This window comes from Python bivittatus, unplaced genomic scaffold (genome assembly GCF_059951505.1).
Source record: "Python bivittatus isolate LINGU-HERP-01145 unplaced genomic scaffold, Pbiv_v1 ctg000610_np1212, whole genome shotgun sequence".
In the NCBI taxonomy this organism is placed as follows: domain Eukaryota; kingdom Metazoa; phylum Chordata; class Lepidosauria; order Squamata; family Pythonidae; genus Python; species Python bivittatus.
In genome coordinates, this window is record NW_028277088.1 from 23,781,249 (window position 1) to 23,993,433 (window position 212,185).

At 38.4% G+C, this 212,185-nt stretch overlaps 3 protein-coding genes and 1 long non-coding RNA gene across 5 annotated transcripts; 3 read left to right on the top strand and 1 right to left on the bottom strand.

Moving 5' to 3' along the window:
• Positions 1-4,446: 4,446 nt before the first annotated feature.
• Positions 4,447-6,987, top strand: LOC112540292 (uncharacterized). The gene is made up of 3 exons (XR_003084350.1): positions 4,447-4,465; positions 4,627-4,717; positions 6,558-6,987. It is a non-coding gene; the product is annotated as an uncharacterized LOC112540292 (long non-coding RNA).
• A 6,572-nt stretch (positions 6,988-13,559) lies between these two features.
• On the top strand, positions 13,560-138,051 carry PPP1R9A (protein phosphatase 1 regulatory subunit 9A). 2 transcript variants are annotated; one of them, XM_025164700.2, is made up of 20 exons: positions 13,560-14,060; positions 16,271-17,914; positions 77,940-78,072; positions 80,508-80,628; positions 86,311-86,415; positions 94,187-94,322; positions 98,095-98,250; positions 100,709-100,762; positions 102,042-102,271; positions 103,101-103,197; positions 103,464-103,635; positions 104,746-104,784; positions 109,532-109,689; positions 110,118-110,409; positions 116,179-116,266; positions 116,414-116,491; positions 121,852-122,050; positions 127,932-128,051; positions 129,450-129,632; positions 130,968-138,051. In XM_025164700.2, exons 2-20 carry the CDS (start codon positions 16,484-16,486, stop codon positions 131,178-131,180), a joined length of 4,005 nt encoding a protein of 1,334 aa, XP_025020468.2. In that variant the 5' UTR covers positions 13,560-14,060; positions 16,271-16,483; the 3' UTR covers positions 131,181-138,051. The 2 variants fall into 2 exon arrangements, with proteins under 2 accessions (XP_025020468.2, XP_007425172.2); XM_007425110.4 differs by lacking the exons at positions 104,746-104,784; positions 110,118-110,409; positions 116,179-116,266; positions 116,414-116,491; positions 121,852-122,050 and having other exon boundaries at positions 13,575-14,060.
• Positions 138,052-138,703: 652 nt separating this feature from the next.
• On the bottom strand, positions 138,704-169,873 carry LOC103052672 (serum paraoxonase/arylesterase 2). The gene is made up of 9 exons (XM_007425109.4): positions 169,665-169,873; positions 158,930-159,000; positions 154,945-155,000; positions 151,916-152,081; positions 150,835-150,961; positions 148,801-149,001; positions 147,881-147,962; positions 145,199-145,327; positions 138,704-142,886 (listed from the first exon to the last, which is right to left on the bottom strand). Exons 1-9 carry the CDS (start codon positions 169,739-169,741, stop codon positions 142,728-142,730), a joined length of 1,068 nt encoding a protein of 355 aa, XP_007425171.1. The 5' UTR covers positions 169,742-169,873; the 3' UTR covers positions 138,704-142,727.
• An 11,830-nt stretch (positions 169,874-181,703) lies between these two features.
• ASB4 (ankyrin repeat and SOCS box containing 4) lies at positions 181,704-194,272 on the top strand. The gene is made up of 5 exons (XM_025164706.2): positions 181,704-182,034; positions 184,961-185,260; positions 189,839-190,329; positions 191,727-191,840; positions 192,848-194,272. The coding sequence occupies exons 1-5, from the start codon at positions 181,833-181,835 to the stop codon at positions 193,034-193,036; spliced, it is 1,296 nt and encodes a 431-aa protein (XP_025020474.1). The 5' UTR covers positions 181,704-181,832; the 3' UTR covers positions 193,037-194,272.
• Positions 194,273-212,185: the final 17,913 nt, after the last annotated feature.

Here is a 212,185-nt window from a genome sequence, read left to right on the forward strand (position 1 = left end):
AGGAGGTTTATCTTTCTTTTACTGACTACAGCAAGGCCTTTAATTGTGTAAATCATTCCAGAATGTGGAATATATTTAAGGCTAATGCATATATCAGAACATCTGATTCTTCTTTGGCAGAACCTTTAAGTGAACAAGCTAATGTAAGAACTGAGTGCTTCAGAATAGAGAAAGGAATGAGACAACAAACCATATTGTCCAGATATCTGGTTATCTTATAATAATTCAATTTCCTTCCCTATTTTCACCTCCTGTAATTTCCCTGTGACAATTTGGCATCAATATAAGCTTTATGAAAGCCTTATTGTTCTGCTTATCCTATTCCTTCCCCAGACATGACCTTCTAAACATTGATTTTCCTCAAATGCAGCCATAGACTTTTAGAAACATCTCTATCACTAATAGAAACCTAACTTTTCTGCTCAGGACGGCCAGTGTTGAGGATGAATGTCCACATGTTGGATGGGGAACACCTCTGGTCCTGAGCTAGATGTTTCTCCCCCTTGCTTTATGACCCTTCGGGGATGATGTATATAAGGTCCAAGATATTTTAGACTTGATATGCTTAAAATTTGGGGAATTAGTGAAGGTATTTGAAAAAGAAAAGCATTAAAAATATACAAATGAATGTCAAATTCTCATGGTTAGGAATTTCATTTCAGTATTTTACTTCATAATATGTTTCTTTTCTATGCGCACCTTTAACTTTATGGCTATTATGTATGTCTATATAATTGATAATTAGACATCTCAGACTTTTTTTAACAGTAATAGTGAGAAAATGTAAATATCTTGAAAGATTGCTCCCTCAGCCCTCTGGCAACTTCAGTCTCATTAAAATTGTTGACATTTTACTTCTACAAATGACACTGGATACAGTTTCCATGGAAACTAAAGATTCAGCCAAAAGCATTCTCAAAACAGGCAAATATGAATATCTGTTTTCTTACTACTGATCAAACACTGAATGTCACTCACATTTACTAGAAAGCCTTAGAGCAGTGTTTCTCAACCTTGGCAACTTTAAGACATGTGGATTTCAACTCCCAGAATTCCCCAGCCAGAACTCCCACATCCTAGACACTAATTTGTAAACTGCAAACATAGAAAACGCTGAAATGGTACAGTACAGCAGCAGGCAGAATCTACAGCAGTTATGTCTGTTAAGAAAGAAAAAAAAACTCTTATGTGGGAACCTTAAATAATAAAAAAAGGACTAAGCTATTCATCTCTAAATATGTAACTAGATATACTGTATATGTTAGCAAAAGCGTCTTTCAAATCAAACATGATTCCTGGTGGCTACAAGGAAATAGCCAATGAACTTTTCTTGGCAACACTATGGTCATGGTTTACCATTGCATTTTTCCAGGATGTTTTTTCAACTTTACGGTCTAGCCTATAACACTCTGGTGGTCTCACCTCTAAGTACTCTCTGACCCTGCTTGCCTTCCAAGCCCAGACAGAGTTGGCCAACAGCTGCTACCTGCTGAATAAGAATAAATTGTATGTAAATGTACAACTTCTGTTGAAGATGAATTTTCTCTCCCCCACCCAGAAATACGTAAATGGACATACAAGTAAAACAGAAACAGACAAAAGAAGAGTAATACATGTATTTGTGAAAGATGTTGGTGATGCTCACAATCCATTACTTCTTAAAGCTTCACATCTAACAGAACGTAAAACTTGCTAACTGGGGAATTCTGGGAGCTGAAGTCCACACATCTTAAAGTTCCCAAGGTTGAGAAACACTGACCTAGGATTACTCATAACACTAGAACTAATTTTCATACAGAATGAAGCAGTAAATCAACTCCTAAGAAGAAGAAAGGAAAGCTCATTAAACGCTTTATTTCTGTAATTAAGATAGTAATACTTAATTCTATTTATAATCATTACAATGAGCAATGGTTATAATTTCACCATCAGACTCTATCTTGCTCATATGTGGAAAAGAAATGTGAGGACATCAGACATTCTTCATTCCAGCTTCCAGTAGGTGATATGAAATATTGTATCACCATAAAAATCCCCATTCCATTTGCAGGAGAAAGAGAATTAGATGCAAGATTTCCTGAAATAATTATGTTTCTGATGCAAGTATTGATGTCATAATGAGTTCAGAAATATACTTTTATGTTATCACTCCACAATAAGTAATGACATCTAATCATGTAGATGGGAAAAAACAAGCTTGGATGTCCAAAGGTAAGAAATTAAGATATTTTGTGCCCACCACGGCACATCTTTATTATATTTTGCATGCTATTTCCATACTTTCTTTTACTTTTTGATGCAAAGTATTTGTTTTCTGTCTTAAAACAGCATATTTATAACTGTACTGAAATGTTTATATGTTTATATGAAGCAAAATCATAGATACCAAATAACTTGAAGTACTCATACTTCAAGGCATTGAAAATAAATACTTTGAAAAGGCGTTAAAATACTTTATTTGAAGTGCAAGCCATATATTCATTTTAAAAATAGCAAAGTAGGTTAGATCTAACCTAAGGAAGTTGCATTTAGGTTCCATTAAAATGAGATTGAAAAGTGAGTGAAAGATTAAAGTGAGATTGAAGTTAGTCATTAAATTATTTCCTATTGATTTCAATAGAACCAAAGTGCACATATTTAAATTGAACAGTGCCATATAAGTTGGAGAAAATATTACATTACAGCTTTCTGCTATATAAGAATCATAGATCTAGAATACTGTATAAATAACTCAAGCATGATATTAAAAGAAATTCAGTAAGTAAACAGCTGTTCCTTTCCAACAATTAAATGTTATAAAGTTCTCTTGATAACAGAATACTGATGTTGTCTTTTACTGTATGTATTGCATGGTATGGCACGTTTTGTACACTGCTCTGCACTGTACTTTACTTTGATATATACTGACTGTGATTTTAACTTAAACAAGTAATTATGCTCATGTGATTGCACCGTACATCACTTTATAGCTTACTAGCTTCGCTATAACTTTCTAGCTTTGGTATAACAGGAGTCAGCAAACTTACATATATTGCAATTGTAAACAGGTATTCAGTAAGTAAGACCTAGACTGGAAGGTGAAAACAGGGCTGGCATTTCTCACCAAAAACGTTCCAGACAATATACTGCCTGATGTGAAGGACAAGATGATTCTTTCTCCTCTGTTCAGTCTACAACTGGTGAGTAGTTGGCTGGTTGAATTGGCTTCAGTACTGGCTACAGGGTAGAATCCCACATCATACTTGAGGCCTTGGCCAGGGGGTCACAATAGGCTACATTTTAACAGAAAGGATATACTAGGGAGAAATAGCAGACAATTTTCCCTGCTATCTCCCAGCATCTATCCTTAAGGCAGCTGGGCTATTCTCGCCTCCTCAAACACACACACACATGCGCACGGACACATGTTCACAGTCCATTTCCTGAGTTACCAATTAACTCCATCTTCATTTCAGCTTTCTTTACCAAAACAGGAAATATACACTTAATTGCTCCTTGCTATGAAATAGGATTATATATTTATCTTTCTTCATGCAGTTAAGATTTCAGCAAAGTTGCACAACTAACGAACTTGGCTTTTGAACCATTAATGGTCCTTTGCCTAAAAATATATAAAACAAAGAACATGGGACAAACTGATTACATTTAAGCCATGCTTAATCGTCGTTAAGTGAATGCCCTGGTCATTAGGTGAGGCAACTTCCTGCCAGCTTCCCACAAGCAAGTCAGTGGGGAAGCTGGCAGGAAGTTGCAAGCCCCAGGTGCTGCCGGGTGAAGGAGGGAGTGAGGGGGTGCCTGGGAGGGTCAGGTCGGGTGCATGGGGGTGCGGTGCTTCATGCTGAAATCCAAGCAGGATTTCGGCATGGGGCATTTAGTGCCCAGAGCTTTGGGGGTTGCCTGAAAATACCCTGCTTGGATTTTGGCACGGAGCTTTTTCAGCCAGTTATCAGAGACGAGAGTGAGTCCTCTCAGCAGGCAGCAGTGGCTTGCGACCTTCCCTGCCAGCCTCCCCATTAACTTTCCCGGTAGGCAGAAGGAAAAATTGCAAAGGGCGATCACATGATTGGAGGGTGCTTAGCAACCAGCCATAAGGGTGAACCAATTGCCAAGGGCCCAGATCGCTGTAACTTCAGGTACAGATCATAAGTCCCTTTATTCAAAGTCGTCGTAACTTTGAATGGTCACCTAACAAATGGACGTTAAGTGGGGACTACCTGTAGTGGTATCATTTACCAGTTAGACATCTTCCTTATGTGAAGTGCCTGTTTTATCCTTTTGCCTTTAGTCTGTGCTATTGTACAACTGGTCTTTTACTAAAAGCTAGCTTCACCTATTGCAACATACAAAGTCAATAGTAGTTACACATAATTCAGAACAGAAAAAGTAAAGTGAAAAGACTCTGGCTACTTAGTCATGTTAAATAATGAGGGTTGTAGTCCAATATTCCAGGAAGCCACTGGATTGGGTAGGTAATCATGTGGTATTTCACTGAGAGTTGTGTTGGTCTGAACTAGATGGGTCTCTCCTACATTATAAATTTATTTACAAAATTGTTTGGACACAAGGTGGGAAACTGTTTTTTCTCTGGATTATGTTATGGAACTGGACTTGAATTGCCTTTTACAGGAAGAAAAAAGAACCCTGTGTCAGAAAATTCCAGGACAGTTGGCAGACAGTTGGCCAGGACAAGAGACATAAGGGGCAGGATGGAAAACAGGTGAGTTTAAGAAAACACATAAATTAAACAAAGTGTATTATTCTATCCGTAATCAAGACCTAGCCAACCTTGAGGCTCAACTTTTGAGCCTAATCTCAAAAAGTTAAGCAGAGGTGTATCTGGTTAATCCTTGGATGGGAGACTACCAGTTAATTCCAGGTTTGTAGTCTAGACTGGGAGACTGAAAACATCCTGAAAAAAGTCATTAGCAAAACATTTCTATATAGCTGACAAGAAAACTGCAAGGATATGTCCATGCGATTCCTGGTGTTCAAACTCAGCTTTATCTTTCAAGAATACCAGTTGTCACCCTAGTCAGTGGAAGCTTAACTACTAACTTCAAAATTGAACATAGGTTTGTACAATATATCCTGGACAGTCCTATAATTAGACAGAGTGAGGGAGGCACCTCAGTTGACAAGTGGTATGGGATGGAAGTGGAGAGCAGACGTGAGATGTTGGAGGACATATGTCTTTTGCAGCACTTCGTAAGTCAGGGATTCTGAACTTTTTCTGGGCCAGGGATATTCCGTGGTCTTTTCTGTGATATCCAAGGACCATGCCTGTGAATAACAAAAACTAAATTGGGTTTGGTTTACATTTAAAGATCATTGTAATTCAATGCAATTTGGCCATCACCATAGAATGTGGAAGAGATTGGGGCCTCATTACATCTTTTTATCCCACAGTCAATCATAAGTCAAAGCAGATACAGGGAGACTCATGTTATCAACCAACAATATTTGAACAGAAATGGAAAATTAAATATAGTTAATGTAATTATTCTTCAAACATACTGTATATTTAATATTTTCCCTTTTTGTCATGTTAAAAATTAAATGTAGTAACAATTTTTGGAGGCCTCTGCTGGATGCCCGGGACTCAGGAACATGAGGTCATGTACTTCTGTGCTGCCCTCAGGTGGCTGGAAGACAATGTTTTGTTGCCATCACTGAAATGAGATTCAGTTGTCAATCCAGTCAGCTGTGAAATTGGGGAGGGAAGCAGAATATCATTTTGTCCTTGTCTGAGGCATCAAAATCTTATGAGCATGTCCTGAAGCATTTGCAGACAAAGAACAAGAACATGCAGTTGTGGTAAAGTGGTGACATTTTACTGGCCAAATAGGCTGGTTTACATTATTTCAAAGTTCAAGGTATTACAGGTTTTTCAGTAGATGTTCTAACATTGCTGTGTATCAAGTGCTAATATATACAGATGGCATTTGATTCATGATCTCTTTTCAATGTGGAGGTAATGGCTTGTGACTGTGGATGCTAATAACAACCCCTGAAAATGCTTAGGGGCACTCTGTTAATCCTTTAGCACTGGCATTAAAAACTTCTAGCATTAAACCCTACTAACCTTGTCTGAAATTCAAAGCCTGCAGGACTTTGAACCATTTTATACAGCTGTATAGAATTAAAGACTTTTTTCCTCAGGAAAGCACAAAAGAAGCTTCCTTCCTTCCTGAACTCTGCAGGAACCAAAGAATGTAAAAAGGGGTAAGGGAAAAGAAAGAGAGAGAGAGAGCAAGAGAGAGTGAGAAAGAGAAAGAAAGAGAAAGAGAAAGAAAAAGAGAGATGTCTCACTCTATTCTCTTCTACTCCAGGGATTAGCTCATTATTTTTCTTTGAAAAAACTATGCAATTTGTCAGCTTTTCCTAGCCCCTCTACACTTCCCTGTCCCCTCTACACTTATTTTTCAATATAAAATTAATCTTGCCAGCTATGCAGTAGTATAGCTGCCAATTTTAGGCATTCTTCCAAAGCTGACAAAGAGTTACTTCTTAAGGAACCAACATGCGAAGGTAAATTAACTTCCATTTTATTTTTGCAGGCTGGAAGATAAAAACAAAACAAAATGATCCTCAACCCTTTGTACACTCAGAACATGTCCAGGCAGCTTTATTTTGAGGAGTCACTATGCTGCTTCTACAAATCTAATCCTTACAGTACAACAGGAGTCAGCAACACACAGGCTCCAGTGGCCCCTCCAAAACAGCTCCTATAACCCCTACATTATATTACAATTAAAATAACCATTAAATAATTTACAAGCAACAATTTATTTTAAAAATTAAGAAATTACACAAATCTCACCAGATCACTAAATATACAGTATCAGTTGGATGCAACCTCTGAGTCCATATAAGTTAGAAGAATCAATAAGGACATCTTGCTTTCCATTGTGAGCATTCAGGATACTGGAGAAATAGTGGGAAGCTGTCATTCCCAAAGACTTTCCATAGTATTTGTGTCTACAACAAAAGCAGGTTGCTTGCTGGAAATACTAATTTCGCTGTAAAATAAAATGGAAAATTGGTTATGAACTAAGTGAGGAGTCTCATCTAAATACTTCTTATTCTACACTGATATTGTAGAATGTTCATTCCTCTTAAAAGAATTTCAGCCAACCTGGTGTCCTGCAAATGTCGAACTGAGTATGCTGCCTGGGACTTCTGGGAGTGGCAGTCTTTACACATGTGTAGGACCCCCGAGTTTGAAAAAGCTAATTTATTTTAAGATTTGAGGTTTAGTCCAGTTCTTTTAGCAGTAGAAATTTGTTATTTTATATTGTATTGCTTGACTCTGCTCTACCATTTCTAAATCCACCTGATCTCAGATCTGTTGAAAAGTCTTAGGCCATCTCCACACTAACCATGCTGGCAATAGCATTTGGATTTGCCTTCAACTTGTCCCCAGTCCATGAATGAAACAGGCTAAAGTTGTCCTTTGTTTGTTTGTTTGTTTGTTTATTTAATTTGTATGCCGTCCATCTCCCCCAATGGGTGACTCAATGGGCGGCATACATTAATTAATATTAAAGTAGCATCTTCCCTCTTACTCCACAGTGTTCAAAAGACAGACTCCATGCATATAAAATATGTTAGTCTGTCACCCATTATCTAGGAGGGAAGTTGGATGCCAGCAGGAACTGGAAACAGAAGTAGTAAAGCAGGATAGGGACTGGCAATGGGGATGGTAAACTTCATGCTGATATAGGATGGGTGATCACATTGTGATCACTGGGACATTGGGAGGCAGCTATGAGGTGCCAGAAGGTGCAGGTTACACAGCTGGACCTTCTCCCTTCAAGCACTGTGCCAGAAAAAAGAGCAGAAGACAGATTCAGATGCTCTACTGTTCAGCTTTTGTATAGGGGATCTGAGGGGGGTTGAGCCTTTTTATAAACCAACTAACAAACAAAGCAAAGGGAACTCCATGGAGCATGACAGAAAATTAAAACACAAGACTCAGCCTAAAATACCAAAGAAAATGAAATCCCTCCTGAGCATACGTCTTCACTGGCTGTGGAAACATACAGAAGATAAGATTTTCTAACAGGAAATAAATTTTAGAAACCAAGTCTTCAAAGTTTTTCCTAAGATGATTTACAAGATAAAAATATGATATTGAAGCAACAATATTTTGTAGAATAAAGCATAAAAACAACAAATCTAGATTAGATTAGAATAAATCTAATGCCTGAAATAAATCTTGGCAAAAATGCCGACGAGAATAACACTAATATTAAGGTTGGCACACAAAAAAACCCCTTCCCTTAACTGAGAATTCCAAGAAGAAATATTCAGATCGATAGCCCCTTTCAAAACAGAATGCTACAGGTTGCACTAGCACAATTACTATGGTAATGTATGAATTTATCAGTTTCACAACAGCTGCAGATAAGTGCAGATAAGGAATCTGCAGATAAGTGCCACCAAATTCTGTAAAGGCATCTGACAAAAAAACAAAAAGCAACCCTTTGAACAGTAACCTATGAAATTGTGTGTGGAGAAGCTAACTTGGCACAGTATCATGAATTTTTAATGCTTGGCACACTCTAAATAGAAAGCTAGCTAAGTTTCAGCTAACAGGAATGCAAGGTTGGTCACCAGGGCAAAGTGTGTCAGGCTGCAGTCTTGCATCCATTTGTCGAGACTTAGCCCCCAATGGAATTTACTTCAGCCTGTATATCAGGGAAATACAACTTTCACTGAACTGGGGGCTTTTAAATGACATGTTAGGAAAGTAAAATCAAATCCACAAGTGGGTGCAAAAAAGGCAATTTTTTAGGCAACGTTAATAGTATAACAATCATAGAATTGTGAAGTTGGAAGGGACCACAAGGATAATTTACTCCACCCCTCAGCAATATGCAGGAAAACCAATTAAACCACCCGTGGGAGGTGGTTGTCCAATCTTTTTTAAAACTTCCAGGGATGAGAAATCCATAACCTCCACAAGTAGCTTTTCCACTCCTGTGCAAATCTTACCACCAGGAAGTTTTCATTTCAACAAAACTTGGGTAACTGCAATTTACACCCATGTTTTCTGGTCCTAGTTTCTGTGGCAATGGAAAATAGTTCTTGGCTATCTTCCCTATATTGTACCACCCCTTTAGGTACCTGAAAGGCAAACCAGCTTTCTTTGAAGTCAGAGCTAACTCTGGACTCAGAATCATGCTGTCCTTCCAAAAACAGAAAGAACAGCACAGGATTAATGGCATTGCTAAAGTATTAATAATCAAGAAGATTCCTTTATGTACAGTTTAGGGCTATATGCGAAAGCCCAGATAGCGTGGTAGGAAAACTGTTAGCTGTTTTAGTTTATGTTCCCACTGTGGCTTTTAAATTGCTGTATTATTTTCTATGCTATAATTTCAGCTTACAGTACACATTGAAGATTTTTTTATGCATATAATAACTGTAGCTTCACTCTATAGTAATGACATTGTGCTAGTTGTTACGATGTGGTGCACTTATAAGCGTAGCATATAGGTGCTGGGAATAGACAGCTGTGGTCTCCCAGCAACCACACCTGCAGGAAAAGCAAGTTTTCAATTACTCTTTGCTTTCATGTATCATGCTGCATAAAATGCCTATCCATTTTTCACAATAGGGAAATTTAGCAGTGAAGGTGACCATTGCTTATAGCTAGATATAATGTGACATAGCAGCAAGGAGAGGGGATAAAAACGCAGCCCACTCTACATTACAAAACTTTATTCCCAGTTATAATTTATTGTATCCTTTCATCATTCTCAGCTGCTATAAGGCTTCCTTTCTTTTGAGCAGAAAATCATAGCTGAGTGTTCACAGCACAGAGAATTCCAGTATTCAGTGTCTTGCATTTTTGATTACATCTGAACTAGACCTATGCAATTATGTAAGAGTACAATAAAATCCTCTTCCTCCTCCTCCTCCTGCAATGATATCTTTAACACCATCAAACAACATCTGCCTATCCCAAGTCCTTGGGAAGGACTCGATAGGTGGATAAAAATGTCAAATCCAGTCTAAACGTGGCTGACTGTGCGACCAACAACAATAATAATAATAATTTGATTTATATGGCTGCCCATCTCATCTAAGCAACTCTGGCTCACAACAAGTAAAAACAACAATTCAATAAAAAGTTTAAAACCCCAATATACAAACATAAAAAAACCCCATTAATAATCATTTTAAAACAAAAATAATCACAATCAGCGGCAGAATCCATCCTTGGGTCAAGCTCAACAAAGCCATTGTAAAAGCTCCCCACCATTGCCAGACCCCCAGGTGGCAGAGCCATGTCTTCAGGGCCTTCCTAAAGGCTGGGAGGGTTGGGCCAATCTAGGTATGGGGTGGATGATATCCACAGGGTGGGCACCATGGCAGAAAAGGCTGTCTTCCTGGGTTCCACCAGATGACACTCCTTCATATACAGGACCCATAACACACCTCTCCTGCCAGTCCTGATGGAATAGGTAGATGTAACCAGGGATAGGTAGCCCCTCAAATAACCTGGCCCCATGCCATATAGGGCTTAATAGGTCATTACCAGCACCTTGAATTGCACCTGGAAGCATACTGGCAACCAATGCAGGTTGCAGAGCAGAGGTGTAACATGCACTGATGGAGTTGCTCACATAATTTCCAGCGCCACCACATTCTGCACCAGCTGCAGCTTTCAGATGCTCTTCAAGGGCAGCCCCATGCAAGTCTGGAAAGCGTGTCAGAGTTTCTCTCTGCCCCGTCTTTCACCAAACAGAATGAAGTCAGAGTTATTTTGGGGGTTTTTCTCATGCTTTTGGCTTTCCCAGGACTGAGTTGCTGTTTTTCCTCCCTTAATTAAAAAATTAACAAAAAGTATTCACCATGTTAAAAAAGGAACTATGCCAACCAATATGGAAAGAAAAATTGACATACCGATTATAGCTGTTTCTTGAAGTTTCAACTTTAAGATAATTTGGCGAGTAGTGATAAACTTCAGTCATTGATGTTTATATAATATGATCTGAAAATCCTTCTGTTATTAATTAAAGATAAACTTTCATGAAGAAATGTTGCAAGATCCCCATTTGTTCTACGACAGTTCTCAGTAGCTCGCCAAATATTGGTTTGATTTTCATTTTTGAAAAGGTGTTGATTATACAGACTTGTTACTGCTGTCACTCATGTGGGGGCAAGCATTTTCTCATACTGCTTCCAACTTGCCAAGCTAGTTACTTTTTCCTAAGTAAATTGAAGGCAATATCTGAAATATGATTTTTTTAAACTAAGCTGTTATGTTTAGAACTGTGAATTATATGTAATGAGCCCATAAAATATATTAGAAATAAAACGGGCAAATCACCAAGTGTTGCTTTCGTAGGTGATCTGCCTATTTCTGTGGAGAAAAAAGGGAGCTAAAATGGAAGTAGATGTGGTTTATTTTCTGTGGTGAGGTCCTTACAACACATTTATCTTAGCTTAACACTTGTCTGTTTACTCAATTAATTCAGACCAAGAACTAACCATATGGCTGTGTTCATACAACACATTAACCCTAAAGATTAGGCTAAATATGTGGTTTGCTAATTTGTAGTTCAAAGTGTTTCTTGAGTATAGCATGTGAGAAAAGCAAAGTTTAAAGCCCCACAAAAATAAATAAAACATATGACATAGAGGAATAGGTAATTACTCGCTTTTAATAGAAGATTAATAGATAAGCTGTATAGAAGTTTGCAAAGAAATAAGTACCATTATGTAGAAATGTGCTTATTCCTTAGGACAAGAATGGTAAAACTCAGGTCCATGGCTTGAATTTAGATTGCCAGGTTAAATCCTGCAGCTGTTGGAGGTGAACTTTGCTGCCTTTCAGCTGGGGCTTTGTCCATCACTCACAGATGATGGGAAGACAGAGGGAACAGCAAAGCTGCCTCATCCTTCTCAGGACTAGCCTATGGAGTAATCTAGTTGTTGAGCCAGATTGTGTTCCCTATCCTTACCATAATATGTTTAGGGTTCAACTGAAGTAAAAAATCTACTGGCTAGACAATGTATGGTGAGATATAATTACTATTAGTTTGTTACTTCTGCATTGCATTTTTACTTTAGAAAAAAAATGGACATACTGTATGTTGCAATTTATATATTTAATCAAATTTACTAGCTTAATGTATTTCCAGCATTTATTAAGAACCGAGGATGTTGCAATAGATGATCCTGATAAGCTCAAGTAATATAAAGAGGATTTTTAAAACTCTAGTTAATCATTTATCTGATTTTCTTTGTGCTATGTTGCCTGAGTTCTAAATTCCAACTTAACCGGAAGAATTTCTCACATTAATTGCAGAATAGGAGCATCCAGAGTTGTCTTAAACTGCATGGGGGATTTATGATTGGTTGAACAGTGGTAGCACGTGCATCTGAAAATGCAACAGGAAAAAGTTGAACTTTAAGAAAGAAAAGGATTTTCTTTAAAAAAAATTGGGACATTAAAATATAAAGTGGATTTCTAAGTATAGCTTCATTGCTCCCTCTCTGCCAACAAAGCTGTAACTTATTTTAGGAATGGACACCTGCATACCCAAACATAAGTTACTACAGAAATACAAGTGATTCTCGAAAGTTTTAAAACTTAAAAAAAACCAACAAGAAGACATACTTTTATAGCTGAATTGTAATTCCAGAGGTTATACGTTTTGGAGGAATGTAGTTTTAACATTTAAAATGAGATTCGCTACATTTATTTCTGATAATTGTGTTGGTACCATGCTAGAGTTCTCACACTGATTTTGGTGCAAAGAGAATAGCATTTTAAAAATAATCTGGAAGATTAAATACAATTCACAAATATTTTGCCCTTGAAAAAGCGAAATGGTATTGCTGAGGACAAGATGAACAGTGCTGAAATATCTGTTCAGAGGCATCGTTACTGTGTTTTTAAAGCACTTAGAAATCCACCAGGTCCCAGGGCGTAAAATTTACCTCATCATAAGAATGCAAAGACAGACAGAGACGACCTTTTGTATGACAGTTTGTCACACAGTTATTTTTACGAATGGTTACTAGCCTGCTGGCTTATTGCTATATTCTCAATCAGAAACACTACGTGCCAATAGCTGAGGCTTATACCATATGCATACATTGCATATGTAAGATATTGGATGTATTATTATACAGTATCCAATATTAGCGTTCAGAAACACTACGTGCCCACAGCGTTAGAAACACGTGCCAATAGCTGGGGGTTGCAAGCAGAGGGAGCCTCCATCTTACGTTTGCGGGTGGGTTTTCCTGAGGCGGCAGATGATAAGCCACTGCGAGATAAACCTTGAAAAGCAGCGAGCTGGAGAGAATTCCAGCCTCGAGGCACTTCTAGGACAGCAGCCCTTACATTGCCCCTCACTGCTCGCAGGGCTCCAAGCAGCGGCTTCGCAGTTGGGCTTGGCTGCGAGAGCGCGCGGGTCTCCGCAGCCGCTCAGAGCGCACGTGCGTGCGTGGGACAGAGTGGGAGAGGGGGCGGGCTGGACCGGAGCCAGAAGCTCCTAAGAGGCCACGCGGGAGCGTCGGGGTGGCTCAGCGCCCGCCGCGTTCGTGGTTTCCCGCTCGCTCCAGTGAAGTCCACTGGTGTCGCCGGGCTCTTGCAGCAGCGACGGTGGCAGCAGCAGCAGCAGCAGCGTGGCTTCGGTGCCTTCCCTCCTCTGCCCGTGGAGCAAACCATTGCAGCGCGCCGGGGAGGTGAAGCACCTGTCAGGCATTCTTGGCTCCGGTGGAGGACAGTAGCCCGGGCTCCTCGGAGGTTTGTCAGCGCGCCCTCCTGTGGACCCTCCGTCCGCCCGGACGTCCCCTCGAGGCTGAGCGGGCAGCGGGAACCAGGGCTGGAATCCAGCGCGGGAACCTGCCTCCCCCACCACCGATGCCTGCAATGGCGTTGCGGAGCCGAGTCGGAGGCTGCAGCCGGGCAGACGGCAGTGATTGTAACGGCGGTGCCGGGAGCTAATGGAACGGGACGGCGGCTGGAGCTGCTGCAACAGCCATCGGGTAGAAGAGAGGGGGAAAGCGGCTGATTTGCAACGCTCACACTCCGGGTAAGGCGGCGTGCAACGAGCGGGCGCGCTGTTTGTAATCTCCCCCCCCAAAAAAAAGTGTACGGAGGGGGAGAGGTCCGTGCTGCGGGAGTCGCTTTTGTTTCGGGATCCCCCAAAGCAGACGGGCTGGCGCGACGGCTCTAGAACCGCGGCACCTTGCTCTCTTCCCTCGCACGGTTCCCTGCAATGCTAATCCGGGGGTGCTGCTGCTCCGTCTCCTGTTGCAAGGTGCTGCCTCGCTCGGCGTTTTCCGCCGCGGGGCTTCAGCCTTTTACCCCACTTTTATCGCGCGGGAGGGGTGGGGAGAGCGCGAGAGGCGGAGAAGGGAAAATGAGCGTGATTTTTTTCATTGCCACATGGTTCCTAGCGAGCTCCTAATCCCCCCCCCACCCCCGGCAAGACTTCCTCCTTAGCGGGTTTCTTTCTTGCGCAAGCGACGCCGAAGCGGCGAGGTGATTTTCGCTGCCTTGAGACTGAGAGATTTTCTCCGCCTTCTCATTATTTGCAGCCAGCCCTCCACCCTGTGGATTTCTCTTCCTCCTTTTCGTCCTTCTCCCTACCTGCCCGCCCTCCTTTAAATTAATGTCCCTTCACGAGCGGGAATAGACGAAGGCGGTGTGGGAGCAGGGAAGGTGTCGTATTCCCAGAAGGGGCTTAGGAACGCGAGCAGCCACGTCCGAACGTTGCTCTGGAGCAAAGGACCGAATCGTCAAGCCTGGACGCAATATGGGCGCGAGTTCTTGCAACCTTTCTCAGCCCCTGCAGCTCTGAAAGGCTCCCCCACTTCCGAGGGAGCTCCAGCCAAGCGAGTCTACATGTGCGCCTACTCTTGGGGGGACCGCAGATGTTGACGAAGTTGTAACCGCGGAGGAGGCGGAAACAGGCACTAATGAGAGATTTTGGTCTCTTTATTATTGGTCATGTGCTGCTGCTCTTCTGCATTTCTTCGGGGCTGCTCACTAAGGCTGGAAGCAAACATCCATTTCCTCCTCTTGCCCATTCACCACGCCAAAGGACTCTGCCAACTGGCTGCCCTTTACGGGGGATCAGGATTCTCAATATTTGTGGAAATGCAATTGACCTCCTAATATTATTGAGACCCAAACTGGGAAATTGAGCTTATTTTGTCTGCATCTCATTCTTTCTTCTTCATGCCATTTCTATGCACCTTTCTTGGTTCTTTGTCATGCTGAATAGACCACAAAGGGAACAGGCAAGTCTCTCTCATATCAAATTATTTTTTCTCTGCAAATTCTGGGTTGCGTGGCATGTGATTCTTGCTCTCATCCCCAGATTTCTTGAAGCCAGTGTTTAATTTGTACATTTGCTGATGCATTTGTTGGTATTCTAAAAAGGAAAGCACATCACTGCTGTGTGCTGGTATTTCAAAGAATCCTGTCATTGATGGCTGCATTTCACCATTTCTGTGATAGAAAAATGAAGGTATCTGATTATTTGTCACCACTTGGTGAATCTGTAGTATAGGAATATATAGCCACAAAACAATACATTGTACAGTTTAAAACTTGCATGTTGTGTGTATATAATACAAAATAATGAAGATAAGATGCTGCATAAAATAAATAGGTAAGCAATATCAGTGGCAGAATGTGTGTCACCAACTTTTCATGTGCTGGTAATTGTTGGATTTTTCCCAGAGACTGATTCCATGGTGTTATGTGATATGGTAATGGACCTATTCACAGGATATCAAATGACTAGTAGGGGAAAAAGAGGGTTTTAAACTTAATCTTCCATAGAATCTCTGCTCCTTAATCTTAGTTATGGGATAGGGTGTAATTATTCGTTTGTGACAGAAATACACTTAAATTCTTTTGTTCTTAATTCGAATGTTCCAGCTCTATCAGTGGAGTTCAAAAGAGACTGAGTCCTGACTTAGTCTTGTCTTAAAATAAGCCCTGAGGATATAATACTTATCGCTGTCATTAAAGCTTAAAAAGTCCCTGTATTCTCTTTGAATTTTGCCTTTCCTCCAAGGAGCTAAGTGCCAGTGGGGGTTCTCAGGAAGGTCTCCTTGGCCTGCCAAGCTGAAATGGGCTTATTTCAAGAGGTAGAATTACATCAGGTGCAGCATTTGTATAACTATTTCACCTTGTATTGCCAAGATTGTTACAAAATAAATGTATAAATCACATAAATGGAAGCTACAAACCCATGGTATAAATCAAAATCCTATTTTTGTGTTGCAGGTTACACCAACTTTTTCTTTTGAAAGTCATCTGGTTTCCCATCTGGTTTTTTTTTTCTGTTGTTATTACAGCCCATATCTGGAAGATTATCTGCTGCCTATGAGTATGGCCTGGACAGAGTCTAATTTCTTTTAAGTGCATCCACAGTCCTAACCAGAATTGGTTGGGTATAGTAGCCATTATGTATGTTGGTGTAACGTTCTGAAAATAAACATGATGAAGACAGAGTGTTCAGGGGAAAGATCAACCCTCCGAAGTGCCTCTCCTCACAGAAATGCATATAGGACTGAGTTCCAAGCACTGAAAAGCACCTTTGATAAACCCAAACCTGATGGAGAACAAAAAAAAGAAGAAGGAGTGAGTTCTCAGCAAAGCAGAGGGAGGAAATATGGATCTAATGTCAACAGGATTAAAAAGTTATTCATGCAAATGGGCATGGAGCCTAGTGAAAATGCTGGTGGAATGACAAAGATCAGAGGTAAAAGTGGCCCACTATCTCCTCAAAGAAGAAGTAGGCCTAAGGAGTTTGTGGAGAAGGGTGATGGATCAGTTGTAAAGTTAGAATCTTCTGTCTCAGAAAGGATTAGTAGATTTGATGCTATGCATGATGGCCCTTCGTACTCCAAATTTACTGAAACCAGGAAGTTGTTTGAACGAAATATTCATGAAACAGGGCCTTCTAATCGCTACTCCCCAAAGAAAGAGAGACCAGTGTCTGCTAATGAACTTCAAGATGAATTGTGTATCTCTAAGTCTAACAGAGGAAGTACAGATTCACTGGACAGTTTTAGTTCAAGAACAGAGGCTGTTTCTCCCACAGTGAGTCAACTTAGTGCAGTGTTTGAAAACACTGATTCACAAAAAAATGTAATCATTTTAGAAAAAGCAGAAAACAGTGAAGAGTACTCTGTAACTGGTCACTACCCTCTAAACCTTGCTGCAGTCAACAAAGATTTGTCTTCCACAGTTGGAAATCTTGATGGCTTTAGTCCCATAAAAGATGCCAGTGCTTGGCCTCCATCAAAACAAAATACCACTTCATCTGTTGAGAACTCTCTGCATACCTCTACCAGAGTTAATGAAACAGTTAATGAAAAGTCTAAAAGCACTTTGCCTGTCTTAAAAACAAGTGGAATACAAGTTAAGAGTGCCTGTTACTCCTCTTTTGGACCTTCTGAAGCACTTAAACAAGAGTCAGTAGATGGACTTGACAAACAGGATTTTGGTGAGACCTGTACTAGGAATAAGGGAGAAACAGAGTTTGAAGCATCATCTTTGCAAAAAAATATATTTGATGGAGCTGAGAGTACAGAAATACCAGAAAACTCAACAGTTACTGATGACATTGTTTTCGACGTAGCTTCACATTTTTTTGAAGAAAGAAATGCAAGGGAAGTACAAAAAGAGCAAAATGATTTCCAGAGTTCTCATGTGTATATGCATGCCGATTACAATGTCTACAGGATACGATCAAGATATAATTCTGACTGGGGAGAGACAGGAACTGAACAGGATGATCAAGAAGACAGTGATGATAACTATTGTTATGAACCTGACATAGAATATTCTGAAATTAGTGGATTGCCAGAAGAAGATGAAATCCCAGCAAACAGAAAAATTAAGTTTAGTAATGCTCCAATTAAGGTAGGTTTCAGTAGCATATCTCCTGTATGTACAAACAGATTGTTCGTTCCAAGTTGGTATTGTTTCATGGTTGATTTTGTTTTGCTAATGAATGTTGTTAATGGGAGATTTTGTCTAATTCCATTGGGTACTGAATATGCTGCTTTAGAAGACATCTTTGGTTCTGACTAGAAAGTATTAATTTAGGTTAGACAAGTTATGTGCTTTGATGTCCTTTGTTATATGTTATTTTATGGAACATTGAAGCTAGTGTTCAAAATATTTACATGTTTGTTTTAATTATTACATGCATGGTCTGCAGTTTATTCAGGTTAAGTTCAAGTCTATCAAGCCAATTTCTCTATATAATTTTTGTTGTTGTTGCTATTAGTCTTTTGGGCCAGATGGGTCAGTCTTCTTTCTCACTAGTCAGGAATGAAGAAGGCTGAAGGATAAAATAACATGTATGAAAAACTGTAGCAGCATAGAATCCTTTAGGAGCTCTCCAAAGAGTTGGGGTCCTGGAGAGAATTAAGTATGAGGCAGCCATTGATACTACACTGTTCTTAGATCTCAGCTAGCTATTAAGCTTTATGAGAAAGGCAGTTGGGAACAATGTTAGGATGATTGGCCTGGACTTACCCTTCTGTCCAAAGTGCCAGGATAGTGAGAACTGGTGGTGCAGATGATAGAATTCCATATAGTTTTTGATGGAGACAGAAATAATTTTTTGCTGGGATGTAATGGAATGTGAGAATGACCTTGGAAGAATGGTGGGGGGGAAGGAGAAGATGCTGCCTAGGGAATGATCAGATAAAAGGGAAAGGAGCTTGCAACTGAGTAATGGGCAGAGAAAGAAGCTTAGAAAGGACCTGCCCCAACTGATCAAGCGGTGAATAGGTATGGTGGGAAATTATACTTTCAGACTTGCAAGATTCTGTTAATGTAGCCTATCAGTAAAGTAGAAATAGCTCATCTGGTCATGTTTCCTGTCTGGTTTACCTGGGATGGCTGACATGGGGGTACTGCACATTTGTTTTTAATCTCTATTTAATAGCCAAAAGGTTCAAGGGAAATGACATTGATATGATGATACAGTGACATTACTGGAGATGCAAAGGACAGGGTCAATGTGTTCAGCCTTCTTCTCCCTCTTCTCTGCCAATTTTGGGGAATTTGTTTTATATAAAAAGATTGAGGCTAGAGGAGGTTTGGCACATCTATTTTACAGATAACCAGCAGAAAAGTATGTTGCCATTATTTGCCATTTTTGTTGATGAATTTCAATTGCAAGGATACAGCCATTTGGAGGACTATAAAAAAGAGGGTAGGAGTCCATGGCTTGTCTATCCCTATTTTAGAGGATACGTAGAAAGGCTGTTTTTCTCCTATCTGTTACAAATTCACAGTGAACTGGTTATGTACAAGGATAACACTCTTTTACCTATTGTATTTTGACTGCAGTCTGGGGTAACTGGGCTTTATAACAACATTCTTGTAAAGCCTACAGAGGCATCTGTAGCAGGGGTCAACAATGTCAAAATGACAGGCATGACTGGATGAGTGAAGCCCCATTGCTTTTTACATGCATCTCTAACCAGCAGAAATGAAATAAAATCTTGATTGACCCTGTGTGGTTTCTTAGAGATTTTTGTTTCAGAAAAGTTGGATTAAAGGGATAATGTGACGCTTGTTTCCAGACAGTAAATCTCCAACCTCTGATTTATACACAGTGGGTAAATTCAGTTGGGTCTTGCTTTCAGATTTGAAAGCAAGAAGGTGCTCTGTGAGATTGCATGGAGAGCAAGACTTTTGGTCTTGGGAAAAGCTACATTAAGGAATTGCAGACAGGTGCTTTGTGAGTGCCTTTGTATTTATTTATTAACTTTTTTATTAAGCAAATTTATATAGCCGCCCATCTCACCAAAAGCGACTCTAGGAGATGTACAACAATCAGATAAAAACAACAAAAAATATAAAAACCACATTAATATCATATTACATACATTCACCTTGTATGCTGTGAAGCATCTCTTTGCCTCTGAATCTGAAGCATTACAACAGGCATATTAAGGGGAGGGAGTGCCTAGTTTTAAATAAAGAGGACAGATTCTTTCAGGCAATCAGAATTAGTTGCTATTTTGCCTACTGTAAATTGCATATAAAAGTGCTCCACAAGATATTTCTACCCTTCAGATCTCCTTTGCTTTTTATATTCTATCATTTGGATAAGCCAAACTGAGCTAGTGCTAAGAATCAAGACTCAAACATGAATAAAGATCACCTCCCATTCAAAGTTTGTTTCTGCTGTGATCTTGCTGGGTAACTTCAGGGTAGTTTGGAAAGAGAGCTTGGAGCCCGTCTTTGCAGTACTATTGGCAGACATCCTAAAGAGCAGTCCAAATGCCAATTCAATAGCTTATTGCTTCCTTCTTCCCATGCTTATTGTGGGTTGTCTCTTTTCTTAAAGTGTCATGTATATATTGTCCTATTCCCTGACTTCTTAAAGATTTAAATTTGAAGCATTCAGCTAAAAACTTCCATCAAAAATGAGGGAGATATGGATTAATGACTTCCTCATTCTTACCTAATCAGTGCAATGACTAGCATTTTGGGAGTTCTCCTGAGGTTTATCTGTGGAATCCATTTGAAATCATTTTAAGTGGCCATATGGTGAATTGAATTATCAAGTCTAATAGCTATACATTTTCATTAAAATATTTTAAACTGAGACCAGTTACATAAAACGGTTCTTTCATATATGAGAAATACCTCATTCAACATGGCTGCGGTATCAGTGGTTGTACTGGATAACTGATAATTGATATCTTAGATGAAAGAAAGTGCACATGCAAAGTGCAATATAAATGTAATAAATATGAGAAGCAATGACCCTTCAATCATATCAATATCAAATCAGTATCAATATGGGTAGGCTGGCCAGTAATATTGGATTTTTGCAAGTTTAACTAATAAATGCTGTTTGGATAGGTTTTTAGCTGGGTCTGGTACAATTTATTCATGTTTTTCTTGATATATTGAATTACTGTTAAGGAGAACCAACATTCGAAAGTGTGGAGAACCCAATCTAATTTGTTGCAGCTGTAATAATCACTTATCTACTAAGAAATAATTGAAACGCATCTGACACATGGTAAAAAGTTAAATGAGAGCTGATGGAAAGGATAATTAGAAATAAGGAAAACAAATCTTAAACAATTGAAGCTTTATTCAGTAGTGCAAATTTGTGTACTATTGAAGCTGGTTTTTCATCTTGTGATAAATTTATTGTTTGTATGTTAAATTGTATGTATCCAGCACATCTGGAGAATTTAGTAGCTGTTACTTTAAAAAAAGCCACTAAAACCATTTAGGGAGGGACCAGAATGTCCAGAATTTATAGAATAAGACGCAAAATAAATAAATAAATAAAAGTCATGCCACTGCAAATAGCAGTGTACGTTAAACTTTTTCAGATCAGCTAATTATCAAGTCTTTCATCTGAAATGGTAGCTATGAGCTGGGTCTATAAAAACTCTATTTTCAAAAGTTTGTTTTAATGTTGATTTATTTATTTAAATTTATAGCCTGTCTTTCTTCCAGGAGCTCACGATGGTGTAGATAGCATTCCCTGCGCTGCTTTCTTTTAGTATAACAATAACCCCGTGTGGTACATTGAGCTGAGCTTCCGTTGCTGAATGTGAACTTGAACTTGGGACCCCATTCTCTTTGACCCTTCCTGTTATTTTTAGTGAGGACTGAAATGAGATGGTGTATCAACCTTTAAAACTTTTTATTCTAGAATTTAAGCACACATGGCAGTTGTTACTGGAAAATTCTGTGCTGCTAAGCTACTTTCACTTAAAATAAATTGATGTTAAGTATTTTAGTCTCATACTTTCCTATACTTAACAGCTGTGATGAAAAGTTATATTGGAAAAAAATAGCTTGTAATTCATATGCAGTCTAATTATTTTTTTAAAAGACAAATATACCAGAGGAAGAGAAGGAACTGTGTGGGGGAAAATGCTGAAGAATAACAATACTGTTTCTTTTTTTCTTGGCATTGATACTTGTACATATCCTGTTATTTCTCCTCAGTAGCTTGGAGTCAGCTTTGCCAGTTTACTTCCCTGATGACTCTGGAATGATCAGAATGACTATTTTATTTATATGTTTATTTTTTTAAATGTTGTAAATACTTGCAGCCACACAAAGCTGGTTTCCATGTTGTAAAAAACAACCCCATATATTATTAATTCAGATATATAGTACTATTTAGAGCAGTGCTTTTCAAACTTGGCAACTTTAAGACATGTGGGCTTCAACTCCCAGAATTCCCCAGCTAGCATGCTATAACACTACTAGAATCTTTGTTTTCAGAGTTTCTGATAATTTAGAAATCTAAGTTTAGAAGCATTAAGTCAGGTGTATAGATGCAAACTGATTTTGATTTGTTGTCTGAAACATTGACATCAGAAATGATTAAGCTAATAACTCTTCTCCAATCACTGTATAATGTATAATAAATGATTCTCAATTTATTCCTGGAACCACCTACCTAAAACTGCTAGTCAGTCTATCCTCTCCACAAAGAATTCTGTGCATACTTATTGTTCATATGCCCTTTGTTTTTGGATTTGTTTATCTGGATACAAATAGTCCTTAGGACACATTCTTTATTGAAGAAAGATTTTGAAAAGGTGTTGCTTGGATTGCTGTGCATGAGAATAGAACCAGATTTAAGTACAGGTGGTCCTCGTTTAACGACCATTCTTCAGCCACCATTCAAACTTATGATGGCGCTGAACAAGTGTTACGACAAGTACTTGACGTTCTGGCTGATGCACTGCCCCCACAATCACGTGATTGTGATCCAGGTGCTCAATAACCAGCCTGGATTTCTGACTTTCATAGTGCTCTGCAGTCACATGATTGCGAATTGCAACCTTCCCTGCCAGCTTCCTACAAGCAAAGTCTATGCAAAGTCAAATGGGGAACCAAAGTCAATGCGGAAGCCAACAGTAAGCTATGGTCATGTGAAAGCCTCACTTAACAACGGTAACTGGGGATTGCCGGAACTGCTGTCACTAAGCAGCGCGGTCACATGATGTTGTGCTTTATGACCATATTGCATAGCAACAGAAATTCCAGTCCCAGTTACTGCTGTTAAGTGAGGACTACCTGTGGATTTTTAAAAGATTTTTCAGTTGATAATAAACATTTAATGCTTTAGTGGCATTGACTGTTCGTGAACCATTTAGATATAAAACTTCAGAAAAAGATAAAAACTGAGTAACTAATGCAGCATTTGCGGTGGATCACTTAGTTGAAGGATTGTGTATTTGTATGTTCTGAGTTAGTTTGCATGTTCTGAGTTAGTTTGCTTTGAACTGGGATGCTATATGGAATATTAAGATTAATCTCAATAAAGGAAAGCAACCACTATTTGGGTATGGAATAATTTCAAGATCAAAGGAGCTAATAGAAAATGTGTTAGCTATTAAATACATAATAAGTGGTACTATGGCCCCAGAAGGTGAGTTCATCTTCTAGGTCACCTGGAGATGAACTGTTTAGAACCTTCATGTCATATTTTATGGCCATGAGAGTTAAGCTGTAGTCCTCTATAGTTACATGTTTATCTTTAGACTGGCAAAGATTGAGTTGAAGCAGCTTGTCGAAATAACACAAGGGAGCCTTAAAATATAAAAGGAGAGCTTCGTTGTCAGGACCACGCCTGGCATTGAAACCCCCAACTAAAATCAAGGACTAGTGTGGGAAATGTAAAATCAAGTCTGATAATCCTCTAATGCATCCCAAGAAACATTCGTCTGGAGGATTAGCCAATGAAGGGGAATATATACATTAACCAAGAGCAAGCTTATGGTTAATGTTAAAAGAGGCAGAAAAAAAGCAGGGTAGCTTTGATGGAAATAAAAAGTTATTTGGGATGTGAGTGAAGACAGCTAAACACGGAGTCCCTGGAGACCAAATGTACTTAAAAATGGTGAAATGGTTCGGGTTGAAAATGAAAGGAGGGAATGCTGAAAAAGTATTTTAGAGGATTGCGTAGGAATAATAGTAATATGTCAGAGTGGGATTGAATTGAATGCTATAAAGGTTAGCATCCAATAAAAAATTAATTACAAGGAAATTATAAATGGTGTGAGAATGTTGAAAGGTGGTAAAGCTGCAAATGGAAATGGAGCAATGTTAAAATACAGATGTGGTTTGGAGGGCCTGTATGGCTTGTTTAATGTGTGTTTGAAGGCTGCATCTGTGCCTGACGATTGGAATAATGCTGTTATTTTTCCCCCATATAAAGGGAAAGATAGCAAAAATACATGCAAAATCTACTGGGCAATTGATTTAAGTGTGCCTGGGAATGTGTTTGGCAGAATTCTGATTGGATGGGTATGAGAAGTGAAAACAAGGAGTTCAGTGCGGCTTTATGCCAGGCACTGGGTGTTAAAGCCCATTCTTTTCCTCTTCAGCAACTCACTGAAAATACATAAATGAGTGAGAGAAACCTTATTGTATGTTTGTTGATTTAAAGAAAGCATTTGATAAAGTTAATAGATTTGAATTATGGAATGTTCTGTGTGAGTATGAAGTTAAAGGTTGGTTGCAGAATGTAGTAACAGCATTCATGAGAATGCATAAAATTGTGAGTAAATGGTTCAGCATTGAGCAGGGAGTAAGACAAAAATATGTGGTATCCCCTTGGTTTAATGTATGTGTGGATAAATGTGTAAGGAATTTTCATGTGAGCTGTAGAGGTGTATTGGTTGGGGACGCAGATGTATGTATGTTTTTATTTGCAGACAATATATGTTGGGGGAGAACTGGAAAAAACTGCAGCAATTACATAGATTTTATGAATAGTATGCATCTAAAGCAATGAATCAAAGACCAAGGTAGATGTGTGTTACAAGGAAGTGAATGTTTGTGAATTTCATATAAATGGTAAAAAATCAAACCAAGTAAAACAATGTGTGTACTTTGCTTGATAGAATGTTTACTAAAGATGTGAAAATGAATGGGGAAACATTGAGAGGTGCAAATGCTGTTAGAAAGGTAGTGGGATAATTTGAGGTCTCTTGTGAGGAATGAACATCAAAAATAACTAAAATTGCTGTGTTATTTGGGAATGAGAGTCGGGTATGTTAGGGGAAAAAAAGCTATGTAGATATGATAGCAAATAAGCAAATGCATGTCTTCATGTTGCTTTCTTCTGTGAACAGCAGTTAAGAGCCATTCATTTTTGTTCCAGTTTATGCCTCCTTCCTAATATTGTAGCCAGTATATTTTCACTGTGGAATTAATAGCCCCAGAAGAGGATTCTGCCATGGTACAAACTATCCCATTATTGCTTTTATCAGAATAAAAAGATTTGAAGATATGGCATGAGACATGTGGATGCATATACAGATAGTCCTCAACTTAGGGCCACAATAGGGACTGGAAAATTCATAATTAAGCGGTGTCATTAAGCAAGACATCATGTGACTGTGACTTGCAGTCTTCCCTGCCAGCTTCCCCATTGACTTTGCTTGTCGGAAGCTGGCTGGGAAGGCTGCAAATGGTGTTCATGTGACTGCAGGATACTGCAACTGTTGTAAATGCGCGATGCTTGCAAGTGCCCAAATCAGTCATGTGACCGCAGAGACGATGCGATGGTCGTAAGTGTGAGGGCTGCTCATAAGGCACTTTTTTCAGTGTTCAGTAACTTCGAACGGTTGCTAGGAAATTTATTCAGAATAGAATATAATCTATTAAAAAGTTAGTTAAAACCAAATTAGTTACATAGCTTGATGTTTGAAAATGATGATGGTAAACAAAATGTGACAGAGGCATATGCATTTTAAAAGAATAAATGTGTTGATAAGGGATATTGCTATTTTCATTAATGCTGAAAAATGATTTGATAATGTGAAAAAAATACATATATAGATAGTTCTCAAATTATGATTGCAATTGGGACTGGGGTTGTTGTCGCTAAGTGATGTGGTCATAAAGTGTGATGTTGCTTAGCAACGGTAATCCAGGCAGCTCCAGTCTAACCCAAGACGCGCGGGTCATTAAGCAGGAAGCAGAGGGAGTCCCAGGTAGGTAAGGACTGCAGGGGTGCTGCAGAGGGGTGGGGAGGCCCTGGGAGGCTTGGTGCAGGCCATGCACAAGTCAGGGGCAGTGGTGCTCGGTGTGGCACAAGCTCAGAAAGGTCAGGGAATGAGGGCATGGGGTGCATGCGATATTAGGGAGGCCATGGAAAGAGGGTATAGGGTGTGTGTGTGTGTGTGATTTCAGGGAGGCCGAGGAAAGAGGGCGCAGGGTGCATGTGATCACAGGGAGGCTGTGGAAAGAGGGCGTGGGGGTACATGTGTGTGAATGTAGGGAGGCCGAGGAAAGAGGGTGTGGGGTGCATGTGTGTGTGTGTGCGATCTCAGGAAGGATGGGGAAGGAGGGTGAGGGTTGTGTGTGAGTGAAGGAGGAAGGAGGGTGCGGTGCATGCATGTGTGCGGTCACAGGGAGGCCATGGAAAGAGGGCATGGGAGTGTGTGTGTGTGAACGTAGGGAGGCCAAGGAAAGAGGGTGCAGGGTGCATGCAATCACAGGGAGGCTGTGGAAAGGGTGCAGGATGCATGCGTATGTACGCGCAAGTGCAGGAAGGCTGGGGAAAGAGGGCATGGGGTGTGTGTGAGTGAAGGGGGAAAGGAGAGTGCGGTGTGTGCAAGCAAAGAAGGACTGGGGTGGGGACCGAGACTTACTCCAGCGACTTGCGACCTTACTTGCTGGCTTCCCATTGACGTTGCTGGTTGTAAGTGTGAGCTGGTTGCCAGGCACCTGAATTTTGTTCACGTGACTGTGGGGGCACTGCAACGGTTGAAACTTTGAGGACTGGTTGTAAGTCCTTTCGTTCAGCACGGTTGTAACTTTGAATGGTCGCTGAATGAATGGTCATAACTCCAGGACTATCTTATTTCCCTATGTTACTTGCTCTATTTTTTTTAAAAAAGGCTAGCACATTATTTTGACTCCCTCTCGCCATGTTATTAGCATTTTTAAATTTTTTATGTATTGGGTCCTTAAATATTAGGAAACACAAATGCTTTTAATTACAGGAAAAAGAAAAGCCAATTTAAATCTCTTAAAGAGTTTAAAAGCATTTAATAATTCACTTGAGATTATTAATAGGTTACAGGTATTTGACTTGCACTTAGCTAAAAGGATTAAAATAGACAAGGGATGTAAAAGAGGAAAAAGATGTTCTTTGGAAGTGAAAGCTAACAGTATACAGTGGTAAAAATAGCTCTGTTGTGACTGCTCTTGTAACAGGACTAAATCATGCCCTTTTCAATTCCCTGTTATTAAGTGCTTCATTTGAGAGCTGACTTACCATATGAATTCTCCAAATATGCTTAGATACAGGGTTCTTCATCATGCTTAATTACTGCATTTGATGCATACAGAATCATGTCTTTTATCCTCTAGCAACAAGATTCTGTACATACAGTAACCAAAATGCCAGTTGCTTGGTTGGATTTTAATTCTTGCCCATGTATATGCATAAAACAATAAGCCAGTATCCTAGAGAATACTAGTATATTGTTCAAGAATATTCCCCTGGTGCATTATATCCAATTCCTCACATTTAGTTTCTCACAGCAGTGTGAGCAGATACATTAATTAGGAATTTACCAAGAGGAAAAAGCTTAACACTATGAACAGATTAAGGTTTTTTTTTTTAATTTGTCACACCCTAAAAAGTCAGATTATGCAGCTAGTATTTGCACTCTTAGTGAGAGGAGCCTTCTGGTTGTTGTGGCTTTTTCCAAAATGCTAATTTCAGTGACTGCAAGTTCACTGAATATAAAGAGGCTAGGAGAGAAATAACTAGCAAGCTGTTTATAAGACAGGGTTGGGTTCTGAATCCTAAAACACTGTGTGTTTTTTTCCACATTGTTTTTGGAATCCAACTTTCTCCTCCAACTGAACTCTCAGTTCACAGAAGAAAACGTATTTCTGTCAAATTATCCTGTTTTCCAGTTTCTATTTGCCAGAGAAACCCACGCTGAAATTAGAGACACAGGAAAAAAGCTTGGTTGCGCTAAGCCTTAAAGTGGTTTGTTTAGCTATGTTGTGTGAATCCAGCCAGTGTAAGTGGTAAATGATGGGTTTCTGGCTTAGCATGTTGATTCTAGTCAGTTATGGTTTATGCAGTAAAACATGGTTAAGCAAAGAGTAGCTTAGCTCACTGTATCAACCTGTTTATAAACATACTGTAGTTTATAATCACTTTCAACTTCAGGTCCTATCACTTCCAATATCTTCCTCTTTTCTGGTCCCCAGCAAGAGGACTGGTAAAAGAAAAAGCTGGGTGCTTCTATTAATCCATCTTCAACTATTGATAGTCATGCTAAACTATTGACTAGTAATATGCTGAATGAAAGCTGAGAGAAGACACAGCTACTTTGTCCTTTTTTTTTTTTTTTTGCTGTAATCTGAGAAGTTGTAGAAGTGCTATTCTAGGGATGCGACCTGTGATCTTCCAAATCTTGCTGAGCAACAAATTCCAGTATCTCATGCTATGGGTTGTGATGGCCAAGCTTGCTGAGAGTTGAAGTTTGGCATCATCTGGAGAATGATAGGTTGCTAATCTCTGTTGTAATGTAATTGAAATTGCAATTCTGTGCACCCAATACTTACAAATCTTGTTGAAAACAGTGGGACTTACTTCTGAGTAAATGTGCATACACATCCATATGTTTTCAACATGAAGTTCCAATATAAGATTCTATCCTAATTAAACAATATGGCTCTGTGAAAATTTAATTTGTTTCAGTTGAACCACTCCTTTGAATTAAATCTTGAAAACAAATTGTGATTGAGTTGATGCTTCGAATTGATTTGGGTGTCTGTTAATTCAGTGAATGAGTCTATTTTTATATGTATATACCCACTTTTTCCTAAATGAGCAATTTAAACTGATTCCTTTATTCAATTATTCTGATTGAATTCACATTTTCATCAAATCTTGAGTGACTGGCACCTCTCCTCTAATTCAGTGTGGAGATTTAGTCTAGGTACCCTTTGTTAGATTTAGCTTTCAGTGTTCACTGCACTTTGGTGTTGAGCCTGGGCTATGCCAGCTTCTGAAATATTCAGCACTTCTGCTGATTTGTGAGGCAGAAGACTGGGACATACTTGAAAATACTGTTTGATATTGGAGACATGATCTGTATAAATGTGCACGAGTGTGGAATTTCTAGCTCAAGGGCTGCATGACTTACAGAGATGTACCATTGGAAATATTCAAATTTCGTGTTGGAACTTGTTTTCACATTCTTTTTTGGTGGATCTTTAAAAGAATTACCTGTTACTTAAAACATCTTCAAATTATTAGATATATATTAATTGTCACAGTATTTAAGTGTATCAGACATTCTATTTCCAATGATACACCCTAACTGTTCCTTCAGCTAATATTTTTACTGTTTTTTTGTTAGGGTTTTATAGCATGCCATGTTTTGTATCTTATTTAATAAAAGTCTTTGTTTCAATATTGAAAAAAAATATTTGTAGATTTATACATAGACTGGGTTGTTTGCTGATGACAGTTTCAGAAGTATAAATGGTCAATATGCAATCAGTTCATTTTACAATCTCTGTTATGCCAATAGCACAGCCTGATCATATGTTTTTGATACCAAATGTTGATTTTTAACCTTTGGTGGTATCCTTTTTTTAGGAGAGGTAAAATTCTTCAGCTGATAATTAATCGATTCTCCCCCTTGACTAGCTATAGTATATTCAATCTGGTAGAAAATAATCAATTTAAGTTATTTGCTACTCATGAACACAATGCTGTGTTGACTTTTGCTCTGTGGAGGTATTCACATGGACCTTAGTAAATTTAATATGTGGGATGGGGCGGAGGACTTGTCCACATCTCTGCCTGAAGAGTCCTTTCATTCTAGCTCTTTTAAAGATTGTCATGAATTTAAGGGAAAGAAAGGATAAAATCTCTTTATCTAAACCTGCTTTAAAGCCATATTATATTTAGCATCTGTCTTATCACAGTTACTAATGGTAAATTGATCTATAAGTGGATCCAACTTAATATACTGCTTCATATAGATCTTCTTACTGAGTTGGAAAGATCTTAGGAATCTGCTGGGCATGCAGGAATTTTTATTAGATTTGCATTTGTGCATGCTTCTACATACAGTTTAAACTTACTCATATGGAAGAAGATACCTGCATTGAACTTTGAACTTCAATTGTCTCATATTGGAAATCGGTTTTAGTCATTAATTAGTCAAACAAATGTCAGCAGTCAGTTCAAATATGTCAGGGAGTGTATAGGTAGTTCTTAGTTAATGATGGTAATTGGGACCGGAATTTCTGTCAGTAAACAATGCGGTTGTAAAGTGCAATGTCACATGACTGCGCTGCTTAGTGGGAGCAGTTCCAGCACTTCCAGTTGCCATCATTAAGTGAATCCTGCACCGTTGTTAAGTGTGTTATCACACAGTCTCCATTTGTGACCTGCTGGCTTCCCCATTGATTTTGCTTGTTGGAAGCTGGCAGTGAAGGTCGCAAACGGTGATCATGTGACACTGCAAAGTTGTAATTGCAAGCGGATAGCCAAGTGCCTGGATTGTGATCACATGACTGCGAGGATGCTTCAACAGCCGGAACCTTGAGGACCTGTTTCAAATACCACTCATTCAGTGCCATTGTAAGTTCGAACGGTTGCTGAATGAGTGGTCATTAAGCGAGGACCACTGTCAATTCTTTTATATTCAGATTTCAGAATTGTTGGATTTTATTAATCTATCTTGCATAGAGAGGATCAGTAAATGAAAGTTACCCAATCTCAGAGGTTTGCCCTAAACATGAAGAGAACTAGGAATAGATTCATACTGTTATCCGAAAAGGAAAAATTAATAGAACAAAGCACTGCTAAAGGAAAGGGAAGGGTACTTTCTTGTGACATTTAGCTCAGATATCTAGTTTAGTCTTCCCCAGCCTTGTGACCTCCATGACTAGTCAACTGAAGCTATTTTTCATTACTCTTTTTCTCCCCTCATGTTTTCTTTGTAAATCTGAGTGGGGAGAGTAACTAATCTTAAGATCTTTTCCCTGTTACATACTGCCACTGCAATGTTGTCTAGCAGTATTTAGACACAACTGGAATTAAACAAATACGGAAAAATTTAAATAATGGGAATTAGTTCCAAAGATAATTACATATGCTTTTTTTTTAAAAAAAAGAGTCAAATCACAGACATTAGGGGCAGTTGGCTGATCCAGTGAAAATTAACTAAGTAAATTGAATATTTACTGTTGTGTCTACCCACTCATATCTCCTTTTCCTATGTTATTGTTTCTTTCTTTGATGCTGGAATTACAGATCTTCACTGTGTAACCATATAAGGTCCCCTGTATGCTGGTGCTATACAAATGATAATAAAAATATATTAATTTTAATTGTGGTTAAAGGAGGGGATTTTTATGGCTCCTTACGAAGTAACTAAAGTTTAAGAATGTGTATGGTCATTCTAGAGCATGTAAAACTTTAGTTTGATTTGCAGTTCAGCCAAAATAGTCTATGTTGCATTATTGGTGAAGAATCATACAGTTGAAACACTAAAATAATCTTCAGGGCTACAGTTCTTCATTTTGTTTTGCAGGCAAAGTTGTGATTTTTTAAAAAGGCACAGTTAATATAATCCATTGACTATTACAATATTATACTATTCTGAACAAAAATATGCTACTGCTAAAATATTATGAAACGTAGCAAAAATTGGTATCTGTGTATATATAAAGCTGTGAAGAAATGCACTGTTTTGTGAAGCGTATCTAGTAATAATCTAGTATAGCTATGCCTGTGTCTCAATTTTTGCCAATATCTGCAGTAGAGAAAATAAATGTTGACTTATGAAAGCTCCTTAAAGCTTAACATTTACTTTCTAGGATGAAAATACGTAATGTATTCTTTCAATCAGGGAAGCACAATATGAGACTTCTGAGTCACATGTTCCCCCCAAATCCATAGATACGGCTTTCAGAGTCTCCGAAATCTGCAGCTGATTTGCATTTGAATCAAATTTAGCTTTTGTCCTGATTCTACTTCTTTTGGGAGTTTAGCCCATAGCATGCCACCTGTGCGCTCGAGCAACCATACATTTATTTATTGATTTATATTTAAAATTTGTGACCACCCATCCCATTGCAGAGCTCCAACTCTAGGTGGTATATTTTTTAAACCTTTGTTACTTCATGAAGAGCCATAAAGGTGCTGGTCTGGAAACCAGGAGGCTTCTATCTAGAACGTGAAAGCCAGCTGGGTGACTTTGGGACAGTCATTCTGTCTCAGCCCGACCAATCTCAGGATTGTTGTTGTGGGGGAAACAGGAGGCAGGAGTATTAGGTATGTTTGCCACCTTGAGTTATGTATTAAAAAAAAAAGGACTTTTAAAAAATCTCAGCTGAAAAATGCTGCACATCCATTTAGAACAGTTGTTTTATATTTAAAATGGGAACCTAGGGTTGGTTGGATGTTTAAAGAGATCCCTGAGATTTGCCCTTTTGTAAGCCTCCAGTCATGGGCATCTTGGTAGTAGAGGAGGTCATCAGTCCCTAGTTTTAGGTTTTCTTCAGTATCCTTGACATAGCATCACTTTCTGGCATTGTGGGGAAGGCAAAACTAGTCAATTGGCTAAGCACCAAGGGGGTAAATTTCAAATTTTCCAATAAGTCAGATGCTGACATCAGTCATACGGAAACTTGTACAGAAACAAGTTGTCTTCTGTCCACCACTTTTCCCGTATAGTAGATGCTACTTTAGGAAAAAGAATGGCAGCAGTTGAAGATTAGTCATTCGACTGTTAAGTGCAGTATTTTTTGTCATATGTGTTGCAACAGAACTAATATATACATCAGCTATGATACATCATGAATGAAGTGTAAAACATTCTGCTGCAGAATCTGCACAAGGCATTGTGCAGTTTAATTGCTTAAATTTCTGTACTGCAACTTGCATTTCTGTAACCAGATTGCATTCCTGAAAGAAACATTGTATGGGAAAAGGCTGTATAAACTGAATTGCATTTCAGTGAGATTTCCTCACTGAGTAGTTACACTTTTGTGAGCTGTAATTTTCTTATTTATTATTTAATTTCCAGTCTATCCTCATTTTGTAAGATGGCTTACAAATTTGTTTTTAAAATGCAGATAATGCAAAACAATTGATGCAATTAAAACAAAAATGGAAAGTAAAGTCAATAATAAAACAGTTACAAACTTAGCAAAGAAATCATGTTTTTGTCATCTCCCTTTATGAGCTCATTCTGTGGCTTGGGAACCACAGAGAGCATGGTCTTCAAATGTAACCCAAGGGGAAGTTGATTCCAGAGAGTAGGAACTAAGCCCTAACAAGTGAGGTAGCAATTTTAATATGAGGAAAAATGGATTGGCCTTGATTGCATTATCAAGCTGAGTTCAAAGCAGCATGAATTGTAGGCAAGTTTTTCAAATAATATGATCCTATATATGCACAGTCTGGAAGGTCAGCATCAGCAATTTAAACTGATAATGCTCCCTAACCTAACCAATATAGGGACTGATGATTGATGAAAAGAGGTAGGATAAATTGGGAGAGATCCAGGATTAATTAGTTTTTAAGGAAGACTAATTATAACCTTAAATTATTTATGTATGTATTTAGTTTTATTGTATTTTATACTATTTTTATTGTATTTTAATTAATATTTATTTGTTGTTTTTATTGTAAACTGCCCAGAGTCACTTCCTTGTGAGATGGGCGGTGTCCAAATTTGAAATATAAATAAGTAAATTTATCCTACTGCCAACAACAACAACATCCTAAAAGTTTTCCTGGCAAGCAATCTCTATCATAACACAAATGTAAAATTACTACTACTGTTTTAGTACAGGTAGTCTTCGTCTTACAACCATTTGTTTAGTGACCATTCGAAGTTACGATGGTGCTGAAAAAAGTGACTTACAATCAGTCCTCATGCTTACAACTGTAGCAATATCCCTACAGTCACGTGATCAGAATTTGGGCACTTGGCAACTAGTGTGTATTTACGACAGTTGTAGCTTCCCAGGGTCACGTGATCGCCATTTGTGACCTTCCCAGCCAGCTTCCGACAAGCAAAATCAATGGGGAGCCATAATGATTTGCTTAACGACTGCCGCAAAAAATCTCTTAAAATTTTGTGCGGTCACATGCTGCCTCACTTAATGATGAGTTTTCTGGCCCCTATTGTGGTTTTCAGTTGAGGACTACCTGTACTACTACTAACTGCCCAGAGTTGCTGGGAGTTGGGCAGCATACAAATTTAATAAATTGATGTTGTTGTTATTATTGATAAAAAGTCACATAGCCATCCCATTAAATTTAACAATAGACCTCAAGGAAACCTAAACCTAACTATATTTATTCTTAACTCAAATAGAAATCTTTTATCATAATAGTTTGCCTACCAAGCACTATTATTGTAACATGAATAAAAGATTACTACTTACCATAAAAACTCACCCCAATTCTTACCCTCACATTAAATCTAACCACAGACTAACCTTAATTCTAACTTCACCTTAATGCCAATACAGACTTTTTACCCTAAAAGGTACCCTGAGAGTCCATAACAGAAATGTGAATGTAAGATTGTCGCTAATGATAACAACTCAGTAGAAATTTAAGCCCTCTGTGATATTTAACCATAGCTTAACCCTGACCCTGCCTTCGCTGTTCTGTTAATAAAATATTTTTAGCCTAAAACGACAAATGGTGCCTGTGTAACATTAATCTAAGGCTACAACTAACAATAAAAATTCACCCTAAAGCTAATCCTCACTCCACATTGATCCAAATACTTCAAGGAAGTCTAACCTTAATTGTACCTTCACTCTTATGCCAATAGAAATTGTTTACACTAAAAGCTACTAACAAATGTAATTACTGTGTTGATCTTTCTCTAATCAAACAAGTTTATTTTGCCACCTCTTCTAGTTCTGTCATCTTCACCAACTAATCCTACGATGTGGGTATTTCAGAGTCTTTCCATTTTTGTGCATATAATAGTCTCACAGCAGTAATCATATATAAAAATAATCTTCGATGGCTTTTTTCTAGTAGCTTGTCCATTAATCCCAGCAAGAAAAGTTCTGTATCAGTTGAATGTTGATCTTTAAAAATTTTTATATCTTTATATGTATTTGAACCCAAAAATTTCTAGCTTTTTTACAAATCCACCAGGCATGATAAAATGATTCTTCACATTGTCCCCATTTCCAACATAAATTTGAAGTACATGTATACGTTCTAGACAATTTTTCTTGGAGTCATATACCAACAGTACATCATTTTATAAAAATTCTTTAAGTTATAATGTAAATTTAAATCCTTTTAACATAACCACTGTTTCATCAATATGTTACATCCAAAGTTCTTAGCCCATTTCAAATTTCAATAAAAGTTTATTCATTTCAGCATAGTTCAACTTCAAATTCTGTCTTCAGCCGCTCAATTACAAATGCCCTATTGTCTACCTTAAATCTTTCTCTTAACTGTGCATATGAAAACAATTGAAAACTAAATCCCACTGCAGCCAAATCCCTCTATATGCCAAAAGGAATTTTTTATCCTAACAGTTCCCATAGCAAATAACCTGTACTTGTAACATGAACATAAGACTACCAGTAATCCTAAAAACTAATCCTCATTAGCTAACCTAATTTCAACTTACTGCCAGTAGAAGCCTAACCTAACCCTAACTTCACCTTACTGCCAATGAAAAATTTATTAAAGCAAATTCAGTTTAACAATGTCTATAATCTGGCGGGGGGGGGAGTTCCTGCTACATCTTCTTGTTTCTTCTATAATTTCTATAAATTCTTCAACCCTGATTATTTTGCAGAACATCATGTTCTGGAAATACATGACAGCTGCAATCTATTTAAATATGAAGTTATCCTAAAGTGATTTTAGTTGCATTACTTATTCTCTGTCTCTCACTAAAACTGACATGACATAAATCATGTTACTTTAAAGATGATCCCATAAATGTTACAAATTGCTTTAAAGATTATTTTAGAAAGTATTACAATAAATTTCCACTAATTAGGTAGTAGACTAAAGTGTATGCAAAAGCATACTTGAATGTAGATTTTTCTGACCTTAAGTATATATGCTAAGAAATTGAATTTCTTGCTTCATTTTTCTTAGAGAATTACAATTACATATTTTAACTAAGACAGGGAAATCCCTCCTTACTTGATAATAACATTCAGTATAGGGAAGCTTTCTCTAACTGTGTTCCTGTCAGAATGCAAGAATGGCATTTGAGAACTTGCTTTTTTTGAGGTAAAATAAATAGATTTCACTCATTTCCTGGAAGTTAATTGTCTGCCGTTACACAGTGATAAAAAAATAACTTTGCAACCAATGCCTGCATTTACAACCTTCACAGCATCTCTCTCTCTGTCACATGTTCACCATTACAGTCAGTTGGTACATATTGCCCTGTGTAAAATCATAAGCATAGTTGTAGTCATGTGATTTTTCACTTAGTGGCCATTTCACTTAATGACCAAGTTGCTGGTCCCAACTGAGGACACTAAATGAGGACTACCTGAACTTCATTGAGATAGGCTACAATAACAGAATTTTTCAAGTCTGATTGTCCTATCCCCCCCCTCTCCTTATACCCCAGTGAAGCAGGGAGGCATTTGTCTGAGTTGCTTCCAAATATTATCTCACTTCCCATAATTTAAAGACTGTTTCAGCCCTCTTTGCCTAAGTAATGGTTCTTGCATATTTTTGTTAAGGTCATCTCTAATATTCTCAATACCACTTCCCCCGTTACTTTCAATTCCCTCTCCCATGTGTACAGTACAGAAAACTCCAGGTCAGAGTCATGGGAACAAACTGTTGATTCACTGCTCTCTTCTGCCAGTAGCTCCCTGGGATCCCTAGGCAAGTCCTGTAACACAGCTCTACAAGGAGTGGGCACTTCTCCTCTCCCCCTTTCTGCTGTTCTCTACATCCTACCTTACTAGTCTTGCAGCCCAGAAGTAGATGGAGCCAGAAAATCTTCCCCCTCCCCATGTTGTGCCCCATTCTTTTCTGTGAAAGCCCCATGCTGGGAAGCTCAAGAATCTTGTTCATCCTGGAATGTACAAGCATCTTGTAAAGGTGGCAGATTACGTAGATGGGATTTCCCTGGGAATAGCATGAAACTGGCATACAGGTTTTAGGGCATGTACATCTGTTGTGTTCTCTCATTGTCTCTCTGACTCTGGATAGCCATTCCAATGAATCAGGTACTCCAGATGTTTCCATTGCATGTGGAGTCCAGAATAGCCTCCACTTCATACTTTTCCTCCCCATCCACCAGGATAGAAGGGAGGGGGAGCTGTGTTAGTCTGTAAGTTGCAGGGGGGTGCACTGCAACACTGGCCTTGCTTGTAGCATCTGCCCGTTTGTTGTCTTGACCATCATTGGCTTTTTGAGAGTCTGGGTGGGTAAATTTAACTCTTGTACTGTGATCTGATCTATGAAATTAGCAATTGCTCCTGAGTCTATAACAGCAAAGAGTTGTGCTTTCTGGCCTGAGTCTAAACAAAGAGTAACAGGAACAATAATGTATGCTTGCCTGCTGTTGGTTATCTGATCTCTCCTTAGTTGTCTGAGGGTCCCTTTTTGGAACTCTTAGGAGAGGGGCCTGTGAAGTTTCCCAGCGTTGCAGCCTTGAAGCGAGTTGTGCATTTGCTTGCTACATAGCCTGTAGATTCACAGGTGTGGCATTTCATAGTTGAGTCAGAAGCATGAATTTCAGCTGTGCAGGATCTGGTTATATGCCCAAGGGCTCTATAGTAACAGCATAAACCTAGATCTCTCCTTCTGTGTTTCTCTCCTGGTAACAGAGAACTTTTAACTGCTTCAATTTGCATGGGTTCTGATGGGGCCATGGTGTAAAACTTTTCCCCTTGCCATTTCTCCCATCTCAATTCTTCCATTGCCATCTATTATCAGACAATGTTAGAACAGCTCTTCCAAATTATATGGGGTGTTTTGTCTCACAATACAGCTCTCAGCTTGTCAGCAACTCCTTCTCTAAATTGGTCAGTCAGAGCAAGATCATTCCCACATCTCTGGAAAATAATTTAAAACCCAGTATGTACACCTACACTCTATGCTGACCTTGTTTGAATTTGCAGATTTCATGTTGGTGGTCGTTCATCTCCCAGAAACATCAAAGGAACCTATAGATCTTTGTGTGAAATTTTGATAATTGTCCAGCATGGGTTCTTTGCCTCAAATATGGGTATGGCCCATTTGGCTACCCCTTCTTTCAGCAAACTCAGGCCGCTTTGGTGCGATCTGTGGGAAACTTCATTGGCCAAGCCACTATAAACAGTTCAGACTGAGTCATGAAAATCAGGAATTAATCTTGGTCTCCTCCAAATTTCTCTGATGAAGTTCCATGAGTATGCAGCAATATCGGCTGTGCTACAAGCCCCTGTGCTGCTGCTGGCTGAGGTAAATTCTGTCCCACCTGTTGCGTTAGTTGCGTCACGACATTCTGCAAGTTATTTATAAATCCATCTGTTGCTGGAGTTGCAACAAAGCTGCAGCAAGGTACTCTATGGACAGTGGCGTTCCCTGAGGTTTGGAGGCCATCTCTCTTAACAAAGACGACAACTTCAGCTTTCTTGAAAGAGAGTGGGAGGCTTGCAAGACGGATGCCAGCCCCACTAGGTATACCAGACCAGAAAACCAAATCCACAGAAAAACTAGAAGTACTTTATAGAGATAAGCTGTAATAGCAGAATCGTGAAAATCTGATTGTGCTGTTCTCCTTCTTATACCCCGGTGGATCAGGGAGGGTTTGCCAAAGCTGCTTCTGAATATTATCTCACTTCTCTGGATTTAAATGTTTTGGCCCTCTTTGCCTAGGTAACCTTTTTGCATTTTTATCTTAAGCTCACGCCCATTATTCCCTGCACTATACTTCTATGGTTGCAGCTTTTCTTTTCCCATTTTCTCACTTTGCTTTTTTCTTCATCTCTGCCTTTGATTCTACTCTTTATTATCACAGATACCAAGTTGGAAATTTCCAGTCCAGTCAAACTATTATTCACTTTTGGGAATATTTTTAAACAGCTAATATCACAGTTTTATTCGGGAATTGGTTACAGAGCACGTGCTCTGCATGTGGAGTTTCCCAGATAAATTCCCACATCTCTAAGTAGAAGGAACCGGTATCACATGGGGATTTACAGTATATTGGATGATCAATCTAGAAAGTGATCATCAATCACAGCACACATTGGCTAGATATTAAAAAGGCTTTGTGTAAAGCAGCATCTAATGGACCTACTTCCCTAAGTCTTGACTTGTCATTTACTTTCCATCCTTTCCCCCTCTTCAGGTGAATCTGGATTGCTTTCATAATTGAATCTTCTAAGTAAATATAAAACAAGCATGGGGAACTTACCTCCTTCCAGATGTTGTTGAACTACAACCCAAAGCAATTGCAGCCAGTGGAGTTAATATGGAAGGATCTTTGGAGAGTGGCCAGCTTTCTATCGCTGTTCTAAATGCTTCTAGAATATTTAATTAGCAGAAAATGTTTAAAGTACTTCTGTTTCGGAGGTTTTGGTTTCTTGTTTTGAAACAGAAGCTCAAGAAAAGCAAGCACAAATGAAAGTGGGTTCTTGCTCAATAAGACTGACAACCTAGATGTGAACTTTCAACTTCCTCTTCATAGATTCTTTGGTTTAGATGTCAGATCAAGTCACATCACATGAACATTTTCTGAGCAACCCCAAACATGCTGACTCAAAACATTACTCAGAAGCTCTTACGTAAGTGTGGGTATAGAAACATGAGCCATCACTTCACTATGTTAATGCGACTGAGCAGAAATACCCAGTTTCAATATATCACTGACTATATTAGAAAACAAATTAAATGTAATTTATAAGTTAAAAATAAACCAACGATTGACAAAACCAAATAAATCAGTAGATATCCTAGTAGATGCTTTCATGGATCCCCCCCCCCTTTTCAAATTTTAATTTAAGCATTAATACTGCAGACTTGGAGCAGAGAATGTGGACAGTTTGGACCATGGTAGTCAAACCTAGAAGAAAATGGAGTGGTTGGCATTCAGAGAAAGAGTGTGATGCCATGTGATATGGCATCATCTTCTGAGGTTATAGTTTAGGTTTTAGCATTTCCCGTCCTGTCAGCCTTTCATGGTAGGCCAAGTTAGGAAACACACTGCAAGGATTACAGGAATGCTACTTTATTGTTGTAGAGAGTATAATAACAGAATCAAGAAAGTCTGCCAGAGTTTCCCTCTTCCCCCTCTTATACCAAACAGAATGAAGTGGGGGGCAGTTATTTTGAGTTTCCTTCTCACCCTTTCCCAGGACTGAGTTATTGTTTTCCCTCTCTTAATGGATCCTGCATTCCTTCATCAAAATTATTGCAACATTCCTCTACATCTTGAGAGTGAGAGGGCCCAAAAGGAGGTACAGATGGCTAAGGCTATAAAACTGACATAAATTCAACAGGAATAGGGAATAGGATATCTGGTTATACCTGGTGGAGGAGAAGAGAAATGTTTCCTATTAGGGTTTATGTATTCATGGGAAATCAGAAAGGAACCATAGCTGATTGTGGAGTCAAAGTAGGCACAGTTCAGTCTCTTGTTCCTCATCTTAGTGTTTTTCTGTCCAAAGGACATCTCCATCTCTCTTTCTTCCCGCTGCTGCCCCCCGCAGTAATACTTCAAAGTGGTTTTGTTTTCTGGTTGAATATTGTTCCATTCAGAAGAAAAGATAGTATCAGACTGAAACTGAATTGTATGTAACAGTTTACAGGCTGGTAGGTTCTTGCTGCAAAAGTAAGAAAGAGTCTTGTAGTACTTTAAAAAATTGGAAATGTTTTTGTGGACTGCAGTCTACTTCATCAGATATCATGCAGGGTGGGTCTCTGGTGGTGGAAATGGAGAAGGCTGGATCGTAAATAGAGAAGTGGGAGGGATTTGAAACATAGAAAGTACAGATAATTTGCCTGATTAGTAGTTGCCATTTACAAAACAGTTTTCGGGTGGTAACAGAAACAGACTTGCATGGTGAGCTGATAAGCATATACAGTGTCATTAAAGATCCTTGTCCCTAAGCAACCACAGAACATAGAACTGAATCTTTTATAACAGAAATATACTGTATGTAGATACACATCTAGATGCATTTTTATTCATTATAAGCAGACTGGGGAAGAATTGTCTGTGTGCATCTGCAAATGTTTTCAAAGTCTTTCTTTATAGAAGGGGATCAATGTAATATGGCTGAATAGGCTAGCAAGCCATTTTCTTAAAATCAAACAAAAGTCTGTCCATTCTCTAGGATTATCAGTTCAAACAGGAACTTCCAACATTCTTCCGCCTGCCCATCCAACAGCAATTGATTATAGGCTATGGATAACCTGCATCTTCTACTTCAGAAAGTTAATGAGTTAATATGCAGTATTTTTTAGCAAATCCTGATGTAGAAATTAAAAAGGCATACTTTTATTAAAGATAATTATTAATATACTCAATTACATGAAATGCCTTACAAAAATAGCATATTCTGAACTTATACCATATAAATATGTTCACAATATAAAGTGAATATTTTAAGCATTTGATACGAACAGCCTATAGTTGATCAGTGTGGTACCTACTCTCTTGGACCTCTTTGGCATCTATGAAAATAATCATGTCTCTGTAATATAGGAAAATTGTTCTGAGATGAAAATGTACAATTCCTGTTGCTGACAGTGTGCTAGCTAGTCTAGATATCCCATTACTGGGCTCATTTTATGATGTAAAAATGTATGCTGTTGTTCCATTGACATAATAATTTTAAATGAAAAGCACAGAGATATTGTTTTGGTTATAGAAAACTTGGGATCATAGAAAAGGTCATTGAGTAGGACAAAAGAGTAATGGTTGGACTCACACAGATTCATTAATATGGTTTCTCACTGACTTCTCAGTGTCACTGGAGTTTAATGTAGGTGGCATACTTCCCATAAAACACTATATTATACTCAACATTTCTAAAGTATCTATTTTTCCCCACCAAATTTACAGCTAGTGCTGTAATAAATTTATGTGCTTGCAGCTGACAAAAATGTAATTGTTCGAATGTTGACTTCCATTGTGCGTAAAATCTTAAAATAATACAGATTCAAAATATTTTAGTCTGTTTCTTGAAATATTTGCTTTTATTAATGATACATTAATCCTATGCACATTATGTTGAATATTATAAATTGTGATATGGTATATAAAAGATGATAAACAGCATATAGTGGGATTTTTAAAAGGAGAATATAAGAGGAATAAAAAACAAATGTGGTATAATACGTAATTGTTAATTTATGGTCACTGTTGATGCAGTATAATCTGTCATTCAGTTTAGCAGTGAGATGCTATGGTAGCCTTTTGGCACATACTTGGGACCTGTATGACCTGTGGTAAGGCTTTGATGGTGAGAGTCCAACCATCTTTCTTTGTTTCACCTCAGCAGCTTTTTGATCTGCTATTTGATCATAGTATTCTTCTGAAAGATCTACAAGGATTGAGAGTTGGAGGTACCACTTTATGGTGGTTCCAATCCTCCTAAGTTGGAGTTTCCAATCAGTTGTCACTGTTGTCGGGCTCTTGAACATTCCATTATGGGGTGCCTCAGGGCTTCATCCTAATCCCTATCATGTTTAACATCTATATGAAAATACTGGGAGACTCAGTGCAAGCAAGACAGAGTGGCTGTTCATTCAGAAGCTCGCTAATTTACAACCCTTGATTTTCAGTGGAGTGGTGGTCCCTTATGGAGAGCAGACCCACAACCTAGGGAACATCTTGTACTCACAACTCCTACTGGAAAAGCTGGTAGAGAGTGTGGCCAGGAGTCTTTGCCCAGCTTAGGTTGGTGTAGCAATTGTGGCCTTACCTAGAACAGAAGGCCCTGCAGATGGTCCTTCATGGTCTAGTCATGTGCTGTATGGTTTACTGTGATTCATTTTTCACAAGGCTGCCCTTGAAAACCACCCAGAAATTTAAACTGGTGCAAATGGCAACAGCCTGTTTTGCTTACTAGACAATCTCATTACTGCGGTATAACATAATTGCTGTGGGAGTTGTAATGGTTATTGATATATTTCCTAATACAATTCAAAGTGCTGGTTATCACTTATAAATCTATATGGCTTGGGGAAAGGGTATCTTTGAGAATGCCTGTCCCATATAGATTCTGTCTGCCCAATCTAACTGTACAGAGAATGCCTCCTGAATGTCCCCACCTATTTAGAAGTGTGACAGGAGAGGGTCCAAACCAGGCATTCTTTGTGGGAGCTCCCCTCTTCTGGAACAGCTTGCCCCTTGAAGCAAGGATAGTTCCCATGCTCTTGGCTTTCTGGAAACTTTTAAAAACTTACCTGTTCCAGAAGTCTTTGGGATTTGAATGCTGTAGAGTTCCTAAAGTGAGGAGCATTATATTAATTGTAATTTTTTACCAGAATTGTAGACTGTACTTCTTGTATTGTATATTACAGGTAGTCCTCACTTATCAACCGCATTTGGAACCAGCAACGCGGTTGTAAAGTGAAACGTGACTGCGCCCAACTTACAACATCAGTTCCACCTGCGGTAGTTAAGTGAATCACCCATGCTTGTTAAGCGGAACTTCACATGACCACAACTTGCAACTTCCTGATGGCTTCATTGACTTGGCTTCTCGGAAGCCAACTGTGAAGGTCGCAAATGGTGATCACGTGACTGTGGGACACTGTGACCATTATAAATGTGCGCCAGATGCCAAGTGCTGAATTGGGATCACGTGACCGTGGGGACGCTGCAACAGCCTCAAGTTCAAGGACTAGCTGTAAACCTACTTTTTCAGTGCTGTCGTAACTTTGAATAGTCACTGAACAAGCAGTCAGTAAGCGAGGACTACCTGTTTTGCATTTATTTCAGCATATATGGCTGATCATCTCAAATTCATGATTCTGGAAGGCTAACAGCAGTTAAAAAAAAAAAACACATTAAAAAGAAGGCATACAAGATAAAAATCAAAACAACCAGCAAATAAATCAACACAACCATTGCACGGGCTCTGCCGCACATCCATATCCACAAGCTTGGTGACACAACAGTGTCGACAAGGCCTTATGGAAACTCAGCAGAGTCAGGGCTAATTAATATCTGAGGGGATGATGTTTCAAAGGGTGGGTGCCATGATAGAAAAGGCTCTCTTGGATTCCACTGGATGATACTCCTTAATAGATGAGACCTGGAGAATGCCACTCTTGCTGGACCTAATGGGATGGGTAGACATAATCAAGGAAAAGTGGCCCCTCAAATAACCTGGCCCTATGGCATGAAGGGCTTTATAGGTAATTACCAGCACCTTGAATTGACCTAGAAGCATGCTTACAACCAATGCAGCTTGCAGAGCAGAGGTGTAACGTGCTGATCGAGGAGGGCACATAACTGCCCATGCTGCTGCATTTTGTAACAGCTGTAGCTTCTGGATGCTATTCAAAGGCAACCCCATGTAAAGCACATTGCAGTAATCCATTTGGGACCAAGGTGTGAGTGACCAAGGCATGAGTGATTGTGAACAGAGCTTCCTGGTCCAGGAATAGGCACAACTGGTGCACAACACAAAGCTGTACAAAGCCCCTCCTGGCAACAGTTGACACTTATTCTTTAAATAGGACTCATGAGTCCAGGAGTACCCCCAAACTGTACACTGGTTCTGTTTGGGGTAATGCAACACCATCCAGAGCTAAAGATAAAGTCCCTGGAATCCAGGGGCCTTAAAGTTCAGAACCACTCAATCTTGCTAGGGTTGAGTTGAAGCATGTTGTTCTCCATCTAAATCCCCACAGCCTCCAGATACTGAGACAGAATCTCTATGACATCACTTGGGCACAGATGATACCTCACCCTGAGCCATTGGATGTTGAACAGGAGCAGGGAGAATACTGAGCCCGGCAGAACCCTGCAAAGCAGCGGCCCCAGGCTAGATCTTTCCCCCACCATCAACACTGACTGGAACAGGCCCTGGAGGGAGAAAGAGAACTAGCAAAAAACAGGGCCACCCAACCGCTGAAGCCGATCCAGAAGGATACCATGATCAATGATACAGAAGGCTTCTGAGAGGTCAAGAAGAGTGACGTTGGACACACCATCCCCATTTCACTCCCATAAGAAGTCATCTAAAAGTGCGATCAGTGCAATTTTACTCCCATACCCAGGTCTGAATCCCAACTGAAAGGAGTCCAGATAATCTGCTTCCTCTAGCATATTCTGGAGCTGCTGCACAGTGACCTTCTCTACAACCTAGAGTGGCTTTGACTGAAACAAGTTATATATTCATAAATAAATAAAATCACAAGACTAATTATTTCCTTACAACTTCTTTCAATTTGTTGAAATAGAATATTTTCAGTGATCATTTTTGAAAAATAATATATATAAAATTATGTATGTGTGTATATCTATCCTAGATTTCTAGACAAGTTGGCCCACTGTTATTTTTAAAGTTTCCATTTCAAGTTAGCACACCCTTGCTTAAATATAGTGAATGAACACACACTGCCATGTTTGATGGAAGAGACTGATATTTGTAAATGCCTTTTGTTACATTTTCTTCATCGTGTTCTCTTCCTTTTAAAATAATACTTTGTTTATTGAACAAATTTAATCTGATAACTACCAATGCTCCTGGTTTCAGTTATTTTTACTGAGGCTTATCAAATTCCTCAACAAATATCTACATGACTATCTAGTTAATGTATAGTCATTTCTCTTGATGTTTATAACTCAAGTTGTTTTAACATTGAATCTATTCAGCCTTTCAGTGGTCAAATCTGTTTTTTTTAATATTTTATTCAGTATACAATACATACAAACATAACTTGTTTCCAACTTCTATTACTTTTACATATAAATTTAGTAATTACAGTTATAAAATGAAACATTAAACATGCACCCCACCCCCAGGACCAATATTTTACTTAATCATTCCTCTTTCCAAAAATATAATAATTCTTGTGTAGGTGTACATCCTTTCCCTTTCAATAAGACAAATTCTATAATAACTAGAAGTTCCTTAAAATTGAGGTAACTTTTGAATTTTTTTACATGACCACATATAATAACATTATTATATGATTTATCTTTTTTTTTGTAATTATGGACAGTGTTGCGTATCATCTGCAAAACATTTTGTACCAAATTTCTATTAAATTATAACTTGGGATAAATTTTATAGAATTTCCCATAAGTCGTCCTATTGTTATAATGTAATTGTTTCTTTAAAATTTTGCATCCACTTTATCATACAATCTTTTACTTGTTCTGTCTCCATGTTATATTTAATAGCTATACACACACACACACACACACACACACACACACTAATAGGTAGTCTTGGTTCTGTCTCAGTGTTTAAAATGTTGTCATTTGCTCAAAAATCCTCCTCCTTTCTTGATGTTGAGCTTTATATTGGTCACTAATTACACAATGCTTGATGAATGTATGTAAAATAATCCTCTTACTAGCTCTGTTAGTAAAAAATAGAAGTTTCATGTAGGCAGATACCTTCATGTAGGCAGGAACAGCTTTGAACAAGGCTATTTGAACTACTGTCTGCATCAGGAGGAAACTACTAAGGCCCAGTGATTTGCCTCAGAAGAGTTACTGGTATATCTCATCTAAGTTTGCTTGGTGCAACATACAAAGCTTTTTCTGTATGTCTCCGTTGTTTTGAAATATGCTGTCATCTGCAATTTACATATTGCTTTCTTTCTGACTATATTTAAAAGGCCAAGATCTGGATGTTTCTGTCTGTCCTAAATGAGTGAATGTCTATTTTATGAATTAGAATATTTGTTGCTATTGTTCTTTTAGGTGTTAAAAAATTTAACACTGACGTTCTTAAATGTCAGCTATTTTAGATAATTGAATTATGCATTTCATTGTTTAAATTATATCTTGTAAACCATTTGGAGAGGTTTTCTTTCTCAAAATTTGGTATGAACACTTTTTAATAAATAAAGAAGCATGTCCATCCTGATAGCATGAGATAGATTGATTGATTGATTGATTGATTGATTGATTGATTGATTGCCTTCAAGTTGTTGTTGACTCTTAGCAACCATATAGATTGATTTTTTTCATGATGATTTGTCCCTAACCTGGTCTTTCAGGACTTCCAACTGTGCTCCCCATCACCACTGTAACTGAGTCTGTCTATCTTGCTGTTGGTTGTCCTCTTCTTTTCTTTCCTTCCACCTTTCCCAGCATTAGAATCTTTTCCAGAGAGCTAGGTATGTCCAAAGTAGGATAAACATAATGTGTCCGGAGTAGGATAATTTGAGCCTGGTCATTTGTTTGATTTATTCAGTGATCCATTTGTTTGTTTTCTTGGTTGTCCAGGTATTCTCAGGAGTCTTCTCCAAAACATCAGGCTAACCATTAAAAAAAAAAAAATGGAATACTCATTCAGTGAGTATAATAGTTATCTCAGGGCCTTATATATGCAGATGTATCAATTTTTCATTATAAGAACAAAATCAGAGAACAAAGTTTGGTAGCTTTTGTGTATCGCTTTGCAGTTTTGTACATATGCAGTTATTGTTTGCTTTCTAATCTCTTTTTTCAAAAGAGGAAAATTATTTGATTGTTTTACTTTATTCATATTATATGATACCTTCAATCTCAGGACATTTTTATTATTAATTGTGAAACAATGTAAACAGACATTCAGATATATCAAGCTTGAATCATTATTTTAATGCTATTCACTTAATATAATTAACTCCCATTATTTGGAAACCAGATGTTCAGTAGATACAGGGTGAGACAGTGCTAGACTCTCAGTCTATTGCAGCAATTCTCTTCCTCTTTGATATTAAGAAGTATGTGTATCTGCTATCACAAATCCATATTCAAAACGTATCTTAGAGGTTTGGAAAAAATGGAAACCAATTCTGCCCCCAGTACTTCCCATCTGTTCTCATTCCTTGATCTTACACATTTTATGTATACTGATAAATACAATCACTTCAAGGAATGGATAGGAGGACTTTGTAGTAAAATTAACCACCCTTGGGTTTTGACTCTGAATTAAATATTTGATTATTGATAGAAAATCTATTTGTACTGAATATATTTTACAGAAGAAATGGTAAACTTGGTTTTAAAGTGGAAGTAATGAAATTATTTCATCTTAAACTTAACATTAATCGAGCATTCACAGTGTTTGAAGAATAGTATAATGTGGCATCATTTAAAATCAAAGAAGACTCTTTAATAATATATCATAATTCATATCAAATACTATATAGTCTCTGGGATTTGATTTTGAGAAGTCAGCTTGGAACTCTTGGAAAAAATTCCTTTTAAATCTATTTTGACAAGTCATCAAGAATTCACAAGCATCCATGACAGAATGTATATTATACTTATATCCATTTACATTAATCAGAAACTTTGTGATGGAAGTACATAATTATGTACTATTTATTAAAATTCATATAACTGTCTATATAAAACTATGTGCAATTTATAATATATAAAGTACATAATGTACTTAATGACAATATTTCAAAAGCAGAAAAACAATTTATCTTACAATTTATTGTAAGTTTATTTACAATAATTTGGGTGCCATCTACAGTCGTGTAAAAACGAAAGTACACCCTCTTTGAGTTCTGTGGTTTTACGTATCAGGAAATAATAAAAATCATCTGGTCCTCAGCAGTTCTCAAAAGTAGGTAAATACAACCTCAGAAGAACAACAACACATGACATATTATACCATGTCATCATTCCAAACAAACCATACTTCTTCAGTCTTTTTCTAATTGTACTGTCATGAACTGTAACATTTAACATGCTAACTCTGGCCTGTAGAGTCTGAGATCTAACTCTTGGATTTTTTGCAATTTCTCTGAGCATTGATGGTCTGACCTTGGGGTTAAAGTTTGCTGGGTCATCCACTCCTGGGAAGATTGGCAACTGTCTTGAATGTTTTCCACTTGTGAATAATCTTCCTCACTATAGAATGATGGACTTTAAATTGTTTGGAAATGGCCTTATAACTCTTCCAAGATTAATGGACAGCAGCAATTGCTTCTCTAAGATCATTGCTGATGTCTTGACTCTTTGGCATTGTGTTAACACACACCTCAGTGCTCAAGACCAGCAAACTCCTAAAACTTCAGCTTTTATAGAGGTAGTCACACTTGCTGATGATCAGCTGATCAAGGGCATTTGATTAGTAGCACCTCACTGCTACTTAGCCTCTTCATACCTATGGAAGCAATAAGGGTGTACTTAGTTTTTCACACATGGCTTCTCTATTTTGGCTTTTTTTTTTGGTAAAATAAATGATGACATGATGTAATATGTCATGTGTTGTTGTTCATCTGAGGTTGTATTTACCTACTTTTGAGAACTGCTAAGGACCAGATGATTTTTATTATTTCCTGATACATAAAACCACAGAACTCAAAGCGGGTGTACTTTCGTTTTCACACGACTGTAGATGGCACCCAAATTATTGTAAATAAGCTTACCAGATGGTTTTTATTATGTCCTGAAAACCACAGAACTCAAAGAGGGTGTACTTTCTTTTTCACATGACTGTATTCTCAGCTTTATAGAGCTGTTAGAGATATCCTTTTAACAGGCACCTAAAAGAAATAACAGTAGGCCTCTCACAAATTTCACTTTCTCTGTATTGAGCTAGAACTCTGGAAAATGAGGATCTGCAATTAAATTGAGAGCTAGCTCTGACTGAATAAGCTATCGCATGAGTGCTTGAAGGATGATAGTGTGAGAAGGCAGGGAGAAGTGAGGGCCTCAAACGAACCATGTTTGCTAGGGGAGAGCGCTGTGCACCATGGGGCAGCCCTGGGGGGTGGCAGGAGGGAGGATGGGCAAAAGGCACACTCGCACCAGAGTGGAGAGGGGCGGCAGGAGGGAGGAAAGACTGCAGGCAAGAGGCACGTTCGCTCCAGAGTGAAGAGAAACGGCAGGGGGCGGCTGTCGGGTCAAGTGGGGATTGGAATGTGTATTGCGCTGATTGAATTCGGAAGTGGAATGTCTGCGGTTTTGCGGTTAATTAGCGGCGCTCCGGGGCGGTAAAAAAGGTGAGATTGTGAGCCAAGCCCTCGTAGGAGGGGGAGGACAGATAGGGGGTATAAAAACCTGTCAGACCTTGCTTCGGGGTTCCTCCATTGCTGCGGGAGGGACCCACCTTTGCAAACGTGCCCAATAAAAACTTCTGTCTACTGGACAACCGAACCCGTGTCTGTCGTTTTCTGACAAAATTGGCGAGCCAGGCAGGAGTCCTCGACGTGGACCGGACTGTGGGGAACCGGTGAGTAATCGGCCGTAACACCCCGTTGAGGTGTCTCCCGTTTTCCCCGGAGTCGGGTCCAGGACGGGACTCCAATCGCCAGTCAGACAGAAGTAAAGAGGAAGTCGGCCGACGAGGAGACCTCTGGGAGGTCTGGTGAGTACAGCCTACCCATAATCTCGGGGAGATTAGCGTGGTTACGAGGCGTTGGACGCCGCAAGGGGACAGAAGAGTCCGGGACCTTCTGTAAGGTGGGAAACGTAGTCAGGAAGGATGGGTAAGGCGCAGAGTAAGAGTGTAAGGCCAGGGGCCAGTGGGAAAAATGCAGTAGGGGGAATCCCCATGGATTCTCCATTAGGACAATTGTTGCAACAATGGGAGACACCCTGGTTGTGTCCATTCACCAGGGGTCTGGAAAAACCGACCATGATAACTTTGTGCACTAAAGAATGGCCAAAATATCCACTAGTGGACCCCGAATTCCCCTACCATTGGGATACTCTTGGAATCCCCAGTAATTACTGGGTGACCCAACTAAAAAACTACATTGTGGAGCATAAAATGTTAACACAGGAACCCTATGTGGAAGTCTGGTTCCATGTTCATTGGGAGGGGCCTCGACCCAAGTTAGCCAAAATTTTTGTCCAAAAAGAACAGGAGGATGAGGAGGAGGACCTCTGGCTGACTAGACCTCAATGGGGGCCGCCACCTCCTCCCCCTCCTCCTCTTCCTACCGCTCCCCCTCCGGCGCCCCCACCCTATCCCGGGCTGCGGAAAGAGCTGGACCAGCTGAACCAAGACATTCAGAACTTGCCCTTTAGTCTAAGGTCGGCCAGTGCCTTCCCTGTCCGGGAAGTCCCGAACGGAACGAACGCACAGGGGGTGACCGTCACCAGTTACGTAACAGTTCCCATCAAACCCAGTGAGTTGAGGGAATTAAAAGACCCTCCCTCGTATGCAAGAGAATGCCCATACCGCCGCCGAACAATTGGAACTTGTTCTCGGCCCGGTGGAATACTCCTGGGGGGAACTGAATTACATTTTAGCCCACCTCTATACGCCAGAAGAGAGGGGCCAGATTCGGCGAGCTGCGCTCGGGGCTTGGGAGCGAAGGAATGCAAATGTCCCAAATGCCCCGGCCGCAGATACTAAATTCCCTCTGGCAGACCCAAATTGGGATCCCAATAATGCCGCACACCGGCAGAACATGAGAGACATGAAAGAGATGATTCTGGAGGGCATCCGAACAGCAGTGCCCCAGGGGAAGAATTTAACCAAGGCTTTTGAGGTAACCCAGGGGAAGGATGAATCGCCCGGAGATTTTTGTGAGAGGATCCGAGTTGGCCTGACCAAATTCTCGGGCGTGACTCCGGACACCCCAGCCTTTGAGACCTTGTTAAAAATGCAGTTCGTCACCAAAGCATGGCCAGACATTCAGAAGAAGATACAAAAACGGGAGGGTTGGACTGAACAGGGGATAGGGGAACTCCTAAGGATTGCTCAACAGACCTATGTGGGGAGGGAGGAGGCGAAGACCAGGCAGAAAACTCAAATGATGATGGCAGCCGTTCAGGCGGCGGCCAAGAATGAGACGAAGGGGGAGAGACTGAGGGAGGCGCGACCTTCTCCCCATCTGGTCCGGGGACCTTGGCCCCGGAGAGGTGGCGTCGACCCCAGAAGGGAGAGGTGGGCTGGGGATAGGCAAGGTTGTTTCCGCTGCGGGCGAGTAGGACACTTTGCTCGGGACTGCCAGGTGGATCGCCCCACGGGTGAGAGGAGTTTCCCCCTGTACAACTAGGGGGGTCATGGTTCCCCAACCGGGACCCACGGGGAACCCTTGGTAAACATCACGGTGGGTCCCACCGGCGAGGAACGGCAGTTCCTCGTGGATACCGGAGCCTCTCGAACATCGTTGTGCCAACCGATCCCAGGGATTGCGAAATCCCGGGGCGCGTCGGTATCGGTGATGGGGGTGGGAGGTTCTCCGGTCAAGGCAGACGTACTGGAGGGAGTGAGACTGGAGTGGAATGGGAAGGAGGTAACTGCAGATGTGTTACTGATCCCACAGGCAGGGGTGAACTTGCTGGGAAGGGATCTAATGGGTAGTCTAGGAGTGGAGTTGTGGAATGTGGAACAGGCAGAAAGGATGTGTTTGTTGCGGGAGGCGGACGTGGAGGTTGTGAACCCTGAGGTATGGGCAGGAGAGGGGGGGGCGGGTCGGTTCCGCATTGCCCCAATTAGCATCCCCTTGAAACCGGGGGTGACTGGTTTGCGGCAAGCCCAATACCCGCTGTCCCGGGATGGGAGGCGTGGGCTGAAGCCCATCATAGATGGGCTGAGGCGGCAAGGGCTGTTGGAGCCGGCTATGTCCCCCTTCAACTCCCCTATCTTAGCTGTGAAGAAGAAGGACAATAGTTACAGGCTGGTGCAGGATCTGAGGAGGGTCAACGATTTGGTCTTGGCCCGGACCCCGGTAGTGCCTGACCCCTACACTTTGATGGGGAAGATCCCTCCCGGGGATCGGTGGTTCACGGTGATAGACTTGAAGGATGCTTTTTGGTCATGCCCTCTGGCAGAAGAAAGTAGGGATCTGTTCGCTTTTGAGTGGGAAGATCCGGAGACTGGGAGGAAGCAACAACTAAGATGGACGGTGCTGCCCCAGGGGTACACCGAGATGCCCCTCTTGTTTGGACAGGCATTGGAAGAGAAACTCCAGGGGTTCCGGGCCCCTGGGGGTTCTCGGGTGCTGCAGTATGTGGATGATTTGTTGGTGTCTGGAGAGAAGGAAGTAAAGGTGAGAGAGGATTCAGTGGCTTTATTGAACTGGTTGGCTGAAGAAGGATTGAAGGTGTCAAAAGGGAAGGTCCAATTTGTGGAAAGGGAGGTCAAGTATTTAGGACATGTACTCCGGAAGGGCGAGAAGTTGATTGATCCTTCTCGGATACAGGGGATAATGCAGTTGAAGCCCCTCATACTAAAACGGAGGTGCGGCGGTTTCTGGGTTTAGTAGGATATTGCAGGCTATGGATAGATGAGTACATGAGCAAGGCTCAGTTTCTGTATGAGAAGTTGAAAGGATCATCTGACAGGGTAGAATGGACAGACAGGGACACAGAGAAGTGGGGGGAATTACGAAGGAGCCTGGTGACGGCCCCGGCTCTGGCTCTACCGAACTTGGCCCTCCCCTTTCACCTATACGTTACAGCCCATGGGGGAACTGCCATTGGAGTGTTGACTCAGAGACGGGCTGGGAAATATCAACCAGTGGCCTTCCTGAGCAAAGCCTTAGAACCAGTGGTGAGGGGATGGCCGACTTGTGTACAGGCAGTGGCTGCCGCTGCTGTGCTAGTGACAGAAGGGAAAAACCTCACTTTTGGGAGCCCCGTGATTGTCCATTCACCCCATCAGATCTTAAGTGTGCTTAGTCAGCAGGCGGCTGCTTGGATGACAGAAGGGAGGATGTTGAAATATGAGACAGTTCTCCGGATAAGTCCTGATGTGGTGGTAGGAACAGACAGGAATTTGAACCCAGCGGAGTTTCTTGCGGGGGAGCGGAAAGAATGGGAGCCGGCGGAGCACGAGTGCTCCACCCTGTTGCAGCTGCAAACAAAGACCCGGGAGGACCTGCAGGAGGTCCCGCTGGAAGAGGGTGAGGTCTGGTTCGTGGATGGGTCTAGCCGAGTAGAGCAGGGACAAAGGAAGTCAGGATATGCGATAGTGACGGCGGAGGGAGAGACAATAGAGAAGGGGGCACTACCAGCGGACTGGTCGGCTCAGCTGTGTGAAGTGCACGCTTTGAAACGGGCACTAGAGTTAGGAAAGGGAGTGTCCCTCACCGTCTACACAGACTCGCGATACGCCTGGGGAGTAGTGCACACTTTCGGGAAAATTTGGCTGGAACGGGGTTTACTCACAACTGCTGGGAAGGAGGTGAAAGCTCGGCAACTGATAGAGGGGATGATGGAAGCTCTTCAAGAACCCGACAGGATTGCAGTGGTGCATATAATGGGACATCAGAAGGGGGACTCGATGGAGGCAAGAGGGAACCGACTTGCTGATCGAGTAGCAAAGGAGGCAGCGGAGGGTGTCCCCATTGCCATCATGATTGCAATCCCCCAGATAGAAGAACCTCCGGCTTGGACGCCGGGGAAGTTGGATGAGGTGCTGCTGGAAAGGGAAGGTTGCAGGGAGGAAGCAGGTCGTTGGGTTACAACTGAGGGGACCCCAGTAGTGAGCCGTGCTGACATGAGGGGGATGTTGGAGAAACTGCACGAAGGGTCTCACTGGGGGGTGCAGGCTTTGATAGATACTGTAAAGCCGTGGTACTGGAGCCTGGGGATGTGGACAGAGGCGCAGGCTGTGTGCTGGAAATGCCTGATTTGTCAGAAAACCAATCGCAAAGCCATGAGGAGAAGGGAGAGGGGAGGAAGGCCCTTGGCAATATGGCCTTTTCAGCGAGTCCAGGTGGACTTTACGGAACTCCCTCCTGTGGCTGGGTTGAAGTACCTGTTGGTACTCAAAGATCACCTCACTGGCTGGGTGGAAGCGGTGCCCAGCCGGAGGGCGACTGCACAGGTAGTAGCAAAAGTTCTCCTGGAACAGATCGTCCCCCGGTATGGGATAGTAGAGAGTCTGGATTCTGACAGGGGGACCCACTTCACCCACAAGGTGCTGCAGGAGGTCATGCAAAGCCTGGGGGTTCGATGGGAACTCCACACCCCTTGGCATCCTGAATCCAGTGGGAAAGTGGAAAGAGCTAACGGGGTATTGAAGCAACATCTCACCAAACTGGGATTGGAAACAGGGCTACCTTGGACAAAGACACTTCCGGTTGCCCTGCTTCGAATGCGGACAGCCCCTCGCAAGGATGTGGGGGTCTCCCCATTCGAGCTGATGATGGGAAGACCTTTCCTGGCTCCAATGGGAGAGCCTATCCCCGAGCTAAAGGATGCCTTCCTGAGAAAGTATCTCCTGGTACTGTCACAATCTCTCTTATCTTTAAGAAAACAGGGACTCCTCGCTCAGCGGCCCCCCTTGCTGGAAGACCAACACCCCCACAAGCCAGGGGATTGGGTCCTGATAAAGACGTGGAAGGATGAGAAACTGAAGCCGTCTTGGGAGGGACCATACCAAGTTCTCCTGACAACTGAATCAGCGGTTCGAACCCGACAGGGGGGTTGGACCCACTACCATCGGGTTAAGCGAGCTCCCGACCCCCGACCGTGGACTGCCCAACCAGGAGACGGACTCAAAGTAAAACTTAAAAGGAACTGAACTAAGGCAGGGGAGGAGATGAACAACATGAAGGCTTGCATCCAGGTTATTCTATTATGTCACTGCTTAGATGCTCTACAGCACAGCTCTAACAACAATTTTTTTGTAGAATTGGCACAGACAGCTTTGAACAGCACAACTTTTTGTGTGGGGCAACTCTTGACTGTGAAGGGTGTCACCTCCACCTGTTTCTTTGGAATACCCATCAGTTTGGAAGCATTGAAGAATGTTACTCAGATAGCGAATATTGATATCACTGGGGATGATCCCCCGTGGGGGGGGATGTTCTATCATTTTGGGTCTTCTCCCACTCCAAGACCCTGGACTAATCAAAGGCAAATAGCTCTAAATCTCTTGGGGATAACCAATGCAACTCAATGTGTATATTTCAACAATACTCAGAACCGTACCCACCCACTGCCCTCAAAAGGTCCTGCTTTCACTTGTGGAGGGATCTATAATATCCCTTACGCCTCAACCCCTCTATACCTACCTAAAGGTTTCTTTTTGTTATGTGGACATGAAGCTTACACCTATGTTCCAGCCTATAGTTCAGGGGGCCCTTGTGCCATAGGACGCCTGACCTCTCTATATGCCCTGCCTCCAATACAAGCGCACCCATCAAAAGAAAAAGAAAAGGGAGCTGCCATCTGATTGTGAGAGTGATGTGACACTCTTGTCTGAAACAGAAGCCATGGCTCTGGCCCTCTCCTTAGTAGGGGTTCCTGCACTAAGTGGAAGGGCTTACCTGGACCTAAGGAAGGTGGCCTGCCTCCTGGCTAAAAGTGTCAACCTTACATCCTCTCTCATTGCAGCCCTCACTGAAGAAGTCACTGAGATCAGGAGGGCGGTCATTCAAAATCGGATAGCTATAGACTATCTCCTATTAAGGGCAGGACAAGGCTGTGAATCTTTTCAAGGTCTTTGTTGCTTTAACCTAACCAACAATAAGAATTATGTTGAAGCAAAACTAGCCAAGTTGAAGACCTTAGCCTCTCGCATATCCGAGGATCCAGAGGGATGGAATTGGTCGTGGCTCACTAGTTGGTTACCTAACTTTGCTTGGTTAAAACAACTTTTTGTACTAGCCATTGGTTTCATTGCCTTACTGGTCCTAGTATGTTGCTTAATGCAATGTCTCCCTGCTTGTGGGAATTACCTGTCCCAGTGTGTGAAGCCCCGGGTCCGGGACGAGGGAGCAATCCTGTTAGCCAGGTTTGAGGCCCAACAGAGGCGTGAAAAGAAAGGGGGGGATTGTGAGAAGGCAGGGAGAAGTGAGGGCCTCAAACGAACCATGTTTGCTAGGGGAGAGCGCTGTGCACCATGGGGCAGCCCTGGGGGGTGGCAGGAGGGAGGATGGGCAAAAGGCACACTCGCACCAGAGTGGAGAGGGGCGGCAGGAGGGAGGAAAGACTGCAGGCAAGAGGCACGTTCGCTCCAGAGTGAAGAGAAACGGCAGGGGGCGGCTGTCGGGTCAAGTGGGGATTGGAATGTGTATTGCGCTGATTGAATTCGGAAGTGGAATGTCTGCGGTTTTGCGGTTAATTAGCGGCGCTCCGGGGCGGTAAAAAAGGTGAGATTGTGAGCCAAGCCCTCGTAGGAGGGGGAGGACAGATAGGGGGTATAAAAACCTGTCAGACCTTGCTTCGGGGTTCCTCCATTGCTGCGGGAGGGACCCACCTTTGCAAACGTGCCCAATAAAAACTTCTGTCTACTGGACAACCGAACCCGTGTCTGTCGTTTTCTGACAATAGTAAGTAAATGTAAAAAAGACATTTTGTTAACTTGTTTTTTGCAGAGATTTTAAGGATATTTGGGTACTCCAGTGAATAATGAATTAAGACTTCATTGTATTAAGTAGTGGGGGAGGGGAAGGAGAGAAGGTTTGGGGAGATTGCTAGAAACACTATGCAAAAGTCTTGATTGACCAAAGCCATGATGGCAAAGGTTAATATCTGTGGGCCCATTTAGTGATGACTATGGCATATGAAGAATTGCAAATTGGAATGTAAAAGGATTAAATTGTAAAGAATATGAATTAATGAATTAAATGAAAGAAACAGATATACTGTGTGTCTGTGAAGCTAAGAGAAAAGGGAAGGGCAGTACTAGATGTCAAATCTACACAGTAGCTTATATTGTAAAGAATATATTAGCTTTTTAAGACAATGCCACGCTATAAGTTTTATCACTACTATAATGGTTAGCCTTCCAGAATTTTCAGTGTGTTTTTAGCTTAATATTCATAATTAACAAGTTGCATTTGCTATTCAAATTGAGTAAAAACTCAATTTAACAGACCATTTGAGGGGAAGGGGTGTCTATTAAATCTGTATGTCCATTACATTTGAATTTAATTAATGTCATTTACATCATTATGTAGTTATGTAATTGATGTTTTAATGTCATTTACATCAGTTCATATCATATGCATCATTACATAGCTACACAAATATTGTAAATTGATGTAACTTACATGGTCAGTTGCATAATTATTCAAATGATGTAAAGTCAATCAATTGTTTGGACTGATTTAGAAAGAATAGATTTTGTTCATTGTTAGGGGTGAAGTCCAAAGTAAAATTTTGACCAATGCTATCAAAGTGTGTTGATTGGAGTTTTGGAGAATAATGGCTTTACCGTGCCTAACAAAATGGCTTGTGTCCTATAATAATGAAATCCATTTGAATTTTATTTTAGGTTTGCACTTTATAAACCCGAGAGTGCTATGAATTTAGAGTAAGAGATGTGCATTTTGAAGAAATGAAGTTGAAATCCTTTAGTTAATTAAAAACATATGATTATATATATACCATAAACCATAATATATACAATAATACTGTTCTGGCTTACATACAAATTCAGCTTAAGATGAGATCTTGGAACAGAACTCGTTCTTAAACTGGAGACTACCTGTTTATCCAGTATCCAATATTACATGAACTTTTCTGCCTAATTCCCGCTATTTCAACTTCTTGGACTAAGTTTAATGTCAAGTTGAGGATAGCTGATCCACTGTGCCTTCCTCCATCCTGTGACTGAGAAAGTCTTCAAAAAGACAAGTCATAAATTTCCTGGAAGTCAAATGTAATTAAAGTCACCCATAACTGTTAAATTGTCCCTCTATGATTGTTTTTTTGATAATTATTTTCCTAGGCCTTGGGGTAGGGTGGATGGAACCCCTTGTTAAATATGTTGCCATATGGCACATATGTTTTGATGCAGTTGTCTGGATTTGCCCTATGGCTTATTTCTGTTACTGTATTTTTGTTTATTTTGTTGTAATTTGTTTTATATTGGGAGCTGCCTGGAGTCAGTCAGTGCCAAAGCTGAAATAAACAAATTTCAAGATATTGCTTTTAATCCATTTTGAGAATTATTTATAATCTGCTTGCATCCATATTATATTTTACTATTTACTTTTGGGATCAGTGTTCCTTATTTCCGCTATCCTGGGTTGAATAAAGAGAGCTACATTCTGTAAATAATATTTTTTTCTGTATAATAAATAATATAGTGTATAGATAGAATGGATTCAAATGTCTCCTGCATTTTATTTTATTTTTTTTGAAAATATAATCTCATTAGTTTTCTAGGTTTCATTGTATTTCACATGTAGACAATTGCATTCTTACCTTGAAGTGTTTTATAGACCTTTTTCCCCTTAAGGCTGTCAAAATAGCTTGTTTTAAAATTTATTTCCTTGTGTGTCAATAGTATTAGGATAAAAATTCCATTTTATTTTGCATTTATTTTGGAGAACTACTGAGATGAACTAAGTGTGTATAGTACTGAGGCAAGAAAGTTCAAGGAACAGTTGCTAATTTGTCTAATGAATAAGAAGCTTTGTAAGCAGCCAGTATTTTGAAAAGGAGCTTGTTCTTGTACACTCAACAGATCAGATTACCGTGTGACAATTTATGTTAGGCTTTGTAGAAAGAAAACAGTTATTTAGAAGCTTGCAAATATTTTAATAAGCATTTGGAAACCACAGCTTTTCTTTATTGGGGATACTGAATTGAATTTTTTAGGTTTTGGAATATTCTTTTTTATGCAAGTGAAGATGCATACATTATTATTTTTAGAGCTGTGCATACTTCAAAAATTATTAGGAAGATGTGGTTTAGACCACATGTGAACGGAACATTCCCCCTGCTATTCATGAAAGTAGGCTGACCTTTTGAGGTTTCCACATGAACCTGAAGAAACCATATTGCTGTTTTAAGGAATCCACTCATTAATGTGACTCTTAAAGCAGGGACACCTTTTTTCAGGCTTATAAAAAAGTCTTTAAGAAGTTGGGCTGCTTTAATGAATAGCAGGGAGGTGCTGTGCTCATATGTGGTCCAAAGCACTTCTTAATTTACATTTTCAAAGCGTGCACAGCCCTAGTAATTTAGATTTTATTTGAAACGAAAAACTCAGGCTGGAATTAATTTTTTGGCTTCTGCTTTTGCATGCCTAGTGTTGAAGGAATTATGGACTACAGGTAGTCCTCAACTTAATGACCATTCATTCAGCGACCATTCAAGGTTACAATGGTGCTGAAAAAGGAGACTTACAACTAATCCTCAAAATTGTGGCCATCCTAGCACCCCTGCAGTCACGTGATTATGATCTGGGTGCTTGGCATCCCATTCACACTTAACGACCAGTTGCCAAGTGCCTTGTGATCACAATTGCTACTTGCAACCTTTCCTGCTGGCTTCCCCAGAAAGTCAAAGGGGAAGCTGACAGGGAAGATTTCAAGTTGCCTCCCCCACCCATGCACCCTCCCCTAGGTCATCTGTACTTGTGCTTGACTGGCCACTGGCCCTTCTTGACCCATGCCACAATCCTGTGCATCCTCCCCAACCTGGGCTGCAGTCCCATGCACCCAACCCGCATCACACCCCCAGGGATATCCTAACCCCCCATGCACCCAACCTGTGCCAATCCTCTTGCGCACCTGACCCGCGCGGCACCTCATGCACCCCTGTGTACCCTCCCTGATCAGCACGGCTCCTCTTGTGCATCCTGTGTGCCCTCCCCGACCTGCATGGCAGCTCTTATGCACCACCGCACACCCTCCCCAACCCATGCAGTACCTCTTGTGTATAGCCGCACCCCCTCCCCAAGTCTCTCCACATACCCCTTCACTCCCTCCCTCACCCGGCAGCAGCCACTTACCTGCCTGCTGGCCTGGGGCTTGCAACTTCCTGCTGGCTTCCCCAATGACTTTGGTTGTGGGAAGCTGGCAGGAAGTTGCCTCACCTAAGGATTGTGGGATTCAGTTAACAACAGCAACTGACACTGCAGGGATTCCCATTGCTAAGCGATGGGATTGCCCTTTACAACCACATCGCTTAGTGATGGAAATTTCAGTCCCAGTTGTCATCGTAAGTCAAGGACTACCTGTACCTTTGTACATCCTGGCATAGTTGCGTGTTTCTCATTCATTTTTTGTTCCACCATTCTTCCTTCGAAACTGTAATTGCCACGCATAATATTTTTCGTTCTCTTTCCATTACCTAGGAGATTGGCTCTAAGCAGTACTGATACCAATAACCTAAATTCACTCAGTCCTTTTGGATCAAACCAAAGGTCTATTTTGTTTGATATCCCATTTCCCTACCATAGCCAGATACCTCAGAATGCAAAAGGAGTAATATTCTAACATACAATAGCTGTTTTCCATCTTTTAGTTTCAGAAACGGGTTACATTAGGAAATATAATATGGCCGTCATGATGAGTAGCCATTAATAGCTATATACTTTAGTGAAGCCACTTGAATTGATGAATATCACCACAGTATATAGCGCTGCAAATGTAGTAGTTTTAACAGTACTCTATATGAAGGTGGTACATCTGTCCTGAAATCCACTGTTCATCTGTATTGAATGATACTGTGTTCTAATATTATGAAAGAATGAGAAAAGTAGTCTCAAGCTCATGACAACCTATTTCAAGAGAAAGCACAATAATCTCAGAATTTTTTTAAATGAGATTTATTGAAAGAAGATAGGGAAAAGTTACACAAAACTCAGCAACTGGATTGCTTTCAAAATGAGATTTATTGAAAGAAGATGGGGAAAAGTTACACAAAACTCAGCAACTGGATTGCTTTCATTTTAGAATCCAGTTTATCTCCCAGGTGACAATGCAGATTTTTCAGACTTCTACTAACAGTCTCTGTTTGAACTGGTGAGGCAACTTTCTCTTAAGAGATAAAAGATAAGTAAAGGTGTCCAGGTGTTCAAATCTTATACCATAACAAGAAATATATATTTTTCCCATTTTTTCCACATAATTTTAAATCTTGAACATATAGTGTGCAGTCATAACCTCTCCCAGCTAAAACCGCCAAATGTTGTAACTCTTCCTCTAATAATTTTAGTTGCCTTTTTTCTGAGTGTTCCAACTTTACAATATTTTTCATGACAGAATAGGATTTTTTTCTTTAGTGATAATTCAGCTTTTCCAATGTTTAGTCATTCCCAGTCTGCATGGACAATGGTTGGAAATAATGGGAGTTGGAATCTGTTCTTAATTAATAATCTTGTTAATTAAATAGTAAATTTACATTCTTGTTTAGCTGGGGAGTCCTCAGTATATTCTTTTTAATTATTATATCTGTAACCTTCCAGAATCAAAATGAACTTTAAAGTTATTTTTTTAGTAGTAGACACCCTATGTACCAATGCAAGAAAAGCTCTGCCCTTTGAAATCAGTGGCTTTGCAAAATTAAAGTGAGTGTGGGATTTGACCAATTGATTTATTGAAGCAAATGGTAGAGAAATAAAATGCATAACCCGTATTTTTATACATTCAGTCATTTAAACATATTTTCGTCTTAACATTTTCTGTTAAATGCCCCAAAACTTGATTTATTCTTGTCTTGTTACTGATAGTTGGCAGATCTGACAGTTTGCCTGCAAGTGAAGATTAAAATGATATAGTCTCTGAAAAATAAATGCTCTTCAACTTTTTTGAACAAAAATTACTCCGTCTGCTCTTAGTATCTATTTTATAATCATAGTGAATTAATACAAAACATACTACAATAAACCATTTTTTTCTACTTCTTGTGGGTGTAAGCAATAGAACTTTGCCAAATAATATCCACCTTGCCTGAAAAAGATGGAATTGAATTCAGAAAACTGTATATGGATTTAAACTTAACTGGGTAGTGAACAATAATTTATAAAAGGAAGAAAATTTGGCCACTTGAAATAATTAGATTGCAATTAAGAATAGATACTCTTAATTAGGAGCAGTATAAAAATTCTACCATGTAAAATATAAAGTTTTGAATTAATCTTTATTATTCAAAGCAGTTGCAGTAAGCGTAACAGCACATAGAAAGAGCTGTTTTTTTTTTTCTTAGTCTGAATTTTGAAAAAAATATAGAGATTCAGCCCTACCAAAAATAAATATATATAGTAAAATTAAAATTCTATGTGGATGTTAATACAGGCTTGAAGTAAGGGCAAGTCTGGGTTTTTGAAACTATTCCTATAAAACTATACGTATAGTATTTTTATATAGTATTATTTTTAGGTAATTTAATATGGTTATTTACAGTGGGGCAAAAAAGTATTTAGTCAGCCACCAATTGTGCAAGTTCTCCCACTTAAAAAGATGAGAGAGGCCTGTAATTTTCATCATAGGTATACCTCAACTATGAGAGACAAAATGGGGGAAAAAATCCAGAAAATCACATTGTCTGATTTTTAAAGAATTTATTTGCAAATCATGGTGGAAAATAAGTATTTGGTCAATATCAAAAGTACATCTCAATACTTTGTTATATATCCTTTGTTGGCAATGACAGAGGTCAAACGTTTTCTGTAAGTCTTCACAAGGTTTTCACACACTGTTGCTGGTATTTTGGCCCATTCCTCCATGCAGATCTCCTCTAGAGCAGTGATGTTTTGGGGCTGTCGCTGGGCAACACGGACTTTCAACTCCCTCCAAAGGTTTTCCATGGGGTTGAGATCTGGAGACTGGCTAGGCCACTCCAGGACCTTGAAATGCTTCTTACGAAGCCACTCCTTCGTTGCCCGGGCGGTGTGTTTGGGATCATTGTCATGCTGAAAGACCCAGCCACGTTTCATCTTCAATGCCCTTGCTGATGGAAGGAGGTGTTCACTCAAACTCTCACGATACATGGCCCCATTCATTCTTTCCTTTACACGGATCAGTCGTCCTGGTCCCTTTGCAGAAAAACAGCCCCAAAGCATGATGTTTCCACCCCCATGCTTCACAGTAGGTATGGTGTTCTTTGGATGCAACTCAGCATTCTCTCTCCTCCAAACACGATGAGTTGAGTTTAGACCATAACATTCTACTTTGGTTTCATCTGACCATATGACATTCTCCCAATCCTCTTCTGGATCATCCAAATGCTCTCTAGCAAACTTCAGACAGGCCCGGACATGTACTGGCTTAAGCAGGGGGACACGTCTGGCACTGCAGGATTTGAGTCCCTGGCGGCGTAGTGTGTTACTGATGGTAGCCTTTGTTACTTTGGTCCCAGCTCTCTGCAGGTCATTCACTAGGTCCCCCCATGTGGTTCTGGGATTTTTGCTCACCGTTCTTGTGATCATTTTGACCCCACGGGGTGAGATCTTGCATGGAGCCCCAGATCAAGGGAGATTATCAGTGGTCTTGTATGTCTTCCATTTTCTAATTATTGCTCCCACAGTTGATTTCTTCACCCCAAGCTGCTTGCCTATTGCAGATTCAGTCTTCCCAGCCTGGTGCAGGTCTACAATTTTGTTTCTGGTGTCCTTCGACAGCTCTTTGGCCATAGTGGAATTTGGAGTGTGACTGTTTGAGGTTGTGGACAGGTGTCTTTTATACTGATAACAAGGTCAAACAGGTGCCATTACTACAGGTAACAAGTGGAGGACAGAAGACCCTCTTAAAGAAGTAGTTACAGGTCTGTGAGAGCCAGACATCTTGCTTGTTTGTAGGTGACCAAATACTTATTTTCCACCATGATTTGCAAATAAATTCTTTAAAAATCAGACAATGTGATTTTCTGGATTTTTTTTCTCATTTTGTCTCTCATAGTTGAGGTATACCTATGATGAAAATTACGGGCCTCTCTCATCTTTTTAAGTGGGAGAACTTGCACAATTGGTGGCTGACTAAATACTTTTTTGCCCCACTGTATTTTTTACTGTTTTTAATGTTTGATTTTGTGAGCCACCCAGAGTCACCCTCTGGGGGAGATGGGCGGCGTATAAATTTAATAAATAAATTCCAACACTATTTCAGCATCATCTGCTATCTCCCATATTGCTCTGTAGCCATGTCTCTAAGTTAAATATCTTAAGCATCTGAGCAACCTAAGTCTTAGTATAACAAAACTAATACCTTGAATCATTCCAAAAGAGATCAAAGGTGGTAATGCAGATGCAACGACACAGATACCGACACAGACACCAGTGCTGTAGAATACGCCATTTTATGAAGCCAGGTCTTTTGTTCTTGATACCAGCACCTGACCCCAGCCCTGATAACCAGCTGTGAACAAAGGGAAATGTTTTATTTCATGAAAGAAAAACATTCTCTGCAAGCTCAGCTGCTGTTAAAAATGTCAGAATTGTTAGAAATTGCATCATTTCTTTGGATTTATCAGTCTCTCTAGGACAAATGGCAAGTGCGGGGGGAGGATCTTCACACATTATTCCTCTGTTTCTCAGTTGTCCTGTTGTTGGTTAAATGAGTCTCTTTGTTTAATATCAGTTGTGATGCTGTAATAGAGTGTAATATTTTAGTTTCTTTTGAGAAGTTTAAATGGTTTATGTTAGACATGAATGCTTAACTAATAGCTAGGCAAATATAATTGTGAGTTTAGTTTTCTGATTTCTGACTTTTTCAGTACTCTGTATTTAACAGCAAAGATCAATATGCTGGTTTTTGTAATCTTCTACGTCCTTACTCAGAAATAAATCCTCTGATGTTCAGTGGACCTTTCTCTTTATGGCACATGTAGGATTGAACTGAAATTGTTGGTCTTATATTATTATGTCCATTTACAGGTAGCCCTCTCTTCACAATGATAATTGGGACCGGTAACTGTCACTAAGCGACACAGTAGTAAAGTGTGATATCACATGACTGCGCTGACTTATGACAGCAATTGTGGCAGTTCCAGTTGCTGTTATTAAGCAAATTTATATTTATTTATACATTCAATTTATTCTCCGCCCATCTCCCCCCAATGGGGAACTCTGGGCGGCTCACAAAGTATATAATCCTAACAGTGATTAACAATTCTTACAATTACAAATCTACAGTGCTATATATATTACCCTATGTGACCAGCAGTAGTCGCTAGGGGGTCATCCGGGCTTTTCCTCCTCCGTAGATCTTTCTCGCCGCTCGCATCGATCATTGCTCCTGCTGGTTGCATTTGGAGTTCGGTCCAGCACTGGTATTTTGCTCCCCCACGCAGCACCGCCGGTTCTTCCCATCTAGACGGGTCCCCATTTATCTACTCGCAGATGGAATTGCTTTCGAACTGCTGGGTGAGCAGAAGCTGGGACGAGTGACGGGAGCTCACCCCGTCCCACGGAGCTGGGCCCGAACCACTGGAGTGTCAACCATTTCTGAGCAGCAAACTCCAGTGTCATTAAGCCCTGCGCCACCGCATCCCACACAGTTGTTAGGTGCGATGTCACATGATCACCATTTGCAACTTCCTGCCAGCTTCCCCATTGACTTTGCTTGTTGGAAGCCAGCAGTGAAGGTTGCAAATGGCAATCACGTGATCGGGGGGCGCTGGGACCATCATAATTGCAAAATATTTAACTCTTAAAAGGCAGAAGCTGTTAAAACCTTATTACAAGGCATGTAACTGCTCAGAAATCAAAACACGTCTTGGCTCCACAATGACCGTGCTCCAGTTATTCCCCTGATCAGGACAGTTTTTAAATTTGATTTTTAATTCATTTCTCCTGACTAGAAAGAATAATAAAAGCTTCTTCTTCAGGCTGAGACTTTGCCAAGCAACAAAAACAGTGGTAGCTACCTCAGTAAATAGATCAAAACCCTTTCCCAATTTGCATTATTTTTATTTTCTATATAACTCTGCCATAATCAGGAAATGCCTACAATAAAGTAACAATAATTTGTTTATATTTGATTGGCTTCTTTTACCTCATATGTCTTTGTTCATATGTGTGGGAGCACACTGTGTCAAGCTGGTGTCAGAATTACTTTTAAAAATCTAGATGCTGGCATCTCCTTGAGACTAAAAGTATTATTCTTTGGTTAAGAGAGGTCTAGTGGCATTTTTAACATACCAAGTGAATTAATCAGAATACTAAGGAATAGTAAGAGTAGCCAAAATAGATGCCACACATATCATTTCACATTTGAGCTTTGTTTTAATCTTGAGGTAAGCACTTTTTCATTTAACACTAAATTTATCAAAAGGAAGAAACCTGTTTTTCTTTTAACGGAGTTTAGAAAATTCTGTTCTTAATATAGAAAAGCAAAGCATTATTTCCCCGTATCATATAAAGGTGCATTAGAAATCTTCTAGTCCAATCCCTTGCTCAGTACAGGATCCCCTAGAGCAGTGTTTCTCAAACGTGACAACTTTAAGATGTGTGGGCTTCAACTCCCAGAATTCCCCAGCCAGCCCAAGTTTGAAAAATACTGCACTAGAGATCTCTGACAGATAACCTCCTAGTCTCTGTTCAGCTAACATCTGAAGGATTAAAGTATGTAAAACTTCCCTCTGCCCAAATTGTTTCACTTTGTTTTTTCAAGGGTTCAGTTGCAAAAAAAGGGATTAATCACTTTTTTAATCAGTGCCTCCACTCCTTTTCCATGTTTCTTTTCAGCAGCATCTGCAGCAAACTACAATGATGTAAAAGTGATGATATATATATGCACAAGTGACATCATTACACAACTATCATGTTTATCTACTTGGGTCCCAATGTCTGACCTATGTACACAAGTTACAGTATTTGCATGATGAACCCACACCCATTTCATCATTTGTTTCTTTTCCTTTCCATGGACACCCATGTTTATTTTCTTTTTTAAGGCTTATATTTAAATGGATTTGGGAACAGTAATTAATCCCTAGTGACCCTCAGTGATGGAGAAAACATACTCAACTAGTTGAAGAATTTGGGTCCTGCTAGCTAGACATTATGGGAGCTGAACCCAATATCTGAGTAAGATAGGAAGTAGGGAAAAGTTGTTCTTACTGTTTCTATAGTGCATGGAAGAGTAATGCTGAGTAGGAGACTGCTGTTCTAAGAAGTTTATGTTCCAAAGTCATCAAGAGAAACAGTTGATCTACTTTAAAAAAACTCAGTTTCAGCTTGTTGACTTTTCACTCAAAAGATCTCTATCAGCGAGCAGTTGGGTTGGCATTGGTAATCACACTGGCTCATGATTTTTTATCCTGATCTAAAGGTAACCAACCAACAAAACAATTGGTTTTGTTTACCTCATAATCTTCCTGGAACATGTCCCTTCTTCCCGGTCCCAGCCTTGTATCTCATCATTTGATTCTTTGAAATATTAAGTGCCTCAGAGAAAATTATTGTTCAGATTCTTGATCTACAGAGTTGATCAAAACTTAGGAGAACATTTTTTTTCTTGTTTCATGGAAATATATGCCTTATTTATTCTTTACCTATTAAGGTAAAAAATTAATTTTGTAAAATACTGATAACACAGATGTGTTTTGTGGGCAAGATTGAATGACTTCTTTTTAATTTAGTTGTGCACTCTAACTTCTCTGTGTACTAGGACAAAATTATTTCCATCTTCAGCAACTCCATAGGGACCTCTGCATAAAAAGTGAAGAAATGTAAAAGTATAGGCAGAACAACCGTAACCTCAGTTATTCATGCAGCTCAATGCACTTGGTCTAGAGCAGTGCTTCTCATCCTTGGGAACGTTAAGATTTATGGACTTCAACTCAAAGAATACCGCAACCATATACATTCCATATGGGGTGTCTTTAAGGAATGGTTTGGGAAGAATTACATACCTCAGAACCATACAGAACTGGTTTTAGTATTGCCTCTTTTCTAATATAGAGAATTTCTGTTCTGGGATGTGATTTAATCTTCAGACAGTGGTTTGAAACTGGCAGCAAAATTATTAAAAATTGGGAGAGTTGATGTTTTTAAAAAGGTTCCTTTGTTTTTTACTTCTCTGGCTACAGATTTTTTGAGTTCAGACATTTAATACGTAGAATCTATTAACCATTTATTAGAGTGCTGGTGTTTGTCGACTGCATAGAGCTGAAATATTTGAGGCAGTGGGTATTGCTTATGCTAACTTCAGTATATTGACAAAACAAGCTTCCTTGCTTCCATTTTATTTTATGATTCAGATTATGCTGAAGAGGTATAGCTTCTTATACAGTGACACAGTTGACCTATGCACTGTTAAATATTTATATTTAAATATTTATTAAAAATATTACACATGTACCATACCTGTTTTGTTGAAGCTTACCTTAGAACTGTTTCCTTTAATTTTTTTACCACTCTCTTTCTGCCTTCCTAATATCTCCAGAGGATTCCTTTTTCTGAAGAATTATGTTTTGCTCTCTGAATAAATCTATGAGAAAGTTTTGCTTAGCAATAACATGTTATAACGAAGAGACTTCTATAGCTAAAATTAATTTCAGCAGCTGTTATTGCTATTGTCTTTGTCAGCTGTGAAGACGTGAAGGTTAATATTATTCATAAGGAAGAATTACAATATCCTCATTCCTTAGCCACTCATGGATAGCAGTGGCCCAGGTACAAACCAGTCCTTACCTGTTTGTAAGTTACAATAACTTTATGAAAAACACATAGACAGATTTCACCAAACACTCTTCAGTTTTCTTTCTTGGAGCCGTGCTAGATTAGATAAGGACTACTGATCATATCTGAGGTAAAATATAGAAATGATTTAACCATATGCTGTAAGTATTTCCAGGCAACTTGGGGAGTAGAAACCTTGTCCTGCTGTATGGGAAACTCTGGAGCAGGGAGGAAGAATAAAGAGAGAAGAATAGAAAAATATATCATCTTCTGCTGCTGTGCTGTATGGAGCAAGAATGCTTATATTGGAATTAAATTCCCAGCTCTATATTTGAGCATTTTTCTAGCTGAGATTATGGAGGCAGTTTTAAATGGGAAATTTAAAAATAAAAATGTTTTTTCTTTCTTTTGTCCTGAAAAGTCCTCATACCTGATAGTGTAGGAAGAGTTCTGCCCATGTCACATATCTAATTCTTTTATCCCCTTCCCAATATCTGTCAGCCCATATCTCATTTTTAAAGGATTTTTATTTTACTTTTAATTTAAGTCTGCTGTGGAATTTTTGCCAAAGACAGGAGCACAACACTGAGGAGAAGAACCATGTTTATTGCAATAATTATTGGGTGCCTGCTTTCCAAGAAAAAGGGACCCTGAACAATAGAAGGGCAGAGATTCTTATACGCTTTGGGTTGAGAAGCGGGAAATCCTTGGGATCTGATTGGTGGGCAAGTTTTGGATAGGTGTTAAATAGGGGACAAATGGCTTTTTTCCCCTAAGAGTCAAGGAATCCATTGCAAAAGAGAATGGGATGTTGCGAAGAGCAGGCACCTGCGCTTTCTCACTTGTTAACAAAGGATTTCCTTATGGGGTTGCCCCTTCAACAAACCCTTAAGTAGACAAGGTGATGGCCCTCCCATTGTTTCAGTGTGATAGCGTTAAGAGGGCTGTTTCAGCAGCAGAAACATGGTCATCCTTGGATCATGCCATAGCTTGGGACTGATTCTGTTTTACATGTGCAAGTGGGGGGGGGGGGCAAGAAACGGCAGAGGGCAGAGGGAAATGGGTTTGCAGGAGAGGCAAGGGCAGGGGGCAGAAAGAAAGGCAGGGAGAAAGGGGAGTAAAGAGTTTGCTGCAGGAGAGGCAAGGGGGAGGGGGAGAGTTTCCAGCTTTATTTTATTATTTTTCCATCACAAGTCTATATATGTTTCTGCATAGGGATAGATTAATTTGTTGATTTCTTTGGTTTCCTCATTGTTTATTTTTTTTATTTTCAGTTTTATTTTTAATCCCAATTTCTTACTTTCCTTTCTTAAAAATGTAAGTTTGATAAATATCTTTTTAAAGTGAACAAAATTCTTCCCCAACTCTGTTTCTGCATCCCCTGAGATTGTAACCATTACCACCAAATTTTGGGGAGATTCTATTCTGTTTCTAAATTGTTGATATTTGGCCAGTTTGAGAAAAGCTGGTTTATGCTATCATAATGTTGTTAATTTTTAAAGTGCCACAAAGATTTTCATGACTGTTGTAGGAGGAAGAAGCATTGTGTCTGTGAAACCTGTGAAAGGGGTGTGTGTGCATTTTTATTTTCTTAAATATGTCCATGACTTTTTCTTTTAAATATTTCCAAATACATATTTTTCAAAAATAATAATTAACAGATAATTGTCTTCCATTTTATGTATATTTTGCAGTGTTAGTCTAAGAAATACATCTTTAATGTGGGGAGAAAGAAAAATCCAATGACAAATCATTCAGTTAAAAAAATTATTTTGGGAAAGTAAATTCTCAAGTTAAGTAAATAGCATAGTTCAATAAAGGCATAACACCAGCTCCTTAATATTTTATCTTGCCTTTTGTTTGGAGTTATTTTTAAAGCACTTAGCTGGAGGAGTATTCAAGTTTAGTAGAAAAGAAACAGCAGCATACTTCCTTTTGAAAGCCAGAATGCGAAACACATTTTAACAGCACTTTTAGAGAAATGATCAGGCATGCAAATTAAGAATTAAATTAAGATATTTTACTGCAATGCAATGCATAAAATACTTACTGTACTGCAATGCATAAAATATCTTAATTAAATTAAGATATTTTACTGCAATGTATGATTTATAACTCTTATAAAATCTGATACTGTGGAATAACTCTTCTGGCTTAAGAAGACTTTGATCTTTTTGTGTGAGAGAAGCAATAAAATAAAATATTTGAACTAGTTGATATTTCAAAACAATAACAACTATGGCTTACAATTAGCAAATTACTATGGCTTATAAAGAGTAAATCACTGTGGTTTATAATTGGTAAAACATCAAACATTCTTAATGTGTTCTTCTAGATGAAGTCATACCATACTTCTTGTCTTTGGTTTTTTAATGCACTTGTTTTGCAAGTCTTGTGAGAATATTGTGGAAGGAATCCCTGTGATGTCTGGAATAAAATACTGTTTTTATGAATTAGAGGCATGAAATCATACCCAACATAACGACTGTTTCTATAGGTCATCCATAATTATATACGTAGGCCTTCTTCCTTTGTTCTGCATTTTTTCATTTTGCCTTCAATGAAATACTTCTTGAGGGTGTATTTTCTTAATGATCTTGGTCTTAACAAGCTCTTTATATGCATTTGTGATCCGACTGGCTTATCTCCAGCAATATGTGCATTTGCTTACATGTTTCCATCTTTGAGTCACCAATCCATTTTTTTACTTTAGGAATTAATAGAAAGGAAGTGGAGTGATTGGGGAAGAAATGGCTGAATGAACCACAGTATGCTAGTTAATGTGATAGATGTACATGTTGCCACAGTGAAAGCACTAGTCTGAATCTTGTGCAGGAATACTTTTGTAGAGGGTTGATCTTCTGTTCATAACTGCACGCTTCGTATAAGTGAAATAGCACATTGTTTGACTGAATATTAAGCATGTGTCTATTCTATTTTTTCTATGTATTGCTATTTCATTATAACATATCTAACTTTTCTCTTAATTTTCTAGGTAAGCCTGATTGGGCAGCAATCTGTGCAAATCCTAGCCATCATATCCCAAATCCTGTTGGACTGGGAATTATGGGAACTTTAGTCTGATGTACCTGAAAGAAATCAGGTTGGGGAAACAGCTTCATGTGCATAAACCACACAAGAAGCTTCATATATATTTAAGCTTATTTTACATGTGGATTGGGAAAATTATTTTTATATTAAAGCATTACATGTCACAGATGTAAACTGCGGCATATCCAAATCCAGTTGTATGCTGGCCTTTTAAACATTTTTATGCCTTTTTGTAAAATGTAAAATTTCTCTTAAGACCTTAGCCTAGGAGATCTCAACATCTAATTGGTTTCAGTGTGAAGCCTTCTGTTTAACATTAAATAGCATTCCTGAATGTCCTGTTTCATTTATTATGGATGTAAAACATGAATAAAAATGTTCTTGGGTCATTTTTTATTATTAAATTATTCAAAGGACAAACTTTTAAATGTGCATTAAGACTCAGTTTTTTATTCTGTTAACCTTCACAAAAAAGAGTAATATATTATGTCTGAATATGTTAATATTAAATTTCAACTATTTTGTGAAACACAAACATCCCTTATATAAGCAGGGTTGATTCATTTTCATATCATCTCCACTTTTCCTGTTTAACTTCCATCAGTCAGTAGCCATATGTTGACAATCCTTTATTCTTCCTTCATAAGGAAAGATTGTAAAACTGGATTATACTTTGACCAGCCTCATATTTCAGTAACTTCACAAACTCTTCTTTCCTATTTCAGTCAATACATTTTTACCAAATTCTGAGTTAATATTTTTGAACTTATTATGGACTGGGTTTTTTTGCTGAATGTTTTTCCCATTTGCTATATCATGGCCATTCCAAATATTAGGGAGTAAGAATTAAGGAATATTGAGAATGTTCTGCTTCTTTTATTAGCAATAATGAAATAAATATATATATGAAACAAATAAACATATTATGTTACTAGAAAACATAGGATTGGAGTTATACTTTGGATTTGATTCCAGAGAGTGCTTTGGAGCACAAATGTTACATCTCTTTGTAAGTCCTTAAAGCAGCTGTATCTTTTGCAGTTATTGCATAGCAGCTTGGAGGACAGCTGCATGACCCCAAGAAAAGTTGTAATGTTATAAGGAGCTGTGGACCAGTGCTGTGCTTGCACTGTACATTCCAGAACATCTTTCTGAAATTAAATTTGAAGTGCTGCATAGCTCTAATCAATGCATATCTTAAATATAATGACTTAAGTTCTGCAGTATGTTGAGTATGCCTTGAATATATTTAAGAATTGCTATTTCTCCCCATTCTCAATTGTGTCTTGTTCACAAAAGATTTCTGATGTTTATCGTTCCTCCCTCCTCCAGTAGAACTAGAGACTGAAGGGTGAACTAGTACCAAAAAGTCTAGCAAGGATGAGACACGTGAGCCTTTATTTTCATTTTCTGTGTTTATATAATTATTTTACCTCTTTCAAGTTTACTCATTTTAGCTCTATACTAGAGGTGGGGTCATACTAATTAGTCACTAGAGATTTTCTGTATGAAGTATAGAAATGCAAATTTCAACTATTATTTTGAAGCGAATGCATTTTTTAATACAATCACTTGCTGAAATTTGGGATTTAATCATATCTAACTATTCTAGAATGGACTCTTAATTTTGCATTTTTGGTATTATTTAATCCTTCAGAATAAGAAAGTAAGATTAAACATTGATTATCTACGATGACAGCATGAACAGAGCAGTTATTCAGCATTTTACTTTGATTGTAGATTGACTCGTGATTATTTTTTCTGAAAATAATGGAAATAAGGAAGGCGGGGAAATCCTTAGTTATGTGTAATTATTAGATGCTTGTATTTTCAGTTTTTTCCCCTTAGTGCATTATCTCTCTGATACATGATTTAAAAAAAACATTTAAACCTTGTGCTCTGTTTAGACAGCTTATGTTCCCATGCACTTCTGTGACCTTCTATTTGCTGTCTAATCATTATTTTTCTGTATTATATTTACAGCTGATGGATCTATACCAGTTAGGCAAATATCCCAGATAAACTCTACTTTTGGCTTGTATCCCTTCCTCTTTTGCCCTGCTTGCTGCTTTTGGAGCCATTATGAAGCTAAGCTCTGCTTAAAATAGAAAGCTGTCTAACTTTTGAAGCACTGGTACATTGAAATAAAAGATAAACTTTTTTTTCCTTTTTGCTTAGAGGTAGACAGTTTTGCATCTTGGTAGCTTGCAGCTCATTGTGCTAACAGGAAAAAGAGCAAGACTAAAAAACTGTAATTAGTAGGAGGAAAAAGCTCCTCAGTCAGCTGCAATGAGTTGTTTCTGCAGGTGCAATTAAGCTAAATCTACATTGTAAAAATAAGCAATTACTGGTCTGGCGTTTGGAGATTTCTTGCAGATATTGCCATTTGAATGTTTTTTTCCCCCCTGAAGAAACCTATTCTGCCACTTCAGCTACACTACAAAAATCTTTTTTTTTTTAATCCCATTTATTATTTATTCATTGGCCTTTATGTTTGCAAATGGGTGAGTGTGGATGTATATGTAGCATAACATAATGTTAGGGAGAACACAATCCTTTTTTTTTTTTTTTTAACTGATGCTTTTTTAAGAGAGTTTGCTGGGAAAATACAGCCCTTGCAGGATGCTGAATCTTTTTGTTCTTTATGTAGGTTGAGAAAAAATGCATTTGTTTCAAGTCAATAGGAAAATCTTTATCAGCTTACAGCAAATTGGTCCAGTCATGCTGCTGAACGTCAGCACCAGGCCTACATATTGTCACATTTAAGACTTTGGTTAAATCGATTTTTAACTTGTTACTTGCAATTACCACATCAGCAATTAATGTTAAATTACATGTAAGACAAAGAAAAAAGATGGTATAACTGTGTTATACTGTACATGCCCAGTTATAATATAGGTAGAGTTAGAGAATAATTCATTCCCTTTCTCACACACACCGGGGGGGTGGGCAGCATTCCCACCTAATCTAACCTAACCTACTCATGCATTTGGATGAAGTAGATCGCTGTAATACAAATGTAGGCCAATGCATAAATATATTTCAAGTCACATTTGTCTTTCCATCTAGCTGTGTGGTTACTAGGAATCGAAAACTACTTGATGGCTCATCATTATCATCATTGTGTTAACATCAGTAATTTTCTCTACTGTCATGAAATGTTTTTGCTACCTTGGAAAATTAAGGTGGGGTCCTGACCGGTGGATATGAGAGGAAGTTGGCTCTCTATTATCAAGGCATGGAGAAGGCTGAATAAACAGACAAGAGAGTCTGCCATATGTGATGGGGAAGAGGTAAACTGATTGTTAATATAGCTAGCATGACCTCTCCTGGCTTCATGCCCTCAGCTTCTGCAACTAAAGCAAGAAACATTCCATAAAAAAGATACCATTCACCACTGGTTTGGAGAATAATCATTCCTTATAAGAGATATTACTGATAGTTTGGACTTCCTCTGTAGATATGACCGTTGTTACAATTGAAAGCTGAGCTGGCAAGAGATCAAAGAAAATGAGCAGGGTTATATTTCCCCACTCATTCCCTCTCTTGATAAACAACTTTCAGTGCCAAAGTTAGGCCCTGATTGGATTGAAATGGATTTCTGAACAATTATCCAAGGATGTCTGGAATAATCAGTAACCACTTGCTTTAACACCTTACCTAGAAAGAGGATGCATTAATCCTGTGGACCTTAATTTTTGTATATATATTTCTATAGGACTGCACTATAGATCAAACATCTTTGGGGAGAAATCCAGCAAAAACTGCTTGTATGCAATCATTGTTTTGTTATTCCAAATAAATGAATCTCATGTACCTGGAAGACTAAGCCCACAGTCAATTCAAGTTAAAACTGCCTGCTTTTAAAGCAAGATTCTCCTAATCTTCTTCCTTTTCAGGATCACATTGTTGCTCTTTTGGAGATAACCATAAAATGGTACAGCATACTCATCTGTTTCCTTGACAACAGCAAGGCTCGCCAAAGACAGTGTAGGATTTTCTACCTCCTATCCCCTTAACCTTTACAAAGTAGCTGATGATTTCCAATATTTGCTTTAAATGACTAAATTGTATGCCAAGATAACTATGTAATTAATTAAAAATTAGCTTACATTACAACATTTCAGTGTATTGATTATTATTGAAAAATATTGTTAATATTTAAAGCATTTTTTCATCCTGGAACACATATCTGAATCCCAATTAGCATGTAGATTTATCACAAGCATGATAAACTGTTTTCAATAAACTGATAGATTTAGGGGGGAAGGGAGATAATTTTTAAATTTTTTCTTGGATGCATGTAATAAAGTTAGTATTTTAATGAGTTATGTAGGTTTTATTAAAGATTTTAAAACATTGACTTTTTTTTCATTTTATTGGTCCTAATAAACAAAATACAAGGATTTTATTTCTTGTAAGACAAGTATGGTCTACCCAGAGTATGATCCTATTATGATTAGAAGAACAAATCTTTATTGTGGTCAAAGAGTACATAATAAAATTTAATAGTATAAAACAGGTTACATTCTTCATCCTATTTATGCAGTTAAAACAATGAATTTACAGTCAAGCAACTGTTAAATGAATTAATTCCAATAACAGAGAAAATAGCAATTATTTTAACAGTTATACTATTAAAAGAAATACATTTTCTATTTTAGAGCTATTTTAATTGTTGGGTGCTTAATCTGAGTATGCTTTCTATTACTTCAGAGAGCCTCTTGAACTCTGCACTTTCTTCATGTTTCCAATAGCTTTATAAAATTTCCTTGACATACTTACTATTTTAATTGTAGAGGATTGCAGAGATAAAATTGGTGAAGGAATGCAAGTACATTACCAGAATTGTTAAGTTATACTAAAGGGGAAAGTAGATCACAGCTCAGACCTGGGAAGGGAGGGAGTGTCACAGAAAGATTCAAAATAATCCCACCTTGATTCTGTATAGTATAAGCAGGGCAGAGGGAAACTCAGGCAGGCTTTCAAGATTCTGTTATTATATTCAACACCAATAAAGTAGAGTTCCAGTATTCTTGTGGTGTCTGATTCCTGACTTGGCCTGCTTTGAAGGGATAGCAATATGGTGAGTTATGCCAAGAAACTCTGTCTAGTTTCAGCCTCCCTTGGAACTTCTGTACCTTCCTAGCTCAAATCCAGTTATTTTGTGCTTTGTCATTTCCAGACTTTAAACTCAATATGGATGCACAATGAAGATTTGCTCCATAAATGAAGCATTTTAACCTGTATGTAAATTAAGATGGTTCAGTTTTACTGATCAATATTTTCATTTAGAAGGGGTTTAATCAAAGGATAATTTGGTCTAATTTGGTGTTTTCCATAGTAGCTACTCTGAATCTCTGGTGAGTTCACAGTTTATGGAAGTAATCATTTTTGCCTAGTTTAATGGGAGGCCTTAGGTGTAGGCCTTTGAGATTAACTGATTATAATCTCTTTTTAGGTTTTCAACACATACTCTAATGAAGACTATGACCGGAGAAATGATGAAGTTGATCCAGTAGCTGCATCAGCTGAGTATGAACTAGAAAAACGTGTGGAGAAGTTGGAGCTTTTCCCAGTAGACCTTGAAAAAGGTATATATTCTGAAATTGCTGTAGTTTGGGAGTTGAATGGTTTAATATATGAAGTGCTGCTCAGATATGCTTTTAAATTTTGGCATTTGAAGTTTGATACAAAAACCAGCTGTATATTGCTCATTGAAGCTGTAATAAGCAATCAGTAGTACAATTTATGAAAATAATTTCAGGGTATTCCATTTTTTATTTTTGTAAGAGATTTAATTCACATGAACTTTAATCCTGCTCTCAGAGCACTTAAAACTCATTGGCTTCAGTGTAATTTTTAAGAAGCTTAACAGTGCAGCATTATGAAAACCTTGAGATTACAGAAACCTTGAGATAAAAGAAATTCAAGCTGATAGTTATTCCTTTCCAAAGAAATGAAAATCAACAGTAAGGGGAAAAGAATTTAAGGTATGTACTGTTAACAAAATTAAATATGTTTAAATAAAGAGGCAGGGAATTTGGTTAGGAAGTTGTCCCAAAAATTAAAAATGTACTAAATGAGGATAAGAATATTGCTGAGACATTGGATGAATCTTTGTCTTTAGCAAATGTAGGGCTAAACCCCATGTTTGAATTTACATTTTCAGCAAGTAAATCAGAAGTGAGGAGAATACTAATGATAGATTTTCTGGAAGATAAAAAATTAAAATATCACCATACATTAGGATTAGGGACTGCCTTTCCCTGAGTGTATCTGCCTGTTCCACTAAGTTGCTTAGGGTGGGTGTGCTACAGGTCAGTTTCCTTAAAGTTGTCATCTAGCAAGACCTAGAAAGCACGTCTTCTCCAAAGCTGTCCCTACCCTGTGGAACAGCTTCCCCCATGAGATCAGGAGGGTCCCCATTCTTTTGGCCTTCTGGAAGGCCTTACAGAGCTGTGTCTTCCCACAAACTTTGGGCTAAAATGAGTTTGCAACCCAGTAAATGTAAAGGTTCAGGTGCAGGGAAATCTTCTTTTGCAGCACTGGGAGTTGTTTTGATATTGGTTTTATGGTCATTTTATGTTTTATTATCTCCTTGTGAGCTGCCCAGGGTTATTGTATGTAAGATGGGTGGTCATGTAAGTCTGCCTGCCTGCCTGAATGAGTGATGACCAACTCAAGGCAAAGTTCAGAACTGGTGTGGAATGGGACACTTCAAATGTTTAAAATTGAGGCAGGTAGGGTGTCTCTAACTCACTCTGTTCCAGTTCAAAATCTTCTGTAAAGTTCCATCTCCAACATATTGTTTGGGAATTTTGTCACTCAGCAAAGGGGCAGAGTGTCTCCACAGCAATTATACCCCCACATTTTAAAGTGCTTGCTTCAGTAAATTAAAGAATGGAGTGATTGATTGTCTGACCTACAGACCAACAGAGATATACTACCTGGGCTTCTAGAGGAAAGGCACAGTATAAATCTAATAAATAGATATAAATCAGTTACCTTGCTTATCAGACCACTGTCTGTCACCCTAGTAACAGTCATTTGCTATTCCATTTTTTCCATTCCTTTTCCTTCTTCACTTCTTTTATACTCACATATGCCAACCATTTATTTTTCTCTATTTTTTTAAAAAAATTCAACTAGCTTTTACTTAGTTCTCCTTTCTCATTTACTCTGCTGCAAACCAGTTTCATAAAATAACTGTAGATAATATAGTTGAGTGTATCTATCTTCTGTAAAGAATACTCTCAATCCCAGTTTGGGCCTACTGCTAAATATCTGTATGTTTGAAAATGCAAGACTATATTAGGCAATATTGCCAGAGGGTTTCTTGAAAAATATATATTGCTGGGGAAAGTGGAAGGAAACACAAAAAGAGGACAACCAGTAGCAAGGTGGATGGATTCAGTTACAGCAGTAGTGGCTGTACTGTTGGAAGATACGAAGGACCAGGTTGGGACAGCTCATCCTAGAGAAAATCTTATCAGCATAAGTGGTTAAGAGTTGACCAACCTGATGGCACATAATCATTCATTCATTGCCAGAGAGATCAGTGATGGACATAGTGAGGAAGAGTCTCTATCTAATGCTTGCAAAGGATTATTGGAAGCTTTCAGATTGTTGCAAAAGTGATTTAAACTTGTGGTTGCTGTTATTAGGAGGTTGAGGGACTGAAAAATTCCTGTACCAATTTCTGTGGAATGAATTTATCCTTCATAATGGACTAACTTTCCTGAAACAGTTTTCACAATGTAGAGATATAAATTGGGGTAGTGAGCTCCTGAGTCCTGTATTAGAAGCCATGTTTTCTAAATTGTTATTTAAAGTAAAAAGTGAGCAGTGAAGTAAACAAGTTTAGAGGTTCAGAGGTAGAAGACCATCAATAGAATCACAGTTGCATGTGCGTAAGTGTATTTGTGTGGGGTTTTTTATGCACAAAGTTTAGAGCCAACTAAAAAGAAAGAGTACAGGATTATTCCTCTGAAGCTAGTTGAATAGCTTTACTCAATCTGTTTTTCAGATGAAGATGGACTTGGTATCAGTATTATTGGAATGGGAGTTGGAGCAGATGCAGGCCTTGAGAAGCTAGGCATATTTGTCAAAACTGTAACAGAAGGTGGAGCTGCAGAAAAAGATGGCAGGTAAATAAAAATTATGAATTTTCATTATTTTAAATAGATCCTCATATGGTTGTATTTAAAATCTTATCACTGAAAATTAAAATATATTGGGATATAAACTTCTAAAAATTACAAACCTGATTGAGCCTATGAATAATCATTATAAGCTTGTGTTGTTCATTGTAATCTTATGAGTACTTCTCAAGTGACTTAAATTAAATAGGCAGATCAGCTAACATCAGATTTGGTTTTATTTAAACACTTCAAGCTGAAAATTAAATCATATTGAAGTATAAACATCTAAAAATTAAACACACTTTTGAGCCTCTAAACATTCATCACAGACTGTGTTCTTTGAAACCTTATCATTAGATGACATCATCAGATGAGCTACCATCAGATGAGAAAGGAATTGGAAAGGTACATCTTTGAAGAGTGCTTTTTAATTTTACAGCAAGTCTACATTTCAGTATACTGTAAACTGAAGTTGGTGATAAGAACCACTGAGGAAAATACTTTTGTCTATCAAGCATTTAGTCCTTTTTATCCTGAAGTCACTATGGACTTAAAGATAAACTGAAAATATGATTAATTATTGCTAATTGGAATTCATAGGATTAAGTTTGGAGATCAATAATGAATGAAAGACCAGAGCATATAAACAGGGCAAAACTGAAGGTAAATAAAGAATGAACAGTTGACTGAACATAAGTTAGTTATAAAAAGTTCAAGGGAAACTTATGGTCAAATACAAAATAGTGTAGTCCCACTGTGTCAGAAGTAGCAAAGGTTTGGATATAAACAGATAATGAAGCCAAAAGTTAATTAATTAATTAATTAAAACATTTAAAAAATCTAGAAAGAAAGGGAAACATGCCAAGAGTTAGAATGTCTAATGGTGGACTCTTCATACAGTTAATTTCAGTTGCCACCACATTTTCCTATTAAGGAACTAACATAAAGCTCTTGCTGATTACATACAAGAATTACACAGATTCAATTGAAATCAGTTTGATGGCAGGTTGATCAAATCTTTGAATTGAATTGCTTTCCAGAGCAGATCAGTGATTTGGATCAAGTTTGAAAAAAAAAAAATCAAACAGAATCAACATACTAACTAACTAACATATTAACTTGATTCAGTGCTTTGAATAGAAGCATACACCTGTTTTACATATATGCATATACAAAGGTATCCTGAGAAAAAGAGTTATGACCTCGCACACAGATTTCTGGGGCATCTGTTCATTATTAGAATAGCACAGGTGGCCATTTTAAAAATAAATTGAGGATACAGATAGAAAAATGTTTTTGTATTCTAGTTGGAACTTTTATTATATGATTTTAATTCTGTTTCTGGAAAGTTTTATAACTTTTATGCAGCAAAGTTATAAAAATGAAAGATAGCTTTAAAGTGGCAATTTTAATTTGAATTATAACTGTGGCACCCAAAGATTAATATTGCTTCTATTTTTTAGTTACAACCTTTTCTTTTTACAGTCCTTTAAAAATTAATCAGAGATTTACTTTGCCACAGTATGCTTTCTACCTTGAGTGTTTCTAGCTGTGTAATCATTCGATAAATCTCTTTTTCTTGATTGGAAAATGTAATTACTGTCAGTTTTCTCTCTTGTTCCTTAGCTCATTATTAGCATCCTTTAGTTTTCATAGGCATTTGGTTGCTTTTGATCTTCCCAGTGTAAAGTACTCTACTTTTAAGGCAAAATTATAAGTTATATTCTTCAAATAGTTCACACACTTACATGTGAGAAGGTATTTTTATATTCTTGTGGCCCAGCATTAGGCCTTATCTTAGGAATGTGGAGTGTTTGAGAAAAATTCTCTTGTTTCTTTTCTTGTTTTTAATGGTTTGAAATGCTGCTTTGTGCATAAAAGCCATTCTGTTTGCTGTCTTAAGATGGAGAAAAGTTACATCAAAGCAAATTGAAACTCATGTTAAATTTTTAATTAAATTTAAATTTTAAAATGTTCTACTTCATTTCACAATAAATAAATAAATAAGATGTGTTTGGCATCCTGACTATGGGTCAGTATACAGATAATCTCCTAGTTGTTATTGATATTATTGTTATTAGATTTATTTCCCACTTTTATTTTGTACAAATCAGTTGGGGAGTAATTGAGTATGTTAGCTTGCAAGGGAGTTTTTAGGCTTGCACAGAATAGTATGAATATATTTGGAGTAAAATTAGGGTTTGGCTATGCTTGTGGCATACTAGCCAAAATGTGTCAAAACTGATTGGTACCATCCTTACATTGAGTAAGGAATGCCGCATGTGGCACAGGCAAGACTATATATGGCAACTTAATCTTCACCTTCTCTTTCTTACTAAAAAGTGTTACATGAAAGCCTCAGTTGATTAAAACCATGATGTGTAGCGGAGATCAATATCCCTGGATCCATCTGGTGAGGACCATAGGATATGGAAGTCTATGACTTTGAATATAAGAGGAGTAAATGATAAAGAACAGATATAACAAGTGAAATGAAAGAAAAATAGATATGTTGTGTGTTTATGAAGCTAAGAGAGAAGAATTTATTGGCTCCTTCAGAAGAATAAGGAAATTGTTAGGCTACTTTTCCCAACTAAGCAATTAAATATTCAGCAAATAATGGTGATATCTCATCAGTGATTTACATCAGATGTAAGAGATCAACTGGTAATGTGCTAGTAACCATTCCGTGAATGAAATCCAGGTGCAGACTGTCCCCCTTCTCAGAAGAGTTTGGAATCTTCTCCATTACACCAGAATCATGGGAGGAAGAAGCCCAGAATATAAAAGCTTTGAATTGCTTTTATATAAGTACCACATTTGAAAGGAAAGTTATTTGGTGGATTTCTCATTCTCACTTCACCCATTTTTTCTAATAAATCCTAATTAATCCAAGCTCAGTAAGAATTGTTTCTTGGCTATTCTTCTCCAGTCCTGATATTTTCTAGTCTGACAATTGAAATCAGTATACCTGATTTCTAAATGCTAAATATTTCTAAATACTATTCTAGTATTTGGAACGCTAAATTTCTAAATTTAGCGTTCCAAATACTGAAAGAATTAGTATACCTGTCTAGATACAGATGGTTAAGAAATGTACATTGTCTACTTGGTATGTTTCCCCAATAAAATACTATATACAGTAAATGTAGTTACAAGGGATAAAAATAGTGTTGCTCAGTCTAGAATTTGGAAATGTGTAGAATTTGGAAAGGTTCAGTAGATTTTTTTCTTCCAACTATGAGTCGTTGCACATTACTGTGCATGCAAAGAGCATGAAGTGCCATTAGGGGATTTGGATGAGTCTTCATGTCCCCCATATTCTCCTTTTTGAAAATAGCCTACACTGGATAGAAAAGGATACATCAGTGAAGTTATAAATTCTCCATTTCCATTAGTGGCTCAAAATGCTGCCTGTGCATGTGCTTATTTGAAGGGAAAGGTGATCCTCACTGCATTGACAAGGTGGAATGGATTGTGTCCTGGGTGAATTTTTCATACAGAACAATACTGTGCCTGTTAGGATGACTTCCTTCTAAAATTTTATTTCAGTAACAAAATAAATGAATTAAAGCCCCATGCAGGGTAATGACTTAACAACTCAAAATTTAATTTTTTACTGTTGAAGACCTGATTTTATAATTTTTATGTTAACCACAGTAATTGAATATTGAAGAATATCATTCTATTCTTGAGTAAATGCTGTTCTCTATTTCCAAAAATTATAAAATTACAGAATATTTAAACTATTCAACTGAAAATATATTTTTTGTGAAAAACCTCTGATTCTATACATTTCCCCCTTCTGATGAGGGAAAAAAATTAACTTCTTATATATAGGTCTGTATGAAAATATTTCCTGTTATACAAGGGAGACTATGTCAATCCATCTTACATATTTCCAAAAATGAGTCATAAATGAGAGGGAGGCAGTGGCAAGTAGAAAAGGAGGATTGAAAAGTCTCTGGAATTCAATTCTTAATTTAAAGAAGCAAAGGTAGGCAACGTTTTCAAGCCAATGAGCATATTTGGCATTTTTAGAGCATGTTGTAGATTCTGTCACAAAATGGCTACCATGAAGGGCTTGCCTGTTTGTAGAATAGTTGTTGTAGAGAGAAACAAAAGAGACTCTTTCTCATCACCTTATTTAGCAGAAACATACCCAATGCTCCACCTGCTGTCATGTCCTTGGTAGAGAAATCATTCTCAGGTAAAGAAAAGGACCAAAAGAAGGTACTCAGGAAATCAGACACAAACAGTCCTGGCCCCAGCAGGACTAGAGGGGTGACATTAGGCCCCACTACTTGTGACTCTGGCTGTGGTAATTCAGACTTTGAACCATACCTACCCAGTCTAAAGGACTGCTGGCATCTCTGCAGAATTAGAGATTGGGAATGATGGGCTGCTTAGTTACATAGAGAAGGACCTGGTTCAAGCAGATCTACTTGGGAACAGCCTAATGCTGGAAATCAGGATTGATGAACGTCCACAGTTTTCAAGAAGAGGCTAAAAGCCTCCTGTGTTCAAGGGTTTCACCTGACTGCCATCCAAAGTTTGAACAACTCTCTTGAACAACTTAGCCTTATATGCCTTGTATCTGCTTTAAACCATGCATATACCTAGGTTTTCCTGGGATCTCAATCTGTGTTTGAGTTTAACAGTGAATAGCAGGAGTGTGCACAAAATGCGGAAAATGGATGAATCATTACATTCCAGAGGTTCAGTTGAACTGCTCCAAGCCAGCCATAGTTAGACACTACCAAAACCTGAAACATTTTGTTTCGTCTGGGTTTCAGATAAAACAAAATCTAGGTGGGTGAGTAGGGCAAGGCTGGTGCATATCACCTCTTCTGCGCTCTCTACAGCTTCTAGAAGTTTGCTTTCTTGGTTAATTCTTTTTGCCAGCAAATTTTTATCGTGCCACAATCACAAAAGATCCTTGGTGGCTCACAAATTCAAGAAGACGTATGTCACTGGACTGTCAGCCCCTTGATCTTTCCAGTCCTTTCTTTCCCCGTTGCCACTGTTTTCACTGTCCCAAGATAACACAGCCCACTAATCTTTCCAGAGACTTTATAGCAAAAACAAAGTAGCAGCGAATCAACTAGAATGTGTCAAGACCTCTGCCCCTGCCATATCTGGTTTTTTGCTTTTTGTGGCAAAAAACCTGAAGGCTTGAGGAAGCTTTCTTGGATTGCATTTAGTAACATAATTCATTGGGCATGACCAAAATGTCATTTGTTTCAAGAGCCAAGTTATATGAGATACTGGTTGCATTGCTGATTTGATTCTACTTAAATGCAAACCTAAGAAACCAGAAAGCAATTGAACAGTAAAAAACGATTGAGCCTCAATACCATACAATATTATGCTCCCCTCCCCCCCTTTTGGTGTCTTTTATTCCAGATAGTACAAACTTTGGCTTTGATAATGTGTTTATTTTTATTGGTTCAATATTTACACAGTATTTATAAACTTGCCACGGTACCTGATGTTAAACTCTTGCAGTTGGTTTTGGTTATTTGTTTTATCTCCTGTAAAAGTGAAGAATTAGTTCAAAAACATTTGACTTAAATTTCAGAAGAAGCTTCAGCAGTGAATTAATATAAGGCCAAGCTATTTCATTAAGCAGATTATAGGATGTCATGCATTTCTTTAAATGTCTGTTCTTTTTATTTTTTCTGAAAGGATCCAGGTAAATGACCAAATTGTAGAAGTAGATGGAATCAGCCTGGTTGGTGTCACACAAAATTTTGCTGCGACGGTTCTCAGAAATACCAAAGGAAGAGTCAGGTAACATTCAAAAACCATGGGAGAGAAATGTTAAATTTTACACAACTATGATATTGTCTAGCGACACAAATAGTGTAATGCAAATAAATAGAGTGAAAACAAATACATTTGCAAACAGCCTTTTTCCTCAATGCATCACTTACATCTATGGATCCATACTTAATCTAAGTATATTAGATATTAGTCTACTGGTTGTTACTTCACACTGTTAAATGTACAGATGGTCCTCACTTAACAACCACTTGTTCAGTGACCATTTGAACTTACGACAGCGCTGAACAAGTGATACTTACAACCTGTCCTCGCAGTTTCGGCTATCGCAGTGTCCCTGCAGTCACGTGATCATGATCCAGGTGCTCAACAGCCGGCTCGCAATTATGACGTTGCACCATCCCACGGTGTTTCATATTATGAAGATGGATAACGTATGTTGTCTTTCCCCCTTTAGTTATCTGTGTGAATTTAGCCACTTTAATTATCCTGCAGTGTTTGTCCCTAAACATTTGACTTTCCTGTAGTTGGAAGGGTAAGGATTTCTGTTACTTTTTAAATTTTTGCTTAAAAACAGAATTATGTATGCCTTCTTGCTTTAAAATACTTTAAAGGTAGCTCATAAAGTTATTAAACCAATCTTGTGGATGGTCCCTTGCCTGGTTAAAGGATAATGTTGTAAGAACCCTACTGAAGAAATTTTTTTGTGATCTAAGAGAATATTTCTCTTTGGGCAAAGTTGATTGAGAAGGCAGTGGCCTCCCAGCTCCAGTCATATCTGAATTACAGTACTTTGGATTTCAGTATTTTAATTTTCAGATCCATACTTCTTATTGCATTGTACAGTTTATATAATCTTTGGTGCGAATCATTTGGGCTGTCAGCCAACAGGATTCATACATTCTTGTCTTACTCCCTACTCAATGTTGAATTATTTACTAATGTTTATTTTCAGACATGTTTTGTGCCTAGTGTATAGCACTCTTGTTGCATTACAGAACTAGCTTTTAATTCCATATTTGCACAAAATGTTCTATAATTCAAACCTATTTATTTTAATATGCACACCACTAGTACTTTGTAACAGATTTTTTAAAAATCACTCTCTCCACATGTCCACTTCCTATTCATTCAGTTGGGAGATTATCTTCTAATCTTTCTTTCATACAGGATTTATACTTTCACTTTCTGAGCCCCTTCTATTTCTATGTTCTTTCACTTTTTTCTTCTTCTTCTCTCTCCATTTTTCCCCGCCAAGGTCTTCTCTTGACAATATCAAAACATTATTTGTCCCATATTCAGAAGATCCTGTAATCTGCACTGCAGTACTTTTTCAGTCTTTCATTGGAAACCATCAAATTAATCAGGTTTTTAGATTTATATTCCTAGTTTTGTCATGTGTCCACATGAACCATATATTCAAAACAAATAGATCTTTTTTTTAAGTGCAAACTCAGCAGATTGTCACTATTTTTATGCATACTTGGGTCTCCAAATTGCCCAATCACAGTTTCTATATTTTCTTGTCTCATTTGGGTCATGTGGCAGAATATTTTTTCCGTGATCACGTTTCATTCAGAATGTTGCACTGTTTTTCCCCAAACTTATCCTTGGTAGACGAGATTGTGAGCCTCAGCTGTAAGTGTGTGACATACAGCATTTCATTCTAATGATAAGGACGGTTCCAGTCAGTTCTGACACATCTAAGGCAGAATGCTTAATTTTGTTGTTGTTTAGTGTTTGTGGTTTCTTCAGTTTTTTACATTAACTCTTTGCCTACCTGGACTTATATAAAGTTCTTTCCAATAAAGAGGAAAGAACAAAGAGAAGCTTTATTGCTTGGACTTTAGTTCCACTGTAGTTCTATTTATAATAAACAAATGTTAAAAAATGTATAAATTTTAGCAATAATTCTTCATTATACAAATTAATTAAGAAATATATTTGAAAAATCACACACAATATTTTGAAATGAGTTAAATTTCTGGCACACGTTTGATTTTTCTATTAGCTTTCTGACAAGTTTTATAAGCATTTTTGATCAGTCTGACAAAGTCATTTATTTACAATAAATTCTTTGTTGGAGCTTCCACATAGAATAGCTCAAGTGCCTTTAACTGGCACATTGTATCAGTGTATAAGAATGAAAATGTGCCTTTAATCTTGTCAGCTGAGACCTGGTTATCCCAATGAAAGATATCATGCCAATTTTTTTATATTCACTGAAGTTAAAGAAAAATCCCAATATGATTAGCTGGTATAATCTGAAGTTAGTGCACAGTTTTTATCTGCTATTTTACATTTCTAGCCTTTCAAAATGGAGATTTTTTTGCTGGACTTTAAAAGAAAACCTAATGATGTCCAGTCTACTAATGGTGTTGGTAAACATAAGCCTAAATCAAGAAAGTATAATAGAAGTCACGAAACTTTTAATAAATGTCTTTCCCAACCTTAACCCCAATGATACATTAGTTTTACTCATGAAAGGGGTTGCACAAATACATTTCTCATTTTAGGGATAGTGATTTGCAAAACTTGAGAATCTGTACACTAGGCAAACATCTTCTAGAACCTTTCACATTAGTATATCAGGTTTATGTTAATAAACATAATCCAACTTGTGATAATTTTTGCTTAGGTTATTGTTCAGTTATATTTCTATGTAATAATTTACCTCTTCTCCCAGTTCTGTCTTTTATTGGATCCACATATTGCAATGATAGATTTTACCATTTCTATGCATGAGAAGTTTAATTAATATTCCTTGAAGTAGCCCTAATTTTGTTGCCATCAAACGTGTTTATACCACGTGTTTTGTTGACTGGCCAGCCACCCGGTCATTGTTTCTCTTTCTGACTTCTCTCCTGTGTGAACACACATTGCAACCTTCATATGAATCAGATAGAAATACCTTACATTTAAATATCTAATTTGGAAAGCATTAAGAAGCACAAGTTCTGATAGAAAAGAAATTAATCAAGAATAGGATTGCATATTCTGTACATTGGCATCTTCAGGATTCTGCTGCTTTCCTCAAAATGACAGAAGCAGCATTGTGCTGTCGCTCTGCAATCTGGGCCTCTTTTGGACATGTGGGCAACATCATGATGCCCATACGAGAGGGGCACGGCATATATTGTACACTGGTTTTGTCAGTCTGATTTGTTTGATCCCCACTCTGGACACCGCGGTGCCCATGTTTTCCATTTGTTTCAGGCTATAGGATTGTTTTCATTCTGTTAAATCCTGTGGATTGTTTTGAACTGCTGCTGCTTTCTGCTCTATATGGGCGTAGTTTCTAATTGTCTGTTTGACTGAGTTCATCTTGTTTATAGAATAGAATTTGGGGATGTCAGACAAACTGGGATTCCTAGAATTTGGCCATGGAGGCTAGAAATATGTTAATGATACTACCAGTACAATTGGAAGCAACATGGTAGACAAGTCTTCCTCTGTCCCTGCTCTGAGGCTGGCTCCAGGATAAATTAATAAAATCTTTGTGAACACAGAATTCTAAATTGAAGTACTACATTAAATTTTAGGACATCACTAATTTCAAATGGCACAGTCCAATTTTGTATGTCGTTCTTTTTAGTGGGACTTGAAAAAGATAATGTTCTGACAGACTTTGCTAATGTCTTTGTTCCTGTTTTGGACTTATGTTTATATATATATTCTCTTATCTAAAATCATACACTTGCCATTGCAAAAGTGAGCCAGAAATAGGAAGTATATAATTAGTTAGGTTGTTGTAGGCTTAAGTGGGCAACCTTTTAGGCAGTGATTCAGAACATTATGCCTCTTTTATGTTTTTTTCTGTCTCTATAGTTGAACTGGAATGTCTTTATATATTTAAACATTTTGTACTTTAGAAATCTTCTGCCCTCCAATACAATTTATGTTTGCTGGAGAAGTTGCTTTAAAGTATAACACTCTGGAACATTTTTTTCCCTTAGCATTTGTCTTGCATAGTTGTGGGGTTGGCATGTTTGCATTGTACAGTGATACCTCGGGATACGAAGGCCTCTGCTTGCGAATTTTTCGGGTTACGACCAGCTCTGGCCCCAAAATTTTACCTCGGTTTGCGAACTCCGCCTCGGGGTACGAGCCATTTTCCGCCCGTGCCACGTGGTCCGCGGCCATTTTCTGCCCGTGCCACGTGGTCCACGGCCATTTTTCCGCCCGTGCCACGTGGTCCGCGGCTGTTTTTCCAGCCCTGCCGCGTGGTCCGCGGCCGTTTTCGCGCCGCGCCGGGCTGTTTTCGCACCGCGCCGGGCCGTTTTCGCGCCGCGCCGGGCCGTTTTCGCGCCGCGCCGGGCCGTTTTCACGCCGCGCCGCACTGCACCCGGCCATTTTCGCGCCACACCACGCCGCGCCCGGCCGCTTTCCGTGTGGTCCGTGGACGCCAGAACGGATTAACGGTAATTACATTGAACCTTATGGGAAATTGCCTCGGGTTGCGACCAAATTCGGGCGGAGGGCGGAACGGATTAACCGGATTTACATTGAACCCTATGGGGAAATTTGCCTCGGGGTGCGACCAAATTCAGAGGGCGGAACGGATTAACCGGATTTACATTGAACCCTATGGGGAAATTTCCTTCGGGTTACGACCAACTCGGGATACGCCCAGAGTCACGGAACGGATTAAGTTCGTATCCCGAGGTACCACTGTACTTGCTAAGTTACATGGTGAAGCTATCAAAGCATGATGCAACAGGGGCAGGGGTGTTGTTCTACAGCCAGCTTGTCACAAAGCCTGATGCTGTTTTGGGGTGAAAGAGAGTGATTGGCCCAAGGTCACCCAGATGGCTTCTGGGACTGAAGGAGAACCTGGGTCTCCCTACTCCTAGTAAAATGCTGGAACATAAGAGTTTCTATTTTTGATAGCCACCACCAGGTGGGATAAACCACTACATTTGCAATTGTAAAACGATCAATTGCCAAATGTACCCAGAAGTATGGTTCAAACATTAGACCACACCCTAATATATATATACACGATGAGATCTTTGAACAGTGACCCAAAGTGCATATTGGTTAATTGATCCCAATTACTACACATATACCAATTTCCTCTAATTAAAGAAGTTTTTACTGACAGACATAAAGCAAATATAATGAAGTAATTTTACTTAAGGAATAGGAAAAATATAACAAATTGTGATTATTTTAGTTGCAGAAATTAGTAATTCAGCGTGAAATACTAAATAAAGACTAAAATGCAAAGAAAAAGACAAGTGCACTTACTCATTTCAAGACTGGTGTGAAAGTGTGGGCAGCTCCAGGTTTTCATGTCTCTCTTCTGAGGCTACCAAACTCTTCTTAAAGGGCTTCTCATTTTTAGCAAAGTGGTGCTTTTAACGGGGTCCATATGGAAGGAAGGAATGGTGCATGTACTTTCACCACACCATGTCCATCATCCCACATGAAGGGCAGAATTATCTTTTCCTGTAGAAATATGGATTGGGAGGGAAGTAAGTTGTAATTCTTGCTGGGTACCTGTGTCAGCGTCTGCTTCAAGTTGATGGAATGTGGGCTTGTCTATCATAGATTTTTCATTTCAGTGAGGACCCACAAAGAGAATGGTTTTGGGGGGTAGTTTATTTTACTTTTTCTGTGCCTCTGGAAAAGTTCAGCCATTGCCTTTCTAGGTTCTTTCAGATGAAGGAAGGCCACATCTTTCATTTTTCCAAGGCAAGCTATTTAATTAATGGGTGTAGAAGTTGCAGTTCGTGGACAGGAATGCAGAAGAGCACAAAGGGAGGAAAAACAGCCAAAAGACAGCAGGACCCTGGTCTTTTGCATGATTCCTTCTTCCAAAGCATAGCAAGGGACCTGCCAGAGAACTGAAGAGAACATTTACTTTAAACTTCTTACAGGAACCCACCTTGATTAACTTATATAATGAACCATCCATGCAATTATTTCTGATTCATTTGGTTCATTATATGAAGAGATTGTTGTGGTCTTATATCTGTTCATATTTATATTGTATAGTTGAATAAAGACCTAAATGAGATTTCTGTGTCTCATACATGACTTTATAATAATTGTATCACAATGAACTTTGGGGAACAATTGAAATGGAAACTACTGACATTATCTCCATGTAATAGATTTCTCTCAGCTGATTTTTCTCCAAGATTTGAATGTTCTCCATACCTAGTTATTTGTTCTCACAGTAACAGCAACATTTCAGAACAGGCCATTTCAGACTCCGTTCTTTGGAAGCAGTTGCTGGCAATATTCTGTACATCAGTCTGCTTTCTCTGACTTCATGTCTAACAAATGACTCACCAGATCTAGGTGAGCTAATCTGAGTTCCAGAATAGAAAAACAGCACATAAATGAAAAATATATGAAGCAGTAATCAAAAATGAAAATATAAATTGGTAATAATTTACAGTGATGTAATTTAAGTATAGTTGTGTGCAAAGGTTTAGGCACCCCTGTTCAAATGTTTCAGTGAATTCCTAAGTGAAGTTGTTATGTTATTATTTTGGTTCTGAAATCAATTGCATATAAACAGTAAGTATGCATTCAAATTTGCAGAAAATGTTGTATATAACTTTGTAGTGTACCATGTATAGTTCACGTGACCGTCTATTTATGTATAACTTTGTCTAAACTTTTAGATTCAACTGTACATATTTTTAATGTGTGTTTTTAAAGTAGCCTTCTCCAACCTGGTGTCTCCTTGTATATGTGATCTAAAGACAGATATAGGTACAAGAAACATTTGCTTCATCTTGTAGCCTGTTATTAAAATACATTTTCCAGTTTGAGTATTTCTGAAATCCTTCTTTGCTTTTGTGACTTATTAAACCATTGATTGAATTACCTCAAAAAGTGGGGTAACTGTAGATACTATCCTTCTAGCTAACAAGGGAACAATAAAAAATACTATCAGGAAAACACAGAGATGAAGGGGAAAAGAATATGCCTGTAAAATATGGGCCAATATTTTAAAGTAGAAAACATACCAAAAAGGGGATGCTTAAAATGCCAGGAATTTTTATGTGATCCGATCACAGGTTTGTGTGACGTGTTTATTATTACAGTATAAAAATAGTTCCCTAATTTTGATGGGAGTGCATAAAACATCAACCTCAGGACTGTAAAAGGTAGGTAAAAACCACATGCTCTTTTGCCCCCGTTTAGGAATTCTTTTGAAATACAACAAGGATCTAGGATGTATGGATGTATGCAGCTTCTTATGTGGCCCCTTAGACCCATGTCATTTTGAATGTTGTTATTCAACTGTTTCTCCTTTATTGTGTAGAAACAGCCAGATACAACTATCTGGTATCAAGGGCTTTGGTCTCATAGTGCACTCATTCATTCTTCTAAATCATTAAAAAAAATATGCAAATTGAAATAACGTAAGTTCAAGTGCTTATTCACTAGAGGCACCTAAAATTTGCAGGTAGTAGTAACACCTCTGCTGCTGAAGAGAATCTCATTTGTATTATAACATTTGTTCTGCATCAGAATTCTGGGTTAAGGAGTAACTGATAATGAACACATGGATTTGCAATCTCTCATTTAAATTTGAATTCAGTATAACCCAATTGCAAATAACAATGCACTATAAAATACCTTGGCTTTAAATGAAAGATTTGGGCATTGGTTATGCTGCTGCCATTTATTTAATAAAGTGGCTGTTACTCCACAAAATTTTAGTTTTAAGATGTTCCAGTACTCTGTTCTGTATTTGGTTATTTAGTGAGTGATAAGGAGAAGAGGGGGGATGATCCTTGTTCACTGTTCTCCTCAGGTTTATAATTGGCAGAGAAAAACCAGGACAAGTAAGTGAAGTGGCTCAGTTGATCAGCCAGACCCTAGAGCAGGAGCAACGCCAGAGAGAGCTTCTGGAACAGCATTATGCACAATATGATGCAGATGACGATGAGGTATCCTGTTCATTCCTTTTCTTGTAACATCACGAAATTTCCCTTCCTTATCTATTTGTATTTCACTTTCTCTACTTTAATGTTTTGAGTAATTGCAGTTGGAAATAATGCCTTCTTCCAAAGTTAACCATTTTGCTATTTTCTGATTCTTCTTTGAAGTCAAAAACTGAGAATCCAGTTTTGATTGTTTCTGTAAGCTTCTAGCTTTCACTCTTGAGGCTGTTGCCAAAAAGAGGAGGTAGGGATCCCTAATTTTCAAGCATACAAAAGGGCAATTCTCACTTACTTTGACAGTAAAATTATTGTGATATAAGTAATATAGGAAACTGCTTTATTTTTCGTCTAGAACAGTTTGTCTCCATTGAGTGGTTTCATAGAGTCACCCTAAGCTATAATGTAGTTGTTTTTATTGTGGCTTAGCATATTATGTGAACCCAATATTCATTCATTCATGAGTTCAAGGCAGTGTAGACATTACTGTATCCTCCTGTTTTTCCCCACAATAACAGCTCTGGAGGTAGGTTAGAGAAAGACCAGTCCAAAGTTTGTGGCTGAGGATGGAATAAGACCATAGTGTCCCCATTCCTAGGTTTATTGTTTGTAAGCCATATCATGCTAAGTAGCTTAGCATGATATGTAATCCAGCCAGGTTTGACTTATTCAACAAATCACAGTTCAACAAACCATGAGTTGGTGCTGTGATTCCTTAGTATTTCATACAGGAGTTTTTCCCAGTTCTATCCAGGATTGTCAGGGATTGAAACTGGTACTATCTGCACATAGAGTTTATACTTTACCACTGATCTGCACCAGTTTTACATGGCAATTACTTTTTATGAATCTACATTAGTGTGGTTAAAATTGATATTAATACACCAAATGAATTTCTTAGTCCTCCAGCATTGGTAAATATCAGCTATCAACATGTATGATAGATTTACTGCTTGGTTTTTTTGTTTTGTTTTTGAGGTTCCTTCAAACAAATAATTAGGGATACTGTGTGTTGTAAAGCAAAATACCAGCATCTACCATCATTTTTAATTATAGGGATGTCTCATACCATGGACATTGTTAGCAAATAAAAATGGCAGGCAGCTTTAACCCAATGTTTTGTTTGTAAGTATGCCTGCATGCCCAGGAAAAAAAAAAAGCAAAGGTAAATTGAGGTGGTGAGGAGTATTCCTGTGGCTTTTGTGGCTAGCAATTAGCAATTCATCAGTTTACTTCCTGGCAAATGGGGTTTTATAATTGGCTTTTCCAGTTTTGCAGACATTGGCTATTTGCCAAAATGAAAAATTGATCATTAATATATATTTTTAAAAACTTGTAAATGCTTCAGACTGAATTTAAAACAATTTTTTTCTTCAAGAAAATGCTAGTTTTCATGACTGATAGTTCTCTACATTTTGCAGAGGATTATATTGCCTCTATATTAAGAGTTAGGTTTATTAATACGCTGAAGCACAAAGGATTACTTTTAACTCCTTGTAATTAATTTTGAAGGAACTGTTTCAGGCTCACTGTTTAGAATGGAACAAAATATCAATTGAAAAGCTTTTTCCAATTTTTTTTTCTTGGTTGCCTAAGGTGGAGAACTGTAGGTCTTCTTTCGTGGATTAATAAAAATTAGCCCTTACTAAAATGATGAAGAGCAATCTCATTTGTCTACTTTCTCATATTCCAAAAACATATGTAGCAATCATTTTCATGCATGTATATTTCTTGTATATTTTATATTCCCTTCAAACGTAAGAATTTCCCAGTGATTTGTTGTCTGTTGTGTAGAACATAATTGTTTAAATTTGATCCAGAGGTTTGACTTAAGTCTTGTCCTCATGTCCTTCTAGCTGCAGTTAATTACCTTTGGCTCATCCCCAGTCTGTCATGGAGGTGGCTTAAATTCATCTTTTTTTGTTCTAGTTTCTGAGTAATTCTTTTGTCTTCTACTGACACAAATCTTGTTGTGCAAATGATCTCTGATGCCTCGTTGATATTTATGATGGCCTATCAAGGTCTAGGATCTGCCTACTTCCTGTTACCATTCTTGTCTATTGCAAACATGTCTTCCCTCCATGGCCATTTTGTCTTGGCTGCAGGAAAAATAGGACACCTGGCTTCTATAGAAGCATCTGTCTGTAGTGCCTGACCAGAGCTACCATTTTCTCCTTCCTGCCTTCCATTGCAGGTTCTCTCTTTTTTCTGCTATGTATATTCCACTGTACCTGTCAGAGAGAGAGGAACTGAGCTTTCTGCACCAACCAGCTGCACTTGGGAAGAGCTGGGTGGAGGGAACGAAGGGGATTGCTTGACAAATAACCATAGTTGCAGAGCTCAGCTGGAGAAGGAAACTATGAGGTGGGAGGAAGAGCAGGGCTGTCCTTCTTTTCTTCTCCTTCCTGCTGCATAGTGCTTTCCCTTTGCTTAACTGTGAATTGGGGTTTTGGAAATGCCTTAGTTTGTTTGGGTACAAAATGTGGGGAAGGAAAAAGAAAGCCAAACAATTTAATAATTTGTTTCAGGGTACTTTTAACTTCTGAATAGTGCTAAACCTTGGGTCCAAAAGGCTTGAATGCAATATTTCTTTTTCTATTTTCTTTTCTCACTATTCACTATTTTTCTTCTCTTTATTTTCTCTTAAGACTTTACTTTGTTAAAAAATTATTTAATAATTATATTATTGTTGTTGTTATAATATTGTGGCTTCCCACAAGTTTTTTGCATGAGTTGCAATCAAACCTTTTTGCTTATATATAAAGCCAGAGCAAATTTTGTCACATAATCTAGCCATCTATCAGAATTTACCTCCTTCCCAACACCTCCTCCTCCAATGTTCAGGAGAGCGGTTGATGTCTTCCTGCCAGCCGGGGTCCTTTGGTGGGAGAGAAACAAAACCAGTGGAATCCACCAACTGCTGCCTTTGTTTGTCCCTCAGTAAAACTGTAAGGAAGAATAGGTCATCAGTCTTGTTACTGAAGGAGATTGTAAATCAGCCTTTGGAACAGCACAATTTATAGAAGCATACCCTTCTGCCTATCCAGGGAGTAGAGGAGTGGACATTAACATGGTGATAAGGAAGAGCCCTTATTCCCGTACCTAGCACAGGTACTAAGATGTAGATGGCTTGCCAGATGCTGATAATATTTGATTTTGCAGCCCATTCAGCTAGATAAATCTTTGGAAACTGTCCTTTGTCTAGACTAAGGCCCCATAAATAGTCATTTGATATAACTTTTAGAAGGGTTATGTCATTTAGACACTATTCCTGCATAAAGACTCAACTAACCCTTTAGAACAGTGTTTCTCAACCTTGACAGCTTTCAGATGTGTGGACTTCAACTCCCAGAATTCCCCAGCCAGCATTCCACACATTTTGAAGTTGCCAAGGTTGAGAAACTCTGGTTTAGAATAATAAAAACATAAAAATGGTAGGTCTGTGTGGTGTTTTGGATTCAAAGAAGAAAAGGTGCTTCAGGCCTGCATATCATCTCTTTAAACCAAACGTGTTTTCTTAGGATCATGCAGTGGGATTCTAGGAAAAAGGAGAAATTACTTGGAATTGATGACAGGTGTTATGTGACCACCTCTGCAGAAACTCTTTGCCTTATTAAGAGATTTTACCTTCCTGCTTCCATTATTTTCGCACTTACTGTTTTTATTTGGTGTTAAAATTGTTTAGATTTGCTTCCTTGGGGGAACCTTGTGCAGTGAAACCAATTAACTGTTTTGTTTAGTGACAGAATGTTAAAGACTGTTAAAAACGTTGGCTTCCAAGACAGGGGAATATGCTACAGATGAAGATGAGGAGGATATTGGGCCTCCTTTTCCAGGAGGCAATATGGCCATTGAAGTGTTTGAACTTCCTGAAAATGAGGACATGTTTTCACCAACAGAATTGGACACCACCAAACTGGCTCACAAATTCAAAGAGGTAAGCCAGAGAGCTAGGAGTAGATAGTAAGTAAATCGGTAATAAAACAAGAGCTTGTATTTGGGATTCAGATGATACTGAAAAACTGCATTTTTCACTGATACAGACTCCTCTCAGTGCAGAGTGTAATTTTTCCCATTTGCCTTCACAGTTAATGTGTTAATGGCTTGAATGGGATTAGAGAATCAGAATTCTCTAATTTTTCCAGTAGCGGCCAGCCACTTTATCTGTAACAAGTCCACAACCAAGACATGAGGTCAACAGTTCTCTTCCACTATTCATTATAAACTGGTATTCAGAGGCATGGTAGCACACAACCATTTCCACTCCCTTCTTTAATATCAGAAAAGATCTGCAAAAGGGCACAGAAGCTTCTCTTTGTCTTACAAGTCTGAAGCAAATTGGTTTTACACTAGTGCCGTGGTGATAGCAATAGAAGGAATTGGCTGGAAGGTGAATCTCATTCATTAGTGTTATATACCTCTTTACTTCCAGGACCCACAAGCAGCATACATAGCATTCCTTTCTCCAGTTTTTGTCCAGTATAACAATTGTGAGGTAGGTTGAGCCAAGAGAGAGTTACTGGGCTAAATTTAACTAGTGAACTTCTATAGCTGAGAGTAGGCTTGAATGTAGAATCACCCCAATCTTAATCCAGCCCCTTGCCCACTATATTATACTGGTTCTCTACAGAGCTCATCTTTCTAGTATCAGAGGAAATCTTACCAATGTTTATACTGAAACAATTACTGTGTTCATCCCCAAGTAACTGTACTGGATTGCTTCTGTTACTGTGTAGGTGCTATATTTTGAATTTAGTAGCAGACATGATTAATATTACAAAATAAATTTCTATTGTTCTGATAGTCCTTGTTAACGCTTGGTTTACTATGTGTTGTATCATGTTCTGACTCAATTGTCTAAGTGCGACTGATCGGTGTTCATTGTTTATATTGATAATACAGGAACCTGTTTTAATAGCAGAGAAAACATTGAGTAAACCATCTGTATGTGAAGAGATTGTAGTTTTCAAAGCTATTTGAAAACCTGTTTATTTAGAAGCCTAAATATAGTTCATGGCTTATAGAATTGTTTTAGAAAGGCAGAATAGGCCGTAAGCTTTGAGGATAAGAGTGATTTATGGCTTTATAATTAAAAAAAAAAATCCAGCTGAGTTATTCATAATGTCAGATTCCTCCCCCCACCAAGATGGGCACAAACTAAGTAACTCTCAGTGAGCTGGGCAAACACAGTTAGGAACTAAATGTTTATTGAAACTCAGGAATGGAAGACATTTACAACCAGTTTTAGGGCTGTCATACCTGAGCTACAAAATTCCAGAAGATGCGGAAAATGCTCCTTGCTGCCAGCTAGTGGTCAAGTCAATTTTGCAGTCCACTCCTGCTTCTAAGCCATCACATTTTATTCCTATCTCTCCATGTCTTCCTTTTCTCACAGTTCCTCAAACATTTAGTTTAAGAGAGTTGCAAGTTTACATTCTTTACATTCTTGCTCTCAATATCTGCCCGTAAAGGAATCCTGACACCTAAGGGGTCTGTTTAGAGTCCTTTCTGGTGGCCTAGGTAAAGACTTGCCTGGCAGTATCCCAAGCTGATTTTGATCTCCTGGTGTTGACTTCTGTTTAATTTAGCTGACCACTACATTATCTTTATGTATTGTCTTTGTGTGTATATTGTAGTTAGCTACCATGGAGACCTTAACATGGAAAGGAAATGTCTCTTATTTGTCACAGCCTTTTACTTTCCATGTATCATCCCAGTTTTGATTTTAGAGTTGAGATTAATTATTTTTTCCCAGAAACTTCCAAATCCGGAGCTTCTATTTCAGAGATTCTAAGGAATGAAGGTGCAAGGACAGCTTGAGAATCTCTTCGATTATTTTCCTTTTGGTTAGAGTATATATGCATATTTCTTTTGTTTCCTCCATAGTACTGGTGCATTTCATAGCTTCTTTCAGGCTTTGCTGTTACTTTAGGACCTGTCTGCTTAAATAGTGCACTAATACTTTCTTGGAATATTTATATGTGCTAGAACATTTAAATCCAGGCTGGCTAAGAAACTGAGTATGACAATTAATATCACATCTTTCAGGAGATGTGACTTCTCTAGGCAGCTTGAATATCCTAATCTTATATTCTGAGATGCTAGCCAGCAACACTTTTTCTTTAATTAGCTTGCACAGACTGAGTCATTTTCCAAGCTAGATATTTTAATTTACAGTCTACTGCACTGCAGCACTCTTGTGGGCCTTCCACTGGATGTACAAGAAGTCTGAGATAGATAGATAGATAGATAGATAGATAGATAGATAGATAGATAGATAGATAGATAGATAGATAGATAGATACACACAGACGCATGCACGCACAAATACATATGCATATAAGAACAGTGGCATTTGCAGCTCACTTGTTTGCTTTGTGATTTTGCATTTTCAGTTGCAAATCAAGCACGCAGTTACAGAAGCTGAGATTCAGAAGCTGAAAACAAAGGTAAGGGTGATTCCCACCACTAAATGATAATATTCTTATTTTCAGCTGTAGTAGGCTGGATCAAAAGAGAAGCAAAGAAAAGTTCTTTTTAGAAAGGCACAACAAGAAAAAGTACTATTTTAGTGGATTTAGGAGAACTTGTGTTACAGAAATGGTTTATTCAAGCCTCCGTGAGATCAGGGTAATTGATATTACTGCAGATACATATTATATTTTTATTTCTTTCCCCATCATTAGACCACTCACAGTCTTGAAATGATGAGACATTTGTTTTTTATATATGAGAACTTGCTGCACCGGTTTGGAAAGCACATTTTTCCTTATGTAAAAAAACACAAAAAGCTGTAAGTTTCGGAAATGCTATTTGGTCCTTTAACAAAAGACTTTCTATTACCACTTTAATTAGCCCATGTTACTTCCAGGCTGCATGAGACTTTAATTTTCTCTGCTTTGATCAAATATTATATTTCAGAATCAAACCCAGGTCAATTTATCCATCTTGCTGAATGTCCAGTTGTCTTTATGTTATTTTTGAATTTATATTTAAATTCAGAATGAAACCACAATGTTTATGTCATTTGAATTGTGCCCAATAATTTTTGGAGCTCTGATTTTAAACGTATGCACAAATCCCTTATAATTTTGTAATTTATTCAGAAGCAAATCCTAGACATATAATTACTGATAAAAGTAAAGGCTGGTTCCTTAGTATGAAAGCATGTAGAACTGAAATAACATACACATACATAACATACAAAATAGTTTGAAAATGGTATTAATGTACTTTAGATATATCAAACTTCATTAATCCCTGTTACAGTACTTTTCATATAGGTTTCTTTAAGCACTTACATGCCATTTTCCTAACTATAGGCATCTGTGTGATACATGAATAAATATGCACAGAATAGCATTGCTAACATGTTCACCAAGCAGTGCTTTCCAACAGTTTTGGAACTATAACTTAAAATTCTCAATTGCATTGACCAATGGGAATCTGGGAGTTGTAGTATCAGTAAACTGGAGGGCACTACATTGATGAAGATGATGTTTTAATGCTTTTTATTGCTCTAAATGAGGTTTGATAAACCTGGCTCTTTCCAAATATTTCGGAACTGTAATTTCCAGCTAACTGGCCAAAGTCCGCAGATCTAGGAAACATGAAATTGGGGAAGGCTGTTTTGAATTACTGCTATTCTGAATAATAGTAGCCATATTCCCATCCTTCTTTCCAGTCAATTAACCTGAATGAATAAACCTGTAACTTAACTTTCTCCAGCTACAGGTTGCTGAAAATGAGAAAGTAAGGTGGGAGGTGGAAAAGAGCCAACTTCAGCAGAACATTGAGGACAACAAGGACAGGATGATGAAACTTGAGAGTTATTGGATTGAGGCACAAACCCTGTGTCATACTGTAAATGAACATCTGAAGGAAACACAGAACCAATATCAGGCCTTGGAGAAGAAATACAACAAAGCTAAGAAACTGATTAAGGACTTTCAACAAAAGTAAGCAACGTCCCTGTGCTTAGTCAAGAATTCCCAGGCTGTATGGGGGCAAGCAGAGAGTCAAATCAAACAGTAGTCATCCAACTGTTGAACTTGGATGAGGAGATATAAGTTGCTCAGACATGAATTATTTGGTTGACTTTGATCAGTCCCTGTCTCAGCCTAACTTACAGGGGTTTTGTGAGTGTAACATGGTTATACCATATATGTCACCTTAAGCTTCTAGAAAAAAGGCTGGATATAAATTGTTCAACGGGGCATATTACCAGATAATATATGTAGGATTGCAGTTTAAAATGAAGAACAGCTTGGGATATAAGCCTCCAAATATGATTAACCAAATAGTGCCTGTACGCTTAAAGCTTCCAAAATGTGTATGACCATTTTAGGCTAAAGCTGTAAATGCATAAAGTATTTTACCAAACTTTTGAAATATTTAAATATGTTCTAAATAAGCCACATTAAATGAGAATATAATGCCTGCACATCACAGCTTTTCTGTCTGTGGAGCAACTTAATTTTTTTCCCACTATACGACACACTTTTAATAGCATGGACTTGTTTATTTTGATAGTGCTGATTAACCATTTTTCATAAAAGCTAATCTGAAATGTTATTTCAGGGCACTCCTTTTAATATGAAAGCATTGGTCGCATGCCTTTTCATCTTTAATTGCTCCATGTTTATTATTATAAGATTAGTATTAAACCTCTTATCAGCAGACATTCTCTAAGAAACTACATACTAATGTATACCACCTCAGCAAATTGATTCAGTATTTGTCACAATTCAGAGTTTGTTCTAACCAGCAAATGTATTTTTCCCCAAGAGAACTTGAGTTTATCAAGCGGCATGAAGTTGAAAGGAAAAAAATTGAAGATCTGGAGAAAGCTCACTTTCTAGAAGTTCAAAGTTTACAAGCTCGTGTAAGAAACATTCATGACTTTCATTTATTTTGGAAGTATTATTTCTTTGTTAAAATTTTAATTACAGATTATAAAGAAAGGCAGATTATAAATCTTTTAAATAAATGAGCAACATTGCCGTGCTGCATGGAGATTATCCCTGCATTAAAAGAGGGACCTGAAGCAACGCTCACACTCTGAAGTATTGATAGTTATTCTGTTAATTTGCCTCATGAAAAGGAAATGTCACAGATCTTTTCCTAACAGTTGGTTATATTTTCTCCCAGATTAGAGAACTGGAAGCAGAAGTCTTCAGGCTACTGAAGCAAAATGGGAGCCAAGTTAACAACAATAACAACATTTTTGAAAGACAGACATCTGTTGGAGAATTCTCAAGAGGAGATACAGTGGAAAACCTTGATGGAAAGCAAATGTCTTGTCTGGATGCCTTAAGTCAAGGTTTGTTTGAACCAGATGATACGCTTAATAACTGTGTTGCTTCTGTGTGAAACAGTTTTGGAGTGATTAATATTTTCAGAATGTAATAAACGATGTGCTGATCCATCTCAAATACTGTCATATACCTGTAAGGTGTATAATTCCATTTCTTCTGTTCCATTTATGTCTATTTGTTATCTGTATTATGTTAATAAACAAATTAAGAAAGAGTTTGTGCACTCTTATATGTCTTACATCTGTTTTACATTACTCTTGTTCCATAGTGAAAAATAGAGGAATTTACAAATGACTTCTGTATGTATAAAAATAAACCAAAGATTTGTTTAAAAATATAAACACCTGTGTGTTTATGTGTTCAAAGCAGGGATGGACATCCCTGTTTGGGGCAGAGAGCCATATGTGTCTTGACAATGAATTTCTCTTTCCATCACATTGAAAATTTGGGTTGTGAGCTGCCCAGAGTTTGGTTCAAGATGGGCAGCTATATAAATGCTTAAATAAAAAAATAAAATTGTAATACAGTGGCCAGTTTTAGAGGAGCACAGAGAACACTTTAGTAGCCATAGTTTGTGTAGTCTAGAAACAGTAGAAACAGATGAGAGAGAGGTATGGTTGACATATAGAAACACTATCTGTACAGTGTTGGGGAGCACTTCTTTATTCATTCATATGAAAAATCCAGGTGTAGATGTATTTGAATTAAAAATGTGCAGAGGTAGACTCTGGAAGGAAAGAAAAGATAGAGGTATAGTTTCTTTTCTGTGTAATTTTGGCAGATCCAGGATTAAACATACATCTGCTACCATAATCCCATACACACATGAACTTTAGTGTGTATAAATGCTCCCCCATTTATGTGGTTGATACTTTTCCTTGTATAACACTTTGTCAGGTTGCTGATGCATTTTAGAGAAAGCACCTTTTTCATTTTCATAAATTGAATTATTCTACAATGAAGTAGCTTCTTGGTAATGTATTTCAGATAAGAAATAGATTTTCTGACTGTCGCTGTCTATAGCAGATTTTTTAAAATCTCAGAGGGTATCTGTAATATTTTAAGGCAAGGAATAATAGCCCATTGACTAATAGATCTCCTGTGCATGTTTGCAGAAGGAGCTGTAAAGGGGGTTGATCCTGATGATGTTTTTGGTAAGTTTTTTTTCTAGAGTGCATGATCTAATGTTCAGTGTGGAAGTAAATCCATTGTAACAGCGGATGTAGTATGTCTCCGTCTGTCTTAGAACTTGCCTTGCTTTTCCACTAGTGTTGCAAATGTGTAATGGATGTTTCATTTTGGGACCATGTCCTGAGCCCATAATACACATAAGCACTGCTACAAAAGAAATAATGTGAAACCATACATAGTTATTGATCCATTCCATTTGGCTGTCACACATTTATGTATGTACTTCGTAGCTTGTACAACTTGTGGACCCATGATTTGGTATTTCCTTGTATATACCCACTCACATGCTGGTTAAATATATGTGTGCAGATATGACTTCTGTCTTTTTGCTATTTCTTAGTCAAAAAGGTTGTTTCCATTTCAGGAATGAACATTGTACAAAGTTGACACTGTCATGCTACCAATGTTTTGAAATCAAAAGTCCTGAACTTTGTGTGGTGAAATATTGTGAAGAGTCATTATTAAATATATAGGATCAGACTCTTAGTACATTTAATATATGTACCAGCATACAAAATGTTGCACTTTAGCTGCAGCTATAAATCACCAAAAGTATGAAAAGCTTTTTAGGAAAGAACTGCACACAATCAAGAGCCTTTTTTTCACCTTTGCCTAATTCTGCGGCTTCCTGAATCATCCTATCATGATAGAACTAAGGTAAAAGGTTAGAACGTTCTATTGCAAGAACGGCTTCTTTAAATGTATAACAATTCAAAGTATATAATTCCTCTTTTGTCCAGAAGAAACATATTCCATGAAGATTTCTGTTAGAATTGCCAGTTGGCCTCTTTTTCTGTGAAGATAAAAATGATGTCCTCTAATCTGTCTAAGCTCAGAAAGGAAAGAAGATGTTCAACTTAATGGAATATATTACACATTAAAGAATTGATTTTTACTTCAGAAAAAAAAATGAGAATTGTCTAATGCTAAATAGCGTGTGTATGTCTTGGAAAGTGTAGCATGTAAAGATTTTCCAAGGGTTCATTTGTTACATAGAGGATTTCTTTTAGAAGTGAATATGTGTAGCTCAGGGTTGAACTGTGGAGTCCTTGGGGTTCTCTGAGCTTGGTTGTTTTCTTGCAAATGTTTCGTTACCCGGCTAGGTAACATCTTCAGTGCACTGAAGATGTTACCTAGCCGGGTAATGAAACATTTGCAAGGAAACAACCAAGCTCAGAGAACCCCAAGGACTCCACAGGATTCCTTTTAAATTTGATTCTATATGCCCACTCATATAGGTTGGCTTTGTCAGAATTAATCACATAGCCATCTGGGTACAGGTACAGAAGAAGGGTTCAGTTAAATCATTTACCTTTTAGTTACATTGATCCCACTTTTTGATACTTCTACATGCCTGCACTGTCCAATAAATCAGAGTAAATTTAGATTTAATTTCATCCTCCATTAAACTCATCAGTTTATAATGTAGAGTTTGACATGGCAAAGTTATGTTCCTGTTCCATTGGTTAAATGATGGGCATATGAGTTTTTGCTTTTCAAAATTATGAGCAAACAGAATAAAAATGCTTCTTAGCAGGACATTTGTTAAAAAATATAATGAAAGCAATATAGTGATAGGATCCTGGGAAAGTGTCTCACTGTATCTACTAAAAGTAAAAATACCACTGATTCAAGCTTGAGTCTTGGTAACTCTATCTGGATAGTTTCCTTAGCAGCCTTATACAAGCAGCTTGCATTGCCTTTTAATCAATAGGCTTGGAATTTCTAAGTGGTTCCCCATCCAAGTACTAACCAGAACAGAACCTACTTAGCTTCTGAGGTCAATTAAGATCAGCTAATGGCTGCCACCTGCTTAAGCTTTAACTATAAAATGTTATAATGAATTACAATATCACACCAATAAAGCCTAAAGTTTGACTACACAATTATCTTCCCAATATTGTTTTGATTCATAAATGTGAATGTTAAACAATTTTTTCTGGATCTTTTGCATTGGAAAAAAAGAATAGCCAGTATAAAGTATTTTAGAGGCATCTTGTAGAACATGATTAAAGTTCATCTTGTTGATGTCAAATCTATCCTAAGTACCACTATGTTTTCCAGTCTAGCATCTTCCAAATATTTTGGTAATTCTTTCACATTTGGAGAGCACCAAGTTGGGGAAGACTGCTGTACCCATATTCTGGATATAATAATTTTGGTCTGTTGATTAAAATGAATTATAAAATCCTGTCTTCATAATAACATCTAGTCTGAGAATTCTATAACATGTTTCATACCAGTTTAGATGTAGGTTTAGTTTATTAATAATGAATAAAACAATTGTGGTTATGTTGATAGGATATATTTTGTATTAAGGCAGGTTTGTGCTTGTGTGAATGATGTATTATGAAGAACAATTAAGTAAATAAGTTATTGGGAAGAAAAGGAAACAAGAACACTTTTTTGCCTCTAGTTAACCTCACTGAGTTTCTGGTCTGCTAGGTCTGGCCCTATCATTAGACCAGTAAAGTCTAAAAGCCTTGGGTAGCACTAAGCCCCCAAACCATTCCTTGCTCTTTGCATGCTAATAGCCTTTCTGCACCCTGAAATTAACTGGTTGCTCTCAAGTATGCTGGAGGATCAAATCCTGTTGTCCATGTTAAAAAAGATTCATAGCTTTTTCTAGGGGGAATGAAGGAAGGGATTATTTTGTCAGATACCAAAACTTTGAGCCAGCCCTGGTTGAGGTCAGGGGTATTTTGTGACAAATTTTGTTGGAAGTTGCTCTGTAAGATACTGACTCACAGGTCTGAGGAGCAAGAAAAGTATTCCTATTTGATTTACAGTTGCATCAGGAAGTGAAGAAAATTAAGCTCATCGTTTTTGCATTTCATGTATTTGCATATATGAACATTGAAAAAATATCCTTTATCCAGAGCTGAGGAGTGAAGTTTATAAAATGACTTGACCAAAAGGAATCAAACTGATTTAAAACTGCTTGGGAAGCATCCCAGGGTCTTCAAGAATCAAAAGCAAAATGTACTCGACCCTGGACCTAGGCTATATCTTTCTTCTGCTCTCTGCCATTTTTTAAATAAGCTATGTGCTTGAAAGCAATTTCATATTCGTTTTTACAAAAACCCCTGTTTTATAGTTTTATTCTTCAACAAGTATACTTTTAGAATGTTAGCACCGGTAGTGAAGGGAGAGGAAAGTGAAGAATGGACCGGAAAGAGAAAGAAGGAACAGCATACTGAAAGAGAACATGAGTGGACGCTTTTAATATTACTGTTTATTTGGCTGTCAGTTTAAAAAGTTTCTTTTTTGTCACTTCTATTCTGTATTGATTTATGTGTTGCATGGAAAAAAACTCCAGAGATGGATGGGTTTCCCCACCACTACCCAACCTCAAAACCAAACTTGCTACATAATGGTTTAGCAGGGTATGGCCACTTCGTAGCCCAAATCCTCACTTTTCCTTTTGCCTTGCTGCTGTTTTTAGTGATTAAAATAACTAATCATATGGTTATTATTATATGCACATTGATGCCTAACATTTACTAATCATGAATTCTCTCAATAAGGCTTGGAAGTTTAATGAGATGGTGGGAATGGTGCAAAATGAACCCAAGACCCTATCACAGCAGCATAGCTCCTGAATCCCTTGAAGAAAAAGTTGAGTTGAAGAAAAGTATGTCAGGATTTCTTACTTAACAACTGGCAGCATTATTCATAGCCCTTGTTTTTACTGCCACTGTAGTCACCATTTCTTCAAAAGAGGCTAATGAAAAAGTTGGCACAAGAATTTTCTTGCAAGATAGTCTTTGATTTTGGGTTTTCTGACACCTACCTGCATATCCCACAAGGACACAATGCTTCCTATTGTCCATAGATTCACTAGCCAGCACACATTTAGCTTTGAGGGGTGTGCAGCTGTTATTGACATGCCCAAACTATATTATTACATTATCTTTTTTTTTTTACTGCTTCTCAGCAGGAACCAGAATAAAAGTGTCCCATTCATGCAATGAGCAACTGTATAAATGATTTCTAGAAATGTAAATAGTCATTTCAGCAAGGAGGTGGAATCTGGCCACTAGTGGGGGACAGATTTAATCCTTTCTCCCAATTTGAATCGGCCTCTATGCCTGACGCCTGTCTTTGGAAGAAAAGCTCTCATTTGGTACTACTATAATGTGAATTGTCTTCCAGTTCAAATTGGAGTTGCAGTGGGAAGCAAAGTTTAAACCCACCATATTAGTTACAAGTGTGTGAGTGCTGGTACTAGGCTCTTAAGATTTTAGTAACTAGACAGACAAAAACTAATTTAATGAATGGTAACAATAGGGAGAAAAGCCCTAGTAATTAGAGTAGTTTACACTGCTTAGAATATAAATTAGCTTTGTCTCCTACTCTGAAATATACTAAGCTAAACCACATTACACTGGAAAAATATCTAAACTACCTTTCAACCACCAAGGGCTTAACATATGTTAATTATTAAATAAGAGCTTAATTCCTAGCTTTAAACAAATCAGGATATTTTAACATTTTCTAATACAGTTTTAGTTTCGATGTGACAAATTATCAATTCACCTTGATAGTGTGCAAAGACAAATTATTTCCTCTATATTCAATCACTGAAATAAGCATGGGATATCTTGTTCATTCTGTACATAAAGTTTCATGTGTTTCAAGTTGAGAAATATGGATATTTCTGAGTATTGAGACAGTTGAACACAGTAGTGTATTCTTTTTTCCCAAAAGATTTCAATGAAGCAGTCCCTGAAACAGAAAGATTGGATTCTAAAGCTCTGAAAACTCGTTTGCAGCTTTCAGTGAAAAACAAAAGGTCACGGCCAACCAGAACAAGACTCTATGACAGCATCAGCTCCACAGATGGAGAAGACAGTCTTGAAAGAAAGGTGAGTACACGACTGTGACAAACATCAGTTGTTGTTTTGCCCGGCATTTGCTGTCAAGGCAATAGTCATTGAAATGTGATGAAACTTTACACAGAGAGGTATTCCAGTATTTTCTGTTTGAAGATAAAGCATATGTTTTCTTGCAGCCGTGCCAAGACGTCTGAATGAAATTTATGTACACTGTGATGTGCTTTTTCCTCCTCCCTCCATGGTGCTATTAATTCTTATTTAAACAAAGCAAAGCCATGCTTAACAGGTAATTTAAGGTGTGCAGTGCAAAAAAATGCAAATGCTGCAAAATAAAAAGTTAAAATAGAAACAGACATGGGATGGAAAGTATGCTTTCAAAAAAAGTGGTTTGCACATTCAAAGTAACTTGATTAGTTCCTGAATGCCTGAATCTGCTTCATAATCTCTTATACCAACAGCCTTCGTACAGTTATGGTAGCCCCATACACATTACAAAATCACCTCTGCCCATGTGTATGAGAACATCCTCACCAGCATCAGATTCTGGTGCTTCCTCCCTTTCCCCTGTGGCTAGCAGTGCTGAGTTTGCAGTTGACAACATAACTGAAAACCAGGATGAAGAGCAGCAATACATGACTGTTGTGTGTTCTCATGGAGGTACTCCACTCTCCTCTCCTTCAACATCCTGTCAAAGTTATGAAACTTCACCTGTGCATCATCTGACAAGCAGGAGTATCTGCCATGATGAAGGTACTACTAAATGTGTATGTGGCTGCATTCATTTTCTCACCTTATGTCACCTTCGATGTCCCATTTGCATTTTAATCAAGAATCCAAATAGAATTATATGTACTTTCCAACTCAGTCTTGATTTATTTAATTTATTATTTTGAGATTCTGAACTTTAAATATTTTTAAAATAAACTATACCACCTCTCCAAGTTGAAAAAAGAGATGGATGATACAATTAGTCTACTTCCAGTTTTTTTGTGGACAACCTCCATGTTAATCAGTTTCAGTAAATCTAACACTGACACTTCTGGCATCTCAAATTCTCACAAATTTATGATGGCAAATGTTTTTGTGGTCTACATAGTTCCTGTGAAGTAAACTTGAGAACAGAAGCTTATGGCACAATAATTTTCTTACATTTTAAGGTTCCACAACGCTCTCCTTGTGTTTACAATTACCTTTAGACCTAAACGTTTTCAAGTTCCAGAAATATAACCTTTGTTTTAAATCAAGATTACAAGGTTTAATCTAGGCAAAGTTCTCAAGGTTTTTTTCTTATATAGAGAATGCTTTCAGAAAAGTTTGACGTGTTATTGGTATTTTCTGACCTTGCTTCTCTTCCTGAAGATGTTGTGTTACCAGGATAGGTAGCATCATCAGTGCATTCAGGAGTTACCTAGTGTGTTTGTTATTTTTGTTTTTTTGTCTGTATATTGTGCCCAAATCCCATCTTCTTTTTGGTTGTGTTGGTTTTTATGTTATCATTTGTGAATTGCCCAGAGCCAGTTGGAGTCAGGTGGTGTCTACATTGAAGTAAAAAAGCCAACTCTTTCAGTCTTTTCTCTTCATAGAAATTAATTAATTAAAACCCCATGAAGAGAAAAGACTGAAAGAGCTGGCTTTGGTGTTTAGTGTTGAGAAAAGAGACTGGAAAGGACATTATGGTACCTCTCAGGTACCTGAAAGAATCATGTTCAAGATGAAGACCTGTTTTCTCATGCCCCCGGGTATAGAACACACAATAATGGATTTACATTACAGGAAGGCAGATTCCAATTTAATAGAAAAAATGTTTGGGCCCCACTTGCCAAAACAGGTGGTGGGCTCTGATTCAGTGGGTGTGTGCAAGTGAGGGTTAGAGAGCCATCTGCCTGCCATATTTTAATTTGGATTCCTGCAGTGGCTCTCTAGATTGAAGCCATTATTTCAAGATATCCTTTTGTTATGGCTTTTAGATCTATACAGCCTTTCACTAGAAAGTTTGCATTTGATGCTTCAAAAAATTTCCAGCATTTCTACCTTAAGGATGGTTTAGATGTACATCATAAAAATAGCAATACTGTACATTTGTTAAAAGCACAAATATATTTTCTGGCTTGGAGAGCAAGTTTTTCATTCCTAACATTTTTTTAATACCATTTGCCTGCTAAGTTGTTTGAAGCTTCTCGGGCAATAAGTAAGCTTACTACCAAGAAGAAAGGTTTTGGCCATCTCTATAAAGCTAAATATGCATTCCTTTGAATCCAGTCCTGTACATTTTTTAATTTGCTTTTACAGAGATGGGAGGAGTGTTAAAGGAAGACTTAATATTTCTATTAAATTGTAGGGCATCTTTGTGGTGGTAAATCAGTATGTACAGTAAGTGAAGGTAGTTTCTTTTCTGCCAATCACTCTGATCAAATTCTCATCAGCTATGCACAATGACTTGAATTAAGAAAGTATCTTCAGTGCTTCCTTAATGGATTGAATGTCCTTGCTCTATAAGAGCACTACAAAAGTGATAATTGTGCCATGCATGCACTTGTCAGATGCAATATTGGAAAGGCTATGTGGATTTATATGCAATCCACAGCAGTTCTCCTCAGTTTTGATGGATAATGAACAATGCATGGTGGTTCAGAAAGAAACAGATATTTTATTTGTGTTAGAAAGTTATAGCTTCTGGGCCTCTGGCATAGTCTGTGCTTTAGCTGCCATTCTGGATGGTGCCAGATTTGGTACTTTGAAATAAAAAATAACTGTTTTTAGCTTTTCCAAAACCTTGAATAAAAAACAAGTCAATAGATACTGAATGTTATTTTAACAAAACCCCTGGCCACTCAGTGTCTAAAAGATGCAATAGTTCATGTTTGCAGCTAAAAGATGCAATAGTTCATGTTGGGAGGCTTTGCTCATAGTCACTCATGCCCTCGTGACCTCTTGTCTGGATTACTGCAATACACACTACATGGGACTGCCCTTGAACAGCATTCGGAAGCTTCAACTGGTACAGAATGCAGCTGCACGGGTAGTAAATGGTGTCAGATATTTGACATATGTAACACCACTACTGTGTGAGCTGCATTGGTTGCCAGTATGTTTCCGGGTGCAATTCAAGGTGCTGGTTGTCAGCTTTAAAGCCCTTCATGGCTTGGGACCAGGTTACCTGAGGAACCATCTTCTCCCAGTTGTTTCTACCTGTCCAGTCCAGTCTGGCAGGATGGGCATACTCCAGTTCCCATCAGCCAAGGAATGTTGGCTGGCGGGGACCAGGAGATATGCCTTTTCTGCTGTAGCGCCTGCCCTCTGGCACATTCTCCCTCCTGAGATTAGGATGGCCCCAACCCTGCTGGCCTTTCAGAAGGCCTTGAGGACCTGGCTATGTGCCCGGGCCTGGGGCCCCGAGTGTGTGAAGGGCCCTGTTTCCTCGTTATGTTGACACCAACGGATTATAACATCTCTTGGCTGCTATTTGTATTTAATTTCTTTTTTGTATTGTGTTTTAACTGTTTAATTGTTTTTACGATTGTTCGCTGCCCAGAGTTACTGGTTTGAGATGGGCGGGTATACAAATTGAATGAATGAATGAATGAATGAATGAATGAATGAATGAATAAATAAATAAATAAATAAATAAATAAATAAATAAATAGAACAAATTAATGAATTCTCATGTCACATTCAAGTATAGACAGTTGCAGCATGATTTCCCATGCAATCTTGATCTGTGTGCAATGACAGATCAAAACAATCCATTGCATGCAACAGCATTCAGTACACTTATTTTTTATTTATTGCAATTACTTAATCTCCCATCTTTCAGAATAAAAAAACTTCCAAAGCAGCTTAGAAGCAATATAAGCAATTATAAATCAAATACAATAATCATTATTTAAAGGCCAACCAACAACAACCAACTAACTAAACATGCGAACTTAAAATATGAATTTTAAAACCCCATGACTTTAGGAATATACAATAATTTTCATCAGTGAGCAGCGGAGAACTGCAATCGTGGATCACACCACCAAAAATGTTCTAGGAGGTTAACTGTTCTGAGTTTCTCCAGCAACATAGGGATGTGAGCAGACACACATCTTGACTTCCCCTCCACTGAGGGCTATACATTAAAATGTTTGGGTTTGGTCCAACAGAAAGCTTGAAAAGTTGTATTTGGCTTCTGGTGGTATAGAAATGTGACAACTATATAAATGATAATGAATAGCTAATCACATATAAGGTTACTCCACAGTTCAATATACAGTGGTACCTCGGGTCACGAACGCTTCTGTTCACGAACAATTCGGTTTGCGACCAGCACCGTTCACAAAATTTTGCTTCCGTTCGTGAACTCCGCATCGGGTGACGAAGAGGATCCGCGGCCATTTTCCCTGCCGTGACACGTGGTCATGGCTTCCTGTAGGCAAGATCGCGGTCGCAGACAGACACTGGCTGTGAAGCTTTTTGGTGTGCTTTTTAGCATGGCTCCAAAGAAAGCGCAGAGCAAGCATGGTGGTAAAAAGAAAGTGCAGAGCAAGCATGGTGGTAAAAAGAAAGTGCAGAGCAAGCATGGTAAGAATAAGGTTTTGAAGAAAATAACCATTGAACTGAAGAAGGAAATTGTAGAAAAGCATGAGCGTGGTATTCGTGTGACTGATCTGGGCTTGGAGTACAAGATGGCGAAGTTGACAATCTCAACTATTTTGAAGAATAAAGATGCCATCAAAGGAGCTGATGTGGCAAAAGGAGTAACAACATTAACCAAGCAGAGGACACAAGTGCTGGAAGAGGTGGAAAAACTTTTGTTAGTGTGGCTGAATGAGAAACAGCTGGCAGGTGATAGCGTTAGTGAAGCTATGATCTGTAAAAAAGCCAGGAAATTGCACAGTGATTTACTGCAAAAAAAACCCTCTACAAGCGCAGCAAGTGAAGAATTTAAAGCCAGCAGAGGCTGGTTTGGTAAATTCCGCAAGAGAAGTGGCATCCACAGTGTGACAAGACATGGTAAGGCTTCCAGTTCTGACAAGGCTGCTGCAGAAGAAAGAATTCGCGGAATTCATGAAGGCGGAAGGATACGTCGCTCAGCAAGTGTTCAACTGCGATGAAACAGGGCTCTTCTGGAGGGTTATGCAGCGCAGGAAAAAACAAGTGACATTAGACAGATTTTTCGCCAAAACTCAGCCTGCAGCTAAGAGGCAAAGAAGAGAGGAAACCCCTGAAGGAGATCTCCCAGATGTCCTTTTGGAGGGGGACTCTCCCTCCAAACAATAACCGCCTCCCCACCCGCCTTCCTGTCCTCCACGCCAGAAGTCGCCTCAAGCAAGGTTAGCGTTCTCTCTCTCCATACTGTACTGTACTATACTTTGTTTCATATTTTTGTGGTTTTAAAAACAATACATTGGTTCAGAACGGATTAACCATATTTACATTGAACCTTATGGGAAAATTTGATTCGGGTCGCGACCAATTTGGGTCGCGACCAGAGTCATGGAACGAATTAAGTTCATGACCCGAGGTACCACTGTATTATCTGCCTCACAAGATCATTTGTTCTCTCCGTTATGATATTATTGTTACAATTATTTTAAAAGCAATAGTATACAACAATATAGTTTTTAAATTCACTTCTCATGGCTTCTCTATTTCCCTGTTTTATTATTTTATTTTCAGTTGCTTTTTTTCCCACAAGATACTTCCCCCACCTTGAAAAATCTGCAAATAAAAACTATCAGCCATATGATTAGCATTGCAGAGACAAGCCAAAACAAAAAACAAAACTAAACACTGCGCAGAATATTATTCCAAGTGGCCCGAAATTGTTATTAGCAGCATTCTGTATCACTATAATTTTATAGCAGAAGATTTTTTAAAAAATACCATACCTTTCTGTCTCTGGTTTTTTATTATATAGCATATGTAATTGCAGACAATATACTGTGTACTTAAATTTACTGCAAACTTTAACTTTTGATGCAATGTATCCTTGTTTACTTGAACTATATAAACTATATAAATGATAAAAGAAACCCTTATCCTTTTAGTTGAGATTAAGTAATAGGAAATAAGCAACCAAGCTCTAAGCTAAGTAATTCTTCTGATTTGAGAAAGCTCTATTTCTGATTAATGCACTGGTTAGCATTAGGAAGCTAGATTATTAATTATGGAAAAATTTCTCTGTGGTAAAGAATTCTTTGGATTTTTACCTTGTTAGTTTTTATTGCCAAAACACCAAACCATCAATTTAATATGTTGCATATTTCTTCAGTTGTCAAATTTACCAAAATTGCTAACATCCTTCGCATGCAAATATAAACAATTGGGTCACAAACAAAGCTTTTCTTGTATTCCGTCTGGTCTTTAGAAAAAAAATACTCCTTTCTTTGAAATAAGAATCCCTTGAATTGTGATGAATGAAGCCATCTGCTTCAGTGTAAATGGAGTCTTTTCTATGCAAAACAAAATTGCTGCTTTAATTATAAATGCACATTGCTATAATCAATTGTGTTTTTTCATGTACAAATGTCCTAGATGGTGCAACAGGTATCCAATCACCAAGAGTATCCAGCCCTTCTGTAGGGCATATAACAGCAATAAAACAAATGTTTGTGGACCTGGGGTAAGCATTTTAAAACCTTGCTTTTTCATTAATAAGACAGCAAATTAAATTTAGTTAATTCTTTTAATTCTTTGTTTAGAGCGTTAGCTTTTTTCTTTTTTCTTTTCTTTTTTTTTCTTTTGGACATTGATTCTTCTAACATTACAGGACTCCATTGATAAGAAGTTCTAGCATGAGTAAGAGGCAAAGGGAGAAAGAACCTATTCGAGTTTCTACTGGCTGCAGGTATGAGTGAATAATAAGGATCTATGCAGTTTCTGAACACGTAATGGAAACTTTTCAGAGAGCAAATTTGCTTCAACACTGCAGTTGACTCACCTGGAATTAATACTGTTGAATTCAGAGAGATGGATTTCTGAGTACACAGGCATAGGATTGTGGTTTAAATACCTTACTCTTATGGGTTATATTCATTAAAATAGAGAGCTAGTGTGGTCTAGTGGTTAAGGCACCAGGCTAGAAACCAGGAGATTGTGAGTTCTGGTCCTGCCTTAGGCATGAAAGTCGGCTGGGTGACCTTGGGCCAGTAACTCTCTCTCAGCCCTAGGAAGCAGGCAATGGCAAACCACTTCCAAAAACGTTGCCAAGAAAACTGCAGGGACTTGTCCAGACAGTCACCAGGAGTCAACACTGACTTGAAGGCACACACACCACCACTATTCATTAAAATATATTTGCTGCAGTGTGCTCAGTAGTATTTAATTACACATAGTCTTTTTAGTTTTTAGGCTGGAGAAATGTAGGGGAAAAAATGGGTTGGTTTTCTAGCCTACCTGTGAAAGACTGACTGTGAAAGACCAAGTGAGCAAATGGGAATCTATTGGTAGACATGGAGGGAACAAGTTTGTGAAGGACGTGATATATTAAAGTGTAGAATGTCCCGGTCAGTGATCAGCTTTTTAATGACCAAGTCCAAATATCCCAAACATACAATCCTCAGTGGAAGGAAGATCAAGATGTGTGTCATTCCCATACCCATCCCTGTGTTGATGGAAAATGTCAAAAGAGCACCTGTTACAGTGTTTGGCTTATCCCAGCTATAGCATGCTGTGATTGGAAACCCTGCAGGTAGGCCACATAGCGTATGATACAAACAGCTATAAAAAAAATGATGGACTATGTGTCACAATGCACATGTTTGTCACTGTGTCTGTCTGTCTTACACACACACACCCCTATAATAGGGTATTGTAGTTTCATTGAACCAAACACTGATAAAGTATCTCTTTAGAACCTTCGCTACCAAGGTGTTTTATAAAGAATGATTCCATTAGCAGTGCATTTTCATTTTTGTATTGGTTTAAGAGGAAACTTCTCACAGGGTGGTTGTTGTGGAGAAAATAGGAGGAAAGAGTATTAGGTATGTTTGCCACCTTGAGTTATTATTTATAAAAAAAGAATAAAGGTGGGATAAAAAAAATCTTTCCTTAGATAAATCCCTTAGAAAAATGTTCAGAATAAAATAAATGCATAATTTTTTCAAATATGCAGTAATTCTTCACTGGGCTGCTGCAGAGAAACGTAAATTTGAGTCACTTTATGTGAGATGGGCAGCTATATAAATATGATTGATTGATTGATTGATTGATAGATAGATAGATAGATAGATAGATAGATAGATGATAGATAGATAGAATCACAACATGCATTCCATTGTGTAATGAATATTTAGTTAAGCTCTTTATAATATAGCATTTAAGGCACCATTTTTGCAACCCCTGGAGGCTGAAAAATAAAGTGAAATTCCCAGCCGAAAAGGTTGCACAATTTTGATTAATGTACTTACGATGAATTTTACTATTACTGTTTCAATAAGGTTGAATATTCTGGATCGAAAATTGTGCCCTTGGATCTGTTTATATTATAGTATCTCAAAATGAGGAAGTGTTCCCTTTTAAGGATCTCAAAAAAAAAGCCTGACTTCTGTTGAATTATTCTTGCTGCAGTCATCTATTTACAAAAAAGAGAACCATTTCAGGGGCTCTAAATAGTGATCTCATGCTAATCAATCCAGTCTTCTTTATAGTCTCAATTTTTTTGTGCTTTTGAATAGCGCACTTCTTTCAATGTCTTATATGTAGCCATCCATCTTGCAAGGCAGTGTTTCTCAGCCTTGGCAACTTGAAGATATTGGACTTCAACTCCCAGAATGCTGACTGAGGAATTCTGGGAGTTGAAGTCCACACATCTTCAAGTTGCCAAGGTTGAGAAACACGTTCTAAGGTAACCTTCCTCAATTCTTTGCCTCTGTATCTGTTGGATTGCAACTCTCAAATTGCCACCCAAAGAGTCAATGGGACTGTAATTCAGTGCAGCCTCTCATTAGATGAGAGAAGGTTGTTCTGAGGGCATGTGAGCAACCAAGGCACAATCAATATTTGTTTTAAAGTATGTTTACTCATCAGGATAATAACAAATAATATTTGTTTAATCAACAGAAAAAGAATCTACAATAGAATGGCAGTGGTCTTCCTAATTAACTGTAGAACTTTGCTGCATATTTCAATCACTGAATCCACATTAGTGATCATCGTTAGGAGCCCTTTTTGTTTCCTTCCATCAGTTCTCACTTATAAATTGACTGCAAACTTGATTTTAACACTACTTGTTTATGCAGAACAATGGAAGATTATATCTCTAGACAAGTTTTATCAACAAGCAATTTTTTAAAAACCTCATTTACTGTGTTCTCATGCCCACTGGTTTGTTATGAGCAGCAGAAAGCACAATTCAGTCCAACCTATGGATCAAAGTGATCCTTTTTCTTGGAAACAGAATCTGCTTTCTCAGCATAGTGGAAACTAAAAACCCAATTGTTAGCCTGGCTGGAAGTATATTACTGACTTTTGTTCAAATAAAATGAATGTGTAGTTTAAAGTAGCAAAACTTTGTAACAAAATACTATCTAGAAATAGTTCATAGGATATTATAACAAGTCAAGAACCTACAGTCCTTTCTCTTAATCTTTTTCTTTCTATTTTTCCACATTTATACACATAAATTGAGAGACTGATAGTCTGCACATATGCATTCCACATAATGTACAGTTAAAAATCAGTGAATCAAATCTAAAAAACAAACTACCCTAAACTAGATCCATAATGTAACACTAAAAGCAGCAACAAAACAATAAAACAAAGCAATTTTTCTTCCAGAAGTCTGCAATCAATTGTAATAAGTGAACTAAAAATAACTGAAGGTAGGACTTGCTGCATCTCTTTTAGTGGCAATCCTATTGCTTATTTATTTATTAAACTTATTTATTTCATTTATTATTAAATTTATATGCCACCCATATCCCCCAGAGGGTGACTCTGGGCGGCTTACAATTACCCCCCCCGGTTAAAATCACAAATGTATAAAAACAGTATACAAATCAAGAAGATGGGGGAAGCAGTATCAATCATCTCACCAGCCAGTTGCAGCAATGCGAGCCCCCATCAGGCCTCCAGGCCATCCAGCATAGCCATGTGTTTACACCTTTTCCGAAGGCCAGGAGAGTGGGGCAGCCCACACCTCAGGTGGCAAGCTGTTCCACAGGGCGGGGCCATGGCAGAAAAAGCCCTCTTCCTAGACCCCGCCAGCCGGAATTCCTTGACTGGTGAGGTCTGCAACATGCCCCTTCTGCTGGACCGAGTGGGGTGGGCAGATATAACGGGGGTGAGATGACTCCTCAGATAACCTGGTCCTGTGCCATGAAGGGCTTTAAAGGTGATAACCAACACCCTGAATTGGACCCGGAAGCAAACAGACAACCAACGCAGCTCATGTAACAGGTGTTATATGTGCCACCCTAGGGGCATTCAAGATTGTCCACGCTGCTGCATTTTGTGCCAGCTGTAGCTTCCGAATACTCTTCAAGGGTAGCCCCATGTAGAGTGCATTGCTGTAATCCAAACGGGAGGTGACCAGGGCATGAGTGACTGTGCAGAGGGCCTCCTGATCCAGGAAGGGATGTAACTGACATACAACATGAAGCTGCACGAAGGCCCTCCTAGGTTATTATAAACTTATACCACTGAGACTTTGTAATGGTTTACAGTAAATTTAGTGGTTGTATGTTTGAGCCTGTCAATCATATAACGAGCAGGAAAGGACCAAGAGCAGAAGTGAATAAAAGAGCTAAGTAGGTTCATGTGGATGAGGATAGTCCATCAGTTAAGATGGTTTCAAACCATATAAGTATTATAAATGTTATAATTTTATATGTCTATTTACCCAATTCGTATAAACTGCATAATGCTCCCTGATTAATCAGCATTTGCCAAAATTTTGGCCAATGCATTTTGCACTCAGTTTCCAATAAAAATACCAGCCCAACAGAGAGAACAATGCAATAGTGTGATCTAGGTATTGAATATTAAAAAGTAAAGCCTAATTTGAGATGACCTCACCTCCTGGTAACTTCATGCACATATTTATATTTCTATTCTCAGTCTAGCCCTAATGTTCCCTGAGTACTAAGCAGACCCAAGCCCAAGCAAAGTTAGCCAAGCTCTGTCAACCTGCTGTGATAGATTTAAGATAATGCATAATTAAGATCAAATCTGCTTTCAGCAGTTACAGGTTCCAGTTTTTACCAAACTGGGCCTGGTAAAAAAAATAGGGCCCTTCTCTAACAGCCCATGTATTGCACTGAAATACTTAATTTATACGGGTCTGCCAAAATAGCAAAAACTAAAAACCCCAACTTAGTTTCCTGTATGAAGTGTCCATTGCCATATAATGTGTGTATTCCAGTAGAAGAGAATATCTGTAGCTCTGTGGCATTCTTGGTGCTCTCTGAGCTTGGTTGTTTGCTTGCAGATGTTTCATTACCCAACTAGGTAACAGCATCAGTGTGTGGGGTTTGCTACCTGTTTATATATAATAGCATGCCCTGCCAGTTTTGATAGAGGTGTAGTTTGCTCTTTGGTGGTTCCTTGATTAGAGTATTGATCCCTGCTTATCTGAATGTTGGCTGCTGGAAGGGATGTGTTCTAGTCTTTTTGTTTCCTTCCTAGGTTTTTTTTTTTTTTTTTGGTCTTTTTTGAATGGTGTGTAAATGTAGTTTATCTCTGTGTGTTTATTGATGGCTGACTTGTCTGAATGCCAAGCTTTCAGGAATTCCCTAACATTTTTTGGATTTGACTTGGTCTAAGATGCTAATGGTATCCCATTTGAAACTGTGGTAAAGTCTGTCCATGTGTTGTGAGATTAAGGAGTTTTTGTCATGTAATCTGACTGCTAGTCGGTGTTCGTGGATGTGCTCTGCTAGTCTTCTGCCTGTCCTACATAGTGGCTGTTACAATCTTTCTATTGTATGTTGTAGATGCCTGTTTTTTCTTCTTGGGCTACTGGGTCTTTTGGTTTTGGTACCACCAAAGAAGAAACCACCAAACTGGCAGGGCAAGCTACTATATATAAACCCCAGCAAACCCCTCACTCACTTTCACTTATGATGTTACCTAGTTAATGAAACGTCTGCAGGCAAAAACCAAGCTCAGAGAGCACCAAAACCTCCACAATGGTGTATTCTTTTGGCTGTGCTTTTTCTTACAATTTTAACATTGAATCTATGTACCTTCCTACTTTGTGTTAAACAGGACAACTGAGGAACTGTTGGAATGCTCAGCAACTAGACCCTTCTTAATCAAGTCATCCTCTCTCCCCCATAACACTGTTCCATTTATATGGTATGGAGAGAGCAGCAGAAAATCCAGTTCTTCCAGCAACTTGCCTTCACCTTCCAGTTCAACTGATCCTTCCTCTGAAAATCTAAGCCCTGCTAAAAAAGGGTCCAAGGTACAAAATATGAAGTACCTTATCTCCAGCTTATGGAGTGGCATAAGCAGGTCCATTATAATGACCGCACACTAACTGTAATGTACTAACTGTACAGCAGAAACATGTCTTGAACATTGTATTTCCTTTATCTTCTGTCTCTTTTATGTATTTTAGCAGAGTAAAGCTCAGGCTAGCTGTGATACATTGCTGGGTTTGTACAGGGTTTGTTTAAGTTTTTAATTAATCTGCATGATTTCTCATTATGTAGAGATGGCCAAAAATTCTCCATGGCAACTGCCACCATACCTCTCTGGCTTTATTAGTTTGCAATGTGTCCATGAAGATTCTAAGCTTCAGTACTTGAAGCAAGTTACAGACTGTCAAAGAGACAACCGCTATAAACAAATCTTAGCATTAGAAGTTGCTATTGGAAAAAAATATTGGAGGGAAAGTTAGCTGAATGAATGGTGACTAGCTCCCACCAGGAAGTATCAGATTATCACTTCTTGAAGGTTAGAAAAGCAATGTTTTTTACTGATCAGGTTGGCAGATGAGGAAGAGAACCTTTCTTTGCATGGAAGCCAAATGAAATGGTGAAAAAGGAATGGGGAGATCTGTTCTCCTTCCTCCAGCCATTTGCTCACATTGAGTTCTCTGTACATCTTGTATGTCTTAGTCATCGGTGGCTCTCAGACAAGTTGTTAAAAATATAACCTTCTATGTATTTCCTTGAACCTATGGGAAAAAGGCATCATTGAAATGTAATAAACATAAATCATGAGTGTAAAGAGGCTTAATTGGTTTGGAAGAGGCCCTTCAAACTCCAACCTCCATTACCTTAAAAAAGAGGGGAAAAAGACCCTTTTATTTATTTTTGTAATTTCCAACTTTTATGAACCCAAAGCCTTGTATTAAGTTGTCAGAGTGCAAGTATTTTTGAGCCATAAACAGATGTTGTTTTATGAGAACAACTGGCAAATATTAAAAAGTTGGTGTTGTGTCTGTTGTTTATCATAATTCCTCGTACCTTCACTGAACAAGATGTTCCTGTCATTTATCTTGGATATGAAATTAAATTAAATTTTGAAGTTCTTTGAACTAAGAAAAAAGTACCATTTAAATGTGTGTTTATGTCTGTTGTATTGTTTTAAAGACAGTAGTCTTCAAGTAATACTTTTTCAAAGCAATATTACATGTTTCATTTATTATTGTATTCATTACCCGAGGATCTCATAACTCATATGAGATTGGGAGCAAAATGTTTACAGCTGTAACTGTCCTCCTTTGATATTACATATCTCAGGTGACAATCAGGTACATAGTGGGGCTATCACCATTGCAAGCTTTGCAAAAACAGAATCCTATTATATTTCTTCCATTTGTATTAATGAAATTCAGACTGAAGAGATTCTCAGTAAGTTTCAAGGGCACTATGCTATTCTTTGCCTTGGTTCTGATTTGGCTGCAATTTGGGGAATATATAAACTGCACATTTGATGATACAAATTGTACTTTTTCAAGGTAGTAAAATGGAATGTAATAATTATACCAAGGAGGTCAGAACTGGAACAATGCTATTCTATGTTTTCTAGTTTATGTCCCAGGGTAGTAAATATAAAAGAACCTCATTTGAATAAAGCAGCACTTAAATGCAGAGGAAGGAAGGGAGGGAGGGAGGGAGGGAATCCATCCTGGTTTGTGAAATAGAATAAAATATTTCTCTAATTTTCTCATTTTGTGTGTGTATGTATGTATGTATGTATGTATGTATATATATGATCAGATCTTGATTTCACTGTTGCAGCTGGTTCCTGGATACATTAGTATGTTATACACCAGTGGTCTCAGAAATTAGGAATTTGTAACTCCTAAATTGAAACTGCTAAAACTCCATTATTAACCCCTGCTCAGGACAGCTTAAAGCAGGTCCAGAGCAAGCATTTGTGTTGCAGAATTTTCAAGAGGGTCAGGATCCTGCAGCAAAGAGAAAACTGCAGTACTTGGATATCTTATTTATCAGTTGTGTGCTGTGTCACCTTATTCTTTATGTTTGTACTTGTTCTTTCACTTCTTTTGTTTCCTGACAAAAATAATGGTTGAAAACTTAGTAACAGCCATTCACTGAACTAGCATCAGTGTGCATTGAGGGAGAGAAGGGGAGAGAGATTTTTAACATTTTACATTTAAGCAGGTGTTGTATAATTTCAGACTTTTAAATTAATGCTGTATTTCTTCAGGTGCATGAAGTAGCAGTATAGAGAAACTTTGACATTCTCTCTTTTAAGCTGCCATGAAAAAAACAAAAAAGAAAATTAGATAAATCCAGATCAGGGCAAGAAAGAAAGATATGGGAAATAACATGTCTTTTAAAGGCCAATTTTTACTAAATAGATCTTCTAACACATTTTTCTTTTATTCAAATACACTAAAGTAACTTGCTTGGACAACGGTATTTAGATTTTAATCCATAACCTTTCCAAATTTCTCTGAGAAGCTGCTGTGGGCCCAGAAAGGTAGAAGTGGAATACAAACCACCAACCAAGCCTTTTCTGAACCCCAGTGGTTCTGTCAGCAATTTTTAGGGAGAAATTTAAATTAAAAAATCATGATGGGCAAAGTAGTTAAACATCTGATCCACCAGCAAATTGGCAGCCCCCCCATCCCAATTTATAGGACTGTGTTATTTGAGAAAAAGAACTGTTGGGAAATTTCCTACACCTCAAATCATTATGCACAACATTTATTAATAGAAGCTTCTTGGACATGAAACCAGTAGCTGAAAGTTTAGAATGTAAAAAGATGTTCTACTTTCCCATAAAATAGCTTCTTGTAAAGTGAAAAGTATCAGAACTTCATGATCTTGGTATTTTACAAGTATCACTCAATAGGCCATGGCTGTAAGTTTCAGTAATTATTGATGAAACATAACTTGTTTGCAGTTTAGCTTCCCAAAAATTATCTGCCACTTTAAGCAAAAGTTTACTTTATTTACATTAGTATATGCAAATAGAAGAGAAAAAAGCCCATAACAACATACATCTCTTCTGTGCTAAACTAAACTAGTCTTACATATATACTCTTGTTACACTATTAAGTCAGTTTACTTAACGGTAAGAAAAAAAATGGGGCATCAAATTTAAATACTAGTATTTCAGACGTGTATTGAATTGTATATGTGGACACTTTGTTTTAGTTTACCTTTTAAGTTTCTCTTTCAGATAGGTAAATGCATCTGTATATTGTTGATGTTTCCATTACTCATTTTTAACAGTATGTGGGTTTGATTGTTTTCAGGGAATATTAAATGTTTCACAGGACCCTTGATTTGGGGAGCTGTTTGTCTGTTGTGTTTAAAACCTGACGTATGACCTTGTTGAATTTATCCAATTGCAATTTCGATTAATGTTGCCAAATGCACCTACCATAGTGTCACTCTACAAGAAATGGCTTCTTTGTCTATGTGCTATAAAATGTAATGCTTGCTTCACTGCATTGATAAGGGGCAAAATATGTTTTGTATTCCAGTTTTAAGTGTGTGATGATGATTGCTGCTTATTTGAGCAATATAATTGTACCACAGATATAATGGAATCCATAGTAGCATTTTTAATAACATACAACAGACCCCTGCCTAGATGTGATGGATTCTTGGTCCATATTAACTGAGAAATGGAAGGATACCAAGCTGAGAAAGGCTGGTATATAAGAATTTTATTGGAGGTAAAAAAGTAGGGATTCTGAATCTGACAGTGACCTCAAAATCAACTTCCAGTCATCATCATCATCTTCATCAATTTATTAAATTTATATGCTGCCCAACTCCCACTGACTCTTTAGCATGTCTTAAACCAGGTTAATATCTGACCAAGAAGCAGCTCCTTCTGGTGATAAAATTCTGAAAAAATCAGGCTGGTTCTAGATTCTGTGCAGATCTTATAATTCTGCTGCTGCAGACCGTTATTTGACACCTATTTTATGCCCAATTTCATTTGATTTCTTTCCACTGAGTTGGTGGGGAAGGGAGGGGGAAGAGAAATTTCACAGAGGTTAGATATGCAAACTGGGGAAGGATTTAAGAATAGGGATATGCATTTAGATGCGTCCTAAAAGCAGAGATAACTGAAGCCCTGTGCAGAGTTTCTGAGTGTGCTAAGACCCCAAAATAGAAGAACAGAATACTACAGGTTTTGGATTCATTAGGAAGCAGCTAAGAATAAAATCACACAATTTTATTGCTACAGAAAATGTTACAGTGAGGGCAATTCTCAGTAGCTTTGCCATGGGAAAACATAAGCTCATGTTGTTATCTGCTGATCCACACATCTCACTAAGCACAGCACAGGATTTGTACTTTATAAATTCATTTCCTAAGGGAGACATTTTTGCTCTCAACTGGATGCAACACTCCTGTGGGATAGAAATGGCCTTTTCCCTTGGGTTTCCAACTTTTAAACATGCAGGGATGGGGGGGAGGAACTGACTGAGTTTCTAAGGATTTGGTGGAATTGGGCTCACCATTAGTAATGGGACATACTTCTGCCAGTTTCTAGGTGGAATCACTTTCCCTTCAGATTATATTTGGCCCGTTGTTGTGAGACTCCAAGGTGAAAATCAGAGCTCCCCAATAACTGCTACCATTTTTATGGTATTTGTTTCCCTTCTTAAAGCATCAGAAGAGCTTTAATGTTTGAAGCAGTCTGTGAGGGAAACTTAATAGCCCTGTACTTTTTCAGAGATTCATCCTTTTGAGGCCAGATAAAAAATGACAACATACAAAGAAAAGAGAATTTTTAAAATATATTTTAAAAGGGAAAAAAAAGGCTAAATTTCAGATCCTCCTTGAAACTTGAGTCCAGATCAAATGATCCTCTTACTCCTGCCACTTTTGGTGGTCAACTCCCATGAAATGAACTTGGTAATTTTACAATGTTCATTAAAACATGAGTTTGTTTTCTGGTTGGCTGTCTTTATTTAGCCTAATGCAGAATCCCACAGGCAAAGAACTGTCCTAACCATGTTGGCCATCAAAACTCTAATACAGGCCATCTTTCTTGCTCTCAACAACCACATGCAGAAAACCTGCTGAAAAAACTTTGAACTCTTTACAGGTCATATCATAGTAGTCAAAACCATAGCTAATTAATTTGCAATGTCACTTGGGACAAATAGTCTTGATAGCAAATATTAAAGTGGGGGAAGACCACAAGTCCACTGCTGATAGTAAGTTGATAGGAATTTTAAAAAGTTTTCCACCATCCTGCAGTTTCAGGTCTCCAGGTTTTTAAAATAATTTTTATTAAAAGAAGATTTAACAAAGATTTTAAAAACTACAGAAACAAAGAAGAAATAGAAATAGAAAAATATTATAAAACAATAAAAGAAAAAGAGAATAATGAAAAAGAGATCTAAAGAAGCTATTTTGATCTTCTTTGCAAAAATTACAAATATACCATCCCCACCCTCCCATATTGCATATCATAGTTCCCTTCCTCTGTAAACAAACCTTTTTAATCAATAAATCCCAAAATCAACAGTTCATTTTTATCCATTTTCAGCAAAAAGCCTATAAAGGGTTTCCAGCCTTTCATAAACAGGTCTCCAGTTTTAAATATGCGTACACTCATGCTGAAGCCAAACATTTATTGAGGTCTTTCAGTTCAGCACTATCTACCACAATGAACCTTCTTGAATCTTCATTGTTAGCATATAAAAATAACATTACATTGCATTTTTTTTTAAATGTTCAAACTAAGGTCACTATTCATATTCGTTCCAACCTAGATGAACAAATTGTCACAACCACTCCTAATGAAATATTAGCAAGTTCAAATCTAATCTTTCAGGTCTAGTCTTTATTGTTAGACTTGATGGTTCTTGTTTTGTTCTTATTTCCTAACAGAACTTTACTTTCAATGACGACTTCAGTCCAAGCAGCACTAGTTCAGCTGATCTGAGTGGCTTAGGGACAGAACCCAAAACCCCAGGATTTTCACATTCCATAGTAGTGTCTTCTGATGAGGTACCTTCTCCACATGTACTTACATAGCAGGAAATGAGTTCTGTGCTCCCTCTGTACTAGTTTTTATTTGTGTGTGTGTGTGTGTGTTTATATAGTTGTTTAGATCTGCTGTTTATGATCAGTGGCTTATAGGATATGTCCTAAAGAAAATGAAATCCTAAAATGTGTGCAGGAAAAAAACAATTTGTTATTACCTAATATATTTTAAATCAAAGGACAGGGACCACACAAAGACAGATAGAAAACAGTATATAATTTTTAAAATTGAACCTTGTACATAAATTCAAAAGGGACATTCAAGCCATCATATAAAATTGAAAATGCATATACACATATGTAGGTATGCATGTTTTTTTACAGCTTAACGTCCCTTCTGAACAGAAATTACAGCAAATTCATACTGAATCATGAAAACTGAGTTTAAAGAAGTACCATTTATATTGCTAAATTGCATTTTTATATTGCATTTTTAATTAGTGCTCAGTTATACTTAAAAAACTGTTGGTGGATACACACACACACACACACACATAAAAACATGAGAAGATTCTATTGGTTCTGTACCAAAAATGTTATAAACTTTTGCTTATTTAAATAGATTGCTAATGGCATCTTCAACCATGCAACCTGTTGCAACACTGGATCTGGGACTTTCAGATCTGGAGGGCAGTAATCTAGAAGACCACTAGATGGCAGGAAAATGTTAAGTGACTTATGTGTCTCTTTGTTGCCATCTAATGATCATCTGATTTTCTGCACCCCAGATCTGGAAGCCCTATCTTTATTCTGTAGGCAATTTTACATGCCCTGAATATATTTCTCTTTGTAATGTTTTATTTCCCATTTTTTTAATGCTAAACTTCTCAGAGCTTGGACATGATTGATGATGAGGTGAGACAATAGTAAGCTATTTATTTATTAACACTATTTTCTTGCATAGTGTATTGAGTTCATTCACCTATATCTTACTATAGGTAAAAGCTGGTGTGTAACATTAGGATGAGGCTCCCAATATGGTAAATATCATATGGAGTTTGGTCACATGGAACTTTTGTCATTCCAGATGCACTCTTCATGAATCAGCACATGATGGTTTTGGTGGATGAAAGTAAAATGAGAAATAGGCTTTAGTTCCAATATTAAAAGGATCTTTCCAAATGTTTGCTGCCTCCAGGCAATGCTAAGCAGTTGAATGTTAGGTGAAATCCAGCACTCAACTGGATGTTTTCCCACAGACACATTTTTATGGATTATATATCCTGTCAATTTTGATATGATCTCACCAATAGTTGGGGATGTTATTGAAATTATATTGAAAATGTACTATAGTGGTGTCACCATGGCCTGATGATGGAGCTCTTCTTCTGAACTTTGTACTGTGAAACATTTTTGTTATAGATTCTTGATGATGGACAATCTCCCAAGCACAGCCAGTTTCCAAATCGTGCTGTTCAAGAATGGAGTGTGCAGCAAGTCTCCAACTGGTTAAAGAGCCTGAATTTAGAACATTATGTTTCTGAATTCAGTGCCCAAAATATAAATGGAGAACGTCTCCTTCAGCTGGATGGCAGTAAACTTAAGGTAATTGCTTCTTGGTGTTGGAAAAATAATTTAGAATTTTATTATGGGAATGTGTTATGGGAAATACAATTAAAATCTTGATATATAGAGGTAAGAAGATAGTAGCAATAAGGTATAGCAATAGTGCTAATTGCTGAAGTTAAATTACACAACTGAAATATTAATAGTTGAAATTCTGAAAACACCATTACCTCTGAAAATCATACCTAGACAACCTAGACCCATACAAACACAATTGTACTCATTCGCTTTACCAATTTAAAATGTTTCTAAGCCATCTCTTACAGCAAAAGCCTTCCCAAGCTAGCTTGTTGGTACAGAAAGATTTTTTCCATGTAAAAATGTATACCAGACAGATATATGTGCACATATAGATGTACTTCTATTATAGATGCACCTACACATATTTTTGCCCTCTTACCACAGAGGGCTGAAGCCATTATCCCATAAAGCACTGTCTACCACTACTTCCAGATGTTGGCTTATCTGTTACATCTAGCACCTGACCAAGAATTGAATAGTCCATTGGAGATGCATTTTGATTGCTCCGCAAAAACACTCTAGCACACTGGAATGCCTGTTACTCATATTGCACCTCCTAGTTTTTTTGGAACTAGATGTGATCACTCTTTGAATGATTGCTTGTTCCCAGCATTTGATGTCTGGGCATCTGGCACTCTGGCTCAGCATACTAGTCAGCCAAGAGCCCAACAGGCCCCATGAGAAAGCAAGTATTGAAAGCAGTTTTAGTAGCATTTATACATTAGGTGACGCCAGCTCAGCCAGGCAGCACTAATTTACAGCAGTGTTTCTCAACCTTGGCAGCCTGAAGATGTGTGGACTTCAACTCCCAGAATTCCCCAGCCAGCAAGGCTGGCTGGGGAATTCCGGGAATTGAAGTCCACACATCTTCAAGCTGCCAAAGTTGAGAAACACTGATTTAGAGCAATCTAGCTGATGTATAACAATTGAGATGTTCATTTATAGGGACTTAAATATTTTGAAGCAGGAGAATTTTAAAGGGTTGATTATCAGTATCACAGCATATATCCTTTCAGCTGGAGAAGCTCAAATGTGAATCAAGATTGGACTAATTGTTTGTTCTTTGTGCCCAGGTATAAGTGTAATTTTCCTGTATTAGTAGTAGTAGTAGTTTTACTATTCCTCACTGGATGGGTTGCTTTGGTAGACCAAAAGGGTATTATTATTTACTACACCATTAAAAACCATGCTGATGTTTACAGTACAGTGATCTGTACATATCTAAATTATATTTTAAAGGACCTGTAATTTTGCCATAAATTAAAATGTTGCTCTGTCTGTCTTAAATATTAGTCCCTTGGTATGACATCTTCCCAAGAGAGAGCTGCGGTTAAAAAGAAAATTAAAGAAATGAAAGCGAGTCTAGAGAAAGCACGGAAAGCTCAAGAGAAGATGGAAAAGCAAAAGGAAAAACTTAGGAAGAAGGAAAACGAGCAGTTTCAGAGGAAATCCAGAAAGCTGGAAAAGCAGTCACCAGAACCAACTGAGGGGGCTAATGAGCAGTGAGACAACAGAACTGACTCTGCTTTCTAAGAACATGAAGGCATTTCAGGGGAGCGAGAGTGAACACTGTTTTCTTCATTACAAAAAAAGCTTTGCACCCGTATCTGAAGCTTTACATAAGGGAAACGAATCCTGTATAGCTACAGTTTCCCGCCCCTGTAGAAATGCTGATAGTTAGGACATATTCAACCATTCAAACCTACTTTGTTTTCTAATGACTCAGCTAGCCCACCTGGATGGGATTACTATTGAAAGTCTTTCAGCCTACCTATGCTGGCCTGGCTTCCTTGTCCTCATTTGCATTGTGCCACCTTCCTAATCACTTGGACACAGTATTATGTAACTTTTATACTATTAACTTAAAGTGCCCCTGGAAACAGGCCAGGTTTTAAAAGATTCAATGGACCTGTAGAGGTGAATAACCAGAGGTAAACTGTATATCAGTTACTACACATGGATAACAACCCACATTGAAATTTCAATCTTTTCCTCTGCAAATGGGCTTCACTTCGCATCCGTGCTCAGAGATGATTCTACTCCATCCCAGCACAGTGTGGTTTCAAGCTCTGAAATGATATTGGAATAGCAGGTAGTAGCAAAGTTCAGTCACCTTCCTGCACTTCAGAGGGGAAAGCAGTCCTTCCCCCATCAGCACCCCATATTTCTCCCCTCCCAGGAACAGTAGCTGAAGAATGATGGAGGTGAGGCCTTAACGTGCTGTGGGACACTAGAGAGTAACATTTACTCCCTGGATTTTTAAGTATGGCTGGATTTCTAAATCTAAGTTGGTTTGTATTAAAGTACAGTTTTTCAATGTTCTCCCTAAGGAAGGTGTTTAATTATACTTCCCTGTAGCATGCTACCATTCTCTCTTTTTTTCCCAACAAAGAATTAATATTTCTTTGATTAGCCAGATGATCCACCTTTTGGCTTTTCTCAACCCAGAAGCAGAAGTTGATTATATTCCTTGGCAGAGCTGAGGTTTCACCTGCTGAAATTGACTTTCAAAGTCACACTCAAATAAAATTCTCTTTTAAAAAAAAGAAGGAAAATTTGCCATTTAAATGGCAATGTGTGTTAAACTGCAGAGTCCTGTAATAAAATACTAGGGTAAAAAAGCTATGTAGCTATAAAAGTGCAGTCTGGATTTTTTCCCCTTAAGTAGAATAACTAGGTAGGATTGGAAGTTCAGGCTTAAATAGGTGGGTCAGAAAAACATTGTACTACTTGGCTTAAGAAGAGTTATGCTTCTTAAGCATTGAGGGGATGATCCCGCTGAAAGTAAGCTCTTTAAAATCGTATTGATTTCATTGGAGAAATTTAACCATGTACTTAACGTTTTTCCTCCTTTAAAATCAATAGGACTTTAAAAATATTTTTTTTGTTTGAATTGCAGCTGTTAATATTTTGCCAAATGATGGATCACAGTCTCAGTTTCTCTTTTAATTGATTAAATTAGTACAGAGAAGATCTGGTCCTGACCAAGTTTAGCATAAGGTTTTGTTTTTGTTTGGTTTTGGTGATACTACATTATATGGAACTAGGAACTGGATGTTTTGGAAGCAGATAGTTGGCTTTAAAGAATGAACACTTTAAAAGAAGTTTGTTTATCATTATCATTTAGCTAGCATCCAGATTTTATTTAAGGTCTACCTGGACTTAATTCTGGAATGCTACAAGAGAATTTCTTAACTACATGAGGTCAACTTTCCATTTGAGTCTCAGTAGCTTTGTTGTGCCTGCTCTACACGCATTGCTCTATATGCTGCATAAATTTTATAGTTGTCAGGATCCTCATTCCTCTCCAATCATCTGCAGGAATTCTGTGTTTGTGTTGCAGTATTCAAGTTGAAACTTGCAGCTATAACAACAAAGCTCTGCCAACGTATTTGATAACTTGAAGGTCCTAACATTTCTTTTTGTGCCAGAAAGGACCAAGAGTACAAAAGTAAAACCACAGAATGGAAGGTACTTGTCCTCTGGGAGACCGATTGAACAGAAAAATCTGAGAATGGTCAAACTCCATTCTTTGGTTTATTTTAGACGTTGAACAGTTCTGTTTGGGTAAAAGAAGGGTCTCTGAAAAGAATCTAGCAACATATTCTTTTAACTGTGAAGTTAGTAACTGCATTAAATGCATTTCTTCTGTTTTAGTTATGTTTACAGGCTGGTAACTTAAGATGGATGTATATATCAGTAACATCTATGGGCATGTTCCTCTCCTTTATATAATTTATATTCTTTACTTTGTATTTCTAAGATTCCTAAGGACTATATATTGCTCTGTAGAATGATTTTGCATTTCTGCTGTGTAAATTGTGTAATGTTGCAAATAACTAATTTGATGTATGTTCTGTACTTGTCCCCTTATTTTATTTTCTGTTTTGTGGTAATTTTAGAACTGAGCATTGCATTTTAACATTTTTTTTAAAGTAACCCTTTATACTTAAGAAATATATAAAAGTAGCATCCAGTAGGGTAAATAACAGATACAGAATGGACCAAACCAAACCTTGGTCCTCACCAAGTTATATTTTATTTGCTGCTGTTCTTTTTTCTCTCTATTTCCCTCCAGGTGTTTGTAAAAATGCTTCTAATCTCTCTACATTAATCTTTTTTTTTCTTACAAGAATTGCCATAGGAAAGGTGAACCTAGTTGATCACATCTGCCTCACAACTCTACTTTTCTCCTTCACAAGCATAAATGGTGGAAGACCTGCACTTCTTTAGCTAGTGCTTGTTAGACAATCATTAAAGGAAACCCAATTGTTTTAGATGTTGGCAGTCTATAGTGGATAGGTGTTTGGGTCTCTGAAGAAATCAGGTTCACAGCTAGGGAGAGGCATAACGGAAAGGCAGGGCTGTTCATGGGTTGAACAGATTCATGCATTAAACAGCAAAAGGGCTACCGCTTCAGACTGTAAGCATTTAATGGCCAGTAGACTGCAGGAAAGAGTGTTTTAATATATCTTTGCTGTCATCTAGCGATTGTCTGAATTATCGCAGACTCATAGCTCTTCACAGGAAACAGGAAGCCTTTCTTCCTTCCCTTGTTGGCTCAGAGACTGCAAATCCTGAAACATTCTAAAACAGATCAAGGACAAACAGCACTGACTGCCAGGCTGTATCCAAATTACTAGAAGAGTAGTAACTGAATATTACTTGAAAGAAGTAAAATTGAAAGAAGACTAGCAATCCCTGCCCCCAAAGTATGAGGTCCTTTTCCATTCCGTCCCTTACATAAGATCCATCCACAATCTGACGATTCAGCAGTTCTTAATGTTCACTAGTTAAGGGAGCATGCTTGTATTTTGGTTGCAGAGTAAACCTTCACAAGGCTCCCATTTGCCTGTCCAGAAAAAGCCTTAATGGCTCAGGTCACCCACTAGGAATGGGGCTAGGGAAACCTGAAAGACATATAAGAACTCACCAAAGCTGACAAGCGGTCCAGCTGCAGTAGCTGGAGAGATCATTGCTTGCAAAATAATCCTACAGACTGGTACTTTTAGATGAGTCTTGCCCTCTGGAGAATAAGCTTTGTTGGTTTGCACCTATGTTGCATCCTTGCTGAACTACGGCAGAAATGGTTGGGAAGTAAGAGTTTTATGCCTGCTGCTGTTCTTTCATTGTGCTAGTCTCGCATGTTAGTCAAAACAGGAATGAAGCTAAAAATCCAGAGAGACGCCTTGAATTACTGTTTAACTTTTTTAACATAATTTTTTTCCCTTAAAGGCATTGTTTGACATTTTGCAGTTATTGAACTTAAGGTGTGGAAGAAAAATCTTTAGCAATGGTATGTCATTTACAAGGTAACAGGTTGGCCTCTCTTTTACTGCTTAGCATTTGCACTTCTAAAACCTTGGCTGATTCATTGAAGTTGGTCCTTTGCCTAAATTTGTGAGGGTGCTTGCTATACTATTTATTGACCACTGAGGCAGTCACAGATAACAGCAGTTTCCAGGGTGTTGTCAAGCAGGCATCTGAGTGAGAAATAGTTTGGCATAGCTAGTAGTCAGGCATTTCAATGCAGGAATGAACTTCTCTGCCAGTGGCCAATCCAGGAAACAATACTTTCATTATCATGTTCTTAAGCTAGGGAAGGCACTTGCTTGTTTATGTATCTTTACACAGTATATTGAATTTTGGAAGAGTCCACTTTGTGTGTGTAGACTTAACCATATATACAACCCATCAAATCACAAGGGTTGCTTTTAGCCATGAGGCACAGAAGGAATTTACTCTAGGCATGCCCTGTCCTGTGCCTTAGTGAGTGAAACTGCCTGTTAAGAATTTAATAATGTGGGATCTGAGATTTTAAGGAAAATGCTCTCCTAAAGTTACATTTCTGAATGTTTCCTCTGGATATCTTTAGGAATATTGTGGTGGTTGTGTGTGTGGCTTTTTTTGTTTGTTTGTTTGTTTGGGTTTTTTTGGTTGAATCAGTGTAATGCAACTAAAAAGAAGCCATTGTTTTCCTATTTTGTAAACTATATGCTTGAAACCTATCAGAAATTTTAAGCAGTTTTTTACTGAGCCATATTGTGATTTCACAAATGACTTGTCCCACCAATATCTATATTGTGAAATCATGCTTGGTTAATGGCTTTCCTTGATTTTATTATATTCCTCTGACACTGGAACAATATCCATTTGGAAATCTGTGATGCAGCCTTGAAAATGAGCTGTCCAACATTGTCTTGGACATATGAAGAGACATTCTTTTACTGGAAAATACTTTTGTAGGTGTAAATTATAAAGTGCTTGTATCTTATTAGTCACTGACCTTTATTTTTTATTTAGTGATAGTGGCTGCTGCTTTCATCTGGACTTTTGGAAAAGAAACTCCACTAAACACCATTATGCAGTAACCAGGTCTTTCAATAAATTTGCTATCCTTATCATTTATATAATGCCATGAGGGTAACAGTGGAAGATCCAAGTGATGTGGAAGGCAACAGTAATGTGTGTCTTTCTCATGGTAAAACCTCCCATTCCAGCACCTGGGGCAGTTACCTTAGAAAGGTGTATTTCTCATAACTTGTTCGTATTCTTCCAATGTTACCTTCATAATGCAGTGATTCTCAAGACAGAAAAGTAGTAAGAAAAAGTAACTTGTACAGAATCTAGTGAAATTATGGTAGTACTGGGTGGAGGTACTGTTGGTTATCAATAATCTTTAATTTCAGAAGGTTGAGGCAGCTCACAGTGTTTAGTTTTGGTGGAGTTTTGCCACTGAGGGTTAGGGTAACTCAAGACTATTGAAGCTGATCCCCCCACAAAAGACAAAAACAGTTGAAATGAAAAGGAAGGAAACTAAATCAGTACACAATTTGAGAAATGCTCAAAAATAGAAATATTTTTCTCAGTTTCACATTTTAGTTTGTTTTTTGTAAATCCTTATTCCAAAATAAAATGTTCCTAAATTCGAGCGGCTGAAATGCAAATCGTCTCTGTGCCCTGTGCCCCACTGCTTTAAACATTGGTTTTGTTGGTCAAAAGGGAATGAATGGCAGAACTATGTTTGAAGGTTTTAATGTATTAATTGCATGTAATCCTGATATTTAATTTTGTACATCTAGGTGTCAAACCATCTGCATGAAAGATGCTGCAGTGCTATGCTTGTACTTTCTCAATTTTTCCTTAAATAACTTCCCAGGAAAATGTTCTCTCTTCATTTAGTTACTTGGAGGTATTAAAATAAAGAACAAAAAAAAAAAAGGCAGTTGCCCTTTGTATTCTTACAGATTTTTAAAGTTTGTGATTGATTTGTTAGTGTATATAACTTTATTGCCAATGACTATTGTTAGACAACAAATGCAATAAAAGAATACTGAAACTCATTAGTTGAATTGTCATTTTGAGGTGGGTGGTTACCATCTTACCAAAGTTATGGGAAAAATCCAGATCAGACTTAAACATAATTCCATCTATAGTGGAAAAGGAAATTAACTTCAGTCTTGAAGTATGCTGCTTCTCCAAGAATTCTTGGCTCTCCCTTCAGAAAATGTCTAGTAATCTTTCATATATGTGACCAGTACAAAGAAAATAAAAAGGGGCTGTGCTTTAGATCTGAGAAATTCATCAGAAATCTCCCTATTACTATCATATGAATTACTGTGCCAACAAAGACAAATTGGGTGATACATGTTTTAAAACATTGCTTGTTTGTAGCATATTTGCCCATCTCAGAAGGTAATACCTGGCTAAACATGCCTGAGTTTGGGGGAAGGGGGGACCTAAGCAGAGCTAGAGCTTGTTAGTACTTAAATGGGAGACCACAAAATTCTAGAGTTGTAGTCCAGACTGGAAAGTTAAAAACTAAAGGTAAAATACTACCTAATAAACTACATGGGCATTACATTCTACAGCCACATGTAAGTCATCAGAAGTCACACTCAATTCGAGAGTCTATTTTTTTAACAGGGTTGCATAGTATAAAATAGGTAAAATGAGAGTAGGTTGGGGACGGGGATTTACCTTTATTTCAATGCAGCCTTTAAAGATAGAAATTTAAAAATTCTCTGAACAGTTCACATAAAAAGTAAAATCCAGTAGGTTGGAGTTATACTTAGTATACCCACTAAAATGAGATTTAAGATTATCACGGGACTAAGTTAAATGCTACAGTATTGATTGCAGTGGAACTGTTCCAAGTATTTTATGGTCCCACGAAAAATCAAGCCAACTATCTGATGGAGGCATTATAAATTAGATGAGTATGCTATCAGGAAGATAGCAAATGAAAGACATGCATACACGATGTTTTGTTTCCCAAAACAGAGAAAGCTTGACAGTTACCATAAATATTGAATAAGTGATGAAAGAAAATATGGTCCTTGTATCCAGTCCCCAAACCTTCTGATGCTTTACACCAATTGTTGCACACTGGTCAAGGCTGCAGTGTTGTCTGTTGTGTTACACCAGTAGTTTGCAAATAAACCTGAGACATTTGTGAGGCACTCAGGAAACTTAAATGGGCAGCAACCCCCCCCCCAACACATACTCAGTGTAAAACCAGCGGGTCCCCCAAGTGTGGATGTAGATGAGTCAGCAGTGGATACAGCAAGGGTGCACGTTGCCAGATACGTTACCTTACCCACTTCTTTTCAGTTAATCTAATTGGGGTAGGGTGATGACAAAAATTGGAAATCAGAAATGCGCTGATCTCCAAATCACCTAAAAATAGGTCCCTTATATCTGGCAATTCACGCCTTCAAAATTCCAACATTCCCTAAAAAGACAGCCCAGCCCACTTTCAGAATGCAGCCATTATCAACATATTTGGTGGATGCTTTGTGTTGACCAAAGTTCTCCATCCTTGTGAAATTCCTTAAGTCCTTGGAAACAAGATAATATTTGGAAGCAGCTTTGGCAAACAATTTACTGGGGCCTAAGGAGGAGGGGAGGGAATAGCACAGTCAGACTTGCAAGATTTTGTTGTTATAACCTATCGCAACAAACTAATTCTAGTCTTCCTATAGAGTTGATTTCCTGGATAGGTCTACCTAGTGGGGCTGACAGTGCCCTTGTAGTCCTCTAAATAACAAGTGTCATGCCAGTTACATGATCATCACATAACCAGTTACCATGTCAACTTACTTTTTGTTTTTCTACCAGTGGGCACCCATCATTTATGGTTGAAAGTATTTATGAGGGGGAGTAAAAGAGAAATATTTAAGACTGAAATTATGAGCAATCTTGTTGTAATTTTTGGTAAAAAGCAAAGGAAAGTAACAGCAATAAAGATCTTATAGAATTCATTTTTCCACAGGGCCTTTTCCTACTTAAGGGTTCAATTATTATTCATGCATCCTGGAATCAGCAGAAAGCTAAATTGGCTTGAAATGTGCTGTCCTCACTGCCAAACTTATCCCGTTTCTCTTCTCTCTGTTCCAAGCCACCAGCCGACCTTACATACCTTCAGGCTGCTCTTTGACAATGTGAGACAAGGGACAAAATACTTACAACAGTGATACAGCTAAGGACAACTTCAGCCTGTCATATGCATGGGCTGGGAACAATAAGACGACAATATCATGAGCAAAACTAAGTTAGCAGGCCATGTTTGTGCTGTGATTGGGGCAAGCAGAGATGTGCCCTTAACTACCCCAAAGTAATATTAGGTCACATCACTTGCAAGTGAAATTGGTTCTATTTGTCTTCAGTTTGGTTCTATTTGTCCTCAATAAATTTTACTTATTTTTGTGTAAAATTCCCAGAAGTCTATAAAAAGAAATCATGACAGTTCAAATTTCAACATTTGAGCTGTAGCTATCTCATTACATTCCTGCAGAAAAATCTCTGCTCATCGGTGTCCAGTGGAGGGCACCATTCTCCACCAGAATCACAGGACTGGAAGAGAACTTCATGGTCATCTTGTTCAGTTAAATTCACTACTGTATTATCCACTCTCTGCATAAAATCTTCTGAAGCAGAATCTTCCAGTTTTCTGTCATTTTAGCAAAAGAATGATGTGCTGAACATTTATTCAGTAAAAAGGATCATTGGGGATGATAGTTTGTGAATCCTCCTTTTGGGGTGATCAGAAGCATTAGACCAAGATATATGTCTACAGTCTTTCATATTCTACAACTTCTCACATTCTCTGTCCTTCATCACAGGTGGCTCAGAAGCAATAATATCAATGGCTCCAGTACATTCCAAAAGGAATAATTTACTTACAGTTGTTTTCCTAATAAATTAAAATACTGTAAAAAGCTATTTTTGTTAAACAAGCTACTGGTATGCACTTTATGATGGCCAAGTGAGTTCTGGTTAGGATTTAGGTGAGTCTTTTGAAGATCTCACATATATATTTATATGGACATTGACTAGATGAGGCTGTGAACTCACCAGTATTAACCAAGCCTAATACAAAGGCATTCATGGGAGGTATCAAAATATAAACTGCACAAATCCCCACCTCCTCTCTGCATTCAGGGCTTCAATAGCAGAATCACAGCTGCCACTTTGACATATCTTTGCAGCTGCCCCTGCAAAGCATCTTGTCCATTTGAGAAGGTACTCTGACTGCACAATTCTCCACATGGCCTGCGTGCATACAGTGGTACCTTGGGATACGAACTTAATCCGTTCCGTGACTCTGGGCGTATCCCGAGTTGGTCGTAACCCGACGCAAATTTCCCCATAGGGTTCAATGTAAATCCGGTTAATCCGTTCCACCCTCCGAATTTGGTCGCACTCCGAAGCAAATTTTCCCATAAGGTTCAATGTAATTACCATTAATCCGTTCTGGCGTCTGCGGACCACGCGGCGGGGCGGGAAAAGGGCCGGGCGCCGCGCAGCAGGAAAATGGCCGCGGACCACGTGTCAGGGCGGAAAAATGACCGTACCCCAAGGCGGAGTTCGCACATCGAGGTAAATTTTTGCAGCTGGAGCTGGGCGTAACCCGAAAAGTTCGTTAGTAGAGGCGTTCGTATCCCGAGGTACCACTGTATTTGCATACACATAGAAGTTAGAATATGCATAGCTGGATGTATAAAAATCCCTTTTATGTCACAGGCTAGAGATGCAGAATACATTGACTCAAACCATATTTAACTTTGTATGTCACACAACCCCATAATTTAATTTATAATTAATTTAACTGTGGGTATCATAAGCAAAGCTAGTAGCAATTACTGGGGAGGGGCCAGAGAAACAGGAAACACTGAATTTAGAGTGTTGCCAAATGTGAACCAATCGCCCACTCATCTCTCACTTTCCTCAAGCTGGTGCCTTCTCTCATGAGCTTTTGGGAGACTGGGTGGTGTGGTGTATGATACTTTCAAACCAGCTTTGTTTAGTTGTCCAGTTCATGTTCATGGATTAAGAAAGTAAGCAATCCTAAATTAGTTATATAATCTGTGGTGAGGGTGGTTTTTTTGTTTTTTTTTTAAATTTTAACTCCTGACTGACTTGGCCAATACTATCAGGAAGTCTTTTTGGAATTAAAAGAATGGTACTGAAACATCAGCATAAAAAAATTGGCTGAAAACAAAAGTGGGAGATTACATAGCAGGAAGGTATTTTCACTGCCCCTGTGCCTTCTGCCCACATTTTTTACTGAGAGGGTTACCTCCACCCCATCAACATTCAATGCTACGAATAGGCAGGTAGCGCTGCAGATGTTAAGGCCACACCGGCATGGAAAGGTAGAAGCTTTTGATTGGAATAACTGAATGATGTTGGGTTGGTACTTTTAAACTCCATGAAAAAAAACTGCTTTATTATTTCTGGGTATCAACTACTATTGGCAGCCAACTTGAAACTGAACTTTTCATACAAAGAGAAAACAAAGAGTTGCAGTTCAGCAGCTTCCCAGAGGCCAGGACCAAACGTGAAAGCTTGCTTGAGCCTGTTATACAAAAGCCTCCTACATTTCTGTGAAAAAAAAAGCAAGGGAAAGAGGCAAAGGTAATATATTGGCAGCACAAAAGATTCACACTAAAACTTGGCAACATATTAGGAGAATGGAGGCACTTTAGCCACAGTAAGGTTTAAATGTAGCTCTTTTATAGGCTATGAAACTGTGAAGCCAATTCAGTCTCATGTGGCCTTTCAGATGTCTTCTTTTAATACTGGTGGCTACAGACAACACAGAATTGTTAGGCTTTTTTTTTTTAAAATGACTTGGTCAAGAACATAGTTGAAGAATGTATGTAATAAGTATAGACCAACAGAACAAAGCTTGTCTGGGCTACAAGTGGGGCACTCTTCCAGATAACTTCTGAACTACATTTCCTAAGAGACGTGATTGGTCCTTGGCTCTTTACCAGGCAGTTCCACTTCAACAGAGCATAATGTGCAAATCAACCAAGAAAGAGAAAGGAACATTCATGGGAAACCAGAACCATTCTAGATTATCTAGCAATTACTGCTACTTGATGAAACTGAAATATGGAACTAACAACTGCCAGCACCTCTGTTTCTGGGCTGAAATGGTTTGAATCTGCCTAGAATGGTAATTATCTTCACTCGGGAAAAAGTAACCTATTCGGTCCCAAGTCCCACCAGTTCCAGCAAGCAAGATAAGAGACAGCCACAGGTATCCCAACTCTGAAACTGAGGAAATTATATTTGCTATGGATTTTTTCCACTCCTGGAAACAATGGGAAATGAATAAAGGTTACAATGTGAAATACATCCTGGATCTCTGATATTTTGGGGAACTACTAGATAGGTGGACTTATACTTACAACTATTAGACAGATTGACTTGCTAACATGAATTTTAGACCTGAGTTCATCAGGTTTCCTCCATGAAACCTGAGTTATAATTAGTAATCCAAAACAGAAATATCAATAAAAGTAGGTATATTTTCAGATTATGTTGTTCTACACACTTATTTCAGTATCACAGCCTTTTTTAATCCAAAAAGTTCTTACAATAATTCCTTCTGGAGAAGAGGTGAGATCAGAATATTTTTGTTAATATTTATTGCAATGCAGGTCAAAGTTTGCTATTACAGACCTGCGTGTGTCAGAAAGCTTGGCTCAAATATCAGTGACGCTGACTTTTTCAACTGAGACATAGTTCATGATGTGACAACTACAGCTGGCAGTGAAGGCCTCGGTGAAAGACAGTGCCAATGAGGAGATGCTTGTCATAGATGGTAGCAACTGAACTCCCTTGAATTACTGACCCATCATCCATATACACTTGAGTGACTGTAGGCTTATCAGAAAGGATATTTTGGATGTGAAGGACCTGAAAGAAAACAAACAGAAATCGATTAGCCAGACTCTTACACAAAACTTTGGCTTATGAGAATCTTGCTAGAGATTCTCACTATCAGTACGCTATGCATACTATTAAAAAAATTATTAAGGAACATCAGAAGTCTAAATAATAGGGTCTATATAGGCACAGATGCTCTAGAATGAATTAACAGAAATAAGAAATAAATTTGTTTTAAGACATCCCAATTGTGATCTCTTATTTCTTTGTAAAAAGGGGCACTCATGTCTCTCTTCCAGTACAATGCTTCATGATGTAGAAGCAGAGCATCCAGAACTTGCTATTCATTTGGCTCTGGTGCCAACACATGCAATCTGCTCACACCCCTATTCAAATCAATGCAAACAAACCATGATACATGTGCACTATAACTGTCTTCGTCATGGCCTATAATGGACTTGTCAGCATCCTTCCCCCATTCCTGGGACATCTGCACTGAAAATGCACAGCAGCACTAATGCCAGATCAGCACAAACTTTATATCTGAAAGGCCTAAGCATAATTTGATGTATATTGGGGCAGCAAATCCTAATTTCACATATACACGGAAGGGACCCAAACTTGTAGGAACTGAAGAGAAAAGGAATCTCAGGTGTCCTATGCATAGTTCAATAAAAGCATTAAATCTACTGTTCAGCTTTGATGGAAAAAAGTAGTTCTCACTGGAACACCCAAGAAAAGAAGTAAAAACAAAGCAGAACTGACAGTCTCATGTTTATAATGACTCATGTTATGGATACCCTTGGAATATTGTGTGTATGTATATCTGATGATTACACCTGAGTAAGTTGAACTCAAGAAAAAAAAAATGAAGGAAATAACGACTAAATTCTCCAGACGTTGGGAGGGAGCAATGGGGAGGAGGGAGGAACATATATGATCTAGCAGCATGCATGGCGTAGAGAATGTGCATTTTGTATCCCTCTCTCATGATAACAAGACCCCAGGGCCATCCTATGAAACTGAACAATAGGAAATTTGTGACAGACTTCACACGGTGTGATATTTATTTATTTAAAGATTTATAAGGCCGCCCAACTCAGACAGTGTGAGTCTGGATGGCATAGAATAGAAACACACAATAAATCAAAAAGAAAAAACAGAGAAAACTATCTAACAATGAAAAGACAATCTATAAATACAAAATCTAAAATGGCCACCAAGTGCATAGCAAAACAACCTCAGGGGGACTCCCACTCAACCGGCCCCTAACGTCTGGGGAAGAGCCAGGGGTTACGGGTTTCCCTAATGGCAAGGAGAGTTGGGGCTTGTCGTATATTGGGGAGGGGGGAAAGAGACTGTAAAAAAAAAAGAGCAGGGGCAACCACAAAAAAGGCACACTTCGTAGGTCCTGTAAGATGACAAGATTTAAAAGAAGGAACCTGGAACATGCCCTCCCTGGGGAGCATGTGATGCAGGCAGATGTTCTTGGGAGAAGGCAGTCCCTCAAGTAACCTGGTCCTATGCCATGTAGGGCTTTAGATAACCAGCAGCACCTTGGATCGCACCCAAAAGCCTACTGGGAGCCAGTGCAGCTTGTGGAGTAGGGGTGTTACGTGGGCACAATGAAATGCGCCCATAACTACTTCTGGACCAATTGAAGCTGCTTTCTAGACCAATTGGAGCTTCCAAATGGTTTTCAAGGGCAGCCCCATGTAGAACATGTTGCAACAGTCCAATAGTTAGCCTGTGAGATTTGCTAATATGTGATGATGGACACTGACTTAGAAAATAGGATATAATATCTTCACATAACGAAGATTGCAACAATTCATTAGATTATCAGTTGCAACAATTCATTAGATTATCTGCTGCTTCTAGGACTGGAAGGCTTTAAATACAAAGTATAAGAAAAGCCTTTTAAAAAATGAGATTTATATCCTGCCTTTCATACAGGAACTCAAGGCAGCATACATAGTGTTCTGTTCTCCTGTTTTGCCCACAATAAGTGACTCATAAATCATCCAGTGAGCTTCTGTGGCTCAAGGTGGACTAGAACCTGGGTCTCCTCACTTAGCCACTTAATCCAGCAGTTAGCCACTTCACCACACTGGCTTTTGCTCCTGAATTCTGCTTATGGACAATATGTGGAATAGGATACTGGCCTAGAAAATCTTTGGTCTGGTTGGGTGCACTTCTTCTGAAGTGCTTCTTGTCCCATTTAAAGAAGCATTTTGTTCTGAAAAATAACTTGCAGATTTTTCTACCACCTAATTTATTCACCCTGGTTTAAAAGTTACAATATATTTCTAAAGCACCTTATCAAAATAATTCGTACTAACCTCTGAGCCAGGAGGAACCTCTGGATTATATGAGAAAAGTTTTGCAGCATTGGGATGACATCCTAACCAAAGGTCTCCAGTATAAGGGTCAACTGATATGTTATCAAGGACAGTGTTCAACTGTAGGATCTACAATGATGAAGAAAAGCCAACCCAGTAGTAAATTTACCATTTGTAATTTTATGTAAAAAGTAATAATTTCAAGTCTGATACTGGCCCAGTGTAGAGGAAAACTATCAGAAGACTTTCGTACATTGAGGAGACAGGACTGGTGTGCCATAATTGTCTCTTCTGCTCCTGGGGTCTCCAGGGCCATAATAGCTATCAAGTTTCATTAAGAGTTAAATTTATTTAGCACAATGTTATTTTGCACAAATGGTTATTAGATAAGGATGGTACAACCTTGGAATTTGGGGAGTATACCAGGAACGATGAGGTTGGCTGCTGTCTACCCACTTTAGGCTTTAGCTTATTTTTTGGAGGAATTTGAAGTATCATAAGACGTGCAAACAACAGGTGTAATTAATTATCATGCCATCCTTAGCTTCACATAGTAATCTTCTAAGTTAAGGATAAAAAGCCTCGGAGTCCTGATCTTGTGAGCTTCGATGCAGACCTGGTCTGGAGGGGTGCTGCACGCTGGCTGTATTGGGGTATTTTCGTTGTTACCGGGGCTCCTGACAACAGACTGAAGAAAGCTGCTTGCTTGGTAATGTATTAATGCCTGCTTATTAATAAAGATCATTTAACTTCTCTCCACTTGTGTCTTCATTGCTTCTGAATCTTATAAAAAAGAACCATTGCCTTTGGCGAAAGACCCAGTGATACACACTTGTATTTCCCTTAGGCCAGAAGAAAATAGAAGACATTTGCTGCAGTTAAACAGAACTACAATTGCATTTATTAAGAGTCTATAACAAGAGTTTACCTACATACCTGCATTAGCATTAGCCAAGTGCCTCTATTCCTAAGTCAGACCTTTGGTCCACCTAGCTCATGAACAGGATACCAGCAGCCCATGGTAGCAACTCTCAGCTTTCCTCACCACTGGCCAAGATTCTTAAACAGTATCTAGAGCAGTGTTTCTCAACTTTGGCAACTTGAAGATGTGTGGACTTCTGAGAGTTGTTCCACACATCTTCAAGCTGCCAAGATTGAGAAACACTGATCTAGAGAACCATGTGTTCCCTATCCCTGATCTAGCTCTATAATTTATGCTTTGATTACTAAAGGTTTTCAAAAAGCAATACTCTCAGACCCAATATGAAGAGTAATAGAAAATCACCCAAAACAATGTATTTTCTACGATCAAAGCATCCAAGATAATATATTACGTATATTTTATGTATACTGTTACAAAATCCTAACCTAATTGTTCTAACTGCTACAGCCACTTGTTGGGAAATTAGTATTTCAAGTGAAAGGGACATGCCTGTTTCTCTGTCACATTTGTCTACCACCTACATTATATGTCTAGGTGATTTACAAGAAAATCCAATGGTAAGTAAGACCATTTGGACACAATACAAAACAACACAAATACAAAAAATTAGAGCAGCTGAAGAATGAAGAGCAATTAAAAAATGTATTTTCAGGACCTGCTTAAAGACCATCAAAGGAATCAGTTCTTCTAGCACACACAAAGTGCATTCTGCAATTCAGATGCAACTATAGCAAAAGCCTGACCCTGGGTTGCACTCAGTAGTTAAAAGTGGGTTTTTCCAGTTTATTTCTTTAAAAGTTTCTGCACCACCTCCCATGAAAAATAGCGATACACAGAAGATGCTCACTCAAATAGCTTGGGCAGAAGGCATTAATGACTTAAAAGTAATCAACCTCACTTAGTACTACAGTACACCTGCGTTCATAGCATTACACCTAGAAATAAACTGATAACTGAATTCTAGGTTAATATGGTCTCTCCTAATCACTGTAGAAATAGCCCAACTAATGCATTTTGAACCGGATGAAGTTTCTGGATTACATATCAAGGTAATTCTACATAAGATGCAATGGAGTAGTCAAGTTTAGAGGTGATCGGCATTTTGAAAGATAATTCTCAAAGATAATGCAACTGATTTACCAGCCAAAGCAGATAAAAAAGCTTTTAGTATTGATTTCAGTAGCTTCTTCGCTATCTCTTATGGGCAATAATAACTTGGTTTAGATATGAGAACAGAATAGTTTCTGCTGGCCAGGCTTTTTTTTTTTTAGCAGCCTTATCCCATGCAAAATATCAGCATGAGCCAAACTTTGGGTATTTCAAACAATGCATTTCTCTCCATTCCGGGTACTATTGATGCTCACAATTTTATCCATTTTTTTCTTGTTCCAATACCATCTCCCTATAATTCTAGATAATAACATATGCTTTCAGGAAATGTCTGTCCTTCCTAATTGGTCCTGACTGAGAACTCCTGCAAGTCACATGGGCCCAACTTTAACCAAAGCAATCCCAAGTCCTTTGGAATGTCACCAACATCAATATCCCATTGATATTTGTCATAAATTTATGTCACCAAAAGCCAACAGTATTAATTCACTAACAGATGATACACATTCACAAAAATACATAAGATATCACAGAATAGCATATAAATAGAAAAATTATTCAAAATCAAAGTGTTATTTCAGATACAAAAAACAGCATACCTGGATTAAACCAAAATGAAACAAACTTACCTTCACAGGAGTTAAACTCAAGTTATCATGTTTTTCAAAGACATGAATGCTATGATCCATAATATCAGCAACGTAGACATACCTTGAAATGACATATTATTTATTTTACTTATTTGATTTTAATACTACTTGTCCTTCCTTCAACCTCCCCTGGCCCAGAGTGTGCAAAAAAAAAAAATTAATTAAAAAGAATCTGATAAAATGACCAACTATAAAACCATTTGATATAAAGACAATAAAAATAGTGGAAACAATAAATGAAATGAAGTTAATTGTTACAATGCTTCTTATAAGAGGGTAGGGAAAACTGTATTTTTTATATTTTTTAGTCAATTCTAATCATAAGATCTCTGGATGATTCCTCAAATAGATTTTATTTCATTTTGGTGATTAATATCACACTATTTTCTCCTAGGGAAGTCTCCCCTAACTTGATCATGTTGACTCAAGATTATAGGAGTTATAACTCAATATATTTAGATGGCTACAAGTTGCACTAGATTGGGGAAAGCAATTTAAGGGTATTTCTAGTCTGTTCCTCAAAACAGCAACTAAATTTTAAGACCAGTTTTGAGGAACACAAATTATTGCTTGTATAACTATCCTAAAGCACAACAGATAGCATCACCTAGCCAACCTTGGCTGATCTCAATGAAGTTAAGCAGAATCAGGAGACCACTAGGGCATCCCAGTGGTTATAATCTAGAAAGGGGAAAAAACCCTAGTATGCCATTTCCTTATTGTTGACAATAAAACAACAGTGACATGCCAATGAGGTCTGACTAGAGGGTTTTGGTTTTTTTACTTCCCATCTCAATTATACTATGAGTTGGGGGACATGTTCTCAAACCAGGTGATGAAAGTCCAATGTCATACAGAGAACTAAGTTAAGGAAGAACCAAGTTAAAGAAGAAACTTACTTCCCGTCTGGTGAAATATTAATGCCATTGGCACTGTAAAATCCTGCTGCTACTTCTTTAACTTCCTTTGGGCTATAGTAAACAACATTTGTCCAGCTCAAACCCAAGAATAACTCCAAATACATCATGATGGTTTCTGAGAAATAATGATCATTGGTGGCATAGAAACTCTCAGGGCCCAGAGCCACAATGTCGTTCACACTATGGCAAAAATGAAAAAGATACAACACAACATTACACAACTGCTGTTGCATAAGTTGATTTCTATAAGTCTTACAAGATTTGCACAATTGCCCCAAAATCATTTTGTGCTCTGAACACAAGACAGAACACAGATCTGCTTGGCAGGCTGTATCTGACTTTCCAGCCTGCAGAAAAATTATTTAAGAGTAAACAGTGTTACAAAAGATAAGTATACATGAAGTGTCCAAATGAAATACAGTCCCCAAAATCCTAAAAGTGAAATTGCCTGCAACAGTCTATGAAGAAAACATTGTCCTCTGATGAAAGTTCTGTCTTCTTGTCTGAGGGTGGTGGTAGAATGTAACACGAAGGAGATGCTTTCAAAATGCCAACAGAAACTTGACAACACTGAGTAGGCCAGGCATGTTTTGAATATTTCTTCAGCAGCCTCAAATCTTAGCTTCTCGCCAAAATCATTGGGTAATCAGTTAAATACATCCAGTCCTCTCAGTAATGTAAATGCAATGTTCTACCCAGCGTCATTTGGATGTTTTATGTATACTTACCTTTTGTAACACAACTTATTTCTAAGTAATTTTTTTTCTAGAGTGTGTAATTTGCTTTAGATTCACATTGTAGCTAATAAGGAATTAACGTGATTCTCACTTTATCTTTACAATATAATACAATCAACTTTGTTTTTTTGTTTGTTTCTGACTTTCTATCCACCCTACTGAAATGTACTATGTTATAAATACCTTGTATTGAAAACCTATCATTTTCATAGCTGTGAAAACTTGGCTCTTCACCCAGGCCTTCAGTGAGGGAAACTGAGACCCCCTCACTTCATCACGATTTCCATCCTTTATCTTTATTTTTTATGTTTTATTGATTTTATTGTAATTTGTTTGATTACTATGAGCTTCCCAGAGTCATTGAGACTCGGGTAGCATACAAGTTAGTCACCTGTTGGGGGAGATGGGTGGCATACAAATTTAATAATAAATAAATTAATAAATAAATACAAGTTTAATTGAAGATAATAAGTATAGGATAGAGAATTGCTTGGATATATATTGTACAATTGTATTGTCTAAGGTGGGTAAAGGTCAGGGCTGGAGAACTGCTTCCAGCCAAGGGGCAGGCACAGCCTAGGACTGGACCACCTTAAGGTGCAGTTCCTTAGTCTCCTGAACCCTTTAATTCTCTTCCAAAATCCTTCTCTTGAGCTTCTAGCTCCAAGCACAGAGAGCAATGAAGCTAGAGAGCCAGGACACTTAGCTCCTTCCTCTGTATAAAGAGACAGTAACAGTCAGCACCTCCAGCTGCATTTCAGCAGGCCAAACAGAGAGGCCTTATGGGCCTCATCTGGCCTGTGCACCAAAGATTCTGTATTTTTAGGATATAGAATGAAGTAAGCATTCAACCAGTTAAGCAACTAATAAGAAATAAAATGCAAAATACAAAAAGCAGAAACTGCTTAAATCAATTAGTGCTCTCCAAATGGAACACAACCTTGTGGAAAGTTGTCTAAACTTGCTCTACTTCCAATAATGCCATCTTCTTCCATTTCTGTTTTCTAATTTTTAATTAAATGGTTCACAGACATGGTTAAAGCAAGAATGATTTTGTAAAGATAGAAATGTGTAGAGAAATATGGTAAATGGTTAAACTAGATTTAGCTATGTTTCCTCCCCCCCCCCTTTATTTCACATCTTTAATTTCTTTGGCTTACTTTTTTTTTCCTATTTGCATTCATGTTCCCTTCAAACCTCTTTTCCATTTACACAACCCATCTTCTCCCTCTCCAATTACAAACACAAATTTCAAATATGGTTTATTATAATATACCTTGATAGGAGCTCATGTTTGATAGTTTTTAAGTGCAGCAAAGAATTTTCATCTTCAACAAATTTAAATATCTCCACCGTTGACTTGTATTGTGGATGATTTACAACAAAGAGATATACAGTATCATCTAGAGAAAGTGAAGTGAACATTTGAGCAAAGTTAATGCAATTTGCAATGATAAGCAGATATAGTTTTCTAACTACCCATGTAACAAAATAAAGCAACTGTCAGCATTTCGCTCACCTAGTCATCTTCTACTCTAATGGGGAGAGTTTCCTTCTTCCAAAAGATGTAGTTTCTTCTTTTACTTGATACTGCTCTAAATCTCTTCTGCCCCTTATATTGCTGACTCCAAGCCACCAAAACTCAAAAGCCCCTTTAACAGTACCCACAACTTCTTAGCAGGCATATCACAATTCTCTACCTCTGCCTCTACCTCTGCCTTCTCTTACCCTTTTTTTATTATTACAGTTTTTCAGTTCACTGTTAGCACTTGGGCATATTAGTGAATTAGTCTTATTTGTGGTAAAAATCAAACTAGAAAATTGGAAATTTTATCTCAAACTAATTTAGTACTAGACTTAAATGTACATGCCATAACTCTACAAAAGATCCCAACATTTTAGTGCCCTTCAGACATGCATAGAAAGGTTTCATTACCTTGCAGTTCCCGTAATAATAGTCAAGACTATAATAGTAGTATTACTAAAAGTAGCTATAGTTCACAATATAAATAAAATTAAAGTTTTTTTTAAAAAATGGGCAAACATTTTAAATGAAAATCTTACATACCTATATAACCTAAAAGAGAAACAAAATCAACCATAAACATAGAAAAGGGATAATTAAACTATTAATATGATTATACAATAATTATTGACACTGATCCAAGACTGGGATTAAGCATTTTTCATTGGTTGCTGAAGAGAGATAGCAAAGTAGCAGATAATGAAGAATACTTTGCCCATCCCTGTGTCTCCATGGCCATGATCACCAACCAAGGTTAACCCTAATCAACCTAATCAACTTCAGATGGAAAGCTAAAATGAAGAAAATTAGGGCCACTTAATAATTTGCTTACTCTCATCGATATAGATACTGATCCCATGAGGATTAAAAAATGCCATATCAAACCCACGGCTGATCTTTAGTTCAACTGGATGAGGATTTTCTTCATTTAAATCCATCAGTAATATTTCTCCTCTTTTATCAGGTGCAAAGCTTTTTAAACCAGGATATTTCAGACCCTTGAAAATGAAATAAAAAGAGAATTTTGGTCCTATGACAATTAAGAACATTCCATCAAAACTCCTAAGATTAATGATTTCCCAATGGCTTTTGACATCTTTATCTATTAGCACAGCAAAAAGAAATTCAAGGTCAAAAAATACATTTTGCATTCATTCAGTTGGTATCCCAACTTGGTCTTTCCCTGGCAGTCTAGCTACAATAGGACATGTTCTGGTAACCTCATGTTTAGGTTACTGTAATGTGCTCTATGCAAGGATGCACTTGCACATGGTCTGAAAGCAATCATTAGTGAAGATTTCAGCAAAGGCTGTGGAAAGAGAGGGCTTCTTCTGTAGTGGGCACCAGCATTTCCAGAATGCTTTCCTCACTGAATTCTGAGAGGCACATACTCTTATATCTTTCAGATGCCTGCTCAAGACTTTTGTCTTCACCCAAGTCCTTCATGTACAAACATTGGTCAAATGGTTCTGTTCATACCTGCCCTTTATGCTAATCCCTTTCAAAGTAACTGATGTTATTCGGAGCACAGACAACAAATAAGAAATTCTTAGCCAAAGAAATTAAAGGCCTGAGATAAGATAAAGAAAACAGAGCTAAATCTAGTTTATAACAACATAATTCATAATACCTCCCATAATATTCTATCCTTGCAAATCATTCTTAATTCCACAGCATCTACACATGGCTTCCTACATTGCCTTTCTTCTTTCATCTTTAGTAAATATTCTAACCCCAAATAATTTCCCCTCCATTCACTCTGCTGGAGGCTCCTTGTTTAGTCCTCTTTGCACACTTCCAAAACAATTTATTTTCACCAAAATCACTTTGCGTTTTCTCTGCTTCTTTTAACTTTAATAGTTCCTTGTTCTTCTTTACCATATTCATTGCAGCTATCTTTTTCTCTATATCTTTCTTCCATCCTCATTTTTGCAGCTACCATTACATGCATTATTTTCTCATCTACAGTCTCTCTCACTTCATCATTTCACCATGCACTCTTTTTCAAACTTCACATTATTGTAACTCCACATTCTTCTGAGGCACTCTGTAACCAAGTTATTTTTCCTCTTTTGCAAGCAATTTCCACATCTTCTTTCCCTGCATCCACTTTTCATTCATTCTATTGGGAGATTAATCTATTTTCTAATACCATTTTATACAGGATATCTAATTTGTCTTCTTGCAGGTATTCTATTTTCACTATTGTTTCATTCACTTCTTTTTCACATCCATGTTTTTTTCTTTCATTTCTTTTTCCATGCCCATCTTCTTCTCATGAGCAATTCCTGATACTACTCTCAATATTTCATCATAAACAATCAAATCAATCATGCTTTTATATTTATATTGATTACCATGTGTAAGTACGAACAGACCTATGCTTTAAAATATATAATGGAAACCCAGATCTTTTTCTAACCAAATACTCACCAGTCATCAATCTAATTCTTTCTCCAAATAACCCACTTTTTCTATACTCTCTTGTCTTGTTGCCACTTAGTCATGTTGCCTGGCAGAATACTTGTTTCCCCTGGATTGCCTTAATTCAGAACATTGCACAATTTTTCCCAAAACTCACCTCTGTTGATTATTATTACCATTTACTGGAACATAATATACAACTTATTGATTCCTATTTTGATACACAGTAACAGCAACCTAGATGACACCAATTCATATTTTCTGGCTTATATTTTATCATTTGTAATTATCATTACAATTATTCATCAAATCCCCTCCACAAGGCCACACCACTTCCATTCAGATCTATATCTTTCTGCTTAATTTCTTAGATATATATAATCTTTTTTCTTTTTTCCGTACATTTCATTCACTAATTCATGCTTATTAGCTATACTCCCCTTACAAGTTGCAATTCTCTATATGACAATGGTTGTCACCATAACGGCCAATCATCAAAGCTTTGGTCATTCAAGACTTTCACATAACACCTTTTGGTAAAAGAAAGTGAACCCTAAATTATTTGCCATAGGTATTCAGCATTCCTTGCAAACTGTTAGCACAGTACTGGACAGTTTTGACACATTTTGGCTAGTATTCCACAAGTGCAATCAAAGCCGAGTTTTGCTCCAAGCATGCTCCCATTATTCTATGCAAGCTAGGATATCTAATCTAGAGACTACCTTGTTTTTCTTTTCTCTAGCTTTTCAATGAATATTACGTTTATAAATTCATAATTTATTGCTTTTATTATTTTTCTTTACTCCTTTTCATTGTATTGTGAGTGTACAGAAAGATAATGATCCATACAGAATGATCACAGTTACTGAAAATGTAGGTAAATGAGATTCCAGCAGTCCTACAGAATTCTTTTAGTCTCTACTTCCTTTACTTCCATAATGTGCACCAAATGAATGCTGCATTGCTCCAGACCACTTTGTTACTGCAGTCTTGGAGTGGAACATTCCATGAACTATTTGCAGGGGTGACAAATTTGAGGCTTCCGAAACCTGGGGAACTCCTTGTCATTTCTAATATGATAGAAAGGAAAAATTATGAAACACAGAGAGAAGTAAATAAAACAAAATAAAACTTAGTTTTGGCCCCCTGCCTATTTATTTAACTTGCCCTCACCTACTGTTTGGAATTCAGCCCCAGTATGTCATCCAAGTCAAGTGCAGAGATGCAACCAAGGGACCCTCAGGATTATTGGAAGTCTCAGCCTGATTTAATAAATGAATTAACCCTCAGACCTATCCTGACAACCTTAAAGTTAATGTGGACAGGGTAAGCCAACAAATAAAAACACGGCAATGTGAAATCATGCTTCTTATGAACTCAAACACAGCCTTTCACATATGAGGATTGGGGAAAGTCAAGACACCAGTGACAGCTTACAGAGCTGATGAAAGCCAACCCATTAGGAAGTACATCAATGTCTTCTGAACCGGTCTCTGCAAAGAAAAAAAAAAATCTTTATCAGAGATACTCAAATGAAGTTCTAATACAGGGAAGTATATAGTTACTGAAACAAGAGCAGCCCACAGGATTCACTGTCTGTGACAACAGGACTTGAGTGCCATTCTTGCTGGTTTCACACCACTTTTCCTTTACCGCCTCCCTCACTGACTTTCTCACTGTGAGGCATCCTCTGTGTAAGACACTATAGGAGAGATGGTTCATTGCATCGTGCAATAAGCAATCTTTACAGCCAACTCTTTACAACACTTCATTCTAAAGATTTCTTACAGCAAGACTCTTGGAAGTAACATCCATTTGAAAGAGATAAACCAGATGCTGTCCCACTGCTGAGGAATCCTCAAAGTCTATATGGATGGATAATAAAGTAGGAGGGCAACAGAGAGCTGGGCCTCCTCAATTCACCACCTGAAGCCAAGGATTCAGGGTACTTCTAGACAGTATGTCTTCCAATCCTTCCATTTTGAAGCCAGCTTTACAATCGTTTTCACTCCTACCAACCTCAGAACACTGGGAACAAGCATGAGCCAGTCAAAGTTCTGTCTCCAGACAACCAGTGGAATAAAGCAAAATCACCATTCAGTGCCCTGCCTTCTGCACTACTGCAGTTCCTGGAGTAACAAATATCCCATCACATCTGCTCTATGCAGAAAGCAGGGGGGGGGGGGAAGCTAGTCCCCACTCTTTGTTTCCATCCCATGCTGTATGCATAAATGAAGGGGGGGGCTGTTGGTCTGAGGGGAAAACTGCCTGCCTTCTTACATATGAATGCGATCAGGGAAGCTGTGATGATGGCACCACAAAGCAATTGTACAGGCAGGTGGTTTTCCCAACAGTTGCAATCATGGTTGTAGGTTGCAGTGAAGAATTTTGCATTTGGGCACACGCATACACATGTGGGGGCAGGGGACTAACAGCTTACTTGAGCCCAGGGGCTAGGAGGGGGTGAGTCAAAACTTGAATGTATTTGGCTTATATTATCAGGGAAAACTCAAGCCAAGGATTCTTTTTCTTCCTACGGGGATTGTAAAAGAGATTAGAAACTAAGAGGTTTTGAATTGTGTTCTCTTGGAAGACACTTGTGAAATTAACTAGGGAGCTCCAAGTTTAGGCAGGGCAAGGCAAGAGTTCCAGGAATGATGAAACAATTGGCAGGAGCTAAGGTGGTTTACATGGAAATTTTATTCTGACAATAACTTTGTGCAGGAGGTCCTGTGAATTTCCATGGAATACCTTAAGCACTGCAAGGTATTTATCTTTGCCTATATAAAAATATACATTAACTCTACAGATACCGCTATTCTAAGTACTTCTATTATTAGTGATCACTGAGGAGCTATAGTTATAATTTTAATGCAGTTTTGTGCCCTTCACTTGTAATTGGGGCTTTAAATATCCTAGCCAGGGCTGGATAAGCCCACTGACCATATCTGTTTTGCATAGTATCTCTTTGTTGTTGCTAAAACCACATGCCAGCAATAAAGCATTTTAATAACAAATAGTTAAATATAAAGGGGTGGAAAAATCTTCCAGAAGAATACTTATTTCTTCCAGTACAGACAATTAGAGCAGCTGATCTTGTCTAATCTTTTCAATTTTTCTTGGCTGCTGTATATATTTAATTTTCTTCTGTATTGTGTTTGTAATTAGGTTTTAACTGATTTTATAATTGTTCGCCGCCCAGAATCACTTGTTTGAGATAAGTGGCCATATAAATTGAATGAATGAATAAATAATAATAAAGAAATAAGAGTATCTCAGCTTCCCCCATAAATTAATCGTTCCTGTGCCCCAACAAAAACTTCATTCCTCTCAGAAGTGTGTTTCGACCTGCAGAGATAGACAACGAGCTAGCCAATGTAAGTCCCCTTATCTGCAGCCAAAGGTTGCAAAAATTCTGTTGCTATGGAGATCCTGCAGAATAAGCAAATGCAATGTTGAGTCAGCTTAATCTTTGGCTGGGAAGGAGACATCTTTTAAAACCCTGCTTCAACTTTCTAGGGGGGGGCTTACCTTGCACTGTTATCTGAACCCCACAGAAGCCATTCTTTTCTGTACAGACTTCTCCCTCCTTCTTGGGTTTTGTATCCATGCTCCTCAGGACTTACAATGGTTAACTAAAGAACCCATCCATGTCGCATGGTCTTGCATAGGCAATAAGCTATCCATTTCTACCAAAGCAGGGCAAATCAAAATATTTAACAATAGCTCAGGGTTTTGCTACTAATAAAAACAATTACTTTACATGAGACACAGGCTACTGTTCATCAGAGTAGTGACTATTTCCATATTTCCAGTTCCTGAAGTGTCAGACAAGCACTGGTTGAAACAATACCAGTATTGAAAGCAATACAGTGGTGTGCTGAATTTTAGTTCAGTGCTATATACAAATCAGGCCAATGGCTCGTTCAACTAGCAATGGCTACAACTCCTGGTGTAACATTATCCATGAATTCAAGATTGATTTCAGAGAACTGGCTTCAAATCTGCAGTCAGCCAGAAAGTTCACAGAGGGATTTTAAGCTACTCACTGTCTCCCAGCCTGACATTTCATAAAGGATGGATATGAGGAAATATTGGGGGGGGGGGAATCTTCTTGCATTTTACTCTTCTCCTTGCAGAAATATGAATAAAAATGTAATAAACGTGTGATTGTATAAAAAGCAGAGCAACTACATGTATACATGTAGTCCCCAGTTTAAGAATGAGTTCCATTCCAAGGTCTGTCCTTAAGTCAAATTTGTACGTAAGCGAGAACAGTATTAATATATAATACTGTAGAAGTAGTATTGTGTTATGAACTCAGACTATTGTGTATTTAACTCAAATCACTGTGTATTTAAACTCGAATTTTGCTACAATAGGCTCTATTCTTGGGTCATTTATAAACCAGGTGTTCTTAACCTGGGGAATACCTGTATTTGTGTTTCCCTTAGCAAATATATGATCAGCTATTGGTGAATCTGCAAAGGATGGTAGTTTCCAGCACCATTCTGCATAAGAACCAAACTAAGAATTTATAGCTAAAGGTGCAACAATGACACCATTTTAACTTCCATACAACAATTATGATTTAGAGAACTGTATATTACAGTATAAATCTAAAAAGGACACTTTTCTAGCATCCACATGCACACACAGTTTTACTGGATGCTGCATCATGCTTATTAATGCACAAACATTTCCACAGGGATTGTGTACCTGCTGAATAGCTGAAAGCTTCCGTAATGTACACACTTGCTCTGCCTGAAGAATGTTGCTACCCGATATTAAGGTGTGTCTCATAGAGAGGATCAGCCTGTTTCATTAGTTGGGCAACATGGATTTAAGTTGATTTTCTGACAACTTTAAGAAAGAGCAAATATTTACAGAATACTAATTCCATTTCTGGGCTTCAAGGGTATAACTAAGTAAAGAAAGAAGAACAAGGGAAGCTGCCTTATACTCCATCAGCCAACCAGTACTTATCTCAAGATTGTCTATACTGAAACTCTGAGAACCACTGCAGTCAGATAAGGGTCTTTCCCAGCTTAAGAGTTACAGCACTTGTTCTTTCTCCCACTAGCACGGATCAGGCTGTTCATTCATCTAACCCAGTACTGTCTACTCTGACTGACAGCTGCTTTTTCAAGTCTCCAAAAGAGATATTTCACAAGACCAGTGACATGAAGATGTTAATGGACCCAAGTGGAAAGCCTGCATTCTGTTTACTGGTTATTCATTTTGCACTAAGTGAAGAAGAAAAAGGGACCCCCTTTTTGTGTTTGTGTTTCCAAAGACTGTTGCTTTAAGCACATCTGCCTAAGAGTAATAGTTGTCATAGTTGGAATTCACTTAGACACCCACTGGGTCCAGACTGAAAGAAGTACAGATGTCAATTCAAACAAGAATGCCACAGACCTACCAATTCCTTTAATTAGGTGACAATTTGGAAGCCGCTTGGGTTTCAGTTCTTGTGAGGCGCACAATCTATGTCTGCAAGAGAGAAGCAGTATAAACATTTCAATAATGCTAAATAAAATGGACAATGCACCATACAGCACATGGAAAACTATTTTTATTGAGACTGGCTATAATAACAGAATCTTGCAAGTCTTGTGCTGTATTTCCTCCTCCTCCTTATAGTTCAGTGAACTAGGAAAGCATCTGCCTGAGTCACTTCTGAATATTATCTCATTCTGGACTTTAAAAATGCTTCAGCCCCTTTTGTCTAGGCAGCGGTTCTGCATATCTCTGTCAAGATCATCTTCCTTACTCTCTCTCTATATTTCCCTGGCAGATTTCTCTTTTCTACTGCCCAAGAATTTCATCTATATCCAGATCAAGGTAAGTCTTGACTAAATTTTCCATTTCTCTTTCCAAGTCCTCTTTACTGAAATCCCCAAGTGTATCTCTGAACAATTATTTTTATAAATTTTTGTTTTGACTAGTTCCAATTTGGCTTCCAGATGATCTGCTGACACTTTTGAACTGAAGACAATTCAGTCTTGTCTGCAATTTATTTTCTTTGTTTTGGTGTTCTGCTTGAGCTGTTAGTTTATCATAACTGACATCATGTCAGCCGTGAAAGAATCAAACTTTGCTTTTAAATCTTGATGTATTAGCTCAATTAATTTAGAGAGATTTTCTTACAGAAGAACTGCATACAGTGGAAGATATTCTTTAAGTTGAGGAAAGGAAGTAGAGGGATCAAACTAGACTTCTTCCATTTTGGAATAAGTCTCTACTATGTTTCCTCCTCCTCATATTGGAAAAAAAATAATCTTATGCTTAGAAGTTCTATTCATTAAATTAAAACAAAACAATTAAAACATTAAGAGTAGAAAATCAAAGAGAAAGTTCAGTAATGCGCAATAACATAGTATGTGACTAACCAAACAGCACAATATGAAAGGAAAAAACTGAAAGTTCTTAATATTAGCTTTAACAATATTAAACATTAAAGTCCATTAGGATTCTCAATATACAATTGAGCAGTTCATTTCGTTCCTTGTGTTGGGTCTACCTTCTGTGGCTAAAAGAAAAAAATTAAGAGTAAAAAAAGCCCATGCTTTTTAAAATAAAAAATTAAAAAGCTAGTTTCAGCCAGACTAAACAGTTCAACAATATGTGTCTGATTGGAAACAAAGAGAATAATATGATGTCCAGAGTAGATGTCTCCAAATTAAACAAAATTCTTAGCTGTACAACTGCACTGAAAGAAGAGTCTAATATGAAAGCAGCGTTCCCTTTAAATTAAAGAAAGGTAAAATATAATAAAAGTAAATAGGTGAAAAAAGAAAATGTGTTGCTTTGTTAACCTTGGTAACTGTCCTTGTGGATAAAATTTGCAATTCTATATTTAAGATCAAATGATGGGCAATTAGCAACTGAGGAAAATAGATACAAGAGCAGCATAGGAAATAAAACAGTTAAACAACCTGTCCTCCCAAATGTAAAAAATAGCTATAGGTCCCTGTCAAGAAAGTTTCAGCAAAGATTTAAACCAAAGCAGTTCAAACATGCAGAAAAAAATGAATATATAAGATGTGATATGCAAAAAAACAACAACAAAACAGCAACCTTAAATTAAAACCTGAAAATTCATAGTGAGTGGTTCTAGTTGGACAACGCCACCTGTAAACCACAGAATATTTTACAGGAGAAAAATGTAAATGTAAAGTCTCCTGAAGGTTTCCCCCTGAGGAAAATTTGCACTTTTACCAAATTCCTGGCAATTAACAGCCAAAAAATACCTCTTTCAAGGTATTTTTTTCAGTCTTTTCCCACCGTTGTTAAATCCGCTGTCTCTCTAGAGAGCCACCATCTAAACCTCAAGTATTAGAAGAAATTGGCAGCCCAGCAATACTAGATCTATTCTTCTTACACAATAGCAGCACCTTTAACACTGGTTTTTTGGGCCTCTAAAGGAGCCACACATACCACGTGTATTTTGGAAGTTCAGAAAGTGTGGGCAAAGTGCCAGGATAATTTATTGCTCCTTACACCTCAGCCTAAAGGGTAAGAGATGGAAGAGCCACATCCATCATACAAAATGTATTTAAAGAATATTTTTAATGCTCCGTAGTAGTTGGTAGTAATAGCATATTATGTGTCCTATTCCAGTACAAGTCTTGCTTGCATGATGACAAGGATTTAGCCCCTGAGATGAAATACTTGTGCAAATCAGAATGCCATGCTGGAAACACCTGGGGTAAATGGAAGGCCAAAGATTCTGTGAAGTCCCACTAAAGAAACCATTGATAGTTGGGACTGCACTAATTACATTTCAGCACAGGCCAAACTGCAGCTTTTGCTTTCTGTATTTTGGGTAGTAGCTATTTTGGTGCAATAGAGAGAGATAATGCTGCCAATGAACAAGAAAAATAACTGGGGGGAGGGGGGAGGAATGTATACTTACTTAAAAGTAAATTACAGCAAATTAAAAAGAAACTTAATTTTATATTTTTATCCCTTCTCCAAAGAAATTCCACTTGGCTTATGTGAATGATGCAATGTCCTTCTTTCCTCCTAATAACCCTGCAACATGTTAGGTAAGTAAAATTGAGAGGGAAATGACTCTCCTGAGTAACCTGCCATTTCAGAGCCATATCTGAACTCCAAATCCCTAACTTGAGGTTCCCTACAACTGCATTACCAAACTGCAGGGCCACAGTTTCCTGCCATGAAAATGGTAGTGTAAAATAGACTTTACATGGCAAAGCAAAAGTTAAGAAAAAAATGCTAAATACTTCCCCAGATAGCAGGAACATTTCACTGCTGTTCTATGCAATGTTTTATCTAGCACTGCCTTTCCCTCACAAAAAAATTAACTGCCTCTCCACCTACCATAAAGTTGTCCAATCTTGGCATGCAGGATCAGCTAAATACACATAGAACATAATATACTGAAAGTCTTGGGAAATGTTCAACTCTTTATAAAGGTAAATTTTCCAAACATTTAAAGAGATTCCTACATAAAATTGTTGGCATCTTCTTGTCAGCATCTCTATTTATGTCAACAGGGCTTCAATGAAAGGTTTTCCCAGTTCTTAGAAGAACTGTCTTTTTAAGAAGGCTATCACAAATTTCTTCCTGATTCAGTTTTAAAAAGTAGCATTGGTTAACCAAAAGTTCAATTAATACATTAGATACACATGCACATACATTAATCAACTTTTCCAATACATTCTCCTTTATCCTCCAACTCATGATATATTCCATGCACCACGTGAAGAAGATTCTACAATCTTTAGAAAAGCAAATGCCTTAATACATCTTAAGTTTCATGTCCCACACCATTACTTCATTGATTTTACAACAAATGAAGAAAAAGGGAATCATGTTGATTAGGTTTGATACAAGCATGCATTGGATCCAGATTGAAAAAAAAATGGAAGCAGCCATGACATTCAGATACTGTTCCACTATTTTGGCTTTTAATAATGGGAGCTGTAGTCCTCTGCATCAAGAGGGCACCAGATTCAGGAAGGGTAGACTAGCTATTTATCCTAAACGAATCCATTGCCAGATATCCAATTCAAGCCATGCTGTGCCATAAACCTTCAGGAAAACATCCGTAAACAGTGATGTTTTGTCTGTCTGTCTGTCTGTCTATCACCATCTTGTTCAAAAGCAACTCTGGGCGGTTTACAGAGAAGACAAAATTGATTAAAAATACAATTAAAAAGTAGTCCTAAATAAATAATAAATATATTCAAGAATTGATGGTAATTGGCAAGTATTAGGCTTGGGGAATGTCATCAGGGTGCCAGCCGCCCCAGGGTTGATTAAAACTCTTATTGCCCCATGCAAGCTGTCTTTAGTCTTTTCCGGAAAGGGAGGGTAGATGAACCAAAGACTGTGGTCATTTCCCTACCAGTGACTAACACTGTTTTTTAGAGTCCTCCTACCATCATTGCATTAATCAAGATACTAGTAACCTCAACAACAGCTGATGACTCTATAAGATGCTTTAAGTCACTAGGGGGAAAAGCAGAAGTTCACACTGCTTATTTAGGTTGATGGACAGACATGGAATCTGTTCACTCACATCCACTGAGTCTACTTCTGCTTCCAGTAACCAGAGAGTACAAGCATAGCTATACTCTCTGTTTAGTGCAGCCTGAAAGGAGTGTGCATCCTGAATTCAGACATCATGATATGATAAAAATAAAGGGCCTATAACCATATTCTCTCCTGAAATGTTGGACTACTGTATGATTGGTTTCTCACGGTCCATTACCATATTGGCTTGGGCTTACCAATTTGTTTAATACTTCGGGAGAACACTATGCTGCCTCCTACTACCTCAGACTAACCAGGGGAGAAACTGATGGACACAAATGAATATCAAAAACTTAGGCAAACATGACATGTGAGCTGGCCTCTACACAGGAAATTAAAAGCAAGTTTTTAGGATTAGTAGCCAACTTTTTCCAGATCGGCAACACAATGCACCTGATATTGAGTTGTGCAGAGCATAATTCAGTGAGTTTCCAGAAGAAAATGGAAATGTGAGTTTGCCAAATGCCTCTAAAAGCCCACTTCAAAGGCTGGGAGGTAGCACTACATGTATGTAAGAGAAAAACAAACCAAATGCGGGAATTCAGCATGACCCCCATTTTACCTGCAGAACCAACTTACTTCCATTATTTTTAATCCACAGTATAGTGGGATTTAAACAGCAACTAGATACCTCTTTATCTCATTTTTTTTAAAGCATTCATGACTTGTTGACAGTCTCCTGCTTGAGAATTCCAGTTTACTGCTACAAGACTGCAGCATAACACACATATATTGCAGAGTACTCTCGCTCAAGTGCAAATAAGGTAAAAAGAACATATAATCTGAACAAATATATCATCTTTCACAGTATATTTCCAGCCAGGGACTCTGCACTTTACCCTGAGACTCTGCAGTTATTTAGTGGAATATCTTTTATGTGCCGACTCAGAAGTAAATCAGTGGGATTTCCACCCATGCCGGTGTACCGCAGGATTATAACTGCAGCCCAAAATCACTGAAATTCATGGGATTATTTGCCATACTAGGTAATTGAAAATGTTATTTGAATCCTCCTTATTTTTATTCCCCAGGGGGAGGAAAAAAGCTCCCTCTTAATTGTTCTAATGATTCCTCAGCAACACGAGTGCATTACAATATATTTATTTCATTTTGGTATAGTATTGCCTCCTATGAATACACAATGGGGTTACCTCTCATCAAGAGCACAATTAATGTTCTTTGCTTAATAATTTTAACTCAATAAGACAGCCTTTGTGATTTCCTCTGCAATCTGCAACAAAAGGCAGGTTACATTTCACTTTTTGAGTGACTTGGCTTCTGACTGTGACAACAGTACATTTATCTACATTAGCTACTCTTTGTTTCCCTAACATATGCAATATTTGTTGTAGTGTATTATACAGCAAACTATATTTGGGGGTGGGGGAAAAAGGAAAGATGGCATTAGGGAAAAAAACATGAACAGAGCAATGGACATTATCCTCTCTAAAGAGAGTTTTCCAAAGTTCTGTTACTGAAAAGTCTGCCAGGGAATTCTTGGAACTGAAGCTCAATATTTTTGTAGGGCATTCAGTTGAGGAAGACTCAAGATTACATTAGATTAACTCAAGCTTCCTTTCTCCATTATATAGATCTGTTCCCTATCCCCCTTTATAGTGTTTCAGTGCAAGAAAGAAAGCAGATTGCAGGAAGCAATTCCAAACAGAACAGAACAGACTTATTTTAAGAACAAATACCTTTAGCTTCAAGGATATTTGGCTGCCTTCCTTTACATACTTGCCACCAAGCAACAGGGTAGAATGACAACTGCCTTGTTTGCAGGTTTTCCCACACAAAGTGGAAGTAAAATTTGTTATTGTCAGTTCGCAAGTTGGGAGGAAAGTACACAAAAAGAACCCCTCAATCATATGATGCTGTAAATGAGGGGCTTACAATTGCAAGCGATTTCTATCTAACCCTGAGCTCATGTCACTGGATATGTGGTTGGAGAAATGCTCTGCCGGAAATGGCAGCCTTATGCTTGAAGAGGAAGAAATTCTTGACTTAGCCTCCTCCCAGATGCTGGGATCTTGCTCTAGCTGTAAACCAGCATGGTTAAATAAAGGAACCCAAAGTTTGGAGGTAGTGGAGGTTTGTCACAATGGTGAGCAAAGAAATACTGGGAAAAGTTTGAGCATTATTCCCTTTACTTTTTGGGGGGAAGGGATGTCCAATGAGGCAGGAGTCTGAAGAGGTGGGACAAGGCACTCAATTGTTGGCCAGCAAGTGAGCACGACTAGGCTAATAGTTTTCTGTGCTCAGCTACTGGCCAAAAAGCTAGTAGCTGGCAGTTCTCTGAGTGCAAGACCAGTGTTTCTCAACCTCAGCAACTTTAAGATGTGTGGACTTCAACTCCCAAATTCCCTAGTCAGCACTGGCTTGAGAATTCTGGGAGTTGAAGTCCATACATTTTAAAGTTGTTAAGGCTGAGAAACACTGCTAGACAACCATGTAAGCACACCTGTACTTGCAGCATTCTGATATCTGAATAGATCGGTCAGATCATCCCAGATAAACCTCAGGAGCATTTTAAACTGGATTCAAAGAATTAAGAGACAGAAAGATTGGTTCTCTGGAAGACACCCTACACTATTAAGCCACTGTTCTTTGTAAATTGTATTCACAAAATGTTTGAGCCAAAGATCAAAATGAAATCCTTTAAATACATAAAGGTTAGGATACTGTTTGCTGTTCAAACAATGTTAATATCAGATTACCATGGAGAATATCATCTGCAGATAAGGAAATTTTTAAATGAAAGCTATAGCAGTCTGCTATTCAATTAGCTGTCTAATTAGCAGACTGGCATCTGTGTTGCGAGTACAAGCAAACAATTTAAAATTTCACTTTTAATTTCAATTGTCCACCAGCTACAGATGATATGCTACATTTTACAAGCTTTTCCCCCATCACTCCTCAGAACAGACTAAAGCAGCTTCTCCCCACTGGCTATCTTCTCTATGTGTTAGGCTAAGTCTCCCATCATCTACAGCCAAAATAAGTATTTGACTAGCAAAAGCTGCTATACAGGCTTCTTACTTGTGCAGTTAAAAACTGCAACCCAAACCTTCAAGTGAGCAAATAACAATGATCTGTTATTATAACATGTAGTCATTTTCATTCATTTAAAAGCATTTTCAGAATTGGAACTGAGCTCAATGACACAAGGGGCAATTCACAGCCAAGTGAAGGCTCAACACCTCAACCTGCATTTCTCTTTTGGTTGCTGAAGATCAGCTATCAACCTGAGCAAGATGAACAGGCTTATGACAGCTGTAATGGTATGTGGGTAGGACCTTGGGGCACTGGGCAAAGAGACACTGCCAAGGGAACAGTCAGATAAGAGACAGCATGGCCCCATAGATAGTGGGTGGGGCAGGGGGCTCAGAAGAGACCCTCCCTAATTTCTCAGGCTGTAAAGGAGATGGGGGGGAGAACTGTACTTTCATACTTGCAAGATTCTGTTAATGTAGCTTTACAATAAAGTAGAATTAGCTTATCTAATTACTATCTGGTTTACTCCGTAAGGCCAACATGAATCTTATAAATATCCTACTCTCTTCCAAAGACAGGAATTTCAGGAATGGCCTCCGATCCTCAAGGAACTCTGCTATCCACCGAGCGTCTGGCAGTAGCAATGTTGCAACACCAGCAGCAAGTGGATGCAGAGATGACCAATTTGCAGAATGCCATGATACAACTAACACAACAGCTGCGGCAATATTGGCCCCAACCTTCAGCAGCACAACAACCTGCAGCTCAGCCAATGGTCCCGCATTCCCATGGGAGCATGCTGGAGAAGTTTGGAGGGGACCAGGATCAGTTCCTGACATTCACAGCTCAATGTGAAATGTTTATGGCAGGCAGGCCAGTCAAGTTTCTCACAAGTCACACCAAAGTGACTGTTGTGCTGAGTTTGCTGAAAGAAGCAGCAGCTAAGCAGGCAATACTGTTCATTGAGGGGAACAATCTGGTCCTGGGCAACTATCTGGATTTCATGTGTAAACTCAAAGGACACTTTGGGGATCCCATACAAAGAATCACTGCTAGGTGAGAGATCTGAAAGATCAAACAGGGACAGAGGAGAATAAGGTCATATATTTTGGACTTTACATTACTTGGTGGCAATGTGGGGTAGAATGATTTTGCCCTGATTGATTTTGCCCTGATTGACCAGTTCAGAGAAGGGCTGGCTGAGGACCTAAGAGATGAGCTGGTGAGGCAAGGCACCCCAAATACCGTGGAAGAGCTGTTATCAACACTGCGTAATAGAAGATGCCTGACTGGAAGAGTTAAGGCAGGGAAGGAACCGTAAGGGGAAGAGAACCATCAGCCTGTCTTCCCCCATACCCTCCTTTACAGCCTGAGAAATTAGAGAGGATCTCTTCTGAGCCTCTTGCCCGCTCATTATCTAGCTGTGGGCCATGCTGTCTCTTATCTGACCGTTCCTTGGCAGTGTCTCTTTGCCCAGTCTCCCAAAGTCTTTCCCACATACCATTACAACAGCTGAAGCCCAACCCATGCAGAAAGTAAAGATGGGGAATACCAGATATTCCACCCTGATAAATGATATGGCCCAAGGAGGAACCACATACGAATAAACCGCATCTGAGTGGCCTCAATGCTCGGGGTATGCGTGCATGTGAGTATGTAGATGCTGCTTTTGCCTTCTTTCATAAGCAATCTTGCTGGATGGTCCAACAGAGATTGGCCAGGATGGAACTAGAAGTAACTAATTGAAAGCCATACTCCTGAGCTGGGTGCCACAGGGATGGGATACTTTGAAACAGCATCTCAGAGTTACTCAAGGAGGCATTACAAAATTCGCCCAGCATCACCTTACTGTTGCTAAATAAAGGGTACTCCTATGCTGCTACCATTTCTCCATCCAAATTCTTCAAAAACAAATTGAAGACAATCCATGGTCATCTTCATTTCTCCATACTCAAAATGCTGAGAAGGAGCAAAGAACATCACATAATCGCTTTCCCGCCTGAACTGCTACAGGAACAAAACTGCTAAGGTTAAAAAAAAAAATTCTCTCAGCTTCATACCCTGCGAAGGGACAAAGAATAATTTGTGGGCCTATACTCCATCCACAGGCTTATTCCACACTGGGTGCATCTGCCTGGTCATAACACATGCACACACAGGAGCAGCTTCTACAATGGGAAGCTGCAAAGCTCTTAAGCTGCTTTTCTTGGTGAAAGACTACAGCCAAGGGTGATGCAAGGGTCCCTGTAAATTGGGAAATAGACTACCAACCAATTCCACAGGGCCACAGTGTTTCAAAGAAAAGAACAGCTTTACTATAGTTTCAAATACACCACAACTGAGCCAGAAATCAATAGGCCTAGCTGCCTGTGAGATGGGTTTCTGGAGTTCTATGAAGAATCCATGTGAAATTTGGCAAGATTTCTATTTCTATTGTTGGTCGCACAGTCAGCCAGATGTTTAGACTGGATTTGGCATTTTTATCTACCTATTGAGTCCTTCCCAAGGACCTAGAATAGGCAGATGGTGTTGTCTGACAGAGTTAAAGGGATTGTTGCCAGATGTAAGCTGTTCCAAGTAAAGCTGCCTTTTGCAATTGACTGATGGTGATTTATTATTATATTAGATTTTTACATATTTTTTCATATATATATGAAACTCAAGGTAGCGAACATACCTAATACTCCTTCCTCCTCCTATTTTCCCCACAACAACCCTGTGAGGTGAGTTGGGCTGAGAGAGAGTGACTGGCCCAAAGTCACCCAGCCAGCTTTCATGCCTAAGACAGGACTAGAACTCACAGTCTCCTTGTTAGTGTTTGTCAACCTTAGCAAACATGTGGACTTCAACTCCCAGAATTCCCCAGCCAGCATAGGGAATTCTGGGAATTGAAGTCCACACTTTTTAAAGTTGCTAAGGTTGCAAAACACTGGGGTAGGGCAATTTACCCAGCCTGGGGCCTTCTGACTGTATTAGACTCTAATTTGGGTAATCCCTACCCAGTTTATCTAGATGGCGCCAGGTGCAGGAAAGCCACTGCGATTAGAAGGCTGGATTAAAATGATGGACTGCCAAGAATCAAATCCAAACTCACCGGATTCCTTTAGGGCTATCCTTTTTTCACTGCCAAACTACCCCACAAAGTTGCAAGAATAAACTATGTTAGAGGCCCAATGAAGAAAACTGCACCTGCCTTGCCCTCTTGGAAGAAAAGCATGAAAGGCCAAGAAATAATGGGTGTTTGTTCCAAGCCATTTGATGCGCATTAGTAACTTCATAGCAAGCATTAGATCGCATTCTTGTGCAGACTTACCTTAACTTCTAAGTAAATACGCACAGGGTTGCACATAACCAAGAGAGATGCACAGTAACGTGAACTCGATTATGGATTTAACAAAATTATTCCTTGCCTCTTCTACTCAACAGTGAAGCTAAGGCTGCAGCTCTAAACACGAGAGGGCGAATAAATTACACCCAGCAGTAAGCGTACCCAATGCATTGGGTTGAAATTCGCCGAACTTTGCATAGGATTACGCGGAGTCTAGATAATTTCATTCTGCAGCAAACCGGTGAAGGAAGGCGCTGCGACTGCTGCTTACCGAAACATCACCATCCTCTCCCCGATCAACGCGCCAACAATGCCAATGATCGCCAGCCCCGGCAGCAGCTTCCCCATGGCTCAGCCTGGCTCCTGGGACCCACAGAACCAAGGCGACGGTCCGCCGGCGAGCTCCGCAGACAGGATTTTCGTCTTGTAGCGCTCCCTTGGCTGGAAGGAGAGCGCCAACTCCGGAGCGCCTCCCACCGAGAAAACGCCTTAGGGAAGCTTCCAAGCCCCTCCTTGAACGCCAATCGTCACAGAAATTGGTGAGGTGGGCTGGGCTGGGGGAATAAAGTTTGTTTCTGCTTTTCTCTGGAAGAAAGAAGGGAGGGACTCGTCTAAGTTTCGTGAAGAGCTCCGGAGACCGACCGTGATATAAGTTTGCTGATTTATTTATTTATTTGGAATATGTATTTCACGAACTCCCACCCCGTCCCCAAACGTGGGGACACAGCAACAAGACCAAGCCTTTTCTCTTTCGTCCACGGAACAAGCCTGTAAGTAGGCTAGGCTGAGGATTGACGACCCTGGTTAGCCAGGTCCATAAGGCAGCTTGATCGCCGAGGGTCGGAATCCTACAGCAGCTGTGTTCTCCAGAGTAAGGTCAATGTCAAGACCTCCACTCCTGGCGATGATATGGAGACTCGTCGATGCGGTTTTCTTAGAGACAGTATAGTTTCCCTCTATTTTCTGCCGGGATATTTTTCTGATTTCCCAGTCTAGCCTATAGCCCTGGAATTCCCTCGCGGCTCTTTTCAGACAACATATTGAACTCAAAACAAACACACTTCATGATGTGATGTGTCAACCTTGCCTAGAGTGTGCTGTATCCATGATGGCCCTTCCAGAGACATTTTATCCCTTGAGGTTAAGGCGAGATGGTCTCCCTGGGTCACATGTACAGAAGACAGCTAGGCTGGCAAATGAAACAGCCCTCATGAAACCTCTCTTTACCAGAATGCAAATTAGGGAGATGAAGAATACCCTTGTCTAATGGCTGATCTTCTAGGATGCTGTGTACTACTGCTATTTGGTCTTTTTTTCAGGGCAGGTGAGCACTTTTCAAAAGGAAAACTCAGCTGCAGCCTTGTATTGGTCTTATTCTCCACGGGTGTCTCTGAATTATAAACAGGGCCCCAAAACATTCTTGGAATTACTGTGCTTAAGAACAGTGTTTGTGGAATAATATCTTCCCATCTTGTCATTTTTAATTAAAGCAATCTTAAAAATAAAATTGGGGAGAGCAGGGACCTCATTGGGAGCCAAGGGAGGGGTTTGACTGGTATACAGTATTGGCTCCCATGATTGCTACACTGGGGACCTGTATTTTAGGGGATGCAAAAGAGTTCACTACAAAGAGCTCTGGCCTGTAAGAGTGTTGCCCCATTTGCACCTATCTACAGCATAAACCGGTCCCAGCAACATCTTTTTTCCTGTGTGCCCATGATATTGCTTTTATCTCATCCCCAAACCATGAGCCAAGAAGTCTTAAGTTGTGCTTAACTGATTTTTTTTTAGATTTTTTTATCCCGCCTTTATTATTTTTATAAGTAACTCAAGGCAGCAAACATACCTCATACTCCTTCCTCCTATTTTCCCCACAACAACAGCCGTGTGAGGTGAGTTGTGCCAAGAGAGACTGGCCCAAAGTCACCCAGCTGGCTTTCATGCCTAAGGCGGGACTAGAACTCACAGTCTCCCGGTTTCTAGCCTGGTGCCTTAACCACTAGACAAACTGGCTCTCTCTAATTAATTAATTGTAATTCTCCTGTATTTTACTACACTCAAGCTGTATATTTGTTAGATTTTCTATCCATTACCTTGGATGGAAGTCAAGTGAGGCAACAGAGGCAGCATAGGAACTAGCAACAAGGACACCACATTTCATGCCATCTTAGGGATGGGTTGCTACACTTCAGCTCGGCAGTGGATAAGGAGGTTGCCATGACCTTCTGCCATCTGATGCCTCTGCCTAGAAATAAGGTTGTTGGGTGGAGGGGGGAGCCTAGTCTGAGAATACAAAACATCTGCCTAGGTGAGAAAAAGAAGGAAGAAAATGAAAGCAAAAAAAGAATAGTTCTTCAGTATGTAAGATTGTTACAGTTTAGAAATCCAGCCAATGAATAGATCTTTAATTAAAGGGCACACAGTGTTACCTTCTACCCTTCCTCTATGGATCTTAGTGCTTTATTTTTATGGTAACCTGTAATTCATTGGGCACGTTTTATGACTCAGAAGGAATTTGAACCTAGGAGTTCTAGATCTAAATCCAGCACTGTCCCCAAATGTCACTGTTTCTTAAGTAAAACTGTTTGTGGCCTGGTCAAAAGAAGAATTAAAAACAGTGAATGACAAGGTTAACTGTAGTGTAACTCTCAGGAGGGGAAAGTGAATAGGTGTTTTTATGAGTATATGTTGTTATATGAAGTCAGCTAGTTCATACATGGCTTAATATGATACCGGCAGCATTTACAGATAATGTCTAAAGTTCAAGTACCTTTCCTTTCAATTAGTTTATTTATTTACTTACAAAGAAATAGGTGAGAGTGCATCCCTGCATCTAGATTAGCTTTTTGCAAGCTGGTGATTGGATAGTTCAATGATGAACAATTACAGTTCCAGCCTGAGAGTTCTTCTAAAGAACTCTTCTGCTCCCTGGGAAAGTTTTTGACAATGCTTTTCTAGCAGTCTGAAGCATTAATTAACTAATCACATCTTAGTCTAAGGCAGTGTTTCTCAACCTTGGTAACTTTAAGATGTCTGGACTTTAACTCCCAGAATTCCCCAGCCAGCATGGCTAGCTGGGGAATTCTGGGAGTTAAAGTCCAGACATCTTAAAGTTGCCAAGGTTGAGAAACACTGGTCTAAGGTGTTATGTGAACTAATCTTGTGTGGTTAATTTATGATTCAGTGTTTTGTGCAAACCCAGGGAGTTGGATTAATTGAACAACAGGTGATCCAGTTAACTGTATTGTGCAAATCATTGTGAGTTTCACATCTAGCCTATTTTGCAATGTGACTAGGAAGCTTAACAACAACAACAAAAAAACACCCACTTCCATGAGGCTGAGTTGCTCTAGAGGCTTGCTTTTAGAACAATGTATGCTGGATTGCACTGTAAATATAGGATACAGATGAAACAAAATAAAAAGATAGTTGATCTTTAGGTTGATACATAATGCACATATTCAGACAAATTCATATTTTGTTATTTCTTAGGATTCGTGTTGAATGTTTGTTCAAACTAAACAATTTGGGTTCCTACCCAAACTATCATAGAATTGAGAAAATGTTTCCTTTCATAAAGAATGGAAAAATGTTTGCCCTTTTAAATTACTAAAGAGTCAGAAAGAATGTAACTTTTTCCTAATTTCTATGCAGAAAGCTTGCTGCACTCTTCTCTCTTATGCAAGAGATTGGAGCCAAAGTCTTGTATCGTGCTGTAATAGACATGGAAAACACATTCAGACAGCTAAGATAAACAAGTGATTTGAGAGAGAGATTTAATTTTTATTGTACACCCAAAGTCACACACGCAGACATACATCCAGCCTCATTGTCCCACACACATCCTAAAGCTGAAGGTCCAGTAATTCTTTATTCAAGTATTCTTATTTCCCTCCTTGCTTCCTTTTTTGAGATGAAGTTTGAAACACAATGCGTTACAAAAGAACACATGCAGAAATGTCTCCTGCTGCAATCCATTCTGAAGAGAAGGTCACTTCTTATTTCCTAGAGAGTCCGTGAAGTGCAGCCAACAGTGGGTTGGACTAGGACCCAGAAAATTTGCTTTCATAGCCCAGCCCAACCACAGAACTGAGTGGATTATGTTTGGCCATCATTCCTTCTCAGTTCCCGAGTTCACACATTGCACTAAATCATATTTGTCTGGACACGTGTTTGTGTGTGCCTTCAAGTCAGTTTTTGACTCCTGGTGACTGCCTGGACAAGTCCCTGCAGTTTTCTTGGCAAGATTTCAAAAGTGGTTTGCCATTGCCTGCTTCCTAGGGCTAAGAGCCATAAACCATAGTTTATAGGCCATGGGGATGGGGTTGCACACTACACTACACTAAGCCAAAACAAAACAAACCACATTATGTTTTAGCACAGTACAAAAGCTCAGACAGTTAAACTCTATCACAAGACTGTTGTCAAGATGAAACAAATGAGGGAGGGAAGAACCTCAATTCCATTGAAGAAAAAGGTATAATGAAAAACACAATACACTATTTGGACATCAGATTGTGTTTTGAGACCACCTGTTTGTTTTTACTGACTGAGTGGCATGCAAAACATTTTGATTTGAGCAGTTTCAAATTCAAAACACCCCATTTTGAGTTTAAAATGTCCTGTTCTGAGCAACAGAGGTTTGAATGCACAACAGGCCATTCTCAGCAGTTTTGTTCTAGAAAGGAGATTTAAAACTTTAAGTGGATATTTGTGCACGTTATTTCAATCCTTTGCCCAAGGATTGCCATTAGTGAAGGACACACTCAGATACTGTCAATATTGAAAGTATGTGTGGTGACCTTTTTATGTTTCATAACTACACCACAACATCATTTATATGAAGAATTGGTAACAGATTAGCATATATTTCTCCAGCTGGGGACAAGGACAGCTTTGAATCACACAGATCCAAATTTTCCATAATTCATACATGCCATATCCCAAATGTTTTATCTTTTTACCTCTCCCAGCACCAGAATGGTAAGTGACAGAGGAACGTTGGGCAGACATGATAGGGGAAAAATAACTGCTCCCCTTTGGTGAGTCCTAAAATTCACTGTTTAATATATGGGTAATGCATGCCATTCATTTATTATTTTTGCTGAAAAGTCACAAAGATGATGATCTCCCTGTCCTGCCTTATGACATGTTTCAAATGAGATTGCCTTTGCAGCAAACATATACATGGAATATAACTGGTAAAGCAGGGACAAAGTAGCAGGGATGAAATATTTCTGAATTAAAGCTTTCAGTTGCATACACGTTTAATAAAGTATTATTATCTGTAGTGAAGTAAGTGTTGAGCAGAGTACAGCAATGCTCCCAGAAAAACTTTGCCCAGGGAAAAAATACACACCAGCATGAGAGGGTTTATCATACTGATGTATTTCCTTCTCCATCAACCTGAGTATGGCAAGTGCTACATAGTCTGGAGAATTATGCTGAAAAAAATAAAATAGATATCAAGCCGAACCTCGGTATGAACTAACCAAAGTATTGCTATTATTTATTTTGTACTCTAGCCAATCTAAATTTGGTTTTCAGGTGGCATTTTAATGCTGCTTGATATTTTTCATTTCTTGTGAAGTGGAAGGAAGTTATTTCCAATCTCCTGGTGTTACTTTAAGTGTTTAAAGTTAAAACTGTAGTTAGCAGAAAGTTTTGAAATGTATCATTAATGCAATTTTTTAAAAAGTCTTTATTAAGGCAGTGCTTTCTCCTGAGAGAAACAGCAGAATCTGGCTATAATCATAAATGTTATAGACACTGAACACTCACTATTTGCTATTTTGATCCTCTGATTTAATTTTTTGTTTTTGTATTCTTAATCAAAACCCTAAGACCACCCATTATCCATGGCACATAAATAACTTAATTTCAAGATCACATCTGCAAGTGAAGTGATAAAACACTCAGATGCAAATAAAATACTAAGCTAGGATATGCATTCATTTGTAAGATTAGTAAACCATAACAGTGCATCTTCTCAAATGGCTCCTGATATCACAGTTAAAGCAATAGGCTATTTCTGACAAGGGAAACTGCAAGGGGCAATTCTTAGTTGAACTTTAAAGACTTCTCAGTATGTTGTCTAAGGATGTTTGGTGTTCCTACCTGCTCAGTTTATTCCCACTGTATGGCTGGAATATTACTGCCCTGCATCAGAGCCAGCTACAGTTCTGATTCAGTGCCAGCAAAGCAGCTTAACTACTAATCATAGTAATGATTGCGTGGCTAAGAATGACACCATCTGCCATTACACACTGAAACATGCCATTAATGTCCTTGTATTTGAGTCATTGCAGGGCTTTTTCAGATCTTCACGTTTGCCCCAGCTTGGTTGTTTAATGCAACTCTTGGTGCACCGTCCATGAGATGCAGCAAAGAGGAGACAGTAGCATTCTCCTCACCATGGGAATTTCTCTCTTCCATGGAAAGAGAGGGAGCCCTGACCCTGCCAGAACCAGACATTCTCTCCAGGGCTCCCCTCTGCCCTCCTCTAGAACAAGCAAGACGTGGCCTTTTCATCTTTTATGAATTAAGAAGTTGATAGCTAGACTGTTAAAAACATATTGGACACATTTTGTTCCACGTCTCAAAAATCCTTGAGGAGTGAATCTGGAACCAGATTTGCTCTTGCACAAAAAATATGTATTTCTGCTGCCAGACTGTAAGTAAATGCTGACTCATGGCTGGGACAATGGCAGTTTTGTCTTCCCTGTCGTCCTTCTTATACCTTATCGCCTAATAAACCCATTTTACTTAATGAAGAGATCCCAAAAGTTTGCACACTGTTTTGTGACTTTGAATTGGCCAGAGAAATGTGAACTGCAAAATACCTATTGTGTAGCAGTGCTGATTAGAAAAGGGAATTCACTGCTATTTGATCCCATTATTTACATTTCCTTTTCTATGCCTGTGTGAGTATCTAAACATTTGACACGGAAACAGATTTGACTTTTATAGCAGGATTTTAGATTTCCAAAATGGAGAACCCAAGAATTATTGACTTGTTTCTTCACGAAGAAGAAACACTTCACTAACACTAAGCTAAGCACTATCTGTAGCTTAGCTTAGTGTTTTTATACATATACTCACACCCAAGTAATAGTAGTAGTAGTTTTATTTAGTGTGTGCAGTACAGGTAAGCCAAAATTATATACACTATAAACCAACATCACAATATTGTTATTGTGATAAAACAATACCAGGGTAAGATATTTCCTTATACAATATAATAATAAATATAAACAATTCCTAATGCTAGCACAACTTTAATATAAATCTATACCTAATGGAAGAGGACATAAATGTCCTGCAAAAAGGAACATGTTAAGGGCTTGTGCCAATACAAATGCTTTATCCTAAAAGCTTCTCTAACAGCAACCGCTACTGTTGCATAAATGTAAGACTACTACTAATCTTAAAAACTCACCCCAAACTTAATGTTCCTGTTCAATTTAACCATAGTCCTCAAATAAGCTTAACCCTCTCCCTAACTTCAGTGGTTTGCCAATAAAGTTTTTTATGCTGAAGTTTTCCTAACAAGCAATCCCTATCATAACATTAAAGTTAAGATTATCAATAAAGATAATTTATCTAAAAGCTGACCTCCCACTAAATATAACCTCATATTTCAAGGAAGCCTAACCCTAATCTCAGCCTAACAGCAAAAGAAATGTAGCAAATACTTCCCACCATAAGGTAAGATTACCTTAAAATTTGCTGTAAAGCTCTCTCTCACGCTAAACTGAACTACAGACCTCAAGAAAGCCTAATGCTAACCCCACTTTCACCCTATTGCCAATAGAACTTTTTTTTTTAATATGAAGGAGCCTTCATATCCATACAAGACAGGAAAAACACTTATGACAGTAATTCTAGTATAAATACTGTATTTGTTGAAATGCCTTTGCTAGTATGTACAATTTGTTTCTGTCAATTTGCCAATGCAGAGAAATTCCTCTAGATGATGAAATTCTAGCTAGGAAATACTTTTTAAAATTTAAATTACTGTCTTTCAAGTAGAAATCTTTCAAAAGTTCCCCCCCCCCCCAAAGCTGGGATATGAAGTATGCATTTTCTTCTAAGACAAGTACTTCTAAGATCACTGTTGTGTCCAACAAATGGGGATATATAGACTGGAGGAAGCCCAGCAATCAATAAACCCAACAATATTTTATAGGCTTTATTGCTTATATCACAGGTAGCTAAAGGGGAGGAAGAGGACAGATTTAGCCCCTGCATTTGAATAGTATGCTGCACCTGGAAAGACTGTTGTAGAAAGAGTGAAAGCCTACACTCCCTTCCCCTTAAAGCCCCAAAAGCTACACTCTCAACATGTAAATGTTTTTGATAGTGCACTCATGGCTGTCTTCTTCACACACACACTCACATACCATAGATGCCCTTGCACCCAAGTTCCTTGATACAGGTTTCGAAAGCTGATTCTGTTTACTATATTTATATGACAAGAAGGATAATGGGTGTTTTTTCCTCCGAAGAAATTACCTTTAAAATGGGAGGGCCATATTTAGCACTTCTGTCCTCTATCACTTCCATTCCCAAATCCATCAAAAGCATTTGGAAGAAGATCGGTGATTGTCTTCAAGCCTGCTGACTTTGCAGCACAGAAAACAATAAGCAAAAATTACTGGCCCACAAAAATCTTCCCCACAGCCACTGGACACAAAAGGGAAATAAATTGTTTGAATTCGCAAACTATACCCAACTCCTTTTTTTCAGATTATGTAAATATGTTTGGTTGTATGAAAGACAAACAAACAAATGTGTAGAAATTCCAGCAGTTCTCATGAGGTGGAGAAGCAAAGACATCAAGCTTCTTTTCCCCTTAAAGCCCTGAAGGCTAGATGGCTGAAGGATGCCCAAAAGACAGGAAGAGGTCCACAGGATGAAGCAAGAGTTCCCACAAATGGGGAAATGAACCGAATGTATCCACAAGATTCACAGAACTATAGGACTTCAAATAAAATACTAGTTGTATTAGTGTTTCAGATACACCACTGCTAAGCCAGAAATTAGCTCAGCTCTTAAATACAACTTATGTCATGGGTTCATAGAGGTCCCAAGTTACTTTCAAAGTACTGAAGGGTCTTTATGTACAGTTCATTGAGAATATCATAATAGATACTGTACTATGTTTTTCTATCTCCTCTTCCTTGGGGGGGGGGGGGATCTTTATAAATTCACAGTCATGCTTCCAAGTAAATGCTCTGTGAATTTAGAAGTATGTGTTTCTTTTCTTAGAATCCTAGATCAATAAAAGACAACAAATTCAGTATTTAAAAAGTGCGTGGTAAACCAGGCTTGAGATAGTTTGTAATAAAAAGGTGTATCAAGTGACTTCTGTAAGGCATAGCTATTGTTAAAAACTTGGCAATCTTTCTAGAAGTTGCCTATATTTGGTCTTATAGGAAAAAGTCATAGAGAAAACTAAGATTTCTAACAATCAGGTTTGTAAATGCAGATGCCACGGGTGATATAACAGACATGAGTTACTGTCTCAACCTCTGTGTCTGAACATACACAAATACAGCTATTGCATGGGGGAGGAGTATGCTGTATCTACCTGTGGTCATCATAATAGGTAATATGCCAATTTGAGCTAAAGTAAAAAATGTTCTTTGATGAGCATAGAAGATATGTGTGTGTGTGTGTGTGTGTTTGTGTTTATGTGTGCATATAAGTCAAGGGGGAAGGAAAGGCAACAGTTGCACCATAATGAAAATGAATAATTTAGCTTTATTATTTTGAAGATTAAATCTCAAATCCTTGGTTTAAGTTCATTCTTATTTATGTCTACTTCCATCCTCACATGCTTATTTCCCAGTCTAACAATGACTGAGATGTTCTTGAACTGGATATTAAATGGGTGACCTTGGGCCAGTCACTCTTTATCAGGCCTAGGAAGGAGGCAATGGCAAACCACTTCCAAAAATCTTGCCACAAAAACTTGCAGGAACTAGTCCAGATAGTTGCCATGAGTCAAAAACTGACTTGAAGACAACCCCGCTCTGAAACTCAGAAGTGATAACTGCAGACAACTTTAATGCTAGGATGGGACGTAATGATTCCTTCTCCAGCACTATAAAATACCAAGTTTCTCTTTAACTGGCTGCTCTCAGAACTTGAAGATAGAGATAGAGTTTTCTAGAGAAAATGTCATAGCTCTCGTGCCACCACAGGAAAAAAAAATTGTCTCATGTCTTCTCCAGCCAAGCTTCTTATGGAAATAGACTGTAAAGCCAGTTCTCAGATTATGAACTTTGTAAGAAGAATAGGGTCTGAGGCTCAAGAAAGATGAAGCTTGATCTTTCATCTCTGGACATTTGGCAAATGACAATCGAAGACTCTCAAAGCTCTACTGGGACATTGGATTTTACTCCACTTGCAACAAACCTTGAAACATTGGGGGGTGTTGCCATGTCTCATGATTTTGTCTTTGTCTTGTCCTCAGCCCATGGGTGAGACACGCTTAAATTGTCTTTAGCTGTACCAGCATTACACTACTATTTTCCCCTTATTCCAACACCATCCAAGGTAACAGTAATGTTGGAAGTGTCAGTGGCAGAGGGGAAAATAAACTTTAGAGAGGGTAAATTGGGTGACAGACTTTAAAAAAAAAAGTGAGAAGGGAAAAACAACAACATATGATCCATGCTATTTGTAATTCGAGCTTCAATTGTGCAACAGCTTCATTTGGAATATCCGATTAGTTATATGTTTCACAAATATAAGTCTGAACAAAACTATTCTTTTAAAACAGAACTTAAAGTACTGTAGCCACTCCAAAATTTCATAGCCAAACACTTGGAGAGAAGGAAGATAATTCAGATGCTTTATCTGCCATTAACATATTGTGTTTATACATTAGCAGCTAGGCTATTACAAAGCACCTCAGCTACTGTGATCTTTTGTATTTACCCACAAGAGAGAAATAGCCTTTCTTTTGCATGACAAGTGCTTAAATGTGCTCCCTCTTATCTGCATAATGTTCTAACCAGAATTGCACAGGACACTGTTTGCATTGTAGTAAATGGCATACCTTGTATTCCAATTCATTTTGGGGTAATCAGCAACTGATTATTATTTCACATTTCAAAGCAGAATTTATATATTTCTATATATATATCTGATGTTGTATTGTTGTTGTGGCTATATCGTATACAGCAATGTAATACTATGTTTTACTGTTATAAGAGGACTCAGGTATTAAGTGAGTGGATTTCCACTTTTGCATCAGTTTCCTTCAGTTTGCTTCCACAGAACACTCTCAAAATCTGCTCTAAAGGATTTGAAAATAGACATATGGAGGAGAACCTTTTATTATGATCATAATGTTTCCACTTACAGAAATATTTTGTTGGATTATGCCTGCTATATTCCATCACTTTACATTTCTATATATAAATCATGTCCATTTTACGTAGCACTTCTTCACATTTATAATTGTGCATTTATTTCTGTTACTTTTACACTCAGGGACACCCTTATTATTATGCAGAGTAAATAGACTACAGTATGTCATAAGTAGACAGGAGATATCAAAGGAAAATCAGTTCAGAAACTTCAGTTTGTCCAAAATATGGCTACTCAATTATTGACTAGGATTGGTCAACAAGGAAGACCTGCTCTCTTGTATAATTGTTCAGAGGCTTCAACCATGTTTGAAGGGCCTTCCTGGCTGGTCCCAACGAATGAAGTGAAGCATGGGATGGACAAAGAGAGGCCCTTCCCAATAATTGGTCTTTCTTATCAGAAGGCCCTCTCCAATGGCAGCGCCTTGATTGTCTTTCTGGACCAAAGTAAGATTTTTCAGTTCTCTCAGTTATCTTGCTACCACTGTTGGACTAAGATAGAAGAAGGGAGTACCATCTGGTTCTGTTCCTTAGGGGGCCAATTATCTTGGGCCAGCCTGATTTTCACCCCCCTTAATGAGTGGGCTAATGGACAATGGAGGTGATTGGGAACAAAGAAAATAATGTACGTAACAAATGAACCTCTACCTAGTGGAGAAATGGTGAGAGATATTAACTGTCCATATCAAAACCAAGCCAGGAAATTAGGTTTCCAGAAGTTAATATGGTTAGTTGCTGCTTTTGCTGAGAAATTATATCAGCTTTAAGAGCTTTCTGAGCTAATCTTAACAAGTTTGTGCTGGGGAAAGTTTTGATGATCACCTAATCCCTTGAGTGTATTTTTTCATATAGGCATCACAGATCTGCTTTGGTTTCATTTGACAGAATTAAGCTTGTACAAGAGCGGCTGATGTTTGCTTTACATAAATAGAACAGGCAGATCAGCATTGCTTAGTGTTAAAATTATCTTTGGGCTTGTAGGGTAGTGCACTTTGGAAAGCTTAGAACACCCGTTCATGCATTTTATAAACACACATGCCTGAGCACTGAAAACAAGCATGATAGAACCCCCTGAGGAAAACATGGGAGAAACTATTACACGGACTGCAAGAACTAAGCTAATGAAAAAAGCTTTTTTGGAGGCTCTACAATCAAATGACTACAGAACTCTGGAGGAGCTTTTGGCTCAAAAACAAATAGACGTGGACACGGTGTTTGAAGTAGAAGATGAGAATTTGCTCTTGGCCTCTTACAAACAAGGTAAAATAGCCATGCCAGTTTCAACTTCTGAAATATTTGAAAGAAATTAGCTACTGCTTGTTATAAGGATTTGCCGATTAGGGGTGTTATTATATTCAGTAACTTTCTGAATCAGAATCTGATTTAAGCTGTATGTCTGAAGCAGAATCACTTCTGTGGACTGTATATATAGCAGCATAGAAGAAATTGGCTGGACGCTGGAAACTTTAGGAAGCCTCCAAATATCAGTCTTACCTACAACTTTTGTAAAATGCAAATAATTAAGGTTAGAAGCTGAATATATCAGGGAGCTTTTTAAAAAAAATTATTTTATTACTTTTAAAATAATAAAAAGGAACAAAACACAAAGATAATTAAAATGTAAGTACATACATTCTCAAAGAAAAGAAAAACAATGCATAAAAGCAGGGAGCTTTTAATAGTGACAACATCAAGACAGGTGGGAATTTTAGTCCCCAATGATTGTTTTTCTGGTTCCATTTCTGGGGAATATATAGAAAAATCAGAAGTATGATATGTAAACATTAGAAGTATGTCAGCAACGAAAACATGTAATTTAATTACTATAAACTTGCAACACTCTTGCTTTGGTTTCCCTTTTGTCTCCCCCAACTTTTGCCAAATAGTTCTGCTTTAGGTCATATTTAAAATAGCTTAGGAAGAAATTCAAAAACCAGTTTGGCATAGTGGTTAAGGCATTAGGCTAGAAGCTAGGAGACTGTGAATTCTAGTCCTGCCTTAGGCTCAAAGCCAGCTGGGTGACCTTGGGCCAGCCATTCTCTCCCAGCCCTAGGAAGCAGGCAATGGCAAGCCACTTCCGAAATCTTGCCAAGAAAACTGTAGGGACTTGTTCAGGCAGTCGCCTGGAGTCAAAAACTAACTCGCAGGCATGTGCATGGACACAGAAAGAAAGAAAGAAAGAAAGAAAGAAAGAAAGAAAGAAAGAAAGAAAGAAAGAAAGAAAAAGAAAGGAAGGAAGGAAGGAAGGAAGGAAGGAAGGAAGGAAGGAAGGAAGGAAGGAAGGAAGGAAGGAAGGAAGGAAACAAACAAACTCTGGCAAGAACAGAGGGTAGTCAATTTCACCATGATTACACAACATGCTCTAATATACTGCATACAACCTATACAGCAGTTAAGTAAAGGGAATAATCTAATAATGCACTTAAATATATAGCAAGTTTATAGTAATTACCTTTATTCATATGGGCACACATATACAGGATTCCTGAAATGCTCCTGCATTATGTGAGCATTGAAAAACACAGGCAGGTTGCATGTGCCCACCTCTGAATGATGCATTCAGGATGGAGGTGGGCTTACAATGGAGCAATCACCCACATTCTGAGCCACTGCCTACCACCTCTCCCATAAGATGCTTTGGGGAAATTTTTTAAGATAGATTTTTCTTGAAAGCAGTTGGTCTGATTCTGTTGGATCTGCCCCATTTTTCAACTCCATCTTTTTTTTTTTTTCTGACTTCTGCCACACCAAATATGTGGTGTGTACTATTATATGCATGTCCTGTTTGCAGAAAGTTATCTTGCTGATGGACAGCCAGACAGAATTCTGAGCCCTCTTACATAATTTCTTTCTAACGTTCCATTGGGTTGGAGAAAATTAACCTCTCATTGTGAGGGAAGCATTCCAATAATTATTTAAACACTAGGTAATAGTTCTTTTATCATACTATTTGCTTCAGCTGAAGTATTATTTAACAGTTGAAGAGAAAGCTATGTAACACAGGTCTGCCTATAGTTATCTAAGCTTAAAGCCTGTGCTGTACCATTATAATTCAATCTTTAAGATACTGGATTAGAGATCAAAGAAACTGCCTCCAATTCAACCACCGGTCAGTCTAGTTTGCTAATATGTATGTTGACTGGCAATTAGAAGTATAGTATTGTTTACTGCCCCAAAGGCCAGTAAATGTATAGTTTTGCTCTTCAACATGATGGTGCAACACTGGGTCTCACACCACTGCCTCACTGCCTAATAATCCGTTTTGGTTTCTTGATTTTCCTTTCATATGTTTGGATAATTTCATTGTTGAATTTTTGAAAAAGTACTAAAATTTATACATACTTTAGTGTAAAATTTCTCCAAAATTGTTTGCAAAACCTATGTAAATTATGGATTATTGCAGCATTCTGCTTAATGTATACAGGTTTTGCAAATGATTTTCCCCAATATAATGTATTTTTGTACACTAAGAGTAATATAAACATTTCTGATGCAGTGGAACCCATAAGATATGGTTAACTGCCCTGCAAAATTTGGCAAAATGCATAGTTTTGAAGGATAATTGAGTTCTGCTTCTTGAATTGGTCCAACAATGCAAAATTAGATAAGATCACATTCCAATGCAAAGTCTTATCCCTGCTATCAACCTCCCTGGAATGTTTTCTCAATTTTAAAGGAATGAATTGATCCATGTACCCATTTCTTTACACAGCTTTTATCCATAACTCCACAGAACTGCTGGGCTGCACAGTTTCTGTACCAGTCTTCACTGGGATAGGGCAATAGGGATGGAAAAACCGTTGCCCCTCTTATAGTAAGCCACTGCGTTTCTCTAGGATGAGTGCAGAGGACAGATGGAGCCCTTCTCCTCTTCCTCTGCTGGCTTGCTGACTCACCTGCATGCCATTCCTTCTCGCTGGGGAAGAATACTTGAATATGAGGGTGTCTTCATGTATGTCTCCAGTTTCAGTGAATGAAATTTCTCTATGCGTATAAGAGATCTGTGTGTGCAGCAGAATACCATGGAACTTGGCTTCCAGTAAACATAGAATATATTAAATTGGGTAGTACAATTATATTCAAGATTGCCATCTACAGAGGCTAATAACATTTGTACTAATCAATCGTCTGAAGCTTTTGGAAAGCTATCATGCAATCTTCTTGTTTGTTCCCCCTCCTAAAACAGGATATTGGCTGCCTAGTTATAAACTGCAGCATTCCTGGGCAACAGGACTACATTTATCTGTTCTGTATGGCCATCTGGAGAGCCTGAAGGTCCTGCTGAAGCACAAAGCAACCATCAACTGCAGACCCAATGGGAAAGCAGCAATCCACATAGCTTGTGAAGTTGCCAATCTGGATTGCATCAAGATACTCTGCAGCCATGGAGCAAAACCCAACTGCTATTCATTGAGTGGACTTGCACCTCTGCATTATTGTACCACAAAGTTCTCCATGCCTTGTGCACAGCAGTTAATCTGGAAAGGTAAATTCAGTTGCTTAAAAGTAGTCATTATTGTTTCAAACTGCTGGGGAAAAAGCTGTATGAATGATCACTGAGATACAAGCAAATGTTGTACAGGAACACTGAATAAGCTCAGGAGCTTTGGTGTCTTCCTTAGTTTGTTTTCAGAACAGGACTATGGATTTGGGCTTCAGGCAGCATAATAATATGCTCTGCACCTTCCAAACTGGTTCACCAATGATCAGATTGCACATTTTGTTCATTACTATGATGTAATTAGAGTTTGCTCCACTAGGAGGCAAAATGAATCGGCTGCCTCAGTTGGCAATATGGTGGATTGGGACAGTCGTAGCATCTCCCCTTCCACCCTGTTGACAGACAAACCTGCTATGTCACCTTTCTTCAGACATTTTAGGTGAATAAGTGGCATACTGCCACCAGTCATGTAAGCTTGACTGCTAGGCCAGTCTGCTGATTTATTTCTTAATGAAAGGAGGGCACCATCTTTTCCCGTGTCGCAAACAGCTCAGTGTTTTTGGCTGGCTTAGATGGGACTCATGCTGCTAGCCCTTCTCAAATTGTGATTTCCACATTGCTCGAACTTTACATCCCACCATTTCTATCCTGTGTGGCTGCGAGGTTGTAGAAGGCTGCTGTGAGTAATATTCTGGGTCCAGATAATGTTAATATTGAATTGTAGAAGAGAGCAGCAACTGAGAGATGAATTATGTTCTCCAAAATATTTTGCTCAAGAATATCTACATTTTCCACATTCTCTGCAGGTTTGTGAAATGCAAAGCGAGTAGCCTAAAACTAAGAAAGCACACACCATAAATAGAATGGTTACTGAAAGTGAAGAAATCATCCCTGCTTCCTGAGATCACCAGACTTAGTATTAATTCATCACTTGTTTTGAGGATTTCCTGAGGCTTGGGGGACTGGAATTTTTTCCCGGCCTTCTTTTTCCCATCAAGGTTGTTTAAAGATCAGCTCCCTAGGAATAAACTTCTAAAAACTACTGTATGATCCAGAATCTAAGGTTGCTTGGTGGATAGATTACAAGATCAAAAGGGAGCTGAATATATTTAAAATTATTAATGTGTGTATTGTTAAGATGGCTTTTTCTGTTGATAGATGCTGCTTACTGTTTTTGGCAGAAGGACAAATTAATGAGGTCATTTTTCTTTTTCATGAAGATAATAAAGTTCTTGTCTTGTTCCTGTTACTATCAATAATCAGAAAAGCCCAAGCAACCTGTTTTCCATATGGCAAATACTTTATCAGCCAAGTATTTGACCTAAAGTAATATTATTGTTGGTTGCACAGTCAGATGTTTAGACTGGATTTAGCATTTTTATCCACCTATCAAGTCCTTCCCAAGGACCTGGGATAGGCAAATGTTGTTGTTTGATGGTGTTAAAGGTATTGTTGCAGGATATCAGCTGATCCAAATAAAACTGCCTTTTGCAATTGACTGATGGTGACTTTGTCCATGCCAACAGTATTCAAGTGGTGCTCAGATGTTTTGGGATTGCACCTAAGGTGCCTATAACTATTGGTACTATCTTTGCTTTCTTTTGCCATAGTCATTCTACTTCTATTTGCAGGTCTTTGTATTTTGTGATTTTCTTCAGTTCTTTCTCTTCTATTCTGTCTCCAATTATTGCAATATTTATTTATTATTAGACTTGTATGCCGCCCATCTCCCCCAACGGGTGACTCTGGGCGGCTCACAATAACAAAAAAGAACAAACACACCGATCCCTCCAACAGTGACTAAAATCCATAAATAATTAAAATACAAACATACATTTAAAATGTCCTAACCCCCCCCCCCCCCCCCGTATATTTTAGCACTAAAAACCTTCAAGATGCTGGAGGGGGGAGCCAAAACCCATCACCCCACCAGCCATCTCCACAATATCCGCTATCCAGACTTTTTTGTCTTTCTTATCAACAGTTGTTAAATCTGGGGTGTTGTGTGGCAGATTCTTGTCTGTTTGATTCGAAATTTGTCTGGGATTCGAAAGTCCCAGAACACTTTAGCTTCTTCATTTTCTATTACTTTATCTGTTTTGTGGTCCCACCAATTCTTGCTTGCAGGCAAATGGTATTTCTTGCAGATCTTCCAATGCACCATTGTTGCTACTTTGTCATGCCATTGTTTGTAGTCAGTCTGTGCGATCTTCTTGCAGCAGCTGACTATGTGATCCACTGTTTCTTCAGGTTCAGGCATTTGCTGTCTGTTGCTGTTTCCTCAATTTTGGCTCTGTATGCATTTGTTCTTAAGGCTTGGTCTCGTGCAGCCAGAATTAGCCCCTCTGTCTCTTTCTTCAACTTTCCTGCTCTGAGCCATTGCCAGGTCTTGTTGTTATCTGCTTTGCCTGCTAGGTTTTTTTCTGTAGTGGCCATGTAATACTTTGCCTTGCCATGTCTCTTTTCTGTTCTTCATTTGGTCTTTCTTATAGGCTAGTTTGGTTTCTTTGATATTCAGTAAGGCTTCATGGGGTACTAGCTTTAGTGCATCTTCTTCACTGTCCTTCGGATATTCTTCCAGTGCCCTTTTTTCTTCTTCAGCTGTCTGGTGTACTTGCAACATTTCACATCCTCCTATGCTCCTTGATAAGTAGAGTCTGTCAATGTCGCTGCGTGGATGAACAACATGATTCACTGTCATTATTTTTCTGGTCTTCCTATCCAGGGTCTTATTATTATTATTAGATTAAATTGTATGTGTGAACTACCCTGAAAAACTTTTCAGAAGAAGTAGAATATAGACAACCTTTCAGTTAGGCCCTCTGACCAGATAAAAGAAATCTTAGCTGGTTAATCCTGTCATTTGATTGGATTGATTTATCAATGTAAATGTGCAGTTTAGCACACAGTTATCCTAATGTAAGATCCTTTATTTTGTTTAAAGGCAGCCTAACTGCTTTCTCTTTCATTCTTTGTTCTTCTGCTCAGTAAAGCAACCTAGATTTGGAATCTGGGTTTTGAATGTGTATTTTGTATGCCTGAGGATTTTTTCCCCCTCTGTGGAGTACATTGGTCATTCATGCAATTTGCTTTGTTTATGGGCATGTGACAGTGAAGCGAACTGCACTTTACTCCCTGCAGTTTCTGGTCTTTCAGGTCTTGGGGCTGCCTGGATCAAGTTCTAGGTTTGTTTAAAAAAGAGTTAAAGCGTATAAGGAGTTCTGATTCACAGGATGGCTGAGGGCTTTTTTCACTCCATACTGTATGTGCATTAAATTTGTAAATAACAGGAAGTTAGAAAATTAGCAACATGTGCCATTTTCCTGTTTTTAGGAAGGGATGAACTCGTAGGAATCTTCCAGGCTTTTTTTTTTTCATTTTCATTACAGACAGCCACCCAAAGACCCTTTTGATTGTGTAACTTATTTATGCAGCCAGCATACCAACTTGGGTGCTGCAACTACTGGAGAGTAGCAACAAGTTTGGATTTTCTGTATCTCTTTGTTTTTGTTTTCTGTGCCTTCAAGTCAGTGTTCACTCCTGGCAATTTCCTGAACAAGTCCCTGCAGTTTTCTTGGCAAGATTTCTGAAGTGGTTTGCCATTGCCTGCTTCCTAGGGATGAGAGAGACTGGCCCAAGGTCATCCAGCTGGCTTTGTGCCTAAGGCAGGACTAGAACTCCTGGTCTCCCAGCCTTTAACCATTACACCAAACCAGCTGTGGTACTCATCTGGATTTTTACAGCCCAGCTCAGTGGTAGTCCTAAACTAAGGTGATAATGGAGCTTTCACAGAGCTCACAAGGTGGGAAATAATTCTGCTTGAGTACATAGGCGCTGATTGTCCACTTGATGGAGCTGTTGCTTCAGCTGAGAAAGCCAACGATAATTAAAGGGACAGAAAGCTCTTCTTGCAGGAGACCCGATGTGATTTGATACATTATCCACTTCTTTCAGTTTACTTGTTTGTTTGCTGTTCAAACAAACCAGCTACTTTAAAAAATGTTCAGAAATTTTATCTAGCTCAAGATGTGGTAACAAAATCATATCATGCCAATGGTTTCCATCTGAATCATCTGCCTGTACATTTCTAAGTCCAAACCAAAGAAGTGGTATTAAATTTGAAGGATCGGAATGGTTTCAGTCCATATTCCCTAAGATAATTCATCTTCATGTAGCCATATCAAATTAAATCTTAAAGTCATATTCAGAGGCCTTTCTCTGAACCTCGTTACTAAAAGAAGTGACTTTTTGAATGAAAAAACTTTTTGATTTTTTAAAAAATCACATTATTTTATTCCTAAGAGTTTTCAGCATCTCTAATGTTTTGCTGGTGTTTTTATGTATTTTAATTCATGATGATTTATCAATTTTACTGTATTCTGTATATCCTACATTGTGATATGATTATTTTCTCTTTTATGATTTGTAAACTTTGTTATTTATGGCTAAGACAGTGTCATTTGTTGAACAGTATATGATATATAAATAATCGGTACAGGTAACATTGTCTTCTATTTTGTGCATAGAAGTACTTTTATAGAAGCACTTTTACATTAGGCATGAGAATTGCGCCTGCATTCTGAGAAATATTTCTCCTTTCCTTGCTTGCTTCTTTTCAAATAGGTGCAGATATAAATATAAGATCAAACAATCAGGATGAAGAAACGCCCCTTCATGTAGTTGCTCGTTGTGGCACCCCTGAAATGGTCGCCTTTTATGTGGAACAAGGAGCTGTAGTTGATGGCACAAATGCCCGTCGAGAAACACCATTGGCCTGTGCCGTTTACTGGGCTCTTAATGGTAAGGAACAGACCTACAGCACAGATCACCATCTGATCTGCCGGATGCTCCTTGACTACAAAGCTGATGTTAATTCACGGGATGAAGATTTCAGGACACCCCTCCACAAGGCAGCCTGGAATTGTGATCATGTCCTACTGGACATGCTGCTTGAGGCAGGTGCTAAAGCCAATGTGATGGATGATAATGGATGTGCACCTCTGCAATATGTCCTGAAAGTGACAGATGTACGTCCTAGTGCTCAGCCTGACATCTGTTATCAGCTACTTCTAAATCATGGAGCTACCAGGATATATCCACCACAGTTCCATAAGGTGAAAAAGGAAAGTTGGGGTATATGTGTATTATGTAGAACAGAAACAAGGAATGATGGGATGGAGGCCTGTTTTTTAAAACATGTCCAATTCAGTTTAAATAACTGATTGCAGAGCAACAGAATCTTGCAGATGTTTGGTTTGGTTTGGAAAATGATCTTGCAAGTTCTCATAAGATGTTTACCATCTGGAACCTGTAAAGTCAGATCAGAGGTCAATAGCTGTTGTTTCTAGATCTGACTGCAGGCCAGGCACTATACCAGAAAAAAAAGCATCTTGTAATGGCTAATGGTGGCAGAAACATCTTTTTTCTCTTGAACATACGCACTGGGAAATGGACACATGTGGGCTTAATATGAGACTTTAAGAAAATTCTATTATGTAATGAGAATTCCATAATAGAACCATAATGGTTTCAATACATTTTAAAAAAAAACTTACACAAAAAGACAGTAGTGACACATCTTTCCTTACTTACTCCATTGCTATCCTTCAAAGTAATCTGGGAACAATTGATTTGTGGATTATATACAGATGAATTTTCTATATGCAAGAATTGTATGGCACTTATAAGAGAAAACTGGCCAAAGTGGCTAGGAGTAAAAAGGAGTTCAGCAGCAACTTGAAACTTGGTCTCCCTGATCCTAGTCTAACATCTTAATTGATGTATCAGTCAGAATGGCATTCAGTGATGGGATCAAGAGGGTCCATCCTTTTCTGACAGTTTTTTCATAATTTGAATATTACTCATGACTGTTCTATATGCATACATGTACCCAAATCTACACTTTGCAAACAGAAATGTGAAGCAAGGTGTAGATATGCAGGTGCCAAATTAAACTCGTACCTGGTATTGGCCGTACTTGCTACAACAAACCTTTTCTTCTTAATTGTGAGGGACAGATGTTGCAATATAAACAGCAGCGGAACAATTCCTGATGTACTAAATTTTCTACCAGGTGTGGAATCTGTGGATCTGCAGAATACACACAGACATAATCTAACATTGATGACAGGCTTTCTAGAGAAGGTATTAGGCTGGTTTGCTATAGCGGAACTGAAAAAAAGCAGTATTTTTAATTTTGCCAGTAAAAGAGCTGAAAAGAATATAGCTATTGATTAAGGTTGAAATAGTTATTTCCTACTCGGTGATATTTTTAAAAGACTGTATTTGGGGGCACCCACAGGATGGGGGACAAAAGGCCATGATGATGGCCATGGCCATGTGATTAAAACCCCACTTCTGATCAATGCAGGGTCAAAGCTTCAGTCGTGAGGTTGTAGTGATCATCTCAACTTTTTTGACCTCATATCTGCAGATGCCCCTGACTAGACCTCAAAATGGCTTTCAGAAAAACAGTGAAATCCAGTGGATAGTGATATGTTTCTGCTTATAGGTATTGCAAGCTTGTTGCTCCTATCCCAGAGCAGTTGAGGTTATTGTGAATTCATACGAACAGATCAGCTGCACATCAAAATGGAGAACAGCTATACCTGATGATGTCTTTAAGGTAAGTGTTTAAATACTACTTTAAAAATGCACAACTATATTAGGGTGGTTGAGGTCATTCATTGCATTAAGCAATAATGTTATGTGTGTGATTTTTGTTTAGCATGATGGCTGAACCTAGCCAGTGTGGTTCAGAATCCATGCCTTTAGCCTTGAAACTGAGATAAGTGAACCTGATCATTAAAGAAAATACAATGTATAAACCTAGTTTGGGTCTGTTGAAAGGAATACTTAGCAGGAGACAAATATTGGCAAATTGAAATAAAAATAGGGTTCTATACAATTTATTTATTTTTATTTGTTAGATTTATACTTTACCTTTCCTCTAGGAACTCAAAGCAATGTACATAGTACTCCCTCCTACAATCTAAGCCTTATCAAATTAACCTGTCAACTAGACAGGCAGAGAAATATGGTTGATCTAAAACCACCCAATCATTTATTCTAGAGCCCAGCAGAACTTGGATATAGAGGCAAACTGACCCAACCCATCTTCTTCCACACTTCCTTGTCTGACTCTGTGAAGTGCCAACTGACTAGCCATTATGAAAATTCTCACTCCTCTCATCCAGTAAATGTTAAAAAATAAAGGTGCCAAATAAAAGTTTAATGAAAACTACTAGGCACTTGGGGAAATAAAACAAAATAAAACAAAAACAAAACAAATAGAAAAATCAAAAGTTTAGCCAAAAGGAGAATATAGGGTAGTGCTAAATTCACACGTGTGTCCAGCTGGATCCAAAGAGGTCTACTGGGAAAATATATTTGTTTTTCTTTGGCAGATTCTATCTTGCTGAATTAGGAGACTTCAAATTCTATGGGAAGAAGATGATATATTTAAATAGAGAGTCTAGAAAGTCAAAATATTTGGCTCCAGCAGTGTTACTTACAGCTACATTTCAGTAAAATAGATGAAATAATGGCAAAATCTGGCACATTTTATTCAAATGTTTTTTGTGCATAGAAGAAAGATATTAACTCCAAACATGTTTTGTTTTCTCTTTGCAGACATACAGAAGTTTTTATGAATCCCTTTTTGAGGCATGTGCAAATACGCCACGATCACTGAAACATTTAACCAGATGTGCTATTCGAAGAATATTGCTCCATAAATGTCACAAAGAAATCCCTTTACTTTTAATTCCAGCAGTACTAAAGAGATATTTGCTTTTAGAGCCAGAAGGAATAATATACTAAGATTTGTAAGAGACATTTTCAGATAATTTAATTTTAATGTGTTAGGGTTCTACTCCCACTGGAGAAGTTAAAATCAAGATTTCTGTGACAGCATGAGCAAGAAGCAAAGCCAAGATTTGCTGCCGAGGATATGAATTCATATAGGTATAGATAATTTTACTGAACTCTGAGCACAGATAATAGAATATTTCATTCCTAGCAGAGTTTTCAGAAGTACAACAAATGAAAAGGAAGGACTAAGGAAAGTACTTCTGACTAAGGAAAGAGAAACAAAACATGATGTGTTGGGAAATGTTCTAAGGAGAAGTATTAGTCTTCCCTACCTGGTGGCTTCTGATGTTCCGTATTACCACTGCCATATTGGATTAGGGTTATAGGACTTGTAGTCCAAGATGCTGAGGGGGCAGCAGGTCATGCAAGACTGTTGTAAATGTTAAACTTGTCATTTTGAAGTATGTTCTTCTCCCTTGATAAAATAAGCAAGAAGTGCTGAGAAAGATAAGTTATTAAATAGAAATCAGTACATATAATCTTTTTTCCTTTTTATTATATTGTGAGTCTTCATGTATTGTTTTGATACAATGATATTTATACAATATTAATTAAAATTATTGACATTCTATTGTTTATTTCCAATACTCTTAAGTTATCCAAAGAGAAAAATTCTATCAATATTAGTTATGATTTAGGAGGTCAATATTACAAGCATAAAATTATTTTACTTTTATCCAAAATTAAATGTAGCATTAAGAAAGAAAGACTACTACATGTTGCATCAAAGTATATGTTATACCGTAAAGGCTTCGATCTTGAACTGATTACTTATTCAATAGAAATCAGTACATATAATCTAAGAGAGGGTTCCCTAACCTTTTTGGATATTGGGCACATTTGGAATTGGGGAAGTTGTCAAAATGGCTGCTGTGGTGGATACAGCCAATCACAAAATACCTTTTTAATCAGAAGGCACACTGATGAAGTTGCTTCTCACCACCCCATCTTCCATTCCAGGATGTTCTCTAGAACCTCAGTTTATGTCTTTTTTCTGGCCATGTAGTCCCAGAAAATATTATGCCTTAGCAAAGCCATTGGCCAGGTTTGCACATCTCACAAAGCTATCAGGTGGTTAATTTGTTTGTGATTTAAGATGAGAGGAAACTACCTACAGTATTATGTTTTAGGAATATATGCAAGTCAGAACATTATGGTCTATTCAATAAATGATGGTTTGAAGAATCTAGCTTTATCTTGTGTGTGACTGTAGTCATAATCTGTGGAGTATTTTGTTGTTGTTGCTAGCAACCTTATAACAAAATAAAATAGGAACACATTTTTAACACATTAAAAAGTAGCTTTTCCTGACTGCTGTCAGATAGGTTGGGACTGCAAATCTCATCATCCCTACCCAACATAGTGATTGTAGTCCAACACACCTGGAAGACACCTGCTGTGGAAAGTTGCGGTATCAACACACTATAATGAAGGGTTGTCACAGCTCCCACTGCTGTGTACATTCAATAAAAATAGCTTTTTTTACTGCTGCAGTGTGAAAAAATAAAACACACTGTAACTTCAACAAACTCACAATGGCTAAAGCAGCTCGGAAATGAGAAATTAAAGGAAAGGCAGCTGCCACCAGAACGAATCTTCTGCAGGACCAGGAAAAAATGGGAGAGGACTCATGTTTAATATCTGCATGCATAATTTCTTTCTTTGAGCCTGCCAGCGTGTGCACGTAGAAGAACAATGAGGCTACGTGGCTCTGTCGTTGTAGCTTAGGCTCCCATGCTGAGAGAGAAGGAGAGGATCCATGTCACTGCTCTCCCCAGACACCCTCCCCTGGTTGCAGCTGCCCTCCCTTTTCACTCTGTGGGCATCTAGCCTCACTCCCCAGTTTTGTTCTAAGCAGGTGCTAGATTATACCCATTGTGGCATCTGACAGAGAACCCAGCAGGATCACTCTGATTATAGTAGGAAGAATTTGCAGTCTGCTCAAAGCACCGGAGGACATCAGTGTCAGAACAAATCTGCCTTGCCCTCTTTTTACTGCTGTTTTTCATTTGGCTGAAAGGTCAGTCAGAAATAAACCCTCTACAGCCCTATGCCATCCCATTCTGGATGCGCGTCAGTGTGCCCTCCTGACCACCTTGTTTCTAGGGAGCAAAGAGCTTGGACATACAAGATGTGTATTACAGGATAGGATCGCTGCACCTGCTGCCAAGCTCTACCAGTAACATTTTTATGATACAGACAAATTTACATGGGTTTTGCTGATTTCATTTTTTGCTGCATCCTTGCAATTATTGCTACACCCCTGCATGACAACATTTATCCATCTCTATAAAACTGGGGGTGGGGTGGGGAGAGGAGAGGAGAGGGGAGGGGAGGGGAGGAGAGGAGAGGAGAGGAGAGGAGAGGAGAGGAGAGGAGAGGAGAGGAGAGGAGAGGAGAGGAGAGGAGAGGAGAGGAGAGGAGAGGAGAAGAATATTGGTCTGGAACTTACAAGCCCATGCAACTCAAAATCTGGCAGAAATATTTAATCAAACAGAATTGTTTCAATAAAACTGAACACCTTTCTCTATGCTTCACTATGTCTCTCCACCTATCCAGTGGGCTCACTTCCTTTTCACTAAGAATACTACTATAGCTAAACCCTAAAATACAGTTAATCTGAGCTATGATGTGTTTAAATGCCAATTTACTTATTTAATTATTCAGTTTATATCTTGCCTTTAGTTTAGGAGCTCAAGGCAGCATACAGAGAACTCACTGCTTGTTTTCTCCAACAACCAACCACCCTGGGAGGTAGGTTGGGTTGAGAGACAGTTAGCTTCCATGACTGAAGAACTTTGAAGCTAGCTTCTTCAAATCATAGTCAACATTAATCAATTCCTCTTTATAAATAACATGCTATATATGAACTAAACCAATTGTGACTTATTCAATAAACCAAGGTTAAACCATGGGCTAATAGAAAGTATTATCACAGCTGATATTTGTAAAAACATACAGAATCAGGAAAGATAAACATTTTACCATTAAAAATGCTATATTTTGCAAAAGGTAGAGAAATTGATACTGGCTTAGTTAAAAACTGCCATTATGGCTAGTAAAACATGATTAATGGCTTATCAAGTAAAGTCAACCAACTGGTTTATTCAATAAAACATAGTAAGCAAATCAGGGCTTAGGACATTATGTTAATTCGGTGTTACCTGTATATTTAAAGGCAGTTTTTTCTTTTGACTGAAAAATCACGGTCTACCTCTTTCATAGGTCCCACACTGACCATCACATATCTCATGATACCATTTTGAGATGTCATTTGCGCCCTCTTCCCTAGATCTTCTCCTCAGATCCAAGTTTTCATTAAGGAGGATTTTTTAAGGAATTAATTCATCTGTTTTCTATGTTTACCAGTTTTACAAGCATTAATCTTTGGTAAAGTTATCTTGTTACCATAAACAGAATAAGGAAATTATGTTGTTAGATAAATAAAAATGACTGAATTCACTTCTACTGTTCTTCGTGTTTTTCACCTGACAGTATGGAATTACAATATTCCTAGCATATTTTCCCCCTTCATGGATCACTGCCTTGTCGTGGCGAAGGGGCTTGCGTAACTCAGTGAAGCCATGAGCTATACCGTGCAGGGCCACCCAAGACGGACAGGTCATGACAGAGTTCTGACAAAATGTGGTCCACTGGAGAAGGAAATGGCAACCCACTCCAGTATCCTTGCCAAGAAAACCCCATGAACAATGTTAAAAGGCTAAAAGATATGACGCCGGAAGATGAGCCCCTCAGGTCGGAAGGTGTCCAATATGCTACTGGGGAAGAGCGGAGGGCAATTCCAAGTAGCTCCAGAAAGAGTGAAGCGGCTGGGCCAAAGCCGAAAGGACGTTCAGCTGTGGATGTATCTGGAAGCGAAAAGAAGGTCCGATGCTGTAAAGAACAATATTGTATAGGTACCTGGAATGTAAGATCTATGAACCAAGGCAAGCTGGATGTGGTCAAACATGAGATGACAAGACTGAACATCGACATCTTGGGAATCAGCGAACTGAAATGGACGGGAATGGGTGAATTTAATTCGGGTGACCATTATATCTACTACTGTGGGCAAGAAACCCTTAGAAGAAATGGAGTTGCACTCATAGTGAATAAGAGAGTGGGAAAGGCAGTAATGGGGTACAACCTCAAAAACGACAGAATGATCTCAGTGCGTATCCAAGGCAAACCATTCAATATCACAGTCATCCAAGTCTATGCCCCAACCACTGATGCTGAAGAAGCTGAAGTTGACCGCTTCTATGAAGACCTACAACCTTCTAGAACTAGCACCAAAAAGATGTCCTTTTCATCATAGGGGATTGGAATGCTAAAGTAGGAAGTCAAGGAGTAATCGGAATAACAGGCAAGTTTGGCCTTGGAGTACAAAATGAAGCAGGGCAAAGGCTAATAGAGTTCTGTCAAGAGAACAAGCTAGTCATAGCAAACACTCTTTTCCAACAACACAAGAGACGACTCTACACATGGACATCACCAGATGGTCAATACCGAAACCAGATTGATTATATACTTTGCAGCCAAAGATGGAGAAGCTCTATACAGACAGCAAAAACAAGACCAGGAGCTGACTGTGGCTCAGATCATGAGCTTCTTACTGCAAAATTTAGGCTTAAATTGAAGAATGTAGGGAAAACCACTAGACCACTCAGGTATGACTTAGATCATATTCCTTGTGAGTACACAGTGAAGGTGATGAATAGATTTAGAGGATTAGATTTGGTAGACAGAGCGCCTGAAGAACTATGGACGGAGGTCCGTAACATTGTACAGGAGGCAGCAACTAAAACCATCCCAAAGAAAAAGAAATGCAAGAAAGCAAAATGGCTGTCTGATGAGGCTTTACAAATAGCTGTGGAAAGAAGGAATGCGAAAAGCAAGGGTGAAAGGGAAAGATATAAGCAACTGAATGCAGATTTCCAGAGAATAGCAAGGAGAGATAAGAAGGCCTTCTTAAATGAACAATGCAAAGAAATTGAGGAAAACAATAGAATGGGGAAGACTAGAGATCTCTACAAGAAAATTGGAGATATGAAAGGAACGTTTAGTGCAAAGATGGGCATGATAAAGGACAAAAAAGGCAGGGACCTAACAGAAGCAGAAGAGATTAAGAAGAGGTGGCAAGAATACACAGAAGGACTATACAAGAAAGATCTTAATGTCCCTGATGTCCACGCTGGTGTGATCACTGACCTTGAGCCAGACATCCTAGAGAGTGAAGTCAAGTGGGCCTTAGGAAGCATTGCTAACAACAAAGCTAGTGGAGATGACAGTATTCCAGCTGAGTTATTTAAAATACTAAAAGATGATGGTGTTAAAGTGCTGCACTCAATATGCCAGCAAGTTTGGAAAACGCAACAGTGGCCACGGGATTGGAAAAGGTCAGTTTACGTTCCAATTCCAAAGAAGGGCAATGCCAAAGAATGCTCAAACTATCGCACAATTGCACTCATTTCACATGCTAGCAAGGTTATGCTCAAAATCCTACAAGCTAGGCTTCAGCAATACATGAACCGAGAACTACCGGATGTACAAGCTGGGTTTCGAAGAGGCAGAGGAACTAGAGATCAAATCGCCAACATTCGCTGGATAATGGAGAAAGCACGAGAGTTCCAGAAAAACATCTACTTCTGCTTCATTGACTATGCAAAAGCCTTTGATTGTGTGGATCACAACAAACTGTGGCAAATTCTTAAAGAGATGGGGGTACCAGACCACCTTACCTGTCTCCTGAGAAATCTGTATGCGGGCCAAGAAGCAACAGTCAGAACCGGTCATGGAACAACCGATTGGTTCAAAATAGGGAAAGGTGTACGACAAGGCTGTATACTGTCACCTTGCTTATTTAACCTATATGCAGAGTACATCATGAGAAATGCCAGGCTGGAAGAATCACAAGCTGGAATCAAGATTGCAGGGAGAATCATCAACAACCTCAGATATGCAGATGATACCACCCTAATGGCAGAAAGTGAAGAAGAACTAAAGAGCCTCTTGATGAGGGTGAAAGAGGAGAGTGCAAAAGCTGGCTTGAAACTCAACATTAAAAAAACTAAGATCATGGCATCTGGACCCATCAATTCCTGGAAAATAGAAGGGGTAGAAATGGAAGCAGTAACAGACTTCATTTATTTGGGCTCCAAGATCACCGCAGACGGAGACTGCAGCCATGAAATTAAAAGACGCTTGCTCCTTGGGAGGAAAGCTATGGCAAACCTAGACAGCATATTAAAAAGCAGAGACGTCACCTTGCCAACAAAGATCCGCATAGTCAAAGCTATGGTTTTTCCAGTAGTAATGTATGGCTGTGAGAGCTGGACCATAAAAAAGGCCGAGCGCCGAAGAATTGATGCCTTTGAACTGTGGTGCTGGAGAAGACTCTTGAGAGTCCCCTGGACTGCTAGGAGGTCAAACCAGTCAATCTTAAAGGAAATTAACCCTGATTGTTCATTGGAAGGACTGATAATGAAGCTCAAGCTCAGATACTTTGGTCACCTAATGCGAAGAGAGATCTCTTTGGAGAAGACCCTGATGCTGGGAAAGATTGAAGGCAAAAGGAGAAGAGGACGGCAGAGGATGAGATGGTTAGATAGCATCACTGAAGCAATGAGCATGAAACTGAGCAAACTCAGGGAGGCAGTGAAGGACAGGAAGGCCTGGCGCAATATGGTTCATGGGGTCACGAAGAGTCGGACACGACTTAACGACTAAACAACAACAAAGCATATTTTCAAACAGTAATTTTATTTACAATTCAGGCCTCTGTCTCAGTTTTATGTACTGTACAGGCTAGCATGAATTTGGTCGAAAGAGGGCAGCACCAGATCATTTTTGTAGTTTCATTCAACGTGAAGAGCAAAAACAAGAATACATCCTGAATTACTTAAAATAATGAAAATGACTTTTTCTTAGCACTTTCTGAAACGTTGAACTGCACTAGACATACAAAATAGCAGGGGTAATAACATTACCTGAATGAAGCTAAGTCAAAGTATGCTCCCTCTGAATTACATAATGAAAGGTAGGTGAGATAAAAGGAATATACATATATAAATACTGTGTAATACAGAGACTATTTCAGAATTATGGCTTCAACAAATACATACTGTCTTGGTCCAAATATGTATTTATTTCCAATAAAGAAGAATCTGCTCACAGATGTAGTGATGAATCTGCTTTTGTAGATCAGGGTTCTGATGTAACACTGTTTTGGTGCTTTTTTTAAAAAAATGTAGTAGAGAAGATCCAGTTACAATGCAATAATGCTGAATGTTGTTGCTCAGCCTTTGGAGCTTTGAGGCAGTGGTACTTTCTTCATCCATATTGTACGTGAGCTACCTGAACCCACATTTTTCTCCTCCCTCCCTGTCTTTTCTTTCATTTCCATCCAGTTGTCTTCTAAGAATAAACTTAGCTTGTAGTCTAAGTCTCTAGTCAGATTTTGTCAGGTTTAGCTATTTGACCAGTTATATAAATGACTACTGGTGAGAACACTTCCCGCAAATCTCCAGGCCAATATAAGTTTAAAACAAGTATGTGTCAGTCAAATATATTTGATGCCATTTCTCTGCAGCCTCCAGTCTTGGCTGATCTAAAAAGTTAAAGGTCTGCTGTGGTGGGTTCTTGGATATTCGGACGACCCTAGGGATTAGGCCAGGAAGTCAAAAGATGCTCCAAAATAAGGGAATGGTAAACCTATATTACTCTGAGAAACCTGCATGGAAATATCCATGTAAATCACCAGGACCTGGAGTCCCACCAATACTCTAAACATATCTATTTTTTTTAGGAAAAAAAATGTTCAAACTGGGTTCACACAGTTTATTAACCCATAATATAATTTATTTGGTATTAATGGTATGTGTTGTGTGAACACAGTTATTGTGGTTTGTAAATCATGGTTTATTAGTGTAATTTGTGATTCTAGCCTCCATCTAGGTGGCACAAAAATACTCCTAGCAGGTTGTAGTGGTAACATTATGCATCAACAAAGTTTCTTCAAGTTCTGAGCTTTGTGAGGGAAAATCTTGAACATGTGATGAGGATTCATATCTCTGTGGACCAGGTCTTGCCTTGTAGTCTACTTACTCATGTATGCTTTTCCTGTAGAAAAAGTCCTTCTTACTACAGCAGTTAGGAAGGGCACAACTTCAGCTTTCTTTACATGGCAAACATCCGGGACTAGAATAGCTACAAATTTAATGTGGAAAGCAGGGAGGTTATCACATGGCAAACAGATAAAGCATTATGTAACTGCCTTTTTCAAGTATGTGCTTAGCATAATACAGAGTTGTGTATGTCAGGGTGTCAGGCATTGACTAGCATGGCACAGGAAGAATAGAGAATATTCATTTCCAAAGGTTCTGATGAAAATCTAGCTTTGTAGGGAGGATTCCTTTGAAAAGACAGGGATGCAAGGAGCTAACCACAACATAATATGTGCATTGTGTAGAAAGTGAGAAAACAATTCTAGGGTCTAGCATGAAAGCAAACCAAGCTAATGCATTTGTCACAAGAAGGGATGTTGTAGGCTGGGAGCAGCAATGTGTTCTATTTTATATTAGATGATAGATAGATAGATAGATAGATAGATAGATAGATAGATAGATAGATAGATAGATAGACAGACAGACAGACAGACAGACAGACAGATAGATAGATAGAACCAGTCTGAATCAATCCCATGGAGGGTGAAGGCCTCTTCATTGGCCCTTCACATGGACTATAATCTACCATGCTGGTTTAGTGTAAATGTTTTTTGACTTCCTGGTCTAGGACTTGGAGAGAGTGATTGGCCCAAAGTCACTCAGCCAGCTTCCACGCCTAGGGGAGAACTCTGTGTGTGTGCATGTATAGATTACTTTTGACTTTATTTAATAAAACAGAAGAAAGGTCTTATTTTACCTAAGTTTGACCTGTATTTTGAAGACAATTCTGCATGTGAAGGTCCAAGTGGTAGTTTTACAATGAAGCATGGTAAGGAAAGGATAGAGTCAGTTTTGTGTAGTGGTTAAGGCATCAGGCTAGAAACAGTGAAACTGTGAGTTCTAGTCCCGCCTTAGGCACAAAGCCAGATGAGGGACCTTGGGCCAGTCACTCTCTCAGCCCTAGAAAAGAGGCAATGGCAAACCACTTCTGAAATCTTGCAAAGAAAACCACAGGGACTTGTTCAGGCAGTCACCAGGAGTCAATGCTGTCTCAAAGGTACACACATACCCAGAGATCCTCCAGGAACTTAAAAAAAAAAAAAAAATAGCTAGTTTGGTGTAGTGGTTAAAGCACCAGGCTAGCAACCAAGAAGCCATGAGTGCTAGTCCCACATTAGAGACAAAGCCAGTTGGGGGCCTTGGGCCAGTCACTTTCTCTCAGCCCTAGGAAGACAACAATGGCAAACCACTTCCAAAAACCTTGCAAAGAAAAATGCAGGGACTAGTCCAGGCAATTGCCAGGAGTCAAAAACTGACTCAAAGGCGCACAAACACACAAAAAGAAAGGATGGAGAAATGTTGAGATAGCAAATCAACACTTTGCACCTGGGCAGTCACTGTCTCTTAGCCCTAGACTGGGAAGTCAAAAGTGCTGGATAGCACTTAGAGCAAATGCTTTTAAAAAAACATTTTTAAAAATCCTACCTTTATTATTTTTATAAATAACACAAGGTGGCGAACATACCTCATATTCCTTCCTCCTCCTATTTTCCCCACAACAGCCCTGTGAGGTGAGTTGGGCTGAAAGAGAGTGACTGGCCTAAAGTCACCCAGCTGGCTTTCATGTTTTGGTCACTGGTATTTTAATCTGGTTTTCTGGTATTTTAATTAAATGATGGGAACTATTTCTAAACTTGCTAACATATATGCACAATCTATGCTCTATATTGTTCTCTGTTTTGGCAATACCTAACTGGTTACCCTATGTGGACTTGCCCATCTGTGCTGTGGAGTTTCTGATATCACTTTCATAGACTACATGTATCACACTAACAAAAGCATGGTTCAGTTTTTATGGCTTAACTTCAATGGCATTTGCCCCTTTTTGTTTTTTGGAGCCACATCACATTGCTGGCTCACATTCAGTTTGTAATTAATCAGCTATTATTACATGATCTTTTTCACAAATACAATTAGTGAACCAGGCATCTCCCATCCTACACATCTGCAGTTGGTTTCTGTTTCCTAAATTAAGACTGCAACTTTGTTGTATCTCTAATCTATCAAGATTTCTTGGAATGTTATTTCTGTCTTCTACGATATTAGCTATCCCCCCAAATTTGTGTTATTTACAGGTCTAATAAGCATTCTCTCCACTGCTTCATCTTAAGTCATTAGCAAACATGTTGAAGAATGCAGGGCCCAAGACTGAATGTTATGGCACCCCAGTCTGGTCTGATAAGGAACCGTTTATGGAGATACTCTTTACGTATGACTTTTTGAGTCAGTGACGTATCCACTTAATAGTGATGCTGTTCACACTTCGCCAACTTGTTTAATTGCAGGGTGCTTGTCAAATTCTTTGTTGGATTCAAAAGATATTACGTTCACAGCATTCCCACAATGTACAAAAAAGTCACCCAATGAAAAAGTGGCAAAAGGTTAGCCAGGCAGGATTTGTTCTTGAAAATCCATGCTGACTTCTGACAATTTCCACAATGTTTCAAGGTGCTTACAGAATGATTGTTTATGATCTTCCCAGGTATCAATGTCAGACTGGTATTATTTGCTTTCCTGGAACCTCATTTGGTCAGTTTTGAAGATATTTTATTTTATTTAAAGGCCACCTGATTCCAAACTACTCTGGGCAGCTTATATTTTAAAAGCGAGAACAATGAAAAATCGAGAAACAGATTATAGATGTCCAGAAGAGAACAGGAACTAAACCAAACAGCAAAAATCAATGAACAAAATCAGCTTTTTGGGTGTGTGTGCCTTCAAGTCAGTTTTTGTCTCCTGGCAACTGCCTGGACAAGTCCCTGCAGTTTTCTTGGCAAGGTTTTTCAGAAGTGGCTTGCGATTGCCTCCTTCCTAGGGCTGAGAGAGAGTGACTGGCCCAAGGTCACCCAGCCAGCTTTGCACCTAAGGTAGGACTAAAACTCACAGTCTCACAATTTCTAGCCTGGTGCCTTTAAGGACTACATCGAACTGGCTTTCAAAATCAGCGGCCACTTAACTCAAGGCCTGGGAGAATGGCAAGGTTTTCAGAAATGTTTGGAATTTCCTTAGGATGAGAGCCATATGACTCTCTAAGGGGATACTATTCCAAAGGGCAGGAACCACAGCAGAGGTCATTATCTATCTATCTATCTATCTATCTATCTATCTATCTATCTATCTATCTATCTATCTATCTATCTATCTATCTATCATCTAACACATTTATACAGTTGCCTATCTACCCAAGGGAATTCCTAGATCCCAATAGATGACATTGTTTAATTGAGGGGACTTGTCCACTCTGCCTGATCTTACTGCAAGGGCATGTTCTCTCTTCCCCATCCCCCCAGTCAACACCAACTGGAACCAGCCATGAAGAAAGGAGGAGAACCACTGTAATAGCATCCCCCATATTATGCATTTGTACATGTGATGGTTCATTAGGACTACATACATACATACATACATACATACATATAAATATATAATCTCAACAGATTAATTTGCTTTTGGTTTACGTTGATCTTAGGAGCCAAGACATTGTGGATTTAAACCATGATTGCATGGCTTAATGGGATATCTGAACTCAGCCAACTTTAGTTTATTCAATAAACCACAGTTAAAAATGGTTGACCACTAAGTGCAATTTGTAGATGATGGCTGTGGGAATCTCTAGAAATTGTGTAAAATTAGCAGATGATGTTTTTCAAGATAGGGAACCTTTAGACTCTAAGCCATAATATAGCTTGCTTTGAGCTTTTCATATATTGTGTGAATCCACCTACTGTGGCTTTATATTATATGGGAACTAGGCAACCCAGTAAGGCCACCATATCCAGTCTGCAAAAATCTGTGTGGATAGGAAAGAGTTAGCACTGTTTGAATCTCTGCTACCATATAGTGGTCAGCTGGATTTTTGCCAGGATGGTTGCCCTGCAAAAAATTTAACAAAATAGTAAATATCCTGGATTAGCATTATATGTGAGCCCAGTCTCTGTCAGGCTGTTGCAGTAACTTGCTAAACATGATTGATTTCCTTGTGCACTAATGTGCATATAACTAATGAGGTATGGGGAGGGGGAAATGCCAGAGTGAAGATGCAGATCCATTGCCAGATGCTTCTATAACCATCAGCAGAGTAAAGAAATAGGCTTAATCGTTTTATATAGAGCTGACTAAAGCCAAATAAAATTATGTAAAATAATCTTGCTGTTCCTAGATTGAGGAATAAGCCAGCTGGCAGACAGAACATGTGTAGAGGCAAATCTGAGTTTCATTGAAATGTTCCTTGGTTCACACTTTCAAAGAGCTCTCCCACGTGCTTGGAGGGTGGGGGTGCCACTCCACGACTTACCCTTTTGTCACTGCGGCACATAAACATGTTTTTAAATTGTTTGTGTAACTGGCAGTAGGGTACATGTTGTTCTCTCTGCTAACAGCCCAACAGACTTGTGAAAATGGAAGAACAAAGCCAAGAACACATTTTTTAAAAAAGGAAGGAAAACTGCAGATTATTCAACTGTCTCTGACAGGAGCAATATATGTTTACTTAGCATAAAAACCTCCTCCCTCCCCCAAATAAGGAATGGAAAATCTCTAAGCAAAAAAAAAAGAACAAGACAGAAGCAGTAGCTACTGACTGAGAACCAGTTTCTTTTTCCTGAAGGTTATTTTTAACAGCTTGGTAACTTTTATATTTACATCTTTGTTATTTGGAACACGACCTCCCCAACTCCTGTTCATGTGAAAGTGTCTGCAGCTGATCTGCCCTTTATTTAAGCCTGCCAATTTATTTCAAGTTGTCTAGAGCTAAGAAGAACCAATGGGAGGCAGGCTGGCTTAACTCTGTCGTTTTGAAGGTTTACAACCTCAAAACAGTTGGAATAATCTTCCAGCTTTATTACATCTGGTTCCTGTATTGTCAAGCATTAGGAAACACTTAATCCTTTTTATAGAGTTTGGCTGTGCAGCATAAACTGAAGTGGCGATGAGGTCCTCTCCTCCTGTTTCCCTATGTAGGCAGGAATCCTACTGCTACCACACTTCACTGGGGCAAGGCACTGAGATTGAGAGATTTTAGCAACACAAACTGACTCTGGATCCCTGCATACTCAAAGTCTGAGATATTTAGAGCTGTGGGGTAGGGTTCTCTCCAACTGATGTAAACAATTTCCAAGGACAAGGTGTGTTATTTCTTTTCCTCCTGCTTTCCTTGTTGTTCTCCTTCCCAAGGGAAGCCAAAGTTTTTCAGTGATATCACATCTGTTTTGTAGTCAGCAAGACTATACAGCTTCATCTCTTTCTCCATTAAGTCAGGAGCTGGGTTTATGTGTTGTGATTATTGAAATTTGTTTAACCAAAGAATAAATCTTTGTGGCAGGGTTTACAAAATATAATATGCAAAATCAAAACCAAACAAAGCATATTTGGATGTCCATCACATTTACATGTTCTATGTATGAGTAGAGCCTTCACACATTGCTTTTTAAAAATATCTGTAAAGCATTTCAAGATGCAAACGTTGAGCTAAAAAGTCAGCTGGATTAATATTTCCGTAAAGTTTAAAAAAAGGCATACTCTCTAATCAGGTTTCTGATCTAAATGAGGGCTACCAATCTGAGCTGCAAAAACAAGACAACTTCTAGAAGCACAAAAACAGTCCTAGCTTCCATCTACTGGCTCTCCAGAGATACACACCTAAAATATGAGAGTTGTAGTTTATAATCTAAACCATATTGCTCATATACATTTTTTACTAGGTCTCTCCAGTGAGAAGACTGTCATTTGGTGATTTGGTATTCATCTTTTCATTATCCCAAGATTATAATTTTATCTACTGTATTGGAAACTCCTCTACAAAATATTTGAAAGCTTCACTACAATCTCAATTCTTTTTAGGAAGGTCACTTGGATTACCTTTGTAAAAATGAATTCTAAATTCCTCTGATTTTCAGTCTCTAACACAAGAATCTTCATTTTGCCTACTTAGCCTGTTTGAAAAATTCAGTGAGAAAGCTGGTGCCTCTCCCTCCTACTTCCTTTCACAGATACTTAATGTACACAACCAACTTAGGCACACTTTGCAGTCAGCTGACCTAGATGGTGGAAGATACCTTACTAACTGGTAGTTCTTTGGCTTGTGAGTCCTGGTATAAAAGCAATTATTGCAATTTAACAAAGTACTTATTTTAACTTGAGTTTGCCAGGTATATCAATATCTGTTCTGAACGTATAAATATAATACTGCCCCAATGCTGTAATAAATTCCACCTTTTTGACAAGAAAAAGAAGGACGTGTAATTTTATTCTCATGGACAACTTTTAAATTCTAACCTAAAACACAAGACTCATTCTTCTTATGCATGCTGGTATTTACGGATGGCGAGTACAGATATATTTTGTACAACTGATGATGAATCAAGGGACTATAGTCAGGAATACATATCTGTGAGCTATATATCCATTTTCTGTACCATCGTTCTCCAGGCTCTTCCTTCTAAATCAATACACCTTTAGTTCTTATATTTCTTAGTCAGCAGACAATGGCTATGTTACTGGGGAATAGTAGTTAAATCCAAATTTGGAGGATACCATGAAGGGAAGGCATAAACAGGGCCATAGCAATTTGATATAGTGAGGAATGGAAAAACCTGTTAATGTGCAAAACTGACATTTTAACTTTTACTTGGATATTTTAAATTGCCAATTCATTTGGCACTAAGAAATCCACCTGTGTTAAAATGAATTTGATGCTCCTCTTATATGTAAAATGGGTCAGAAATCAATGTATTTTTTTGTTTGTAACTTCCCTTTTGCTTTGTTAATTATTTCAGTGAAAATTCCCTAATATGTTTTCTTCATGCTGGTGAAAGTGTCTTGTGACAGATTAAAGAGTGTTGTGGTATAAGGTTTCATGGACTAGAGCCAGTTCCATTAGATGCATGAAGGAGGGTTATTGATTTGGAACAAATGGGGTCAAAGAATGATCAGAGAATTTAAGGAAAGCTGAAACATGTGAGATGGCTTTTGCTCAGGATAGTATCTTGTTCATACATATAGAGGATTTAGGTGTATGAAGGGATGCAAAGCCTCCAAGTTCAGTGCTTATATATGCATGTCTCAAATTTATGTTTGGATTATGGTTGCCTTTTCTAAGTTGGTACTTTTCAGCTGTGACTACAACTCTTACCATTCCCATCTAGCAAACCACGAACCATAGGTTTCCATGAGGAGGCCAGGTAGGCAAGTGACGGAACATGGGTCACAGTGCAAATGCTGTTCCTTACATGCTTAAATATAATATTGTAATGAAAGTACAAAAAAGCAGAGCTAGTGTCATGATATCATAACAGGTTTCCTTATTTTGGCATCACTGTGTTTAGTAACAGATATTTATGCCATGTATACTTACATTACAGATGTACAATTCAACTTGAGGACACCAGGACAGAGAAATCTTGTTTACTCCATGGATCTTCTTCTGTTCCTGCATACCTATGGGGTTGGCTTTGCACCTTGTGTATTTTTCATAATAAAATATATGAGTCAGGCACTTCTCCTGTCTAAACCTTTTAAAAATACTGTACAGCATAGGCATCTGTGACTCAGGCAACGATCAGCTATGCCCTTTTATAGCTGGATGTGTGCATTGTTTGTTTCACTGTGTTTTATTAACAATCCATAATTGGCTGGGTTCCCACAACATGCCAAGCTACAAACCATGGTTTATAAACCAACATGCTAAACCAAAATGTAGTTTGTACATGCTAAACCAAAATTAAAAATAATTATAGCTCCGAAGCGAGAGCCATCCAGTTTGGCAGATTGCCAGGCTAGGCATCCTTTAAGGTAGATAAAAGAAGCCCACAACCTTCTCTGATGAAATTAATAACATCACGTCCTCTAAAAAGCGATAAGAAGTTTTTGCAAACCAACCTCCATAAAAAGGATGCATTCTTCTGTAGACCTGTTTCAACTGTGATAAGCTAAAGGTGCAAGTCATTTTGATCTCCCTTTAGCCTAACATAATGAAAGTTATTTTCCCTTGTTCTTTTGACATTAAATGGCTAACCATCCATTGGTGCCGGCACGCACTCTTGTTCAACCCATAAGCAAGCTTTCAGTAAGAACATACAGTAGGTGTTTTATAGTTTTGTTTTCTTTTGAATACAATCCATATTATCCTTTGTACTCCCATATCTCTATCCATATATAGAGATTTTTTTATAAATTAATTGAATGTTTGAGTGTACTCTGACAGTCTAATGAGAATTTGATGTTCTCCCTTATTGTTTGAAATGTCTACAGTACTTGTATGTACTTCATTGTAATTAAAAGGAAGTGATTATAGATGATTGTTTCCACAATCCCAATTAGTATAAGTATCTAATAGTCTTTATTTTTCCCCTCTTAAGAAGCAGAGAAAAGATGAAGAGGCTATGATGGCAATCTAAATGGATATCTAAACCTTAAGTCCACTGCCCTCCCTCAAAGGTTAATCAGGGTCAGAAGAGATGGCACCTTCTCTGTTACAGAAGTATTTAATATCCACCTTTCCAGGGAACAGAACTTCCTTTTTCCTTTTGTGCTATTGCAAAAGTAGAATTATGCTAGACAATTTAAAATATAGTTATTCAAATGCTGCTAAAAATACACATCAAAACATAAAGTATAACTTTCTTCCTTTCATAAAAGTTTGAAAGATGTTCCAATAAAACATAGCTCCTCAGCTATTTGGAGTATGAGTTTTTTGGTAGGCTTGGGCTAAGAAATGTAAACTTCCACCAAGTTTTGTCACAAAAGAGAAATAATGGACCATTTAATGAAGGCTGTAGATCTGGGTTCATATTCAAAAGCTTCAAAAGCCATACAAAGCTTCTGCTGGATCAGTGAGATACTGAATTATCTACCAGATCTTGTTTTACTTTAAGTGTGGAATTACTGTTGCTGGCTGCACTGCTGTCTCTCATACTCCTTTACTGACTGAGAAAAGGCCTTGTTGTACTGCAATTATATTTACATAGTTTATCATGGTTACTCTCCAATAGCTACTATAGACAGTGTCTTTGATGACAAAAGAATAATCATGGCCTTTTCCCCACTGTTGAGTTAAAGTGCTATCCACCTATCATGAGCAGAAAAAAATAAGTTGTCTGACTATATTTGTGGCATGGTTAGGTGCAAGTGGAGAAAGCCTCCATGAAGACTTTGGAGCCCCCTTGAAAATTAGCAAATAGTCACAATATCTGTTGCTTCATTTACAGTATGCTGGTCCCAACACCACTGTGGACTTCTTAGTAAGTTCTCTTCCTCAGTGGCTGTTTTGAAGCTGAAGCTGAGGCTTCCAGCTTGTGAAAAAGAGGATCAGTTGAAGGACTTTGGTGCAATCATTCTGCAAATTTCAGACATCTGTAAATGGTGTGAAATATAGCTACTTTTGAATATTTGGACTGTAATGTGAGAAGCCAGTTGAAAAACAAAATCCCTTGTCATATTATGAGTTGATAAGCTTCACTGTGAGAACCAGGCATGTACAGTGCAAAACAAGCAGGACAAATGTTAAGAACAACCACCACTATGTAAGTAATGTAGTGTAACATAAAGTAAAAACATATTGTGAGAAAGCTGCATCATGCAATTCTTTTTAAGTTTCCTCTAAACATGTCTCCTTGCTTAAACATTGATCTGCACATTTATGAACATACATAATATGTACTTGGGACTGTTGAAGGCCTGGTTCACAATCACACTACTGATTTGCTTTAAATATGATTTATTACATGAACTGCAGTTGGCAAGTCTGTATAACACTGTAAGCTAAATCATTATTTGTAAATGTAGCTGCATTTTCATAATGTGCTAAGCCAATACCAAACAAACCACACGATGACTTAGTGTGCTGAGAAAATGCAGTCTGTGACAATAAGAAGTGTAAGAAATATGAACATTGCATCAAGTTTCTTGGGGGAAGAGTGATATAAATTTACAACAAATAAAATACTAATCAGGCATTAAATATGATAAGCAGGGCTGTAACAGTGGCTTACTTTGCACATAAAGTGATTTGTTCTTGGGTTAGTTTAGGGGAGGGAGTCAAGCTGGTGGCAGCATCAAGCTGACCTTGGCTGATTTGGGAAAAGACTAAGCAAGATCAGACTTCTGGAACTTAGAAATCTGCTAGGAACCCCCAGAGTTATAGACTAAACTGAAAGTTGAAAAACATCCTGAAAGAAACCAGCTTCATATTGTCATCCAAAAAATCTTCATGGATGTGATAATGAAATCACAAGTCAAAATTAAATCAAGGGAGCCATTGGTTTTGGGGGGGGGGGTTTGCACTTAAAAATTTTTTTTTTAATCTCACCTTTATTATTTTTATAGGTAACTCAAGATGGTGAACATTCCTAATACTCCTTCTTCCTCCTATTTTCCCCATAACAACAACCCTGTGAGGTGAATTGGGCTGAGAGAGAGTGACTGACCCAAAGGCACTCAGCTGGCTTTGACGCCTAAGGCAGGACTAGAACTCAGAGTTTCCTGGTTTCTAGCCTGGTGCCTTAACCACTAGACCATACTGGTATTTGATGACTCAGTGCCTCATTTAATATTATTTAAGATAAGTTGATCTGTCTCAAATGATCCGATCTGCAGTGAACTTTGAACATGTTCTGAAACTCAAGATCTTATTGAAGCAGACAACACAAAACTAGTTTAGTTCAATATAATTATTATATTTGAATTCTATGTTTGTGATTGTTGTCTTCCATTGGTTTTCCTGTACTGGTTTTCCATTTCTCATACTCTATTTTATACAAAGATTTTGCCTCACTGGTTTCCCAGAAGAGTTTATCAGTAAAATTCCTCCCTGCCCTCTCCCCCCTCCCCATTGAATTCTGTATTTCTGGGCTTTCAATGGGGAAATTCAAAGCACCTT

Excerpts from the sequence above, each read along its gene's own strand:
- PPP1R9A (XM_025164700.2), top strand. The coding sequence starts at position 16,484 with ATGATGAAGACAGAGTGTTCAGGGGAAAGATCAACCCTCCGAAGTGCC. Across the intron at positions 94,323-98,094 it reads ATGATGCAGATGACGATGAG|ACAGGGGAATATGCTACAGA; the intron begins GTATCCTGTTCA and ends TTGGCTTCCAAG. Across the intron at positions 103,636-104,745 it reads TCTGGATGCCTTAAGTCAAG|AAGGAGCTGTAAAGGGGGTT; the intron begins GTTTGTTTGAAC and ends GCATGTTTGCAG.
- LOC103052672 (XM_007425109.4), bottom strand. The coding sequence starts at position 169,741 with ATGGGGAAGCTGCTGCCGGGGCTGGCGATCATTGGCATTGTTGGCGCG. Across the intron at positions 159,001-169,664 it reads GAGAGGATGGTGATGTTTCG|ACATAGATTGTGCGCCTCAC; the intron begins GTAAGCAGCAGT and ends TCTCTCTTGCAG. Across the intron at positions 147,963-148,800 it reads AATATTTCACCAGACGGGAA|GTATGTCTACGTTGCTGATA; the intron begins GTAAGTTTCTTC and ends TGTCATTTCAAG.
- ASB4 (XM_025164706.2), top strand. The coding sequence starts at position 181,833 with ATGATAGAACCCCCTGAGGAAAACATGGGAGAAACTATTACACGGACT. Across the intron at positions 185,261-189,838 it reads ACAGCAGTTAATCTGGAAAG|GTGCAGATATAAATATAAGA; the intron begins GTAAATTCAGTT and ends CTTTTCAAATAG. Across the intron at positions 190,330-191,726 it reads ATCCACCACAGTTCCATAAG|GTATTGCAAGCTTGTTGCTC; the intron begins GTGAAAAAGGAA and ends TTCTGCTTATAG.